The sequence below is a fragment of the Erithacus rubecula genome, assembly GCF_903797595.1.
Source record: "Erithacus rubecula genome assembly, chromosome: 1".
Taxonomy (NCBI): Eukaryota; Metazoa; Chordata; class Aves; order Passeriformes; family Muscicapidae; genus Erithacus; species Erithacus rubecula.
The window spans coordinates 92,723,294-92,967,086 of record NC_136658.1 but is presented as its reverse complement, the minus strand read 5'-3'; the positions used below and the strand labels follow the sequence as shown (position 1 = coordinate 92,967,086).

The 243,793-nt window shown below is 39.4% G+C and overlaps 4 protein-coding genes across 6 annotated transcripts in view; 1 reads left to right on the top strand and 3 right to left on the bottom strand.

Annotated features, from left to right (window-relative positions):
- Window positions 1–2,320: 2,320 nt before the first annotated feature.
- Window positions 2,321–14,652, bottom strand: CLDN34 (claudin 34). 2 transcript variants are annotated; one of them, XR_013775271.1, is made up of 5 exons: window positions 14,422–14,652; window positions 12,977–13,231; window positions 12,081–12,162; window positions 4,735–4,870; window positions 2,321–3,401 (listed from the first exon to the last, which is right to left on the bottom strand). XR_013775271.1 is itself a non-coding variant. In XM_079313738.1 (4 exons), the coding sequence occupies exon 4, from the start codon at window positions 3,341–3,343 to the stop codon at window positions 2,699–2,701; it is 645 nt and encodes a 214-aa protein (XP_079169864.1). In that variant the 5' UTR covers window positions 3,344–3,401; window positions 4,735–4,870; window positions 11,761–11,911; window positions 12,081–12,153; the 3' UTR covers window positions 2,566–2,698. The 2 variants fall into 2 exon arrangements, 1 of the variants encoding a protein (XP_079169864.1); XM_079313738.1 differs by lacking the exons at window positions 12,977–13,231; window positions 14,422–14,652 and adding an exon at window positions 11,761–11,911 and having other exon boundaries at window positions 2,566–3,401; window positions 12,081–12,153.
- Window positions 14,653–21,723: 7,071 nt separating this feature from the next.
- Window positions 21,724–138,924, bottom strand: SHROOM2 (shroom family member 2). The gene is given in 11 exon segments (XM_079298876.1): window positions 21,724–24,528; window positions 28,670–28,942; window positions 33,412–33,592; window positions 34,474–35,025; window positions 38,627–39,379; window positions 56,534–56,637; window positions 58,541–59,614; window positions 59,616–61,182; window positions 66,330–66,461; window positions 92,433–92,584; window positions 138,512–138,924. Coding segments are annotated over 11 exon segments (5,274 nt in total). The 5' UTR covers window positions 138,731–138,924; the 3' UTR covers window positions 21,724–24,261.
- A 12,707-nt stretch (window positions 138,925–151,631) lies between these two features.
- On the top strand, window positions 151,632–164,545 carry GPR143 (G protein-coupled receptor 143). Its single transcript, XM_079315580.1, has 8 exons — window positions 151,632–152,102; window positions 153,757–153,866; window positions 156,745–156,839; window positions 158,237–158,329; window positions 158,445–158,554; window positions 159,798–159,906; window positions 162,148–162,265; window positions 163,741–164,545. Exons 1-8 carry the CDS (start codon window positions 151,859–151,861, stop codon window positions 164,038–164,040), a joined length of 1,179 nt encoding a protein of 392 aa, XP_079171706.1. The 5' UTR covers window positions 151,632–151,858; the 3' UTR covers window positions 164,041–164,545.
- An 11,497-nt stretch (window positions 164,546–176,042) lies between these two features.
- The window catches only part of TBL1X (transducin beta like 1 X-linked), a 187,970-nt gene continuing 120,219 nt past the window's right edge, over window positions 176,043–243,793 (bottom strand). For both annotated transcript variants that reach the window (XM_079298889.1, XM_079298890.1), the window contains 14 exons: window positions 228,336–228,443; window positions 211,802–211,947; window positions 208,795–209,044; window positions 202,794–202,926; window positions 195,893–196,034; window positions 193,210–193,273; window positions 193,012–193,109; window positions 191,468–191,528; window positions 187,000–187,121; window positions 185,468–185,542; window positions 183,447–183,574; window positions 182,192–182,357; window positions 181,374–181,475; window positions 176,043–180,321 (listed from right to left, as the gene is read on the bottom strand). In XM_079298889.1, the coding sequence (XP_079155015.1) occupies window positions 180,295–180,321; window positions 181,374–181,475; window positions 182,192–182,357; window positions 183,447–183,574; window positions 185,468–185,542; window positions 187,000–187,121; window positions 191,468–191,528; window positions 193,012–193,109; window positions 193,210–193,273; window positions 195,893–196,034; window positions 202,794–202,926; window positions 208,795–209,044; window positions 211,802–211,947; window positions 228,336–228,393 (1,572 nt within the window). In that variant the 5' untranslated portion in view covers window positions 228,394–228,443 and the 3' untranslated portion in view covers window positions 176,043–180,294. The remainder of the gene's footprint in view (window positions 180,322–181,373; window positions 181,476–182,191; window positions 182,358–183,446; window positions 183,575–185,467; window positions 185,543–186,999; window positions 187,122–191,467; window positions 191,529–193,011; window positions 193,110–193,209; window positions 193,274–195,892; window positions 196,035–202,793; window positions 202,927–208,794; window positions 209,045–211,801; window positions 211,948–228,335; window positions 228,444–243,793) is intronic.

Here is a 243,793-nt window from a genome sequence, read left to right as displayed (position 1 = left end):
GGTAGCCAGGTGAGTCAGTCTGTTCTCACAGGCAACCAGTGACCCAACAAGAGGAAACAGCCTCAAGCTGTGCCAGGGGAGGTTCAGGCTGTGGATATCAGAGGGAAATTCTTCACTGAATGGGTTGTCGGGCATTGGAATGGGCTGCTCAGGGAGTGGTGGAGTCACCATCTTTGGAGGTGTTCAGGGAGCAGCTGGACATAGCACTCTGTGCCATGCTCTAGTTGACAAAGTGATGAGCAAGGGTTGAACTCTGTTATCTCAGAGGTCTTTTCCAGCCTAAATGATTCCATGATTCTGTAAGATTTTTTTCCCTCTCTTTTCTTCAGAGAAGGACTTGGAGTTTTAATATAGACTAGTATTTGAACATAGATTGTTTTACCATATATCAACATAGAATATCTAACATGTGACTATTGAGAGACTGGGAAAGGATGCCAAGAGTTCCATCTAGATAAGACCTCTGTCCTGAGATGGACTCATATCTACAGTCTTCCTACCTAAACCTTTTTTTTTGACAAAACTTTATTTTAAAATCCACATGTCTCCATAGGTAATCTATTTCAGTGTTTAGCTGAGGAATTTCCTCACCATCTAGTTTGTGTTTGACATAGAATCAATGTTTCATAGCTACACATCAGTACAGATATAATTCCCAGTGGAAACAGCAGCAGCAGCAGCAGCAACACAGAAACTTGACATGTCCCTGATGATGTTTGTTCCTTTTTCTTTAGCCAAATGAACCTAATGGTTAAGTGAATATAGTTAACAAATATAGTTGGGGTTGCTCACCTGTCTGTGCATACATTAACTCAAAAAGAATTGAGGACTCAGTAATTTTCTCTTAAAGTTGTAATTCCTTGCCAGGAAATATTGGTAGTTTACTAGTGTAATAAGTTTACTAGTGGCATGAACACTAGATCTTTTTTTTTCTCCAAACAACTGTAATATGATATAATCTAATGTTATTGTAGGCCATGAGGGAAGAGATGATAGTACTACTGACTATACTATTGATTTATACCTTTAAAACTGAAACCTACCAATATTGTAAAGAATGTACTTTAGGAAACAAAACTGGAAACAATATAAGAAACAAGCTATTAAACTGCCTTCACTTGAACATGCTTTACAGCATCATAAACAGTCAAAAGATAGATTCTTGCAGGAATGAAAAAATTACCAATGTAGAAATAAACTGCTGTTTCAGTTTCCTGGAGAGGAAATTAAGGTGTTGTGAAGTTTCTGTAGTGTCAGACAATACAGCAAAGTCAAGCCCAAGGGAAGATGTATAGGAAACACTGGACTGCTAGAACAAGCTGGGATAGGAACAGCCACCAGCAAGATGTCCTGGTTTGTTGGCATTTTGCATTGTCTTGCAACGTCCAAAAGCTATTACATTTAAAAAAAATTATTTTCTTCTTTCTCTGAATCCATGAGTATTTTAAAAAATAGAAGGCAATTAAAAGAGTAAAGCTAAATGCTACTTACATTTCCGTAGCATTTCTTTAAAAATGTAATAACATTCTGAGAACCTCTTTCAAGAGATCATGTGTTTGTCAACATTGTTGGCTCATTTCTCCCAGTCTCTAAACTTTTTTTTTTTTTTTTTTTTTTTTTTTTAATTGTCCTTATTGCAGTATTTGGGACATTTATCTTTCTTTTTTTCTTAAGTGAAGTTTGGTTATATGTGCCACAGTTAGCAACTGTGGTTACCATGGCCATTACAGTGGGTTAAGAGAAAAAGGTTTTTATGGAGTATGTAATCTCCCAGCCATTCTAGGCATCTTGGAAAAATGCAGTCTTTGTCTCTGCATTGATTATAAACAGAACCTGAAGTGACCGGTTTGGATATAGATTTCTACATCAGATGAATCATACCCTGAAAGTTGCACTGAGTATTCCTGGTTACTGACAGCACTGATTTTGACATTAGTTTTGTAATAACTTGTACAGCTTATTTCCGTCTTTTGCAATACATTTGGATTCAGTGAAGTGTCAGATGAAGAAGCAAACACTTGCAGACTTTTTGGCTCTGCCTCAGTTAGGAACTAAAGAGCGCACCTTCCCCACAGGCAAACATGTTGCAACATAAAATGCAAAGAGCTTGAAAAAAACCAGAAGCAATAAAGGAATGGCTCTTTATGTGCCCTAGAGGAAGAGGAGAAACTGGCAAGACATTTGTAAGACAATTCAGGGAAGAGTCATATGACACAACCATGATGACAATCATATTATTGGTTTTAAAAGTCTTGACTTGTCACGAAACATACTTTGCTACAGATGTAACTAAATAAACAACAAAAGAGCTTAGTACCGACAAGGAAAGAAACTCACATTTAATACATGTTACTTCACATTTTTCTTACAGGACAGTTCATTCAAAGTCAGCTCCTTGAGCATGATAAATACTTTACACCAAAAAAATAAATTAATTAATAATGTTTGTATATACAAAAGAGGACAACTGGCAAAATTTAATCATACTTGCTGCTCAACAGCAGTTATCTCAAAGACAAACCTCTGGTAATAGGTAAGTACAAATATTGTGACTCAGCTGGTTCATATAAGAAAATAGTGTGTCTACTGCAGAATAAAATTAAATTCTGCAGTTCCTTAACTTTACAACCACTTGCGCTGCTGTCCTTATCTCTTGACTATGCACTTGCTCTGAAATAGCATGGGGGGATTTGTCCTGTCAGGATTTTGTGATAGTGTTTGCAGTCATGGGAAATCTGTATGAGAGAGAAAATGTCCCACTTAGCAGCAGGAGGATGACAGCCACAATCCCAACAGGAATGGCAGCACCAGCTTCCTGTGCTTCTGGACTGGAGGGCATGTAGTAAGAAGGAGGAAAAGCTATGCTCTGGTTGTGAGTTACAGAATAGAAATTCCAGCTCACAGGAATCAGGACACACAGACCAGCAAATATGTAGAAAAAGCCACCCAACAGGAAGAATGGGGCAATGAGAGTTTTGTGAGTGATTCCCATATACACATTTCTCAGAGCAAATATTGTAGCAGCCAGTCCCAGCAAGCCTGTGAACATGGCGATCAACATGAGACCCTGAGCTGCATAAATTTCATGGGGGATGAAGGAGTCATAGCCACTGAATTTATGGCAAAACTGTTCTCTATAGCCAGGTGAGACATGAAGGTAGCTGATGAAGCAAACTTTCCAAATGCCCACCCAAGCAATGCCAGAGGAGATGATAGTGGTGTTGTTCACATGCCACACTCTCCAATCCACAATTCCCATGGAAATGGTGCACAGGATCCAGCCTACTGTGCCCAGAACAAAGGCAGCAAGCTGGAGGTGTGAGGTGCTGACCAGGGAGTTCATCCTTTGGAGCTCTCCTGCTCTGTCACAGACACAGCTGCCATGCGAAGAGTGAGAGACACTGCAAAGAAACAAAAAATGTAATGACAAAGGCAATTATTATTGAATAGGTGAACCTGTCAGTGAAAAAAAGGATGTATGTGTAGAGGGAAGATGACAGTCATCTTTCCCCAACTTTAATGAACTGTTGAAATTTAATATCCGTGGACAAATAACATACAGATTTTAATTCTGTATGTGCTATGGTATCACACAGAGGAGAAAGTCTCTGATTAGAGACTCTTCTTCCCTAAAGACCTCCTTTTTACATTCAAAAAAGGAAAATTTATGGATTTTTTCCAAGTTATTGTCTTCTTTGTTAATTAACCATTATGTTCAAAGATCCTCATGCACATTACACATAATCAGGAGCCCTAGAGTTACTGGCTAGCAGGAAGAAAATCTGAGAAAATCTTCAGGCTCCTGACTGTTGTAATAGATCCTAGAATCAGCAGAATCTGTGCTGCTTTCTCCCAGCAGCTGTGGCTTTGGTGCTAGAGCCCAGTCTGTACAGTCTTCAGCTTCTATGCTGTCTTTTCTGAGAGCTACTGGGACCAGTGTCAGACAGAAAATACTGTAGTTCAGAGGCATGAGCAAAGCCAGGCCACAAAGTCTAACAACAAACACTGAACTTTGACCATTTTCAGATTAATTAGCCATTAATGCATTTGCAGAAATATTTTAATTAATCAGAAATGTGACACTGTGCAGGGGCTGGAGCTTAGATATGCTGTCATTGCTTTTCCACCTTCAAACTCTATCTAAATGTTTTTGGTGCTTTGCCTTTGCAAATTCCACTTGTTTATAAATTGCCCAGTCTGCCCACTTTGAATCATCCTAGAACTGCGCTGGAAAATATTTTAGTAATTTAGATTTAAGATTTGTTTGCTGACTGTACATTCTGAGTGCAAATTAGGGTTTTATAGTATAAAAAAAGAAAAGAATTAAAAAAAGGAGAAACAAATCAACACTTAATTTCCCATGTCTTTTGTACCATTTTTTTAATACTTATAGGAATGATGATGTGACCTCAAATTGATGTAAATCTGACAGGTTCTAGGGATCTGTATATTTCATAATCTTTCTAAAATACTTTTTCTACTACTCCTATTTCATTCAAGACTGGAGAAATACTGCACCAAGTTGACTCTAATAAGACATTTCTGCCACCATGTTTGGTGTAAAAGCAACAATTTTTCTATTTACTGATCTTAAGGTAACCAGATTCAATTGGCAATACAACCTAGTTGCAAAAATCTTCCTGTGGAAATCTTGAAAAAGAAATATGTTCATAACAATATGGCCTTAAGCAGACAGTGTCCATCCTCTCATACCAGTGCCCACTACATACTTACTTCAGTCCTGAAGGTGATGCCAGCCATGAGAGGATGGGACAGGGTGATTTTTAATGCCGGACAAACACAGCAACATCTGCAATTTCATAATTTTGGCCTCCCAGTTCATCTATGTACCTCCAATAGGACTGATTTCCTGTGGGATGTATTCATCTCCATTATTGCAAGTGTACATTTAATCCTCCCCAGCATGGAGAAAATTGCTCCAGAAGAGTCTCTTGTATTTTTATCTACTTAAACTGGAACCAATTTACAAATACGTTCTCAGTTTGCTGCATTATTTACAAAGGGATTATAAACCCCTCTTTCTAATTAACTGTTTTTGCAGTTAATTTGGCATGGAGCATAGTAGCCCCTCTTTATGTCCCAATTCCACCTAAAAATAGCATTGTTTCTGTTCCTGTCCAGTGATGGGAAGGTGCTGGACAGGAAAGAGCATGAGCAGAGGAGTTTCGTGCTGACTCCATTTGGCTTCTCTTGGAATCAGTGGAGCACACAGAAGCCAAACCTGAACCACATGAAGAAACCATTTTGTGTAGTGCCCATATGTCTATAATGCTTCTTGTGTACATCATAAACATTCATTTAAACAACTTGCTGATATCAAGATCATGAAAGATATGTCAGCAGGTGAATCCTTATCATCAACAGCTTTTTAGAGTATATTATCAGCATATAACTTCATTGATTGAATGTACCCAACTGTCTGCTCAAAGAATTAAATGAGAGTAAATGTGACTCTGTTCCCACTATTAAATCTGCATGTGCTCAGATACTTAGAATCATGTCCAGAATTGAATTATAAAATTAAAAATGAGGGAAAGATCTTTTTCCCTTTAAGATTCTCAAAAAAACAGAACAAGCAAACATGCAGGATAAAATAATTTAAGACTTGTACAAAAGTTCTGAGAACACTAGACAAATAACCAGCTAACAAAGATGGGCTTTAGATGAGTTATCAGGTGTCTAGACACAAAAAATTGCTTAGGTAGGAAATGATTCATTTTGGCTCATTTCTCCACACCCTGCCCACTGGAGCATATTTGATCTAGCCTGGTATCATTGACTTAGAGAAAAACCAACGTTCAGAAGAAGGACTTTTGAAATCGATTATGAAATGAAATTACCATTCTCATACTTGTCTATTTTGGAAAAACAAGCAGAAGCCTATACTTAATTACCTCCTGGTACTGAGATTCAGCATGAAAATAAGGAACAAAATATACAGGCAAAATAGTTACACTATAGGTTTTGCTGACATAATAAAAAGATAACAAGTATGTATCACTTTGCAGAAAAATTGATTTTAAAGGAAGCCGTTGGGCAGAGAGGATCAGGGAAACTCCTTTTCTCCCAAGTGCAGAAAGATACACAGATTTTTCAGAACTACAATGGCAAGTATTTCCAAAAAAACCCCAAACAAGACATTTCTTTTGCAAATGCCAACTAACACTGGGAGCGAGCTGCAGAGGGCGTTGTCCTCTAGGATTTCAGCCATTCCAGCGACTCCCTTGCTGTGAGACCTCAAGAGGGTAGAAAACAGGGAGGGAGGGAGGGAGGGAGGGTGAGAAGGTAAGTCATAGCAGCCTGGGTCAGGGTTCTGTCAGCTTTTGCCTCAGCTGGACCTTGGGGGGAGCCTGCACAAGCCTCTATCCACAGGAGGGGGGTGATGCAGGTGATGAACATGGTTCAAACACCAGCAGTGCCATTCCTGTAGATTTCAAGGACAGAGGCATCCCTTTTAGAAGGGAAGAATTTGATCTGTCACCAGCTTGTCATCACAGGGAAAAAAAAACCCACCAAAACCCAAGCAACCGAATTAATAAATTAAAATTTCTGGTTCCTGTGCAAATGCCCTTTTCAGCCTTTTGGGAGGAAAAAGTGAAAGCTCAGTCTCTGCTTGTTTGAGCTATATTGGATAAAATACAGTTCAAAGCCCAGATCATATAGGCAGCACTGACCAATCTCATGCTTTAGTAATTACATAAATATTTTGATTTAATTTAATTAGTGGAGTAAGGTTACCTATATGGTCTGAATAATACAAATGAAGTAACACAATCACCAGATGAAATGTCCTAAGGCAAATAAACTCATATTCAGTCAGCTACAGGAGATCTGAGTAATTAGGTAGTGTCACTGGCATGCAGTTCTTGATTCAGGAGCTCACTCAGAGCTGCAGATTTCAGCATTCCAGCTTTGCAGACCAGCTACTCATGGGATGGAGTCAGCCTACAAAGGCAGTCGGGCCAGCAGGAATCATCTAGGTCTGTGTAGTGCCTGCCAGTGGATGAAAAGCGTGACTGAAAACCCTTTTCACTGAAAGAAGTGAGAAGTAGTTTTGAGAGGTGGCCACAGTGCCATGTTTCAGTATCCGATGATTTCGTCCACATTTTAATTTAAAGTCTACTCAGTTCTATCCAACAAGCACTCCAGAAGCTTCTGGGGATGGTCTTTGGAAAGCCTAGAAACAGTAGCTAAAAAAAACAGAGAGCTGCTTCTACAAGCTCCTCACCTGGTGGCAATTTTCTCTCTAAATATATCTTTCACTTCCTTCATTTATAAGGGCTTTCCTTCAAAGATATGCTTTTAACTAAATACCCTACTAAAGTAAAAGCAAGACAGAATCTGTCTACAGAATCATAGAATCATTGGATGGTTTGAGCTGGAAGAAACCTTAGAGATACCTTGTTCAAATCCCCTGGGCATGTGCAGTGGCACCTCTCACCAGACTAGGCTGCTCAGAGCTCCATCCAGCCTGGCTCTGAAGGCTTCAGGGGATGGGGAGTCTGCAGCTTCTCTGGACAACTTGTTCCAGTGCCTCACCACCCTCACAGTAAAGAATTTATTCTAATATCTAATCTAAGCCTATTTCCTTTCAGTGGAAGCCATCCCCCCTTGTCTTATCACAGTTTCTGATGAAGAGTCCTCCACCTTTCCTGTGGGTCCCCTTCAGATTCTGGTAGGCTGCTGATGTCTTCACACGACTTTCTCTTCTCCATGCTGAACAGCTTCAACTTTCTCAGCCTGTCTTAATGGGGGAGGTGCATATTAAATGTAAATTTGCTAGCATTCAATGCAAATTTGCACAGAGAAGACAGAATTTACTAGTAAAAGATGATACATGTCAGTGTATTCATCCAAAAACAGATACTTGAAGGATCCTGTTATTGCTGTTTTTACTTAAATTAAACATTGCACAGTGAATAGCTCTTTTTCTTTATGAAAAGTATGTTGAGCCATTGCACATGGACTTGAGGGACAGAATGAGACGTGAATTTCCCACTCTTAGTTTCAAGAAATGGAGAGGATGCCTGAGAGCCATGCTGACTTTCCTACAGCTGCAAGCTTGCTTCTAGGAGAAGAAAAATAAAACCAAGATTCTCTCACAACTGCCAAGTGGTTTCATAGAGGGGGGTTTGGATCATCTGTCCATGAGGCTTACCTTTAAAAAGACTAAAATGAAATGTTGCAGTTGAATAGATCAATTCTTCGTGGCCACAGTCTCATCTCCTGATATTCACAGCATCAAGAAAAAACAGAATTGAAGCTATCTTGAAATTTTGTCAACACTTCTTTTTCTTCCAGTAATTGTTAGTAGCAAAAGTCTGGGGCTATGATATCAATTGTGAGGGTGGAAAAACCTCATTTACACCAAATTAATACTGTGTCTTACAGAAAGCTATTTTAATTACATTCAGTAGTCTATATGCATCTGTTGGGTTTCAGATCTGCTTTCTAAAACTCACCCTGCCTGAAGTTCCTGAATCAGAGACTTAAAAAACCCTGCAGATAAATGCAAGAAAGAAAAAAGCTATCAAATTCTCTTAATTCATGTGTTTAAATATAATTGGGCTTTTCAGGTTCCTGGGTCTCAGGCTCCTTCCTGGGGGGATGAAGGCCTGTGCCAGGGACAGATCTCCAGATTGTAGGGTGGTATAAGGGAGTGTCCCCAACACATTCAACTGCAGGACTTGTCCTTAAATTCATCAGTTCATATGATGGCTTGAGAGCAAGAGGGCTACAGCTTTCAGAGGCAGTGAAGAGAGTTTGCCATTTAGGAGAGGTCCTTTGGTTTGTGTGTGCTGGGTAATACATTCCCCAGCAGCAGAATCCCCTCAGCAGTATCTGTTACCCCTCTGGGATCTGAGGCACCAGGCAGAGCTGGCTAAGCCAGCCATCAACACCTGGAACATGAGATCTCAAACACTGAAACTGCAGGGAAATGTGAGATGGAGCTGGGTCTTGTCATGGAAATTTGTGGAAGCCTTACACAAATTGCATGATCCTTGACATGGTATTCAAAGACTGTATTAATGTCTTAGGATCCTTGAGTTTGGATGGGTCTAGAAGAGAGCTTCAGAAATGTTTTTTATCCTTCTGCCATCACTATTCCAGCACAGCTCTGTCTGAAGAACAGCTTTATGTCTAAGGCCATCTACTTGCTGTGGTCCAGGCCATGAGAATTGCCACCACTGGCTGATAAATCAGTCCATTCCTACCTTCTTCAACAGACATTTCAAACAGTGTGGCAGTTCTCTTGTTCCTATTTTCCTAGAAATAAAATTAGCTGCATTTTTGACCCATTCCTTGAACACATCTCCCTGACACTCATGAAGTCTTGAACTCTAGTATCTTATTATTAGATTTAAGCTGTCACTAACACATGTATTTTCAGTTAGCAAAGTCATTGTAGGCTATGTCCAGATTTGAAGGGTGTGTCCAGATTTAATATGTCTTATGTTCTCTAAATGTCAATGTGCAATGTTATAAACTCTATTGCTTCCATTTATTCACTGAGTTTCAAAACCAGCAAACCAAAGCAATTTTCGTTTCTCTTCCATCAGGGAAGAATACATCGAAACTTAGCTGTGTAAAAGTCCTTTGATTATTTTGGGAAAATGTTTTTATTTGCTTTGATAATAGGGTGAAATGAAATCAGTAATTTCTATATATTCTCACTGATTTTTCACAGCCTAATTTACTTTTCTGTGACTGAACCCATCTTGAGCTCTTGTTACATAAAGAAACATTGCAGGCTGGTAGGCAGTGGGATTGACCCGGATGACCTCATATTATCAGAGTTGCTACAGATTGTTTTGCCTGTCTTGAAGAAAGCTCCATTTAGAGCCAAAGTGAAACAGTTTAGACACATTCCAGGAATTACTCCCCTGAAAAACTAAGGCAGATAACTTGGCTGTGTTGAGATGGAATCCTTTCAGGAAGCTTCAGAAAGCAGAGGGAGCCCTAAACTTGCCTACTGTGGGTGCCTGGCACAGAGAAAAGAGTACTAAGGGTCCAGTAGTGTAAATAAGGCACCCACATCTATGTCCCAGAGAACTCCCATGTGACTGGGAAGATGAGGCACTGAACACACACTTGGGGCCTGGGAAGATGTCACCCAAGACATCTCCCAGCCAAAAGAACAGGAACTAATGCTTCCTGGAGCTGCAGGAGAAAATAAGAACTCCTCAAGCAACTTGAATGTCAGCCTGGAAGTGCTGCTCAGGCACCAGGTTGGGAGGCATGAGCATTCCCTGAGCCAGGGCATGTAAGAAAGCGCCTGCTAAAGGGGCAGTGGGAGAGCACAAAACCCGCACACAGGGACCTGCACACACCAATCTGCACACAGGGACCTGCACACACCAATCTGCACACAGCAACCTGCACACAGGGACCTGCACACAGGGACCTGCACACAGCAATCTGCACACACCAACCTGCACACAGCAACCTGCACACACCAATCTGCACACAGGGACCTGCACACACCAATCTGCACACAGCAACCTGCACACACCAATCTGCACACACCAACCTGCACACAGGGACCTGCACACAGCAATCTGCACACAGGGACCTGCACACACCAACCTGCACACACCAATCTGCACACAGGGACCTGCACACACCAACCTGCACACACCAATCTGCACACACGGACCTGCACACAGCAACCTGCACACAGGGACCTGCACACACCAACCTGCACACACCAACCTGCACACACCAATCTGCACACACCAATCTGCACACAGGGACCTGCACACAGGGACCTGCACACAGCAATCTGCACACAGGGACCTGCACACAGCAACCTGCACACACTGATCTGCACACAGGGACCCGCACACAGCAACCTGCACACACGGACCTGCACACACGGACCTGCACACAGCAACCTGCACACACCAACCTGCACACACCAACCTGCACACACCAATCTGCACACAGGGACCTGCACACAGCAATCTGCACACAGGGACCTGCACACAGGGACCTGCACACACCAACCTGCACACAGCAATCTGCACACAGCAATCTGCACACAGCAACCTGCAGGCAAGGTTTCCATCATAGATAGGGGGAAAGTGGGTGCAAGGAGAGCCTTCAAAAGGAGAGGAGACTATACTTGCTTCCTAGTAAATGATAGCAAAGCTAAAATAAAATACACTAAAAAATGTTCCACATAAGAACGATGTGAGTCTCCCTGTCTGAACCCACTTGCCTGCCAAAAAACTTGGGATTCTACTGCAGCTTATAATCAGCTTAAGCAGAAAGTTCACGACAAACTCTTCTTATATAAAATAAGCATAAAATCATTTTCCCAGCCCACATAAGTAGAAATTCTCTTATTTCCACTTATCTAATGTTTTAAGCAAATATTTTTGCTTTAGATGATGCCAGGCATCACATGCATTGCTAAATTAACATTCAAATCCTGCTTTTGAAAGCTATTACAGGTTAGATGCAGCTTTATTGGATTATACTGAGCATGTTTTACTAACCAAATACTTTGTTTAATGTTAAGTCTTGCAGCAGAAAAGCAACTAAAAAATAAAAAAGTATAGTAATTACAAAGGTCTCTTCTTAGAAATATCTTTATGATTTAATGCTTGAAAACTTAATTCTTCAATTCCCAGCTGGGAAAGCTTTATTTATAGTAAACAAATAAATACTTCTCCCCCTCTGTTCTCTATCAGCACTTCATAAAATAAGTAATATTTAAAAAAAGGAGGGACTTACTTGTCTGAGTCTGAGAGTTGCCTAAGGCTTTGAAGCAGTGTCAGCTGGATGAAGCAAGTTCCAAAAGGGAGGTGGGAAAAAATGCCTGTGCAAATTGCCCAGCTTGTTATGCTACCATATAGGTACCTCACAGTTCCTTGTCACTCTCTCACTAAGTCAACAAAGATGTAGGAAGCCAGTTAATCATTAACATATTATAAAAATATGAAAGATTTGTGATATGCCATTTATTCCAATTGCTTTAAAACACTTACCAAAGCATATATGTAACTCCCATGGAAATTGCAGTTTTCTGTAAGATACCCTTTGAGAAAATTTACCTTTTTGAGATCACGTGATTTTTCAGCTTGAGACCACCATGATTCCCCAGTCCTGACAGCCCGAAGGACACAGAATTCTCATCTGAAAGAGAACAAAGTGGTTTCATAATCCTTCATTCATTAGATTTTTCTTCTTGTATTTAGGCAATGTAAATTAGTGCAGCTCTGCAGTAGGAAGAAATATAGGGGAGAAAGAGGAGTTTTTCTAAGGAGTAAATTCAAACTGAACTGCTCTCTTGATGGACTCTGGTTGGCAGCACCCACACATTTGTACAAATAGTATTATGCTTGCTATCTCAGATGCTTTAAAAAACACACACATTTTTAAAATTATGTTTGCCTTGCTTCATGGCTTTCCCATGAATGTAAACAATAGCTCTTACAAATCAGAAGAATGTTCTTAACTCCGATCTGGTTTCTTCTCTTTGAACCCTGTTCTAAGCCCTGATAAACTCCAAATGATGCACTGGCTCAGCAGGTTACAGAACAGTGCTAACAACACCAACATTGTGTGTTCGATCTCTGTATGGCCATTCACTTAGGAGCTGGAGTCCATGATCCTTGCAGGGTCCCTTCTAACTGTGATTCTGTGACATTTCAAAGCTTGCTGTCAAAAGACAAGCAAGTTTATTTCATAGAAATGCCCTGAAATGGGGAGGCCTCATTGAAAAATTCTTATCATTCAAAAATTCTTCTCATTGTAACATGCACAATGGCTGGTTATCACCATCACTAAAGAAGGCTGGAAAATATCATTAATTCATATCCTCCTGTTTTCTGCATCACGTTTAATCCTCTCCTGCTGTATCTTCCAGGTGATACCAGTTCACTGGTTCTCTGTGCAGGTAATGCAGCCTGACCATGACAAGTGAGTCTTGTCCTGTCCTGCAGCTCACCAGCCTGGGATCTCTCTGGCTGCTCCCAGCTGGATGGAGTTTGTCTGGTGCACAGACACAGCACACTCAGCTGCTCAGGCTCTGCTGTTGTGTGACAAGCCCCACACACACACACACCCCGGTGGGCTGCTGTCATCTGCCAGACTCCAGGACATGATGTCCTTCTGACATCATGACAGGGCTGCTGATCCTCAAGGACAGCATCCTTGGGCAGTAGGCAGCTGGCAGATAGATTCCTTTTCTTGCCTTTAATAACTGTGTGGGAATAAATTTGCAGGCTGATTTTCTTGCTGATTTTACACATGAAGCTGCTCCATGCCCCTGTTTGTTTCACCCTGAGATAGGAGAGGCATCCCCTACACCACTCCTAGAAGAACGATTTTTTTTCTCACCTAATTCTGTCTCTGATCTTTTTCTTCTCAGTTACAAAAAAAAAAAAAAAAAAAAAAAAAATCAAACAAAACCAACACAAAACAAAACCAACCCCACTGTGATGTTTAAGAGATTAAACTGTACTGAGAAATAATGAGTTCAATATATTTGGCAGCCACCATCACTACAGTGAAGTTTAATTCAACTGGAAATCTACAGTGCTCAATCTATGATAACAACCAGCAGCATAGGCATCATTACATTAGTGAGAAATACAATACACAAAACTGAATGGAAGAAGACAGGAAGCAAATGAAAGTATTATGTGTTTTTTCTTCTCAGTGTATGATTATGAGTTCTATAAACATATTCGTTTTTAGAGTAATAGTGACAAATTATTAGAAAGCAGATAAAAAATAACTACATTTCTAACTACTTTATTTAAAGGAATACATTTTAAACCTAAGACTTTATTGTTCCTTGAATGCCAATGGTTAATACTTTTCAAGGCAGAAAACATTTGCTTTCTTCCTCCATGGCCTGGACCCAAAGCACATTGAAATCAGTGGAAATAGTTCTGCTGACTTCAAAGACCTTTGGATCAAGCCTGTCCCTTCTGTGGTTTACAATTTCATTGTTAAATACCACAGAACAGGAAATATTTGTTTCAAGTTATTTTTCCTTTTATTTGCTACACATTGAAAAACCAGCCTGAAAGTAAGATGCTGTGCAAGACACACTGCTCAGTGAGTGGTACCACGTAGGCAGCTGAGAGAGCCCCTGAACAGCTCAGAGGCTCAGGGAAAAGCACTTTCTCACTTTTTGTTTCTGAGACAAGGGCTACTTCTTCCAGGAAACACAGCAGCCTTCCTGCAGCAGTTTGCCACTCTGTGATCAGTGAACTGGGGATTAGAATTGTTGCATCCTCACTCTTGGCCACTCCCTGCTTGTGCTCAGTAGATCATCAGACCTGCAGCTCTCCAAATCCAGCACTGAACCTAAACGTGGGCCTCTAAAACCACCACTTGAGTCTAAGAAAAGTATTTCCATAAACACCTTTCCTAACTGTTTACCTTTATGGACAAATCAAGTTGTCCTTTAAAACTTGGGAAATTCAGAGATGAGACAAACACCTCTACCAAACTCAACACATCTCCCATCATTAAGTGCTTCACAGCCCAGCAGCAGCTGACCTTCTGCCAGATCACAAATACATTGTCAACAGCTGCTTCTGAAAAGGCAACCCACTGCCAGCCTCAAGGGACTCCACAGGGTAGCACTGCACATTATCAGATACTCAGCTCAATCCCAAACTACACTGACCCTGTTTATAGCTGCCAGCAGGTGCTGCTTGGTTTTATGGTTAATCCCATTGCCTGGGAAGTTTTCTGGCTCCAAGAATTTGCTAAGAGGTTTGTTGTGATTTTGTCATTGGATTTTGTGCGGCTTTGATTTCTCTTTTGTTCTGTGAAGTTCCAAATAAACATCCACAATGCTCAGTCCCTACTATCCTAGTTCCACTTGTCCAGTGCAGGTGGGATTTAAACACATGCTTTAGTCTAAAATTACAGTGGACTCTGACACTATATGAGAGGGATTATATGTTATCCTTCCCAGCAAGAGAAACAGTGTTCAATGCCCAGTTTAGGTATTACAAGGTAGGGAGACTGCACCTCACTCATGTCTGAACTTGCTTCCTTTCAGTCTTGCACAGCACTAATATTCCTAACAATGGTCACATACTTTCTGGTCCTTTTTATATCCAAAATATGTCAGAGACCTTTTGTCCAGCATCTACACCACTAGTGGTGTCCTCAGAGCCCCTGCTGACACACTAACATCCCTTCATTTTTGTCCTTAGCTTTCCCTAGATTCCCTTATAACTGAGCTGGAATACTCACAGAAACTTCCTACCAACAATCTGAACCTTTTACTATTGGTCAATTAAAAACCAGGGGGAAGTGGGAGCACACAAAACACAACTGCCCAGGCTGTCTCCAGCATGGACTCTTTAGACCTTTTTTCAGAGACCAGCAACTGTAGATCCATTGGAATAGGCTCACTATTAGTTTTTGAAACAAAACTGAGATTACTATTACAGGCTCAAAAAATTTTAGGAGGAATGATTTCACTGTGATTGTGTCTCAACAAGGGGCTGATTTAAAACCAATAAAATTTGTCTTTGGCTGAGCAAGAAACTGATGTTTTTTTCCCAGAGATGCAGAGCACAAAAGCTTGCATGCATGAAATGAAGGGCTGCTAAAATTAGATGCACTCTTGTGGTTTGGGTAGGCTCCTGGTTATTCCCAGATACCCAAAAGTAGGTCATTCAAAGCTTAACAAAGACATTTCCCTCAGACATGACATTTTAGAGCCAGTTGAAAAGACCACCTGATGGGAGAATGTTATCAACACGTCACACTGGGGTTTCACTCTGCCTTGGCAGTGTTTCTGAGAGAGCTGCAGTGCTACACTGCCAAGCTTTTGTCACTTCACTGGAGCTGCTTTAGCAGCTTGTTTTTATCAGCTGTTAGAAGTAACAAGGAAATCAAATACCAATGAATTTTCATTAAAGGGAATGAAAGTAAGAGATCAATAGAAACCTTTAGCTGATAAGAGAACATGGGGGTTTAACAGCTTTACAAAGCAACTCCCTGCCCAAATGATGGGGCAGTCTTAAAGTATTAGTTTGAGAGAACCATATCAATAACTGATTGCTCGTTAGCTGATCATGGCCATGATCTGAGGTGAGGGATCTTTACTGACACCCTAAAAGAGGTTTCTGTACCTTTGCCCCAATTCCTGGCTACGTAATAGCTAAACAATGACCGTGATGTTTCATCTGACCAGTACCCTATTTAGATTAATGCAGTAGGAAGTAGATACAAATATTCTGGTGATCCAGGACAGAAGTAAAATAGGACACTGCAGAAAGCAAAATGGATTTCTTATATAAACCCAAACAGCCACAAGCTAGATGCCAGTGGGGAGCAGAAGGATGTAGTTCTGCAAAGAGCTCCAGACAGGGAAAATTCCTTAAGCATGTGAAGGGAATCTGCTTTTCAAAAGCATTTTATTCCAGCATCTCCAATGCAAAGGTAGGACAGCTCTACTTTCTGTCCTTGTGTAGGTCTGTCATTTACTTGGGCAGTGGGGGAAAGAAGTGTCACACTGTCCCTGCTTTCCCTCAAAGCCCTCCATAGCCAGCTTACAAGTTACAAGGCAGAGATAAAAGGTCATCAATGCTCCAGCACATGCTGGAGCTTGGGACAATTTCAAAATGTGGGAACAACCACCTGGAAGGTTCTGATGAAGAGGGAAATGCTTTTAAGGATAGCTAAATTGGTCAGCACAGGAACACAGGTAGGAAACCCCAAACACACAAGAGAAAACAAAAGCAAACTTAGTAACTAAATGAGCCAGTAAAAGGAGAAGGGTTTGTGGCAGTTCCTATAAGTGCATGTGTGGAGAGGGTTTGTAATGGAAGGAAAAAAATTGTCTGAGCCATGCTGCCTAGAGTGCTCAAGCATCATTTGCAAGCCAAGGACTGGCAAACTCCCACCTGTTTTTCTGACCTGTCAGCTCCAAAAGCAATGTCATAATTACTCCTGCTCTTTAAAGACCCCTGTTATAAAAACTGTAGGCAATCTAAATATTTACTGAAGTAGTCACACCTCAGTACGTGACCAGGTAATGTAAGAAGAGCAAACACAAAAGGTGGATTTATAGTGACCATAAAATTTTCATTCCCAGTTTCCTGACTTCCAGAAACTTTATGGCCAACCTAAACATTGCTCTTTCCCCATCATTCACGACAACAGTAACTGCACTCCTGACACACTTGAACATTTGCACCTAATTTTTATTTTCATGAGTCTGTCTTGTATTTGCTGGGTTCTGACAGGGCTTTCTCTGCTCAAACCAGTCTCATGCTGTATGTGATGCTCAATAGCATACACAAAACTTAAATCTCAGTGCTCTGTAATGAAATTCTCTCTCTACTCTCCAGTAATTTATGTGAGTCTCTTCTCTCAATTTCCCATCCTTTGCACTGGATATAGACTGTGGGATTAGACACAATGTTTTAGAAAGTTTATGAAGTTTTTAGCAATGTTACATCACTACTTTTCCTGTAGTACTTTTCCAGCCTTTTTCCTAGTGCATAGAGCTCATGTGAACTGATCATTCACTGTGATCTCACATAGGTTTAGTCTCTGGTCTATTCCATTGCCCTGTTCATGTGATTGCCATAATCTTCTCCTCGATAAATTGCTTTGCATGTCACAATATAAAATTATCATTGAACACACCCAGACTACCAATTTTTCTCTGTGCAACTTCCCTCTTCATTGTTTGCCATACATGTTGCAAACAGTGACCATTATCACTGGGCTTCTGTTGCAATAATCTCTCACTGGTTTGGTGGAACTGCCCATTGCAAAAAACATTGGTCTAAGTAGCTCCACCTTTGCAAAACCAGTGGGACAACGAAGTTTACTCACCTAGGTATTTTTATTCCCTATTGAGTAAAAATAGGAAGAAAAGTGTTTTGGGTTTTTTTTTAAAGTTCTTTAATGGGGCACATTCTTGGTCACACCTCCATGGAATATTTCTGCTTTTAAAATCACTGATGGCCTACCATGAACTCTATAAAAACATCCTGGGAACAGAAACCCAAGATCCTCTACTCCCTGCTGAGAGAAAGGCTGAATATTTAGATCTTCAGCTTCTTGCTGTCTACACTATGCTTTCCTGGCAGAACACAATGATCCAACTTACACAGGAATCGGGCATTGCTCTGCCCTCAACCAGAAGCCTGGTATTAAATTGAGCTCCTAAGAGGTGGCAATTAGGTAAGCAGAACCCCAGAGAACAAGCCAGGTCACTCACTCTGTACATGTGTGTTGTGCTGTAAACACCCTCATCTCCCAGCTCGTGTGACTTCAGCATCTCAGCACGTCCAGCTAGCTGGGCTGTTTAGTGAATTTAGGATAACCACAGAGAAAGGATGACTTCTTCCTCAAAGGGTAACTTCCTCGAGGCTCCTTAGTGCCAGAGAGCTGTTCCGGTGTCTCCTGAGACAAGAAAGGGGTGTCACTGAATGCACAGAACGTGATGGTCTTACACAGTGAGAGCTGAGATTCTGAAATTCCGAGTTACTCCCCATAACTTTAATTTTCAAAGATGCTTCAAGGTATTTTTACATTGTAGTAACTAAAACTCCTGCATTAGCACATGCAGACAGAACACTTCGGCTGTCACAGTCACGTATGGAGAAAGACAACCAGGAAATTCACAGCTCCAGAGCACTTTACCACTGATTTAGTTTTTCTTCCTTCAGGGCACTGATCCTTCCAGGTTTTCACTTCCTTGTGATATGTATCACCCCATTAGTAAGAGAATGACTGCTCCACCCCTTTCCAGTCAGTGTTGGCCACTTTCGATCATCACAGCTTGTTTTCCCGTTTTATCTCTGGAGGAACCGTACCTGCGTGAGAAAGCTGCTGAAGCTGCAACTCCTGGGAGTGGCAATGAATAATATTCACAGGACTCATGCCTTTCATATTTAGATACTGAGATAATCTTATCTTCCATTGCTTATTATTTAGCCTGCGACTGCTTTTCTCTGAGGCTTTTAGAAAAGACTCAACTGCAATTGATCAGTAACAAACACTATGAAGAGCAGACAGCTGGGAAGTGAAACAGATGTTGAAATGAAATGATTCTCGTCATGAGGATTTTGTTAATTCCTCTCAGGCTTTTGGACTTCACAGCTCCACCATAATAATGTTTTGGTAAAACTCTTATAAGCAGACATCCATTACCCCATTTCCAGAACACGTTCCCCATAAAGAGCCCAGCAAATGCTGCTGTCACATGGAACAGCAGCAAATCAACAACTCTGGGTAACATCAGACCGCAGCTTCCGCAGAGCCAGCACTGGCTCGTCTCACAGAAGTTGCTTGGAATGAATAGTTTAGTTAACACTGTTGCAGCTTGTATTCACTGAAGAAAAGGCTTTCTTTCATTAATTCCATTAAAATATAGGAACACAGACCTAAAATTATTGACAGTTCTCACCTGGGATATGTAGAAGACTTTTTAGATGCCATTTTGCTGGAGATTTTGTTACTGAAAGTATGATTATTTTTCTGTATTTTCCACCACATCTTCAGCTTCACAGTCACAATCCATTTGCTTTAATTAAAATCTCTCCTGTATTGAGACAATTATGAGCAGCAAATTAAAATATTCCAATAGAAGATGAAATGCACTGGGAATTTGATTGTTCTCTAGTGGCACTGTTGTAGGTTAACAAATGACACCTAGAGAGGAGGAGATAGACAGAATTCCTCCTGCTTCAGTCTGAAGAAGTGCCAGAAATCACCAGGTATTCTTGGTATCCCACCCCTGGCCAGCACAAGGCAGTCACCAGCAGCAGGCAACAGGCAATGACAGTCTGAGGATGCATTTCTTGTGAATTTTACCAGGAAGCAGTTTGTTGCATGGAGGTGACTTCAGAGGAAGGGAGAACACAGGCTCCACTGACGCTGACATGTTTGGCAATAGTGGAAGGCACATCCTGGCCACAAGGCCATCGGCCCTGCAACACTTAGGAGACTGATATCAAAGCATCTAACAATGAAGCCATTGTAAGGATTTTTAACATGAGAATTGCACTTTACTAGCCGTGTGCTCAGGAAAGGCTCAACTACTCTGATTAAAATAAAACTCAGCCTAAGATATGCAACAACCACTGGCCCACATGGTTACAACCAAGTCAAAGGTGTTTATTATTGCCTGTCCTAAAGCAATACTTGCTTTGCTTGTAGGTGGTGCTACTGTAGCCCGAGTGAGCATTACTGCCTGCTACTAAATTGTACCCAACTTATTTATTTTTATTACATTTTCCTCTGGAATGCAGTAAGTTTGCTTACTTCAAATGGAACAGCTTTATTCACAATAACATTATCAAAACAGCAGGTAGAAAGAATGAAACCCAAGATTTCACAGGTGAGTTGCTAATTTACATGGGTTACCCATCTTGCAGTCGGGTAACCAACTAACTAATTATAATTAGTTATGTTGCAGACTGGAATTGTGTTAAGTGATTGTGATGGCAATTTTTCCACTGCTTGACAATATTCAATCCAGTTTAAAAATGTAATTGTCAATTTTCATGACATTTTGTGGGCATGATCTGCTCAAGTACATAGAAAAAGAATCCACTTTATCCTCTAAAAAACCTGCACAACTGAGAAGCCCTTAATTAGAATAGGCCCTTAAACTTCTGCAGTGGATCACCAGACACTACTAAAACAGGACTTGCTTTCTACTGCATATCATAAGGCCTTGCTAGAGCAACCTGGACTGCCAACAGGTTAATTCAGCTGTAAAAACGGAGACAATTAAGTACACCAAAATTAATCACTAGAACCTGATTAGGAAAGAATGTGACTCCTTTGAAATCTGAGGGTCTCAAGTACCCCATAAGAGAAAATAAAGAGCTGAATTTCAGTTTAAAGAAAGGCAATTAAAAAAAAAAATCAAATAGTACACAAAAACTAGACTATTATTCCCCTGCAGCTGTCATCCTGGATTATACCTAAGGCTCATAAAAATAGGCACAAACAGGTGAGGTGGGTCCATGTACAAAGAGAGAGAAGAGTGAAAAGAAGTTTAGAAAAATCCTACAAATACCAAGCATTTTTTTCCCCAACTCTTCTCCCAGATTTTATAAAGACCTTCACAACTAAGTAATTTTTAGGATCAAGCTATAGTTCTGTGATCTGTGGTCGCCTCTACTATAAATTTGTGCATAATTGCCAGTGTTTCTCAGTATGGCAGAAGATTCTGCAGCTAATCTGAAAGTCCCCATTAAACTGAAGTTTCTGTGAAAGTCTGTTAAGGCTGGAGAGTTCACAAGTGACCTGTTTTTGCAAAAAATCTTTAGATATCTCCACATGAAGTATCCATTCTAAACACATGATGAAGCTGAACAGTGGAATTGCCCAAAAGCAGGAAAATCTAAACTGCTCCCCTGGTATGTATTCTGTAAGTGGTGAGTGACCCATTTATTTCATTGACCTCATAACACATTTTACCTTTCTGCCATCTCATATTCACACTCTTAAAATACTAAATAGACATGAACACATTTCTGGCACTTACACTGGGAACTGAGAATGATTAATAACTTAACACTTTAACTAAGCTGTGCAAAGACAACTAACTACTTCAGACCACAAGATAACTGGCCTGGCCTTGGAAAGTACTATTGACGGGCACCATGAGATGGCCAACACTGCAAAGCAGCAAAGCAAAGGAAAGCAAAGCAGCAGCTTTTGGCATTAACACTGCACACAAAAGCTAACTCTACATTGAAATATACAGTTTATTTTCTCCAAGTCAAGCAATACCATTTGTCAGTAGGTACATGTTAAGTGTCAGGCAGGAAAACTGTACATTTTCACTCTGGGCTGCAGGATCCAAACAGTTGGAGAAGCACTGTGGAAATCTTTCACTATACAAAGAGATCTAGAATTGAGAACAACAAAGGATGAAGAAACAGCCATCCCCGGGGATGCCAAAGGCAAAACATTAGCACCAGATTTTTTTCAAAAAGCAACAGTACAGCTATTTACAGATTTACATATAACATTGGGAGGCCACCATCTTCACGTTTCCAGGGTGAGTGATTTTCAACAGCTTTGAAAAAGGAAAGGAGATCATAGTGTCTACACAACTGTTCTGTGAAAAGGATAATAGATATAGCTTTCACAATATTGCTACCTTTTATCAGAGATCTAAATCAAAGTACTGTATACAAACACATTGTAATTATATTATTCTTCACATTTCACATACACATTTCAGAGTAACCACAATATGTAAAATTTTAAAAATGCCACAGATAAAACAATGCACACTTTTCTCCAAGCTAAAAGACAAGCATAATTTATTTATGTTTAGTTTTGGGTTTGTTATGGTTAAGGGATAGGTTTAAGGACAAAGGGACCAGTTGTCCTAGGAACATAGCAGCAAATAACTGTGAGATGCCAGAAGACTACATTTCTGAACCAGGAGGACAAAACTAAGGTCAGCTGTAGGTCTTGTAAAATGGTAGCTCCATTTGACCTCAACTGATGCACAGCAACATCATTTCAATAAAAATTTGGTCCAGGTATACAAAGTAGTGCACGATAAGGGTGTGTGCGGGGGCAACAGTCCTTTTTATGTTTGCACCTGCCTGTAAAGGAACTGGTTCCAGAGGATTTTTGCTCCCCAGTTCCCCAACTCACAAGGAATTCACTGATCAGCACCTTTCCAGTTCTCTCCCCACAAAAGAGAGGATTCAGGTAAGAAGGACAGAAAAACTCTTGTGAATGCTGCCATACGTCAGGAGTAGTGGGAAGAATTCTTTGCTCTCTTTTCAACAACTGACTGTATTTTCAACCTGCTTAGCTACAGACTGGCATTCAACCAGCCTTGAAAATGGCTTCTGGTTAGGGAACTTTTCTTCACTACAATGGAAATGGCATATACACAAAGTCTTCAAAGACTTCCTTTGCCTCCAAAACTTTAACATAGAACTTGACACTTAAAGACACTACAGAATCTCACTGCAGGTACCTAAGCAAGTCAGCATAACCCATTACTGTGCTGCAAACATGAGTTAGCACCTCCTTTTAGAGCTACTGGAAATGATCTCAGTCAATGGCAGTTTTAGGAGAACACAAGCAGTGATCTGATACTGTGAACTAACATCCTCTCCTTTATCACTGTTCAATGGGAAAAACCAAGCAAACAGCCCCACTTATGTTCACAGTTACAACATAGAATTGCTCCAAGTAATGCACAGCATTTAAATGGCAGAATTGTTTCTATTGTATTTGGTAGTCTGAGGAAGAAGAACAAACAGCATTATGTAGGTCAACTTCAGTATAACTTCATTGTCTATACAAAACCATCACAATGTCAAACAACCAGAAGAAAAACACAAGCAGTGTCCTTAACCTACATTTATTTCCATGAAGTGTAGTGGGTTTGGGACAAGAAGAATAAAAACATGCATTAAAAAGCACAAAAAAGTAAACGAGCCTTCTAAATAATTTAGATGAAAAATGTTTTGAATAAAATCAGCACAGTACTTCCAGCCCGTTTCTTAAATCAAGTACAACTTGGTAAAGAAAATCACTTGCATTGCATTAAGAGGGTGTACAAATATGTCTTGCAAAATAATTTTTAAAAAAGTCTTCAGCAAGGTAGGCATTAGATGATTTGCAAGCTGCTTAAGAAGCATTTAACCAGACTGATTTTAAAGTTTTCTGCAAGGGGAAAGTGCCATCCTATGTACAATATTACAAAAAAGTGTCTGATGCCACAGGATCAGAGTGACACTGCATTTCAGCAATCTTTATATATTAGCTATAAGATGCATGCTTCCCCTATTTAATGTGTCTTTAAAAAAACATAAAAAACCACTAAATTTAGAGCTTCTAAATGTGTGTGCATTCATGAATTGCTGTAGGGTTTCCCAGCAGACTGTGCAGCATCTGAACATAAAGGAAGTATACAACCTATTCTAAAAACCACTGTTTGCATGCACAACTGCCACAGACTTTGAACACACTGAGCAGAAAGGTTGAGTCTCTTTTCTTTTGTGGAGCTTTCTGGAAGTTAAGCAATGAGGAACAGCTGTAGAGTCCAGCAATGAAAATGTGTTCTAAAAAATTAAATACATAATTAAAAAAAAAAGAGCATTATTGCTGTTGTGAGAGCTATTTTTCTCTTGTGCACTTGTTTCTCTACCAGACACTCAGGTGAGCCAAGATACTCATTTATATACTTGGAAACTCCCCTATCCCTTTCTTCTTTCCCATTTTTCCCATCGCTGGTTGGACTCTGTGCCCTTATTTGAGCCGCTCGGGTTGGAGGCTGTCAGTCAGACACTTCAGCTGCTCCTCCCCCAGCTTGATCTTGTCCTCAAGCTCCCGCTGCTCAATGATGAGGGCCGACTTCATTTTCACAAAGTGCTCATAGTCTGCTAAGTTCTCCTCACTCAAGTAGTTTGCCAAAATGTCGAAGACAATGCGCTCTCGACGATCCAGGTTTTCCTTCAGTTCCTTTGCATCCTCATGTTGCTGGGTCAGCAGCTTTTGCTTATCTACCAATGTCCGCTTAGGAGAAAAGAAAAACAGTTAAAAATTCACTGGGTTCATTAGGTTGGGACAGCAGCTTCACTGTTCAAATCTCAAGTCTGTTTTATCTACAAAGACCTTCCTGAATATTTAGAAAGATGGAAAAAGAATGCTCCTTAAAATTTAGACTAATAAAATGCATTAACCAACTGATAAAAAATGTAGGAAATCAATGAAAGATGCACCATTACCTTCTATTGGCCTCAAAAGCATTACTTCAAAGACTCCTTTACTATTTACTAGATGTATACAACATTGTTGCCTTTGAAGAATAGTTCTTCAAATTAAAACTCAGCTGTCTTATATCTTCTATACACAGCACAGCTCTGGTTACAGAACCCAGAAACAAAACAATGGAGCATTTTGTTCTTCTACAGCTCCTAACTCTATATTTAGCAGTTCTGCTGCATCCACAAGCCATCCCAAATGACACGTGAAGTCTGGTGGTCTTCAGACATGAGCAAGAGTGAAAGCTGAGGCAAGACAACAGAAGGGCAAAAGGGAAGAAAAAACAAAAAAGCATTTTTCTCCAAAAAGGCTGTAAACTTTCTGCTTTGTGCCTTCACAAGAAACAAAACAGGAAAAAGAAAGGTTGAATGGAAGAATACACAAAGAAAGAGGAGAGCAGAAGACAGCAGCTATAACCCTCTCCCCCAGCACCACCTGTCTGCACAGCCAGCAGTCCCACTTGAATCACCCAGCTAAACTTCTTTGGCAGAACATGGAGAGAAAAAGGAGCATCATCAACCCAACCTGTTTCAGATTTCTGCCTACAAGTGATTGCCTTTTTCCAGTGACAGAGCATGCCTGGCTTACTCTGACATCAAGAATTCTGCAGATGTCTGAACTTAATTAAAAACTGTCCCTAGGAGGTACCAATCCATAACTTCTAGCGTTGCTTCCGAGATGAATTTTCTTTGAGAAGCTTTCTTCAAATAAACCTCGGTCTGTTGTAATAAACGTGTCCATCTTTTTAATTTGCACCTTCTGTTAAATCACACATGCTGTTTAATAAGACTGAATGATTTACAGAGAAGTGTTTTTGTAGGATATAAAACAGTCTTTTCAGGATGGAAGTATGAGACAAAGGGGGCTACAGACCAGTGAACTTTAATAAACCTACCTGCCAGTTGTACATGCATCTTGTACTGACTCTTTCTACAGACAGACCAAGGCTAAAGAGTGAAATGTTTTCAGATTTGTGCTCTCAGTGTACTTAAAATACACAGCCTAGATTAACTCAGGATTCAAGACAGCTATGGAAGACAAGTCAGAAAAATCACACACTATTAGAAAGAACATAATAATCTTCCCTTGAGCTTATACCAGGGGGAGAAAAGAAATCTCACTGCAAGTTGCAAGCAGAATTACCTGCTGCAAAGAGATGGAACTGACAGTTCTCCTGAACTCACCAGGGCAAGTAGCAGACAGCCTCAAACTCAGGAGTGTGGCTAGACTGCTCCTAGGGCAGCCTTGCAGGTGTGTGCAAGCTGAGCAGCAGTAACTAGCCAGAACTGGATGAATGCAAGAGGACATGAACACAAAGCACAGGCAATGAGAAGACACTGGCCTTGCTGTGTAAGAGGAAGGGGGCTGGCAGCTCTTCAGATGAAGCTCCTTTCAGAAGCTGAACTTGCAATACCTGATACGTTCCTGTGGCAAAAAAAGACCTATAGCAGAGCATCTAACAGTCAAAGTATTAACTCAGCAGTCATTATTTGACTGCTTTTATTGAGAAAGTCTGGTAAGCTGTTGCTGGCTGCTAAAATGTGGAAAGCTATCAGAGCAATGTTTATTACAACATCATCATGAAAAGAAAAATCAGTGGTAACTGGGAATATGCTCCCCAACAATGGAAGTAAAATCCCCTGTTTTGTTTATATGGTACATTAGTGGTTCACCACATATTATCATTTGACCTACAAAATACTAAAGTACAAACAAAAAAGCCACAAACACCAGTCTAAATTCAACACTTCTAGATATATTTTATAGAATCATAAATGGTTTGAGGTGGAAGGCACCTTACAGGTCATATAGTTCTGATTCCCACTCTTACCCCAGACCAAGTTGTTCAAAGCCCTATTCAACCTGGTCTTCAATATTCCCAGGGAGGAGGGCAGGTACCTCTCTGGGCAGCCTGTTCCAGTGCCTCACCACCCTCAGGAAAGAATTTCTTCCTAACATCTTATCTATTATCTTGTAAACCTGTCCTTCACCTGAAAGCCATTCTGTCTTGTCCTATCACTACATGCCCTTATAAAAACACCCTCTCCAGCCCTCTGGTAAGCCCCCTTTAGGTACTGGCAGGCTGCTCCAAGACCTCTCTGGTATTCTCTTCTCCAGGCTGAACAGTCCCAACTCTCTGCTTGTCTTCACAGGAGCAGTGCTCAGGCCTCTGATCAACTGAGTGGCCTTATTCTGAAAGTGTGCCAACAGGTCCTCATCTTTCCTGTGTTTTGTGCTCCAGAGCTGGATGCAGCACTGCAGGTGGGGTCTCACAGGAGCAGAGGGGCAGAGCCCCTTCCCTTGACCTCCTGGCCATGCTGCTTTTGATGCAGCCCAGGACACACTTGGCTATCTGGAATGCAGGAGCACATTGCTGGGTGATATTGAGCTTTTCATCCACCAACATCCCCAAGTCTTCCTCTCCAGGGCTGATCTCAGTCCTGATGGATCTCTCCTAATGTTACTAAGGCAAGATTGGTGTCAGTGCATGTGAAGGTGAATGGGGATTAAAATATGTTAGGGATTTGGAGTTCTGTCAGTATAAATTTTACCTCAGAACACACACATTTCTGACTGTCCTTACTACACCACCTCCTCACCATCTTCCTTTTCCACACTCAGCCAGTAAGCTATTTTTATCACAGCTCTCAAACTGTGTTTCCTATGTGCACACATCATTTGGTAGCTCTTTCCTCATTAGGCAACTGCAACCACACTTAGAAAAAAAATCTAATGAGGGATTAAATTTCTTCTAGAGTCAGAAGCTTTGATCTGCCCTTTAATAAGCTGTCAAATACTTTCCCTTCCACCTCAGTCAGAGAGAGGTCTGAACAGCCATTAATCAAATATGTTAGGGCCAAACAGCAAAAGCAGAGCTGCAGATCAGTCCCAGCACTTACTGGTTCTTATGTGTGAAATAATGCAACAGGCTGAAGAAACAACACAAAGCCACAGCCCATGGAAAAAATTCTGTTACAACACTTAGGTGGACTGTTGGCATTTCAGTCCACGGCTACAAGCCAAAAATCCTACTTCACATTCATTTAACCATAGAAGCTAAACTCACTTGAAACACACACCCCCTCCACACTCTCTATTTATTTTAGCTAAAGTTTCACACATATCTACATCTTGCCTTTGGTGCATATCTGTGTCGCTATGTATCTCCTTCCTAAGTAAGGCCTGATGGGTTTGAAGTTAAACAAATTGCTGCAAGCAGAGGTGGGATCCAACAGGTTAAGAGCATCTTTAATGCTCCTGAAATTTTCACTTCTGGTGGGAGTGAATATCACACTCCATATCACTACCAGGCTACTCTGCTTGAGTGAAACATGTTTTCTATTGAAAAATTCTTTTTGCTGTGCCTCCGCCTGTTTTCCCTCCCTCTCCCTCCTTTAAAAAAAAAGACTGTCCTGTTGTTTCTTGCTCTTGGCTCCTCACTAGGCATTGTGGAAGAAAGCTGTAGTAGATGAGAAGCATTTTCTTTGTAGCAACCTTATAGATTTGTATTAAGATACTCAGTGAGTATAAAGAAGCCTGCAAGCTTTCTGCATTACAGCACAAACACTCCATTTTGCATCTTGAATTGTTACAGTATTTTTGTTTGCCTCCTTTTTACAGTCTTATCAGTAAATTTCCTCTTTCTTTAAACTTTTGTCAAGAAGTCTGTTTTCTAATAGGTTGGACCCCAAACCCACTTTTTCTCAGCAAGCCATTTGTAGTTTCAGTCTTCCAAGAAAAGAAGGCAAAGAGAAAAGTTTTAAAAAAAAAATCTTAAAAAATCCACACACTATCCCTTTTGTTGAGCGCTGCAATTTAGATAAACAAAACCAGGCAATGCCCCCCCCCCCCCTTCCCTAAATGTAGGAATATTATTGTTGGCCCTTCTCACCCGTTCTTCTGGAGAGGTGTTGTCATCCAGGTTATTGAGGGCATTTTCCACCCGGGCCAGACGACCAGACAGGGACAGCAGGAGGTTGACCACTTTGTCAAGGTCACCAATAAACATCTTGAATTTGTCAAACTCATTTGGTTTGCAGACTTCTTTCACAATGGCCTCCACCTCCTCCCCCAGGATATTATTTGCTTGGATGTCTTCCAGAAGCGTCTCTCGTGCTTCTCTCAGCACCTGCAGCTTCCTACTAATGCTGTCAATAAGTTCTTGCTGTGGAAAATAAAGGAGATAAGAATTTATTAGCACTACTGCAATTTCCCTACTTCTGAAAGTCATGTCAGCTAGCAGTTTAATACATTTCAAATTTCCATGAGGCTTTTACAATGAGTGCATTACAAATAAATACCTGCCTGTGTCAAAGGTCTATACCTCTGCATTCAAAGGTTCAGGGTGTAGCTGCACAATGCTCAGCTTGAGACTTGTGTTAAAGCAAATTACCTTTGTGGAAAAAGATGAAGGCTTTTCACCCTACCAACACCCTTCCTGTTGCTTCTTTGAGCAGCTTCAAAGCCTGCTATGAACAGCAGAAAGTATAGCACACGTCTGTCTCTAAATATCAGGTCCATAACACCTTGCTGAAGAGCTACACTTAAGAAGATACACAGTACTGGAAAAACAATCCTGTATTTTCCACATGATCCAGTTAAAACTAGGGCACTGTCAAGCTTTCTTTTCCTTTCTGCATAATATTAGCATTCCTCCAATAGCAGTCTTTCCACTCAGAAAATCTTAGCATTAACAGTGCCTTACTACATTACAATCATAATCCATATAGCACAGGGAATAAAATCTACTGCAATGTACAAAGCAGCTCTGTGCAAAGTGACTCTGTCAAAGGACCAAAGAAGCATCACTGTCCCAGGCCAGGCGAACACACAACCTCACTTTAAGTTTGGGGGGCTTCTGTCCTGTAGTCCCACTGCCTGAGGTGCACTTACACTGCCTTAGAAAAGCATGTCAGGTGCAGAACCAGCAGAAACCAGACCAAGAATCCAGATCTCTCTCGATCACCTGTGGTCCCTCTGTGCTACTTCCCTGCATTTGGGCAAGAGGTTTGTTTCTTACACACCTATTAGCTTTTGCTGGTTCACAAGTGGTGTCAGTTCAGCCAGCTGTCAATTTTGAGATAATTATACCCTAAAAATGCCTCATTCATTTAAATGTAGGTGCCTATTTGGTATTCAGCTAATTTCCAAGAAGAAAATTTCCAAAGCATTCTCTAAACATACACCTCAGTGCAAATACTGAATGAAAATTATACCCTTTAAAAGAATCATTATTTCACAGTACTCCTGGTTTTTTTTAAAATTACTCGTGACATTCTTTAGGAACTCTGCTTTCTAAATGCAAATCTGATTACAAGCCTTCATGATTACTGAGAAACATACTGATAGCAGCTGCTGCTCACAGAGGCCACTGAACAGTGGCCAATTTATTTATTCATTGCCAATTTATTTTGGGAACAAAAACCAACATAAAACAAAGTCTGCCATCCTAACAGAAAGCAACTACTCTGTGAAAATGTAACAGCCTTTTTGAAAATGGAAATTCAACCCATGGATTATCCATACAGATTTTTTCCGTTTTGATTTAATGTACTCAGTCCCAGTTAATCTGGATCTGGGTTTTCTGTCAGCCTCGGTACCCAGAAGATTAAGGTAGTAAGCAGTTCTACAGATGCCTGCTTTACTGACTGATTAATCTGCAGGATTTGATTTTTTCCCCCTTCTCTCAATGCAAATGCAGTTTGATTTGGATTATGTAGGTCACAGTGCTACACTCTCATTTCCCTCAGATGACATGCACTATATGCTGCTGTTGCACCATTCGAAACACAGTGGTGCTCCATGTTATTATCTCAAGTTTTTTCACTTCTGCAGCTGGGCTGCAACTTTCTTTAATTAAAAAAAGCCACATGGCTGCTAAACATTTACTGATCTGGTCTGCCAGTCCAGATCAGCTCTCTCAGTTTCTTTCTTTAATAAAGAAAGAAGCCATTTTTCCGGTAACATCCCAAGCAGATGAAGCTAACCTCTAAAGCAACAATTTTTCAGGTGAGAAGGCCATAAATACTAAGACTGTCATATCTATTAAGAATTGGACTATGATTACTGATTACTTTGTACCCAGATGAAGCAGCCTCTGCATGCAGCAACTGTGAACTCACTACATTCTTCTGCTAAACAGCAGAAGATCTGTATTATGTTCAATATCTACTGAGCCAGAAGAGCTGCAGTCTACATCTTGAGACTGGCAGATGAATAATTTATAGCTGTGAATTCTGTACCAGTACACAAGAAAACAATAAAGTCATTCTTGTTGATCTGACTAGTAACACAGAAGGTGCTCAGGTGGCTCACTGCTTGGCATGTTTTTATGTAAATTATACTATGCTTTGAGCTCACCACCCCATTCCTAAGGATTTCAAGCCTCAAGCCAGATAAAAATTGGTATACATTAATTATTTTTACACTCTTCAGCAGCTGCTGAAATTTTCCTACGGATAAAGGGGAAACTTCCTACACTGCCATACATGGATTTTTCTTACTATAAAAAACATTCCTATAGCATCTTCAAAATCTGATCAGAATTTTATAATTGTGGTAAACCTACATTTAACTCTACATAAGACACACACATTCAATTCCTGCTAGCTGGGAATACAGGGATTGGCTCAAAAAATCAAAACAAAAAATAAAAGAATTAACAGCCCTATATGAAATTCCAATACTTATTTCAAAAGAAAAAAACATCCCCAAACATTTCTGGTTTGCAGAGCAGCGAATGACAAATACAGGAATCATTCCACAGTGGACTGCAATTAAGATATCTCAGAACTACTAGTTTCCATGAATTAAGAAACAGGTTCTGGGCATATGGCCTGTCTAAAACTACTGAAGTCATAAAGTGTGTTATTAAAATGTTCAGGTCTCTAACAATGCCTTGCTAAACTGTTGCCAGATATGAAAAGCTAGACCAAGCTGTATCTTCTGTCCATTTAATAAAGATTCCTTGACCCACTTACAAAGAGTTTTATATGTTTTCTGACAAGATTCATGATGAAAGCCCATTGAACTGAGAGCACCATCCCCATGTGAAAGAGCAGGGAAGAGAAGCAAGCAGCAGGGTGTGTATGCTACAACATGTACACTTAGAGGAGAAGATGGGAGGGTTCTGCTAAAAGCCCTTTGTGAAAATCTTCCTATCTCATATGATTTGTGCCATATACTAAAGCTGGGGGATGGATAGAGAATTATGAAAAGGGTAAACAAGAAACCAACAAAAGTAAATGGCACTCTTGCTTATAAAAGTTTTAGCATTTAGTTTGTTAGGCAAACAAGAAAGGTTTAATTTTACCTTCCTCCTACTCTGTAAGTAATGAGAATGAAACTAATTCTAGCAAAATCACAAACGTGACAATCGTGTGGCACCAGACATAACCAAATGATTTAAAATGAAGTGAAATCCTTAATTCATCTAAGTAGTACAGCTGTTGGATTCAGCAGCTGTCTAGCAAGAGGGTGAGGGAAGGGCTCCTGCTGCAGCCACACCACGTCCCTGGCAGTGCACAGCACATTGAGCCATGCGGTGCAGAGGCAGCAGAGGGAGGCTGAAATAACACAGAGGCGACTGAAAACACAACAGCCCACTCAAATGCAGTGCCAGCCATGCCTGCTCTAAACCACAGGTGGAAATTTCTCATTCTTAGCAACTAAATATAGTCCTAATAATGAAAAATCATTTATTTGGGACTGGATTATCAAGTGCACCCTGGTAGCTGATTTTTAAGCAGAGAGCTGATTTGGACAGGAAAGGTCTGCACACCACTGTATTGCTGGCTTAAATAAACAGTTAAACTACATCACTTTGCTTGATCAAACAAAACATTTCCTCTAGCTTTTCCATACTGGGAACAATGATTATATTATTTTGTGCCAAGGTACTAATGAGATGAATGCAATGATTTTACTGTAGGACAACACTTTTTCCAACCACACAAATGTCAGATCATCATTGCAGTATCTAGGGAATTATGGTGACCTTTGATCAGAAATAAAACATCAAAGGATGGGGATGAATAAGAAGATTGCTTCCCTCCCTTGTGACAAGCAACTTTCACTGAATCCGCCAAGATAATTAGTTATCTCCCTCAATCATTATGAATTTGAGGGGCAGGAGAAACAGTTTGCTATTCCTGAAAACATAAGTAGAGGAAAATAAACAAAAAGATGTGTATATGTTCCTTCTTTCTCAAGACAAACCCAAATTCTGGACCTAAATTTCAAAAATTTGGAACAACTAAAACCCCACTAGCTTCAGTGGGATACATAAACACTGGTGTTTCTTTTTACATAGTGAGAAATAGAGAAGGACTTCAAATGAAAAATGGCATTTTAAAATAACCTCCTCAAGACTTCTCCCCTTGAGACTTTTCAAAACATGCAATAAGTTGCAAGAAGTGCCTAATATGAAGTTCCTAAATTCACAGGTGTACACTTAATTCATCCCCAAAAACAAACAAAAAAATTCCCCAGAACCAAAAGAGGCTGATTTTTTCCAAACTGATCCTGTACATCTAGAAGGCCTTTTATTGAGGGGTGTTTAGTCAAACAAATTCACAGTTAATGTAATGAACAGAACTCAGAGGCTCCCATTACACTTTTAGAAAAGTTTTTTACCTTCTTCTCTGACAAGTCATGATCCAGTTCATCTTCAGAATCATCCTCACTCTGCTGCTGTTGCTGCTGCTCCTGCATGTCCTTCATTTTAATCAGCAGCTCTGCCTTTGGTGCAGATGTGCTGTAGTAAGTAGAATTGGTTGTCAGGGAGATGGCAGATGGTGCATTCTGCTCCTCTTTCCTAAGAAAAAGTCAAAACTTTCATTAACTGCCTTGACAACCTAATCAGTGAAAAGTAAGAAGAATGTTTTAGAGCCATCATTTCACCAAGCAAGCAGGGGGTTAAAGAGAAAACCATTACCTATGCAAATAAGATAAATAAACAAACAATGTGAATAAAATCTATACAAATTCAGTACATGCTCAGAAAAAGCTAAAACTGAAATCATGCAGAAGATCATACATCATTACAAGAATCGAAATGCTTCAAAGATACCACACATCTGGAAAAAAAACAGAAAGTTACATTTTACAAAGTAGTGCAAAGTAGTGCATCTCAGTGTCACAGACAGTATTCTTTTGGATTGAGATAGTACAATATAAGTATTTATCTTTTTGATTAGGGAATTATAAACAAACTTCTCAAGAAGGAAACAACTTATCAGATAATTTGTATCAAGAAAACAAAAAATCACAGAACATCAACGTGGATGGAATTCAATTATTTTCTTTCTTTGATTCAATTCACTTCTAGGAAATGCCTCATGCCCGCTTCAAGTCTTCCTAAATTTCCATCACATAAAGGCAAGAATATTGTTCCTTCTCTATCCAGTTTTTAGAATGGATGATCTTTGTAAAATATGTAGTCAGTATTAAATGGCAAAAGTTAATTATTTCTCAAGTTGTCAAAAACTGGCTTTCAATCATGTCTTGGAAATGTTTTATATTGTACAACACTGTAGTTTCTGTCATTAATGGTATCATTGACTACTATTCTATCACAGAAGTCTCAGAAAAAATCCTCACCAGGAAGAAGACTCACCTCCAGCCCCCATGGAATACTGACACACTTTTGATAAAAAGGCTACAAGGACATACCAGCTTACAGAAAGTAACACTTACTTCTCTTCTGAAATTTTTGGAGAGGGAACTTTTGGCAGAAGCTTCCTGCGCTGCTGAGCTTCTTCTAGGAGATGTTCATCTTTAGGGAATATACCAACCATCAGATCCATTGTTGTTTTTATTTTCACATTAGGATCTAGTATGTCTGCTAGAGATTTATCTCTTCCCACAATCTCTCTGGCGAGTTCTTCTGACTTCCAGTCTTCGAAGGTCTTTTCTTTGGCCTTTACATAGCTGGATGCTTGCGTGGCAGCACTGCTGTCCTTCAAGTTGCTCCCAGGTTCTTCAGCTGGTTGAGGGTCAACTGGCTTGGTTCTGGCTTCTGGCTCTGGCTCTACACCTTGCCTGGTGTAAGCACAGAATCGTGAGTAGGACTGCTCAGAAGTGCTGAGTGTTTTAATCTGGTCCTTTTCCAAACCACTGGGTAAAGCAGGAGGCTCCATGGTACTGACAAGGCTTTGCCGACTCTCCTTCTCCGCATTGCTCTCAGAATGAACTATCTTGATAGGAACCATTTTCACTGTAGTATTGTTGTCCATAACCCTTTCAATTCTGGAAAATAAACAAAATTCATCCTTAGAAGTGGAAGAACCTTAAATCTCAATTCATATCTGCAAATCAGAGGGGAAGCCCTAAAAGACAGGTAAGAGAGTGAAGTAATGGACTATTCCTAGCACTGTATCTCAGTCAAGCCCTGAATCTACATGTTCTTTTCTGCCCACAAATTTTAAATAGTATTATTAGTTCGTCTGTAAGATATGCTAACATCAGCCTTATACAATACTTATGATACAGGACTTCTGTTTGTTTCCATGAATGAGAGGCTCCAGTGTCAGCAGCCAGGCCCTGGATTTCCAGCAGCACTGCTGAAGCTCCTTTTACCCTTCTGCTGCCACAGGCACAGAGGAAAGCATGCCCACTCTCACTGCCTCACACATATCCAACACTGTCCTTGCCTTTTGGCCTGACAGGCACCTGAGCTGCCTGGGGAGTCTGAGATGCTCTCACATCAATTCTCAGCTCTTCCAAGGGGAGAGACAACAGACCAGATGGGAGCATTCCACGGGCTAGTTTTTTGCTGAACTACAAGAATAAAAATGAATTACCCATGGAAAATCTGGAAATAATTCAAAACTTAATTACATGGTTAAAAAAAAAAAATTATAAAATTTCACATATGCCATAGAAGCTTAATAAATTGATCGCACCATAGTGTCCTAGTTTTCCACTTAAAGAAGAGAAACCAGTCATTGAAGAGAATAAAATACAATTCTGAATATTCTTTTTAAGAGAAGCTTGTAGTAGAAGTTCTGTACTGCCACCTTAGCCATTCAGTTAGGAAAGCTATTTAAAGCAGCGGCTAACTTAGATTTTTAAACTGGACAACAACATGTTAAACAACATTACAGAAACATCTGTACTGTATGTAAACCATACAAGGAACTGAAGCCTAGTTTAGTGGTTCTGAGTTTGCAAAAATTTTAAAATTATTGTCATAATGTGGGTTTGGAACCTCTACAGCAAGAAAAGGAACATTGCCTACTAGCTAAAATATCTGGTTTCATCTGGCTGGGTAGCCTGCTGCCTTTCAGATAAGTGACCAAGACATACTACAACCCTTTTCCTCTAAGTGTGGGTGTGTCACTTTCCCTAAAACAAGCTTATACTTTTCTACTGTTGGTAACAGCAGAATCTGTTTGACTTGACATTTTTCAGAAGTTGTATCTTGTATTTTAAAGGTGTATTTGCCTCTGAATCAACGGGCAGCCCCCCAGTAAGTATTTACTTTCCACAAGTGCTTTGTAGACATGCCAGGTTCTCCAGCCCATGCTGAACCTCCCCACTCCCATTTCATCAAGCTGTTTTTATTGGAGGGCATTGTCATTTTAAAGAGATCACTTCTGTGGCCACTGCTCAGAGCCAGCTCCCCACCTGGGACTCTCCTCCTGACTGTAGCAGAGCTGGGCAGTTCCCAGCCACCACCCCCAAATCTTTCTTTTGCTTATTTTAGTTAAAGCCCACACATTTGAAAGTCTACTAGAATGGGAAGAGGAACATATTTTGGAATCTGGGGGAAGTGTAAGATGAATGCATAAATGTATGGAGGGCAACTAGAAAAGAAGTGCGAAGTGTGCAATTCTTCACCTAAAAAGCCCAGCATCTGTTTTGAGACTTTGAGTACATTCCTGTCAGCCTAGTCAAAGATTTTCCAGAAACTTAAGGCATCATTAAATCGATTGCTTTCAGTAAAAGCAAAGATAGTTCAACACCAGGTGTTTCAAAAATTCTGTTCCTGCAATCACTACCCTCATATTTTCTGAAGGTTTTCCATTTGTGGAAAGGCAGCATGAATTTTTGACTTGCAGCAACTCTGCTTGTGGACATTCTGAAGCTTCAACCCAACTACAAACAGTCCCTCCTTGACTTGAGTTCAGGCTTACTGGAAATCTATTAATGCACTCTTTTCAGCTTTGTTGTTGCTAAACAGCTGTGTCTGGCAATAGCTGAGTTGTGGACACCATCAGTATTTGCCCCACATTATTCTACCTAAATCAGTGCAGGAAACCTTGCACACACTTGGCCTGTTGATGAAAGAGACATTTTTCTTAAAAGTGCACAAAAGCTATAAACTAACATCATCAAACATTAGCTGCCCCCAGCATGCAAAGTGGCATGTCCAAAAGCTCATATGCAATGAGCCGATAGAAATAGCACACCAAATCAGATTAAGTATGGATTAATAAATCTACTTAACATATTTTATTCATATAAAATAAATACCATATAGAAAGTTTTGAGGTATGGCCGCCATGCTTGTCCTTTTCAGCCAAACCAGTTTTAGTGAATAATTTAATTATTAACTGGGGACAATACATTGTGTGCAAACAAGAGCTGTCTGGGCCTAAGAATTTAAAATATTAGCAAAAGATTCACAGGATAAGTATTTTATCATTCAGATATGAACATATAATTAGGAACACCTCAGTGCTTATTTCAACATTAAAGCTTAGCAAAAAGGAAGAACAAATGCAATTGACTTTCTACGCATCCTCTGTATCCCTTGATAAAGTAATATATTAAGGAAGTCAAAGCAAAATATTAAGGAAGTCATTACTGTCATCCACCTTAGCACATGGATTCTAGGGTTCACATGACATATTGCCGTTTCCATTGTAAATTATATTATTACTTCGTGTTAAAAACACTGCAGAATGAAACCTCATTTTTTCCTCCAGTTGAAAGAGGAGAAACATGAAGGGCTATTTAGGAAAAAAAGTGATTCATGTTTTCATGTCATAAGGCAAAGTGGAAAACAGCCTGAGTTTGTTCAACCATTTACATTAGAGTAGAGGAAAGCCATGCCAAGCCAAGCCATGCTTTTGCTCAGAGAGCCAATCTCTGCATGAATTTGGCTTAGAGGTTTTGTTTTCGCTCTTTAACCATGAGTTATAGTGCTGAAGGATTTATGAAAACCAAGATTCCTGAGCTTCCTGGAAGAGTTTGTTATCTTATGGGAGAATAACCTTTTATGATCTTAGCAGCATATGAAAGATGCAGCAATCAGCTAATTTCAGTCAGTTGTCTGAGCTGACCCTGGGAAAGGATTGAAAATCTCCTACTGATGTTCAGCCCTTGTCAACATTGTGTTGAGGACCGATCCACAGACAACCTGAAGTGTCACATTTCACTGTAAAAGCAACATAAAAATTTGGCAAATGTATATTACTCTGTGTGTTTTCAAAACAGATATCACAAAGGATGCAGCTTCTCTTCCCCCATCTGCTTTTCCCTACTTACACTGATTCATATTTATATACAGACTCAGGCAGAGGACATGATGACAGGGACTTTTGTGACTTTGCCTGTACTTTCAGAGGCAAATCCCTTAGAATCCTTCCCTTTTATTTTCTACTAACTACCAGGTTTAACACCTGGGCAGCACAAGTCAACTAAAAGAAATCACAGACCAGCTGAAGGACATTAACAGTATCAAAAGGAATTCTACACAAGTCTGTGGTCTCTCAAATATGCTAGAGTGGCTCGATGCTTAAGGAACTTCAAGGATGTGTAAAGAAAATGAACAGACAACCAATATTAAGGTCTAACTTGGCAAAAAGTGTTAATAATAAAGTAAAGAAGTTACATTTAGTACCTGGCTGGGTTCTCATCCTGTAAGGACACAGGAGGTTTATCAGTGAGCTTCTGTGGTGCAAACTGGGGAGAAGGGGACCTTGATGACTCCATGCCTGGTTTTTGAAGATACCGATACTTGGAAGACTCAGACTTAAGGTGTGTTTTTTCTTCTAAGTGCTGACAAACATTCTCTGCAGATGACACTTGCGGGAGCTGCTGTGGATTAGCACTCTTCAGTTTTCCATTGAAAGCTGCAGGACTCTGACAGAGAGAGGACTGACTGGCAAAGCCTTCAGCAGAGCTGGGGGACGAGGACAGAAAAGGCTGGCTGGGTGCTACGAGCAGAGATTCAGAAGAGGTGCCAAGAGATGGTGCAGAAATATCTGGTCGCCTGTATTTATCTCTTTTGGGTCGTGGTGGCCTCGCTGGTGGAGCAGGTCCACGCTTCTTGTTCAGCAGCACTGGCTCTATTCTATGGTTTTCCTCTCCTTTGCCCCAGGACTGAGAGGAGTGGTTCTCGTTCAAGGTCTGTGGCTCAGAGTAGGGCAGGTGAGGCAGGCTACAATCCTTGCTCTTCTCATTCACATTTTCCTGAGTGTATCGGTAGTCACTAGGCAATGTTCCAGACCTGCCCCGGCTCTCATGAGGCAGAACTGTAGGTTCTTGCACATGCAAAGGCCTGACAGAAGATTTCCACTTGTGGCCTAAATTCTGGTCCAGCTGATTGCTCTTCTCTCGTGAGTTTTCCCTCAGGGCCCCTGTGTCAGCTTGCCTAGGGAAAAGAACATGCTTTTAGTATGCTGCTGATTTATTTCCTTCGGTGCAAGGCCAACGCACCAACCTAGGAAACTTGAGCACCGAGATCACATCCAACATTGAACCAATTCCTTCAACCTATGGTAACTGTAGGGCACAAAAACATCCTCTCATGTATGGGCACACATGCTGTACCTAATCTAATGTGATGAGTCAGAACATAATGTCAGGGTAAATTAGGGTATGGAGCACCACAGGACACGACACAGCCTCTGGGTAACCCGAGGCGCTGCAGTGTGCACAGCTTAGTTAAACGAACAGCCAAATGTTGGTAGAAAACAAAACTGTCTCCAGAAGAATTCTAATACTAAAATTGAATTCTCTTCTTGCTCCAAAGGCAGTAACAAAGTGTGTGAAACACGTTTCTTATCCAGGTGCATTAATGCTTCAGCAACATTTTTAAATGTGAACTGAATACCAGGAACTTTAATCTGGAGGTTGAATTTTTGTGTATCTGATGAAAAATGAAATAACAGCAAACAAAATGTTTGCTGAAGCTTAAAAAAACAGGGAAAGGGAAAATTAATATCTCCTGAATCAAGGCAGGAAAGGAAATTTAGAAAGGATAGTATTTTCTAGTCAAATTGATTTTAAGGTTGAACTTCTTTTCCCCTGTCAGCACAAATGACAAACAATGGCCAAAAAGGCCTTATCTTATCCTAAATGTTTTTGGGTTTATTCCAGATTCACACTCAGTTTCTGTCTAGTCAGGAAGCCCTCTGCAGTTCCATGCTTGTCCTTTGCCACAAGACATGTAGTACATTTGTGCTCACCAGATGAAGACAAGTTATGGAAGGAGCAGAAGTCAGGAGAAAAGTACCTCTGGAGCCCCAAGAGGAGACAGGTTTGGCCTCCGCTTTAAAGGAGACTGAAGAGACACTATGAGCTTAGAAAACAAGTCAAAGGCTTCAGAAAGGTACTAATGTAAGTTATGCTACTGACAGTGCTGGTCTCTATATTTTTAAATAGTAATCCTGTAGTCATACACTGCCCAAGTCTTCCTTTGAGGTTACTGTGAAAGAAGCATCTTCTCCAGCCTAACTGTAAAATAAGGTTTACTTGAATTTTTCAATGTAAACACTTTACTAACATCACTGTACCAGTTCTGAGAATGTCTACAGGCAGTTAACAGCAGTGTGTAGGATAACAAAATTTGAGATAAAAGCACATAAAATAACTATTAGCTTAAAGTCTATTATAAATTCAAGAAAAAAAATTGGAGTAATCACACACTGCATTACTATTTTAATTAAATTAAAACAAATATATAAAATTAAGTCTTGTGGAAAGACAACTGATTAGATGTGGATTCCTGAGAATAGACAATCTTTCTCATGTGAAGTGTTAAACCTTAAAATTCAACTTTAACTGGTAAACTTCAAATTAAACATGTTTGAGGAGATTAGTGTGGTTGATGTTCAGGTCTCTTCATACTGCTCTCACCTAAGAGTAGTTAGTTCAGACAGCTTCAAGTTGTCTGACAAATTCAGAATAAATTCTGATTTACAAAACAGAATTTACTGACTCCTCTTTTGGTTTTGGGAAGTAAAAAATTATACAAAGGGCCAGGGAAGATCAACAATATTCAGATTTGGTTACATGGCATCTTGGCATCTCAAGAGTCAGGTCATTTTCCCTAGTGAGTTCAATGTAAGCAGAACCAGGCCTGTAAATAGATCCACTAATTTTAATGGAAACATTTACCAAATGAAGACTGCAGGCTTACATATGAAATACTGTGTTTAAATCATCCTTTTTCATTGTCTAGAGAATCTACAAACAGAACAATTTTCTCCTTGTGAACCTGTGCAAAAGCTCTTCAGGCCTCCCAATTCACCTTCACATCCATAAGCCATTACAAAAAACAGTGCAAGAGATGCTCTCAGGTGCACAGAAAAATCAAGGGTATGACACAAAGTGTTGCAAAGCCATCAATGACATGCATTATCTCAGCCAGTTTGCAAAGTATACCATGAACTTCGCATGCACATTGGGACTGGGAGTGCTGGTGGAAGCAAACAGGACAGAGAACACCACCAATTTGACATGTGCATATCCAAAACATGTAACCAGTATATTGGTGTGTATGTATATTACTCTGGCTCAGAAGCAATGAATGCTCTAGCAGTTCTGTCACCTTCCAAAACTGAGCAAAAGGACACAAAGAACTACAGCAGAGAGAAATTTAGAGATGTTGTATTTGCAAACATGGAGATAAAATTTAGAGATTACACACATGACTTTATACAGCTTCCACAAAATTAATCAAACATTTTTGCCACACAAAATGAGTCTGAGGAGAGGCGGTAGATACATTCAACACTGAAGCTAAACTGCATTCAGTGTTGAGTGCATCTTCATGCAAAACATGCTCATCACATTATTTTGGAAAGATGTAAGCTTACTGTTCAGAAAGGAGGAAAAGAAAACAAGCTTCAAGCCCCAGGAGAACACAGTGGCAAGAACCTGCAAAGGTGTTACATTATTATCAACACTGAGAAGTCCACTAAGCTGCCTTGCTATCTGTCAATGCATCATGTAATAATATGCCCAGAATACAACTAATTTGGAAATGAGACCCATGGGTTATGCAAAGATACCATACCACTGGAAAGGAACTAACTCATCATTTATAACCAAACATCACAATGTGAGTGACACAGAACAGTTTTAAATCATCGGAAAACACAACAATTGACTTAATGACTATTTTCATTCTAGACAACAAACCAGCCAACACCAAAAACATTAAACTCTTAGCTGTCTTCAAACCCAAAGCTCCCCCTCCCCATAATACAATGCCACAATTACCCAAGTTGCAAGAGCCTGAGAACCGGGAGAGCTCAACCACATTCCCCACCCTGCCACATTACAGCTCGCACCGTCAGACAACTTACACCAGTCACTTAACCCGAGCTGCAAAGGAAGTGTAATTAAGAGTCTTCTGCTAGTGCTACAAAGTGCTATGCAGTAAGGGTGAGTCTAGGACAGGAGTCTAATGTGAGCCTTTTCTACTACACTTGTTTTTAGTATTTTGCTGTAGGAGCTTTCATATATAAATGCTAGGAGACAGAAAACCAATGTATGGTTCTAACTGAAAAGAAGGAATTGCTTCATTGCACAAACCAGTCCTTCACATTTTTGAGCAGCTCTCATTTACCAGAGGGCTCAGCATTCCCAGAGGGGGTCTGTGTGGAGAGACAAGAGACTGAGCACTCATCATTGAATGCAGGAGGAACTCTGCTCTGTGTCTTGCACTTTCCCAGTGGTCATAGCCACACCAGCATCACTTACTGCAGTGGGGGTGGGAATGTGGATCTCCATACTGGCACAAAGCATTTTCTACCTAAATGGACAAGTAAGTCTCTCAGTTTCCTTCTGGCTCCATTCGCTTGGGGCATACACACAAGACTGAAATGCAAAGACTAAACTGGGCAAAAAACTCACAAGTCTCATCCCCAGCCTGGACACCTCCAGTCCCCCGAGCAATAATACAACAGGCTATTCTAACAAACCAGAGAGAGGTAACAGTAATGTGAGCTCTTACATGAAGGTTAAACCATATACACACATACACACACATTAAGAGGAGCCTGCCAGTGGAGTCGGTGAGCATTTACAAAAATGAATCATTATGTATAGATGCCTATCAGAAGAATAACATTTTTGGTTGCCATAAAAACCAACTCCAAACCACTTTCTTCACTTGCCCCATACTCAAGATTGGACTAAATCTAGTTAGGGAGATAGAATGATCTTATAAAATGTTGTACCTCAATAAATTAAAGAGATTTCTATAAATCCAATGTGTTTGATTTTTATCTGTCTGATTTACAGTTTTTTGAGAACACTTCAGGCCAACCCAAACAGTACCACAAGACGATCCAACTTGAAAATCCCAGACTACATAAGCTTTGCAAAAACACATTAGCCAACATTTGAAAAATGTATCATTTGTTAAAGACCTGACCTCTGTGCAAAAGTTTCGCCATAAAACATAAGCATGGTTATGTAATCAGTGATATGTTCTGCACTAACTCACTGGCAAAGGAGAGCAAATGGAGTGGCTGTTTCTGATTTAATTTAATTCCTTCTCAAGAACTACAAGCTACACTGGAAAAAGGCCTTCATACCTAAGTATGACTCCTCTGTAAAAAGTTCTCACCTACAAAAACAAACACTCTCAAAATCAAGGCCACAGTTTTGCAGTCCCTTTAAAGTGACCTTATGCAGATAATCTCTCAGAAGAGGCAGTCTCCTTCTCAGACACTTGGAGCTTTGTCTTCCTGCTCTTTTCAGCATACTGGCAGTAAGAATTGTACAGGCCCACAGAAAGCTGGATGAAGGACCTGACCTGGCTTGAAACAGGTAATTATGTGGCTTAAAGTAATTGGGAAATACTGTCTTTGCATATGACAAAATCCTGTTTATAGGCACAGCTCTTGCCAATACTTTTTAAGCTATGAACTTTATGTGCTGAAACTATATTTTCATTGTGAATTTGTCTGGCACGTGGCACACTGGGATCCAAAAGCACTTCTGCAATAGTTCACAAACAAAGGGTAGTTTCTTCTATCCAGTATAGCTCTGCTTGAGACAACACAATGCTACGAAGTTAGAATAGGGTGCATAGGGCAAGACTGTTGGAAATTCAGGAAAAAATCTGAGGTCTAATACCACATTTTAATTCATATTGATAAGCACTAACTAATGCATGATGATTTCAGAAACTTTAAAGGTTCAAAGGCATCAGCTCCCCTAAGAGATGGTAGGTGGAAGCCAAGTGGAATATGCTAGGCTATGTCAGGTTTCCCTAGCTACCTGTAACTGTTTAGCCAACCAGGTATTAAACTTGACTTCTCTGTGGGCTACAACTTGACTCAGCACTTCATATAGATGTCTCCCTCCTATTAGTTATCTGAATCCTCCTCTGAGTCCCATATCCTTTCTTTTTCAGAGGATCCAGGACCACTTAAGCCCTTAAATTAGTTTTACTCTTGCAATGCTTAGGAGACACTGACAACACAATGCCACACTTTGGACATGCAGTACCAAGGCACTTATTTTACCAGTGTTCATTTTTCTGATGTCTGTATCTGTACTGAGTCAGTACAGCACACACTACCCATCAGATAGTGATGCATGAAGCATATTCCAAAGATGCTAAATGAGAGCTTTATGAAACTACTTAGAAATCTTAAAAGATAAATGCAGAGAATAAAGAACCATGATGGCTGTCCTCTAACAGTCATGCCATGAAGAGGCACAGCATATAAGCCACTACAAAGATGTAGAGCTGTCCACTGCCAGAGACAGATGATGGCAAGAAGCACTGCTGAAGCAAAGGCAAAGCACGTGTTAAGATGAAAAGAATAATGAATACTGACTGATGAGAGAATGCTTTCTCTCTCTAGGGAAAAAAAAAGGCCTGCTAGAGGACAACAGAAAGTACAAAACCAGCAAGATATTTCACAAAGTATATCCCACAGCACATCACTGGTACACTACAGCCCCTTTATCATGGTCTGAGTGTTGGTTTTTCAGTTCTGTCTCTGATAGCCTGTTAACATTTTCTGTGCTTCAATGGCAGCTGTTTAGTCAGTCACACTAAATACAGTTTAGTTGTTGCACCCAATGTGATAAAGCTAAATGTCACTGTACCCTAACAACCCTTGCATTATCACCTGGCTTTATCACAGAAAGAAATAAATAATAGACACTGCTCTCCAGTCCATTGATCCCACCAGAATGTCTCCTCTGTCCTGCCTGCACGGCAACATACACAATGCAATGAGTTTCCATCTCTCATTCTGTCTCTCAAAAAATGTTCTCTCTTTCCCCATGAAAACCAGAAATAAATAAATAACAAAGAACATATCCATTCTAATTCTGCAGTAAATAAACAAACTGATACTGATGGATGAATGTGGGCCAGTCATGGACAACAGCAAAATACATAGGCCCATAAAAATAAAATCTGCTTAAAATTATATTTTTTGTAGCAGCACAAGGGCCTTTCTGCAGAAAGGAAGAATTTTATGGGAAAGGGCAGAGGGAGTGATGCTTTCCTTAATTCAGAAAACAAAAGCCCCTCCTCCATCCTGCTGCACATCAAAAATAAATGATAAAAAATAATTTTTATGGCTGTGTTCTTATTGCTTTATCTATTGCATGCCTCTCCTAGCTCACAGGGGATTACCTGCATGGAATTAAAATTACTTATACTGAAGTCAACCAATTAATGTGTTCAGTACTTACACACTGAATTCAATCATCAGAATATCCCAACAGTATAACAAGAACCATCATATTACACAAATGGCAACCATTGCAGAGACAAAAGACAATATTTTCCAGCACTGCTAACAAGGAAATCACAGTCACACAAAAAAAAAAATCTCAAAGAAGAATGATTGTTTTGTCAATTTACTAAAAAACCCCCTACATTCCAGTTGCCACTCCTTTGATTTTTTTTCATTTAGACTTTTTTGTACTGATAATGCTGTTGCTATTTTCTTGTTGCTATTCCTACTGAAAACAGCTGCTTGCAGCTGAACAAGAATTAGGCAACAGAAGACAAGCAATAAAATAAAACACATTGTGAATAGCAACTAGGTCACCTGGGATTCTCAGGCATTCTCTCACCAAAAAGAACACATAGCTAGCTTATCTTTAAAGGAAAAGAAAATTCTAAACCAGTCATTTAAATTAATTAGCATGCACACATTTCAATAGCCATCTTTTCACTCTGAGCCACACTCACCGCTTGCTTCTAATAGTCACATCCAATTCTCTTGCAGTCCCAGCTAATAGCTCCTGCTGCTGTGGAAAAGGTCTTCGAGCAAGCCTGTACTCACAGTAACAGGCTTGCCAGGCAAATAACAAGATGAAAAGCTCTCGCACCACCCCTAGCCGAGAGGAACCCCGAGCCTGGCACCCTGAGCCACAACAACGGCACTGCAGCCCTCAGTCCAGAAAACAAGTATTTTCGAGAGGCACTGCCTTCTAATTCCAGTGTACATGATGCCAACTGTGAAAACAAAAGCTGCTAAAAACAGCGCGTGTGTGCGAGCATACGCACACACAGCATCTTAGCTGGGATTAACTCACGTTTTCCCCTATTCTCCCACCCCATAAGCAAACACAGCAGTCGACTGCACTAAGCAAAATAAAATTCTGTACCAAGCATTGCATCATTGTTAATTTGCTACTGTAGCTTCTGCTGATAGAGGCAGAAGATGCAGCCTGTGCTGAAAGACTGAAGAACAAAAGAAATACTGTATGAATTAATATCGCAAATTTCTGTTCAGAACTGACAAAAAATGGTAAATAAGGCACACAGCACTAGCCATTTCTTTCATGCTTTAACACTAAAGACAAGACAATCTTACCAGGATTTACAGCTTTTTACCCCATTCACAGGATGTGTGAGCTTTGCATCCTCACAAATGTGCCAGCCAGTTTGAAAGCCTTGCAGAACTGAATCTGTCTCAACCTCTGCGTCTCATTTACTGTAACACAGAGGATTTTCAAAGCCATGCCTCACAACAGCTGGCTTGTTTTTGCCTGCTTCCTATGATTGACAAGTTCATACAAGCTCTGTCAACTTTAACCTTGATAAGTGAAGGCTTAGTCTGTATTGTATGTTACATCACCAGAAACTTCTGACCTCAGGGAAAAGATCTCAGAGACTTCAAAGCTTTTCCTTTCCCCCACCCTGACCCCCTGGATTTGCTTATTAAAAAAAAATAAAACAAAACTTAAAAGTCCTTTAATTTTTTAAGGGTTTTCATTTGTGAAAATCATGATCTGCATTTCCACAATTACAGCTGTGCAAGTTTTAATTATTTACAATGATTTTAAAAGATCGGTGTGTTACTAGGTTCCCTTCTGAACAACATTCAAATAACCAAGTCTTTAATTTTTGAGGAGAGCCTTAATCAACAGCCCTCCAGCCTGAATTTTTTTGCATGTGTTGCGTGCACAGGCGCCCTCTCTTGCAGGAGATTCTGCAGAGAAAGAACTGAATGCTTTCATGCTGCATGAGCACATTGCCACCCCCACGCTCCATCTTTAGAAGGCATCATGGCTTTCATCAGAGAAAAGCTCAAGCTCCTTTCAATTTATCTACAAAAACACATTAAAGACTTAACAGAGAAGTTGTGAATAAGACTTTAATATGTATGAAAAGGTAATTTTAAAGATGACCACTTTAAGAGGAAAATGTTATTTAAACTGCACATAAAATCACATAGAGCAGTTAGAAATCCAGTTAATAACTTCTCCTAAAACTTTTCTGCCTCCCAAAGCTGCCTGTTTGATTTCAACAGAGTGTGTGATTGACTTAAAGAAAAAACCACCAGTTTGCATAATACAACACAACTGGTTTATAGACTGCAGCAATTCTGGCTGCACAGAAATGGAAGCCATAGCTGCCATGTTACTTTTTAGCACAAAACTTCACTCACATTTACTGACATAAACAGTCTCCTGCATGACAGCAAACCATAACCATATTGCCTAAGGGCTTGTAGCAGAAAGTGAACATTTCACAGGCTAGCTTTTAGTACCAGAACACCATAAAGCCACTCCATATGTTAGAAATGTATGAATTGCTGCACTGAGGAGACAAATCAGGCACGCTTTTCCAATTTTGCTTTTCATCAAGTAACTTAAGGGAAAATAAAATCTTCAATGCATCAGCACACGATGCTTTTATGACTATAACCACTGGAGACTGTATCTTACATTAGCTCTAAATCTCCATACTCAACTGTTATCATCAACAGGGCTACAGGAAGACAGCTGAATTTCAAGCAGTGCAACGAAAATGCAAGTCTCTAGATGGTTTTCATTCTAATTCGCTTTCCAAGGAAAGCAGTAAAATCAAATCAGAATACAAAATTTGTACTAATTATCTCCGTTTCTCTCTCCACAAACACTTTTGTGTGTTGTTCTTTCACTCACACCCCCTGTCAAAATCAGGTTTATGACTTCTTCCAGCTACACATGCTTGGTAACACTTCCCTTTAGGGGCAGGGGAGGAAACTTTTGGTAAGAAGAAACTACCCTCCAACACTTCCTTTTATCAGCCCATGATGGCCTTGCATACCCCTAGCTGTCACTGCATGCACAGTGAGGAGAACAGATGTGCCAAGAGCAATTAAAACAAAAATAACTTTACTTGGAAGCAAGAAGCTGCAAGTAGAAAAAAGGGGAAAGAAATAAGAGATAGGATAGCCACCCTCAAGTTTAGAAACAAGGATTCAAAGTTCACCTAATAAAGACAGAAGGGAGAGTCCAGATTTTCAAGGGTGTGGAGAATGCACAAATTGGATGGGGGAGAAGCAGGGCTGTATTACTGTAGTGTACTGTAAACCAAGCACAGGTTTTGGAGGCAGTCCAGCACCCATTTAATGAGCTCCAGCAGCTGCTGGTGAGCCTGAGTGGAGCATCTCACCGATCTGCAGGACGCACACCTGACAGGCTGAGTGCTGCCAAGAGACTGAGGAATAGGGAGGCAGTGGCAGGAGCCTGCAAGTTTTAACAATTTCATTTAGCCACAACCAACCCCCAAATCCCAAAATAATGCATTTGTGATGCTTATAAAGATGCCCACACATCTCTCAGCTCAACCAGCCTGGAAGTTTTAAAATGGACAACAAGAGGAAGAAAAAAACTACAAGTGGGACAATTTATCATGCAACTTCTTCCTTGATCCTGAGGTATGAGAAGAATCTGGTTCAAAACTTAGCTATTTGAAGAGCTACCCTGTGCCAGTTGCCATATGCATTTAGAGAAATCTTTTTTGAAAGGTTAAAAATCTACACAGTGGTATTTAATTTTGAAAAGGGCATTTACATACATGAGATGAATATTTTTTTAAAATAACAAGCCAGATGGTATAATGCTAAGAGATAACATGCAACTTAAAATACAATATATGGAACTCAGAGGAAATGTGTAACACCTACCAAAACATCCAACCACAATTCTTCTTCCCCTCTCTCTGTCCCCTCCAAAAGTTGAATTAAATAGCAATTAAAAGGAACATCCACTAGAGAACTCAAGTCCTACTCAAATGAGGAAAATCCACAACTAATCTAGCAAAGCAGATCTATAAGCAAAATATGGTAAATTAAGAAATTTTAAAAGAAAAGCTGAGGTACAAATCTCTAAGGGTGTTAGGACAAAAAGAAAAAAAAAAAAGAAAGAAAAATAAAGGCACTTATTCAAACACAGATATCTGCCAGACAGATTATAGGGATGAAAGTACAATAGTAAGAATACAAAGAAAATAAAGCTGCAACAAAAAATTGACACAGTCTCCCCTTCACAACTCCACAAGCAAAGAACAGCCTTTGCAGGAACTACTCTCAGATGCTGCACACCATAAAAAGTGGGTAGTCATAAACTACCATATGACAATATGACAATCACCTGAAACTTCCACAGGAAATTACTGAACTGGGATCTGCACAGCTACCCATTCCTCAGATACTTTGGCAGCTGCTTGAGCACAGTGACACACCCAGTGTTCAGGGAGGGAAGGTGTGAGGGTGCTGAAGAGAAAGAATGAGGGAAAGAGAGCAAGAATAAAAAAAGAACCTCATTGTGAATCTGGAGAACCTCAGAATCATAAACAACTGAAATAAGCAAAAAAGGAGAAATTTTATGAAGATATTCAGCAGCTGCACTAATGAGTAAAAATGACAAAGAATAATTTGGCCATGTGTAGAAAAGATGTGTCTTAGATGCACTACCAATCTTAGAGTCACTCCACACAAAGACAAGAGTGATCTGGATGACAGAGACTTTGGATTTTTAGGTGCATTAGAAAATTAAATTTCATCTCACCTGAGGCTCTTAAAAATTTGACTCCCATGAGACAGAGTCCTCTCTTGTCTCATCACATCATTCACATCAGAACTCATCAGATATAGATGATTCACAAAAGGAGTGGAAAAACTAGGTGGCAGCAGCTGCCACTATGAGAAAATTATTCAGATTTAATAAATGCAAAGTAACTCACAGGAGAGATTTTCCTGTACTTCACCAACATATACAACAATGTACAACAGAAATTACTGCTACACATGAAGGAAAAGCTGAATTTCACAGACTGTTCTATGAACATACAATCTTCATATTTCACAGCAGTAAAAAACAAAACAAAAATAAAACAAAGCTTAAAGACAGACAGACCAGCAGAGGCTTGACAAGACACCCAACTGCATGGCTCCTACTTTGCCCTGGTTTTCTGTTCCCACCCCAAGCATCTGCTCCTGGCTCACAAAGAGAAAGAAACCTGCCTAGGCAGACTTTTGGCCTGCTTTTAAGCATCAACATCCATCACCTGCCATCATGTACTAGTGATCCAAGGTTCCACTGTCTCAAGAGTATGATAATTATATTTCTGTTATTAGTCAGTCACATATACTAGTACATTGAAAGGACATAATGGTTCATGGCAATGAAACTTGTACTAATTACAAGTATTCACAGAAACCTAAGGAAGATGAAAGGCTACAGGGGATTTCTCATATATGAATAGATCCTGTTAGACTCACTCTCCTCTATAAGCACAGGAAGGGCTAGAGTAGATTTTTCCCATTTTCAGACAAAATACAAACTTTAAAACAGCCCATACTGTACTGTGTCATTGCTATATGAGACATAATGACATCACTGGGAAAAAAAATGGTCTGTGAAATGCCTTAATAATCCATATCTCATGATAAAGAAATGCTAGGACATGGACCTGCTGGAGCAAGTCCAGAGGAGTACCAGGGAGATGACCAGAGGGATGGAACACTCTCCTGTGAAGACAGGATGAGAGAGTTGGAATTGTTCAGCCTGGAGAAGAAAAAGCTTCTTAGAGCTTGTTAACACATGTACAAAAAGCTGGCCAAAGTAATTTTTCCACTAATTTCTAAGGAAGCAGCTGCACAAGATCATACTATTTCTTCCTCACATGGAAAAGGGTGAAAACATTTTGCTTTCACAGCTCTAGCAATGCCTGTGTAAGTCCTTCAATGCCTGAGACATATTTGTCCTGCAATGTTCAGCCAGTAACAGCAACTCACAGTTTGACTGTTAAACTGCAACAATAAATTAGTAACCTCAGGAAGATCAACAAGGCCAAGTGCCAGCTTCTGCCCCTGGGGCAGGGCAATCCCAAGCAGAAGTTCAGGCTGAGAATGGACAAAGACCAGCCTTGGGAAGAAAGAACTTGGGGGTGTTTGTGGACAAAAAAAGCTCAACAGTGAGTGACTTGGCAGTGTGCACTCCCAGCTCAGAGAGCCAAATGGCTACATCAAAAACAGTCTGGCCAGCAGGTCAAGGAAGGGGATTCTCCCCCCTCTACTCTGCTTTTGTGAAACCCCACCTTGATTACTGCATTCACTTCTAGGGTTCTGAAAAGAAGAAAAACGTGGCCCTGTTGGAATGTGTCTAGAGGAGGACCACCACTACTATGATCACAGGACTAGAACATTTCATTGAGGACAAGCTGAGAGAGTTGGGGCTGTTCAGCCCGGAAAAGGCTCCAGAGACCTTACAGCACTTTCCAGTACCTTTCCAGTAAAGGGGGTTACAAGAAAACCAGAGAGGGACTTTTCACAAAGGCATGTAGTGATAGAACAAGTGGGAATGGCCTTAAGATGGAGGAAGGTAGGTTTAGATTAGGTATTAGGAAGAAATTCTTTACTGTGAGGGTGGGTGAGGCACTGGAACAGGTTATCCAGAGACACTGCAGCCTTCCCATGCCTGGAGGTATCAATGACCAGGCTGGATGGGGCTTTCAGCAACCTGGTCTAGTGCAAAGTTCCCAGGAGGGTTGGAACTATATGATTTTTAGGGTCCCTTTTGAACCAAACCATTCTAGGACTTTATGACTCTTAATAAAGAAGTAACTATGCAACACAATGTTGTCAACTAAAGTTCTCATAACCTATTTAAGGAAATGGCTCTTCTGCTACATATTAAAGCAGCCTTCAAGTCTTGTATTTCAGTAGTTCAGTCCCTAGTTAAGCTGATCCTAACACTTTATATTGGTACTTTATTACTGTTTTTGATATCACAGGAGAAGAAACCCAAACAAAATTAAAAAATTTAAAATTTATGGAGTTATGAAAAACTGGGTAGTTTCCAAGAATATTTTCAATTACCTATTTACACCATCTACCATTGTAAAGATGAGGAACTAATTTGTACAAATGTGTTGTGGATTGTTGAGGGTTTTTTTCCCCCATTCTTAATTCTCCTAGATATAAACCCCAACCCATAGTGGTCACAAGTCAAAAAAGCTAAGAGAAATAACTATCAATATACACATGTATGTTTTATATGTCTGTGTAGTATACACACACACACCCTCATATATGCATGATACAAATAAGCACATACACAAATGGACTACTGGCCATTTTAAAATTCTTTTCCATCTCAATTCAGAAGACATAAGGTCACTTACATTCCTGTGTTAATAAAGGTGCTCCTTCCTTTCACAATAATTTGCTGCTGCTCCTGGTGAGCATGGAGCCTACATATTCACCAGGTGTTGAAAAATCTTCCTTATAAAGAGCCTAATAAGAAACTTGGGAACATGTCTATAGATTCCTGTTTCTGGATTATCAAAGATTTTTCTAGAACATTATAATTGGACATTTAGGACAACTTCAGCATTAAGAAATTATTTTTATTTTGATTTTGTATTGTAAAGGCTGTTCCTCTGTCTTCAAGAGCTCAACTGAAATAGGAGTAACTACTAAGGTATGAAAATACTGAAGGAAACATTTTACAGTGTTTAATTAGAGTTGAGTCACACTGTGGTCCTACACTTGACATGCATACACTTTTGGACTTGACACCTCTTAAATGCTGAAATATTTTCTGCAGCCTGTGATCTCAGATATCCTTTTTCACTTTTTGAAGTTATGTAACTTTAATAGACACCATAGGAGCAAATTACTAGAGCTAGGAGTCACATGTTCTTAGAAAGTAAATAAAGGCAAAGGCTGTAAACATCTCTAGTAGATGGCAATCTTAAGAATTAGATCATAAAGCATGATTATTTTGATGCAGAATGACTTATGTGTGCATGTCCTACTGCAGGAAGCCATAGACTACTGGTCAGAGCATCCATTTCCCTCTGTAACTTTTTGAAAGTCTATTTCAGCTTAAAAATTGTGGAGACTTCTATAAGGAAGGTAATTATGTAACCAGTATAAGTCATTTTACAAATGCAGAAAGAGAGAGATGTTAAAAGAAGCCCAGACTTTGCATCTGTAAAAAGGTAAGCTATTGTAACTAATTTGAAATAGAAAGAGTTGCATCAATAAAAATAAAAAAGCACCATTTTGGTTTACAGATCAGCAGAATTGTATAAGGCTTCTAAGCTGTCCTAAAGTTAAGAACATACATAGAATCACATCAACCCCTCAGTATAAAAGTATGTACTAATCTCATGTTATGAGATGGAATGACTGCATCCCTGTGATCTCATAAAAAGAGTGGTTTGCTACTTCCATAAGAGATGACAATGGCTGCTATGGAGCTATGGATCTCTATTTTCTCTTCCTCCACAAGTAATACCCTAAACTATTAAATACTGCAGTTCAGAAGAACATGTTGCAGCTCCTCTAAAAAGGGAGATGAAACAACCTGGATTCAGTAATCTCAGAGGGGATAAACAGAGCTCAAAGATGAAAGAGGTTCAGAAACTATCTTAATCAACTCAGTATTCACACACCACCCCTCCCACAATTTTTCAAAGTAGTGTTAATTTAGGTTTTAGAACTGTGTGCTAAAAAAGAACAGCTAAGAAAATAGCAAAAAGCTCAAGAGAAAAAAAACCCTATCAAACATCTTTATTTTTGTTTGCTTGTTTTTAAAAAGCCTTTTGCTGTTACAATATTCTAACCCTTTTTCATTCTAGACTCAGTGCATTAAAGAGACCTGTATTGCTGAGGAAAATAATCAGGGAAGCTATAAATGGTAGATATTCAAAGTTTATTTCATGTTAATATTTTTTTTTTCTTTTCTCAAAACAATGGAAGTGGAGGGAGGCCAGAGGCACCCTGTAGTGTAGGACAGACTCCAACCTGGAGAAAGCACCTGTGGACTCCACAGCTGTCTCTCTGTAAATCTTACACCCACAAATGCAGAAGGGCCACTCCTGTGTTCAACCCCATCACACTGACTTTGGCAGCACAAAGGCCAACACAGCACACAGGTCTCGGTAGCACAAAATAACAGCTGCCAGCAATTTAATCCAAACATAAATTTTAAAAGAGAGTATTAAACATGACCATAAGGAAGACCTCAGGTTTGGTTACTATTCATGTTCTAGAATATACCCTGAATTAGATAGATTTGCTAGCCATTTGCAGATTGCTAGATTTTAAAAATACAAAACTAAATGCTTTTAGAGCAGCTCAAATATGATAAAATCAGTCCATGCCATGAAGCCAGTTCCTTCTGAGCACAAGAATGCCTTGTTAAAAAAGGAGCACACGAAAATGTATATTCTTTCCCTTAAGGTAGCCATTCATTATCACACAGTGATATTTCACAACACAGGAATTAAATGTCCAAATGAGGGAATTTAATTAGTTAGATTTTTGAATCTAGGAGGCATAGCAACCCTCTGCATATCAGTGTTGAGAGAGACTGTGAAAGAGACCATTTCACAAAACCTTCTGTAATGTGGTAAAATGGCCAAGTACTACATCTGAAACAGTATGTCAAAAGAGGCTCCAGCAGAAAAAAAACTTACTGCAGCTGGTGCCCAGTCATGTGATTTTCATGGATTCCATGATTATAAAGCAAGAATTGTACAGCACAAACACTACTAAAATGCTGGCGTAGGAGTATTATTCACATGCTTTTGTGACTGGGCTTCGGCGCTGGTAGATGGAAATGATGTTACTTGTCCAGAGCTGCTGCCCGCCCACAGCAGCCGGGCTGCTCCAGCTGATGGTGCTGCCTCCCCCTCTGCCCCCTCTGCCCCCTCCCTCCCTCCCTCCCTCCCTCCCTCCCTCCCTCCCTCCCTCCCTCCCTCCCTCCCTCCCTCCCTCCCTCCCTCCCTCCCTCCCTCCCTCCCCATGCCTGCGTGCACACTCGCACCCCTGTGGGCTGCTCATTTTGGTATCACTACAGTAAGTACAGAGGGCTATAGAAAACTAGAAAAAATAGGGGGTGGTCTCTTCAGCTAAGCCGTAAGCAATGCAAAATATAATCACATAAATAAATAAATAAACCCACAAATAAATAGGAACTTTTTACGAGATTTATACTCATAGCTAGAGTGAACGTTTGCCACAGTTCATAATTTCCCTCTCCCTTGAGAACTCAATAGCACTTACAGAACCGAGGAAAGCCTATAGAGGTTATTTTTCCTATGCACGGGTTCCCTCTGTTATGAAACCCAGAGCTGTCAGACCTGGCGATAGCAATGCGTGCACAACCTCAGCAGCTGCAGAATCAGGGATTGCTGAAATCACTGCTTACACTACAATGGGCCAGGACGAGGACAACCCTCAGCATGCTAGACATTCGAGGGATTTTAGCTACACTGTGCATAGTCACACCTTTGAAACACCTTCACACACCTTCAAACAGTAAAACATATTTTACTGTCTTCTATTCATGTACTGTATTCTGTAAAGAAACAAGAAAAGGAAAGTCCATTTTACAGCACTGCTGTATTTCAGCAGCATGCTGTCTTTGCCAAGGATAATACTGGAAATCTGTTTTCGGATTCCTCAGAGCCCCCACCTACCGCCAAAAAAACTCATAACTATAATTTCATGCACACAGATAAGAATCAACTGCCTCTGAACAAACTATAATATGCTCAACACTCAGCAATTTCTTTAAGCTTACACTAGAATCCCCAAAATTTTCAGTCCCAACATTAATTCTATTGTGCACATTGAAGTATGTGGGGAGGAGGGAAATAAGGGAAAAAGGCACTACAGAAACTCTGAAACCATCACAGCAGAACTTGGAGTTTGAGTCAGGAAAAGACCAGATCAGAGAAATTTGTCAGACAGATTTGTCAAAATCAAATATTTTAAAGAGAGAAATTTAAAAATACTATACTTACCTTACAGTGCAGTTCCTTTCATTCAGTTTGTTAATGTTAGAGAAAATACACTCCCCATCTTCCTTTAAATCCTCTGCTTGCCTCCTTACTTCAACTGATACTTCCTAAAAGAGGTTTATAGTACAAGTAAGAGACCAAGTCATCATGTTTCAGACTCCTAAAAAATCTGTGATTATGGAACCTCTTATTTGTGGGTTTGCTCTGTTTGAATATACATGAAGTCAACAGCATAGCATGTTTAAAGCTTGTTTGGTTTTAAGCAGTACAGTGTGCTCTGTGACCTCTTGCACTGCACTCCCAACCTGGCTGTGCTTGCGCTGCTGCTCTGCTTTGCTGATCTACAGAAGAGCTTAACATTTATATAAACGTTTGCAACTTCCATTTGGCAAAACCAAACAGAAAAAAAGAGGCACAGAAGTTTCAGAAGAGTTGTTCACATTTTATGAGATGCAAGTATGCACCAGGTTGTGAATCCCCGTGTGTGTACTTTATGTGCTCAGTAAAACACCAATAGTGCCGTTCCAGAACGTTATTATCTCACTATCTTCAAACAACCCCACCCAAAGCATAGCTTTGCATTACAAACACTGAACCTACAGGAAATTTAATTGCGCATTAACACTGGAATAATCTGAATCATATATGCAAAACAACATCTTTATTTACTTCAGTCTGTTGCAAGCATCTTCAATGCACTTATCACCATATTTTCCAGGTGCCCAAACAGGTGTCTGCTTTTTGCCCCAGGAGGCCTATACTGAACTTAAGGGCACTGACTAATAATCCAGAAATGCATACAGGGAATAGATTAAATGATTTTTTTCTGCTGGATAGGCAATTATTTAATAATTAAGCGAATCTAATTTTCAAAGTAACTTCAGGTGAATATTTTCAGTGCTTGGAATGTCTACTCTAGTAAATTATCTGCATAGTTAAATCTGCACATAGAGCTTAAAAATAACTTTTTGCCAAACTTAAAGACACAAACAACTCAGGGAAAGACAGTCCAAAACTTTTAGAGATCAAAATTTTTGCTTCATTTTGAGCTGTTCTCATTCTACTCCATGTCCACACACACAGAGAGGCGACTGTGTATGTATGTATGCAATGTTTTTACCAAGAGGGGAAAAAAATAAAGTAATATACAACTGCATTGCCTCAATTCTATTCTTGCAGAAGATGAAGTTCAACAGGTTGAACACACTGTGACTCCTCGTACATATCAGGCAATCTTGTAGCTTGAATGACATCTTTTAGCAGAACTAAAGAGACTTGGTTTCTCTGTTTACTTCCAGTGCCACCTGCCAACCATTGCCTGGCCCTGCTCAGTTAAAGATTAACGCAATATTTACTTGCAAGTTGAACAGGCATCTCTCTAAGGAATAAATGTATACATCTTAAATCAAGCAAACTGACATAAAACAAAACATTAAGCAATTTCATTGTCGCTGTGGCTTTAACATTAACAGGCATATATGTAATCTTTAAACTTCATTAGGCAGAAATTTTGTCCTATGTAACTTTTGGTGAAGTAAGTTTAGAAGAAAAGGGGAAATCCAAGGAAATTATTAGACCATTAAAAAATTAGACAAAAGTATGTATTATTTATATGTGCAATACTTTTCTTCATGGTTTCAGAGAATTCAAATGGAAAATACAGCCACACTAATGAAAAAATAAGCCTGAGTGAAAATTGCTTTGAACCTTAAAAATCTCTACTGTAAAAAAGAGGATATTAGCAAATCAATCATGTTTTTTTTCCATCTGACTACAACACACAAGAAATTACTTTGATCCAATTGCTCTGTGCAGTTTGATCTTTGATCTTCCTTGTTTTCTTAAGATATCTACCTATAACATTTACTCCTTTACAGACAAAAGGCAAACACCATATTACATAGTGTTCCTAATTTGGAAATTTTCATAAACATTTTCTTTTCCCCTCCAGTCCTCTACTGTCCTCCACCACCCTGGGCAACTAAAGGATAACGCAAAAGACACTTGTACCTGTTTGTAGAAATCAGTGGAAGGGGATGATCTAGACCTCTCATGGGTGTATTGGGATTTCCCTTGCTGTTCATGGCCTGTATCGAGGATATTATCAGCTGAATGGTACCTTCCTGAGCCCCTTGGCTCTATTGGCTTCCACTGCTCCTTCCACGATGCCTCATATTCTGCAAAGGTTCCCAGGCGCTGTGGCTGTGCAGATTTCCCAATCCTCTCAGCAGCCCTATTGCTGCTGCTATGGTGGACACTATCTTTTGAAGCATGAGCAGTTTCAAGTCCAACAGAGGCCACCCGACCTCTTCTCTCATACCACAGTCCCTCTCCCTCTTGTGCTTTCCTATCTGGCCTCTCAGGCTGTCCCTCTGCTAGACCATGGGGACCTGGTTTCTGTGATGATTTTCTGGATGCAGGCTTACTTGTTTCTTCAAAAAATTTCCACCTGTCTGCAAATGAGCCCAGGGCTTCTTCTGATATATTTGGACGGCAATGAGCATGGCATTCATCCTCTGACATGCCCACCTCATTGATCTTCTCTGGTTCCGAGTATGACTTCAGTTTTTGCTCTATTGTGAACCTCTTCCTGGCTCCAATCCGAGCAACGTGATGAGTGCCACTCCCTGTAGAGTTTGGTTTGGCTTGTGTAGCCTCAAGAAATCCAGAGACATCTTCAGAAACCAAAGCCAGTAATGAAGAGCTGTAACTACCAGTTTTCCTCTCAGGTGACCTGGGCACGTATTCAGTGGGGCTGGGCTCCAGGTCCCGACGTTTGAAGGACGTCGCGCTCAGAACCCTGGCCTGTGCTTCCTTGAGGTGATCTTTGTAGGTGCTGGTAGAGTTCGTGTCTGGGGAGGTGGTGACATTCTCTGTTGAATCTGGTTTCCACGTCTCACCGCACTCCTCTGTTTCAGATGACCCTACTAGTGTAGCAGTACTTCTGCTTTTCTGCAGCTTTGCTCTTCTCATTTGGATCTCATTTCTGAGGGTTGTTGCAAAACGATCACTCCTTCGTGCCTGTTTAGACAGGTGAGTGTCAAATGAGGTCTGTCGTTCTGTTGCCACTTCTGGCTTGCTGTCAGACTGTTTTTTTCCCTTCCTGAGCTAAAGAGTGCAACATTGGCGTCTTCTGAGGAGAAATCTTGCTACTCTCATCTTTCCCCCACCTAAAATCTTTCTGAGCAGATCTGTTTTCAGTGGTATGGACACAGCCCTTTCCATACTCCTGCTGACTGTGCCTCGTTTCACTTTCCTCAGAGCAGTTCTCACCGCTTTTCTTTTGTCCAGATTTTTCAGTATGATTAAGTTTTTTAGATTCTTCTACTAAAGCACACCTAGCATCTCCCTCTCTATCCACTGGGTAATGACTACTGTTTTCATACCTTGTCAGTGAAGATTCAATAGATTGTTGAGGTAGATAGTATTTTGGGTTTGGGGCCATGGTAATAACTGCAGAATTTTCATGAGGTCCAAGTGACACATCAGTTCTCACTGCAGGTTTCCAGCTGTCATCCTTGAGCCGTAGTGGCTTTGAGCTTCCCTGAGCAGGCTGTTTTGCTGTCACACAATAATACCGACTTTGTCCAGTGTTGTCCACCTTCTGTTCAGCAGCACTGTTCAAAGAAGAAGTATTGAGCAGACTGGCTTGGTTTGGACTGTAGCCATGAAAATTACCTGCAGTTAACTCCTGAATGCCACTGTAGGACAGATAATGTTGCTGATCTTTAGGAGCAGCTAAGATTCTTGCACTGTGATAAAAGGTGCTTTCATCGCTGTACTGGTGCTGGTGGTGGTAAGTGTAAGCAGGCTGTGCAAACCTAACGTCGGTGCTGGACAAGGATGGCTGCAGTTTGTTCACAGCTCCTGCATTACTACTGTACCTTTCACCAGCTGAACAAAAAGTGTGTTCTGAACTGAGATCAGATTTATAATTTGAGCTGCTGATCCTCCTGTCACATGTTCTGGAGGGCCGCTGCTGCTGCTCTGCAGTTTCCAAATTCCAGTCACTCCTGGGCTGAGATCGGTTCAGGGCTGTAAAGTGCTGCGTGCTGGCACCCTCTGAGTACACAGGGCCATGGGCTTTCTCATGGCCCTTGGTGGCAGCAAAGCTGTCACTACGGAGAGGTGGAGGTGGGGGGGGAGGAGATGAAGACTTCCTCTTATCAGGAACGTACCAGACAGGTCCAAAACTGGATCTTCCTGAGCTAGTGAGCTTGGCATCTGGGTGTTCCTCTGTTCTAGGACCTTTGTTGTTCTCGTATTGGATGGGAGCTGGCGAATACCCAGGTTTGTCCTCTGTTCCACTGCTGTCATTCAAAAACTGACTAGACTTGCTTCCATGCTTAGCAGTCTCCCAGGGGCCCACTTTGTAAAGCATGTTCTCTGTCGAAGAAGTGTCTGCATTGGACAGAGTGTGGTCAGGGGTGCTAGAACTTGTGGAGAAAGATCCATAGGCTGAATCCCGCTTGCTTTGGCTCCCTAGATGATCAATGCTACTATTAGACCTTGCAGAAGAAAGTCTTCCATACTGGGTTACTTGGGGAGTGTGGTCCCAGCTGTCCATACTTCCCAAAGAGCTGAATTGGTCAGAAGTGCGAAATAGACTTGACTGATCCCATGAGTTTGACAAGTCATTAGAAGAACAACTACTGAAAGAAACAAAAGAAAAGCGTCAGAATAAATATCAAAATGTCATAAAATGCCACAACATAATTATAATCACCCATTTTAATAACATTGGTTAAGATCCATCTGCACAGCAGTTAAAAACAAACAAACAATCTAACAAATTTGAAAGTTTGAACACAAAGTCAGGGCTCCAAATTTATATTCCACCACTGATTCAAAGCTTGAAACCTTAGTAACTCAGCTTCCCTATTTAAGTTTGCCAGTAAGTAATATGCATTTATCTCCTTGAAAGGTCTCTTCTCCCCTTGCAAATTGTTGATTTTGCTGACATTTAAAAAAATTAATTTGTGCTCCATTAGCTCCCTCTTTCCCAGGACAAACACCAACTTATTTTTCAGCTTATTTTCCAGGCACCTGCCTATTCGTTTGATGCTTTAACTTTTAAGCAGAGATGCACTAAATGCATTTGTCTCAAATACCACCTGCACGTGCACCTTAGCAGTGTGGTTTCAAACCATTCTCAGGCTGACACTCTTATAACAACATTCAATTCCACCCAGTTCCACAACATTGTCATGAAAACATCAGGAGATGCTAAAGCAACATAAGCTCTGCATGGCCAAACAAATTTGTAACAATCCTTCCAGAATCCTTCCCAGTTTCTCCCTACCACTCTTTCCTCTATAAAATCCTCTTTGACACTGTACTTTCTTCAGGTCTTTTGCAAAAGACACTATTCCAAAATCCTGCTAATTCTGTTACTTTCCTACCCTGTGAGTTTTGTTTGTTTTGTTTAATTTTCCTTAATTTCTTTTCTCGCTCACAGTACCCACCTCCTGTCAATCCAACACATTGATGCTGAGATGACAGTCTTTCCAATTATTCTCATCACATCTCCCTGTTTCAACTTCACTGGCAGCTGCTCCTGCTTTTATATATCAAATTCAAATTCTTGCCTTTGCATGCAAAGCCCCTTGGTAGAAATCCCAGAATTATTCCACTTCCCTGTAGCTATAATTATATGAAGCATCTATCAAATCTTGTGCTGTAAAGAGGCCTATGAAAGCTAGCAATGAAATTAGATTAGTCCACATAAAAAAATACAAAGAGTGATAGAGGTGTTTTCTTCTGTCAAAAATATTGCAAAGGTCAATTCAACAGTTCTTTGGAATTCAGTACTAACAGAATTTCTTTTTCCCCCCTCTACTACTGCAGCCTTTTAAACTTCTTCTCTTATACAACATGGTCAAAAGCAATTTATATCAAATAAGATATGCTTTATGCTTATTTTCTAAAAGCATTTTATTAACAAGATACACTAGCAATGGTATAATCTTATGGGGTTTTATGTTCTTTCATTTGTTTATTTTCAGCATTCAAAACATCTTGCTGAATCCTTAGAAAGGTCTTATTTGTCATCTTAGGCTGATACTGTGTTTCATGTAAGAAGTATCTTGGTCATTACCATGTTTTTTTTTGTCAAAGAATAATGTAAGCCAGATATTACTAAGAATTGCTGATATTCCAACTCCCTTGAGCACTAAGGAGATTACAAAACCATTAAGGTTGGAAAAGACCTTTAAGTTCATAAAATCCAAACAGATACTTGGCATTAATTAAAAGAAACATGCCACTTGTGCAGGAAAGTCCCTGTTTACAGGTCTCATGTAAATCTGCCTGTATCATCAAATGTGAAGCAAAAATCATCAGCATAGAAGGTCAAAGCCCTGCTAGAAAATGCCTAATGGAAACCCAGCAGAAGCAGCATACGCTTTAAAGAAGGACAGAAAGGTTTCTAATGGCATGTTTCTGCAAAGCATGGCCTCCTGTAGTCCTAAACTGAAGGGTAATCCTGTGAATCCTGACATGGAAGAGAGTTCAAATGTCAGTTGTCTGCCTGAGATTGGCTGGCATCCCAGGATATTCTCCTCTCAATGGCTGTTTTAGAGCAGATTCATAAAAGCACCTATACTGCTGGTCAAAATCTGGCAGGTGAAGTCCAGAAATAACCTACAAACATCATCCCTTGGCCACATTGGCCACTGAACACCTTTCCCAAACCTGGGGCATGACCTTCTGTTCCTGGACTCTTACAGAAATGATCTTATCTCAGCAATTGCATGGGATTACAAATCAGATGCACCTGACCCTAACTGCCCCAAAATCTCAGTTTAGGTAGCCTTCTCAAAGCACACTTGTCCTACAAGCACACCTATAATACCAGAATGAAGCAGAAGAGGTGATGGGGTTTGTCTGCACAAATGGGCACAGAAACAAACCCAAGGGCTCCTCACTTATACTATACCCTACTGCAAGAAAATGCAGGGCTTAAACCTTCAGCAACTTAAGGTAGTTCACTTACACTCCTCCCAGAAAAGTGGACTCAGCCTTAGTGTAGGAAGGGCCAGGAAAAAAAGTCTGCATCATGTTATTAAGGTGTGACTTCTGTGAAAAAGACAGAAGACTCACAGAGAGAAATGATGTCACAGAAAGCTTTACAAGTTCTAGCTCTCTAGCCTTGCATAAGTGGCATCTAGACCTAGCCTAGTGCTCCCAAGGTAACTTAAAATTTTTGCATTAATGTCACATGATAAAAAACCCATACATATGGTGCTGGATGTGGAGGGCTGGGTTCCACGACCACCCTCTTTCCTATATATTGTTACAGCCGCTTCTGGTCTGTCTTCCTCTAGCTTCATCCACCTTCTCAAATGTTCAAATTCATCAGGCCAGCAAAAAGAAAGTCCCAGAAAACCAATCGACCAAAAAAACCACCTAAAACAAATCAAACTGCCCATACCTTAACCTAGCAGTAGATAGTAAGGACAGTCTTCAGGGGGTTGTTTTGGCCAGCTGTGCCCCACTCTATGAACACAAAAAAGCATTGCCCCCCTCCTCCACCCTCAATGAACTCTCCATATTTTACAAATGATTTTGTCAATTTTCACACTCACAGAGAAAATGCAGGTGGGCACATTCAGAAGAGATTTTAGGCTTTGAATACCAGTCTCAGATGCTTAGCTCAAGGAAGGACACAAAATTCCAGAAATAGCCCAGGGATGGCATGCTTGGCCTAGAAACATCCCCTCCTGGGGCTATTTCCATTATCTCCTTGCATACTGCTGCTTTCAGCTACTGACTGCTGTGCTTTCCAATCAGCTGAGCTTTTTGTGAAATGTACTTGTAAAATGGGGAATCTCTGAGGCTGCCCACCTCTTTTTGCAGATCAGCAAGCCCAGAGAACCCCAAAATACCAAAACCCTTGGGCTGCCACTATGGGAGTGCTGGGCCTCCTCCAGCAGCCACACAGTAAAAGCAGCACTGCCACTGGAACAGACACGGGGCTGAAAACATCTCCCAAATACATCACCTTTAAATTGGGCAGCACAGGTAGCCAAACGGTTCAGATGGCAGTGACCTGGCAACTGTGGTACTACACTATGCTAAGGCCACTAAATCAGTCAGCAGCACGTGAGAAAGAATATCTTTTTTTTTTTTTTTTTATTAGTATTAGTGTCTGCCAGCAGTTGCAGCTATTTTTGATAGGTGAGGGGAGAGGGCTGCTCTATTCCAATCCCCCTCTTCCTTTACAACCCCAATTTCCTAACCAAACCTCATTTCAAATTGGCACTGAACCACTTTTTCCTCTTTTTTAAGTAGTGAGACACACCCAGCTCCTATCAAAACACACGTTGAGACACATCTTGTAGTATTTTACTTTCACGAGGTACAAGGACAACCACCAGGAAAAGCAAAAAGCATATAATGATTTACAGCTTATTGTAGAAGACTCATTAATAGCAGAAAAACTCTTTAGTTATAGTTTAGTTATTGCAATGAGGAACTCCATAGAAGATTTTAGAAATTTCTGAATTTTGTTTCAATTTACAAGGACATTGAATGTATTAAAATCTATAAATCTAAATCCATCTACATGATATTTAAATACAAACTTTAAACCAGTGTAAAGCAGCAGAAATTGTAATCAAAGTTCCTAAAACTTCTAGTAATAAAGTATTACAAAAAAAAATTTAAAAAAAAAAAAAACCTTTCTGCCTAATGTCATCTTTATTCTAGGGCAGATAGCAACTTCATTTAAAAACAGCAGGGAGCTTCTGAGGAAAACAATGTAAAAACATTGTAAATGTTCACCCAATTGTAAAAATTAGATGAAAAATAAAATAAAATACTGAAGTATTAATGTTCTTTTGTTTAGACAACCACAAAACATTAACCTCTAGAAGTAATGAGTCAGCAGAAAATGTAAAGCACTAAGTATAGAAAACCAAAGTCCACTTCCCAAAACAGGATTGCACACCAGACTGATTTTCTTTAATGCTCAGTGTAACTATGGCCCAATGGGAACTGAGAAGGAAAAAGTAACAAAAGACAAAAAAGCCCCACCCACTTCCCCCAAAAAACCCCTAAGAACCAAAAAAAATCTTTCATTAAAATGATAAAGAATGTCACCTAGGAGCAGGAAACAAACAAGAACCTGTAACCAGACACAAACAGGCGTTACCTAAAGGTTTAGAGTTTCACAGCTAAAACTGCCTGGGTGTCAGCCCTTCTCCATTAGTGTTGAATGTGACCTAACAAATATTAAGGTGCTTTAAACAGTATCTGAAAATAATCGCTCATATTACCTCTCTAGACAAGCAAGATCACAGATGCAGGGAAGGATTACACAAAGACAGCTAAACTGATTAGACCAGTAACACCTTAAAAGACAACAGTAAAGCATTCTGCACCCTCATGAGAAAAAGCCTTTTAAACTGTTTGAAACTGTATTTTTAATTTCTTCTGCCTTTCCTATTTCACTTTATGAATATTAATTTTTGATGGTTACTTTGCCTTAGGATTTTACCAGTGGATATGGAAAGGAAATGCAGAGCAAGAAGCATACCCTTGTGATTGCCTTTAACGCTAGTTTCTTACCTTTCAATCACATGCACATATCACAAACTGTTTCAGAAATCCACTCATCCACACGTCAAACTTCCCCAACTGCCCCTTCATGCACTGCAAGGACAGGCAACTCTAAAGAAATATAATACCACGATTCTTCGTTGGTTGTTGTTACAAAAAACACACCCTCAACAACATCAGCTCCTATTGTTGCCTGGCTGTTGAGAGCTGAATGTGTGTAACTTAAGCAGGGACTCACCTTGCATGATAGCTCGAGTGCCAGGAGGCGCAGGCATTAGACGAGGGAAGGTGTGACGTGGCTGCCTCAGGTTGACTTTCGGTAAATTTGGTTGCGTGCCAGGAGTGCGGCCTGCAGGCTAGGTCATTCCTCCTGAAAACAACAGAGGCAGAGAGTGCTGCTTTAATGCAAACAGTTCAATAAGGCGATATGCAGCAAAAAGTCCACCAGGGCAGCAGTAAAAGGTTTCACAGATAGGAGAGAGGCATAATGACTTTAAACGATAGCAAAACTTTCTACATGCATGCCAGTTTTGAAAAGACATCACCATTTCTTTAAAATGCTTGAGATGCAGTGAAATGCCAATTTTTTTTAATGAGTAATAAGGGGGGTGCTTTTTACAAGGAACAGAGTCTGATACATTTTAAAGTGTCTGACATGTATCCAGAGCTTTAATAGTTAAAGCTAATACTGAGACTTCGAACTCTTTTACAACTCAACAACAGTAAGGCTTTGGTAAGATTTTACCTTAGGTAGTTGCACATGGGAGGAGCTAGGAAGAAACGAGTTAATGACAGGAAGGATTAAAGCCATGTACATAGTTTCATAAAAGTTAGCAATACAAGAAATCCTATTAACTCCAGGCAAGTTCTGCTTCAGCTCTTGAAATGTTTGGCATCTTAGATATGCAGGGAGGTTTTGTTTGTTTTGGTATTTTCTGGGATTGTTTTTTAAAGAATACATCTCAACAGTTCAGTGAATCATGTAAGTCCCCAAATATTTACTTGGATATCACCTCCAAATGTTCCTGGTCACCTAACAGAAGAGATCCCTTCTAAGAAGTACAACAGAAGGTTGTTAGAGCTTTGCACCTTGAAAACTGTTTTGCAAAATTGCTTCATACTCCTCTATTCCCTTCTGCTCAGGAATTGGCTCCTCCTGGAGGAAGTGTAATATAAAATTAAGATGCAGTAAGAGGTGTGACAAATCCCATTTTTCAGAGTCTGAAATAAAGGCTTATAGGACCATAGTTGTTAAGATTTTTAAATGTACTTAGGTACTTGAGAAATCCATTACTCCAAGATTAAGTAATTTGTCTGAGTTACAGAAGTAATTTGCTACACTGAAAAAGTGTTTCATATTTTCAATTTGAACTATAAAAGGGTACTTCTATATTACTTTCTCCCTCTTTATAAATGTGTCTGTTATCAGACATCTACTGTATTTAGAGACCAAAACTATAGTCAGTGTCTTCAAAACAGGTCAGCTCTGAGTACATGGCTGTTGACAGTACATTCAGGAAGGTCTGAAAAAATCAGTGATGAATGGCCTTTCCAAACTGCATGCAGGATTACAAAAGGAGAATAACAATTCTACAGGGAAAGTGTAATTTCACTACTAAGTGCAGCACTATTACCATCACTAAAAAAAGAAGTAATTGTTTCCATAAACAAAAGCTTACTCTTCTCAGCATGACAAAGAAGAAAACAGTTAAGCAGAGCATCTCCAGTTGCCCATTCTTAGTAGGACATGACATTCAGAGAGCAGAGAAGCCCCAGCAATCTTAGTGCAAACGAGTGCAAAAGATTCTGCTCAACCATATGATGATGGACTCCAGACAGTCCTTGCTTGCTCCAAGCTTGTGTGCAGGTATGGAAAAAGTTGTGATTCCACTGTTCAGCTGCACAGAACATTGCATGTCCTTTTCCCCCCACTGCTCACCTGTAACACCACTCAGCAAACACAAATACCTGTTAAAGCCAATTCAGTAGATCTCCTAGGCATCAATTCAGCTAAAAAAGGTTTATTTTTTAAAAGACAATTACTATTCTATCATGTACCACTAAGGAAACACAAGACTAGGAAACTAGCACAATACAAGCAGCGTTTGGAGCACAAGGAAAAGAAGGTTGGGAAGAGGGGTTCTGGACAGATTGGGCTTGACAAATGGCAGGAGGAATCCAATCACTGGGAAGAAACAGAAGGGATGCACATGTAAAGTCAGTACTGTACCTCATGGAACTTGTCAAGATCTTGATAAGATAGTTTCTTGCTACATGAATGTCATTTTCAGAAGGCATTTTCTGTGCTATAATATCCACCACCACTTTCATCTTCCTGAGCAGCCAAGCAAGGGGAGGAACAGACTAGACTGAGTTTTGGCATAAGGCAAGTCAAGTGGACAAGAATTAACAAGGTCTGTTCAATTTTCTGTACTTGTGGACATACAATATTTCTGAGAGGTTTTTTGTTGGGTTTGGTTTGTGGGGTGTTTTTTTTGTTTTTTTGGGGGGGTTTTTTGTTTGTTTTTTTTTAACCTAATAGTCTGAAAAGCCTAAAAATGGTGGGATATCTAGAATAGGAATAAAATGGTAGGATATCTAAAAGGTGGAATCACAGGCACCTGCTTTTGTTAGAAAGTTCACAACATGACTTAAAAATAATTCACCGTGCATAGTCAACAGTACTTTCTGACAGTGACTGTAATTAAATGGTGATAATCTATCCTGCACTTCAAGAAACAACTTTTTCTAAAAAGTGGACTGCAACATAAATATTGATTCTGAAAGCAAATGGAAGGACTAGAAAGAAGAGATTAAAAGATTCAAAACAGGAATATTTTGCAGGCAGCTAAAGAATCTGGAAGCTGAGCATTTACATTCTAACGTAATACCTCTCTATTACTTCTGAGTGACAGAATGAGATCATCTGAACCTACAATTTAGAAAATCTCCAGCATTAATGGAAGCATTATTAAAAGCATTTCACTGAAAGTGTCTTTCTACCAGTGCTTTTACAGAAGCTGCTGGAAGGAAAATGTTGATAAGCATAGAAGATAGGTTACAAAGGCAAAAAGATAAAAGGCCAGCAGATACAACAACTGAAGCAGGTATTTCCCCAGCACCACCTTCTCCAACAGAAATTGTATCATTCTTATCTAACAAATAGCACCTCCGTTGTAACCCTGCCATACAGGCTTTTGCATTTAGAGTAACCAAAGCAAATATGTGACAAGCGCTTCCAGAGGCCTGCATCCAGGTGACAACCAATTGCTAGAACTGATTTCAGAGAAAATAAAATAGTTTGGGTTGGAAGATCAGTCAGTTGAACACGTTGCTGCTCACAGCCTCATCCAGGCTGGCTTTGAACACTCCCAAATATCCACAACTTCTCTGGCAACTTCCAGAGCCTCCCCACTCTCACGGTATAGAACTTCTACCTAATATCTAATTTGTCTGTTAAGGTTTCATTCCGGCGCCCAGCTGAACGAGCAAAGGCCTGACTGCTGGCACACACCTCAAGCCTGAGGCTGCACACGTTTCCCTTCAGGCAGTGGCAGCCACACAGGACAGAGGCTGGATTCTGAAGCCAAAGCGGCTCTTTATCCCTCTCCGAAGGGAGTTCCCTTCTTTTCCCTGCTCCGCCCGGCGACCCGCGCGCGCCCCCTGCCGGCTGCCGCGCGCTGCGACCAGGCCGACACAGAAAAACTGTGAACAGCCCCTCACTGCCGAACTGTGAACGGCCCTCACTGCCGAACTGCCCCCCTCACAGCCGAACTGCCCCCCTCACTGCCGAACTGCCCCTCACTGCCGAACTGCCCCTCACAGCCGAACTGCCCCCCTCACTGCCGAACAGCCCCTCACTGCCGAACAGCCCCTCACTGCCGAACTGCCCCCCTCACTGCCGAACTGCCCCCCTCACTGCCGAACAGCCCCTCACTGCCGAACTGCCCCTCACAGCCGAACTGCCCCCCTCACTGCCGAACTGCCCCTCACAGCCGAACTGCCCCCTTCACTGCCGAACTGCCCCTCCTCAGTGCCGAACTGTGAACGGCCCTCACAGCCGAACAGCCCCCCTCACAGCCGAACTGCCCCTCACTGCCGAACTGCCCCTCACTGCCGAACTGCCCCTCCTCACTGCCGAACTGCCCCCCCTCACTGCCGAACTGCCCCCCCTCACTGCCGAACAGCCCCTCACTGCCGAACAGCCCCTCACTGCCGAACTGCCCCTCCTCACTGCCGAACAGCCCCTCACTGCCGAACTGCCCCTCCTCACTGCCGAACAGCCCCTCTCACTGCCGAACTGCCCCCTTCACTGCCGAACTGCCCCTCACAGCCGAACTGCCCCCCTCACTGCCGAACTGCCCCTCCTCACTGCCGAACAGCCCCTCTCACTGCCGAACTGCCCCCTTCACTGCCGAACTGCCCCTCCTCACTGCCGAACTGCCCCTCACTGCCGAACTGCCCCCCTCACTGCCGAACTGCCCCCCCTCACAGCCGAACTGCCCCCATCACTGCCGAACTGCCCCTCCTCACTGCCGAACTGCCCCCCCTCACTGCCGAACTGCCCCTCCTCACTGCCGAGCTGCCCTGAAACCTGAACGGCCCTTCACCCCCGATCCGCCCTCACTGCTGACCCGCCCTTCACTTCCAGAACTGCCCTCACTGCTGAACTGCCCCTCGCCCCCGAACTGCCACCTCCTGCTGCTATTGCTGGCATTATTCCTCATCCCAGCTGAGCCTTCCTGAGGCCGGCAGAGTGGCCTAAACCTGAACACACTCTATGGCCACATGGCAGTGGTTTTTCTCCTGGCGGCTGCAGCCCTGGAACTGCAGGATTGTGCTCCATATGGGCAGCAATCATTGACAGCCAGGGCTCCCCACAGCACATCTAACAACAAGTGAGCATTAGAGGCCAGTCCTTGCACATGCAGCATCACCCACCTTTCATTTGTATCTGCTGCAACAAGAAATAATCATGGAATCAATCAAAGAGTGGTTTGGAAGAGACCTTAAAGATCATCTTGTTCCAACCCCTCTGCGGAACGCAGGGACACCTTCCACTAGACCAGACCATTTGCTCAGAGCCCCATCCAACCTGGCTTGAATGTTTTTATGGCATGGATCATCCATAGCTTCTCTGGGCAACCTGTTCCAGTGCCTTACTACCCTCAGAGCAAAGAATTTTTTCCTAACATCTAATCTTGACCTACTCTCTTTCAATTTGATGTCATTCCTGCTCATCCTGTCACTACATGCCCTTGAAAATAGTCTCTCTCCAACTTCTCTCCTCCCTTCGGGTTCTAGAAGACTGCCAATAGGTCACCCCAAAGCTTTTTCTTCTCCAGGCTGAACATTCCCACTTCTCTTAGCATTTTCACATAGGAGAGGTGATCCAACCCTCTAATCTTCTTGGTGGCCTCCTTTGGACTCACTCCAATAGGTCGACGGTTCTTCCCATGTTGGGGATGCCAGAGCTGGATGCAGTACTCAGGATGGGGTGTCACCCTAATAAAACCTGGGTTTAGACAAGAAATCCCAATTTTTCAAAAGTAAAAGGGAGGACAAGTCAGTGTCTTCAGTCAGAACTAAGCTGAATCTACAAAGACAAAAAAATTTCCAAAGCAGAAGCATCTGTTCTTTTTAACTCTTACACACTCTCAGCCCTAAATCTCGGAGTGAAAACTGTTGTAGTGATCATTTATATTAAAGATTCTTTAAAAAAATATATATTCCCTTTTCAGTCACTTTTGTTTCTACAGGAAGCTGTAGACAATGTTTCAAGGTACAAACACAAGAATTTGGGAACCAGTCAATGTAGTGATGCTGAAGAGTAGCTATCAAAATAAAACTCTTCTCCTTCCATTCACCACAATGCCACTCAAAGCTTTTCAGCAGAGCATCAAAGCCTTTCTGTGTTGTTAAAAACTTTGTTTTCTAAACCAGCCCAAGTTCACTTTTCCAAAGTTGCATCAGGAGGCCCAAACTACTGGCAGTCATTTTAAACCTTGTCTAGAACCAGAAATTTGGACTAATCCCAGTATAATTGGCTACAGGACATGCCAAAGATGCAAGGTTAAGGAAACGCAGAAAGGCTGCAGCCCTGAGATAAAATGGAAACCTGCACAAGCTTAAAGGTCAAATGCACAAATCACTGGCATTCTCAAACAAGCAGCATGCTCCAGCACTGCATGTACTGCGAGGTACAGCTCACAAGGTGCCCTTAGATTGTTTTGAAGCCAAATAAACCAAACCACACTGTACTTGCTTGTCCTACAGAAACAGACAACCAGTTACAAACACTGCTGCTCCATGCCAGCCATGCAAATTGGCCAGGAGGGGTTCAGTTTTTGGAATGTCCTCAGCAAGTCACTCACATGTAATTTTTTTTTTTTACTCCATGTAGAGAAAATTTCAAGAATTTGTAGTGACAGTGCAGGTGCCCTTGTTTGTCCACTTATAAATCCCAAACAGCTTCATAGTTCTCAGCTTTCTCACCTCTCCTCTCTTAAAATAACAGTAAACTAGACAGTAAACGAGTACTTTATTAATATTTTTTAGTAAAACTGTATATGCTGCAGGAACAAAAGACTTCCCAATCCATGGGGGGTTTTTGCAGTTCACCAATCTTGTGTACAATAAATTAAAATCCACTAGAAGACCAACATATAATGTAATTAATTTGGTATGCAAAAACCCACTGTAAAGGAACTGCTAAGTAATTTATTCAATGTATTAAAAACATTTTTTGGATTTTGTTAGTCTTCTGAAACCTTGGCAGGAAAAAAAAAGGAGGCTGAAAACCAGGAGTCTGCAGTTACCCACAGGGACCTCAAATAAAAAGAAATTGACAATGTAACTGTTTTTCATACCAGAAGCCTACAGAATACCAAGAGTCATCATCCTATGCAGACAAAGATATTTAGTATTATCTATCTCGGACAACTATATTCATAGAGTTCAAATTACTTCATGCTACATTAGTCACCACTGGCAGATCTATCTGCCAGGGAATTATGGGAATGAAATACCTAAAATTTGGCAAAAAGCTATCACCCAGCAGCAAAACTCTGTAAGGAATGTGAATGGTTTCTTGTGTCTTTCTCAGTAATTAAACACATGCAAGAGTTATTCTATTTTAGGCTAAACCAGTTGTTATCAACTCCATAAGAAGTCCAGTACAATTCCCTGCTCCTTTCCCCTTGCCATTTTCAGTGTTGTCCTGTTTCCTGACATAAAGGTGCATCTATATCTTTGGATGTAACAACAAACCAAGCAAGGACAAAGCATCCAAAACCTGAGGTGGAGCATTTTTTTCTGAAGACAGTCTCCCACTTAATTTCTTTGTGATTTATTTAAAAATAAAGGAAGGAGTGTGTGTGAAAGAATATGAGAAGGAAGAAAAACCACAGAAAGCCCCCCCTGAAAATTTCCATGCAGAAGTAGTATATTGAATTCTCCAAATAAAAAAAACCTTGCAGAATAAATTTTGAAGTAAGCTTTCACTGTCACTTATATCCAATATAGACTATATATATATACACACACACATATATATATATATCTATAGGTACATACATATGTATATATGCAAAGTGACTTTCTAGCCTTTTCTAGTTAAAATATGCCCACAATTTCTCTGACCAAGCTGCTGGTTTTGTATTCCAGCCACTGTTTTTTTTTTTGTATTCCCAATATACTGAAGCACTACTAAAGCCTGTCTCATAACCCACTTATGAATTCACCTCTCTGCTGCTCTCTAGAGCATCACAGCCTCAGCCACTTCTTTTCCTTTTCTCTTAAGCCTGTCCTACTGCCCTTCCCTCAGATTCAGTCTCAGATGCCCCAAGTTCCTACAGTCCTGGGGCTAGACAGCAGCAACTTAAATGCTTTTTCTAAAGTCCACTCTGTGCCAGCATTCAGACTTTCCACCTAGAAGAGCCTTAAATATCCTTCTATGTAAGGACAGAAAACACAGTAACTGCATTAGTCCATCCAAAAAGCCAAGAAATGGAGCCTTTCCAGGTGAGGCAAAAACTTCAGGACTTGAAATTTTTACTGTAGAGGTATCACACCCTCACTTTACATTATAGAGATTAAACTTGTGTAAAATGTTTTTTCATGGTGAGCAATAAACCCAAAAAACTCCAGGTAAATATCATCATAGCAAGTACTTGAGGGTTGTGCCTTTTACCTTTGCAGATCCATAGTAAGCTTTATAAAAACAACACACACCATCTCCTCTTTTCTCTCAGGATCACTCCCTGAATACAAATAATGCCTGAATGGAACTCTACTTCAGAGGAAGCCAAATCCTGTCGGGATTTACATCTGGCTCATTCACAAAAGGAGTGGTTAAATCAGATGCACTGCAGGAACATTTAATGAAATATTTAATTAAGTAAATATTTAGAATAATACTGCTGATCACCATTAGAAAAAATATGGTTATTTTCATCCAAAAAACCTACTGGAGTAAGAAGTGGAAGCAACTCAACAGGCACACTAAGTCCTTTTGCTCATCTAAGAGCTTGCTCTTGTTAAGTACTCTAGTATTGTTTCTAAGCATATTCTCACACTTGGTATTCCCAAGTAATCTTCCAAATAAATACTGGTCACATCACTCAGCATCCAGGACCCATTTACTCTGGCTTAGCCATAACTGAGACAAAAGATGAGTGCAATACTGTAAAAAATTACAGTCCTTTCCACATTAATAAAGAACTGAATAAGCTTTTCATGTTGAAATTTTCCCTTGAGGCATCTTGGTCTCAGAAGGACAGTAGATATTTGAAAGAAAAATCTGCTCCACAAAAAAAACCTAACCAAACCAACCAACTAACCATAAACCCCACCAAAAACAAAAAGATCAACAAAAAAACCCCAAAAACAAAAACCCGAAAAAACCCTACAAAAAACAACAAAAAATCCCAAAACAAAAAACAAACAAAAACTCCAAAAAACCAAAACAAAACAAACCACCCCCCCCCCCAAAAAAAGAAAAACCCCAAACCAAACAAACAAAAAAAAAACTAGCCCAAAACCAGACAAACCAAAAACAACCCCCAAAAACCCCCTCCTCTTCTGAGGAGCCCCTTCTGGATTACATATACAAGTGCATGCAAAAATTTCTACTTCCTCCACTGTATTTAGGTAGCTATGCAACTGTAAATCACTCTGTGACACATGGCATCATTTGTAAAAAGGATTTTTATTGTCATAAGAAACTATTTTCAGATTAAAACAGTCATTAGAGTTTTGGCACATTACAGAGTTCATAATTTGGGCAGGAAATCTCAGCTGCCTTAACGTGTTGGAAGCCCAAGGCATAAGGTGGTTACAGTTGCACAATCATCCAAGGGAACCTCTCCCTCCTTACCTCCCAGGGCAGCTCAAGTTTCAGGTGAAGTTAATTGTTAGTTCCAAGTTAAATCCTGTTCTTAATCTCCAACTGATGACTGCAGCCATAACAGCATTATAACATGAGCAGTACAATTTGAAACACTTACACATCCATCTACCATTTCTCCATTGGCAAAGGGCAGATACTTTCCTGCACCTCCTTGGAGCATGATTGACTCTCCTCCTATGCCTGTACTAACTCAGGCCAAATATTTCCAACATTTTGTGTAGACTCTTAATGAACGTAGAGGAATCTGCATGGGCAGGTATAATGTTGTCTCTAAGAGCTCCTACCTCCTGTGGGGAGGAGCCTGACCCTGAGAAATGCAAGTCACCACTCTCCATCCCTAGGGGGAAAATGGGGACTGCAGTAAGGCAAGTGTGAGAAGCTGGATACGCTGCTGAGGCTGCTTCTATGACCTGCTTCACCTTCTGACATTTCATTCTGAGACAAACAGAGCAGTTTCCCTTGATTTGGGTACACTGGGAATAAGTACAAACCCTTCTTTTGAGCAGATATATGGCAGTCCTAAAACACTCACAATCACAACTCTCATTTCTAGGACTCCTGGAACAGCACTGATTTTGCTTGGAGAACTAGGTTTTTAGGCTTATTTTACAGAAACTGAATGTGCCAAGATATGCACACAATTTAACAACATTAGACTTGAAAGCTGGGTTCAGTGACTTCACAGCAAAATAAAAGCTATTTTCCAAACAAAATTGAAAACAGAATCACTTCACAGCAGTAACAACACAAATAGATAATTTTTCTTCCAGCCCAGCTCGCACCACCCCTTCAGATCTTGATGTTTAGCCACCCTAATTATGACCAAGAGTAAGTTTTATAAGAGAGTAAATCTGGCAGAAATAGAATAATAAATGCCCACAGGTTGAAACGTGTGCTTGGATGCATAGAAATTAAATCAGAAACCATCTAAATTTTCCAAGCCCAGATCAGTTACAACTGATGATAAAATACAGGAAAAAAATGCTTTAGTTAATATTTATAAGTAGTTACTCCTAAAAAAAGTTTGTTAAAAGGATGCAGGAGCTATCAGCATCTCTCTGAAATGATCAAGTAGTTTAATAAACAAATTCATCTACACGTTCTTCCTGCATAAACCAAAGCATCTATCTATGGACAATCTCACAACAGAACACCCAGATACCATGACTACATTCACATGCAAATTGTGCCTACATTGCTATTATTAAAGTTGGAGCAGTGAATAGGCTCTAACAGTGAGTACTCATCTGTTTGCATTATATGTGTTACCTTTAGTCTTCTTCAGATGGGAAACAAAACTGGCTTTTAACACTCCTTCTAGGGTGGTACACAACTCCACACATGGATGTGTAAAAAACCTCAAGGAACAGAAAAGGTATCTTCATATAGAAAAAAAAAAAAAAATCACTGAGACACTCTGAATACCACATATGAGCTCCGAGTGACTAATGGAAGTCTAATATTTTATAGCTTACTTAGAGTTCAGTGAAGTCAACAGAAATGTGTGATGGCTTTTATGTGCCAGTGCTCTGTTACGTATTACTATGTGTTATTGTAAACGAACAGTAACCTGCAGACATTGATCTTAACTCTGCTGGGATCCTTCCCCACAAATACAGTGGGCAGATCCTATCTGAGCAGCCCTCTCGTGTGAGAAGGTCCATTAGCCATACCAGATTAAGGATTTCTCTAATGGAGCTGACTGGCCTGTCTGGTCACCACTAAGAAGATAGAGACAGAAACACATGAGCCCATACTGCTCCAGCACCCCACCTTCACAGCATGTATGTTCTTAAAAAGCAGGAAGCAGTGACTGCCTGGCAGTGACAAAAAAAAATCCTAAATTAATTATTTACCTCCCTCCCCCTTCCCCAAACTCTGTAAGACAAGTGTATTTAAAAGATTATGCTATTTTCCCCCCATTTTTGCTCAGTACTTCATATGCCTCTCCCAAGGAGAAATCCCACACCCCTGTCTTTATATGTATAGTGAAGAACAAACAATTTTGGTCTCACATTTATCAATATACTCATTTCCTCTTGCACTGTTCCGTAAAAATCCCCTTCCACCCTTGTGTAAACTCTGCACATTTTGGCAAACAGCTCACAGCCTGGGAAACTTTTTCCACTGAATTTTCTTTCCACACCACTAAAAGCTCAAGGCTTAAAAACTCTCTGGCCTTGACACTTTGAGTGATTCTGCCACTCCATTTCTCTCCATTCCATACTGAGATGAAGAGACCAGCCCAAGAAAACTGGTTGCAGACCTTTCAGAAAGCAGCAATGCAAAACCACCCCAGTGCCTGGCCCAGCTGGGAGATTAGCTGTTTTGCTCACCAAGACAAAGCAAACTGAAGCCAGGTCTGCCTGACAAATGGGAGGCAAATTTGAAAGCAAATTACAAAACAACAAAATACTTTTTTCAAAGTCATCTCCCCTCTTCCACACCTGCCACTCCACTTCAACAATCCTATAATAAAATTTTAATGGGATGGATTTGAGATAAGAACACATAGCTTTTTTTATCCCCCTCATCCAACAAGTTACAAAAGACACAAAAAAGCCAAGAGAAAAGCACCCTGAGCGCTGGCTTATCCCAGCAATGGAACGAAGGGGTGAGTTGCTGCCGGAGCCGGTGGTATCCCACGTCCCGTCCAGCCTGGCAGGAGTGTCCTCATGCCGGCACAGCCTTCGGTACCTACCCAGGCTCCGTGCTGGGCGGTGCCTCCTCCCGCAGGGTCCCGGCAGAGCTGCCGGCGGCGGAGCAGCCTCCGGTCATGGAGCGGGAGCGGGAGCAGCCCAAGAGCGGAGCGGCGCGGCCCAGGCGGCACCGGGCTGTGGCTGGCACCCTCCCGGCCTCTGTCCCCGGCAGTCGCGGGCGATGCCGGCGGAGCAGAGCATGGGACTCCTCAGCCCTCTGCCACCGGCTGCCGTGCTAATCTGCGGCCTCCAGCTCAGGGATATAATTAGAGTCACAAAGGAGCCTTGTTAGCGCTCCCCGCTAAGCGGCCGGAGCACTTCAGATTAGTCAGACCCGCGATTCTGCCGCTCAACGCTGCTGCGGAGCCCGGCGGGGAAAAGCTGAGCAAAGCCCAAAAAATGAAACCAGAAGACTCTTCCTGACGGAGGAGGAACGAGGGGGATTTTTAGTTTTCGTCTGAAGTGGTGTTTGACATGACACACGAAAAATGCAGTGACATTATGCTGCTGGAACTGTTTGTTTGATCTATTCTATCCTTTTCCAATCTTCTCAGTAAATACATGGGCACGTAAAAGATGGGTCTGGGCACTGCATTGTAAAGAAATTAATGTAACCTACGAGATGACAAAGCTAAAATAAATCTGATGGACCATCAATGGTAGTGAGGAGTTACAAATGTTTTTAACCAGACACTTCTCAGGGAGCAGCACTTCTCCTAAAAGAGAGGCAGCCTGTTATATCCCTGGAAATAAACCACCTCAGTATGCAGGAACTGGAAATCATTACCTACAGAAAAAAGTGGCAGGTACATCCTTCCATCCCCCAGGGAGACCGATGTTACAAATTCTGGGGAGTTCTTTCAAAGGACAATTTATTTTAAAAGTCTTCTGAAAAATAAGCTTTATTCCATAGTCACACAATTAATCCCCTTCTGCTAGCCAGATTTGCTTACACATGTAAGCTTGTTTGATGGTTGCTGACCATCATTGTATCTGAGGATATAAAGGATACAGTGACAGGCTGCACAGAGTTTCTCTGGAGAACAATGAAAAAGTTTAATTATGCTGTATCCTTAAGGATCAGCACAGCAGAACAAAGATAAACTTTCTTCTTACACACTGGCCTATGTGCCACAATCATGTTTTCCTTAGGTTCACTGACCCATCACACTAAACAACTATATATTTTTATTGATACTGTCCTGTAACAGAGCAGACTGATTGCACCACAGCATCCTTACCAACCGACCCCCATCCTGCTTGTGTAAAATGAACGGCTTTTCATAGGTCAAAGCAGGATGCATTTAGAGTTGTAAAGAAAAAGCTGGAAGTTCTATGGATTTACAGAAATACTCAAACTTCAGGGAGGAGGTTGGCTAAAGGGCAAGAAGTGGTCTCATTTTATCCGAGCATACATATTTGGATTTTAATAAGAAACACAGTTAAGACAGCATAAGACAGAATTCCAAATTACAAAGAAGTCCAATAGCTCAATTGTGTGAACTGTCTGGAAAGTTGGATGGTGTCTGATTAAAACTTTCTCAGCCAGACTGATATAGTCTATTAAAAAACAACTGCACTTCACAGATGTTAAATCTAATGTAATGAGGGTTTTTTTGGAAGTACCTTCAATAAAGGTAAGATAAGATAAACCTAGCATGATGCTTTGCTTATTAACATTATTACACATACCTGTGTGTCCACGGGCATACTCAATCCAGAGAAAGGCAGACTCTGACTTAATGGCTCACTTTGCTAATAATGTTTCAGAAAGAAACTAACAATCACAGGGTAACTGCTGTGTTAATGAGGATGCAGACTTGACAAATATTTTTCTTGGTGAATTATTTGGAAAAACAGAGAAGTAAAATTCAAGTTGGAAAAAAAGAACTTTTTTCCCTGAACTTCCAGCACCAAATCCATCCTCACTCTACATAACAAAGAATAAGTTGCAAAGGGTAGATACTATTGAATCTGCTGTCTAAAAAAACAATGAGAATTACATTGATACAGCGGTAAGAAACGAGGAAAACTTAAGTATTTCCTTAATTTTAAAGAAAAATCTGAGCCTTAAAATACAGCTAACTAATAGAATTTCAAATTTGCTTTAAAAAGCCTCTTTTCAGTCTTAATCTGCAATCAGATACTGCTGAGCTGTTCTGCTAAACTGCAGCCAAAACAGCAAACAAGCTCATCTTACCTTCACTTCAAAGACTGCTGGGCATGGCAGTACACTTGCTGGAAAACAGCTACAAACAGTCACATAATTGCTATGAAAACTTTCCCAGAAGACTAGCTGAAATTTTAAAAATATCCCTGAAAGAACTAGGATTATTACAGTGCTCATGTGACATATAGTATCCAAAGGTGAATGAAAGTGAGTGATCAGACTAATGTCACACACAAGAATTCAGCCTACAGAAGAAAAGAGACTTTTCAGTCAAGGGCCAAGATCTCTCTCATTCAAAGCCTTATCTCAAGTGTAAACTGCCTCCCTAAGAGAGTATAACTAAGTAAACAACCTGGAATCATTACTCCAGTTGCTGCTGGGTTGCAGTATAGAAGGAAAAGGAGCCCACATCCAACACCACACACTGGCTATTAATAATGCAGACATGTTCATAAAGCTGTGACACTAGATGCACCATCCCAATAGTATGGACTCTATGTAGAACCAAACAACTGCTCACTAGTAACTGTTCTTAAAGAGGAAACTCTATGTCCCAGGTTCAAAGGATGCCCCTGCACATCCCAATCTGAGCTTCCAGAAGGCTTTGTGTCCTTACTCAAAATTAAAATATCAGCTAAAAACTTGTCTAAGACAGAATAGGTCAAGAGTTAACCCCGCACCTTCTCCTTTCCTATCCCCAGAATGAGAAAACACAGATTCAGGGTGAAAAGTTTTCAATCTTTCACCAAGAACACACGTATCAGTTTCACTTGAAAAGCTTCCCAAATAAATTTTTTTCATTTATTTTAATAGCACCAAGAGCAGCACCACAGAAACAGCAGCATCTGCAATCAAGCCAGTTAATGAAGGCGCTCATCCCTGTCTCTCCTCCACCTGACTGACTGCCAAGGCAGATTTCATTCCCCTCCAAGCTTCCCCCCTGTCTGGCCACGGGCATATGGCTTTTCACCAAAAATACAACAAAACAAGAGGTCAAAAACCTGAATGCTCAATATGCCTGTCCCTTTGAGATCTTCTGGTAAACACACTGGGAATGCTTTTGCCTAGACTGGCCTTCTTGCATTATCAAAATATGTATTACCACATTTAATTTAGGAACACTTATCCAACACAGACTGTTGTGTCCTAAGGCAGAAATTTCTAAATAACAGACATATTTTTGAAATCCCTTAAGTCGTTTAAATGAAAGTAACAGCCACAAGAGAGCGCTACCAGCAAAGGATTCAGTCACAAGCAGAAATCAGACTTTAAGCTATTCAGAGTAATAAAGAAATAAAGATTGTGGTTAGGCAGTCTTATTTGCACATCTAAAAGGTGACCTCAGACATTTAGTTGCTATAGCTGTGATCTTCAAAAGTCAGGAAATATTCTGGCTGTCTCCATTTTTGAAGGTAGAATTCTAGATAAAGCAATTACTGTTTCTCTTTGTTTCAAAGCGAGATTAGTCAGCAGTTTTTGGATTTTTTGCACCTCTTAAATTACTCACTCCAACACCTGAAATTAACAGCTTTTCTGATATTACCAGTTTTTTTCCTGAATGTTTGTCGTTGACTAGAACTCAATGCAATGAGTTAAAACAACAAAGCTGAGGTTTGTTGTTGTTTATGATCTCTATGCACTGAGTATCTGAATACTTTGTACTCTCCTCTTACTAATCTTTTCAAGAAAAGTGCCAACAAATTATAACAACAAACTCAGCCTATTTTTCTGGAAGTAGCAAATGGAACTGCAGCACTTTTGTCCATGCAAAACAGAAGGAGTTCCTGTTTTTGTAATTTCAGCTTCTAGTATCTTATCATAAAAGGAAATTACTTCCAAAAAGTATCCCCAAAAAAGAAGTGACCTAGAACTTTAAAACAATACAATGAAAATATAACACATGCTTAACTTATGGAGTTCTAGGGGGAAGGAGAAGATCTAAAAGAGAAAAGCAGTCATGAAAATAACCTATTAATATTCAGATATTCTTTGAATGGCAAATTGAACCAGTATTTTGCCAGACAAGTTATTGACAGACTTCTATTATATGGGAATCTGTAGAAATCCCTAAAATTTCAGCAAAGCAGCATATTCTACCTTAAATGCCAGTTCTCACATGCCAAAATTCACACAAAGGTCTACACAATGTCCTTTTGCCTTGCTGTGAACCATGGTGAGACCTAAAAGGCCTGTAGCACTGCTCTTTGCTTTCTCCTCCCATGTATCAGGTAACCAGAGGGTCTGACCTTCCATTTGACAGTCATCCTGCACCTGAAAAATGGAGCAAACAGCAACACCACACTACAGCCAACAGAGCCTCTTTTAAAGAAGCCATGTTGGAAGGAGTATGACCTTGTCACAACACAGCAGCCTCTTCCCTATCCCAGGCTCTAATAAATTGCATTTTGCATAAAAATAAAGAGACCTGCACAATGCTCTGCTTCTCTCTGTGAAAATAAATAAATGCAAATAAATTATCAACCCTAGTGCCCTTAAAGACTTTAGTCATTCAATTGAAGAAATCAGGATTTCACCATCACAGTTTGCTCAGGTTTTCCTTGTTCCTCAGCCCAACTGTACAGGCTTGAGCAGGATGGAACAGCAATTTAATTTATAAATAAGATATGCACTGTCAACAAAGAAGTATTAATTTGTATGAGGTATAACATGATAAATCTTCCTGTCTTCTAAATTCATAATAGACTACCATAATAAAGCTCTCATATTCTGGAACTGTTTTTCCTTGCTCTGCCTTGGGGAACTAGACAGACACATCTGGATGTCTGAGATAAAAGTGTTGCCCTTGGGATTTATGGTACATTATATAAGCTACATAAATACTTTTCCCTCATCCTTACTTTTTGCACATTCCGCTACCTTTTGATGGCTAGATAGCATTAAACTCCTGATGTCACCCTCTTACCTCAGTTTTAACCATGATTTATCAGAATTCCTCACAAGGATAATAAAACATTTTTAAATGAGTATTTATCATTAGAAAACATCTAAACTGCTTCACACATTGAATAAATTGGTTCTGGCAGGATTCATTTTCAAGTATCTTGGAAACAATCATGCCATGTAAGGTGCTAAAGAAATTAGCCTTTAAGGTAAACACAAAAGAAGCATTATTCACCACTAACACTGAAGAAAAACACAGCCTCTCACAGGGCTAATGCTAACAGCAGCAGCAGGAGTCAAACAGGGGATTTTAGCCGGTCTTACCATGGCTGAGGCAAAGCAGCAGGAAGCAGAGCAGCCTTCAGACACATTGCCCCTGCCATCTTTGCCCAGGATGGGCAGAGTGAATGCCAGAGCAGCACATGGCTGCCTGCACCAGCCCAAAACACTGCCTTCAGCAAGAAGGAACTTGCACATCCTCAGGGCACACAGCCTCAGAAATCCTGGTGCTGCTTGTGGCCAGGAACAACGGGTGTGTTTTGCCTCCCAGCCACTCACCACAATAAGCTTACCTTTCCATAGCCATCCCAAATGACTTGAGCTTCCTCAGAAACCACATTCCAAATACTGGTCTTTCTACTCAGGTGTGGTGTTTTCCCACACCAATTTCAGCTGTAGTTTACCTCACCACGTCCAAGGTAACCCAAAAACAGGAGTGGCAAAAGGGAATTCCTTTTGTCCCAGGGCAGTTCAGGAGACAGCCCAGCCCTACTTTGTCTCCATCTTGGTAAAAACACTAGCCACATGATGCAAATTATGGAGTCTCCACAAAGAACTGTGCCACAAGCTGGCATGGTTCAGGTTTTACCTGAAAAAGCCATTTTGTTCTGACATTACCTATGCCAGACCAGAGTGCTTTCTTCCCCATCAGATGCCAGCCCTGGTTCAGCTGCCCACCTGCTGCCAAGGCTGCTCCATGGGCAGATCAAAGAACTGATTCTGGTTTTGATAGCAACCCAGCAGAAATTTCCCCAAACTTTGGCTTTTGTCATTCTATCCTTCCTCTGCTCTCAGCATGAAGCACAAGGGCTGTATCACTCAGCAATGTGACTCTGTGCCAGACTTTGTTTTGCCAAGTGATCCAGTATTATGCAGATTCAGTAGAATCAACCATAAAAACCCTGGGTTTCTTGTGCAAGAGATAAGATGCAAATTTCTTCAGTTATTCAGTAACTAAATCTTCAACACACATTCCTGCCCTTCTTTGCAGTGGTCACATTTCTGAAGTTAAGGGTTGGATTCAGAAATTATTTTAAAACTTCTTTATAATCTTTTCAAATTGGACGATGTTACATGTGACATTTTGAGCAAGTAGAGCATAAAATCTCTACACTCAATATGGTAGATACTTGATGCTGAAACATGTAAGAAGTGCCAAATTCTCCAACTTGTCAATCATTTAATCCTCAGGATCTAAAATATGCAACCTAAAATAAAATTTCCACAAGGAGAAAACTGCAACACACTGAAATAGGAGTATTATTCCTTCTCTCTTGAAATTGGACATGTGCATTTCAACATCCTTGACTAGTGTTAAAAAACTCAACACTCTTAGGTGCTTCAAAGCAATCCCAAACAATTATTTCAATTATACACAGAAGCATGCATTCAGCAATCAAAGATCATCTCTGACATAAAAAGATTATTCATTTGGTCTTTAATGGGTGGGTTTATCATTCTGTTTCAGTCAGGAGTCTGAAAATATCTACAGTATTATCAACCACATGAAAAAATTACCTTTGTATGGATGCAAAAGTATTATGTGAAATGAGAAAGTCTTCAGATCCCCAAAGTCTAGAAGGCTCACTTGTTTTCCTCTCTCACCCAACGAGCTATATATTAGCATTTCCAGCACCTACACTGAAATTCACAAGTGGAAGGCAGTTTTCAGAATAATTCCAATGTACCACCTTCTAAAAAGCTGTGGTTAGATCCTGTAAGCACTTGTATACTTTTTTAATCTTCAGTCATGTGAGTGCTCTTACTAAATGGGATGAGACTACTCATGCTCAAAATTAACCATTTTGACAAGTGCATGCATGATTGAAGGAAAAAAATCCACTACTAAAACCCAGTCATGACTCACAGGTTGTTACCGTTTGATGGATATCCCATTCCACAAAAAAGCCACGTTGCCCAATTGTGGCAATTGCTTAAAAAAACTGAATAGCACTGCTACAAGTAACATTTTGAATAAGCATATTCAAATTACAGAATATTCCTTTTACCTACAAGGAAAATGTCCATGGCCTTCCTAGTAGCCCAAACATTGCCCCAACAGAGTTGCCTTGGTAAAATTGTGACATCTGTTGTAATTTTGGCTGCTATTTAAGCTTTACAGGGCAGATTTTTTAGACTTGCAAAGAAATAAATCATGGAAGTTGCCACAAAATGAAAACATAGCAGCCATGACATATGTATTTCAGAGAATCCTGGCAGCTGTATGAGACAAATATATAAAATTTGTTCTTTGAAACCAGGGACAATACATCACCAAGTGAAGGAACTAAAGCTTAGGATCACCTCAAGCATCCATTAGTGTGTCATTAACAAATGAATCAAAGGATGTTCATGCAAGTAAGAAGCAGGTGGGGTGGGCAGAAAAAATAAGAAATAGAAGTGCTTTTTAGGTGTACACCCCACCAAAAAGGCATGGGAAACATCCTGGAAGGTACTGCTAGGGTTACAGCAAAGGGAATGTGGATTCACACTGTTAATGAGTTAAGTGACTGTGATCCAACCAGGGTCCTCATCAGGGTTTTCCTAAGGTATAATTTTCTGAAAATACAATATGGAAGAGTGTGTTCCTCCTTTTGTCATATCCATTCCCCTTCCATCAGAAGTGCCAGTTCACACAACTGAAGGATGAAGAGCACAGTGGAGGTCCAGCCAGCCATGGAGAAGGTGGAAGGCAAACCAGAGCAGGAGGGGACCTCCACATGGGCTGGCCAACTCTGTGTGTATCCACTGAGCATATGTGTACAGGGTGGTTTATTTGGCAGATGTTCCATTAAACATTGCTTTGTTGAAAGATCCTGCTGGGATTACTAGGCATTCTATAAAGCAAAGAACATCCAGCCCAAGGTTCTCCTGAGCTGGGCCTGTAGGTGCTGTGCACTGCACCATGCTTGTGCCTATCTGATTCCTGACACCCCACTGCAAGCCATGGTAACTCACTGGCAGCAGCAAAGGAGAAAAAGAGGTGCCTTAGACTGGCCATGCTGTTTCAAATATCCTGAAACACATGCTTTACTCCCTCTCTATCACCAGACCTGGCTGGGAGCAGCATATGTGTCCATACCTGGCCATCCATCCTGCTCAGAGCAAAAGAGGGGGCCCACAGCAATGTACTAACAACTTCTCAAGTGAATTTGCAAAGTGGGACTTTAAAGGAGCCCAGCCCTTCCACAACTGCAGTCCCACAGAAATGTTCATGCCTTGAACTTGAAAGCTGTGTGCATCTCTTACAAACACCCATTCCCAAAGATCTGCAGTGGCACATTCTGTTCCACAGCTGTCAGTTCCAAGAAACATGGGTGGCAAGGGGCTATCACACTTGCCCACTTCTTATAGCAATGGTACATATGCAGATACAGCCCTGGAAAGCCCTACAACAGTTTCTTATACATTTCCAAAGTCGGGTTGAAAATATAGGAATTAAAAAAAAAAATCTGTTCCTGGTCAGTTAAGGTCAAAGTCAATCTTTAAAAAGGAGGCATTATGGCTACTGGGCAACAAGAGAGAAACCACTGCTATTTGTTTTGCCATAACAAACCCTGGTTCCAGAAGAAATGAAATCTAATTGAAAGACAAAAAATTCCACTTGTAATCAACAGTGGTTCTCTGCAAGTGCATTTGGTTTATTGAGCATTGCTTAACCATAACCATACACAAAATAGTATACTAAATGTTTAAAAGTAGAAAAATACATGTAATTTTGCAGATTGTTTTCTGTACCATTTTGGTATCTATGAAACTAGATGGACCAAGGCCAAACACAGGTAAGAGACAAAATTCACAGTCCTCCATCTGTATCTCATAACTGTATAGGAAAAAAGATCCCCATCAATTTTCCAAGTCATCTCACAAACTGATATTCTAAAGTTTCACAGAGTATTTCTGCAGGCACAAGGAGCCATGAAGTACACAGGTCATAAATAAGTTAGATGAGATCTCCTTGCTAAGTTACACAAAACCCATTGCAGAAAGGTGGTGTTCAGCAGATTTCTGCTCAGACTGTGACAAATTTCAGTGATCTCCCATCTGAACACTGTAAGCTACTGTCAAGATTTTATTCACAGATTTCTGCTCAGGTCTCAGGTGTCTGAAACAGTACTGTACAATCTTGGAGCCCTCAAGACATTAATTAAAAATTCCTTCTGTACTTTAATTAAGAGTTAGCTGTCTTCATGAAGTGCCATGCAAATTCAGACAACCCTAACTTTCCATGTCTAGGTGTTTATAGCACAAGTATCTTGAAAGTCACTTCCCTTGTTAGGATTTTGCACAGTAATGTCAGTATTCATACTACACTTCTGATGTCAAGTGTGTTGGTTCCCACTCTCTTTCCCTCTCCTTTAACAATAGACTTGCTCAGCATTGCAAAAAGAGCTTGCACTTTGGCAACATAAAGGAACAACACCAAAATGCTACAGAAAATAAAACAACCCAACAGCCCTCATACGTAAACAATGTGGCCAAATTCCAGAACTTTAGGGCTTGTTCTCAGGCACTGGCAGTACCTGCAGAGTTGGCCAAGGTAAGCAAAGTCCAGCTTCCCATCACTATCAGACCTGTGAAAAAGAGGCTGCTCCTTCCCTCACTCACCCATTTCGACTGCCGCTAACACACAACTCAAGCAGCCAAGAGGACAACCCATGTAACTCCTTAGGGCGATTCCTAGAGGTGAAAATCTCACCCTGCCTTTAATGAATCACACATGAAAGTCTCACCTAAGTGCCAATTTTCAACAGTTTAATGTGCCTCATGAATGCATAGTGAAAAATTGCTACGGATTTATGATATACGCTTACATGTAGCATGTGCAAAGGAATGAAGACAGTATGTAACAGGTGGAAAGGAATTTAAGTTAGAAGTATATGCAAAATAATTAAAGTACGTGGAATATGGCAATCACCTCAACATCAACACTCAGTATGAACACCCAATTTTCATTTGTATGTAGATATGTGCACCATTTCCAAATAAAATAAATTCACCTGTAATTCCTTTAAGAAATGTCCTAAACACAGTCTGCTTGCCATTTTCCTAAGGAAAAAAAATCTACTCAAGAAATTACTCAATACTACATGGAAGAACTAGCACACAATTAAGATGTATTGTTTCTATGAATTCACTTGAGAAAATAACATGAAGCCTCCTGAGTCCTATTTTAATCCAGGACCAAAAGTACACTGCACTTGTTCTACCATCAATGTATGTAAGCTACTTAACCATCCCGTTTGTTGTTGAGCCAGTTGCACAGTCCTGATTTGGTTTAGACCACAACTATGCAATGTTTCTAGAAAATACAGCAAAGTATGTATGCTGATAGCCAACACATTTATGTGGAGTATTTGGTACTGCAGACAGTTTTATTAGAAACCAGTGTTATTTTTCCTATGTGAGTCAAGAATCATATTCTTTGAAAACAGTGGGTAAATATAATTTTTTGGAAGCCAGCTACCACTGCAGAACAACATGAGCCTCTTAAACCTTTGTCACAGACACAAAGCAACTGTTGTGAATGAAATACATTACTCTTACTAAAACATTTTCCCTTGGTCTTCACTTTAGGTACATTAGACTTCTAAACAGACAATAGCATGTCCTACTGTTTCCTACATACAGTTAAATCAACATAGGATTAGGCTGTGACTCTACTGCTTTGAGAAGAAATGTCACAGAGATACATTTCTCAGCAGTGACAAACAAAATGTGATTTTCCCCAATTAATTATACTGACATTATAGCAAGGAAAGTTCTCTACTTTCCAGAATAATTTTGTTAAGAAGTAATTTTTTTCATAACATAATAGATTTTTTTAAAGTTGGCTTTTCACTGGACCAGTATGCAGATAGGTAAGACAAATGATCCCAAGAAAAAATGTTTTCCACATAAAATCTAGATCTTGGCTATTCACAGATAGCAAGAGAAACATGATTAAAACAAAGATTCTCTTAAGCTTCAGGATTGAGTTGAACTTCAAACCTCTTGTCTATTTTGTGCTTCAGGTTATAACACAGAGAATAAAATGTGAAACCAATGCTACAGAGAGACATCACAGTGCTAGACAAAGGACACAGGGCAAGCAGATGCTAAGATGACTTGGAGATCAATACTTCATCTTATATGTAACTCAATGAAAGGGAATTGTGGGACAATTCCCAGTCTCCCCAGGGAGCAGTAAGTGTGGATTTGAAGACTGAAATAGTCTGAAAATGCTAAACCAGCCACTTCAAGATTACTGCAATTGATTAAAATGCAGACTACCTCTGAAAAGTGGTGGTCCTACCCAGCTGAAAACCTACTTACTCAAGTAATTTTGTAGTCAGATCAGTTGCCTGATCCAATTCATTCCAGACCTGCAGGAGTGCTCGCACAAAGACTAAACAACTGGTTTGCTTAAAGACACGACTGTTTAAAGTACTCATAAAAATTCAGCCTAAGATTTAGGGCAAACAAAACAAAGCTCTGTTGTTCAAACCATAACTTCTGAAAGAAAGCATGCAACAAGGCTTTTACAAAAACCTGCATCATTTGAACTTCCAACAGGAAAAGTTATTTCAGCACAGCAACAGCAGTGCATGAGAACAAGCTGGCCAAGAATGAGACTGGAAGTTAAAAGGTTTCTGACTGTCAAAGGACTGATGTCCTAAGGCAACTTTCCAAGAGAAAGAGCAAAGTTGAAAAACCAAGACAAAAGCCACAGCTAGTTTCATTCACTAAGTTTTATGAAATTTTATCTAATATTATGCAGGCTTGCCAATGACCCAAAGGGCTACTGCCTTGTTTGTAAGCTATGGAAGTTCTTAATGAATTTCAGACAATAATGTTTTCTCTAACAACAGCCACTGTTTCAGCCTCTTGGCTAGAAAAACTAGCTTATTTTTGACCATTGCACAAATGCTAAGGAAGGCAAAAGGATGATAAAGGACTAATGAAAATCCATCAGTTTTGCACCGAAGTGCTCATGGGCATGTATAGCAATAGGGCTCTGCTGCCTGCAGAGAAATGCCACAAATCCCCAAGAGCAAATCACCACTTGATTAGCTGTAACAAAGCTCTCCAAAATCACATGCATGAAGTGAATCATAGAATTATCAAGGTTGGAAGAGACCTTTAACAGATCCTGTCCAACTGTCCACCTGGCACTACCACAGTAACCCCATAACCACTAAAACATAACACCCAGCACCAGATCCAAACACCCCAAATACCTACAGGGATAATGACTCCACCATCTCCCTGAGCAACTTATACCAGTGCCTAACCACCCTAACAGTGAAAAACTTTTTCCAAATATCTAATCTGATTTTCCCATCTTAAGGTAATTTCCTCTTGTCCTCTCACAGCTGTTACAGTAGAAGAGAATGGCCCCCACCTCACTGCAACCTCCTTTCAGAGAACAATGTGGTATGAGTAACAAGAATGACACAGCTGAGTCTCTCATGAGGGAATTTCTGCACCAAACCTGTCATTTCCAAAGATAGATCAGAATTCACATATTCTGAGCAAATTGCTATCATAAAAATAAAAAGCACCAAGAGAGGGAATCTTTCTACTTGGTCTGAAGCTTTTCCTGGTAACTAAGACTTGCTGTCTTGGCAGATTCTTCAGTGTCTATAAAACTTTTCAACCCTGAAATTCTCCCTTTCTCTGACAGGAACAACTGATGTAACCTCTGCTAACAAGTGCTTTTACTGGAACAGCCAGCACAAGTTGGAACTGCTGAACATCAACCTGATTTATGGTAGTTGTGAATGTCTTTTATTTTGCATTTCTTAGCTTCAATGCTACAAAAATTTGGTGAGAGCTTCTGGAAGTAGCTATTGTTGAGGATATAAACTACCAGCTGTAAAAGAGCTCCAGGTTCCCATAATTTTTTCTATCAAAAATACTTTTCTAAAACCAAAGGTGAAAAGCACGCGTTTGTACCTCCCTTACTTACCAGAGCTATTTCACAAAAGACTGTCCTCATTTGAGACAGCCTCAAACAGTCATCATATTATGGATTAGATCATCATATCTGTCAAGTTTAAATTATAGGTACTTTCTGTGTTGCATCAAAATTCTAATGAATTCTCTCATGAAAGATTAGCTGGTATAATTTGATAAAAGTAATTAACTAGAAAGTTCTGATACACCAGAGTAGGAAATTACCAACAAAGATCATGTTGTTTGGATTTCTCAGTTGGAATTTTTTTCTGAAATTACAAGATTTAGCCTACTTTAACAGTGGTTCACTTCTGTCAAAAATATTTTATGAAAATTATTTTTAACTAAAGTTTGTAAAAGTGTGAATTCGAAAGTCGCAAGTCAAAATGACAAAAATTTTCATACCAAAAATGTGTTTTGTTTTGATAAACTGCTTCACTTTTCCCCTTCACTAATAACTAACTGAAAGTACTCCTTATGCAAACCACTTATGAAATACTTGAGACCTCAAATATTTTCAGAGTGGGAAAATGCTGTTCCAAAAGGTTCCCATGTAACCCGCTCCTCACAGCACAAGTGGCCAGCATGGCACATGCACTGAAGGGTATTGCCCATGTGCAGGGCATTTACACCAAAGCAGGGAAGCAGAGCTGACAGCTGCTTTGGGCACTGCACTTCAGGAAGACAGAGGCAGTGTCCTGACTCATCACATCACAGCAGCACTCAGGGAATATATTGCCTTGGGTTTTGCTCTGATCAATAGGCTGCTTCTCTCTCTTCCTTCCATAAAGAGTCTGTGTTTAAGGATGAGTTTAACACCACATAATATGCACATTATTAACACTGAATGAAAGTCATTAACTTGCCAGGTCTTGGCAAATTTAGTTGCTCAGCAGCTTGTAGGCTGAAATGCATTTGGTGTTCCAGCTAAGGACACAAGCTTACCTTCTCACTACAAGCTTCAGTGTCTTGTGTGACCCTTTCACCAGACAGATTGCTTCTTGTCGGAATCCAGACAGGCCCACATCATTGATGCCAACAATCTCATCCCCAGCCAGTAACTTCTCCACAGCTGCAGCTTTGCTCCCATCTTCTATCTGGGGGGTAAAAAAAAAAAAGTGTGTAACAAATGGTAGAATTATGTAGGATGCATAATGCCACCTATAAAATAAGCTAATGAGCTTTCAATACTGATTTCAACAAAAAATAATACAATAATTAAGTGCTGAGTATAACTAAAAAGGCATATTAAAAATCACTATAAAGAAATAGTAATAAAACAGAGACAATTAGAATAGGAAAGAAATAAAAGAGAGGAAATCTCCTGAGAAAGCTTGAGGGAAATTTGGGAATATAAGAAAAGACATCTTTGCTGTGCATGTACTGGAAGAGGTTGTCCAGAGAGGTTATGGAGTCTCCCTTCATTGGAGATATTCAAGAACTGTCTGCATGCAAATCTGTGCTCTGGGATGACCCTGCTTGAGCAGGAGGTTGGACTAGATGATCCACTATGGTCCCTCTTCCAACTTGTTCTATTCTGTGAAAAGCATCTGTCATCTTGACCTCTGTTCAATACCAAACATGTAATAATACTTGCAAATAGAGCTTTGGGCAGTCATCTAAAAATCTGGTTCTCTCAAGAAGGCAGCCAATAACAGCAACCATTTTGTCAATAACATTAACACACAGACAACTCCAAAGACCTGGCATGCAATGAAAGCCCAAAATACTGCTTAACAGGCTGGTCTAGAAAATGAAGGTATTTTCATAAGGAACATAACATTTAGGAAAATACCTGAAAGTTTACCATCCATCCAGCTAATTAACAGCTCTGGCTTAAAAACATTAAGGAGGTACTAAGGGGAATTCACTGGAAGATTATTTTGCTGCCACAAGCATCTCTTGAATGCATTAAATTTTTGTACAACTGCTCATAACGTGTGCAAAAACACAAGATAAATTATGGATTCAGGCTTTTGCAATTCCCACCCCAACTAAATTAAAAAATCCCACGCTAAAAGTTGCCCATTGTCAAAATTTAAAACAAATTTTAAAAGCTTGATCAGACAGATTAACAACTACCAACAGTTTGAACTGATTTCAAATGATGATTATAAGGATGTTATGAGGTTATGCAAGGAGAAAATTAGAAGGCTCAAAGCCCAGCTAGAACTTAGATCTGGCTACTGCTGCAGAAGACAATAAAAAAAAAATTCATAAATACATAAGCAAGCAATGGAGAGCTAAGGGAAATCTTTATCCTTCACTGGATATGTGGGACCATCACTCTAAAAGATGGGGCACTTAGGTGCACAGTTTAGTGGCAGACTGTGCAGAACTAGATTAACAGCTGGATCCTATGATCCTAAAGCTATTTTCCAAACTAAACAAGTTTATGATTCTAAGTGTAGCTGTAGGTATTGAACACTTCAATATTCAATCCTCTGGCTTTCTAGTTTCTTTTTATCTCCTTTGCTGTCAACACAACCTTTGGCTTCTGAGTTGTTTGGCTTCACAATCTATTTAATTTTATTGGTCCCTCACTTGCTCATAATCCATATCCCACATCTTTCTATACATCTGACATTTTATCTTCAAAGACTTTCATTTATGTCTTCATTATATTTTACATTGACTACAGTATCTCTGAGTCCCACATTATTAAATGCTAGCAAATTTACAAAGAGCAATTCCTTGTAATCAACCCAACTGCAGACAGCTTCATAAAGAACTGCAGTCTTCTGAGGCACCAAAGTCAATCAGCAGTGAGATAAATCCAGAGGAAAGTAAGTTCATGAATTCTAGAGCTTACAGTACAGGTTTTAGAAAAAGTCCAGCAACAAAAATATAAATTAAATAACCTAATAAAAAAAGCAATATCTCTTGATGAAAGTACTCTAGGATGATCTCATAGAGCACTCAATCTCATTGCAGGCACATAAAAGCTCTCTTTATGTAAGTTCATGATAGATGTTCTTAGAAATCTTTAGGCCTGTAAACCTGAGCCAAAAAGAATACCATGAAAAATGCTTAGTCTTATATCCCATTCTAAAACACTCATTATTAATAGTAATCAAGAAACTTTCTTTACAGAACTTCTTATCTTTAAAAAAACCCAGATAATTAAAGACAGAGCAAGTTTCTACATCCCCATACATCTAGTTTTCAAGTTATGACCTGTCCTCTGACCTGCTCACATATTCTCTGAGCATCAAGAATTTACCACAATACCAAACTATCAAATCTTCATTTAGGTTGGAAACAAGGGAGTAGCAGTGGAAATTGCTTAGATGTAAGTAAAGACCACAGTTCAGAGATGTCACGTGTAGAGCATCTGCCGTGTAAGGGACACTGAAATCAGGCTGAGCAGAACAAGAGAGGCAGCCTGGGACATGTATCTGAAGCCCAGGTAGGTTAGAGAAGTGACACAAAAAACATTAAGCAAAGCCAGAGCTAAATCACCAGAACCGCTAGAGGAAGGTCAAGGCAGAGGATGGGTGGGTGTTGGGGCAGGACACCCATGGCAGGGACAGAGAGGGAAAGTATCTTGGAGGACACTCTACATGCCAAATGGAGATGTCAAACCATTTGCAGCCCTTATGCCCCAAGTAAGGCACCCAAGCATAATGATAAGGCTGAGACACCCCTGATCCCCCACACTTTGACAGGATATTTTTCTGTCTGTAAAAAAAAAAAAAAAGGGGGGGTGCAAAAATCTGTCTCCAAGGGTTTGAAGGAATGTTCATTGTTCTCAGTAAGCATGTTTGTTTTTTCTTCAGGCTGGCAATGCACTGACAGCAGGGAGTATTCAGTTACCCCCTCTGAGTTTTAATTTCATCAGGGAAACAACACATTCCACACAAAGCAAGCTTTCCAAAGAGACTCGGGCTGTCCAAAACAACATTAATCAAAAGAACCTCAACAAGTATTTAAAAAATCGAAACCTAAACACAAAGCTGAAGCCATCCTCATGAAAACTTCAAGTGGCTTTAAGATCTTGTCTTCATATCACCTACAGGTAGTGAGAATAAAAACTACACATCTATTCACAATAGAAGTCTTTTCAAGCTGAATAAATTTAAACATAAACCTTTCATACTCAGATCCCCACATGCTGTACAGATATGATTCTACTTGACAATACACTTTTAAGTGGAAATGAGAAAGTTAGACAGGAAAAGTCCTTCCTTTAGTTGTAACAACTATAAACATTAGGCTTTGCACACATATAAAGAAACACAGCCAAAAATATCCATGAGGAAAAGGCCTCTTCAAATATACTGCTATATTAACCTGCCTTCTTTGTGCAAAACTGGGCAATACACTCCAGCTTCTACTTTAGGTTTTCTTCTGTTTTACTCATTTTAACACTTACTATCTTTATTTATTCACCCATTGAGTAACTTTCCATCTCATCAGGCCTTAACTAGAAGTGTAAATATCAACCAAAATACAGAAACACTTTAGAACTGGCAAATACACTCAAAAGTGTCATTATTTGTCACATCTCAACCACAAATGTATTTCATTCATTATCTTCAGAGTCAGCTGTGCTATGCTGTGTTCAGGATTTAAGCCCAGCTTTTAAGACTCAAGCCTGTATTACTTGTCTACCTAGCACCAATTTCTTTTAGGATTTCAGGTGTCCTGAAAAACTAGGTCAATAGCTGAAAATAAAGCCTTGAAAATGCAGAGGGAGGTTTTAAGATGAAGTCTTTCAAGAACAGCCAGGAAGAAGAGATCTGCCTCAGTCACTGTCAGCTGGGAGATACAACTGGATGTAACCTAGTGGGAACTGAACTCCCATAAGCACACACACCTTAGAATTTTTATTGCAGTAGCACAAAACAAAAGACATAGAAGAAAATCAACACCTCTTTTTCTTACAAATAACAGGCATAAGCCTTCAACAAACATATATAGTTACACAGCTTATCTTGAATGAGCAAGGGTTCTAGAAATGCTGTCAAACCATGCTTTTGTTATGTACTAAGAAATCATCCCCCCGTACTATGCTAAACTAAAAAGTGTAAACATGTTGACTTCCTACCCTTAGCAGTGATGTTGGTATGCTACCAAAGAAAGTGTTTTCAAAACTAGATGAAAAGGATGTTTGTTGACCAAAGGCATCTGCTTAGATAGTCTCCACCTCTCACCCTGCTGTCCCTCATGACCTCCCCATAGCCAAGAGCAAAAGCAAACTTTGGGATCTGTGCACCAGGGAGTGAGTACAACTTTGCCATCATAACAGTATCTACATTAATTGTCACATCTTCTTAAATTTATTTTTGCTTGTATCACATCCAAAAAACATGAAGAAACACTGGTTCAAAATGTAGATATGAGAATTTTAAAAAATTATTGAGAAACAGCACACACATAAATCTAGTACGTGAAATTCTTCTTGTAAAAAGAAGACAGAGCCTTGAAACATGAAGAAAATGTCTAACAGCTAGATACACAAACATATTCAAAGGATACTTACAAATCTGTATTCCCCCTGTTGGTAATAAAAAGAAAGGGGAAAATAATGGCCTATCTTTCCAGCTTTGAATTGCTGCAGTGTTGATGGGGAGCACCAATTCTAGCACGTGACCCCTCCACTTCTGTGTTTATCAGGTCTGATGCTTTACTTAAAATACCCACATTCCTCTATAAGCACCTGTATAAACAAGCAGGAGACAGGTTGGGGAAATGCTGTGTCATATGAGAGATCTAGTTTTGTTTACAAAGCCAACAGTTTCTTCTCCGTGCTCTCTTTGGACAGGGTGGGAGACGGGATGGAAACCCAAACCCACAGACAAACACAGGAAAAAACAGCACCACTTATCAGCACTCTGCTATCAGCTGTGATAAACTATTTTATCATAATTCATTTCTTGTGCAGCCAAGAAATGTTTCCACGGTTGTTTGTATTATGAGTATCTAATACAATTTTTTCACAAACCTAACAATCTTTTAGAAAATCTTCAGAACAAATAAAATGTGGAAAGTGTCAATTATTTTGATTTGCAAAGAGTTAAACGAAAGAGAAAAACTTCTACAGTTCAAGCCTGGCATTTGTGTAACTTTAAGGAATGAACAGAAAAGTAAAAGATCTGACCTAACCAGCTATACATTCTGCAAATGCATTCTTGAGAGGCAAAGGCTGCATTTACCAGCAGCACTCATGGCTCAGACTGAGGCAGGATAAAAGAGGGGTGCAAACACCAACAGGACCTAACTGGTCCAAAGACAATGGGGGTGTGTGTACATGTAAGGCATCACACACAGGCATGCATACACTAAATGCTAATGCATTTGACTTTACATTCCTATACATCTTTCCCACTCTACATTGACTTTGATACTGTTGAAAGGACACCTGGACCTGGCAGGGAAGAAACTCCTGCCCTGTTTTACAGATGGGCTCAGAAACATACATGGAAACAAGAGCCAAACTATGCAGCATGGCTGCAATAAAGAAAAGAATTCCACACAAACCTTCACATTAATGGAGTGTACCTGTAACCCTGAACCACTTCTTCCCACAGACTGCAGGTCAAATAATCAGCATTAATTACTCAACATGAACTTTAAACACCACCATATAAAAAAAAATTAATGATGGCCTACCAGTTTGCAAACTCTGTGCCTATGCAATACTATCCAATATTATTAACTTGGCAATTGCTGCACTTTGATCAGGCAGGTGGGTGTCTGCTGCATTTGGTGACAGTCTGACTTAGCACAGAAGCCAGAACTTCCCTTTTGCCTGGTATCTTAAATTCACACCAAACAGCCACTGTCCATACATGCTCTTCCTAAGATTATCTTTAAACATTACAACAAACAACATAAAATTTTAGCAATGCTTAGTCCAGGGCAATATATTTTTCTAACAGCAACTTCTTTCTTCCCTAGACCCGAGGGAAACAGTTCATGGTCACTGTCACAAAACCACTAAACAGGCAGAGAAATCCCCCTTTCCCAGCTGCTTTTTCAAAGTGTCACCCATTGTGCAACACAGATCTTGAGCTGGCAGAAGCCCTACTTTCTGTCAGCAAGTGATTCTTAAAAATCAAAATGGAAACATTTTTAAAGGGTAGAGTTCAGTAACAGGACACAGTCTGTGACAGCCTCTTCTAATTGCTTGTTATTTAGTGTATTTAAATATTTGCATATTTACCCAGAAATATTTTCCTTTGTTTTTTTGCTTGAAAAAAGGCATAATATTTTGAAAAGTCAGTACAGGTCTTTAAGTATTTATTCAGTTTTTATAATGGTGTCCATGCCACTGTTTTGACAAAGGGCTGCTGTCACTTCCACTAGAAAAGGCCATTTTTGTAAGGGATTTATTACAGCTGTAAAAACTGACTCCAGGGTGAAACCTAACTGCAGAGTTCCTCATGCCAGAAATGTTTAAGAAGTATGGTAACACATCCACCACTTCCCTCTTAAACAATTTATACATAAACTGATTAATATTTTAGTTCAACCAGCCAACAAAATAATACCTACCATAAGCATATAAGAAAATATTTCCAATTACAAATCCTCAGTTAGTATTTCTAAAGAGGTTACTGTTATTATATCTGTTTCTTTAAATCACAGGGCTGTTATGGACTGAAGACCAATTAAAGTACTTAAAGTTAAAAATTTAATGAAACCTACCCCCAAGAAACTAATGATAATTTCCAGATGAAAGGTATCAAGAAGAGAAACTTCACATAGATTTGTAGGTTTTAAAAGACTGAACAACAAATCTTTATTTTTAAAGGGCTTTTTTCAAAGTGATTCCATTGTTTCAGTAACAGCAGTAGGAAATGTTTCATCACTGCTGAATAATTCTACTAGAAAAAAATTCATAATAATTTTAAAAACCCAACAAAAAACCAGAACCCACAAACCGCCCAAAACTCTTGATGTTTGTTAAGCATAGAGCTAATGAAGTAAAAAAAAAAAAAAAAAAAAAAAGTGGAGCTGCTGAGTCTCAATAACTTAGCTGGTTTTTTACCATTACCTTTACTAGTTACATTTTACAGCTTCTAATTGGTATTTGCACATATGCCAGAGCAGCACATCAGCATGTGTTCCACAGAAGAATTGTTGTCTTTGGAAATCTTTCTTAGCAAGAGCTCCTCAGGGACAGCACAAGATCCTCAGGGAAGCTTCCTAGCTCTAACAGTCCCTACAACCCTAAACTGGCACTCACACCAGAGCAAAGCCAAACCACACCCAGCCTATCCAGAGTAAGAATAAGGCCCAAACAAGACTGAAAAAGATGGAAGTGAGTGAAGATTCTGGAAGCAGGGGTGATAGCAGAAGCCTGTTTGTACTGTCTGAACAGCTTCAGTGCCACCCCTCCCTCACACCAAAGTAACACTTGCAAAGCCTAGCTTAAATTTTGATTTTCTTTTCCTAGCACATCACCAACATCCGAACACCTTCCTACTGCTGTTTGCTACAGCATTCATTCAGACAATCAGTATACAACTTATTAAAAAATTACTGAGAAATAACTCTCATTTACTTTTAGACATGAGTTTGGTTTTGCTCTACAGAAACTAATGGCACATATAGCTTAGAGGAACCCATCTGTAGTCACAGATGCCTTACACTGTTTTTAAATCTATTTTGCTATCTTTTTTTTTTTCCTTTCAAATGACAAAAGAAGCTGTAAAAGAATGGAGTGAATAATTGTGCTACAAAAAGAAATAGCCAGCTGGCCAAAAAAGAACTGCTTTCTCTAAATGCAGTTTACTCATACTAACAGACCTCCTAGCAGAGAGGTTTGATAAGGTTAGATTATCTATATTTACTTGTCCAAGTTTACTTATGGATGACAATATATATACCAGCTGTTTATGTATGCAACTGGTGCAGTTAACATCAAGCATTTTTATAGGTCTACATTTTTGTACTTTCAGCTATTATGAACAATGATAAGAATGGTTTATAAAGAGGTTATGCCTAGAAACAACTTGCATTTTATCTATTCAAACTGATAACAGGAACAGACTTTCAAGAGGAAAAATATGACCTGACAAAGTAATCTTTCTGATCATAAGGTTCAAAGTTTTTTCCTTTGCAACTATCATACACTTTCAACAACACTGGTTTATCTTTCTGCCTTCCTGCCTGTCCCAAGAAAATAATGTCATCGTTTGCCAATGTGCCCTTGACAAAAATAGACCAAATACAATCCAATAGCCTACAAAACCACTCCATAATTAGGGAAAAGATACGACTTACAGACAAATAAAATTCTAAAAAATCCTGAATGTGTCTGTATGATTGTGTAGATAGGACAGTACATTAATTAAAAAAGGAAAATACCACTAATCATCAACCTGCAGTTTGTTTGTGAAGGACCTAATAGGTCTGAGATGACATTGAAAGACCGAGTAGACAGCAACAGTATACTTACAAAAAACAAATTTAAACTATTTTATTCAGTCTATCAGTCTAAATGTGACCCTTTAACAAAATTTAAGTTGCATCTATGCCTATGTCTACAGATTGCTGTGGTTTCTTAAAAAAAAAGTAAAGCTACACCTTTACACTTTTAGACACAGCTAGCACTGATTAAGACCCAGCAACAGACAAAAAACTGCTTCACTGCCTGTTAGTTTCAAAAGGCACTGTGATGGGTCTGCCAAAACCCACAGGAATTTTACAGTATGTTAGGTTTCCATTTTACATACTTTCTCTTGAACAGCCCATTTTTAACAGAATGTTTATCTTGACTAACTCATACCATTATTTGGTTTTAATCAGAGTTGCTGTTTGGGATCCTCCATTTTTGTTATAGCACAAATGCTCACTTCTGAAACAGTGAGAAAGTATAACACTTCCCAATAATTCTTGTAATCACATTCCTGAAAATGTAAAGTAAAAATTATTTGTAATAGTTACTGCAGAAGTATTAAGAACCCACTACTATGTAGTGGAGTGAACAGAACGTAACATTACACATCTGAACAAAAATCTAGCAAACAATGAGAATTACCTGCTCTCATAATAACTGATAGCAATTTCTTCAGCAAAATTTCTTTACTTTGCAAAATTATTCCACTTTAAAGAAAAAAGAGGCTCAGTAAGGTGCTGAATTTTAAAGCACATCATTGTTGATTCCCTCACTCACTCTTCTGCAAAGAAAACAAACAAAAGACTTCAAAAGAAGAGTCTGACTCCTAAAATTTAAGTGCTTTAAACTTATAACAACCACATTTTTTCCTTATGTTAACTTTTGATCTCTCTTCAGAATTGATATGCACACTCACAGAGTGTCCAAATTACAGACTAAAGCCGTCCTTTGCCACCCTCTTCCTCAACAATTGAAATATTTAAAACCAAGTTCAAACGAGAAGACACATTTATCCCTTCCTCCCCCACCCCAGGGCTAAAATAGTCAACAAAACCTAAAGTTGTCTTGATTCACTTTATATAACTTATGCAACCCCATTTACTCTAAGTATGTAGCACTTCAAACTGAACAGATGCAGATATTTGCTCCCACTGGATGTAAGCCATGTTTCTGCTGTGCACTCTGCACACCACCTCAATTCTTCATTCTTAGAGCAATAAAAACTCAGAAGCAAGTGGAATCACCCTCAAGGAAAAAAAAATCATACTATTATAGAAAAAAAAAGGTCTGGGTAACCTTGCCCTTAGTTTGCTTTCTGCTCTTGTTCATTACTGTCTCAGTAAAGGAAGAGAGCTTCCCTCACTCCACTTTGACCCAGAAGCCAAGCATGAAAAAAGGAAGAAGCAAGCACTAAATATAGTATTGAATATATTTTTCTAGGGAAGGAACTGCAATGCAATTGCTCTTAAAATGACCAAAGAGTTCACAAAGCAACTTGCAAAGGAGTGTGTTGCAGTTTCTATTTGCTGAAGTCCACTTTTGCCAGCTTTCAGTACCTGAGCTGCCTGGTACAGTCAGCCAGGGGGCTGCTCTTCTGGAGACAGACTGCTAATACCATCAGCATAAATCTCTCAAGATGCTCCAGTAATAAAAAGAGCATGTCAATAAAAAAACACCAGTGTTTTATGCATTTTATTGACAAGATGGAGTAGTACTCATCTGCCTTCCTAAGGCACAAACTTGGCTGAGCAGGGCTTGAAACATTCATGTAGTTAGAGTTGAGCACCAATATCTTAAGTCTGCTCTGAGCTAGGAACCTGGGAAAAAAAAAAAAAAAAAAAAAAAATTTCACTCCTGCGGAGAGGAACTACTCTGTAGCAATTTACACCTCAGGTATCAATCACATGATGGCACCCCTGCCCTTTTTCCCCCAGTCATCAGTACTCTGTACCACATATTTCAGGTCCAACAAAAAAAAAACCAACCGAGCAAAGCCAACAACAACAATTAAAAAAAAAAAACAAAAAACAAACAAAAAAAAACAACAAAAAAGGCTAACAAACCCCTCTCCCTGAGCAACCCCAAAATTTTCTTTAAAATAAATTTTCCCTTTTTCTAAACAAGCCTAGATGCTCATAATTTAAAATTCTTCATTTCATGTAGCTTATCCTACATATCATTGGTTAAAACCTCATTACTTTATATCTCACAGAACATTAGAAGAAATACTTTCCTCATGAAAAAATTACCATAGTAATTAGATGTACAACCATTTTTGGCATCTCTGTATTCTGCCACCTTTTCCCTATCTCAGAGGCTTAATTCTTCCTAGGATTAATGAGAGATAATTAACCAATTAAGATAATTACACTGGGTCAATGACAAAGGCTATTTTTTCTGAAGAAATTATAGGATTGTGCTGTGACTTATCAATTAATGCACTAAAATCACCATGGATTGTAAATTTACACAAATAGAAGCTTCAAAAAACTGCATGGATTTAACAGCAAATTATAATGTAGTACTCAAGAATTATTATGTTTGGAAGTTAGAGTATGCTTACTACTCTGAATGGACATTTTCCAAATTGGCTTTATTTTGCAGGCCTTTTTTCAAAAGCTTTATTGTATTACACATGTTACTGGCCTAATTTAGCTCAAGGAGCAGGCACATTATTTCAAAGACTTAAAAAAATAAAGACATATCAAAACATTACTCACATAATTAGCTGCTTTTCCAGATTAAAAAAAATGTGCATTTAATTATGACAAAACTACTCAGTTTGACAAACATCTGTATTTCTGTTTGGCAAAAGTATCTGTCATCCGTGCAGATGCACTTACTAAAAGACACATTCTGCTCAGGCAGCACAATTCACAACTTCACTGGGCAGCACTCACTCAAGTATGAGTGGAATTTGGGGGAAAATGTCTGTATGCTAATTCTTGCGACACAGGAGAAAATTTATAATCACACTTCTGTTTCCTGACACTGGTGGTGGGAGCACTGTATGTGCACACAAGCATCATATACAGAGCTGCTTGTGTCCCACTGCTGCCCATGGCAGCGAACACGAGCGCTGCCCCAGCAGCATGCAACCACGCTCATGAAAAATTCATGGCTGAGCACACCAGTTTAGGATGTCAGTGTTGGCAGGGGGTTGAATGTTCAAATACCACGTAGAACAGGAGATTTTGTACTTGCTCATCTTGATAACTGAAGGACCATTTAAAGACTGCCTCTACTGACATCCTGAATAAAGGCAGTAACAGGGCTAAGGAATTTGAGTATTTTGTGGGATCCACAAGACCCTGTGTTATTAATGAGTGACATGCAACAGCTGCTTTCCTTTCAGAGAAGATGCATCTTAAAAGCCTAACACCAAAGCATGCAAGAGCTGAGAGCAAAGCAGTATTTGAACCTACTGTTTGATAGTCCTAACAATTTTCCACAGGCATGTTCTTACGAACATCTTCAGAGAAAAGCAGCACAGTCTTCTGCAGAACCTGTCCACTCTCAGCAGTACTTCCATTCAAAACTTGCCTTTTCTTCTCAAGCTTGTCACCCCAACTTACCTTTCCCTAAAAGCATGCTCTGAGCAGAGATCTGATTCTTCAAAAGGTATAAAGTACAAAGAATCCCCTAGACAAAACCCCTGAATTTGGTTTTATGCTTAAGAGCTATGCATGTAGGCTGAAATTTAACTTCAAAGTAGGAGTATTACAAGATTTAGCTACATCTTAAGTTCAAGAAAAACATCAATCACTAAAAACACCAGAGAAAAAACTTTATTCTTCTGAGTGATAAAAATTTAAATCACATACTATATTTCATAGTATGCAACAGCAGTGGCATCCTGTAAAATTTTGTTTGCACTGTATTTAAATTATTGCCAAATTTAGTAATTTCTACACTCTAAATTGTAGAAAAACCTTTTAACAAAATTTTATTTAATATAGTAAAAGAAAGTTGAAGGTCTGACCAAAGCAACAACTGAGTCTTCTGCTGAGTCTCCCCTCTAGGGGAATCAACCTGGGAGAATGTGGACTATTTCTCTGTACAGTTGTTCATGTTGGGATGCTTCTTTAAATAGCTCCTTGCTTAGCAGGGAGGTTTCCGGATTACCTATTTCAAGCACTTAATTACTATAAAACTGCATATCCATGCTAGGAGCTAAACATCAGACACTGTAATGACCAATCTGTAAACCTCTGGAGTTTTTTGTTTAGCTAGCTATGGACCTGAACACCAGTTAATGAATTATTTTGATGTGTCCAATCTCAGCTCCTGAAGATGAACCTTGCTATTTTTACTAATAATTGTAACTCTCCTTTTAACATATAAAAGAAATGGTATTCCTAAAAGTAGATTTTAAGTTCTTTATTTTACTTACTTGCTTTTAATATTAAAGGAGTGCATTATTACTAAATATCATCATTAAGGACTGTTGAGATTAAGAATGTATTGCAAGCCTTTTACTAAGCAGGTCAGTCAGTAAAAATCCACCCATGTTTTTATCAGACAGCTACTCCTATATTTCCTGTGCTGCTATTTCTTTCTTTACCTCAAGAACAGTTAAGCACTATGAGGAGCCTGAATTCCCACGTCTCAGTTCCTCCTGTTTACATTAATCTCGTGTTTCAGAAACAAACATAAGCACTACACAGATACACCAAAAAGACATGCAGCTGACAGGAATTTGGAGGAAAGTTGCACTGGCATTCTTGGATTTTTCCTGTCTGAAGTACATACAGATGTACCTTTTGGGAGCCCATCCCAAAACCCTCAGCTTCCTCCCTCTAATCTGAACAGCAATTTTAATTTCTAGTGAACTGTAGAGAACAGAACATTTGCTCTTGCCAAGATACAGGAAGGCAGAGATGGGCTAGCAATAGTCTATTTAAGTTGGTCTGGGCCCACAGCACACAGTGAGATATTAGCAGCTGTGATGATGTGTTGATGTGGGCTGAGGTTGATACCTCTTCAGCCACTCAAGAGAGGGAAGAACTGCAGCTTTTTACATTAGGGAGTTTCCAGAGCAGGAGTAAGACTAAAGTGCAGGAAGTTAGATAACTCTGCAGTAAAAGACCTAAAATTCCCATTTCATTAATTGAGGAAAGCTGTGGAGACTCCTGCTGTGTTCACATATTTTCTGAGCTGCGTGAAGTAACTCTTAAGTAAAAACATTTCATTATGATCTCTCAAGTGCATGGACACTACCAGTTAAAGCAAGCATGGGCTATCTGCTAGACAGTACCTCTTCCTTCCTTCCTTTTCTAAGCCACTGGTTTATGCTCCTGTACAGAATATGCAGGAATTTTCTTACTTTGAAATATTAGCTAGTTACTTGGAGAGACAGGATGGCTACATACAGGATTTCAGAGCTACAACAGATCCATAACTGTTATCAGTCATAGGCTTTTCCTTTTGTCTGGGCATCATCCAATTTAAGTTTACAGATAAAATTTAACTTCATTTTCCATATGGTTATCCAAACCACAAGTTTCTGTCTTGCATTTATAGTTCTCATTTCAAAAGCAAAATTCTTTCCTCTGTTATCAGTTATCTACTATAATTATTATTTGTATTTAAAGATAATTTCAAAATTTGAATTAATTTTCTGAAAGTACTATCTTTTTAGAACATAATCTTTGAATTCTTCATTCCTATTTTAGAACTTTTTTGGTACAGTGGCTCTTCCATGAAGTTTAAAGGCTGTGATCTAGAGAAATATCCACACCCGAATTCTGGAATACTGTTATACTGCATTTCATATTGGAACCGTGATATTTCCTATTTATCAGTGAGGTCCAATGTGGAATAAAAAGACCTTTTAGCTGGAAGAGTTTTGTTATTGAAGAAAGTGAGTGAAGCACTTTTGGGGTCCAATACACAGTTATGTTGTTTAGCAACTTAGTGACACTAAAACAGGAACTCTGTACAAAGAGCATTTGCTCTGCCTTGGAAGTTCACCCTCTCAGGGCTACCTGGTAGAGCCACTGGAGTGGCATTCAATGCTACTAATTTTCCCAGTTAATTACTTCACTGTAAGGAAATCTCCAGAGGAATACACTGAGCATAAACTCTACTGGACATGATAAATTCTCAACAGTGATCTTTGAAAAGATACACTACCAAACAGTGCAGCATCATATGGTGTCACAACTACAGCTTGCTACCTCAGTATCAATTTCCCAAGATCTCAGCACAAAAGAGTGAACAAACTACTACCTTTACTTAATAATACCAAGTGTACTTAATAATGCTACAATGTACTCACAAAAATGGTTTAAAGCTGTAAAAGTGTAATTTTAAGTTTTCCACAAACAGGAAACCAAGACTCAAACCTGGATAAAAGCATTGCCTATTTCACTCTAAACCAAATGGGCATTTTAAGGATTCTTACAGTGTCTGTCAACTGCAAGCAAGAGAAAACTTGGCTGAGTTTTACAAATTGTGCAACTTAAAAAATGGTCTTGTGATAAGGAACACAATACTACTTCTCCTGATAGAGTTATTAATTGGTAATGCTTTCCTCCATGCTGGTATTATGTTGCACCTCTGTCTTTCAGCACTCCTTTTGCAAAAGGAACACTTTTTTTTTTTCTTCGGGATGATAATCTAGATTAGGAGGCAATATAATCAGCCTCTTAATTATACATATGCAGAAGGAGCACAACAGTTGCTCTGCTTGTCAAGAACATTTAAGATGTAAGCAGCACAGGGCCAGAAAAAAACCCAATTCATTTAGAAAATTAGTCTTCTACCAGAATAGACAAGTAAAAAAAAAAGGCTACTCATTTGCTAATATAAAAATCATATATAAGATTTATCAGCACAAACTCTATGCAAAATGAAACAAATAGGAAAAGTCACTTTTTAATAAATTTCAACATTACAGATCTTTTCAATACAGTAAATGATACAATCAAAAAGTACCTTGAAGGCAGTTTCATTTGGCAACATGTCAATTTTCTGAAGAACACAGTGGAAGAAGTTAACTCCATAACCCTAACAGTCAACTTCCTTTTGCAGAGTAGCATCACCCATAAACTACAACACTATGAGCTGTTCCAGAAGTTAGTTTTTCAATTTAATAAGGAGAAAAAAAATATTTACATCATTGCAATGCTACTAGTGTTTAAATGTTTTTTAGTGTTTTTTTTGCCTAAGCTTATCAAATGCAGCTTGTCTTGGGAAGAGGGGAGAAGTTACAATGTATAAAATTTGAGTTAGGTGTTCTCTCTGTTGTTTTGCAGCTGACAAGTTACAGAAGTTGGTACTGGCTGTGCATTGTTTGCCAATGATCACATCCCAGAGGCTAAACAAACTGATAGATGGAAGGGACAAAATACAGAATCCAGCCTTCAAAATCTGCCTGTCTGCTTGGTCAATGGCAAGGAAGTGCAAAAGTATTTTAAAGAAAAAGTATTTTGCAGAAAAAAGCCAGCTTTTTTGTGGTGTGAACATAGCAAAGTATGAAAATGACTAGACACCCATTTGAACTTGAGTACTGTGCCAAGCACAAAAAAAAAGCCCAAATATAAACAAACAAAAACCAAAAACAGAAAAAAACAAACACCCCCCCAAACAACCAAATTAATGAATCAACTGGGGAAAATAAAAGAAAGCAAAATAACCAAGTCAGGCAAGGTGTACTTGTCAGTAGCTGTCCTGTGGCTGAAGAGACAAAACACCTCTCTGTTAAATGAACACACTGGCAACATTTGAGAGTATTAAGGAATTATTTTAGGGCAATGCCTAAACATGCTGACATTTAACAGGTTTTCCTTCAGACTCAGGCAACTGCTACCCAACACTAATCAAAATATTTTTTTAAATTATTTTTAGAAGTTTTTCAGATTGTACAATATGGATAAACAAACAACACTACTGCAGATTATCATACCCAGCTATGTTCCATAGTATGACACAACCACAGATATTAAGTGACTATTGCTTTAATTGGCATGAAAGCAATACTGTGATATATTTACTATTTCTTTGTTGCATTGAGCAACACCAAAGTAGGATCATTGCCAAAATATTTAATGCTAAAAAAAACTTCTATTAAATTAGTTTGCCAAGATGCAAAGCAGGCAAAATTGAGACACAGCAAGACTTTACCAGTTCATTTTTCTGGACACAAGGAGAGTTTTAAGGGAATGCTTGCAGAATGACGAGGCTAGATAAGAAACTCCTCAGCTAATTTTGGCCAGCTCCCAAAGTAAAATATCAGAATTTAATTTGGAAGTGGTTAAAAAAAGAAGAAAAGCTATCTGGATTGTGACATTTAACATCTGACTTGTGTAAAAACTGAAAAAGTCATTCTGTTAAATATTTTCACTTTTAAGACAGAATATATTAACTGAGGAAAGTAGAGGACAAATAAATGTGCTTGGACTCTCCAGCAGCATGCCTGAAGCTCAAGGTTGAAGTACAACTGACCCCACACAGAGCCATTTGAACATGTGCCAAATGCATGAAGCTCAGAAGTTTCATGCTCTGCTAAGGCAACTTTCACATCACTCACTGGCTTCATCTCAGATCAAAAGCACTAAAGGAAAAACTGTGCAGAGAATCTGATTACAGATGGCTTTTACTGATGCCTTCCACTTAATCTTCTCTGGAATGCAAGGTCATAGCCCTCCCATATTTTAAAAGAGGATCTATATACTATATGCATACTCAACTATTGTCACTGTACTGTATTTTGCTCTCTCATCTGAGCAGCACAACTTAAGGGGTTTATTGCAGCCAGATTTCTACCCACAAAAAATGAACATGGGCTGTATGGTTTCAGAGGAGATTGCACTTTCCAAGTGCTCATTGCCTTGTAAATACAAAAATATTTTGTATGTTGCAGTTACCTGTACTACAGCCTGTAAAAGATGCAAGGGCTGGAGTGTGCTCAGTGCTGTAAAAAACACCCTCAGGACTTGTCTGCCTTGAACAAATGCACCTACATCCTGCAGGTGACATGGTTCACTCTAGTTTGTATTTTGCCTATGGACCAAAATCTATCTTCTTGCACCCTGTGTGTCACAGGGCAGGTTTCAAACAACAAAACCTAGAAAATTCAAGACCTAGCCATGCTGGACAGAAGCCTCATTCTTCTCTAAGTGTAAATCTCCAACATTTTAACAAAAAATAAGACTTCTTAGCTTTAACCTCTGTCTTCTCATAGAGGTATTCTCCTTATTAAAAGCTTATTAAAACCCTAATGATTTGAAATCTGTTTTTACTGTCCTTAAAATTCTCAACAACTGTAAAAGCATAAAACTGAATCTGTTCAAAAGATTCTACTTGGAAAACATACCTAAAAGCAAACATTCTTTGAAAACAAAAAGTATTTGAGAACTAATTCAAAAGCTTTCCTTGCTGTTCATTGAAGCATTGACCCCCCTCTTTCTTTTCCAGCAGTCAAATGAAAAAGTGAAGAGAGATAAAAAGGCTTTTTCTTTCCTGTTTTCAACCTCCACCTAAGTTGAATCTTCCAGTTATCAGTAAGTGTCTTGTGTCTTCCAATCAGCTCTTTTAAAAATCACAACCAAGTGAATTGTACCACACAAAAGACATTCATTAAATTTCTTCTTAGTGCAAGGCACGATTCTTGCAATATGCAGTGCTGATGCTCCAAATAAAGTTTAAACTGTAGTCAACGTACATCTTTCAAATTCTCACACAACAAATTACATGGGATGAAAGCAGAGCAATAATCCTGAAAAAAGCTCTTTTCTTCCTTACTTCTTGTAGTGGTCAGGCTCCTTGATTTTGAGACCTGGTGTTTTTCTATTCTTTATTAGGTCAGAATTCCCTCCTCTAAGTAATTGTTTGTTTCATAATTTGAAATACAAAGGAGTAATGGAGATTACTTTTATGTGAATATCTTCACCTGGGAGTCCTTCTCCCCCATTTTGTGCAAGTTTCCTTCAAGTGTAGCAAACTGAAACAGCAGAATTATCTTCAGGTTCAAAAGTCAGTTCCACCAAAGATAAGAAACACAGACTGACAGTTAACTATACAAACAATGAAAAGTTTGCACCAGGGTCTTTTAGACACTCAAACACCAAAACCTGCTATGCAAATGCGACTTTCCCCATCCAGAGAAATTAGAATTGAAGGGCACAAGCAAAATGCACTTATTCATCTCAACTATAAACACTGGTTCAGTCCTTTATAGGAAGCATCTGCTCCAAGCTAAGTACAACACAAGCAAACGTTTTTGCTAAACCTTAGAAATAGCATGAAACTGAAATTAAAACTGTGGGTGAAGTACAAATAACTCAGTAACAGGTTACAGAAGGTACACTCCTACCTTTCACACAAGAACAATGTACAAATAGAAGTGTAGAGAGGAAGTCTTACTCCAAGTAATGGTGCTTTCAGCTGCTTTACACCCATCTTGACTTACTCTACACATAAATCAGTGAAGAGATTCAACTGTCATATCTTCTGTACAGTTAACTGCTTCCTCTGCTACCCTTAGCAGCTGTAAAAGGGCTCCCAAACATGGATGCACATACAGACCAGGGACTCATGACCTGGTGATATTTTTAGGCATCCCTGTAGATTTTTTGGGGTTTTCAAGGATGACCCACAATCCCACTTCACAGGAGGTACCAAAGGAATTTGTGGCCAACTTCAATTCAACTGAGCAATAGTTGCTAGCTTGAATCATTTCCTCTAGTTTTATCCCAACCTGGCTCAAGTTTCTATGTTACAGTCTCTTTCAAACAAATGTGGACAGAGAGGAAACGGGCAGAACAATCAGACAGTTTTCCTGAGGGGATTTATTTCCAACACCCCAGCTTCCATTGCCTTGCTTACCTGTTTCATGGGAAGTAAAGCTATCAACATTGTTTGCATACATTACATCACCTCTAAAATGTCTCCAAACTAGAGCAATATAAACAAATACTTTCATAAAATTATAAAAGTGTATGTCTACAACTACAAGAGTGCCACCCTCAAGCCAAAAAAGATGATGCACCATTCCCACTAAACAGCAAACACAAGCAAAACAATCTAAATGCAGGGAAGGAGACTAATGCTACGATAATCAATTCATATCCAACAAGAAAGGTCAGGAAGACTTCTCAACTCAAGCATTTAACTTAGCAGCAAATATAAATAACAATGCACAAGCAATGCATACTAGCTTTTACAAAATAAATCCAAGCAATCCAAGCTTTTAAAAATGCATAGTCTCTTCTTATCTTGATGCTTACATGTACAGGTGGACAATAGGAAATTAAAGCTCCTTGATTCTCAACTGCTTTGAGTCAATTAGTCCTCAGTAATCAGATTAACACTAGAAGGAAGATGTCCTTCCTTGTCACTTATAAGTGCTTCCTTTGCAAGAAATGTTACTTGCAACCTCGTTCAGCCACCTGCAAAGAGAGGCCAAGAACTCAACATGTAGGAAAGCAGAAGTGAGCAGGGAACAGGGCTCTCAAGGGCAGGTTTAGGACATGTTTAGCAGCATTGCATGAGGAAATTTGACAGCTATCTCATCATGGTATTTTTCTTCTACAGATACTGAACCAGTCACCAAGGATATCAAAACAGCAAATTTTTCATCAATCCTGATTTCAAACATGAATGGGTACAGGGAAACGGATATGTGAAGATAAGCTAAGCAGCTCCTAAAGCTTCTTTCTTCAACCAGCAGGCCAGAGTGCCTATTATAGGTTAGGGGGCCTGGGGGGCAGGGGGCTATGCTCTACCCAAGCCTACAGCACAGCTGTTAAGACACAGCAGGAGGGATCTGGATATTGTACTTAGTGAATCAGCTAAAGAGGTCTAAGCAAACCGATGTTCCTAATGAGAACTGTAGAATTCCATTCATACAATGGGTGGCACTGGGCCAAGGATAACTTGCTAAAAATAAGAGACCTAGAAAGATTAAAAAGCAAAAACATTTCTTGCAATATAGAACTAGAAAAAGGCCAGATAATACTGCACATATAACTATCAAAATACTCCCTCTTCCTGAAGGGTCTTCCAAGAATATAACATTTCCAGTCATAAAAAAAAGGGAAAAAATGGGGTAATCCTTCATAGCTGGATGAAAAAGATAAAACTTGACAAGTAGGAGTATTAGGAATATGGTAGAAGACTTGTTTTAAATTAACAGTTATTATTATCATTATCACTAGTCAACTTGATAAAACTCAATGTAGGAATGAAAAGGCCAATTTGACTTTAATTTGTTCATCTCACCTAGATGCTAAATACAGTATTTCTGTGTAATTGCTTTCCCTTGATTTTTTTCCCTACATTTCAAAGATCAAAGTGATAAAACCTCAAAAATGAAGATACCTTGCACTCAGAACAACAAAACTCTGGTTTTTAATTACAACTGCATGGGTAGAAGTTTGCATCATTTTTTCCCACATCCTTCATCCACACAGGTAAGCTGCTGTTGAAGATCCAAGATGAAACAACAGGTAATTAAAATGACAGGTTCTCATGAGTGCAAGATGGTTTGATTGCCCATGAAAAGCAGCTCCTTTCTATTCTCTGCATTAAGAATAACTGGCTAACAGCAAAGAATGCATTCTGCTCCTACCCTCCTCCCCACATAAAGCTAAAATCCCATTGATATAGAGTCTTTGGGTGGAGTAACCAAAATTTTACAAAGCAGCTTGACTTTTCCCAGACAAATGACTTGGCTGAACTTAAGAAACTCCTTTCGCTATTAAAAAATTCCACAATAACTGCAGCTCTAAGAAAAATCCCAGAATCTAGAGTGGAAAATCCCTTCTGAATTAGGCTTCCAAGAGTCAGCAAGTCTTAGGAGTTTATTTAAACAGAATTGTCACTCAAATGTCAGCCAACTGGATGGACCACACTGAAAGGGAACTAAACAACATAAATCAGGTGACTATTGCAGCTTCCCCAACAAAATCTTAGCTCTTTACAAAATGTCAAGACAGCTGAATCTTAGCCGACTTCTTAAAGACGGCTGCATGCATTCAATTAAGTCAAAATCTAAGCCAGATGGCACATGATGCTTTTCCAATAGACTGGATGCTGTCACAAGAGGCACTACTTAAGCATTCCTTGATGATTCCTGGCACCAGTGGCTACAAAAATCTCTTTTTACAATCTACCATACACCCCTCCCTTTTTTTCCAGTCACCAAGCCTTTAAAGAGAGTGGGAAGGAGGAAAAAGAGAGCCCCTGAGATAAATTGACTCAGTGTGTGGAATGCAAGGCAAACATTCCTGTACAAATTCAGATTTGATTTATTTTCTTTAGCAAACTTCAGTTCAGGAAAAACCCCCAATTGTCGGTCTTTGCCTTATACTAAGGTTATCACCTGTCTTAAAGGGAGAAAATGAAAATAAGTAACTATAGTTCCAAAGTACTGCACAGCAGAGGATGATGTTAACACTTCAGCCAGCAATAACTGAGAGTAAGCTGGCTAAAAAAGTCCTCAAGAATTTGGAAGTATATGGCAGAAAGATTAACATTTCATCTCTGGACAGCATAACCTCTCAGTGAAAAATGACAGTGGATGCTCCCGTGGTCAGCACACACTATGAACTCCTACTCACCAGGAAGGCTAGCAAGTTACAGCCTGTTGTAGCCAGCCAAAGTTATACAGGGCTGAGCCAGACTGGCAACACCATGCTTTACTTCCAGTACTGTACACAGAATTAAACAGAAAGGGCATGAGCCAGGCTGCTGATCATGCTTCTCAGGCCTTGTACAAGCCAGACAGAATGCTCACCAAGGTGTGTGTACAAGGTGATGTGGAAGAAAAAGAAGTTAATATAAATGACAAATATGCTGCTGACAAAACACCTCTGCTTGGCTTTTACTTGGAGATTTTTCTGTTCCAGAATTACTTAAGCAGATGCTATATTGCTCCCAAAAGGATTCCTGAAGATGTTTAGAGCAAAAGGTGGTAACCATTATGTCTTTTTAATAGACAAGGAAAGCTGAGAGGCCCTTCCTTGCATTCTCTCTTCATGCTTCCATCAAATCATACTGACTATGGTTCACTTTCATAAGTATCTAATTGTTAGAGCAATCAGACATTAAGCATTCACATGAGCAAAGGCAAAGGACTATAATTTTAGGTTATTTTAAACTGAATTATCTCCTACTGAGCATTACTAGGGACTAGGGTTTACTTAAGTTTTAATTGTGATTGAATATGTGTAAATGTGGCAATCTCACCTTCCATTTAAAAATGGAATTGCACACTTCCACTGAATATCTTGCTGCTTGTGCAATCTGTTAAAAACTTATTTTCAGCACTACTGAGGACAAAAGCCCGTTTGCTAAAAAGGGTGGATGTGTTTAATAATTTCAGCAGAACAATTCTTCTCTCCCACTTAGTTTAAAGCTCCATTAATCTTAATGCAAAACAAAACAGTTTCCTTTAACAGCCAAATTCTTGACCTTGAGCTGTTTCAGTGTCAGAGTTGGGGGCTGGGGTAGAAAGGACATGGATCGACTACAGCTAAGAACTGAAGAATAAAAACACTCAGATAGAAAAAAACAGGAGGGGGAAAAGAAAACAAACTCACAAAACTAAACTAAAATTAACTCTGTGAAAGATTAACATTTCCATTCCTGCCATTGAAACCTGATCATCTCAGCTTTTGTTACCCATTTTCAGACAGATTTTTAAATATAAGGAGTGATGAAAATTATGAAGAGACAACCAGGAATGCACAAACTAATGGTTTTTAAATCACCCATCCTAGCACAGACCTATATCATTAGCCACTAGAGTATTTTCTGACTAATATTGCAAAAGAAATCCAGTCTAATGAGGCAGCATTATTTTCAGTGAGAAAAAATATGAGCTTTCCTTGTGGAAACTGAAGATGCTTATTACTTAGATCTATGAAATTTTTGGTTCAAGATGGATTTATTCAAACCATTATCCCTACATAAACCCAACTGAGAGTTGGGCCAAATAAGACCTTTAAACCTGTAAGTATTCTCAACAATAAACATCCACAGGGCTTCTTACAAACAAGTTTCATGCTCCCTTTACCCACTGCTCTCCCATTACTCAGTGAGTGCTCAGCACAGTGCTTTTGTTACCAGGACCTCACAATGTAAGCAACAGACCCAGGTAGCAGAACACATTTGAGTTGCCTCTAAAATAGAATTACATTGCCTGTAATTTATCTTAATACTTTAAGTTGTATTAAAACATGATTTCCTCACTATATCTTGTAATGGGAAAATTTCATCAATTGAGGGTATTGAACCAGCATTAACTGTGGCTAAGAAGGCACACATCAGTTCCCATAGGATGATTTCTACATCTTCCACACTGGCACCACCTTACCCTGGAGAACTGCTCCTTGACCCAGCTTTGTGTGAAATGCTGCTAGAAGGAAGATTTTTTAATGGCACAAACATCAATGAGTCATCCTGTATCAGGGCTTACAAAGGTTTGAGGGGCCTTCTTTTACAGAGAAGGACTAGACAAAGGGTAAGACCTAATTTTGCTAATGAACTCTGGAAGTTCTCATTTCATTACACTTTTGATTTAGTCAACAGTCAGATACACGCTGAAGTACAGAGAAAATGAAATAATTTGGATTATGTTCACAAATCTGATTTTATTCCACAGGTACACAAGGCTGTTTGTGAAACTAGAGGTATGCTGACCAGTACTGTCCTCTCAGTACAAGAAAAGTCTTTGAATTGAAATTTCTCACTCAACACCAAAGGAATTTTTCTAATAATCTCCTGTGTTAACTCAGATACTTTTTTTGCCATAATTATTACTATTTACCATACAGTTCTGCATGGTTTACCTGAAGTCCCATAACAACATGCCCATTATTCCTGCAAAAATACTTACATAAAGACACTTAAAAGCCTGAAGAATTTACTATTCTTCACAATTTTCATTAACTAGCTATGACTGGAGTGACAGAGCTAGCTTCATACACAGCCTCAACAGCTACTTAAGTGTTAAAACCTGAGAATAAATATGCACAAAACACCAGTTGGTTGGGTGAACATAAAGAAGGATCCATTATTTTGTGGATCCAAAAGACTTAGAAATCATCTGCATCAAACTTTTCTGTTCCTAGATGAGGAAAAAGGTGACCAGCATAAACACTTAAGGCCAAGTAATACTTTAACTGAGTGGCCTCCTCTGTCTTCCTCAACTTGCAACAGAAGAAATTGCATAACAGAGCAATTGAAACAGCCGAGCAAACACAGCAGGTGGTCCGTCTTACAAGACTTCCACCAATGGGTTTTGAAATTTTACACTTAGCCTGGTATGCACCCACATACATTAAAGAGCCTAAAATGTTAAACATCAGAGGCAAACCAAACATTTACAAAATACAAACCCTATTATTTTGAACAGATCTTGCTGCAATCACAGAGGAATGTTTCCTTTGGCTGCTATTATTCTCACTTCCATTTATTTATACAGAAAAAGAAAGCCAACAATATTTTCTTACCTTGTTTTTTTAATTGGCTACATATGGTACAAAACAGTAAATTATAAGGCTTGAAAGCAAATTTCTGCCTTTTAATTAACAGACTGATATGCAAATGTTGCTAGTAAGAGATTTTTAGTGCTTGTCTCAGTTACAGAAGAGAGGTCCTGCAACTAGAAAATTCTTGAAAAGTTTCTTCTGTCTTTCAAATAGGGAAAAAAAATCAAATGCCAAAAGATAGTGGGTTTATAATGACACCCTTAAGACAGAGCCATTTACCTCAATCACAGTAATAACTGCTGCTCTATTCTTTCTTCAAAAGTACTAGAATACTTAGCTTGTTAAGTCTCTCTGCATGAAAGGATTAAAAAGCCCAGATCTTCCATCAATTAATCTTCATTAATACTCTCCAGAAAAAAAATCACAGTTCTCACTTATTTAACAGCAAAACACAAAAATCTAAGCTAGGATTAGATTTTTAAAAATCCAGAAATGCTGAACACAAGTTGAATAATTCACAAAATAGTCGTCCTACCTATTTTTCTGCATTTTATTTTAAGTTTTGTTTCATGACTATTACCTCCAACTACAACAAATCAATGGACAGAAATACAAAACTGCAAGCAACTCAGTATTGCCCATATGTAGCTTCCCTACACCAAACCCAGCACTATGGCACATCACAGTTAATCAGCCCATTTACAGTAAGTCTAGCCCACAGCTCAGCTAAGATTCCAGCCTGCTGCAGTCTCAACCAGCCAGCCCACACAGCAGGTTGGGAGCAGTGATATTTTCTCCTAAGCACAGCTGAGTTCATGTAAGTGAACAAGGGTGTGACAAAATAACAAAAAATTGAGATTATAAAGAATGGCTGAATCTCACACTGAAGTTTTTTTTGCCAAAATGAGAGTCAAAGAAAGAAGTGGGGGTTTTTTAACAAATCCTGAAACAGGATTCAAGTTCCTGGGTAATACTTAGTTCACAGCATAACCTTACATGTCCTTGTTTTCCAATAATCTCTTTTTTGGCACAAGTTGCTCTGAAAAAAACCCATAATTATGCAAAGACTTGTCATTTCAAAAAGCTCACTCACAGCTCAGAACTCCTTTTTAAATAAGGGAAGCAACATTGTAACTCTGGCTTTAACGCTGAACAAAAGATATGATGCTTCTTTGTGCCTGAGAAAAGCAAATTATGTTCCTACCAGTCAATGCCAGATAAGTGAATTATGTTGTCCAAGCACTTAGAGAAATAAAAGAAAACAAATATAGCCAGGCAATTCTACAACACAGCAGAACATGAACATATTGAAGAATCACAAGAAGCATTATTAATACATGCCAGTATGTTATCAATTGTCAAGTCTCAGAGTTAGAATATGATTTGAAAAAGCTCTTAGGACAGGACTGTCCAACAAATCCAGGACTGGTTGGACAGCAGACTAAAAAATATGTCTTACTGAGAAACAGCTTCCTCATAGAAAGACAAGATCAATCATCCAATTAAGCAATAAAGAATACTTAATAATTTATTTTAAAAAGCCCAAAACAACCAGGCTATGGTCTGTATTCCATGAGACTACACACACAAATGCCTCAAACTCTGAAGTAAAGCATACTCACATTTTGCTGGTAAATATCCCTGATCATAAAATGGATTAGGCTTATGTTTTATAAACAAGGTATAGGAACACTTGCAGAATGAAAATACAGCTGCTTGTAAAATCTGCTTTTGGCTGTGAGCAAAAACGCATCACTCTCACTGCAAGACAGGTTTTATTTCAGGTCAGCTCTAAAATCATCAGGATCATGCAACTTGATTTTGTATACAGTCTTTCCTGCTCCCTTAAAGTCACAATGCTGCTATTATTACACATGTCAAGCACTGAACTAGAGAATTTTGGAGATCAAGAGAGGAGCCTCAGTATTTGATCTGAGAAGTCAAAATAAATAATTTAAATTTGTATTCACAATCTCCGCAGATCCTGAGTAATTTATGTGCAATAAGCACACTCAGCAAGATGCTGCATTGCCACTAACAGTTAAGTGGAGCATTCTGTAAAATTTTAAAGAAAAAAAGTTTCAGAGACAAACCTAGAAATTCCCATATAACAGAGCAATTTCTTACAAAATGCAGAGTCAGTAGAACAGTTACAAATGGATGTAATAGCAAGAGGGAGGAAAAAAAATCCCACCACAGCCTTCAAAAAATTAAGACTAGCCTACATCTTAAAGCAACTCCTACTGCACAGTATGACCCTTCACTTAAAACAAACTTGCTACCTCACCAAATGAAGGCAATATATTAATGGCTATAGTACCCACACAAAAATGTGGAGAAAATGAAGGCAGGCCCATGACTACTAGTTTCTACCAACTTACACACTACAGAAGATGTGGCATTAGTAAAACACAGGAGGCAACAGCAAAGAGTGACTTCTGCAGGCTTCTGTCTTGTAGTTGAGTCACATTCTTTGCAACTCAACAGAAAGAATTATCTCAACAATACACTATACTTTTTTTCTCCACAGGGAGGGTTTCTTACTTTTTTACAAGAAACTATGTTGTCATAGGATTAAAATAATTCCTCCCTGAAAGCCCAGTCAGGAAAAAACAAGTGATAGAAATAAAAAGGCCATTTTCACAATACTGAAAAAGATACCAAAAGCATCTCACTGGCATCTGCACTATGGACTGTGCTGTTTAGTATTTCTGGTTTCAGGAGTTTTGGCTGTGGGGTTTGTTCATGTTGTCTTTAGTTCTGGTGGTTTTTTTTTTTTAATTGATCTGCAAGATCACTGCCAGTGATGTAAGACTACTCAGCTTAGTCAAAGCTGCACTGGCTGCAAAGAGCCATGCAATGAAGACTGAATTGCTTAAAGTCACTGTAAATAAGGGAACAGACACTCAAAACTCCACACACATCCACACACAACAAACACAACCCAAGGCAAGCTCTGGCCATGCCAGAGATCATCACTTGCATAAGGTGCTCTGACAACAGCAGCACCACCAAACAAGTAAAGAAATCATCTGGAATGACCAGAAAGGGAATAGCTTGCTCTTTTTCACTCACATGATGGTCCTGTATCATTCAATTCCCTGTGTTATTGTAAACTGAAAGTTTCATGTACCTTGAATCTGGCAGAATTTAGAATGTAAGAGCACAGAACAGGCTAGTCAGAGATACTGACCCAAAATCTTCATGAAGAGAATTTAATCAGGACAGACTTGAGCTTAGAAAAGATGAAGCAAGAAGAATTATTATATAATAGATTGCAGCACACTATTTTGAATCCACAAAATCAAGAAGGCCAGTTATTTCTCAGAATTATAACAAAGCCAGTTACAGCTGTGTAAAATCACATCACTTTCTTATAAGCAAGTAGCAAACATTGCTAGTAGATACCAAGGAAGGCAAATGTTCAAAAATACAGTTAGTCTAAAAATAATAAAATCTGTCCTGCCATGAATTTGCTAATTAACTTAAACACAAATAATTCAGACATCCTTACCTTTATAAACTTATCAAAAATAAAAGGGAAATAATAATAATTTTAAAATTACATTATAATTCTGCTTCTTAGTACTATTCCTCAATTATTATTATCAGAACTATTCCTCAGCTACTTCCACAACAAACAGGAAACTAGGTCCAATAGACTTTGTCCCTCTTCAGTAGAGCTGTCCTCATGTTCCTAGATACAGCAGATATGCCCACCCAGACAATATCCCTGTCTCATGATGCTAAGTAAGGAGATGGAGCAAATCAATCCATAACAGAGTACATTAAGCTGGCTATACAGCAGCTACTACAAAATGCATGTTAGCAAGCCAAGAAGAACAAAAAATGATTTCTTTTTTGCTTTCTAAGTAGAGGATACTGTCAACAATTACAGGTAAGGCATTTTCAGAATGAGGTATAAGGTGACCATGTCTCTAAGCAACATTGTGAGAGTCAAGAGCAACAGATGTTGTTTTCAGGACTAAACAGGTTTGGAAAAACAGTACTGGAAGACTGAATCCATAGAACAGATATTCATAGGATGGCAATCTCAAATGAAGGAGCTACAAAAACAACAGAGGTCTAACTCTGAAGATAAGAACAAACTTTGAAAGATGAAGGAAAAGAAATAAAGGTAATATATAAAAATCCTTAGACTGAGTGGTATGAATTAGCCTGTGATATTCATGGCAACACTGTACATGGAGCACTAAGAGTATAAATAGTAAGAGTATTTTGAGTGCACTTACAACTCAAACAGAAGTTTTTGAAAAACGCAGTGAATTGATACAAATATATATTGCTATTTATTACATTTATTAAAAATAAAAATTATTACTGATTGGAAAGCACTGCTAACTTCTCAAGCTCTCTGGTTTGGACTGGACAGTAGATAAATCACCATTTTGTCAGCACATACTGACAGAGGCTCATCACAGACTCTACCACTGCCAACAGTTACCATTTACGAAATAAAAGAATTTCAGCTGAGAATTTTAAAGCTTCGTGAGGAAATTGCAACTCCAATTCCTAAATAAAGTCGATAAATACTCAATTTTTGTAACATCTCAGAATACCAAGGCCAAATCATGGCAAAACAAAGTTACATAAACTTATGACTAAATAAAAATAATTCACATATTTTTTCCTTACTTGCAGTGAATCCATAAATGTACATCTAAATAAAACTAACAGAAATCTTCCAAGGCAATGAATGCATCTTCAACTGAAATTACTGATCTCCTAACTTTTCCAGAAGCTTTTCCCTCTGTGAACCAGAGTATGTTCTTTCAGACCTGAGAATACTGATTGTCTCTAAATGTACGAAATTTTAAATGTGGATCAAATTAGAAGCTTCTCTCTAAGAATACATAGAGATGTTTCTGCAACAATCATTATACAGAGACTGCCACAAATCAGGAAAAAATACGTCTAGCCCTTACTGGAAATCTTTGATTGGCAAAACCAAGATGTTTTCCTCATCAGTGGGGTGGCTAATACATCATTATTGTTTTTGACCTGCATGTTAAGAGCTCATCACATTTGTAAATTTATTTCCCACAAATCTTTCCCTCTGAAACTACCAAGCAAGCAGAAACTATGCCCTGATACAAATCCCACACTCCAGGAGTCACCAGCTGGCTCCAGCCAGGTAACAACAGAGCAGCTGTACATGAGCATGACACAGCCTCCCATAGGAAGTTTTCTTTGTGACAATTACCAGCACAAAACTGATACAGCCACAGGGATAACCACAAGTTGCTCCTATTGTCATCTTGTATAATTACCTCCAGTGTTGCTACATACCCTCAGGTCTCCACCCAAAAGCAATCCCAAGCAGGAGGAGTATCTTGGAAGAAATAGTCACTGAGGCTTGTGATACCCTTAGCACCAGAGAACTTTAAAGCATTTTCCTACCTAGTGCACAGCACATCACAGAATCATAGAACAGTTTGGGGTGGAAGGGCTAGTTCCTCCCCCCTGCTACAGACTTCCACTAGAACAGGTTGTTCTATCTTTTGTTTTCATTAAAAACAGGTTAGGATTCAGATACATTTCAACACCAGACACACTGCAGCAAACTCTATGAGAAGGAACTAAAAGTACTGTACAGTAATAAGAAAAATAAAGAATTCAAATTAAAAAGTAAATGGAATTTTGGTTTCAGTCCAAAAGATTTTAAGTAGATTTTTTTTTTACTGCTAAGGGGGTCCTTATGAAGAGAATGGATAGTTTAAAAATTTTTTCCACACCACAGAGAAGGCCACACAACAAAAGCTTTACCTCCAAACACTGCTATGACACTCAGCATATGACTAAGAATCACCAAGAAGAGCAGGAAATAACACAGTATTCAAAATCACAGAGATATGACATTAAGTATAATCATTTAATCATAACTTGCATCTAAGTAATCTCAATAATTTTTTCCAGAGCCACTGAAGCTATAGCTAAGTCATCAAAAAAAGAAAACATGGATAAAATATAAAGAATGACTAAAGAAATTCCAACACTAAACACTATAATCTCAAAAGTCATCTGGAGTTTAACTGATAAATGAAAATATTGTACTATTTCAGAGTAGGATCTGATCTCATATCTTATATAAACAATCTTATGATCATGAAAAACAGGGATTCAAAGCTGTGTTTAACTATCAACAAAACCACATATTTTCATCTGAGTATCCTGCAAACACAATGAAATACAAAACAAACCCCATTTTTTTTCCTGTACTTAACCTGAAAGGTATCAGTCAAAACTTTCATTGTTCAGTTGCCCTGTGACTAATTAACAACTTGATGGATTACAGATCCTATGATTTACTAGAATTTGCTCTGCCACCATACAACTCAAGCTTTCTGCTTTTGAATCCCAGTGCAGTTTTCTATTTCTTCAGAAACTGTGAATGGACAACATACTAAAAGGGTCCATCAATTCACAATCCAGCTTTATTTCTGATCTGCTTTCTTCCAAGTGTGCTGACACTGAGCCAATAACTTCTTTCGCACTGAGCAAGTATCTTTCAAAAAAACCAACAACAAGCCACCAAGCAAGAGTAAACATAAGAATAAAGTACCAAGACATACTGCTGAAAGGTTAGAAACTATTTTTTCAAACATGGCCAAGTCTTCAAGTTTGTTAAGATTAAAAATCCATTTAATTTCAGTCTGTGTTTTGATTTCCTTGAATAAAATATATTTTGTCAGTTTTTAAGTAACTTTGGCTGTTCTCCAGCACCATACTAGATTTTCAACATACTGGTAAACTGGAAGCTTGTGTCAATTGTCAATCACCAGAATTAAAAAACCTGCCCATTTATACTGGCTGCAACCTTGGCTGTAACACCCAAGATGCTGCACAATCCCTTCTTTTATTGCCACTGCATCCTCAACTTCACATTAAAAACTTGGTCTCTTCTTGACCTTGGGGAGAAGTCCCCATTTTATGTGCACCACCTTCACAGCATCACTTAGGTTCTGTAACTTAGGTAACAGCTTACAGGTTTGGTTTTTTTCCCATTCCTTTGAGAATGAGTTCCAGCATTCAATAAGCAAAGGTCATGAACTTCAAGATTTAATTTTAATACATAACTTTGAAACCTTCCAAGAAACTGGCATCCATCATCAGATTTTTGGTCAGTTCAGGAAATGGATCTGTGAACATAAATCAGATAAGAACAAAATGCCTTTGAACTGTCTTTTTTTTTTTTAAAAAAAGAAAAAACCTCAAAACCAAACCCCTCAATATGCTGGAGGTCATAAGGTGTTCCTGCTTTTCTTCCAAAACTGCAATCTTTGCATAACACATATTCAAGAATGGAAAATTCCTTTTCTGACACTGTACATGAAAATGCTGCTTTAAATGCCTAACTACTACGTCATGATCCTTCTGCCTCAACTCACAGCCTAATCAGAAAGGGAAATAACTCTCAGAATATCTCAGAAAGGAGACACATTTTTCTAAAGCTTTACTAAAATTTAATCAGCACCTGGACAACTATCATCAAACACTACAAAACAATCCCTAACCTTGCTATGCACTCTTGTCTTCAAAACTAAAGCTGGGTGTTTTAGCTGCATGACTCCCAGAGACAGCAGAAAAACAATGTGCTCTCTTGAGTACCAAAATTCACAGGATACTTTTTCAGACCACAGTTTGTTATGTGTACTCTGGCTTTGAATTAAAACAAAACAAAGCAAAACAGACTGATTAACTTCAAATACGACTACAAAAACACAAAAATCGCTGCTCTTCCTGGAAGCTCTTGAGTTCCTGTTCACTTGGATTTAAATTTATGGTACAGAATGTACAGATGTCTTTTTGTTGCTCTTATTTACATATTACACCTTTCTAATAAAGTAGTACCTACTTTATTAAGTAGATTACTATCTAAAAGCCATAGTTTTACAAAAATCGTCTTGTGTCCTCACGTTACTCCAAGATCCACTTCAGTAATTAACCACAGGTGGTATGAACCACTCCACTAATCAAAGCTGGTCAATGCTTTCATTATGAGATCATATTTTCTCTCAGTGGTTGATGAATTTGCCATACTTCAATTAGTTAGGCAGAAACTCTCCATTGTACATGTAAGGTTCAAACATTGCTTCTGCTTACGTTTCTGCTGAAATGGTTCACCCAGTTCCAAGAAATAATTAAAATAAAATTAAGATAAGAAATCTTTACATTAAGAAGTACAACTGGCAACTACATTTGAAACACTCTAGTGACCCCTGCTTCAGGGGAAGGAGTAATCAGACAGCATCCACAATGTCATGCTTTGTGTCTCTTGACCTTTAAAAGTGCCCAGCTATTAGAAACCTCAATCAACTGCACAAGTTCTGTGTGAAGATCCTTCATGCCAAATATTTTGTACGCTTTGGACTTTAAAGGCAAAGAAGCTCTGGAGCTAGGGAAAGAAACAGCATAGTGAAAGAAACTGGTAAAGAAAGAAAATACTGACTATTTAATTGAATCACTCATGTGGAGAATGACAAGGGAAAAAGACTTTTGGGTAAGAAGAAGTAACACTCAAATGGGTTAAAGGAAATTTGGAAAAGTCTGAGCCCAAGACCAGAAGAGGAAATTACAACTTACCTTCTCCAGAACCTGGAGACTGAGTTCCTGAATCCAAACATTCCTTTGGCAAAGGAGAAACCTAAACCCACCACATAAGATACCCCAGCCACCTTCTAATTCTGACTCCCACAGGAAAATTAGTTTGGAAAATGCAGTTCAGCTGATAAGTTACATAGACACCACTAGGATGCCATTTTTCTTTTGCCTTCTCTTAAAAAATAGTAAGTATAAGTATAAAACCCCCCAAATTATTACAAGAATATAAAATGTAAAGACCAAATCACTCTGTAAAATGATTCCAGACTTCTGTAATTAAGTGTGTAATACACAACCCTAGCTCACATTCCTTACAACCATACAGGATAACATGCTAATGCTAAATTCCATGGACAAATCACAGAATGGTTTGGAAGAGACCTTAAAAATATCTAGTTCCAAACCCCTGGTCATGGGCAAGGACACCTTTCACTAGATCACATTGCTCAAAGACCCACCCAACCTAGCCTTGAACACTCCCAGGGATGGGGCATCCAGAATTAACAGATTTAAACAAATCAGAAAAATTTTAAAAAATCAGTATAAAGTTAAAAACAGTTTTAAAAGCAGTAATTACTAGCAGCAGGGTACTGAAAGGTATACAACCAATTTTATTTAGCATCAAAACAAGAGGCCCAAAAAAAAATTCATCAAAATTTCTCCAAATTCAGAAGCAAATTTGGCCATAAAAAAAATACAGCCAGAGTCAATCAAATTGACCAGAAAATTCCAAGGTTTTAGGCAAAGAAGTCCATGTAAGAGATGCAGACCCATCTATAATATGTCATGACTTAACTTAGTGCTGATTTAGCAAACCTGCTTTCTTAGTTAAATGTCAAGTATTTTTTGGTAGCCAAAAATAAAACCAAGTAAAACAGTTTTCTTTTTACTCTGATATATTAATAATCATTATATCCATTTTGTCCTCAGAAGAGAAGCTAATACATTTTAGATTCAGTCTGCTGGTTAATGACAATTCAAAAGTTAGAAAACAAGAATTAAGCATTTTCAAAAATATTTTGATACTTGAATTTATTTTCACTGGAAGTCAGCTGGACTAAAGCCTGTAAGACACTGCAGAGCATATGACTGTATACCATGATGTTGCCACTCCCTGCTGCTCACCTCCACTCCCTCTAATCAGATAATTAAATTGCTCATGCAACATTTCCCCAGTCAGCTTTCAGCAAAATAAACCAGGTTGCTAAAGACTTGATGTTTGCAGCACTGGATTTAAGGTGGAGCCTACACTAGCCCAACACCTTTAGGCTGAAATGCAGGGTGAGGGCACCAATTGACACAATACAGACAGTAGCCTCCAATTACTGCTGGTAATGTGCAGACCAAGTAAATTTTTTATTTTGTCTGCAGTTAGAAGAAAACATGCCCCCCTCATAGGCTGATCTATCACCTTGGACAATTGATGAAATCATCATCAATCTTCATTGACAGTATCTTTCTATTATAGAGCTGTAAGTGGGTCATAATCATCAGAAACTGAAGGAAATTCAAGTGGTCAGCAAGGACGCATTTTGGTTACAAAAATACATTTCCTTGTGAAATTTAATTACCAACAAATGTTTGAAATGGCTGGTTGACCTACTATATAAGTTGTCCACACTCAGGGGTTTCTTTGCCTTGCATTCAGGTGCTGACCCACCTCACTCCAGTCATCTCTTCTACATTTCTAAAGCATTGAAAGCATCTGCATTTCAGGTAGGGTTTAATTTTGTAAAAAGAAATCGACCTGTACACTTTGGTATATTACTTATGATGACACTGTAGATAAAACAATACTTTGTGTTTGTGTCTGCTGTGAAGAAAAACATACAGAATCACATAGCTACAGGCTTTTGACAGAACTCTGTGTACCCCAAGGGTTTTCAAATATTTGTGTTCTGGCTCTTACTATAAAATCTATGTCACTGTAATATTTCAGCCCTTCTGCATCAGATCTGTTTCACAAGAAACAAGATTTCTGTGATATAGTATTAGTTCTGTTCATTACCAGAGGCAAAGCACACAATTCCATAGAGGTACAGAAGCAACCCATGGCAAAAGAGGTAATTAATTTACTAGATCTCCCAATTTTCAATGCAGTAAATTTCCAGTTCTTTGCTTCTGATAGGGTTCTGTGCTGAAGCTTTGCCAACCCAGACCCTTTAGTGTCTTCAAGGGAGCAAACAAGCCACATGCATCTTCACTTGCATACTCTAATCACAGACATCTCTGACATAACAGGTCATGGCTACAATATTTGTTAAGATGATGATTTCCTGAATCAGACAGAAGAAATTCAGTTGAGCAACAAAAGACTTGTCTTACACCCCTCCCTAACAAGAGACTGAGTAATTACAGAAACTCCTCAGGTCTCCAAGGTGTCAGAAAAGGCACAGCCCTACTCCCTGCTTGTGATAGCAATCTTCCCCAGCAGTCAGAAAAAACATCAAGTTCCCAGAAGGTAAAAAGTAGGAAAAAAATTATTTTACTAATGTATCACTGGAGTTTCCATTTTATAAGCAGAGAAGCAAATTGTCCAGTGTTACCTTTACAAAACAGGATAAATGGGAAAGAATAAGTAGTACAAAAGTTCTTATACATATTAAGAAGACATAGTTTAAAGGGGGAAAAATTACTTTAGAACTTAAAAGCTGTGTTCTACCAATTTTTTAAAATTTAGGAGAAGCATTATGACATGAGAATTACATTTAAGAAAATTCAGTATTTATATCATATTTTACAGCCTCAGAACAAGACACAGTCTTTTAATTTTACAGGAGCCTTTCTGTTTGGAAATAAAGACACTTGACCAAAATAGTCATGCAAGAAATAGTTACAAACTATTTATAAAAGCTGGTTTTTTAAAGTATACAGTTCTCTTAAGTCTTGAATTAACTATTCAAAACAATAATTATGTTTAACAGACACATGAAGCCTCAAGTTTTCCCTGTTATCCTAAAATTCTTTCCACATATAAACACTCAATAAAACACTACTTTATGTCAACACAGTATGTTTGCATCTTTCTTTTACTTGAATGAATGGCTGTGAAATGGATGTTTTGCTATTCCATTAAGAAAAAAAAAAAAAAACAGGAGACAACTGCAAATATTTCTACTGAAATATAATGTTCTGCTTTCTTCTGGGTCAATAAAATATGTATTTGTAGAGGAAAAAAACTTGCAATACTGTAATTATTGCATTATCCAGAATCCAAATACTCATCAGGTGCTGTATAATTCACTGCATCAGATATTAGCCAGCCAAACACCCACAAACCCATTTTTGCATGTAATTTGTTTAAGAAAATTAAGACACTGATGACTAACTGACACTGTGTAGGAAGCACTTCACTTCCTTTGTCATTAAATCATGTTTCTATGATACTATCCTAAAATACTAGAGTATTTTACTGAACAGCTTCACAAAATAAAGTATTGCTAGCCCCAAACAGTGCTCACTGAACCAAATCAGCAGCTTATTTCCTAAAGAACAGTGACTTAGTTTATATGTATTTGGGAAACTGGGAGACACTGCTTTATTTCATAATTTATGTTGGAAGCTTTCAAAGCAACTTTGTAGCAAAGTATGTTTTATCTCAAGAGAGAGAAAAAAATCCAAAATAATCTGTTTGTGTAGCTTTGTGAAGGTTTTTTTGAGAGGAAGCACATATTTTATTGAAGAGGAAAAGTACTGAAACTGCAATTATGAGTACAGCAGTAGGTACCTGTGCATCACTTCCAAACAAATGTACTGTACTGTCATTGACTGATCCCTCCTTCCAGCAAGTCCCTTACTGAGAGAATATACTAGAAGGACTGAGGACAAAGAACTCTAAAATTAAAAACTTTTGCCATTTTAAAAGGTTCTGGGTATGATTTCAAGTAAGTTTCACTAACACATTGATCTTTTTCCATAAAAAAAAAAAAAAAAATCAAAGCACAACTTATAATCAAGTTCATGCATTTCTATTATTAAAAAAAAAAAAAAAAGAAAAAAAAGAAAAAAAAAAGAAAAAAAATTTAAAAATCCCCTTAGTTTCAGTAGGTTATGCTACAGTTTCCACAAAACCAAATTGAATTCACCTTCACACATCAGCAAAAGCATTCTTGGACTCTCTGCCAAACTGCCCAGAGATAACTCTGAGAGATGCCTCTGCTATTAGCAGAACATCAAACACCGAGTTGTTGTAGATGACATAAATGCACAGCAAAAGCCTAGAGTATTTTCTGTAGTGTGAGCACAGAAATTATCTAGAGCTTAGAAACACTATGGACAGAATAGCAAAGAGTCTGGACCAAAGAAGATCCAGTAAAGCCACCTACAATCACAATAACAAGAACATCCTGATCATTGCTCTGCTACTAGCTATCCAATGGGACACAGCCTCTCAAACACTGAAGCAGGTTTCCCTACTATGTTACCCATTTCTAGCTTTCTGACACTGAGATTGGTTCCACCCTTTTTGAACCACAGGCCACTCTACATCTTTTTTTTTTAAAAAAAATCCTCATTACTAAGCACAGTCCTTCAGAAAATCTGTATCTAAGAAATGTGACAATGTATTTCCTAGCAAATGTATCAGTTAAGAGATGTTTCTAAGTAAGTAAGAGGAATTTAAACATTTCAAAGAATCTAACAGTTTAGAAATGGACAGATTTAAATGGCGAGAATGCAGGGCTGGTGGCAGAGGACATGTCTTCCTTTCTATATGGGGTGAGGTAGGAGAAGTACAGGGACAGGATGTGAGGCATTCCCCTCAGTACCAATGCTACTGAGCTTTTGACTTTTGAAAGCTCAAAGCTTTCAGTAGATTTTGGCATTTCATCAAGGTTTGGAGGAACTTTGAAATAACCACCTCTTTTCTATCATCAAACACTCAACTCCATCTGTTTCTACTCTAAGAGTCAACCCAAGAATTGTGTACCTGACAAAAGCTATTTCAGTTTCTCAAAGCTGCAATTTTCTGCATTTGCAGCATTTACCAGCAAGTTCTCTCTGCCTGAGTGAGTCCAGCACACCAAAATCACCTTCAGATACACATGAAGACCATTAAAAAAACCCCAAAAAATTGTTATGTGGCAGATGCCATTCTCTTATCTGCAATTAGAGATCTGGGCTTACAAAAAATGCTCTGAATTAATCAGAGACTGAATGCTAATATTGTATTAATTTAAGGAGAGGGGAAGGAAGTTCTCTCCTAAGGTCATAAATGTTGTCCTTGGTAGGTAACAACTCTCCCCTGATCAGCTTGATAAATCAAACTGGAAAGCTATGCACAGAAACAATCAGAGAAATAAGTTTTTAAAAAATATTTTAGGTATAGGTGCATACACACTGCAAACAGAGACAACCTTGCTCAGTAATATTTCACCTCACTACAGGTACCCATGGAAGAACCAGGGGTTTCCTCAACTTCTCACACAGCTGACAGCAAGTGGCAGGCACCTCCAGAAAGCAATTCAGAGCACTTAAGTCCTGCCCAATTTAAATAGTACAAAACAATTTTCAAAACTATCTCCTTCTATTAAACATTAGTCTTAAACCCAGAGGAACATCAGTCTGCTGCTTGGAAAAATGTATATGGATGGTACAAATACATTCAGAAGTCAATTAAGTTGATTTTTGAAAACTGATTGCATTCAAAGCTTTGTAGACTATTCCTGTCACTGAATGAATGCATTTAAACACAAAATATTCAGTTACCATTCCATAAACCTTACATTCTGTCTTGCTTGTATATAACCATATCTGTGAAGTTAGAAGTAGTACAAAAATTACAACTCCCAATAATTCCCTCCAGAATAGCAATAATATTCTTGGAAAGGGTAGGAGGGGATAAGGAGAGCACAGCATATCTCCTGCATAAGCTTTAAGAAACTGAAAATATGCTATGTGGAATTAGAAAGCTTCCAAGATTGTTTCTGACTTAAGCAAACACACACACCCCCCAAAAAACCCCAAACAAAAAACAAGTCCAAACCCAAAAGTCCAGAATTATGTTAAGTTTTAGAGAGGCATTAATATCAAATAGGTTCAAAATAGACAGCTGAAAGCAAGTCCTCATAGATTACATGAAATATCAGTATAACTGCATTAATTTTTACTTTACTTGAGAAAATCTTCATGCACTGTATCTCTTAAATGCACAGCAAGTAAAAAATCTCCTTAGCACCTACAACGTGTCACAAACTTGTATGACAAACTGACCCACAAAACTAGATCCATATACATATTAGGTATTCCATGTATAGATTACAAATGCATAGGAAGACTAAATACAAATAGCTTTTCTTGAGAAGAAAGAAGTTCACATAATAAAATACTGGCTTTGTTACTACCAAACAGTTGTTTCCTCTAATCTATTCACAGCCACGTTTCAATTCCCATTTACCTTATTCTTTCCACAATCCCATACTTTAAATACTCATTAAGCAGGAGAACATACAATGAATCAAGGTCTGCAGATAAAAATAAGTCTATAGAGTAACTGAGTAAAGCATATGTAAGATATGCATAAACACTACACATACCCACACTGGTTTTCCTCTTAAAAAAGAAACAAACAAAACCATAAACACTATGAATATCTAGATAATAAATTACATTACTGGCAAACCTCTGACAATAGCAAGCAATAACTAGAGGTGTCTTGCAGATCTCTTATTTCCACACTAATGTCTACAATAGCATCCAAAATTCCTACTGAAAAGTACGAATTAACATATGTATGAACTAACAACCAGAGAAGTTTAAATTGTCCTTTAAACAGACCAAAACATTCAAAGTCATTCCAGCTGTGCCACACCTATTGCAGTGACTATTCCCACAAAACACACCAATTCCTCTGGCAGACTCCAGAGACATGAATGATTTTGTTTGTGTTTTCCTTCAAACTAAAAAATCGTGATAAATTTGATAAGTTTTTGCCCAAGTAGCTGAAAGAGGGAAATGCAGAGGAGATAAAAACCAAGAAGACAGAAGCAATCAGTAGGTCCAAAAGTTAGAAGTTTCTTAGTTCTGATTTTCAATAGAGCATTTTGAGTCCTCTGGAAGATTTTTCTCTTGAAATGCACTGTGAAATAGACAAAGGATGACTGCAATTTCATTACTCCAAGCACACACCGTTAAACCCCACTCTCTCACTGTTGACTGCTAAGTACCTAACTCAACAGACTTGAGACTTCTGAAGTCAAAAGCCTTTAAACCATCCTTTCATTTCAACTCCTTACAGTTTTTAGATCACATGTGGTATTATCCAAGATAACTTTTAAATGCAACTTCCAAAACTGGTGCCATTTCAACTGCTCAAGCCCTTGCAAAACCAAAACAAAACAAAACACAAACAAACAAAAACCAACAAAACCAAACCCACAACCCTGCAAACCTAACCTCCCAAGCTTCAGATTTCTGCAGCCAGATCATTTACACCACATATGAGGGTGGTGGGCTCCATTCTGCCAGTAAATTAAGAGTCATAGTAAAGAGGTCATTCACCAGCTATTAAAGCACTAAAATTGAGAGCATTCCCTTCATCAACTAGCTTACCAAATTAAAAGCAATAACATCTTCCTGCATCAAAGCAAGCCAACTCCACTCTTCCAGTAATAGAAACCTGGGATCTAACAACCAGACTCCAAGGAAAACACACCACTCAGAACAGTTTCTATAGGATTGAAAAAAGCCCAATTTTTAACATATTTGGCAGGGGGGAATACAAATAGCTACATTATACTATTTCAAGCCTAAAACATTCATTTTAATGTATACACATTTCCAAATATTTTTCAACTATCAAATTGAACAACTCAAAAAGGTCAACTCAACCATAAGTCCCTCCTGCAAGATAAGAAGTTGAAAAGTTTCAAAAGTTTCAAAAGAAACACAGAACATGACCTGATACTTTCTTTCAAAATTGTTCACTAATATAGTAGTTAAAATTCTGACTCACATAGGTCAGTAATTCTACCTGGGTTTGATGACCAAGAGAAAATTAATAGAAAACAGAATGAATAATCCTCCATGTATTATCTTTCTAGAACTGAAGGAAGTGAATTAAATTTGTTGAGATATGGAGACCTAGATTAGAATTCTTTCTTGGCCACAGTACAATGCCTCCTAAGAACTTATAAATCAGCTATTTACACAAATGGCTGCATTTTAGTTGAAGCAGTCAGGAACTTCACAGGATTACTGCTAAATGCTGCTTTCTGGACATCAAACTTCACAGTCAAGTTTAAGAATTGTTAATGTCTACAAACAATGCAGCTCACCTCAAACATACAACTTGAGGGAAGAAAACAGTATTTGTGCTTGATCATGTCTTCCTTTTATTATTCATTTGTATATAGCATCAATAAAGCTTTTCCCATCCTAAATATTGTTGCAGTATGGCAATGTAAGTTATTGCTTTTAGTTACACATTTAAGGCCAAAGAATCAAGAATTATTAATTAAATTAATAATTAAAACAGTAAATTAAAACAGTAATCATTTATTACTGAAACAACAAATTAATACAAGTCACATGGAGAAGTCTTGCAGACAATTACTAGAGAAGCATTTCTTTATACAATTTAAATGATTGCTAGGTTAAACAAATTACAATTCACACCTAACCACGGTGAGCTCATTAGGAAAGCTCAGTGGAATAAAGAAAATAAAAGTTCTGAGTCTTTCTGATACTCCCTTTTTAAAAGACAGCACCTCCAGCTGAGGCATGAATTCAGCACTGATTCAGGAGACAAGAACTCTATCTTCTAAATCAACAACAAAACTTCTTGCAACAGTCCAGGTTTCACTTGGAAATCTTGCTGAAATACCAGCCAAGCTCAGCCTTGATTAGACTGCAATGAGATCATAGCTTGAGGAGGTATAGCTGTAGGCACTTGTAAAGCTGATACTAAAGAGAAATTTATTTAAATGACACATCAATCTGTCTTGAAATGAACGAACTAGGATGTTCTCATATTTATTAATGTAATATGGATAAAGCTGACTGCAGAACAACTTCAGAGTTCCTAAGGATATTGTTAGTACTGGAAATGAAATTACTTTCTATCCACCACCCACAATCAACAGTACGATTGACACTGCAAGTTTGGCATCTCAGATAAGAGCACTTTTAAAGTAAAAGTAACCAAGAAAATGCAGCTATGGATTTTCACGAGATTCACACTTGAGCACTCTTGACTTTTCATTTTCATTCTTTCCAATAAGATCTCCCTCTTCAGGCGTTGTTTCTTAAAAAGAGGAAAATACAAATACAAACTGAGGCTCATGAGACTTTAATTATTATTCTTAAAGTTCTCATTTCATCTTTTGTTGAAATAAGCAGTGTTGCTATAAAAAACAAGTCCTTTCTTTCAAGATGTCAAATTAGGCAAGAACAAGCTGCCTTTGGGCAATTTCCTTTTTGGAATGTTATCACACATACATGCAGAGATCAGGAAAAATGTGAAGCATTTTTTTTAAAGAGACATAAAAAAATAATGACATGCAATACAGTGACAATGCTAAAAGACCTTTTTCTTGAAGACTAGCAACACCATTTGCACTTGGGTGGGGAAGTTCCAGACGATCAGCTATGTTTAAAGATTGAGCATGCTGTATCATGCACCATTCTCCTCTGCACCTATTGCAGCAATAATAAAAAGGGCAAGGAAAAAAAAAAAAAAAAAAAAGGTTGTGCCTGGCAGGTGAACTTGATACTCTGACTACCTAGTTCTATTTCTGGACTATTTCTACAAGTCTTGTTTCAGGTAAAGAAAGAAACACTACTGCAAAACAGGGAAACTTGCCCACCCAGAAAGCGCTGAGCTCACTGCTGGGCACCAGCAGTGTGACTGTGCACTGACCTCTCCTGGGGCAAAGCACTTCCCTCACAGCATCAATCATGGAATGGTTTGGGTTGGAAGGGACCTTTAAAGGTCATCCAGTGCAACCCCACTGCAATGAGCAGGGACAAAACTCCAGCAGCTGAGCACAGGCTTACACTGTTGGTAAGGCTGGACCTTTTCTCCTCTTTAGCATGCCTTCCTTTCTCTGATTATTGGCAAGTTGATAATAAAAAGACACTCTTAATTTAATTTACTTAATTTCCAGCTAAAAAATTCCTAAATAATATTTGTAGCCAGCATTTGCTCTAGACTCTCCTGTAATAAAAAATGCCCCTTCCTATCATCAAGTGAAATAGACACACAACCAGAGAAACGAAGAAATGTATTACACAGAAAGTGCTGAAAAGTGAACACCATATACTTGCTCATAAATTTTCAATTACAGTATTTTTTGGTGCTACTCCTCTGGCAGTTGTGCCATATATGCTAACGAAATATTTACAAACCCAGACTTCCCAGCATTTACATAAAGGTGCAACTTTCTTCAAAGGCTGATCTTGCTTTTGAGACTGTAAAAGCAGAGACAGGCAGAATTTCAGAAATCCCCTTTAAGCAGCTGCTATCTGAGACTCCATTCACACCTTGTCACATTCCTCTCAGAGTTGGCAGTTGTTGTCATCCACCCTTACCACCCCAGAGATGCTCTGGACTAGAATGAGAAACAGCCTCATAGCCTGCTAAAGCACAGTTTGAAAACTAGAAGTTTTTCCACAGGTGCCCTGAAGGATTTACTCCACTGGGTTTTCTTGGGTCTCCCACTAATCAATCTACCTGAGAAGGAAGGACATATGCCACCAAGAGAAGCACTGGTGAAACGGCATCTCCTCATCCACAGCAGCCCAAAGACCCCACTCAGGAACAGGGTCACTGAAATTCAGAGCTCTCTTCAGCTGAGAGGAGACAAACCTTACATCGCCTGCAAGAAGGGGCTTTAGCCACTCTGTATTAAATTATTCTTCCCACCACCAGAAGCAGTACAGTAAAAAAACCAAAACATCATGATGGATGGGCCAAATCAAAATAGAAAATTTTGCAGCTAAAGAATTGTAGTCCTGGGCATACAAGTTTCAGCCCCTGTTTCAAAACCAGTTCTATGCCACTGTACCCAATATTAACAAATAAAAATATACTCCAAAACTAAAATCCAAGGATCCAGGTTCTCTCTTATTCCTAGGTCTGTACAGATGGACCCAGATTGCTCTTCCACTTAAGTGGTTCCACTTAATTATTCCCTTGCAACAGACCCAGTTAAAAAGGTTCCCAGGCACAGACACTTCTCTCCACATACCACAGCCACATCCTCATGCCACAAATACTTATGCCTGTTACTTAACACCTAGGTAACACTATGAATATCACTGATCAGTCTTTAGATGTAGCACTTATTAGCCATTACCAGAAAGGTGGAATTATTTGAATTGGCACTTAATAGCTGGTACATACATAGTAAAATAGCTCCTTTCTCCTTTTTTCAAATGCTCACAGGTTTGCTATTCTCTAATTCAGGACACTGGTAAGCAGCCAGCAGTCCTGCAGTCATTTTTCAGCCCATACATCTGACACTGACTGTTGTTCCTTGAAAAACAGCACAAGGGAAGTGATTTACAAACAGATGGTTTGAAAAGCCCTCACTTGGAAAGTTTGTAACACAGTTGTTTCAAGGGTGGGAGAGGGGAACCAACTAGAAAACTCACAACAAAATCAAATGAAAAATAAGATTAGTATAATTTCTGCTGTAGATAAAACAGGACTTGCTGACCTCTGACACTTTTAAAACGGGAACATGCAGAGTCTGAAGGACTTGTAGACAAAAGCATATATATAACTGTCTGACAGATCTAGAGCAAAATGTGCTTTGCTAATGTGATTTTTTTTTTTCACTACAACATATGGATCTATTTTAATGTGCTTTCACTGTGCAACATGAAAGCTGTCTTAACTGCAAAAACCAACAATTACTGAGAATGGGGGCCCAAAACACATCCAGATGAAAAAAAAACATCCAGATGAAAAAAAAAAAAATCTACGAAACGTGAAGCATTTCTTCAACTCGTGTCCAGTACATTGAGATTAAAGCTGGGAGTATACAAGGCCAAAACAAAACCAAAACAACCCCCCTCAAAAAACCCCAAAAAACCAACAACAACAAAAAAAAAACAAAACAAAACACCAAAAGAGAAAAAAATAAGTCAACCACCAGAAAGTGCACATATACCCAAGCATGTCCCCCTCCCCCGTCTTCGGTGCATGGATTTGGTCACTAGACCTTTTTGTTTAAAGAACGGACAAACAAAAGGCTATCCTGATTACTTAGAATTTGCAAGTGCAACGGCAGCGGAGAAAACTCAGCCCGGGAGCCGTGAGTTTCAGCGCCCATACCCTCCTACTCCAGGAGCCCGGAGAGCAAAGAGGGAGGGAAGAGCCCAGCAGAGGGTTTCGGCTCCCGCAGCCGCTTACCAGCGCCCGCAACGACGGCGCCGCCTTTAACCGGAGCGTTCGAGCGGCCAGAAGCGGCAGCGCGGAGCCGCTCGCCGCCTGCGCCCGCAACCTGTTGCCGCAGAGGTGCAGGGACCAGCCCCGCTCCCTCCGGTGCCGCTCGCCGGGCGGGCCCCGAGCAGCCCCGGCCCGGCGGCACCTGCGCCCCGGGTGTCAGCGCCGCGGGCACGGCAAAATGGAGCCGGCCGGACCCACCTCCGCCCGCCCCGGCGCCGCTCACCTTGGTGATGATGAGGGGCTCCCCGTGCTCCCGTCCGCCCCGCAGGGTGAAGCCCCAGGGAGCCCCGCCGCTCAGCTGCACCTCCACCAGCTTGTAGCCCTCGGCTGCCCGCTGCTCCACCATCACCGTCACGGGCCCCGCTTCCACCAGCCCGGCGCCGAGCCGAGGGTCGCCGATGGCCAGCCGCTCCCGCCCGCCCCGCAGCCCCAAGTCCTCCATGGAGCGCCCGCCGCCGCCGGGGCTGGCTCGCCTCTGCCGGCCGCTCCCCGGTGCGCGCCAGCCGGCGGCCGCCCGCGGAGCCACCTACCCGCCCCGCAGCGCCGGCCGGCCCGGCCCCATCGGCGGCGGGCGAGGGCTGCTCCGCCCGCCCCCTCCTCTTCCTCCTCCCCCGCAGCCCGCGGTATTGTCTCACGCCGAGGCCGGAGCCCGGCGCCGGGGGGGCGGCACCAACTTGTGGCAACTTGGCGGCGGGGCAAATGCCGCCGAGCAACGCGGGGTGCTGGGAGGAGCGCGGCGGGGAGAGGTGTCCTCCTTCCCCTTCGCCTCGGAAAGAGGGCGAAAGCCGCGTTTCACCAACGGGGCAGCCGCTCGCCCCTCCCAGAGAGCGGCAGCCCCGCGGCGCGATCCCCGGCCGAGAAGGAGGGGGGAGAGGAGCTGCCCGGGCCGGCCGCTCACAAAGGCGGCGGCGAGAACGGCCGCGAGCCCCGAGTCACCCGGGGCCGGGCCCGAGGCCGTGCCCGTGCCGCCCCCGCCCCGCCGCACGCGGGGACGGCCGCGCCGCCCCTCCGCCCCCGTGCCCAAACAAAGCGGCGAGCAGGTGGAGGCTGGGGTGAAAGGGCGGCCGGCGGCTGTGGCCGTCCCCCGGGCAGGGACGCTCCGCCTTCGCCGTGCCAGGCGGCGGGGGGCCGGGGAGGGGAGGGGAGCGCACGGGGGGCCGGCTCCTGCCCGCCCTTCCCGTCTCGCCGCGGTGCTCGGGAAGGGGGAGCCCGGGCCGTGCGAGGGGCAGGTCAGGGGGCAGCCGAGGGAAGGAGGAGCTTTCCGCGGCCCCTCCCGGCCGCGCTGCCTCCTCCACCTGTGGGGCGGAGGGGCGAGCACCGGGCCGCGCTCTCCGCCCGGCCCCTCTAGCGGCGGCCCCGGCACCGCCCGGCCCGGCCGCCGCTCCGACCGGCGGAAACACAGCTCAGCCTTCACCGGGGAAATCCAATAGCGAAGAGATTTTTTTTAAAAGTTTGATATCAGTGCGAGGCTGGACTAGAAGTGCTAATTTGTATGGAAATAAATGCAGGGTTTGGGTTTGCCTGATACCTTCAGTGAGTTAGTGGTGAGGCTGGGAGTGAAATACTTATTTTTTTGCAATTCTCGTGATTTAATTGAATCACTTTATAGGAGAGTTCAGTGTCTTAAATCAGGACCAGACTTGGCCTGGAGTACCAGCATGCTAGCACACAATCCTCCTTGGCATTTCACTGCCAAGAAAGCAAAGAACTGCTTGATCTGAGACAGAAGGAAATATCTATTTTTGTTTCTAAAAGACTACTGAACCTCAAAGTCCTTTTTATGTGACAAGTTGTCTCATGGAGGTGCCTGGTATGTGCAGTGTCATTTTAAGGTTTTGTATATTGATGTAACAGGTCACATATTTTGCTTTCTGAAAGTGACCATAGGGCCATTCTGATTATGTAGTCTGTTTCTGTAATTCCTGTTTCAGTTGGCTTATTTCTCATAAAACTATCTTGCTTTGAACTAAACCTTTTTTTTTTTTTTTTTTTTCTATGATACTTTCAGGATTAGTTGCAGGATGTTTCTTCAATACCTAAAGAAAACTTTGAGTTCAGGATTGAAGTCGTCAATCCCAGCAGCAGATTGGAGGAGATCTAGGAATAAGAAAAATATATCAGGATGATTGTTGTTCCCTTGGGATTATGGGACAGAAGGAGCAGTGCAGGGGGTACTCAAACTTTTGCATCTTTTTATGAGAATTCCTGCAAAATACAAACCTTATACCAAACCTAGGTGTTGCATCAAGTTATTTAAGGCCTCTAATGACTTGCAGACAGTCAGATTTCTTCTACAATTATTTTTTGTCATATAGACAAGCAGAAATACAAGCAGTTTTATCTATGTCCTTTCTCCAGTTCTTGGAATCTGAGACAAAGTCTTCAATTATGTTTGTGTCACACTTATACAGCAATGTATACTCAGTAATATATAGATGTAAGTTTTAAGGAGCAACAGTGTGCAATTTGTATTCAGTAAGTGTGGTAATGAAAGTGTAGAATAACGATTTAAACTTTAGTAATCTCCCAAAGTATGCACATTGAAATGAAAATAAAATAAAATAGTTCACATCACTAATGAGAAGAGCAAATACTGCTTACAAAATGCCTCCTCTGTATATATCTCCACTTTTTCAACTGCCAAACAGCCATTCTTCATCTTGAACATTTTTGTCTATAGAAATTCAAGATTTACATTACTGTTCTGGCCTTTAAAATTGGTCTTAAAAATTCAGTCTTGAAGCATGATGAAGAAATCTGAGCACGGATTTTAAAACTGGAAAATCTAGACCCAGGAACTGGCAGCCATTGAAAAGTGTAATTACATTAGTGGAGGATGTGGACATGTAGCTCTTGGGAAAGCAGTTGCCCTGAGAAGGAATATCTGAAAGCTTTCACACTCCTGGTTAAGAGAGACCTCAGTAAAGAAAACGTTTCTAGCTAATGCTTGCTTAGAACCTGATAGTCTGACATAGATGTCAAGCAGATCTCAGTTTATGGCTGACAGTTCAGAAATCAGACTTCCTTATCTTGAATCACACCTTTTTGTGCCTTTTGTTTTTTGATGTTATCAATGTTATTGAGAGACCACAAAATAAAGTTCTTCCTATGTATAAGTTTGAACAGCCAAAGAAATTAAGGAATTATATTTTGTCATATTGGTCAAATTTCTCTCAGTTTCTTTTCTGTCCTACCTGTCTGTGAAATCTAAAGCTTGTTCAGAATTCAGCTGGAGACTTGTACTTTTGTTCTTCTTAAAATATTATGATAATTTTATTACTTGAATTACTGCAGCTTCTGTTAGCCTTCATAAGGTTTCAAGTAGTCATAAAGAACAAAGGATTTATTGACTGGATTCTAAAATACTACTTTTCATTTGTGTGATAAGAGAACCCATGATAACTGTATTTGTCTAACAAAAGCCTCAGTGACCAAATCCTCAGCTTTCTCCCTTGTCAAATATTTCCTGAGCACACAGAAGTTACCCATAGAAGGTAGAAATGCAAGATACATCAGGGTACCAGAAATATGTCAGAGGAAGTAAGAGACCCCTTTTTCACACTGAGGACTGAGAATGATGCAGCTATTACCAAAAAGGTATGAAAGGGATCCCTTTGAGTAAAAATGTGTGCCAAAGATACTTGTATCAAAGATACTCCACTGTGATATACAAAAGTTACCCAAAAGCCTTCCCCAGCTGTGCAAAAGGAGCTACCAGATTTACATTAGGAGATGGTTCCCACATCCCCAGATTGTGTGTCTCTGCCCTGTTAGACAAAAGCCTTCTGCAGTAAACCAGTCTCTTCCCATAGTACTTCATCTGTCATCCTACTTTGGCACCTGAAGTTTAATTAACAATTTCCAGTGAAATTTTGTTCTACAGAATTTATTCAATCTCCATTCTTTCTGTTGCACATATTGCATATCTGTTCCCTATTTAGTCACTGAGATTACAAAAACTGTGAATAAATTACCTTATGGCAGGATTTTATTTGAGCATGCATAGCATGATGTTAAGGCACAGCCTGTTTCACCTTTGTGGCTGTACATATCTTTTCCTTCAGGCATGGCACCTGCAGTGAATTGCACAGGATACCTGCAGGATGGCTCTAGAATAGGCTGGTTTATTCTCAGTCCTGAGGCTGTTCATTGTGCTGGACATTGCAATGTCAGGTGGGCTTTTTTTTTTTTTTTTTTTTTTTTTTTTTTTTAACCCAGAAGCTGAGAAATTTGAGAGATGTAGAGGCTCCTAGTAGTTACAGAGTGAAGAACTGAGGTGAGGTAAGCCTTTATAGCTCCCACTTTGTTACCAGCCCTCTGGGAGCTAGCCACCAAACATGGACAGGCTGGTGAAGACACAAAGTGCCTCTGCCTCAGCCATACCAAATCAAAGGTTGGTGTCCTGGAGCATTCATAGTTCATTGACAATTTAAGTTCAGATGCCAAAAGAGAAAAGCTGATCTGTGGTACTTATTCTGAGAGAAATACAGGATCAGAGAATGGTTGGAAGGGTTGGAAGAAACCTTAAAAGATTATTTATTCCAATGTCCTGTGGGTGGGAGCATTTTTCACTAGAGCAGGTTGCTTAAAGCCCCATCTAATCCAGCCTTGAACACTTCTAGTGATGGGGCATCCACAGCTTTTCTGGGCAACCCGTTTCAGTGCCTCACCATCTTCACTGTAAATAATTTCTTTGTAATATCTACTACCTCTTCTTTGCCTGTTCCTTCTGAACAATTTGTAGCCACTGATGGCAGCCCTCCAGTCATGCAATTCATACCTCCACGTTTCAGTAGTAGTGATTAGACTGTGGCTTTCTAGTTGCACAGTGACTTGCAGCTCTTTCCTGTTTCCAGCTCTAATGTCTTTGAAAATTATCATCACAAAGACCAAAACAACTGAAGTAGTGATAAGTAGTTCCTGCAAAAGAAGTGGATGGATATTTTGACAAGTAGTTCAAGGTTTGTCAAGCTGCTGGCAGTCTATTGTGGAGTCTGAAAGTCCTGAGAACCTGGAGAAACTGGTCGGGTAGCAGCCCAACAGACAGACATCCTGGCATATCTGGGAACCAGGAGGCTTTCCTTTGGAAACCTGCCAAGCTGCTTCTGATGGACTCTGCATAATCATCCTCTTCTGCAAAACACTTTGATTCCAGCAAATTACCCATTTTCCCAGAATGAAAACCAGCATGTTTTAAAGCTCTAGCAGGATGTCTCTGATTTAGGCACCTTAAAAAGCCTTTCCCAAGTGTGTCTTGTTTCTCCTGTATTGCAAATAAGGCTTCATCAGCACATAATTAATGCTGGAGAAAACCTTAGAAGTTCTCAACCTTTCTGATATATATGACTCAAATATTGTTGAACTCTTCATTTCTTTATTATTAAAATAAAATCTGTGTTCTTTATCTAAAGCTTTTTATAAAGCTGCAATTCATGCAAGAATAGCAGTTTCAGTGATACTGAGGTATTTCTGTTTCCCATGATGATTTTGATTCAAACTTTGTTCAATTTTCACTTTTTCTCACAGCACATATGCTTTGTACCTCAAAACAATTTTCGGAGGGTGACAACATGAGCTTTGGAACAAACTGAGGCTGTGAGTGGCCAAAAGAAAAAAATACAATGATTTGCTAAGAGTAATATTCTTGACTCAGATCTTGAGACCTATTTGACCTGTAGACAAGAAAAGGGAGATGGGTCCAACACAGACTCCTATAATCTGTAGCCTGCTTGAGGATTTATAATTTTCACAATACTGATAAAAAACTGAAAATCAAAGAAAAGGGCAACTCCTCATTTGGTTGCAGAGTCAGAAGACTAGCAAGAGGAGGTGAAGAGGTAACTGTTTTTCCCTGGAGATGTAATTTTCAGCTTGTAGTCACTTTCAGGCACGTGTTAAGTCCTGCCTTGGGCCATAGTCCCTCTGGTATCAGTGTATGGGTTCCTTTTCCAGTTCCTGCATTACAGCCCTTAATCAACTCATATTACAATATCTCTGACTACCACTTTACAGAGAAACCAAATAGCAGAGTGAGAGCACAGAGGCTGAAATGCTGGCACATGTCACTCCATACTGTTTCATTGTCAGCAGGCTGATAGGCAGCACTTGGACACAGTTTGGGGGATAATATGGGCCAGAGATCATTTCTGTGAAGCCCTAGGGATGAAGCCATGCTTTTTTAGATGTGGAAGATAGTCCTGCACTCTATGCATATATACCCTATATAGCTGCATTTGATCATATGTATGTGCATTGCAGCTTCATTAACCTGGGAAATTTTTTTTCTTAATAAAGTTTCATCATTTCAGTGAAGCATCATTTGTAATATTCATTCTCGCTAGCGAGTTTCTGATTATGGTACATTAGGGAGTACTTTTCACTGTCCACCTTCTTTGATAATACATGTTACATGATAACATTCTCTGTACAAACTGTGCTGTGCCACTTACTCTTGTGTGCCATAAAACATTGACCCATTTTAAATACACGAGGAATAGTCTTGGAGGCAAACATGAGTCTTTAATGCATTTAAACTCTGATATCACAGCATGTTATATCTGAATTCTGTATTTGATGAAGATGGTCACTGGAGTCAAGATGGTCACAGAAAATGCAAATTCTCTTTGTGCAGAGAACGCTGCAAAGGCTTTTAAAAGGAAAGATAAAGAGCAAGAGGCCAGAGCATGCATGAGAGCAGACAAAAGCCTTGTAATCTGGTATTTTTCACTTGGGCTTTGTCTTCATTTGCTAGCTAGCTCCAAACAGACCTTTTCCTGCCTATCAGCCATGTATAAATAAATCTCTCAATGCTTTCTATAAACAGACACAGTTTTTTCATTGCAACTGACCTTTCTACTCTGTTTGGTTACACAGAACATGAACTATGTCCAGGTGAAGGTCATAGGATGTAGAACCTTGTGAAAGCCCATCTAAGCATGCATAAGGCATGAAGTATGTTTGGGGTTTTTTGCTGTTGTTGCAGTGCCACAAGAGTTTGCCCTAAAGTGTCAGGTGTGCTCAAAAGGCTGTGGTCCAGCAGTGGCAGATGCAGGATATTGCATGAACTAAGGATGGTCTAAGGCTGGTTTGGGCGTGCCCAGGGGGAAATAGTTCTTTCTGTGCATGCCCCCCACAGGCTGCTATGCCCCATTTTGCTAAAGGTACAGGTGTAGTCTCATCTCAGTTCTGCTAACAGGACTGGTAGCAGTTGATATGATATTTCAGTGAATCCTTCTGAGTCGTGAGAAAAAGTGCAACATTCAGATTAGCTTTCCCTAGTTCGTGTTTGGCTTAGAAAGGATGAGGCTGTGGAAGATACTGTTTCCTCAGCCTGAATTTTGTGTAAAGCAGACTTATGCCAGTGGAGCATTGCTAATAAAATCCTGAAGAAACATCTTTGGGGTGGGGGGGGTTATTGGCCATCGTCTGTGTTAACTTAGATCCTGTCACAACCCCAAAATTTAATTTCTTATGAAGGTCTGAATTTGTGGAGTATTAAAGGTACACAGAGGATTGCCCTCAGAACACTGCTTTTCTGAAGAAGTTTTAGGATCAACCAACCTATTGGAGTTGTGGTTGCAGGAAGCTGGCTAAGAGGAGTAGCTGACATAGCCAAGCTGTAATATAAAAGTATAGTGTAGCCATATTGCTCACCTGAAAGGTATATCCTGTCAACTACATTGGATGCTCTACTTTTTCCACCCCAGACTATGAAGTCCACCTCTGACAATGAAGTCGTGGTCTTTAATCATGAAGAGCAGAAAAGTCAAAAGAGTGCATCACAAATCCTTCTACACTACAATGTTTCTTCTGTTATTACTGCATTTCCTCTGGATTCTCTGAGCAAGCTAAGCAATCTACTGTTTTTTTTAGCTATCTACTAGAGACTTTAAGACAACATTTTGTGGAATAAAAGGTTGAAACTTTCCTTCACCCGTTCCCCAAGATGCTGCAGGTCTGACTGCTGGCCATGCAAACACTGCAGAGTTAAAAATCCCAGTGATGCTCATGGGATTTCCAAGAGGAACATTGGCTGGTGTCTGTGGTCTGGACCTGGACTATACATTTTGTCTGAATTCTTTTCAGTTACATTTGTTTGCAGTCTCCAACAACACTATCTAATTGGCTATGGTACACAATTTTATTTTTTTTTCATTTTAATAGAGCCTTAGAGAGTTCTTGCACTGTAAGAGCAGTGAAGTTAGTGCTGAAGTATATTTTGATCAGACTGCATAGGCTGGTCTGAGGACACAGCTTTTATGAGATAAGTTTTCTGTGCTAATAGGCTTTGAAAATGTAACTGCTGGGTGGTGGGAGATGTAATCTAACAAGATCCCACTGTCTAGCAATTGTAACAAGGATGTAACAGTTCTAATTTATCCTGAGGGAACCAACTAACATAACCTATAGAATGCAGAAGTAGTGGGACCTAGGATTCCTTTGGGAGACAGAGGACAGGATAGACACTCAACTTTTGTAAATTGGGGTATGTGCCTACAAATATTACTATCCAATTTTCGCTATCACAGTGTGTGAGAGATAATTTTCTTTTCACAGTCTTTTTCATCAATCAGTTCCTATTCAAAATGTGTCTTGTAATCTGTGTAATGTGGCACAAGGTCTCTTTATTACAGATGTGCTGAAACTGAGGTATCTTTTTGTTCTCTGAAATAATATAATGATGACAATGACTAAGAGTGGAATTTGTCCAGAAATGAGGCTGGCCACAAAAATTCGTCTTAATGCAAGTTCAAAGACTGTAATATTCTCAACATTGGCACAGAGAATCGGAGAATTTTTTTTCTAATCTCTAAGCAAAAATATTTTTCTTCTCTTTTATGGATACATTTTTCTACTCAGTCATTTTGTCCTTCATCTGTATGAATCTTGTTTATTAATATAGGTGCATTAGAGGAAGAATTTCAAAAACTGATTTGTGGATGTTTCTTCACAAAAGCCAGGTGAGATAGCATTTCCCTGGAGAAGGTATATAGTAAGTCAATAAAATTTGAGTAACTTGATTGCATCAGTCAAATACACACAGTTATTGAGCTGTTCAAACGTGCATTCATTTAATATATTTATGTTATTATCCTTTGAGAGAACAAAAATAATTCAAATATTGTTACTTTTATGCAAATGAGATACATTTATCCTCAGCCTTTTAAATTAATATTCACCATCCTTAAAAGTAAATTATTATTTTACACTTCTAATTATATTTAAAACCATGAGGGAAGGGAAATGATACCTCTGTTTCTCTTTCAGTAGTTTTTAGTGGAGTCAGTAGCTGTTATAATCATGACAGATGTTACACCTTGAATATCACTATTGTTCCAAGATCGTTAATTTTACAGAAAACTAAAAATAGCAAGAATGAGGTGTGAACTTCTCCATTCATTTCAGTTATGCATTAAGTCAAGGGTTTAAAATTGCCTTTTATAAACTAGTACTGCTAATTATGGGAAGGACATGTCTCACAGTTTCTTCCAAATTAAACCTAATTGCAAGAGGTCTGGGTAGATAAAAAATGGTGTTAAAGCATATAGAACATTTGTTTGTCAAGACCAAAGGAACATATTGCAGAGTCTGATGGAGAGATCCTAACTGCATCCTTTGAGTTTGAAGAGAGACCTAACTTTCTTCAGTTTGGGAAGTGTCATGTCAGGTAATGTGTAAAAGACTATGAGATCCTGGACTTTGACAAAGTTTTACATGTGTGAGGTAGATCTTCCCTGGCACCTGTCAGTCTGTGATGCATTGAACTGTACACATAAATAAAACCAAACTGTCCTCTATGTCTACAAATATCCTCATCATTTGTAAACCAGTGCTGTAGTCCCAGATTTAATTAAAACAGTGATTAGAGTATGTGCAGCTGCACACTCAAACATGAGCTGTACCCACACTCCTTAGCAACAGAAGTGCATGCCTGTCATATTTTTGTAAACCTGCTGCTTCCCCTTAGAAACAGGCAAGCCAGTGTTTCATCTTAAAGATGAACACAGACTGGGATGAAATGTTGTGTTCTGTGTCCAAGAAGACAATGAGTAGGTATTTCTAAAGGTATGGAGCACATTGCTGTTTCCAAAGGAACACAGTATTGTTCTCATCCTTGAGCACACTGGTGCCGATGTCCAAAATCATGACTGGAATTTTCAGTGTTGTGCAATGTTGTACTTATGCTGTGAGTGTGACTGATTGCTATTTGCAATGCCAGGAGGGGTTTTTTTTGTGTTTCTTGCATGTGTGCTAATGGTTATCTCCAAGCTGCACCATTTGCTTAATTCTTGGTGCAGACATACCACATACCATGGAGACATACCATGTCTGTCTTTATTGTACACTGACAGAAGTGAGAATTGTGTCAATAACTCCAGAGAAAAGGGAATTAGGACCTGTAGAACAATACAAGTTTTCTAGAATACTAAATAAAGGTCTTTAACAAAACAAAATAGTCTTCTCTTATTTCTTTCACCACTTTTCTATTTCCTTTGCATTTGTCCCCTGCTTTTATCCTCTTATTTTCATAATCACAAGAAACCAAATTAATCTTGAGTGTAAGATACCAAACCAGCTTTGAATTTCTTTGACTGTTCCAACTCTCTATACTTTGTGCCCAGCAATAAGAACTAGAAACTAGCTAGCTCTTACCAGCTGAAGTGTTGCATGGCTCATTACTTTGGTAGATGCATCTCCCACTCAGCCTCAAGTGTTGGCACATTTTAGACACCTCTACTTCTATCATTGTAAGTATCAGTTCATTCATGGGTCACTTAATTTTCTTTTTTTGTATTAGGTATGCTACAGGTCATGTGCTTTGCTTCCAATACAAATCACATACTCCCACTGAAGTAACTATGGAATCAAATCCTGAGAAGTTACAGGAGGGAAGGAACCCAAAGGAAGAGATTAAAAACCAATGCTCCACTCAGAGGAGTAAAGCAACTAAAGGAGGGGGGCACAGCTGGCAGAACTGTGGCGAGAAAAGAAAGGATATAAAGGATATACAAAAATTAATCTCCCGATTATAGGAGTACAATTGAGGAATGAAAGTGGTTTCAAAGTGGCTAAAAAGGGAGGAGAGAGAAGTTATAATAATAAAATGGTAAATCCACATGAGCAAACTAGAAGATCACAGTCAAGATCAATGAAAACAAACAATAAGCAGAAAAAGCAAAATACACAAAATATTCCTATCTGTAAGCCAGAGCAAACAGTCAGGATAATGACTTGAGATGCTTTTCAAATTTTTGAAAGAAGGAAAATGGCAATAGAAATAGTGAAGGGAACAATTTTAGAAATTGATAGTGGAAATGAAAGGCTTCTATTAAAGAGTTTCTATCTGATATTTTAAAGTTTTGCTCTTCTAAGTATAAACCAAGTAATATAAATTTTCTTTTAAATCAGAGCAAACTTTTTTTCATTTATATGCATTTGGGTTGTATATGTGGCATATGATGGCTTAATTTTAACTAATAATCCATCTCTGTGGATTGTAATTCCTTAGTTCTTTAGCAGCCAAGTAGGTTTCAATGCAGTATCTTGGCAGAAATGTGGCAACTCCATGTACCACTGCTCTAGCAGAGGTGGAGTAAAGTCTGAGGAGTCCCAGACTTGTAGTGATGACAGAGCCTTGTATTGACAACCTCAGTATGAGTTTGTATTTCTGGAGCAGAGCAATCTGATTTCGCAACCTCGCTGTCCCCAGGATGTTTTTGTATACATGGTAGCAACAAACTGCAGAATTGCAACATCCAGGTCACTCACCTGTCCTTATCCAAGGAGCAGGGAAGTCTCTTTATGCTGGAAAGCGGCAAAAACACTTGGCAAACATTCAGCTCAGCTGCCTGTGTTTCAGAGTCTTTGATGATGCTGTGCCTAAATTCACATAAGGGTCACTGGATCCTCCTCAGCTCACCCTCTGCATTTATTTTCAGAAGATCTGAACAGCTCTCTTGACAAAGTCTAGACCATAAGCTTGGCTGCCTAAGACCTCAGGTGGCTTTAGCAGGAGTTCAAACACTTTGTTGATGTATGGCCATCCATGTGTAGGGGTCTGGCTCTGCAGGCTGGCATCCTGCTCCTTGGTGAGCCCCAGGAGAGCGCTGGGCAGTCCCGTGGCAGCAGGATGGATGGACACATGTCAGGCATGGCAGCTTGGGCTCCAGCTGCCCCATCTCACCTGCCACCACAATCCTGCCCCACAGCCCTGCCACAGTCAGCCCTTGGGAGGCTGCACAACAGGCTGATGAGCTTGGTGGAGTTTATTCTTTTGCTGGGATCGAGTGCATGAAGTATCTTGGCTAATGAATGCAGCAGGAGCCATTTCACCTGCAGGGCTGCAGCTGTTTTCCCTACTGAGGGCAAACACACTGTGTTCATAAACACTGCACACAAAACATTCTGCTGTCATTCAGTAGCCCCTCATAATTTCTGCTGAAAAAATAAGATAGGTCATTAGGGAAAAAAAAGATTAGGTCATTTGTTCTTATTCAGACTAATTACAAAATCCATGCTGATGACTTTGAGTCTTTTGGTGATATTCCCTCCTATATTTCCTCAATGTGTCCCTATAAACAAATTTTCTGGAAGGGTGAGGGCTGATACGGAGAGTTTGAGACTTAGTTTAAAGGGAAGAATTACTTTTTGTGTTTATGGTTGTATTTATTTGCTGCTGTATCTAGCAGGACCCCTGTCTTAAAAGATATTGTCTAGCTTATAAAGTAAAGACAAATATTGCAGGTCAAGTTCCTGTTCTCATATTAAATCCTTACCAAATTAAAAAAAAAAAAAAGAAAAGAAAAAGAGAGAGAGAAAGACAAATAAATATGTTCTTGAGAAATCCTAAATCCTGGAATTTTCCCTGTCAAGCTGATCCATAGCAGACAGTACTAACTAAAGAGAGGATTTTTTGTGCTTGCAATTTAAATGGGATAAGGTTAATATTTTCTTCTCAAACGTAATCTCTTTCTACAGTGATAGGATATCGTGTTTCTAATTTTATTTACAGAGATGGGTGGGTTGGATTGCTAAAACTGAGATTTGGGTTAGGGTGTGGATTTATATCCCTGTTCCTCCCTGTAAAGACTGGCACTGCTTGTCTGGACCGGGACTCATCTTTTCAATTAATTTGCAGTAATTAAAGGGTGCTGTGTGGGATGGGGCTAAAGAGAAACACAATTTAAATGTAATGCTTCTGCTCTGGTATCTGCATCCTTATTTATTTTATACCATCTTCAATGCTCTGACGAGTTTGTCTTCCTGTATCACATACTGTGTGAGCAGAAATATGTGAGTGAACTGTTGCCAATGGCTCTGAGCAAGCATGGGGCATGTTTCAGATTACACTGTGTTTTCTTGTTCGGATCTGATCTCCTTGCTAGGAGAGGCTGGGAAAGGCAGCTCTAGGGGATTTTCTTCCAGCAGCAGCAGCAGCACATGATCCATCAATCGCGTGATCCTCACCACCGAGGACTAATGGGGAGGGTGAAGAAAAAGTGAATGCGGCCGTGGGGAAGCAACAGCATTTTCTGCTGCTCCTGGGGTCCCTCCAGCAGTCGGACGTTTCATGGCTTCTCCAAGGTTAGAAACCTACTGCTGCCCAAACAGGGATGCAGCTACACAGCTGGTGATGAACTTCCAGCCCGAAGTCTTCTGCGGAGTCTGCATTGGCAGTGCCTCCATCAGCCTGCTACTGACCATCCTGCAGCTCCTGCCAAAGAAGGGACAGAGCCCACGGAAGATGCCCAAAGCCTCCTCCTCCTCCACTATCCTTCTCCTTATTTCCATTTGTGACATCCTTGGAGGCTTAGGTAAGTGCCAGCTTGATGTCCTTGCCACTGCTGTAACAGGTTCTTTTTGCTCTGAGGTACCACAGACAAATGAAGCTGGTGAGTGGACAGCAGAGATTTCTGAGGGAAATATGCTGTTTGTGTTCACAGGAAGATTTGGGCTAAGTGAGATCAGGAAATTATGGGTCTTTGGGGAGAAGGTTCTTGTTTAATAGTTATCCTATGGAAGTGAAAGTTCTTGACAAATCTACACCAAAATGCCTGCTTTAAAACAAATTAAAATCTAGAATGGCAACTGGTTCTCAGAATAAGGCATAAAAGTGGAGGTGAGGCAGTACATTGGAAAATAAATCTGATAAAAGCCATCATTAGCCAAGCCATAGGACTGCATTTGAAAACTGTCCTCTATTTCCTCAAATCCTTTTGGACCAAGTGTGCCTCTTGCTCATGTGCCAGCTGCTTCTCTGAGTACATCACATTGACAGAAAATGAGTTTGACTTGCAGCTGCACACAGATCATGCTGGACACAGGCTTTTGAAATGTGAATAAAGCTACCTTATCAAGGACAACCTCTTGCCCAGACCCTGCCTGATAGTCTGGAGGAATAAACCAGTGGAGACTAAAATAGAATGCATGAGTCAAAATTAAAATAGTATGTCTTGAGCTGGCCCATCAGTCATTTGGTAATTTTTCCCATCAGTCATTTACTGTCAAATTGAGTATAAATGTGCTATGAAAAAACAGGACAAGTTTGTTTCTACAGTAACATTTTCCTCCTGCACATTAAGTAATAAAAGTAATGCTGCTTTATCTCACTGCTGGGGTCTGTGTGTGTATTTGTGCGTCTACGTGTCTTTGTGTTTCACTTCTCTTCCTCTTTCACACCCAACCAGGTTCTCTCACAGTACCTAACAAGAATCAGTACTAAATCAAAGATTATAAAGGAAGTAAAGAAAGAGATATGGAAAATACATATGTGCATGCACCTGGAAAAGGTCCTTTCAGTCAGATGAAGCCAACAATAGATAAAGTTATTTTTCTCCTTTCCTCTTTCTCTGGCAGACTAGTTATCCATTGTTTTTTTTGTATTAGACTCCCTTCAGTGGGTGGAAAACAGGTTATTCTTGGTGGGTAACCTGTTCATTTTGTTGTTTCCTGCTTTGTTTCAAGCAAACCCAGAAAACCTCACTAAAAACTCTAAGATAAAAAGGGCATTGTTGTTACCTAATTCAGAAATGATGATTTGCTCAGTCCTGTGACAGAGGAAAAGGCAGAAAAAAGTGAAAAATAACTCTTTTTCTGCCATGGGGGATTTTATAGAGAAGCAAATATCAGTGTATGAACACATGCTGGCAAATAGTAACTTAGTGTTTAATGTCAATCTGTTAAATGCTACCCAGTTTATCTTAGGGAAGCATGTGACAACATCTCTAAGTAAGTGAGATCCTAATCTATGTAATGTTTTAAGTCCCAGCAGTTTCAGACTCTTGGGGGTCCTCTCCCTGAGTGATTACACTGCAATTAAATGCACAGTTGTCCTGCTGTGCTCCTCTGCAGCCGTCGCCTTCCTGTAGACGCACAAAATCTGGGCTGCGATGTGAAATATGTGGGAAAAGCATGTGACTCAAATCACACCAGCAGATTCAAAGCATTAATACATTTTTTTTTCTTTAGGTATGATCTTCAGGTCAAGTGTATGGCTGGGCTTCCCAGGCTTCATAGCTAACATTTCTGTGGTGAACGGGACAGATGTGTGGCCTTCCACATTCTGCGTGGGGAGCGCGGTAGGTGCAGAGAGCATCCCCCCCTTTCTCCTGCTCCCTGCTCCACGGGGGGAATCCGAAAGGAAAACTGCTGTGTCCAAAAGGAAATGTGACTGTGAGTCAGAGCCTGGATATGATGGTTTCAGCCTCTGCCACACCCCTGCAAGTGCATTCATGCCTCCCTGTGGAGCCTGGGTCGGGGCAGGCAGGGTGTGTGTGGTGGGTGAGGATGTGGGGCAGCACAGGTCAGACTGATCCCTGGGTTCTGTGGTATTCACTCCTCACAGGGGTGCCAGGGGGGTGGAGTGCACCAAATCAGAGATGTGGAACCAAAAGGATGTAAGCAACCTCAAAAGGCTGTGAGCTATTGTTTGGTTTGTGCTGGCACAGCAGCACAAACTCCCCAGTGGCTCCACTGCACCAGCGAGGTTATCTGTCCATCTTCTCTGCCAGAAACTGCAGCCTGTGTGGTGCCAGCAGGCACCTCCTGGAACTAGCAACTTGGGTAGCTCAAATTAGCTTTGGTGGCATGACAGTGTGTGTTTTAGACACAGAGGGACAACAGGATAAATATACCCAAAGCCACAAATCTGCTGGCAGAAGGTCTGTCCCTGCCATGTGGGATTTCAGCTCAGATTGCTGGGCTGCAGCTCAATGACAGCATCTGGCCAAGTCTAATTAAGCACTTTCTGGATTAAAGTGCAAGAATAAGAAAATGTAAATGCATTCCAAAAGTACAGACTGAAACTCAGTTCCAAATTTTACAGTCAAAATACTGGGAAATATAATTTGAGCTCACTGTACAAGAATAAAGGTCACAATTTTTACCAAAACATTGAGAATGACAAGTAAGACAGATCATCACTTTACCCAGATGCAATAGGAATGTGGGGTCTCCAATGAATTAATGCGTGAGCAATAGCAGTATTAGCTTTTCAATTCAAAATTTACAATGTAGAAGGGGATAGGTTGCATGTAAAAAAATTATTCAGCTCCAGTAGTTTTAAAATAAAGCAATATGTGACAAACTGAATTCACTGTGCTTTATATGTCTATATAAAAGAACTTTCAAACAGGTTAGTTTTTTTGCCAAGGACACAAATATAAATTGTGTACATCTATCAATTCTCAATTCTATCATGCATCTTTAAGTTTTGCTTATTAGATGCAAATGTTGTTTTTTCTTTGAGAAAGAGCCAACAATCTCAATATCTTGCAGCAAGAATGTCCTACTCAAAACCCATTCATTCCCATGTTTCACTCTTTGGCCCATAACACATAAAAATGTATTTTTAAACATGACAGGCTGTTTGTTTTTCATTTGAATTTCAGGTTAGATGGTGAGTAGCATAGCGGTCTACCACAATTTTTATTTTCCCTTACTTGTGCTCCAGGAAAATGCTGTAATTTGAGTAATCTTAAATTTAGTTTCAACTATATTGGAATGAAAAATAACCTTTCTTCCACTCATTTCCACTAACATATTCTCATGTGAGTTCATAAAATGTTTCCGATTCTATTTTATTTTTCTTTTAGTACTATTGTTTTATTTCTCTTAACCACAAGCCTGTACAAACTCCAAATAGTGAAACTTGTAGACATCTCCCTTGAATGGTTTGCAGAGGGGTACCCTTTCAGGCACTGCAGCAAGATGTGTCATTTTGCTAAAAAGTGAGATATCATGTGAAGCTTTAGGGTTTAAGTGCATATGATTTATATTATTTTTGGAGACAGTTTTGTGTGTGTTGGAAAGACATTGCAGTTTATTTTTGTATGTGTTTGTATATGGGTAGTAAATTGTGCATTTTTCAACTGCAGCAAATATGTAAGTTTGATGATGAAGTTCTGTGCTGAGTGCTATAGATAAAGTGCATAAGAAGGAAGACTGTTTTTTTATTTTCTGCCTCCTGTGCACTAGGAAAATATCACAGTGTTTGAATTAAATACTGAATAATTCATGCCACAAATTACTAGAGGTAGGGTCTACATGCATGGTGAAAGAAAATATTTCCCAGCTTGATTTGCCTTTTGGAGGAAGGAGTGATAGATCTCTGTTCACCAATGTTTGGCCTAGTAACAAGTATGTTGATTTCCAGATGTAAAATGATGCTACTATGGAGCTGTAATAGAGGATATTCAGATAAGAACTGAAAGATGGCTTGAAGGGAAGATAACATGAATACTAAAACACTCCCAGACTGTTACAAAGAGCCAGTCTCCTATGGAGAAGAAATGTGGAATTTATATACAGTGGCAAAGAAAGGTCACTTTTCTTATATAAGCTCATGGGAAAAATGCATAGGGTCAGCTCAAGAATGCTGTGGAATTTAGCTTGACTTGAACCTGTTTCCCTTGGATTTTTATTGAAGAAATCACTCAGAGAGTTCAGTGGGGGTATTCTTCCAGAGGGTGAGTGATTTTCTCCTTAATGAGGTTTTTTTTCCTTGATACCCATCTTGTGCATGGAGAAAACACCCCTCACATGCAGAACCCACAAATGCATAGGCATACTGTGGTTATGACTGACCTCAGTTATATTTTTGTGCCCCAGCTACTGAGAAACAACTGAAATTTTAACCTAAATTTAAAATATCATCGCTATAAATTTCTTTGGAATTCACTTCCCACGTTCAGGTTAGGAACAGAAAGGTAAATGACAGGTTTTCTAAATCAGAAAATAAGCTGTGGAAACAAAGGCTGTTCAATTTGCTTACAACTTGACCCATAGCCTACAACACTGCTGTTCCTGTGGTTTTGAGAAAGATTTCATACTTGATAATCTCCTCTGGAAAACACACACATTTACAGAACAAATCAACAGGAGAAAGGTTTGGGTCCCTTCCCTGCCCCAGTGGTACTGGAGAAGCAGCTGTGACATTTGGCATTCTTTCCCCTCTAGATGTGGATCCAGCTGTTATACAGCGCTGGCTTCTGGTGGTTGTTTTGCTATGCTGTTGATTCTTACTTGGTGGTGAGAAGATCAGCTGGACTGAGGTACCAGAGCTAAAGCTCTGAATTTGTTTTTTTTTCCCCTCCAACACTGTATGTCTGTTTGCAGCTGCCTGAGAGCATGAGTGGGTCTTGTACAACCATATGATGCTCATATAGTTAGCAGGTAATGATAGGGATGAGTGGTGCTCAAAGTACATAAATTGCCAGGGCAATGCTCAGATACTGATTTATGTCTGACTTGAATTTAAATTTAACTGAATTCATTTAACCTTTGGAAAACTATGGAGCAAATTGTGGTCTATAAACTTTATGGCAATGAGATGGCTATTTTTGTCCTTATCCTTCATCTGTAATTGATTCTTGCAGCCAAAAAAATAGTGTTGTCCTGAAAATGGAAAATTTGGAGGGGGAAAGCTCTGAAGTTAATACAGTTAATTTCATATAGTTATTTTACTTTTTTTCTTTTTCTCTGGTTTTTTTATTTTATCCAGTTCTGAGTACAGTTATTATTGCCCTTTTGATCACACTTTCTAAATCCCTCGGAAGAAAAATATTTATTTATTTATTTATTTATTTATTTATTTATTTATTTATTTATTTATTTATTTATATATTATATGTTTTTCTGCAATGCCTGTGACAGAAAAACCTAAGCCCTTTTGTAAGTACCATGCTTTAATGCCAGAGAGAAGAACAAGATGTTTTTAAGTTGGTTGTTAAAAGAGCAAAATAACCTTCAGTTGCTACTGATAAAAGTGGAATTATGTGACTCTGTTCCCAGGTGATACAGAGCAGTCAGGTGCAAAGGATAGGGTTGTTCTGCAGATGTAACCAAAATGAGGCTTTTTGAGTTAACTTTAGACTGTTGAGGATAAACCTGATCTTGTAAAGTCCCATAGTTCTAGTTAAACAGCTTCCCCCATCTCTGTTAACAAAAAAAAAAATGTGCATTTGGTTCTGAGATAAGAGTAAACACCAAAAGACTTTCTACAAACACACATCTGAATCTCCCTAAGACAGGAGCAATATCCAGCTCTAGAAGTTAAACATTATTTTCTTCAAATCACAAAAGGATGGTTTATTTGACTGTTCAGCTCCATTCTTAAATTTTAATCTACTAATTTGCTCTCTGCAGGAGAAATGAAAGATACAGAGGTTCCTTCTCAATAATAAGGGTAGGGAAGAAGCTTGTCCCTCCACCCTACAGGCTGGAGGGGACAGGAGTTCCATGTGCAAGCCTGAATAACTGCTTTGGCTCATTCCTTTTCTGAAGGACTGCCCTCCCCCACCTGCTTTCCTCAGTTTAATGTACTGCCAGTGTTCTGCACCATTTCCTGTCTGCAAAGCTCTTTTTCAGCGAGGATCCTATTTTCTCCTTGCAATGTGGGACGTGCACAGTTTGGTATCTTTAACCTGCCTGTCGTGTTTGGTGCTTGCAGTACCATTGTGCTGTACCACATGATGACCTGGGGCCTTGCAGTGATGCTCTGTGTGGAGGGGATTGCTCTGCTCTACTACCCTTCTCTCTCCAGGTAAGCAGGCTTGGAAACAGACTGTGAGATTGTGGCACCCTCACTTGAATGACTTTTGGTCAGCTTTAGAGACACACATTCAATGTGTGATTTCTTCTTAATGATTTCTTCTCAGTTGTGAAAATGGCTTGGAACATGCAATCCCACATTACATCACAACCTATGCCCCACTCCTGCTAGTGCTTGTGGCCAACCCAATCCTGTTTAGGAGGACAGTATCAGCAGGTATGTTCCCAATGGTCAATCAGTCTGTGTTATTTAGCAACATAACACCATAGAAAGTCATGGCTTTGTACTCAATGGTGTGTGATATCTCCCTGTTAAATGATAAAGATGCAGCAAAGGGTGGGAAGCAGAGTCCTACTGAAATGAAGACACCATTTTGATGGGGAATTTGCCCTAGAAACACACTCTGGTGACACACAAGCTATTCTGTCATTAAACTCTAACTGCACGTGGGCAAACATTTCCATATCACTTGATTTAAAGCTCTTGGGGCAATGCACAGTGGATGCTCAACTCTACTGTAGTTTTGGTACCAACCTCGACTTTGGAATGTAATTTATTCTAGCTGGTGAGATCTGGGAGTCCAATTAACTTCTTGGCAGCCCTAGAGCAAACAATGTAATAAAATGTGATCAGAATTTTGTCACTTCTGATTCTGAGATTGTGAAGCAAATGGGAATTGTACACAACTCAGATGGGATCTTGATGTTCCAATTCCATTTATTATCCAATGCTTGGAAGAAGTGAGACTGAAAAAAGCCATGGATTCAATGCATTCTTTCCATGCAATATGATGATTGCTAGATGTTTAGAGTACCTGAATTTATTTACACATTGATTATATTAAAAAGCTGGAGAAAATCAAGTATTTATCAGTTCAATCTTTATCCCATCCATCCTCGGTCCCTCAGCCATATTCATTTTCAAAGAAGCAGTTGTTCTTTTACAAAGTTGTTCCCATAAAAAGTTGTTCTTTGTATATTTATTTTTGTATTTTTACATTCCTTGTGATATCTGAATAGCATTTGGCATAATTTTTTTTGCTGACATTCCATTTTCAAGTTTTAGAGTTGTAGCTAATGCTGTATCCATAACACAATGAAAAACAATGTTCATAATTGGATAGAATACTCTGTTTAAACATCACATGAAAAGAAGGTTCATGCTACCTTTTGTTCTAAAATACATTTATGTTGACCATAATATTTCATATTTTCAGTGGGACTGAAAGAAAAGAAAATAAAAAAAAAGGGATATCTTTGATTTTAGGAATTTAGCTGTGTGTAATTATCTTCCTTAAGTATTAGGCTATATGTGAGATTCCTTGAAAATGATCAGAACAGCTGCTGAAGACAAACCCATCCATTCCTTTTTTCCCTCTTTTAGGCCTCTATCTTTTGGATTTTTGTGCCTAAACCAACAAGATGTGTGTATATTAATGAATATAATTTATACTTTCCAGTTGCCTCCTTACTGAAAGGGAGGCAAGGGATTTACACAGAGAATGAAAGACGTCTGGGGACAGAGATCCAGATGCGCTTCTTCAAAATTATGCTGGTGTTTGTTATTTGGTAAGAGGTGCATTATTTTGTTTTAAAATGCCTTTTTCCCAGAGGGACAGAGTCAGGGACAGGAGTAAAGACTGATGGGTTTCTTCATTTGTTTGTCTTGATGCTTGGAAGGGAAGGTATCTAAGGAAGAAGCAGTTCTAAACTGGTTCACAAAGGAGCTGAATCACTCCTCTAACATCACAAGGCCGTGAGGAAATGATAAAATGTTTAACCAACAGAAAAGCAACAGCAACACAAACAATAGCAAAAAATTCCCAACAGGTTGGGCATCAACTGAAGCTGTCTGGTACAGCAGCTCCCAGCTCTGTGGGCTGATAGATGTCTTTCTGTAATCAATATTTCCCAGAGCCTCTTGGCACCAAACAGGTCACTGAGGACCTACAATAAATACATTTCTGAGTCTGGCTTCATAGCTCTGACTGTGATCACACAATGCAGCCACCTCTGTGCTCTGCAGTTTTCAAGTGTCTGAAAAAAACATGGATATTGACTGGAAAATCTGGAAATGCCAGGAAAGAAAACTCCATATGATTGTGTGTGAAATTTCTTATTATTTAATTATTATGTTTTAAAAATTCTATCTTCCCCCATGCAAACAGTACTTTGGCATAGGACAGAAAAGAGATAGGGAGGGGAAGAGTGGGACAACAAGAAATGGTTCTGGAGTAGTGAAATGAGAAGGCCAGACTTAGCAGTTCTACATCCCACTTAACTTCTTTACGCACAGGTGTATTAATACATGTTACATTGCTTTACAAGGCTGAGCAGGGAGAAAGGCTGCCTCTTTTATCTTCTCTTGGCTGCTGTCTACTGGAGTGCTCTGAAAGGAAATGATTGTCTTTTTTGGGGGAATAACAGTCCACTTGGCTTGGAAGTGAAGTTTCCAATGAGAAGGGTGGGGTAGCCAGCAGAGGAGGGAGTGAGAGACAGCAGTGAAGGATCCTGTAGCATGGCTTCCTGGAAATTGATGAAACAATAAGGAGCAGAGACTCATCCAAGCTCCCAGGGCTGTGGAGAGAGAGAGCCCAGAGGCACCAGAGAAGTGCATTGCAACCCAAGGGATGGTGGCCAGATTGATTATCTGGGAACAAGCATGAAAGGAAAGGCCAATTTCCCATGGACATTGTGGGGACATTTGTTTATTTCCATTCTGTCTCATTCTGGGCTTTCCTAATAAAAAATAAAATCACAGCTCTGGTTAAGGATTTTGCAGTAATAAAACTCTGGAGTGTAAAAGCTTTCACAAAGGTTACTGGAGGGAAAGACTGAGGCAGCTCATCTCAGAAGCATAGGGAAGATTTCCTTCCATCCCAGAAACCAAATTTGGAATGCTTTAGTCACAGACAGCAGGCTGGGGCAATTTAGGATAGAAGAGATGCCTACAGATATGGAAGGGAGAGCAGGAGGTTTTACATTGTGATAAAAATATAATTGTGAAAGGGACAAATATAAAACCCCTTAGAAAGTATAACATGAATGCTGATAGTTCATTTTCATTTATTTCTATAAAGAAATGCTTCTGTCACTGTTTAGATGTCTTAGGAACCTACAGCCATTTGCTATAATCTCTGTTTAGTGTAGGACATACTCAGTTTCTTCCAATGAATGATTCTTGTTTATGCTTATCCTTATACAGGTATTACCTTTATTCAAAATAATTGTTAGTATTTTCAAGGATTTAGAAGTCAACTTTTGTGTTGCTTTTTGGTGTTTTTAATGGACATTTTGGAAGTCCTTAATCTATCCCTGAAATTCTAACTCAATCTGGGAATCCTTCAGCCTTTCATGATAACATCTGCATGTATTTGAGTTCCTTGTCTGTAAGCACAACTCTTCTAAGGCACAAGTGAAAGAAGTCAACATGTATGATATTCCCATTATGGATCACACTTCCTTCTCATCTCAATTTTATTCTGCAATTTACTGTTCTGCAGCAAGTTAAAATTATCAGATTTTTTCTTATATTGATTTATATTGTCTAGGCATGGGTGAGTAGGTAGGTGTCCAGTCCTTGATCATGATCTCATAGACCTACTGGTCCCTTCAGCTTGAGATTTAACAAGAAATCCAACCATCTTGGACTTGATCATCCTAGAGTTCTTTTCTACCCTTAACCATTCTACAAGTAAAAAAAATCTGACTGTCCTTAGAGTGATTTTAATTTCTGAAATTTGCAGGTAAAGCATATTTTACATGCACATCCCTATGTAACTGTCATTTTCCTCTTTGCTCCTCCCTTAGCTGGTCATCCAATATCATCAACGAGACCCTTTTGTTCTATCTTGAAATGCAGCCAGATATCAATGAAATGCCCCTGAAAAACATCAGGAGTGCTGCACTGATCACCTGGATTATAATGGTGGGTCAGCTGTGACATTGCTCAGTCTTGGAAATCACTGTTGTGACTGGTGGAACAGCACAGTATAGTGTGGGGTTTATGATTTTGACGGATATAAAAGCTCTGAAAATCAAGGAAGAAAAGCAGAAAGTAAGAGAAAGGAATGAGCAGTCAATGGGAGTGCTTTCCACATGTAAACTTTGCCAAAAATATCCTAGAGGCCAACTTTTTCTCCAGTTACTGGAGTATGTATTCTCTCTGTGAGAGATAACTGCCCATTTAAGATCCAGAACAGATAACTACAATGATTTCTAGCCTAACCTTGCTAAACTCTGCCATAATGCAAGCTGCAAAGTTTTAGCTCACAGTTCCTGAAGGTTCCCCAGTTAAGTGGGTATTTCATGGAAGTTCTCTGTTTGCATGCAATTTCTCTGTTTGGGTGGATTTTTTTTGGTTGTTATAGAGAATGATTGCATCTTTTGTCATTATATTTGGAATCATTATTTGGGAACAAATAGGTGAAAAATCTTCACACAAGGCACAAAAAATGGCTATGAGATGCTATTCTCTTACTGTAGCCTCTTTTCTCCTATTAGAATATTTGACATGGGATTTTTCAGAAGTGACAGTGCAGGTTTGTTTTCCTAGAGAATTTATTCTGGAGTTGTTAATAGATGTAAGGCCTGAGTATGATTTGTGTAATTAAGCATTTGAGCAGTTTGGTATTGAAGGGTTAAGCTTTGCAGCTGGTGTGACACAACCTCCTCCTCCTCCTGTGACAAGGAGTGTCACATTCTTGTGACAGGGACCTTGCTCTTGCTCACCTGGAGAGCAATAGGTCAAGTCTGGGTACTGACCTTTGTTTTAAATTGCCTGAAAAAGTAATTTCCTTCTTTTCCTATGAGAAAAATAGAAGCATCTAAAGCCATTAATTTGTTAAGCCTTTCATGGCACTGGAAACAGAGACAAATTTTTTGGAGATCACTTGGGATTTTCTTTTTCAGTGCCTCTCCCCATTTTTCCATCCTACTTTGATGGACATTTTCACTGGCTCAGGAATCTAAAGCAATTCCAGACAGATCAATTCCTGCTATTTTTAAAAGCTTGACTGTCTATGCTAATGTCTCCTCTCATATATTTGACTTGGCTTTTAATGAAAAATATATGTGCTTTCATGAAGAAAAAAGCCCAGAGCTTGTGGGGAAAGTTAAAAACACACCAAGGGATTGGTTGGCTAAACTTCATGCAAGACAATTATTTCATGCCTACTGCTTACTGTTATGGCCTCAGTATTTTTGTATACAGGTCATGGTATTTTTCTCTTATTTGTTTGTGTCTGCAATGGCTAAATTTTTATTTGCATGCAAATAGCATATTTTAAAGTCAGCAATCATTCAGTGAAAGGGAAGTTTGTAATATATAGCAAATCCCTTTGCTAGAGTTGAGGGTGAAGCCTTCCTTGCTGGTGTAACTCCTGTTGCACTTCTCTTTCCTAGGGGGTCCTTAATCCCATGCAGGGCTTTCTCTTCACATTAGCTTTCTATGGCTGGACAGGATGGAGAGTGGACCTGAAATGGCGAAAAAGAGAAATCCCCTGGGAATCCATGTCCTCATCCACAGCAGGGGAAAATGCCTTCCCCTCTCCAGTGAACTACCAGAGCAACATCCACGACTCCAAGAAGATCTCCACCACCGACAGCCAGCAGACTGATGAGGCCATAAGCATGCTGTCTGAAGGGAACACCAGCAGTGATGAGAGGATGACCAGAAGCTCTCCCATCTACCAGGGCTGGTAGTTGTTTTAGCTGGATCTAACTTTTCCTGGATCTAACTTTCCACGTTGTCCATACTCACAAAGCCACGTCAGTGTGTGAATCATTGCGTACTCTGGAATTAGGTTTGTGCTCAATGGCTTGGTGTCATTTCCTTGTGACACTGTGTGAGAGCGTGTGAGACAGAGAGATATGGTTTATGTCTTCATTTGCCTTCTAGGAGACCTGTGAGAAGGTATAAACCTTTTTCAGCCAGAGTAAATCTCTGAAAATATATTTGTTACTTATGATTAATTTTCATTAATTTTGTTTTAATCTCTCTTGTAACCTCCTTATGGTAGAAGAGTCTTTTGTTTAAATAAATGGACTATTCATATGTTGGGTTTTTAAATGTATTGGCTTGCTTGTCTTGCTCAGCCTAAAATTCCTTAGCCAGAATTACAGCTCTAGAATTTCTGAGGCACCATCATTTCCAGCCTTTACAGTCTGGTAAGGCATTAGTGACAGCAGACTCTGACTTAAGCACAAATATTTCCTGTTTGTGTAGACTTTCACTGACATAGTCTTCTAGGTTGTGTATGTTTATTTGTGGTGTGGTTTTATCTAGGGAGCTGAAAGGCTTCATTAAAAAAAAAATTGAGCCCAGCACAGGCTCCACAAACACTTCAGAACAAAGATTCCAGTTCACACCAGGTTCAAGAAAAAATAAACCTTAATACTGGTTTTTAGTATGGATTCAGTCTGATCTTTATGTGTGGCTGCTGGGGAAGGTGCATTAATATTTGCACAAAACACTTCCATGCTCTGAGTGCTCATCATAGAACAAGTAGAATCAAGAATTCCTTCTCTGAGGAGTGCTCTGTTTTATACCTCCATGTGCTGAATGAAGAGACATTAAATTCATTTTCCTTATCTTCTCAGATACACCTATTTTGTGCAGTGCCCAAGGTACCTACATCCAAACAATTCCCCAGATTGGCTGAAAGAAACAATGATGACTATGTCTAAACAAAGCTTTTGACTTCATATCAAGTAATATGATTTTTCTGGTTGTGCTGGAACTTGTTTATGCACAGTTTGACTGATGGCATGGGGGAAGCCCCTTGAGCCCACCCTCCTCTTCTTCAGCATGGGACCAGGGCTGGGCTTTATTTCCTGCTCACATCCACTCTGGCTGAACTTGCTTGGCTGTTTCCACCTTTCTTTTCCTACCCAGTTCAGTTTCAGCTATTGCAAAAAAACCCAAACCAAACCAAACCAAAAAAAAAAAAAAACCCACAAAAAAAAAAAAAAAAACCAACATCACCCCCCCCCCCCAAAAAAAAAAAAAAAAACAAACTAAAAAAAATAAAATTAAAGACAGCTGAAAGCTGTCATGAAGCTTAACTTCCTGGGTTACTCAGGGAGGTCTCAACAAGGTTAGAAATTCAAGATCAGCAGAAACAATACAGAAAAATATTGATTGACTAATTAAAATTAATCATCTTCTTGAGTCAATTGTTTGATACAAAGGTGTTAAACAATGATTGAAAATATTTAGGCAGATCATTACAGAGCTGTGGTTGGTTTGTAGCAAGTCTCTTACATTGTGCCCTTTGGAAATCTTTGTGGCTTTACGGCTTTTTATTGATGCTCTCCTTGTCAGAACTACTGGCAGATCACCAGACCCTTTCTTTGCATCACAGTCATTTGTTACCTACCAAAGCATGAAGAGAGAGCACATGGATTTAGGAGCAGATTATATCGAGCCTTTTGAAACAGAAACCATTTCTCAATGCAATACTCATCACAAGTGGGGTCAAAAGGAAAGGAAAAAGCTGGAGGTGGAATTGTTAGTAAACCTTTTCATATGCTGTGGTGTGGACCAAGCTGCAAAACCTAAAACCAAAATAAAGTCTCTGGCTTCACTGGAGTAATTTTGTGGCACGAAGCACCTGGGAGGCACAGGCTGTAGCCTGTGAGATGACTGAATGACTAATCCCTCCCTCCCTCCCTTCACTGCCCCAGGGCATTTGTGGGGGGCAGGGACAGATGGGGTGTCCCAGCCCTGGCTCCCCAAGGCTGAGAGCAGCCCCTGAGCAGTGCCAGGTGGTGCTGGCACTGGAGCACTCCTGCTCTGGGACAGCCTTCTGCAAGGGACAGGCTTTGCTCCCCTCCTTTCCTTGTTCTTTCAGGGTTGTTGTTGGGGTGAGAGAGGTGTGTGTGTGTACTAGTGATCTAGTGGGATGACAGGAAAAATTAGGACGCATCTGAGAGCCTAAGAAAGAAAACTAACCTAATTTTGATGTGTCTAGAAATTGGTGTGGGGAATTGCAGATCACACTGACAGTGGGTTTTGACTTATAAAGGAAGTATATGTGAGGAGAGTCTCCTTACCTGCTGTTCCTAGCCTCCACTGGATGTACAGGACACATTCCTTCACAGCTTAAAACTGGCTGATAATAGATTCTACCCATATATAAGCATGGCCACATTTGATTTCACCTTACACAAACCTTGTTCTTGCCTCACTATTCAATAAATCAGGCAAAGCATTGTCTTCTTCAAGGACTGCAGTAGATGCCCCTCTCTTCCCACCAGGAATGTATTTTTGAGGTCCATCTCCTGACTGTGCCCAGTCCATGTGCTTGCTGCATGCATGTGAGGGAGCAGCCACAGGCAGCTTCATGCTGAGGGAAGTGGTGTCCTGCAAGGGTCAGGAATGGCAAACTACAGACACCACATCCTGGAGAGCACAGCTGTGACACCAACACAACCACAGCCTTCTTAAGGGTGCCACCCACTGCTGAGAGACCCTTCTGCCCACCAGCACACAGCAAAGCATCCCAGCTTTCATCCTGATGATGATTTGTGCCTGCTCAGTTGTCATGAGGGCTGCCCTGGTGGATGTAGGAAGTGGCTCTATGTTTGTTTTCTAAGACACATTTCAAACGTGGCTTGGGTTAACAAGGTCAATGCTGAGTCCATCAGTGCAGAGTCTGTGGTCTTCACCTTACACTGAGGGAGGGACTCTCACCCACAGCACACAGCTTTTCCTCCTTGAGCAGGAGGGCAGCTGCTCCTCTGGAACAGCAAGGTGTGACTCAGGAGAAGTACACAGAAGTAAAACTGGATCAGATAATAAATAATAAAATATAGGCAGCTAAAGCATTGCTTCATGAGTACAGAAGTTGTCAAGTATAGCTTCTTGTATTTTGGGTGCATTAGAGCACAATAAAGCCTTCCTGAATTTATCAAAGGAAAAAAATGTTAGTTAAAGTGAAAGGGTATTTGAATCCATGCACTGAAATATAGTTAGTGTAGTGGAATCACATAAAGAGGATATCTATACATACAGAGTGGTATTGCCTCTATTAAACACTTCCCTGGCCTCCCAGCCAGCTTATCAAATCAACCACACACAGTAAGCTCTCTCTGTGTTCACCAGAACTTATTTTTAAGCACTCAAAGATAAAATGCAAACTTCTGGGGAAAGTGCCTTCTCACATCCTGCAATACTTTCTTAAACATTCCTGGTTCTTTTCTGTTGGTGGAAGAGGCCATATGGAACTGTATTTGACCTGCCATACATTTAATTACTATTTTATTTGGCCAGATGTTCAAGCTAATTGCAAAGCCGAAATATGAGCACTAATAAAATAATAAACAATGTGAATAGGCAGATTTCTTGCATACCATAGCTCTGCATTTATGAGTGTACCACATGTCTGAATAACATAATCCTAACTACATCTCTCATTAAGCCCTTCTTCTGGTAGACCAAACACATGGAGCTAGAAAGTGAAATGTTAAATGTGGTCATCCCATCCCCTGGATAACCATACTTGACTTGTATGTCAGTGTTTGCCTCTTTGTATCCATGATAATAAGCTATCTGATATTAAAAAAAAAATAATTTTTTTAATGGTATCTCAGGTTTACAGTAAACCCAGAGGAAGACCACTAAACCACATGGTAATTGACAAAAGGCAGGTCAGCTGAGGTCTGGTTATTAATTTTTTAAGGAACAGACATGCACATGTGTGGACATTGAAATGGCAGCTGAAGAAGATGCAATCTCACTGAAAGTAGGGAACAGAGTCAAGTCCAGGAATGCAGAATCTGTTTTCCCAGTTAATATTCCCTAGGATATGCTGTGAGCTGTATGGAAAGTTGGTTCTCTTACTACACTTTTCTAAGCAAACTCTTAATCGTTCAGGGCACTAAAGTCACATGGGGTTTTGTAGGTAAAGTTTTCAAAAGGCTGAGAAAACTCGAGCATGCAGCTATAGGGGAAACAATTCAGTGATGAAAGTGATGGGAAGAATTTTTGCTGCTCCAGCATCTCTTAATTGCTGGGTTTCATCACATTTTGGTGCCAGCAAGGATCTTTTGAAGCTTTCAGGCTTCTCCTCAGGAGACATTTGAGTCCTTGCAAAGCCAGTGCCTGGAGATGAGCAGGCTGGCAAGGTGGGGGCTCACTGTTGCCCTGGGCTCTGTCCTGTGCATGTGGCAGTACCAAGGACACTGTGGGGCTCTTCGTGCCCTGGTGTCACACTGGGATGAAATTCAGGCAGATTCTGCCCTCAATTCTACGGTAGGAAACTGGGTCCTAAGGGGTGGAGAAGAGCTGTGAGGGATTGAGATGTGTTCCTCCCTCTGGAGAGTGGGATAAGACTGTTAATAAAGACAACCTTTGTTGAAGAAACTTTGTCCTATCCTAGTTTTTTACCAGCTTTTCCATAGCTGGGAGGGACTCAGGGTAGACAGAAGCCTTGGATCTTTGCCCTCCAGTGGCTCCACAGAGGTACCCACCCATCTGTGCATCTGTGATCCTCCTGGAAAGTCTGGAGAATGTGCAGAACCAAGCACACAGTGGGTGTTACTGTGCTTACTGGAAAAGGCACATTTTAGAGCCATGGGTGTAAAACAGTGCTGTGGGGTTGGTTTTGTGCAGTGTGAGGAACAGCTGTGCTGGCTGAGGTGTCCTTGCAGCACCCTCCCCTCTCAGGAGAGCAGGACTCAGGACAGCATGAACACCCTGGCAGGCACCCATTGCAGCCATAGCCAGGTGACAGCATCTGCTCCTGCTCTGCTGCTGCAGCAGATCTCCAGAATTTCCTGGAGGAAAAGAGAGAGAAAAAGGCAACAACACAAATCTCTCCTTAGGCAAAAGCACTCAATTGAGCACCACATTTTATGTGGCAATGAAACTTCCTTCCAGCCTGCCTCTGGTCATGTGGCAGCATGTGACAGGGAGCACAGCATTCTTCTCACCAGCCCTTTCCTCAAGGCATCAGACTTGTCAAGGATCAGAAGCATTCCCCCAGGAATGGTGCTCTGGGTAACAACCCAGCTCTGCTAATGCCCCATGTCAGGCAGTCAGCCATCCCCTAGGAATGCAATTACACCCAGAACAATACAGGGGAAGAGAGATAAGGCACCTTTTCCTTAGTTCCCAGGGGGTTTATAGTCTGAATCTTGTATACCCAGATTCCTTCCCTTTAATATCTGAATTCAAAATGAAAAAAATAATGTCTACTTTAGCAAACGACTTTTTTATAAGTATCTTCAAGTGCAATAGAGGCCTTTTACCCTTGTTTGCTAGACTCTGTCACTAGTGATTTCCATGACTTCTCTGGAAATGAGGCCAATGTTGAGTAACTAAAAAACCTGTGAAAGGCATGAAGGGGGAGCTGAAGACACAGAGGCAGCTATGAAGCTCCACAAAGAGAATTGTTCCTCTCTTCTAGATATCTTCATGATCCCACAGGGAATGGGGCAGTGGGAGCTGCTGCTTGAGCCTGAGCTTGCTGCCCCTCCACTGTGCTCACAGAATTCATTCTGCACTGGGCCAAAAGAAGGGAGAAATGGAAGCAGAAATAAAGCGAGCAAGCCTTGTTGGTAGGATGGTAGGACAGCCCTCGCTCCAGCTTGGCAGTATTTTCACAAGGGAAGCCCAGGCAGCTGCAGCCCTGTGCTCAGGGCTCCCAGTGGGGCTGTGAGATGCTCTGGGTGCTGCCTGCCCTGGCATCAGCTCCTGCCAGCAGAGCTCCTGAGCACCAGCCCATTAGCTTTGCACTGTAAAACCTGAAAAAAAGTGTTTGTTTGTTTGTTTGTTTCTTCATGGCAACATCCTCAAATACTAGTTTTATTGGTACATTACTGGAAGACAAAAATGGGGTGCACTGTCTTCATTTATTTTATGAAGATGTCATACTGTAGAGAGTCACTTAATGGATTCACTTTATTCCAGATGAGATTCTAACCATACCTATGAAATTGTGGGATGGCCTCTTGCCTTGCTTCTGCAGACACTTGTGAAAGGAACAGATTAATATTCAGGTACAACTACACAAAAACTCAGATGTCAGTGTACACACACACATCACAACACACACATATAAGTACTCCCTAGGTTTTAGATTCATAGAAAATAGTTTCTGTTGGTGGATAAACAATAAATATTTGGTTTTGTTTTAGAATTTTTTGGTTTTTCTTCTCCAAATGTTATTGCATTTTATTAAAAAACAACAAGAACCACAGAAGTTACTATTTGAAGCGATGAACAAATATTCTGTTTAAGAAAACTTAAATTTTCATAAAAATAACTTTTTTATGATTCAGTTCACTGTTTACAAATATCCTTCAAAAGCACCATAAAAATTCCAGCAACATTTTCTCATAAAATTGCCAGTGCTTTGCCTTGTCTAACTTTTTTTTTTCAGGGCTATTTTCCAATTACAGTTGAGATGTTTAGTTGTTTTTGTTTTATTTCAACCAACTAAAGCAATGATTTACTACATGGGCCTCCAAGAGACCACTGTATAATATTTGTTCTAGACAGGCAAGTCCAAACATGACACCTTTCATTTCAGAAAAAAATCCAGATCCACAGCACTTGCTGGGCAATAGTATCATCCCCAGCCCATAGCATGCAGGGTATAGCACAGAGAAATAAAATATTAATGCATTAGGCCAAAATAGCACAAGATGGTTTTCATTTTCCAACTTAATTTCATTAAGGAGGAATGAGCACCAACCCTTTTGTGGTTCAGACATGGGAAGGAGTGGTTCAAGTGGAAATATGTAATAAAATTAAATTTTTTCTTTTCTGCTAGAGGTGCTGCTGTTTGGCTCCTACTGGAATAGACTTGGCTCAAGAAATAGATCAGGCTGTTGGTGGTTGTTTTTAAAGTAAAAGTTTGGTAAGGTTTGGTGATAAAAATTGTGGGACAAGTTCTCAGCTTAGAGCTGTGCACAGACTAGTCCCTCTCTCCCCAGCTGCTTGCTTCTCTGCCACAGCAGAAACCAAAAACCAGGCAGAAATTGCTGCTTTGTACAGACAGGAACGTTGGGTTTTTTATTGGTAAGGGGTCTTCAGTGATGTATGCAGTTAATCTATTGCTCCTCCAGTCTCCAGGGGGCTGGTGGAACTTGTACAGTGATGAGAAGTGTTGTTTTTTCCCATACCAACACCTTCAGTTTCCAAATTTGCATCTGAAGAAATACACCTCAACTTATTAATCTTTACAGACTCTGGTACAGAGTCCAGAGCACTTTTTAAAAATTATTTACTACCTACACATTTTTTACTCCTCTATATAGTAGATCTAGAATTTTATCTCAAAATTGCTTGTATGTGAAAGGATTCTTATAGCTCTTGCTACAGTCTTCATCAAAGTCTCTGTGCTGAAGCAGACCTAAGTCAGGATGCCACTCTAAATGTTGTGGATTAAAAAGATTACATTTTTAAAAAACTGCTTTGATTTGTATTCTTTGATCAAATCATGAGATGTGGACATTTAATGGGGATATTAAAAAAAATAAAAAAAAAGGATGTCTGTGTGAACTGACTGAAGCACAATCTCTCTGCCTTTGTCATCCTCTGAGGAGGAAGGTGAGTGGCTGGGTGATTAGACACGGTCATTTCATTGCGCACGAATTTCTCATGATCCTCCCCAGAGCAGCCTCTGGGAAAGAAGCTGACAAGCAGCCACTGTCCAGGCTCAAGGAAGGAAACACCACGCTGAGGGCCTTTCCCTTCAGATCTCTGTCTTGGCAGTCTAGCTTGCCAGTCATGTGAAAAGGGGAAATTTTCTCAAACCCTTTATGTTTGATGACTCTGTCAACGCCCTTGAAGGACTCACATTAACAGGTTACAGAATAACATTCTTTATTATTGAAGCTGTGACAGCTCAGGGTTCAAGGATTGCTGGGAATAGTGTCTGACTGAAAAAAAACCATATTCAATGCAACATAAAATTTAAAGCAACAGTGACAAACACCAATCTCAAGAAAAGCATTCCATGCACAGGGAATACAGATCTTGCCCAAAAGGCATCCCCTGTGGGGGAGCAGACAGGGAGAAGACAGGTTCACCCCATCAGCTGACCCCAGAGGTTACTCTGGAGATTCCCTTACTTCATCCCATTCTTAACTTACTTTTATAATATTTCATATTTAGGTGGAGATTGAGTGACTTCAGCCACACACCTCACTCACTGAGGGGCAGTGGCACCTTGGGGGTGGGGATGTCAGCACAGCACTGAGAAAACCTTGGATGGGGACGTACCAATCCAAGGACAGGCATTTTGCCAGGGTTGATAATTCAAGGACTTCCTTTACCCCTCGTTTTTCAGGTGCCATGCAGCTTTTCAGCTAGGAAATACCACCAAACTCCCTCCCCTGCAAAGATTTGGACAAATCCTGGCTGTGGTCTCTACTCTGCTCCATGCTCTGTTTATTCCCCTTAGATTGTGCTGTGTGTGGGAGGTCAGACAGGCTCACCATGCTCCATCCAGGGAGTGGCAGCTGTATTTTCCCTGTAATTCTGCACTGTTCCCTTTTTTCCCTCAGTATCCTCCCACAGTGCCCTCACTGACAGTACTCTCTGCAGGCACTCCACAACTTTTTCAGTCCAGCTGGCAGGACACCATAGCTGTAAGGACTGCAGTATGTCTCAAATGCCCTCCCCTAAGGGTCTGACATTTCTGTCTTTCCTTTCAAGAAAATATTCAGAATTTTTCAGGAACTACAACACAGTGTGTAGGGATGTGATGCTCACTTGACACCACTGATTTTCAGAAGCCTAGAGAGGTAATTCTCAGTTTTGGAACTGCAGAATGGCAGTGCTTTGCAACCAAATCCATTTCTGTGTTTTGTGCATTTGACTGGGATGAATTACTCTATTGAAGGATGAGGATGTCAACTTTGTCCCAGTATTTAATGGGAAGGATAGGAAAGTGATGATCTTTTTGATCTCTGGTATTGAAAGAATGACTAATGAGTTATGTGGTGAAGTCAAGGCTTCTTCTTTGAAGGAAAAAGATGTTAGACCTTGCAGCCATAAAAGAGGATATAGCTGCTTTCCTGCAGCTATTGGGTTTTGTATTCTTTTGGTTTTTTGAATGTATTCAAAAGGAAATGGAAAAAAACCTATCTCTAAGGAAACAAAGATCTTCCTTCCTATTGGGAAAGGAGTCAGCAATGATGATAAATTCCTTGCCAAGTGAGTAATTTCTTCACTTAAAAGACTTCAAAGCTTTAAAAATGACTTTTTATACCATAGAGCTTTAATATGAAATTGCATGTGCTCTTAATGGTCAGTGCTGATCTCACCCGTGGCCGGAAATGATACACTGAATGATGGCAGGGAAAGGAATTGTTTTGATGAGATGCTGTAATACTACATCTTCCCAGAATAGCTCCAAAAGTACCCTTAATTGTACTGCAAACTGACAGAAGTGAGAAGCAAATGTTTAGGACTGCTTGATGCTTCCACTGTTAGTTGCCACATAATTTTCAGGCTAAGTAAATATATATATATATAGGATAAATGCAGGAAAACTAAACTACAGTTTTAGTCTGACAGCCATACATTGTCTGAAAACATGCCTGAAAATAACATGAATAAAAATAGGACCATCACACAGCATGTATTTAAGAAGCAGGTAAAGTGAGAATTTTTATATAGAACTACCCCTGAACCTCCAGCCCCACTGTAGCTGTCTCCTTAGCTCTTGTATTTTTTATTTTGAGAAGCTGTTATTAGTGCTGTGCAAATGTCAGAACATGAACTGATACAAGTGTCATGGAAGTGCATTGCATTCTCTTTCTTTGACTGTATTATGTGTTGAGGTGCTCATCATTAGCTCACACAGCTTTTCTAGCTCCTGTCTTTCCAAATGTTATATATTAATCCTAACTTAAAGCTCTGGATCCTTAAACACCTCAGAACTGATGATGTGACACACATGACTGTGTTTGTTCTGAGCACTAATTCCTTTTGATGGCTTTGGACAATCAGCCTTAGCTCAGGTCAATGGTTCAGCCTCTTACATTGTCACAAAGCAAGAACCCCATCTCATGTTGAATCCCCCCAAGTACCATGGAAACCATTTTGTGGAATAAAACCCAATCAAAATCTACACAACATTCAGCCTGTTAATGCTAAGCTATTCCCTCCCCTTGCATCCTTTCAGGTCAGTGCCTTGAGCCCTAAGCAGGGAATGGCAGCTCCTGACAGAGGGGATGACTGTGACAGCTTCACATGAGTGGAATATTCTGAAGTTCTTCAGAAACTTCCAAGTGCTCAAGCAAGGTTGAATTTTAGCCTGGCTAGCTTAAAGAAAAATTAACAATTTACCTTGATCAGAATCAGAGTCCAGTTTATTTCAAATGGAGGAACTTCCTTTTCAGGAAAATTTTTTTTAAGGAAACTTTAAAAAGTACTTCAACCCAATCTTATTTAAATTGGTCCCTTAACAGCTGTATAAATGTCCAATAAATACAGCATGGGAGGAAATAAAATTAAACAGTAAACATGTGATGTGAGTAGCTATAAAGGTGACCTGATTCAAAGGGAAAAAGTACTCAAAGGGAGAAGTCTGCCAAAATTCTGGGAGAGAAATTGCCAGCCAGCCTGGGAGCAGTGAGCCTGGGGACCAGAAGCATTCTTGAGAAGCACAGTCAGCATTTCTGAAACGCAGCTAGGTACCACAGACATCCTGAGATACCCCCAGAAAGTGCAAGTCCAATGTAATAGTAGCATCATCTGAAAAGCTGAAAAATAGCCTGGAAAAAGGGGATAACATCCTGAGAAAGAATACATTGGTGTCTTCCATTGGCTGTTTCAACTGCAAGAGCACAAGTCCCAAAATAGAACTGAAATCATAATCTGTTGTGTGTCCCAGGTGAAATTAACTGCATCCACTGGCTGCTTGAAGGGGTGGTGTCCTGTACCCTCTCTATGATAGAGAAATTATTTTCTATCCAGATCATCTTCTCTCTCTCTCTCTGCACTGCACATCCTTGTCCCTTTCCCACAGGTCTGCAAGACCTGGGACCATTGGGGAAGCCTTGCTGACTCCAAACTCTATGACATGGATTGCATCTGAAGGGAGATCCTGCCTGTTCTACTGCTCCCTCACTCAGCCCAAGGCCTGTTTGATCCTCCCATCTCTGGCATGGCTGGGCCCTTTCTGAGATCTACAGCTTGGTGTCTCATCTACACTTGTAATTAACCTATCCTAAGTGTATCTGCTGTTGTGTTACTGCCAAGTTTGCTTCAGTAGCAACAACTTAGTTGTAACCTGTAATTTATATGTATACACAGTTAATTGCTACTACTATTGGGTGCTGCTAGATTTGATTGTTGCTATGAATTTATTGCTGGTGTATCACTGATTGTTGCTATACCAATGCTACAGATACTATTCTGTGATATACATATATATATATATATAAATATATATACACACACACATATATATATTTTTTCTTATTATAGGAGTACTTGCTAATGGTGAATTGTGTGGTATTTGTGGTAATCTGTGATAAAGAAAATTAGAGGCTAAAGTGTCCATGCCCTGTATATTACAAAATCCTATGAACCCATGGTCAAGATCTTTGAACACCCACAGGTCAGTGACACCACTTCACAACTTAAGTTGTGACAACACTTCACAATTTTAGTCACTCAACCCCAGTTCTTATGTGCAGGATGCAGAACAGCCAGAAAAGAATAAGGAACAACACGCACAGAATTCTCTAATATCAAAATATAGCAATTTATTCAAGACACTGAATATGATCTGTTGATTCTCTCCTTAAAACAAATGAGCTACAATACACAAGGTGAATTTGAAGAAAGTGTGGGTGGGGGAGAAACAAAATAAGGGTTGATGCTGTTTCAACAGAACCTGGGAAATGCTTAAATGAGAACCAAGTCTGGCTGCAAGTCTGACACAGACAATAAAAACTGCAGAAGCCAGAATTCAGAATTTCAGTGAGTGGCTGAAAGAACATTTCTGCAATTGACAAAGAACCACATCTTTTAAAAAGGCAGTAAGAGGAAAAAAAAGGAGGAAAAATTAAAAAGGGAAAAAGAAAAAGAAACCCAAAAACAAAGCAGACCCTTACATTTGACAAAGTGCACTTCACTTGGCTCTAAAATTAGCTATTTTTTTCTTTTTTTTTTTTTTTTTAACAAATTAAAAGGAAATTTCTAAGATGTAGCATGGGGTTAATGTGTGTATAACCCTGTAAGTCAGGCCCTTTATTGCCCCATAAGGGACCCAGTGTTTTCTACATAAAAGATTCAGTATCCTTCTAACCCACAGAGTATAGTGGTTTTTCAGAAACTGTTTTTTTTCAATTCCAGGCCAATTCCAGACAGCCAGCAATACTAAAAATCCAGCAAGTCTCGATGGTTTCACAATCCTGTTTGGTCACTTAGGTTTTTCCATTTCTCTTCTGTTACAAAGAACTATAAACAAAATTCTAGGAAGAAATCTCATGAAATCCCCTGGGCTGTGCAGTTCTGTTGCAGGGGAGTCACAGAGAGGCTCTGCCAGCTGGGGAATGTGCTGCTGCTGGAGGGGAGGGAGAGCTCAGGAGCTCAGTGCTGCGGGTCTAGCCTGAGACATCCACCTTGAACTACAGCCTGGAAAAGCCTCTCTCTCCCCACTGTCCTGAAAAAACCACATCCTTAGGTTGAGATTACTTTGTATTTCCTGTCTTCCTTAACAACTCTCATTTCAGCTGAAAACTAGCATCTTCCAGGAGTTTCCAGTATTTAGGATTTTGTGGAAGGTAAGAAAAGTGAATTTTCTGAGCTCCTCACATGCACTGCTTTTAACTCTGATGGTCCATATAGAAAACTATAGGAGCAGCAGCCTCTCTCACACATGAGCTTTGCAAATGAGTTGATCTTCAAATTTTGTTTCTCTTGGCTTCTTACCTCCATGTAGGCAAGAAAAGTGATGTTCTGACAAATTAAAAAAATAGAAAAAGGGAACAGGCGTCACAGTAGCTGTCCTGGGAACAAGTGAGATACACAGGCTGTGGATCCAGCCAGACACACAGCACTGAGCAAATTAAACGCTTCAAATCCTCAGGTCTGGCCTATTCAGGTGTCACTCAAGAGGCAAGGCCAGAGCCCCATCAGTGCTGCCCTCCCACAGACCAGCAACTTCTGCTTGTTATTCTCAGAAATGCCACTAAAAGCAGCGTAGGAATTTAACCGTTTACATGCCATGACTGCAATCAAATCATTGTCCAAACCGTGCTTCATAAAACCACATGATGCTTTTGTATTCAAGTTCAAGACTCTCTGAGCAAGTTCTCTTTTTTTCTAAAAAAAGGTAGTGACTTTAAATTAGCAGGTACATGTGGTTATTAGAAGAGAGTGCAAAACTGCCACATGGTGATCTACAGCCATGCTCTTGGTGCAAAAAACTAAAACCAACACATAAAAACATTTAACACCAAAAATAATCCTTGATACTGCCTGGCATCCAATTATTTGAGATAAATTACAAACAAGCCTAACTATCACTAGTAACCAAAATCCCACATAACTGTTTTCACCTCAGGACTAACACTTTTAGCAGTTACTTATTTCCATTCTTTCCTCCTTTCCAAAGGTGTATCTCAAAGAAATGCAGCTGAAGCTGGCAGTGCCTAGTTCCACTAGAAGGACCAAGATCTCTACAGATGCAAGCATACAGACAAGAAAACTCCAAAGATGGTGTTCAAATTCCACGACGATGCCCTGGAGCTCATCAGGTCTCACACCACCAGTTCAGCCTGAGGGCTCTGGATTTGCTCAGATAAAATCAGAGCTTCAGCAGCTGTGGTCAAACCAAGGGAAGGATGCTGTGTTACAGCGACTTTGAGCAGGAAGATTCTGCATCTGTTAAGAGGTTTGTGGCCTGTTTACTCTCTGCTACAGATCCTAGCCTAGGCTGTAGAGAGGACACCTGTGACTCAGCCAGTTCTGAGGATCTAAGCCATGTCTGACACCACCCAAAGCTGCCTCACAGTTTACAGCACTTTCAGTAAACTCTGCCTGTGTGTCCTTCCTCACACTCGTCATTTCCTCAATTAGAGCAATGCAGTCCTCAGCTGGCATCTGTGCAGGTGTCACAGCTGCAGTGAGATCTTGTCCAACATGGACAGGTGGTGCTTTGGAACTCTCCATCCTTGTTCTGATCATTTCACCCCCCCCCTAGCTTTACCATGGTTTACACACTGAGATAGAACTTTCAGATGATGTCATCAATGAATTCATTGTCTTCTGAGCACACACTGAGGACACCCTTGAAGCTAAACCTGTCTGGGCAGACAGTGAGCTTCCAAATGCAGAGCCAGAGCTTTCCCTGCAGGATGCAGCACACACATGGTGACAGCAGCACCACCTGCTGCAATGGCAGAGCTTTCTTCTTGGTGTGTGTGGTCCATGGATGACAGGAGCTTGGGAGAGTCCTTTCTTCAACAGTGACAGATGCAATCAATGTATTTCAGTTCACCTGGTCTCATTAAGTCAGTGCTAAAACCCCACTGATTGACTGGAATAATGAATAGTGGAAGACAGCACTCCTTAGCAAGGCCACAATTCTGTCAAAATCTGAACTATCTCTAGAGGAAAGAAGATACACAAGCATTTTGTCCTGGTTACTGATAACAAACAAAAAAATAGACTAGAGAAAATGAATGCTATATTTATAGTCTCAGGCTTCTGAAACTCTTTGAATAAGTTTACATCATCAAACAGCCATAAAAAATGGAATGAGACTATGTAAATGGCTGGCTGCTGGAAAAGGACTTTAGTAAAGGACTGGTATTTCTTGTATCAAACACCATTTCTCTGTACAGCACTTTCTGAGAAGAGCAGAGAAAAAGGATACTGTGCCTTTCATGTTCCCTGGACTCTGTGTTATTCTTTTTGCTTGAATTACACAACTGGTCTACATTTTGTGGCCATTTCAGGCTTTTAAAACTGTTTAACATAAAAAATATTTTTTTTCCAAAAATACACTGGGTTCTTTCTGTTAAAATTCATCTTTCTCCTGTAAAAATCTTCCCCAGCACTGCATTCTTATATAAAGCACTTATTACACAATTTGCTGAAAGTGCCCTTGAGACGCTAAGATCTGAAGCATGGAGGATTTTTTTTTCTTTTAAATGGAGAGAAAGAAAGAAAAAGGAAGATATAGAAGAGAGGAGAAGCAGTCTGTCAAAAATTTTCATTGTCATGTCCACCTGGCTGCATCTACTATGGGCATACAGGGAAAATTAAAAAAAAAAATGGGGGCAAAAAGAAAGAGGAGAAAAAAAAGGAAGGAAAAAGTTGGGAGTGGAAGGAAGAAATAAAAGGAAAACAAAAGTTTCACCCTAAGCCTGGGACCCTCCAGGCTGTAATATTCCAGCTGATAGAAAAACCACTGAACAAAAAAGTAGTCTAGAAAATAGAAAGTGTTGTGATTACAAAGTTGAGCATTTCATCAGTACAAACTGGTCTTTGAACGTCCTTTGGGAGAGCAACTGTAGTGTCCAAATTGGAAGGAAAAAATACAACACCGCATGGAGGAGGATTTTTTTTTCCCTTTTGGTTTATCACAGCATTTTTCTTTTTTTTTTCTTTTTTTTTTTTTTTTTTTCCTTTTTATTAATTTTTTTGGCACAGCTTTTTTTTTTCCCCAGCCATGAGAGCAAGTTCTCAGATGCAAACCAAACAGTGCAATGCCTAGCTGGTGGCTTCATGCTTCCAAGGCTGAATGTTCCAGGTGGAAACCATTCCCTCCCCCTCTGAAGTGACTGTGTTTTTATACTCCTTGATGAAGGTTACGGACAAAATACAAGTCACCTGTGGCCAGGGAGAGTTGGTTTCATGGTACACTCTAACTTTGTTCAAGTTTGTACAGTTCTGGAGCTGTTAAGAATAGTTTTGAAGAGTGCTTCTCCCCACACATTCACTGCTGGTCCATGTGAAATTTCTTATAAAACATTTCACTTTTACTTCCGCAGATCTAGAACACAAACCTGCAGAGAGAAGACCCCGTGTTAAGAACCATTTGTGAAGGTGATGTGGAAATCCTATTCATGCACCTTGTACACAGGTGGACCAGCCAGGCTGGGTTACACCCCCCAGTTTCAAACCAGCCTCTCTCAAGTACTGGTTCAAAGGCACACAAGTAAAGGAACAAACTGATACGGCAGAAAGCCCAAGCAAAACCCACACATTTAACATTTAGCTGGGCTTTCACTGGTTTACAAACACTTTGGTGGCACATCCTGTAAGATTATGGGATCTATTCAGTTGCCTAAATATCTTGTCCACTTCCAGCTCTGAAACATACCCAAAACAGATGCAGGCTTGGCAGGCATGACAGTGGACACAAGCCCATTTGGAGCAGCTGCTGGGAGCCTGGTATGGCACTGTCTGAGGTGGCACAACTAAGCTCAAATAACTGAATCATGTCATAGGTGTTCCCTTTGTTAAAATCAGTTGAAAAATACTGCTCCAAAGTAGTTATGCCAGCCAGCCACGTGTGGCCTGCTAATCATGCTACAACTGAATTTTTTTGAAGTAACATTAACATAAAAAAATAGTAAGGGATAATCAGCATCTCCACAGCAATATTTTCCCTTTACCACATGACAAAATCTTTGGGAATCATGCTAAAAATTTCCTCCTTTAGCTATTCTTATTCAAGGGAAAAGGAATATTCTTCTGTGGAATCAAACTCTGAAAGCCCCAGGATAATTGTTTGGTTTAGAGTTGACTGCTGTGATAATGACAAAAACAACACTCCTGTTGTTCTTGTCAAATATGTATTTAAAAGTCATTCTGATCTTCAGCAGTATTCACCTATTCCACCAGCATTCTTCATTTCCGACAGCAGCACCACCTCCTGGTATTCAAAACCTTTCAAAGCAGGAGCATCTTTAATACACTACACAGAGCTATTTATCTGTGTCTTGAGCTGCCTCTGCCTTTGGGCTCTGTCCCCAGGAGGCAAATACAGCATTTTGCTGATGCTCCCCAGAAAAGAAATCTCCACCCAGCCTGTGCAATGTTTGCTGGTCCTTACCGATCCGTCTGATGCGCTTGCTCCCACTTTGTCTCCTCTAGCATTCCAGCAGACTTCAAAGATGCCCCCGGTGCCTCTGTAGCTATGGACTAGAGTTCCACTCTACAAAGCAAAACAGCATGCAGATATTGGATACAGAAGTTTCCCTTCTTTTTCTCAGTCACATGGCACTATATTAAAATGGGGAGCTATTTGGATCACCCAGCTATGGCCACCTCCATATTGTGACAGAAACTGGTTAGGAAGCTGGTCTTTGTAATGAAGAGCAACAGGCTTCTCCTGGAACTCTCAAGACATCTGTTTTTGTCAACTCTGTAACAGTAAAGGCCTGCAGAGTTAGTTCTCTAAAGTTTGTTGCTAATTCAGGTTGTGAGGCACCAAGTATCCAGAATTACACCTGTGATATCCACTTTTCTCCAGAACATCACCAGTCCCCTGCCTGTACATTTTTTTTCTATATCTCCTCTTCACAAAATCTAAGCCAGGAGCAACAGATTCACAGCTGAACTCAGTATGTAACTAAATAAAGATATTCATTATTTCTGACCTACACCTTTGCCTCACAAAGCTGATGACCCAAAACAATGCAGCTATTTTCATGCATGCTACCTGTTTTAGCATACAAAGCAGACTGTTCTGGGCAGTCACCTCACTGCACCTGAGTGACTCAGCTGCCATGGATTTGTGCCAGCCAGTGCAATCAGGTTCACCCTGGCAGGCAGGTCATGCATGACCCAGGTACACACATTTTCCATTTAAGCTTTTGCTATTAATGTGTCATCTAAACCAGATGTGCTTCACATGAGGCAAAACAGTACCTGAGTATTCCATATATGGACACATTTGTCAAAGGACCCACTGGCTAGATATTTTCCATCAGGACTAAAAGCTACACTGTAGACAGGCTCTTGATGCTTTGTTAATGTGTGGATGCAGACTCCTCGGTCAACGTCCCACAGCCGAACCGTGGAATCAAACGAAGCACTGCAAGAAGCATTCCAACACAAGAATGTAATAATTTAATATTAATCAATTTGCACTGTGATACTGTAAATGTTATTAGAGAATATCAAAGGTTTGTTTTCCCTTGGCTAAGCAAGACATAATGTTGCAAACAGAAAAGCTAAAATGTACCACAGCCTATAGTTTTTTTTTATCTTAAGAACTACAGCTATGGAAAGCCAAGCTCCCTACTTTTGAGATTCTACCTCTGGTTATTCAGGAAAATAAAATATATATTGTGATTAATAGGATAAATGGGTCCAGAGAGATCATACTCCTAATGGATTCACTCTGTTTAAAGAATTAGCATTTTTTAATTCTCTAGAATTGTGATTATTTTCATTGTGTTTCAGTGATACTTTTTGCTACATTTCATTTAAATCCCAAACTGTGGGCTTGGAGAAAGGCAAAGGAAATAATTTGCATTAAAAACAATATTAAAATAATAACTCCAAGAAAGTGAAGTTCTTCCATATCCACTCCTGGCTAAGGAGTAAAATACACCAGTTTCAATACAACTTCTCCCCACACTGCAAACCCCATAAGCTGATCTGACAAACCCATAGTACTACCATCAACTGGCACTCCACAAGTAAATGTATTTCCTAAGCTCAACGAAGAATTTTGCACAGATTTTCAAACAGAACTTCAAAGACTAGCTAAGTTTTTCTCTATTAGCTATGAAGGCTACAAAAATTTTCTCTCGTTGCCCAGGTGAGTTGCATGACCCCAGCTAGAAACCATTCCAGCTGCCTGAATCTTGAGAGCACCTGCCTCAAGATTTTCACTCCTAACAACTCAATGCTGGATGTGCAACTGCAATACCAAATTTACAACAATTTTATCAAGGCAATGAAAAGTTAAACACCACATGATCCAATTTTATTTCTTTGTTCCCCTTCTTTTTTCAAATATGAATCCTTTCCTTTGTATCCATCCCCCTGAGTTACATACAGATACTTTTCATTGGAATTGTCTGCAGGGAGAGTGATGGCAAAGTGACAGTAGGGTTACATGTCAGAAAGATGATCCTTCTTTTTGGCAGGCAAGAAAAGGAGATGCATTTTTTACCTTGCTAACATGATGTTGGAGTTTGGGTTGCTGGTGCCTGGTCCTGTAGGGCTCCATTTGATAGTGTAAATCTCTTTGCTGTGAGCCTGAAGATCATGTACACAAGTATCTTGCTTCATACTCCATATCTGAGTCAGAGAAATAATGAAGGGGGGAAATGGCAACCTTATTAATTTCTGCTCACCTGAATTATTTCAGTTCTGTGCTATTCCTACCATTTGTTTTTTTGAGATCTCTACTCACCTGAATACACATAAATATAATTTGTTAATGCAGCAATTTGGCACACACATTAAAATAACTCCAACAAGGGCAAGAGTTATACATTTAATAGTATTTATTCAATAGCTAATAAGAACTAAAGAATTGCTGTACTATCAATAGATAATAAGATAAGAACTAAAGAATCACTGTACTTCAAGATCCTGTAACTATTTTCACACAGAAGTTTATCTATTTGAAGAAGTTTAACCTGAATTTTATTTACACATTGCAACTGCAGTCATTTTAAAGAATGAGAATTGCAGCAACTGCTTAGAACACAGCAATTTTCTCTTCTGCTAGTAAAATTTTCCTTTTCCTCCTGAACTCCATTTGTTTCCCTCTTGTTTTTAACAGTACAGAAGATGGAAGACAGTCAGCTGTTTCTGCAGTGCTACATGGCCAAATACTTCAGTGTAAGATGAAGAATATGCTCAAAAGAGATGATTTAGTACCTCTTCAGCTAACTGAGAAAGTAAGATGAAGGAATTCACTGCAGGGAAAATAAATTTAGTCAGCTGGTTTCAGAGAGATACCAAAACTGTAGTAATAATTTAACTCAGTTGTTATAAGTCTGCACCATGAGAATGATGTGCTCTTATGCTGAATTCCCATCAGTGTACCTGAGACTGCTTTTGGAAATGCTACACAAAGCTCAGCCATGTTCTACAACTGACAGGCAGCACATTCCAAGATGTCATAAGAAAAGCTCGTTAATTCCAAAAATAGAGAAGAAAAAAGTTGGAGAGGACTGATTTACAAAGGAAAAGGAAGAAGAATAATTGCCTTAATTTGGAGCTTTTGACATCTCTGTCACTGAAGGTTTTTATAAACAGGTGAGGTCAGGGATAGCCACTAGCTCTTGTGCCAAATTCAGTGGTCAGGAATTTGAACTGGTAACAACAACACTGAACCATGGGGGTTTCTAAAACACAGCATGCAACCAGGCACAAAAAAGATGTGCTACCACTGGGTCAGGATGTTTAAGCACAGGAAGAATAGTTATGCAATACTGCTTTGTGGCAGTGTGACAGGCAAGGTGCTCCCTTTTGCCCCCATCTTCTGTAAATTTCCAGCTCTGTTCACTAGCCTGCAATAACACATCTGGAATCCAGAATGATGAAAACCTCAGTGGGTATGTGGCAAAGACAGAGCAGAAATCAGTCCACCTATGAAGAGGAAATACTCATAACACTGACTTTCACTAGCTCTCATCTGCAAATTCTGCTGCTGTCTCAGTTTCATGCTAGAAATATCCCAAGCTTCAGCAGTGTCAATCAGCAGTGAAAAGAGATCTGAGTCTTAATTAACACAACCATACTGCAAGGAAACTATTACTGGTACAATTCTATCCACAAAATCAAATCCTTCCTGAGTTATTTGCTTTCTTCAAGGAACCAACATAAATCAACAGTGCAGCAGGAGGGCTTTTATAACTACATACAGATACTCGTGGCTGGAAAAGAAAAATGAGAAAAGTTTTGGGCTGCTGAAGTTCTATATTATCTGTACTTAAACTATGATGTTTTTGTGACAATGGCATATCAGTCACATAACACCTATTTGGATAGGATGCCTCACTTTCCCCAGTGTTTGCTTCCTTGTCTTCAATCATTGCTTCAAGAAATATGGGACAAAATGGAAACTACTGTTCATGCAGTGTTTGAAGTGATACAGTACCATCATTCTGGAGAAGACTGGAAAAGAGACATAATTTTTTGTCCTTACTTTTTGAACAACATAAATGGAAATGGTTTTACCTTTAATGTCATGTCATCGGAGCAAGATGCTAGTAGCATGCCAGATGGGTCCCATTTGATTGCATTCACCTCGTTCTGAAATCAAGAGTGATTTTATTAAGCAAATATTCCAGTTGCTGCATTGTACTGGGCACTCAGCAGAGGGCACTCAAGGTTTATGCATGGAACAAGTTCACCCACAAGTTACAGTATTGGGTGCTTTTATGGGTGAAAAAAACCAGTGCTGCCTCCCCAGTACTCAACTTAAGTGGCATTTCAGAGTGGAACCATCCCCTGCTTGTGAACAATACACACAAACAATCTTCTGGCACAAAGTTACTCCTATTCTTTTCTCATAACCTAGGATTTAAATAAACCCAGACAGATTGATGATACAGCATTAGCTTCTTTTTAGAACTGTGGCTTTTCCTTCATTACTGTTTTGTAGACTTGCTGATACAAGTTTTCAACAGAAAATACTGATACTGGTGGGGTGTGAAGTTTCGTGGACTTGGTAATTTTTCATTTTGTAACTCTACAACAATGCTGGTCTCTCTAAAGAGAGGTTTATGTGTAAATGAATTCCATAATGGAATATTAAACTGCTTAGGATGCTTTCTCTATCAGTCTTTCTAGCACTTTGTAATTATCTAAGCCTAGTGTATCCCCTTGGTAATGAGTAAGTTTACTATGCTCTTCCATGGCTATAGGTAAAGGGAAAAAAGGCCTTTTATAAAAAGGGAAAGACTGTTTTTCTAAAAATATAAATTGGTCCAGGCTGTCAGTGAAAACAATCCTGGAAAAGATTTAAATGTTGCTTTATATATTTTACATGTTTCAGTAATAATTAAAAGCAAGTATAGACATATTTGAAGTGAAAATTTAGATCATGTACAAAATGGTGCATTTCATATAATCATAAAAAGTACCAGCCTATTGTTAGGAATGTACAACCTGTCATGAAATATCAGTTTAACCATAGACTAAGATAAAGGTCTCCAAATGCATAGTTTTTCCTCAATGAGGAGACAGCAAATTCTGGATGCTAACATTTAAATTATGGGTCAATAAATCATGGCAGTTTTTCTCACAAATGCAACCTACGAAAAATAACCTCTGACAGTCACTAAATACCACCAAGAAAAGAATGGGGAATTACAACTTTAATATATCTTATTAGATTAAATTGATTCTAAAACTGAACAATGACTGGAGGTAAACTGTTCTCTCCTTATTCACAGCTCCCATTTAGTAAAGGACATTAAGCCAGCAGAAAACAGAATCTTATTTATGAATGTGCCTTTAGTCTGCAGCTCATGCTGCACAGAAACACTCTCACTGTTTAAACTGGAGGTGTTGCCTCCTATGGTGATTTACAACATTTTATCTCTTCTCACAGGCAGTGAATCACTCATTCCCAAGGAATATACTTTTAGGGAAACAATGGGGTGTTAACACCTTTGCTGCTAGAACATACCTTGCAAACACATCTGCCATCATTGTAACATGTTGCTGTGACTTTATCACTAACATTTTGGATTTCTTAAACTTACTGTGTGTCCTTGAAAGGTTTTAACAGGACGATCACAGCCAAGTCTGCACACATGGATGCACATGTCAGTACTGCAGGAGGCAAAAGTAGTGTTGTTCTGCCAGTCTACATCCAGAGCAGGAGCTGTGAATACAGACAACAGAAGGAATATCAGGGATCATGACAAAGAAACAGCTATCCCAAATAATATCCCTCCCATAACCTATCTGGATGAAAAAACTACAAGCTAGTTCTTAGTCTGTCACCTGCTGCCAGTTATAGGGCTGATAGGGACTGTCTGAAGGGCACAAATTATTTTTTCCTATTCCAGTGGATAATCTGGATACTTTGCATGGCATCTACTTATGAGAATCTTTTGGGTTAACTGACATAAGAGGGGGAAAAACACTACCTCCACCCTCTCTGCTCCCAGCTACACATACTACACATACTATGGGTTATATCTAGCATCCACCCCTCTGTAACCCAGCTCAGTGAAGAAACTGAAATAAAACTAATCCAGAAAAAACGTGGATAATTTCATCTGGGTTAGACATTCCTGTGAATGCCAGACACAGCACATGGGAAGGTGGAGGAGCAGGTGGCTGTATCCCTTTGCACTAGAGCTTTATGCAACCTTGGATACAAACCTATCATTCTGTGCAGGCACATGGATTAATAATACTAGAATTCAGTTTAATTTGCTTGGGGACTGGTTTTAGACAGGTGCATTGATCAGCCTCATCTGAAATGAGAGGAAGAGTTTCTGCAGAGGGTTTGGCATTAACTAGCACTGAACTAACAGAACTCTGTGCACAGAGAGCACGTGAGCATGTAAGTAGTGCCTGTGTGCAACACACACACACACACACACACACACACACACTCTCTCTTTTCAAAAAGAATGGGAAAAAACATCCCCAAACAACTCTTCCAGCATGTCACTGCAGACTGCAAGCAGGAGCTGGAGGGAGCTCCTGACAAAGAGCTTGCTTGTGTCTCTATGACTGCTGCTTGGGCTTTTTCCCTCAGGATAGAGTTTAGCTGCCCTCCAGAGGATGACATAAGACTTGCTAAAATATAGAAATCTTCATTCTCAGCACCCTCTTGTGAGAAGCAAGTGTGCTAGAATGAGACCAGCACATAGGAAATAAAGTTGAATCTCTTCCTGCCAAAGATACAATGCAAATTTATCATTAAAATGCAACCAAGAAATTCCTTACTCAAATAACTTTAGAAAGATACCTCAGTAACAGAGAGGTTAAAAGATATCTGTTCTGACAAGCCTGTTACATTTAAATATATTTTTCCTATTATAATTTTTGTAAACTGCAAAACAAAATAGATCCATATCACCTTATGAATCATCAGGTAGTTCTCTAAATGAGGCTGAAAGGCTGGCATTGTTTCATGGACAATACTTTTTTCAGTATTAATGAAAAATCTGAATAATTCTGTATTACAGGTAAGGAATTACTACCTTGCAGAAATATAAATAAAATTCATGTGAAGAAGGCAGACTACTTTTGAATTTTCCAATGAACAAGAATGAGGATCAGGAAACAATAAGAAGTCTTTCTTTAAATGCTTGTTTGTCTTTCTTTTTATGCTGCAAGCTTTGTTTTACTATTTCAAAGCAAACAAAAATTATCATTATTAATAGCAATGTGCTTTCAGGGCTATCTAGTGTGATATGTATGAGTAAAAAACTAATTTTCAGAGAGCTATTGGCACCTACACTGCAGCATAATTTGAATCATAAAGTGCTGATAATTAATACTGATTTATTTATTGTTGTACCCAATCATATGTTTACTGGATAAGTAACTACATAAAAAGGTTTGAAACATGTTTTTTGATGCAAATAATCAAATTGCCAAAGTATTTCCAAAACCACAGGATAACAGCCAATTGCATAAAAAATGAGAATATCATAATATAATAAAAGCAGTAACTAATCCTTAAAAAATGCAGCTAAAATAAAAACTAAAAATAAAAGTTACAGTAATTATCCATTAATTTAGGCTTTTTCAGTACAAATTTAAGTGTGTTTCAGAGCACTTAGATCACAGAATCACAGAATGGGTTAGGTTGGAAGGGACCTTAAAGAACACCTAGTTCCAGGCCCCCTGCCATGGGCAGGGACACCTTTTACTAGACCAGATTGCTCAGAGCTCCATCCAACCTGGGCTTCTCTGGGCAGCCTGGTCCAGTGTCTCACCACTCTCACAGCAAAGATTCTCATCCTGATATCTAATCTAAACCTTCTTCTGTCTTTCAGTTTGAATCCATTCACTCCTAGTCCTGTCACTACACAACTAGATGGTCAAAACTGGGCCATACAAACACCTCTTTGGGTGTCAATTTAACAACTTGCTCCTGCAAATTTAGACGACAGTCTGTATCTATCAGTAGATGTCAAAATTGGATTATTTAGCTCTTTTTTAAATAAATAAGTTTTGGGAATATATATTTTGATCAAATGCCCTATGGTGAATCACAGTTTTGCAAAAAATAATGAAACCCTAAGAAGTTACTTATCTGCATAATTACTATTTTGACCAAAACCCCTTAAAATAACATGGGAACACCAGTGACATGGAGGCCATCAACACCCAGACAAAGGACTTTTCCTGATGTATTTATATATGGTTTAAATCAGTTGTAAAGAAGCAAAGAGTAAAAAAAACCAAAAAAACCCTACGTTATTCCCAGGCCAACTACCTCCAGACTTCAAAGAAGTAGGTGTTAAAGGAAATGTACCCTGCCTAGACTAGACTTTTAATTGTTAAAATGCCACCTTTAATCCTAGTGTAAACAAGATTCCAGATATGGAATGGAATTTGCTGTTAGTTTGTCCTGGAGATGCAAAGAGGACAAGGCGAGGTCTTTGTGGCTTTAGACTTGTGAGAACAAAGTGAGTAGAAAGTCTATCTGATTTTAAGGTTTTGTATCAAAAATTTCCTTAACAGCATTTCCTTAATAATTGCTTTACTTCCCAACAGAAACATATATGGAATAGTGAAATAAAAAATTAAAAATAATAGCTTATCCACATCTACCCTAAAGTTGAGTCTCATGTTCCAAAGACAAACAGCATGTGCAGTAAGAATTTTTAAAAAAATCTTTTAATGCACATGGGCACATTGCACTGGTAGATATAGCTGAGTTTTCAACTTGCTAAAAAGGGGACAGGGTGATTTGTCCTTGATGCACATCACTCCTAAGACACCTTACATGTCAGTGAACATGATTCTGAAGGGGCAACCAAGTTCTGAATCCACAACTATTTACATTACTAGTTAGGGATCAGAGGATTAAAAGTTTCATTAACTAAATCACTCTATGTGAAAAGTTTGCTGTTATGGAACAGTTATGCTAGATAAATAAATGCCAGTGAGAAAATCTGTAGCAGATACCAAATCCTCTAAACTGACAGCTGCATTAATAAATGAGGAGATGAGTGACAAAAATGCAGAGTATGGATTTGCTGTGTCCGTGGACATACTTTTTGTCTACTATTGAATAACCATCTAGATTCCTACTGCATATTATTCACATCAGTGTAAATGTGAGAATAAGAACAGTTTGAGTTGAAAAGCATGTGCAAAATAATGTTTTAAAATTAGTATCAAAATATGTTTTTAATCCCCATTAAGAACTTTGTGAAAGGTTGTTGTATTTAAAAATGGATTAGTTACAGTGAACTAGGAAGATGAGCACCTTTACCATCAGAATCCAGAATGTTCTTTATGATTTTAAGCTCAGTTTTACTATACTCCTTAAAATTCTTCACTATGACAATGCAGCCACTTCGAATCATGAATTCAGCCATCATTTTATAAGCCTGGTCTCAGGTGAATTTCAGATTATGACAATGGCTGTCTGTTATCATGATTATTTAATATCTGTGACAACTCCTGTCTTTTTGAAACAAATCTGCAAGTAACTATCCAGTGTTTTGGTGCAGCAAGGTTTTGAAACTCAAACTGCCAATTGATTTCCAATAATCAGACAAAGCAAATACTGAAGAACTTCAAGTTAAAATTAAAGTTAAGAAATTCTGAGTTCCTTCATGAGTGCAGTGGTGAAAGCAAGGTGCATGAGAGATCTATGTGCTTCTGCCTCAAATCAGCTTCACTGAGACAGGAGGAGAGAAAATGGAAAAGATCCCAGACACCTCCACTGGAAGTTCTCTTCATGAATCACCACTGGGTACTATCCAAGCACATAGATGACAACAGGACTGCTCAGTTATGTAGACATAGCTGGGGTATGAACCCTCTCCTAAAATCAGTTTGACTTTCAAAGCTGATTCTCACAGAACTGTGTCTTTCTGAAATGAGAATAACCCACAAACTGTGATAGTCAGGATCTTTAAAGCACAAAAAAACTTGATTGAAGCTTTTCTCTGGCAGATCTGGATGAAGTACATTGACAGAATTAAAAACTGCATTTCATTTTCCTAACAAGAGTTAGGCAAGAAGTACCTGAATGGAAAGGAAATTGCTGTTTAGCTTCTCCCGTGTGAGCATCCCAAATTATTGTTGTCTGCATCCAAAAAAAGGGAAATAAAGATTAGTGACTGTTCAGCTCAGAGAAAAAAAACCAAAGAGCTGTCTCACTAAGCAGCAATTCTAAATGATGAACTGATAAAATTATTGACTACAGAGAGCCTTGTGAGCTAAACAGTGAGAAAACCAGGAATTGCTTCCAGGTATTACATGATAATAATCTAAGGGTAGATAAAGAAGTATCATGCCTACAGAAGAAGCAATGTAACTATGAAGAATGGGCATATTCTCTCTGAATAGCACTAGAAGACAACACTATACATTTTTAATAAACATATTAAAAATTTGTTTCAGTTATGACGTTTAAAGAACACTTTTTCCCTTTTCAGAAGATGTAAGTCTAATTCTACTCTGAAACAATGTTGAACTCCATTTGTAACAATTAAACCAACAAGGGAAATGTTTTTCTGTCAGCAGAGTACACAACACATCTTGCCACTGAGGTGGGACAGACTCAAGTGTAATTGGCTCACTACAGGTTTAATCAATACTCACAGCACAGGTGAGTGTCCCCTGTGGAGCTCAATACCACCTTCTGAGTGAATTCTCAATTTATTGGGAATATATACTTCCAGAAAATAAATAAAGGATGTATCATCTTGCTGATAATGCACCACCTAAAGAAATGCTTCTTTTATTGAGAATGTAAATTTGCCTGAGTAATGGAATTAACATTGGGAGACCAGTGTATATATAAGCCAGTATTAAAGGTAATAAGTTTCCATTTTCACAAGGAGATGAAAATATAGGGATTCACTGAGCCTACAAACGTACAAACCTCAGCCAGACTCCCTGTGCCAGCTGCTGGAGAGAAGCACTGTCAGAGCAGCTCACTGGAACACAGGCCTTGGAAGTGCCATTTTTCTCTCTGAATTTTATAAAGGAAGCCAAGGACGACACATGCATCTCATTTTTAGATACTGAAAGTTAGGCAAGATGAATGCTGTGTACTTTCCAGTTTTAGTTTCAATGGATCATCAGTCATCTGTTCATTTTAATCTCTAATATGCATTCAGCTGTAACTACTATGTTTTGCTTGATTTTCAGTTCAGAACCATAATTTTTTGCATATTTCCAGAGGAAGCCATATATATTTTATTTAAATAAAAGTGTTTCAACAATCAATGAGCTAAAAGGTGTGGTATCTTTAAGATCACTTTCTTCCCATAAATAGTTAGCTGATAAAACTACAAATAAAAGTACTAGAAGCTGTTCCTTCCTTAACAGAGACACACTTAAGATGGAATTTTACACATTTTTTAAAAAAGTTAAGTATTTTCCATGAAAATAGCATACATTTATGCAGCCTCAAAAATGCAATCAACATGCACTAAAATATATTAAAGAAATGCAAACTTGCCAGGATGCCTGGAGAAGAAGAAAATAGTCTTAAGGATTAGTAGCACAAGCTCACTCATCAGCATACTTATATGTTAGAATAATATATTTTAAAAACTCACTTTATCAACACCAGCACTTAAAATATAATTCCCCTTTTTGTTCCATTTCAGGGCAAATATTGGACCTTTATGTTGACCTAAGGTGCTTGCAAGGTTACCTGGAATAAAGAACAGGTTATTATTACAATTTCTTTACAAATTGGTAAAATTACAACTCACTGCTGTTTGATGTTTAAGAAAAATAAATGTTTGACTTACCATCTTCTGTCCATATTCTTGCAAAACCATCATATGAGCCTGTAGCTAATAGTGTTCCATCACTCTGTTGGAATACATATAAATGGCAAAGGTGGATATGAGATAAAATCTGTTTCAACCAACCTTTTTCTTTCATTTTTAAGGTTTACTAATTGTGATTTATGGGAATTCTGAGTCCACTCATTGAGACAGATTATGCTATGATTTGAACTAAAGGTTATTACTTCAGACAGCACAGAGGAAATAAAATGCTCTAACATACAGTGAAATACTGGACAATACCACTATGAGCCATTTCATCAAAAAGATTAGACAAAGAAAATAAGTTATAAAACACTTTATGGGCTTCTTCTGGTTGACAGATACTACTTCTTAGACATAAAGGACCTATAAAACATCAACAGATGACCAAAACTCAAGCTAAATCCCAGTTCAGTGAAACTCAGGCACCTCTACTTGAAAGAAGGCCCTAAGCCACAGGGTGAACATCTCAAATGTTATCTCCCACCAAGGAACTGCTTTCTACTTTTCTGAGCACAGACTCCCACACGTGTTCACTGGCACAGTACCATGATGGAGAGCCTGAGAAAAGCTGGATTCATGGATATCAATCAGGAGGAAAAAAGCCCATGAATCTAATCAGCAAGTTACATGTATTCTGGAAGGAACCCTTCACAGAAGGATATGTCCTGTGCAGCCAGTGATTCTGGTGTGATTGGGCCAGAATGAGAATAATTTGACTCTGCCATCTGGTGGTATGGACACTGTTGAAGCAGGGTATTTAGTCTTTAAACATTTCAGAACCTGGATTAAGAGTGAGATTCATCCCATTTATCACCAGACATGCAGAAGTTAGGAGTCAGTTTATGAGTGCCATCTAATCTCCCTCCATAATTAACAGCATCATGTAACTACAACTTTGAAGAGTAATTCACTAACTCATTTGCTTTAGATTATGCCCAACCCAACATGCAGGCATGTGTCTCTGCTTCTGCTGACTTGAGATGAGTCTAGAGGACTAGCTTAAATGCTTAAATCTACAGGAGGTGAATCCTACCCATGGTATCAAAGGGCATGATCTGAATATGACCTCCAAAAATAACTTTCCTTGTAACTTTTATGTGATGCAAGTCACATAATCCAGAGAAGAACTAATTCAGTCCCAATAATGTGACTATTTCACAGGGAAATATAATTAATATTGTGGTTCTAAAAAAACAATGACTCAAATATATAATAATGTAGAGGGGGAAAACATCACAACCAAAGTGAAGCTCACTGAGATGTATACTCTGGACCAAAGATGAGAAGAAAGGTGATAAAGAGCAAAAAGAGAAAAATAAAAGCCCAGGAACTTAGATGTACAATTTATCCAAATTTCTTGGTGGTAATTCACATTCTTTGGGAAACTCAAAGTAAGTTGGAAGCACCTGAAGTATTTAAATTAGGAACGTTTCCTTACCTTATGTACTAGCGCAATGCAAGTGAAGTACCCATGAAGCCTGGAAGGTAAGGAACTACTACAGGAAATACTATAGGATGTCCTATGTTTTGGACAAATTTTCTCCTAACTCTTCCTCACTCATTGCATGTTTTCCTCTTTCAATTTCTCTTTTCTTACTCCTTGATTCGATTTTTTTCACAACTGTTTTTCCTTACTCTAATATCCACAGGAAACAAGTAATGAACATAAGCTTAAGTTTTATTTCCTTCCTCGACCCACTTCTCACCAACTTCTTCCATTGTGCAACTATAAAATACACAGGGGAAAGACGGCTTGTGCAGTGGCCTTATCTTTTACTTTATGAAGCACCTACCTCACCTGAAGGACAATACTGCAGTAAAGATTAATCAAAACTTGGTCTCTGGCCAGCAACTGAGACTGTACGTGTACTTTAATTAATCTGTTTTCCTATGAAAACAAGACTAATGTGATCACTCTGTACTATCTCAAAGTAATTAAGGCTCCTGCAGGGTCTTTAAGTTCTTTTGGTAAAAATGAGACATGAAGCAGCCTCAGAGCTGCCCAAAGACACTGCCCAGGCACTGGGGATTCTCAACAATACTGTCCTTTCTGCTCACTTCAGTAATCTCTGTGCAGGAGCACATTATCTAAGATAAGAGGTTTTGCAGGATGAAAGTAAAAAAGGGATCAGGCAAGACAGTTTCATCCAGAAGCTGGATAGGTAAGAATAGAATAACTATACATGCTCCTATCAAGACAAGAAAAGAATGCAAACATATTTTGCTGTGCACAGCACAATTCAAATGAGAGGATCTGGAGAGCCAAACCTCAGAAAAAGCTTCACTGGTGCTTTTATCCCCTTACAAGCCAAAAAAGAGTAACTATGAGATTCAAATACATTATTAATGAGGCTTCAGTATTACACAGATTGCTTGTTTAATCTTTGTTCTTAAAGCTAGCTAAGTTTATTTTTACCCATGCTCCTAAAATAGAGATATAAATATATCATTGTTAAGCTTGAAGATGGCAACAGTCCTGGAAAATTACAGTCTGTAGGAGAAAGTTCAGTCTATTACAAGTACTTGAACAAGAGGTCAGTAGGTTAGGATAGAGCTTCTGGTCACCTCAGATATGAAAGATATGGAGCAGCAACTGTAATTGCCTTGGAATTAAATTTAGACAGTTAAAAACCATGCACAGTCTTAGAAGTTAGCTTACATTCCAGTCCAGTGAAGTCACATCCTTATTGCTGGGGACATCATGTCCTCCTTCTCTTATGCAGTGCCTCAAAACCAGCTGAGTGGAGCCGCTGTTGCTGTTCTCATTGAGATTCCATATCCTGGCTGTCGAGTCTCCAGATCTACAAAACAATTATGCAAATAAGATGAAATCTCCTCATGCTGATCCAACAAACAGTGTAAAAGCCTGTATTTCTGTTTTCATTGAGAAAAAAATCACAGCCTTGCAGGAGACTGGAGGAACAAGAGCCCCTGGCCTGTACAGTAATGGGAGCATCTGACTGCAGGAATGTTCTGGCTCTGTGTAAAATGCAGGTGTGAGATTTGGTGCTGAAATTAGCAGAAGCTCACCTAGGGGAGGGCCCTATTCTTATTGAAATGTTCCAAGTTTTGCAAGAAGAAGTTGTTTTGAACCTCCTGAGAATTTTGTTGTTTCTCCTGTGCACGGCCCAGAGTAGATCCAACCACGTTTCCCTAAACCTGCTGAACAGATCAGGGCATTACAAACCTTTAAGAAGCATTTTTTCTTTCCAACTCTTTCTGTACTCTGTGTACTTTTCTAAAAATGCTAACACATATTTAAATTATACCTGTCATAATAATTTGGTTTATTCAGTTTTACCTAAAACACACACACTTGCTGTCTACATTTTGCATTCCTTACCTAAAGCTGGCATCACCATAACTGAACTAGTCTGGGACAACTTACAGTAATTATCTGTAGCTTGGCTGCTTACATCATGCTGTCTGAAGAAGTGGCAAAATAAGTACTGACATAAAAGAACCAGACAGAGGCAGCATCAGGATTCTGATCTATTTTATAGACCAATTATTTTCTACAGAGGTGCTTTTAATGCAGGCTGAAAACCTGACTTTGCTTAGAAAACATTTTGAGGAGAAAGAGTTTATCATTATCTAATTGTAAATAATATATTTATTTTGACTTTGCATAAATCTTTATTCTACTGAAAAACATCTCTGAGGTTCAGAGATCAATTTGCCAATGAGTGGAAGATACTACACTTTAAAAGTTTGCTGGGATGTTTTTTCTCACTCTCCCTCCTCCATTTTTAAAAACAATGACAACCAAAACCAAGTACCCTGTATTGCTTGTTTTGTCCAGAAAGCAATATTCATTTACATGCAGTAAGTAGAAACTTGGAGCAGTTAGTATCTCTCTTATACTTGCAAGAGTTCATACAGTCTAGATGAGATTTCATTGTTGACATATCTGATTTGTTAGCTTTTCCTTTTTTTAAAAAGAATTTACAAAAAACCATTTTTTCCTATACACTATCAAGGAGAAAAAGTCTTTCTTCAAAGCCTAAAAACCTGAGATCTATTTTTGCTTTGATAAGCCATGTTTTACTGAAAAAGAAATCCATCACAAGAGAATACTAAATTTTCTTTCAGTCTACTAGTAAAGCATTTTAATTATTGATACTAAAAATATCAGGCAAATTTTCAATACTTGACATGCCTTCAAATGCAAATATTGATCAAGCAATTATTGAACCCATTGATCTCTGTGTATTATTTTACCAATAATTTAGCCTAATTTAACACAAACAATTCAACTGTAAAAGCCAACACCACTCTGCCTGTATCAGTAGCTCTGAGCTCTTCAGGGTGATGGCATGCCTGAAGAATGTGCCCAATCTCCTGTGAACCTTTCATGCAGAGATGTGATGGCTGGCCAGGGTTTGAACCCAGATACTCCTGTACAGGTACTCTTTAATTTTTGAGACATATTCTTCACATTGGTGATTAAAAAATAATTCAGATCAGGGTAATTTTTGCCACCAGACAGCTGTGACTGTAATAGACACTTCTTATTTCTTCAGAGGTCTGGAAAACTGACAATTTTGCATATGTTGGCTACAAAATTAACGAAGTTAATAATGAGGCTCAGAAGTTAAGGAACATTTTTAACTGTGATAATTAACAATGATGGGAACATAAGTCTTTAAAGGACTGCTTCATTGGTTAACATGCTAAGTAGGAAATTCCTCCAGAGTTGGCTTGTCTCCTATACAAGACTCCAGGACTGTCCTGCCTTCATTGTAATAATTCAGTTTGTTATTGGATCCTGTGAATAAAGTACCCAGTCACTTGGCTCTCATATACAGTATCCTATTTGCTAGTTCTAAAAGGGTTATGTTTTGTTTTCAACAGTTTTATTTAGTTGGTTTTCTGGCAAGGCCTAGGCAATCTTATTTTCCAGTATTTTAATTTTGTTTTTCTCTTTTCTTCTTCCTAAGGCTACATAAGCTATTATGTGTCCCTGCAGAGAGGCTTTATAAGCCTACCAGTGTGCAGCAAGGGTATTTGTGTGTCTTCCCTTTTGTTGCTGGGGAAAAAAATAAAAGAGTCCAGAGAATGCTCTGGAAAGTATTCTGATTTCTGTTGAATGATTCAGTGAACCCTGCCTTATTAGAGGAGCACAGTTCAAGCACAATTCAGAAAGATATTTAATCTCCTTAGCCCACAGAAGCATTTCTATCTACATGATAAAGCAGCTCATTCCAACATGCAAGTCATGAACACTTGAGTAATAGGTACACTCCTCTGCACTGTGGTAGAGTACTGCCAAATTTTAGGAAGGCCAGTTCTGTAAGGGTTTTATTTCATGCTCTCCTGCCCCAGTATGTTCATGAATCAAGATGGACACATGTTTGTGGAATTTAATTTGTGACAAATCACACCATTCTGTAACTGGGAGCACAGAGGTTGAAAGTACTGCACCTGGGTAAAGAATCTTGCAAGACAGTTGTTGGACCTTCATATTTCTAATCTTCAGCTACAGCTCTTAAAATCATGGTTATTTTGAGATGCAATATTGCTAATGCGTATTTACTACTTCTGGCTCTAACAGGTTAGGGTTTTTATTATTTTATTTTAAGAGATATTATTAAAAGTGTTACGGGAAGGAATTTTTTCTTTTTTTTTTTTGACACCTAGCATTTCCTGAATAAAGCAGGTCTCAAACTAAGTGCTTACACTTCCTAGGCAGTCAGTAGAAGGAAGTGCCTCACAGATGTTCAGTTTAAGATCTCTGCCCCACTGATTCTACAATATTATTCCCTGCTACAGTTTATTCAAGTTTACCTCTCTTAATAGCTGTCCACTTTGCATTAATGGATTTGATGCTCTGAGGAAATCAATCCAAATAGTCCCCTGCTAACGAATAAGCACTTAAAGTTAGCAGAATTAATATATATGGCACTGACATAAAGGGGTGGTGTCTGAAATCAACACCCTCAACCTGGTAAGTCAAAAGGATTATTCTGAATGATAATTTGCAGTGGATCCTAAAGCACTGATATGAGGAGTACAGTAAGCTGAAACACTATAGAAACCTCAGAAACTATGACAAACAGATGGCCTAGAAACATCTTTTCCTGCTTCCAAGAGACAGCCAGAACTGAAGGATCTCGGACAGCAGCTTTTATAGATAATTACTTTGCTGACTAGGGAGAGCAAAAGGTGCACAGAGTGGTTTGTAAGAGACGAATCAGAGCCTCTCTATGTGAGAGAGGCTGGCATAGATTAGCTGATAAGCAAAGAAACCTACTGTTGGTTTTGGGACTGAGGCCAGCTCCCTCTGCTCCATGGCTATGTGAATTACTTGAAAGTCATGGCTGGATGTCACAGAACAGAACACACTCTTGGAAGCAGCCAGGGAACACAATGACACAAATATCCTAAGTTCAACTGGAAAAGGTTTTGGAGTTCAAGGCTCTAGCAGCCTTGACATTCACAGCCCATCCACTTCCACACTGGGAAATTCAGGCATGCTCAGAACACCCTGTGTCACCAGACCATGGTGACCTGTGCAAGCAAACTGACAAGTTATTCCCTGGCCAGATTCTGGCTTGTTTTAATTAGCACTCTTGCTCAGGGCTCTGATGTTCTCCCTGAATAACTCCTGGGCATGGCTCAGTGGTTACAATGTCCAGAGATGTTTCCCAATGTGCAGTTTGTTTGGCAGCCAGGGCACTTTGCTAGCACAGACACCAGCCATTCTGTGCCAGCTGGCCTCAGTGCCTAGCAATATTCCCAGGCACAGTTTACTAATGTGGATGCAGCTGTAATGGATTTCTGCACTACACATGGAAAATAACTATCTGCAACAATTTAAATGTGTCATGAAATTAGAACTTTGATATTAAAAAATAACTAGTAGAAAATATGAGTCTTTGTGTTTATGGCTGGGAATGGCCAAATCTTGAGATTTAACCAAGCACTTCTCTTTTTGGTATTTTTTCACCTGTCCAAAACACTCTATGCAATTATTTGCATTGGAATGTTGACTTCCTTCATAAAGTGTAGTTAATCATCTTACATGGCTGTATGCACACACTTCACTCTAGTATTATAATGTTTCTGTTCATAACATCTAAGCATTCTTCTCATAGGCATCTGGTGACAGTCATGCCTTTGATAGCCTTTACTGGTATTTCTAGCCTCTCCCATACTCAGCTTTAAGGGTTATGTGTATGGTGGAGGGGGAAGAGCAGCTGCAGAATATATTTTTCTTGCTATTTGATCAGAGAAATTCCTGTCTCTCTGTTATATTTTGAAATAGCTGTTTGCAAAACCCAGAGAGTATATATTACAGTGCTAGTCTTCACACACTAGAAAAACAGCAACTGAGTAGATGTGACATTAAATATCAAAATCTTTCTCTCAGTGGGATAGTCACTGAATCTGGAAACCAATGTGTTGGGTAATTCATTCTACATTTCTTTTAAACAGCTTGCTTCAGATTAGTTCTGAACCTGCATTTTTCTTTTAGTTGAGGATTACATCAGGTTGCTGTCTAAACTGCTGCTGTTAGTTGTTAGAAGAATCTATTGCCTGTATAACAAGGCTTGAGGAAAATACTCTGTCATTAATTGAGATTCAATTAGTTACTTTAAAAACAAAACAAATATGTTATTATTTCCTCTATTTAATAGCTAGGTTTTGAAATGCATTTTTTAAGATGGATACAATCAAGCAGATGGGAAACCCGAAAAAAAATATTGACTGGGCAGCACAATATGGCTGTTACAGAATCTAACAACTTGATGCTCACACATCAGACTAACTGCAGTCTTCTTTTTTGAATCATTGCTTTGTAAAGGGCAAACAGAACTGCAGCATACTGTGGATCTCAGGGAATTTCTCTGCCTTGTTCAACTGGTGCTGCAACACGGAGTTTACCTGTAGATAAAAGCTTGCACTGTTATTATACCAGACAAAGGCTCCTTTGTGCAGTGGCATATCATTCACTCAGCTCCCTTCCTTCAGTTTCACTTTCTTCTGTGCATTCTCTGCCATTTCAGCCACTACACTTCACCAGCACTGGCTGCTGTGTTACCCCAATTCCAGCTGCATCCCTACCTTGCTTCTTACAAGCAGGCTACAATCTGACCAAGGTGCACATGGATCTAAATTATTTGCATTGTCATTGCACTGCTATTAGTCTGACTAAAGCACATGACTGCACTTTGTAACCACATGGGTACTTATGTGCCTCCACGGTCACTAGCAAAGCTCATTACAAAGGGTAAAGCTTAATTGAATGGCTAGTGAGAGGGTATTCCTCTGGCTTAGATATCTGACTAATAGTTCTGATTATCATCCTCCAGGTTTACCTGAAGCTACAGGTTTACCTGTAAGATATCACAATCCAGGGATCCATCTACCTGTGCTTAGCAAAGTTAATCACACACTGCAACACATACTGTGGTTTATGAAATGCTCCACCATTTAAATTATGCACACTAGGACTGTGCACCATGGATCCTAGGGAAGCAATCCACTGCAGCAAGCACTGACTTGCTTAAAATTGATAAATGAAGATACTTAATACTAGAGATGCTAAAAGTACTATAAGACCCGAACATTCCAGAAACAAAGCATATTCAGAAGGATTCTGGTTTCCAAAATCCCAGTTTGTTATCTGAAATTATTTTTTCGAAATTTCTATCTTCATTCTGTTGGATATCTCTGCTGTTCATCCAACATGGATTTTATTTTATATTTCCTTCCTTTTAAAGTGTAAATCCTTTCCATGTACTAAGTGAAAAAAGGTAAGAAGACTATTCTTATGATCTTGCAAAAAAGCTAGAAATAAAATAAGGACTCTCCTTTTTGTTGTGAGAAAAGTATTAGAATACTTCTAATTAACTCTGAGTGATTTACCTCCTGAAACTTTGATCAGCTTCACTCTTGAATTTATTCTTCACGTTAAGGTTTAACTTTAAGCATGAACACAGATTCCACCAGTGCCTGCCTTGGGATATGTTTAAAATCCTTATTTGTTTGGATCAAAAGTGCTTTTATAAGTCACTTTCCTGATTATCCTGCTTAGGATGCTGTGGTGGTCATTGCAGAGCAGTCCTGCAGAGGATAAACAGGACTCCCTCCCAGTGACACTAAACCACAACATTCCCTTAAACCCCTACTTACTGCTCAGCTCACCAAACAAACTTAAGTCCTATCTGAAGCATCCCCTCTCCATACTTTTCAAAAAACCCAGTGGATGCCAACAACTTCCTGAGACCCCACTGTGAATCAATAACTAAGAGCAGTAGATTGCATGAACTTCAAATATTCTGAGAATATCCAGATTTATTAAAAAAAAATTCTAAAAATTTGTGTGTGTTTAGAGCCACAGAATTTACATCTTAAATGTACAAATTCTTTATATTTGGCATCACCTTATGATTACTTAGCTGGTATTACAGGTATGGTACTGCTAAAAAAAGCCCACTGCTGCAGGCTGATAAAACAGCCCAGAGAATACTCATTCACATCCTGAATACACTTGCAGCTTCTTGCATCTCTAACTGTTCTCTAATTGCAGCAGTTGGTTCCAGTCACTGTCTTACCCTGATGCCAGCAGGTCACTGACAGGGTTCCAGGCACAGATGAACACTTCTGATTCATGGCCCCGAAGGACTGTTGCTTTGTTAGGAGGAATTTCAACATCCCCGTCAATTTCCATTGGCTTTGAATGATTATCTGTAAGGAGATATAAATAGTGTACAAGATGCAGTTAGGTCTCTCTTAAGAACATGCTAGTTATCCAAGGCCTAAAGCTTACAGCAGCCTGTAAACCACAATTAATACACACTCTGTGCTATGTCACTGACAGTATTACTACATTTGCTTCTCTCTGGCCATTCAAATTTATGACATTACCTCAAAATGTAGAGCTTTCCAAAACATTTTGTATAAATCTACATAGCTTTTTATCCCCCAAATACCCAGCATTTAATTCAGTGTAGTTTTTCTTTGGAAATTGACCTCATTAAAAATGACCTATAGATTTATTAAAATATTAAAAAAATAACATAAAGCATTTCTATTTTCTTACACAGTCTACTGTAAGTAATATCTGTGCCACTCACAGACAAAAGAAAATACACAAAGTAGGGGCCTCATTCCTGGATCACATCAGGGAAATGGTGAGTGATCACCTTCTCAAGGATATCATAATATATACAAAGGTACCAAATGAGTCATAGGTATACTTAACCTGCATGCTGCAACTCTGTGGTTCCTTAGACTGCAGTCTAATTAACTTCATTTTTATAAAGTTCTTTTATTGCCTTAAGCAAAAAAAAAAAGTGAATTTAAAATGATGGCTTTCTCTTAGTAACAACAATTCATTCCAACTTGCATCATGAACCATGTTTTTACTCCAGACTTCCTCTGCTTCTGTAGAAATCTTCCTCATTAAGCTCTAGCTACACTTCCTGGCAGCATTACAAGATTATTATCCTCTGCAAACAAGACACCATCCAAGGACAGGTGACACACTGAAACAGCAGACAGCAGATGCTACACACACAGGTGTGGCCCATTCTGCAGAAAGCACATCCAAGCATGGGTAGCTGGCAGCCTCCTGTTACCCAACCAATGCCTCGGCCAGCTGATCTGCTCTGACTGATCAAAATGCAAGTTCTCTGAGTGAAGTCTTTCAGTTAGTCATTCTTTAATCACATAAGGAGATCCATAGGTTTGCAAGTAGAATAATTATGCTCCCTTATGCATGTTTATGGCATTTAAAATCAGCCATCTGTCCTGATACTCCAGCTCTGCTATTGCCCATCAACTGGTGAAACAGACTGTGACATTGCACAAGTGCCATGGGGAGGAAGATCTCCAGATTTCTACCCTTACCTAGGCTTTCACATACTGGTCTGGCTCTGCCTAACAGGCTGAGTCACACAAACAGCACTTCTCACTGCATATTTGGTTAGCACCCTAAATCTGTGTCTGTGCCACATTTACGCCACAGATGGAATGGAATCTACATGAGTTACATAGAATCGAATATTAAAATCAGGAAACAACTAAAGTAGTTTCACAGCTCATTTCTAATTAAAAATATCTATATTCTTTACTACACTTATTTCCTATGGACTTGTTGCATAAACATTGGAAATGCCTACTTGTAAAATCTATACCTATGCTAAATCCCTGTGTTAAGCATTGTCCTTGGTAATTCCCTATGTGCATGACTACTAAACTGAATACTGTTGAGATATACCAATACTCAAGATTTAGCCTGACAACAGCAGCTGGGATCTTTGATATTCTGAGCAGTCAGGCACTGAAGAGTGAAGCACTATTAAAACCCACCAGAATATACAAGCCTAGAACTCACAATCCTCTATTACTCAGCACAGCACAGACTCACCATGCTTAAAGCATATTTTCATGAGAAAAACAGCAGCAATGACAATGACTATGCATTTATCTGTGTCCTGTTCACAGTGTGAGCTGGAAGCTGGGGGTAAATCAAGAAGATATTTCAAGCACTTTAATTTGAAAAATTTAAATGAGACACTAAGCTAACGACATAGGATCCTACTGTTACCTGCCTGGCTCTAAAGGCAGGGCTGCTTTTTGCTCTTGATTAAAACCAAATGACAGCTGGGAAGCAGCATCACTCCAAGGTCCCAGAGTCAGAAGTCCTACCAGAGCAAAGCCATCTGATAGTCAGGAATATTTTTCATTTGTACATGGCCAGATGGAAAAACCTAGACACACACTTTGAACGTTATTAACTGCTATGAACAAACCCCCATGAATAGTCATGCTGTGAAAAAGAAACCTTGATTAGCTGATACCTGCATTAGTACATGCAAGACCAACTGGCCTCTGGGAGCAATGAAATACCTGCAGAATTATTTTGTATCTTCCAGTAATGATTTTTACAGTACAGCTTTGGTGGTTTAGAAGAAAAGAGAGGGAAGGATGAGAAGCCTTTCATAAATAATTTGCAAATGTTCGCATTTTATGTGTTTTCTTCTTATCTGCATCAGTAGTCAGGAACATCCATATTTAGTGTTACTCTTCAGCACAAAACTTAAAACACCCCATTGAACAAACAGGACAGTTCATGCCTCTGTAATACTGCCTCAGGCTCTTCTTAGATTCAGATAGACACTTGCAATATATGGCTGATATGATGATGATAACAACAAAAACCTGCAGAAACCCCTGAGCACAAACCGGCACCTTCTTAAGGGCGACAAGTTCCTTAAGCAGCAAGAGCTCTTGGGAGCCCTGGTGTCACCTGAAAATTCAGCTTTCCTATGGATGCAGTTACAATGTGTGCATGGGGAATGAGAATAAATAGGTGAGATGCAGTAACCATCAAGAACAGGTTTATTTTGTTTTAAAGTACCTTCCAAGCAGAAAGCTTTCAGTTAAGATCTTATTTGCACAAAATTGCCCTGAGGGGCTCTCTGAAAGAGAAGGCATTTCTATCTACAAAGTGCAGCAGAGCCTCAGGTGAAAAATACAAGTCTTCAGGTCACATTGCAAAGGACTCTGTCCAAATGCTAACACAAAATGTTTTCTAAATGCCAGGGCATCATTGGTTATAGTCTACATTATATTATAATTATTTTCCTCAAATGTATTAAAAATTCCAAATGACCGGAAAGTCACAGTACCCCAAAGTATTAAGATTGAGGGGTTTTATTAGTGTAAAAATAAAAATTCTAACACACTGGTAAGTAATATTAATTATTTCCTCCAAAGAAAAAAATAGATACTTTTAAGACACTGTCTTTTTTCAGGGATTTTTTTTGTTTTTATACTTAAATCTTTAAGAAGCCTTTCACTGAAGTTGTTCTTTTTGGCTGTAGTTTAAATAAAGCAACAGGGCTTAGTCCTCTTTCCAGAGCTTTATTTTTCTTAAACTTAAGCCAATCCTTGCAAATATAATGAAACAAATGACACTAAAAATAATTGAGTTGGAAAACAATCCAAAGTTAGGCTCCATTTCTACATGCTGATTTTTACTTTTTCCTATAACATTTACAGTGACTTAAAACTGAGAACATTACTTGGGAAACAACAAGACAAGGAAGTGACTGTTTTTATTTAGTATTTGAATCTGTACCTCGAACTATTGTTATGGTTTTCTATCTCCTCTCTTTCTTAAATCTATAATATTATATTGGTAATGTGCATACAAAAACATAGCATATTACATTAAGTATTTTAAAACCTTTTTGAAAATACTTAAGAGTGTCAGAGAGAACTCCATGCCAGAATAAATGCAAACTAGGTAATTTCTCAAAGACTTCTCTTCCTTCTGCTCCACCCATCCCGCCTTTTTTTTGAAAGGTTGATATTTGGGTGACTTCCAGGTTATGACTAAGGACTAGCACAATATTTAAACCTGTGCCAACAGATGCCATGTCTATGGAATACAATAACAGTAAAAATTAAGGTTTGGGAAGTTTCTCACAGCTTTCATATCAGCAGTCTTTTCTCCTCAGTAGGTCTCCCATTATTTCTTTCTCCCAGGAAAAGTCCTTCTCAACATTCCAAGAAAAGGTCTGCAACTGGTTGTGAAAATCTTTCTATTAAAAACAGCTGTGAGAACTATTATTTTTTAATTTAGGAAATGTGAGATTTGAGACATTGAGGCTTACAGTGTGGTTATAAACATAAGCTGATCTTTAAGGCTTTCCTTTTGTTAATACAATAGTACATTTATTTCTTTGGATCAGAAGGAAGTACATCTGAGTGGTTCTCTTTTAGTGAGGAACTAATGATCAGTCTTCTACCTTAAGAATTTGCTTTTCTCTGGCCCTGAGACAGTGAGACATCCCCCTAAAATTTTCACATGTCAGCTGAAGACATGTCAACAAACAAAATGTTAGTATCTGATAGATTTAACACTACTTTAATTTCTGTTTGCACCCCCCTTCACATATGAAATGAGTTAAGTTTCAAAGCAGAGGTTTAGTTGAAAGCAAAACATATGCAATCCATAGTCTAAGAACAGATTAATATTTTTAAAATGATCAGATGTTTTTACATTCGCTTTCTCAAATAAAAATGTTATTTAAATACCTGCAGTTTTACTGGGGGAAACTAACCCATCTAACTGGAATTCTCTGAAGGAAAATCTGGTTTGAAAGTGTTTTTCTCACTGACCCACATAGGAATCTATTCAGATCAAAGAGAAAGTGGAGACTGATAAAGGCATCTACACTGTAGAACTAATAAAATCTTACTATAGTCCTGACCTTTTCTAAGCCAAAGAGCTGTTAGGACTTCCTACAAAACCTGCCATGCATGTTTCTCTAGAATTTTCTTGGAAGACAGCTGGGCAATAAGGGCTGGTTTCAGAAGTCAGCCAGTATACAGAAACCAGAACCAGTAATCCCATCTGCCCCACAGGGACAGCACAGTCATCAGGATCTAGTTACACAGGCAGGTAGGTCCCACTCCATGTTGGAGATGTCTGACTCTGGATGATTAATATACAGACACAGTCTCCATTAGTCATCCATGAACAAAGGTGAATTTGGTGCCCTTGAGAACCGACTGCTCCAAGGACTAAAGAAATCTCAGGAAGGTAGAACCTTCAATTGGATACTTGCAGGGGACTGTATGAATAAGAACATGGTAATAAATAAAAGGCTGAGGAACAATTTTCCATTGTGCCTTCAAGATAGGTTGGTTGTATCCAAGCTGTTTGCTGGGAATGGTCCTTGGCACATATGCTTGGCAATGCCATTCAGGAATGGATAGCTGGTATAGTCCAAACTGGACTACTGACCATGACAGCAAGGCTATGGATGCTCCTGTGCTTGGCCACATCACACAAGAATGGAAGCTGGACCATGCCAGACTGGGCCAGTGACCATGCCAAGGCTATGGATGATCACAGGACAGCTACTGCACAAGGCCATGCACTGCTCACACAATTACACAGGCAGGGCTTGAAGGTCCGTTGGATGTTAGGATTACTCCACAGTGTCCCCTGCAGCTGTGGGGGAGCCACCACCAGCAAAGAACCGTAACTCCTTTTCCTGTACCTTTGCCTGAAAGCCCCTCAGTTTCCAAGTTAAAATAATTTGGAGGGAAGGAGGTCATATTCTCCACTCCAAGGGAGTTCCTGACTCCCTTGGCAGACAGCTGTCTTTCAAACAAGACAAGGTCCCAGCCTCTCAACCCATCTCTCTTCTAGCCTGGCCAAAATGACAAGCTTTGGCTACAGCCCAGTTTTTATGGAATATCTAAAAGTATCTAGAAGGCTGATAATAAAGTCTGGGTAGTCTGCTCCAAGGAGAGAGCATCCAGCTCCACTTCTTGATCCTGCCTTCAACTTGCAACTCTGAACATATCTGAAGTTTTCAGATTGTCAGAGACAGGTAGAACACAGCACTGTGATGTGAAACATCATTTTTACTCAGCAGCCTCTTTAGAAATGCCCCACCCTCCTGGAATGATTGCTCTTAGCAGAACGCACCTAGCAGAAAGCACACCTTGCACCCCACCTTGCAACAAGTACAAGAATACTATTGAAACACCGAGCGCCCGGCAGCGGCAGGCAGCCGCACGTTGGCTTACTTATTGCATGTGCCCCGTTCTCCTCTCCGTTCACAGTGGCTTCTCCGTTCTTTGGTGTGTTCTGCTGGGAAGCAGCGGCGGGCGCGGCTCCCGCCGTGGCGGCCGTGGCGGCGGCCGCTGCCGCGGCGCTGGCTTGCTGCTGCGCTAGCTTCTCTCGGAACGCCTGCTGCCGCGTCTGCACCACGTCGGGCATCACCGCGTCTATCAGAGACAGGGACTCTATCGGCCTGCCGTCAAACACTGTGCCATCCTGCAGGGAAAGACAGCACGAGGGAAAACCCACGGTTAGGAGCTTCACCACTCAGGTCGGCAAAGAGTCACAGAATGAGGCTGTGTGAAGATACTACACTTGGATTAAACCAACAGTGCCACGGGACCGTGGACTGCCGCTCTCTCAGATCTGTGACGGTGGTGGCATTGATGGTCCACTCAGAAACCCGATCAGTGAAAAAGTACTTTGTTGGAATTTTATAGAAAGTTCTACCATATAAATGTTTTATAGATGCAAAAGAAGTTAAGCTGTGTTAAAAAAATGTCTGACCGATGACAGAAAGTTTCGCTTTGTTTTTTGTTTGGAAAAACACTCATGGCTAAAGCTGTGACAAAGGCAAATAGACTTTGGTTAAACTGTTTGTTTTCTTACATTCACAGGAGCATAGGAATGGAAGCAGATGATGTATAAGGAACTTCAGCCAAAACATGATGTATGCACAAATTCAGTGATTTCTTACGCAGTGTTTTTCAGCCCAGCAGCGCCAGTTGTAGCTGATCATACAAGAGAGCATTACCATTATTTTTCTTTAATTCCATTATATTATTCAAAATAGTTATGACTTTCATTTTTGTATATCAGGCTTCAGCTCCAACAACCAATTGAGTAAACTTTTAAGGGCTGTTGAAGACTTAATACAGACTATATTGACTTAGCTTTTTTTCTCTTTCACTTTCCTATTATCTTAAATATAGGGGAAAGATTTTAGAAGCCTTTGTAGAGTGTCATTTTACCAATCATCTGCAAACTCTATTCAATTCTTTAAAATAATAATGATCCAGTGGTCAAAGATTTATTCTTGAGAAAGAGCAAGTAAGAATAGGATATGGACAGATAATGTAGCTGGCAAACAATATAATCTTCCATAGGTGAGAAAAATTAATAAAGAAAAATAGTTGCTTGCCTGACTGATATGTTTCTGCTGAACTAGTTGCTGAGTTACCCCTTACAATTGCAAGATTAAGATAATACAAATTTGTTTCCTCATGGGGAAGAAAAAGGAGGAGACAGTCATTACAGAAGAAACCATAATCGCTCTTTCTCCTTAACATTTTTTAATGTGTCTGCCAAAATGTATTTGAATCTTGAATCAAATTCTTGCTGCACAATAAACAAAATGTTTGCCAACGGATCCTGACATGTTACATTTTCATCTGTAAATGTGCTCACTGGACTATTTACATGACTGCCCTTTAATAAATCACAAACAATAATTTTATACACATTGGTTTATAGACTCACTGATTACTTGTGACTGTTAAGTAATACACATAAAAAAGTAATACATAGGGAAGCATCTGTGGTAGCCCTTACTGGGATTCAGATGTAGTAAGAATGGCCTTTGCTTTCCTGTAACACACTTAACAGTAGGGATTTGAACAGAATCATAGAATGGCTTGGGTTGGAAAGGACCATAAAGGTCATACAGCTCCAACATCCCTGTCATGGGCAAAGACATCTCCCACTAGACCAGGGTGCTCAGGCCCTGTTCCACCTGACTCAAACCATGATGAGAGCAACATAAACCTTAATGGTGGCAACAGGCATATTTTCAGATTATTTCCTCATTTTAGGGAAAGTCTTGCAGCTGGGTAAGTGCAGGCCCCTACAACCTGACCTGATATAGGTACTTCAGAGCTGAAACTTTCTAACTGTGTAGCTCCTAATTCAGGCATGGGGCAAAATGTTAAGTAGCAGCAAATTGAGACTGCTTCGTAACACTGGTTTGTTATTACAACTGCATCAAAGTGCAGCATGCTGTGAATGTCAAATGTCATTGCCCCAATTGCAAAACAACACATATATAAATCTTATACATGGTATCGAGTCATAAAAAGAAAAAACCCACAGAATGTTTGAATAAAAACAGAAGAGTTTCCCAACTACACACTGCAAACAACACAGACTTTTCTTTATTTTATATTCCTTTGTTCTCATCCATGCTGTTCACATGCTACATTCAGGTACAGAGGAAAAAGCAGAAGCTTCTTTGTATTAATATTTATTACAGATGTTTGTCAGTCAGAAATATCTATCCTCAAAATCTTGTAATGCAGCACTTGCTTATCTGTCACACTTCATTCCCTCTCAAAGCACCATGTCTTTAAGGTTGGCAGGGCAAAAATAGTGGCTTTTCCCACATTCCTTCTTTGTTTCCACTGGCAGTTCAAGGAGAACAGGGACAGTTTGTGGCTGTCCATACAATCTCTACAGAAAATCTGCACCCCAGCCACATTCAGAATTTACAAGCACCTGTTTCACCGTGTACATGATGCCTCATCTCATATGATCCAGGCCAAAGTCACTGAAATCACTCTCCAGTGACCTCTGTGGATTTTTGATCAAGCTTCTCATGGCTTGTGAACAGCACTGCTTGCTAGGAGGTGTCAGGAATGAAGTTTTAACCTATGCTGCATGGTTTTCCTGCCAAACTCTGCTATGACTTGGAAAATGCAAGACTGTATGCACAAGTGCCTTTTGTTTGCTGCAAGAGCCTGTACACCCTGGATTTGTTGGCTGGGGTAGCAGAAACACCACAAATATCCATGTAAGCAGTGCAGAGAACGCCTCCCTGCTACAGCTAAAAAACCTAAAACACATGCCCATCTCAGAGCTTTCTGCTGGGATGGGGCAAAGTACATAGAATAAAATTAAAGCTGGGGAGTAGCTCGTGCTGGGCTGCTGGGGTGTGTGTGCTGCTCAGGCAGTGGCAGTGCTGGCAGCAGTGGTACTCACCTCGTTGATGCTGATCTCGGCCTCCACATACTGGAGCCCCTTCTGGAGGATGGAGATGAGTGCGGCAGGTGGCACTAGCGTTCCGTTGATGTTGGACTGGCTGATGTGGCTCTCGATACCGAAGGTAAAGGCCGAGTGGGAGAAACCTGAGAGCAGGAAAAGGAAGCCATGATATGAAATCTAAATGCACCAGTCAGATACACCTTCACGGTCTAAAAATAATTCTGTCCTGAGATCTAAGAGACGCTGCCGTGTAAGCAGAAGGATGTGGGCTGGCTGAGCAGAGTCAGGGGGATCAACCTCCACCTCCCTGACCACCCATCCCCCCTGCACATATAGGGGAAGCCATATAGAAATGGAAATGTATGCAGAGAAAAACAACTGCACTAACCCAAACAAAACCCCCTCAAAACACGTAAATATCAACAATTGCCACAAGGGCAGGTCCAGCTAAAAAAGGTGCCTCAAATCTCCATTTCCCTTGCTGAATTTCAGTGTTGGGTGTTTGCTGAAGCAGCACACTTAAATCCCTACCAGCATGCAAGTTGTGTAAAATCAAGGCACAGGGGAGCCATTCCCTTATACCAGGAAAGAGATTTCAAATCCCCTGCTCATTTATTGCTTAGTACAATATGATGGGCAGAGCACTGCCGTTAAAATGTGAAACTACAAAAAGGCCACCCCTGTAAACCTATTTTCTGCATGTGAACAGCAATAGCAAAAGTAATTAACTGGGATCTGCCACACAGCAGACGACAAGCCAGTGAGATGCCCTGTACTTCAGCCAGAAGTCTTTCTCTTCCCTGTTTCATTTTTTGTCATTGTCTGAGTAAGTGGCAATGAAGGTGGCAGTACTGAAAATAAAGAATTTTAGCAGACAAATCTTAAAGAGTGCTGCCTTAAATTCTGGCTGAAGCTGCTCAGAACTGTTGCTGGGTATGGAGGCAAGCATTGCAGAGAGATTGTACAGAGGGGCAGCTGTGGGAGGGGGGAGGGGGAACAGGATGTAGATATAACTGTAGGAACCCATTTATCATCACACTGTCTCCAGGGCATTAATCTAACATTAAAAGCCTTGGGGAAACCACCCATGCACTGTCTCAAACAGAAAAAGCCCTCATGGTCTCCACCAACAGACAAGAGAAAAAAAAACAACCAACCAAACAACAAACTCCCCCCAAAAAAAGAAAAAGAAAGCAGCTTTCAAATGAAAATACTTCCGTTAAATATAGCTGTGCCTCTTCCCCTTGTCAACACTAGTTTCATTTATAGTTCTGTCCGTTAAGGGATTTCCCCTGTATCACTGCAATGTCCAATTATGTGCAGGCTGGGGATGTGATTTTGGGCTTGCTTGACAGTCGTGCTTTCTTTCTCTCTTTTCAAGATGCTTTTTTCCAGCTAGCTCAATTATTAACAGAGATAGCTAGCAAAAACAAGCTGAGAGACAGAATGCCTCCCACATTTGAAACCAAGGTATGCATTTCTCTGATTCTTCCCTTCCCCCTACACATTTTATTTTGCTGCTGCTTTTCTCTTTTTCCTGCTCTCTCCCCTCTGAATCCTAATTTCCCTTCCCAGTGCTCTTCCAGGTTTGGGGGCTGCTTTGGACACTTTTTAGGAAATGGCAGGTCCAGCTATGAACAGAATTCCACAGGATCACAAGACATAAAAAAAGGACAGATAAAATCCCCCACTGAAAAACTGCAGTATCATTTATGTAATTCCCTAGTCCAATCTCTTATTCTGTATTGCTCCTTATGTCCTGGTCTAGTTTATGAGCTGCTGGACCTCCTGCTGCAAAATAGACTGTAAGATCTGCAGGGCAGTGTTTTTCCCTGATTATTAGTTTTGTAGGACATCTAAGCACATTACTGGGAACCACAATGAGAAAGAAATCAAGCACAGACTGCACCTGAGAGGTCTAGGGCCTAATCACTGAACACTGACATCTCTATGTGTATCTATAAATACATCACATAAAACTAATCAGAATTAGAGAATCAGATACCTCTAAATGTATGTTTATGTGTATTTGAATTAATCAACAATGGTAACACAATTTTCTTGGAACAGAACAAACTTAAAAATACATGACAGATAAATGGGTAAATCTACATAAGAATGAGAAAACTGAGCTGTTATCCATGACTGTTAAACAACCACAGCAGCTAGGTTGCAAGTAAACAGCTCAGAAAACTGTAACATGGTCTCTGATTAAAACAACAGGTGGGTGGCATAAAAATGGCAACCAACAAACATGGAGGGAAAAAGTAAAAAAGAGGAAAACCATGACTGTGGATCTATGGCAGACATAATCTTAAGTATGATGTCTGACATCTCATTATTGCATTTTGTATCTTACAGACTTTTTAGCTGGCTTCTGGCATATCTCAAGCCCCATCTTTGCCAGGAGCTGAGTGATGGTGCACACAGCTAAGCTCTTTGTTCAGTCCTGATCCCCAGAGAGCAACAGATCTCACCTCATAGCATGTGAGAGAAGAAACTTCTCAATACAAAACTCAGTTATGTTCTTGCAATGAAACTTGCTATCTTAGTGTTTCTCTGGATCCTGAGAAAGTATTACCAAAGCACCTGTTAGATGAGGAAACACAAAACTCCTGGTACATTGGAACTGAGGAGCGATCTCACACACCTCCAGCAGCTGTGAGAAACTTTCCTGAGATTTTATTAGACAAGATCTGATTAACAAAAATCAATAGAGCAAAACTGTTTAAGTGGGTCCTGCTCAACATGGTGCTCCTCATCCCTCTTGAAAAAATCCACCCCCTACAACTGTAGTTAAAAAAAACCCAAAAGAAACGCAACAGAATCATGCCAACCAGTTCTCCAACAGACAACTAATTCCCTCCTGATTTTTGTATTACTACCACAGGAGTTATTACAGGGCTCATATGAAAACAGCCAGGTTTTGAAACTACTTCACACGGTCAACAAAATCCTCAATGAAGCTGTACCTACATCAGGTTATTGGTAACACTGAAGAATCACCTGAGCTTTACTTTTATAGTTACCAGATGCCATCATTTCTCTTCAGGGCTCTGCATTCAAGTGCACTAAATTACATAGCAAAGTTGCAGCTCCATAGTTCAGTCTTACAAAAAGGTGATTTCTATTAAACAAAGGCAATTTTTAAAAAGTGTTAGCTTGTGAACCTGGCCCTCCTCCTAAGATCATGAAACTACACTGGAGACACAATGCCAAGACACAAGCACCACCCCCACTTCCAGTCTGTCAAGGCAGCTGGGGAGCGTGAGCAGAGACAGAAGGTGCTCTGCTAGTGGGGATCTGAAGGAAGGATGTGGTGGGGATGACGTGAAATTACAGTAGACACAACCTGAAAATGCCGTGGCAGCAGTGAAATGAATGAAAGTTGCAAATCCGTGTCCGTATGCATTCTTCCTCATAAATTCTGTCACCCTGGTGACTGCAATAATCACTCTATAAAACAATGATTTCTGTTCAAATAGAACCAGTAAACTAAATCTTAGTGCAATAAACTCTTTGAAGACCCATGCAGTGAGACTAAAAGCTTTTAGGGTTAAAAGCATAAACACCAAGGGCTTAGGAGGAGAAAGCACTGCCCCATACTGAACAGATTTCTCAGCAATGAACCAGTTGCTTTTGCTGTGACATGACCAGTGCCCTAAAAGGCATCTTTCAGCAGGCTTGAGAGAATGGCTTCCAGGCTTTTTCTGCCTCAAAAATGATGGGAAAACAGACGCCATAAAGCTATGCATAATCTGTAAATATATTATCATATATGAAAAATATACCCAAATGAATAGTGCAGATCTTGGTATGATCTTGGTATGAATGGAGGTGACTTATCAACTGTGGAATAGTTGAAGTATTTTACAGAGCATAAAAGCAGAGAGAAAATAATGAATGCAGAAAAAAATTACTTAAATGACCCCCCAATCTCAAAAATTGTTACACAAGTCAAAAACAGACTTGAAAACTGACAGAAATTCCTAATCGAGAGAATCCCACACTTTTTTTTGTACTGACAGTGGTAACAGGTCCCAGTTCTGTGCTATATTTTTCCCACACTGAGGTGTCTGTATATACTCTCAGTGGTACATACACAGCCATTTGGGAATTCTTGCCCCAGGCAGTGCCAAAAAATGCATATGTAGGACTGTGTTTTGCAAAATTGCACTGATAGGTTTTGCTATAACTGCAAAAATGGAGATGATGGAGGGCTTTTCCTTTGGCTGCTCCTTTTTCAGTTAAAAATGGCTTCCTTTGAAGCTAGATTTGCCATTGATCGTAAAATGACAAGGTTTTATTTAATGAACATAATGATGCTTGTTGCATGTTTGTTTGATCTGAAGGCTACATACTTTTAATTGTTTACAATATGCCTGGCTCACATCAGAAATGCCTGTCAAATGTAGGTGTAGAAAAGGCAACTGGGGAGCCACACAGCCCAGGGAATGACTTTTCTGCTCCAGAGATGTGCCTCACCTCTTCTGGGAGCAGAGTATTCCTCTTTTTAGACTCACAACTGGGGTGATGCTGAGTATCTGGCACTCATAGCTCCAGCTAAAATTAACATCTACCAAGTGTTCCTTTCATTTTCCAATCTCTTTAGCACCACAAAAAGCATGCCTTAATAAAAGTGCAACTTATTGCAGCATCTGCAGTACCTACTGCTGTATTTGTACGGGTGAGGGGAATGACTTTCAAAGAGGGGTCTGTGGAATCAACAACTTTTGAACTGTTTCAGTCCTTGCTGGTTACTTGGGGTTACTTTGGGGATGAGAAATAGAGAAGTGATCTGTTGAACAAAGTTTTCTGCTTGTGAGCTAAGTGGATTTAGTTTTCTCTGGTTAACCTAAATAGTTTGCTGTACGAATAACTTTTAAAACCCAGGTGTTTTTCAGTTATTTGCAAATTACATGGTTCAGTTATTCACTCTATAAGATCCTTCACTGAAACATTTGCTACTGTACGATGAAACAGAGAATAAAGAATTATGAACATCAAATTGGTTTTTACACACACCTTGGGCATCTTGATGATGAATAGCCTCTATCCCAACACTGAGTACAAGTAACAAGCCATTCTTACAAATCTTTGCTCAGTGTGGCCCTCTTTTCTGGAAAATAGTGAGATTTCATATGGAGATCTGTGTCATTTCCATCAAAACATTTTCCTATTTCTTTAACTCAAGCAATCCAGACAGAGGTTTGCATATGGAGAGATCTTAAATTCAATTCCTGGAAATTACTACATTAGCAACGTTATTACTTTAAAAGAAAGAGAAGAAAAACAAAAGAAAAGGAATAAACTATCTGACAATCCCTATTTTTTTTTCTGCAACTATTTAACCATCTCCACATAGAAATAACCAGCAATTCTTGTTTAATTGATTTCTCCGTCATTTTCTTTTTTGAAATTTTCAATACAAGCTCCTCCAATCTTCACCTCTGCAGTAACACAGTATTCCCCTTCAAAGTATTGGCAGGTAGAGGAGACAAAACCAAGCAAGGCTTTAGAAATTATTAAAACTGCTGGCTCAGCAGAATCAACCTGCAGCTGCTATAATGGAATCCACCAGCAATCTCAAGTTTTCTGGCTGCACAAGTGCCTATTTTCTTTAAGGTGAGTCTTGCACCTGGCACTACTGCTGATACTTTGACTATAGTACAATTCATGAAAGAATGGAAGGCCTGTAAGATTATAGCTATACATGCTGCAGGGCAAAAAAAAAAAAAAAAAAAAAGGTTGCAAGGGGCAAAGAAAAAGTCATCTTTATGACCATAAATGGGTATATGGGCAAAATTCCTGGGACATTCAGATACATCAAGTAGAAAAATTCCACTGCTCCATGAAGTGATGAAAAATCAAAAGAAAATCATGTGCAGGAGGAGCAGACATCCACACACAATCCCATCAGCTGCTTTACCATGTTACTAAACCCAAGTAATTCCAAAGCTGCCCGCACAACTGCTTGCTAGAGGAACCAGAGGCAAGCAGTGGAAAAATATTCACCCCAAGTTTGACATCTGGGTCCTGGGAGTGCCATGTAAGCAGGAAGGCAAGAAGGGCAGAGCGGTGCAATGTGGTGTTCTGAAATAAATTACAGCCCCACCACAGCAGTTAAAAAAAAAGTCCACAAAAAACCCCCAGTGAAATACAATCAAGAACAAAATAATTTCTTCCAAAAACTGATGTACAAACAATACATTCAATATTTATCAGGGTAGGGAAGCAAGGCATATTTATCATTAAGGGCAGATTTGAATGTAATGTCTGTATGCAAAATCAGAAACAAACAACTTAAGTTAGAGCAACTGTATTTTCTTAATTTGGGGCCTAGCACATACTAATCTAGTTCCTGAGGCAAGTGATGTAATTTCTTGCCATTGCTTGAGAGAATACAACAATGCTCCTCACTGTACCTGACTGCAGCTGCCACCTTAGCCTAGTATTTATTCTTCTATATGATGCACTGAGTGAGAACTGAGAACATGATATGGATCCCTATCCTTTCTTATCCTTAGACTTTTGCCTGAACTGAATTATGTATCCATAAAAATATGGTCATAAACTGCATGTACATACATGCAAAGGCTTCAGAAAAAGCACAACTGGTTCCTTTGAAATATTTTTGGCCACAGTAAGTGCCTGGTACCTTTAGCCACTGGTAAGATTCTACTAACAAGTACAAAAAATCACGGTGGACAAGAATCCTATGCCAGATCTTGTTTATTATTCACAACAGACTGAGATTCTTCTCTTGGTTGAGGTTTATGTTTCTCTGTAACACATCCTAGAGTACCTCTCTGGTTTCGACAGTGTCTGCTTATTTTGAAGAGTTACCTTTGCAATTACATAAAGGGCTTAACAAGGACACACATTAGCAATTCAAAGTAGAGAACTGCAGTTGAAATATATTTTTAGAAAAATGAGCTGAACAATAGGCCTTGCACATTTGTTTCAAGATTAGGATTGCTAAATGATTAAAATTATTTCCAGAACCCTGGGAAATGTGTTGAGTATTACAAGTTCTTTCATAGTCACTGGGAAATATAAAGAAAGGATTCCTAGCTGTAGGTAAAATTACAGTATGTCTAGTTACCCAAAGTTTTGTAGAAGTGATTATTCACTAATATTAAATGTTACGCCCTTTTTTCTTGGATATTGGACCTGTTCACCTTCTGCCAAGAATTCAGAGTAAATGTCTGCTACCCAAAATTATTTTATTATGTGCCAAAGAATGTTTTTGGCAGGTATTTTTTTTTCTTTTTCATGAGGGAAAGTATGTTGGAAAAGATTAATACAACTTGGAAATGATCTTTTGATGAGTGGTACTTGGCACTCACTGTTTAAACCTTTCTGTGGGCAGCAAATTAACAAAGAGAAATATGATACAGACAGAAAGCAGAGCACAAGCAATGGAAAGAGAAACTTTAAAGATCTCTTGAAAACAAGGTCTGAAATAATCCCCTTTTTCACTCACACTGTGTAAATGAGAATGACAATTGCAAATAAATGTCAATATGGATCTAGCAATTTATTGCAACTATGGAAGTTTGAAACTGCTTATGAAGGTCATGAGGATGAAAAGAATCTTTTCCTTCTCAATTAACGGGATGCTGTTATATTTTAGACCTGCCTCGTGCAACCAAACATCCAAAGAGACATGCACAATTTTAAGGATCATGTTCATAGAACAGACTTTCATGGTTGTATGTACTTTCCTCAAACTTTGTTCTCTCTGCTCTAGCATACACCTCTAACTGGTGGCAGGATGACACTCAGGGGACATTCAGGAACCCAACACCAGGAAGGTTTCTGTGCTTGGTGACCACAAAAGGAGCCCCAACACAAGATGGGTGTGAGCAGGGTGGTCTGTAAGCACCCTGGCTGTGCAGGCAGAACATTCTCAGCACAGAGATTATTGGCAAAACCTGCAAAGCTCCACTGGGCCTGGAGACTCAAACTGAAAAGCAGTAAAGTGAGAAATGTGTAGGACTGCACTGACTTTACCAGCAAAGTCATCTTGACCTTTAGACATCTGTCTTCTACCCAACATGCTATTTTCTTAATACCCTAAAAATATGGTGTTTTTGCAAGCTTTAAAAAACAGGACATGAAGTGATCAGAACCAAAATTTGCGCCATGGAATAAATTTGTAAAGGTATAATTGTTTATATTTGTGTAACTCAAAAATCACTGTTTGCTCAGTGTCCAAGATCCAACACTATATGGCAATTTTCAGGCCAAAGAAAAATTGAAATAGCCAAGTTTAGAAAACTGTGAAGAGACCTAGAAGGAAATATGAGGTAAGCAGGATTTTGCAAATGGCAAACCCCCAAAAATACTCAGTGTATTTATTTCCTTCACATGAACTTAAAAATGCTGCACCAATTATGAAACAGGGAAAACAAAATGATATTTTCAAATAGACCCCTTGAGCTGCATCACAAACTATTTGAAAATACAGTTTATACATTTGTATATAAAGAAATATCTGGTCCCAAAAGTCACAAGTCTGTGCATATAAAGCCATAAAAATGGGTCTCATAGAGCCTATTAAATTATTTTGAAAATCTACCAGAACAAGGTGGGACAAACCAAATAACCTCTTTACCTGTGAAAATAGTTTTCCCTCACCATCACAGAATTTGGATTTTGTGAAGCCAACCATCAAATACTGCTAGGATGTATTCATTGCTCTGTGATTTGGTTTGGACTTCCACACGTGCTCAGCTTCATTCTTTTCAAGACTGATAGCTTTGTGAAGTTTAAACAAAAATGCTTTGGGAGCTGCAGCCCAAAAAAACTTGTTGCCTTCTAATGTTGACCTTAATTTTCTTAAAATGTATTTCTTGTTTACAAAGAGAGCAAATCTTTACTAGCAGAGAGAGAAACTGTGCATAATAGTACAGCTCTTATTTTAGAAATGGATTTGTCTTTTCAGCATAATCCATTCTCAAACAATGATGCATAATTTCAAATTCAGAGTGAGGCCCACTGTTTCTGGAATCATACAGTCACTACCCAGTTTAAAACAAATATGGGGAAGTAGAAGAGATATTTAAAAAAAGGAGTTGTGGTTTATTAAAATCCCTTATGTACTCTTTTGGTAATACACTATTTTACTACAAAAATATTATGCTGGAGGCATTATATATATATTATATTATATGAAATATGTGTTGTTACAGATGGCTTCATGTCATATAGGAACATTCATTCTGAGGTGACTTTTATAAAATACTTTCATTTAAAGCAAACAATTTTTGCGGTCAAATTTCATAAGTGTTCTTATCCAACAGTCACTTTAACATGTACTGCACTCCTAGAACAACACTGTGGCCTTATTTATCTAAAATAATTCATGAAAACTCTTGTAACTTTTGGTTCTATGGTTCTTGGCTGGTTCCACAGCCAACTTTCAATAAATCAAAGATCTGGATCAAAACCTTAAGTTACTTTATTTTAATGGAGTACACTGGCCCTAGAAAGGATAATGCATCATATAAATAGGACTGCATGCCTACAAATCAAGTCTGTGCTAAACCATGAATATTAAAAGTAGAGCTTGTTTTGCTCTGAAGTCTCAGTATTGTACAGCTGAAAAGCTGAAAGAATCCCTGCCTTCAGTCTTAACACCAGTTCCTGAAAAATACAGTTAACAACTCATTCATCCTGCTTTTAGGGATATATATTCACCCATAAATTCATAAATAGTACTCTGAAATAATTGAAAAATAACATTAAATATTGTCCCAGCACCCATGTAATACTTTTTACTCAGAGGATTTCAATACATTTTAGGACTATAAACATTCAGCATCTGCTATGAGGTACTGTTCATAGTATTAACTCTGCTTTCAAACAGGAAAATTGAGGGACAGAAATTTTAGGGTGAGGTATAAACAGTTTTTATGTATGCCCTTGCAAAATGTATCACTATTTATTCAGTAGTGCCTGGTCAGCAGCCAGTTTCAGCAGCACAGAAGGAGCAGTGCAAAGAGAAGCACAGCAGTGCCCTTACTCTGAGCTCGGTCTGTGAGCTACAGCCACTCTGTGCTGCATGCAGGACACACCAGGCTGAGGACTGGGGTAATGCATGTCAACACAAATAATGCAGCCACAGATTGCTACTGAATCAGCACTAAAATGTGTGTTTTACCTTTGCCTGGCAGGCTGTCATTTCAAGGATGCATTTTTCCCCCAGCAAACAAAAGGTCTCCATCATCCCTGCCTTGAGAGCACAGCTGTTACAGAGCCTTGGGAACATCGCAGTGACTGCCCTGCAGACCTTTCTGTACAGGTTGTTTAAAGGATCTTTGAGGCTCTCCAGTGCTGAGCAGGAGGTTGGACTACTTGAACATGAGCCAGCAGTGTGTCCTTGCAGCACAGAAAGCCAAGAGCATCCTGAGCTGTGCTACTCAAAGCACTGAAGGTCAGTGGAGGGGATCCTCCCGCGCTACTCAGCCGTGGTGAGACAGGACTGGTGTGCTGTACCCATGTCTGGGCTCCCCAGTACAGAGAGACAGGGATGCACTGCAGAGAGCCCAGTGAAAGACCATAAAGATAATCAGTGGACTGGTGCATTGCCATACGAGGAGAGGCTGGGAGCTGGGACTGCTCAGCCTGGGGAAGAGATGGCTCACAGAGGACCTTATCCATCTGCAAAAATACCTGAGAGGTGCAAAGAGGATGGACACTTTTTCTGGTGGCATCATGTGATAGGAGGCAATCAGCACAAAATTAAACACGTGAAATTCCACTGAAACAAACAATTTTTTACTGTAGGGGTGATAAAGTATGTGTCCAGTGAGGCTGTTGACTCTCAATCCTTAGGAGATATTCAAAACTCAACTGGACACAGCCCTGAGCAACCTGCTGCAGCTGATCCTGCTGTGAGGGGAGATGGGTTAGATGATCTGCAATGGCCCCTGACAACCTGAACTATTCTGATTGTCATCTGAGATACAACCCAGATTGAGACCTCCTATAATTTTAATGAACCCAATTTCAAGAAAACATAAAAAAAGGCAAAAGAAAAATCTTCCAGTGATTCTGCCATCTGTATAAACTATTGCTTTTAGTGCCTTACTGGACAATTGCCTTTATTGATCAAGTGATTAATTCTTCTAATGAATTATTCTTCAAGGTATAAATTTTAATAATTTAAGAAAAAAAACATGCACTGTACATTCCTGTTCTTCCTCACAGCAGTCTTCCTATACAAAGGAAGCAGTTAGCTTTGAAGCAAATTTAGCTGACCTATATATGCCAATCTTTTATGCTTTGCTTAATCTGAATTATTTTCAACATGCACGTCTCTCGTCTGTGACTCAGGGACTCTGTGCCATACACAGTTGTTCAAAAATACTCTGAACATACCTCATGCAAGCAAAGTATGGACTTCAGAGAAAAATTACTCAGGCTTATGTAAGTAAAGACTGTTGCATCAGGCACCAACTCAAAAGAACAGGATACTGATCTTCAGTCATTCCCTACTGCCTGAGAACTTATGCAAGCAAACTGTGATATTTACAGCTGCTGTAAAAGTTCTATGTTGAAAAAGAGAATTATTCAATAAAAAAAGGTAATTTCCTTAAAATTTTGTTGCTTCCATTTCAAAAACTTGCAAATGTCATTGGGAAAAAAAAAGTAATCTAGCACTGTTTCAACTATTTGTACTTAGTTTCATCACAAGGATGAAATCCCAGAAACATCACAATATCCACATTTTGGATTCTCTCATATTTTCCAAAGGCAAAATGACAGCAAAATGCCTTGGATGCAGTTAACAGGAAAGGCCCATATTTGCACATGCCTAACTACAAAGAGTTTTGTGATTCACAGAAACTCTTTGCTCTGTGCCCTTGAATTGATGCTTAAAACCTGAGAGAAAATATTTTTTTCTAGGAAAACAAGGAAAATCTGTCAACAAACCTGCCCGACCAACATGCTGCTACAATCCTGAATTTACCAAGAAGAAAAAAAACCTTTTTCATTAGCTGTCTTTATTTTTATGGCTGGGAAGAAAACAAATGAAAATTCTAAAGTAAAATGGTAAATTGTCCCAAGTCAGCATCCAAAAATGTCACTGACATCTTTTTTAGCAAAAGCATCTAGCAACTATTTTTATTGTCTTAGATATGGTACAGATTGTGCATGGTGTGGATTATACACTGGGGAACAGTTATCAAGGGTGTGCCATAAAACATGGAAAAATTCAAATCAAAAAGTAAAAATTTGAGTGAAAATGGAAACTTACACAATCTTAACTCTAACCAGTCATTGCAAGACATTTATTACAATAAATATTCTACTAAAGTTTAGAGTAAGCTGTGGGCAACTGGGGAGCTGATTTTCAGGGAAGAATTCTAGACTGCAGCATGCATATAAATGCTAGAAAACGAACACTGTTATATGATCAATACATCAAAAATATCCAATTTGAAAAAGCTTTAATAACTGAATTGACATGTTGGGCTAGGTAGGGAAGGTAATTTATTGTAGCATTTGGACTGATGATAGGATTTGCACTCACAGCAGAAGGCAACACATTTTAGCTTAAAAAATATGTGAGAGATTTGATTTCCCTTGGTTTTGCCATCCTCCCTAAACTCTTAGAAATTTTCTTGGTATTGTTATTACTCCTTATTGCATTATACTACTCTGACTTTCATTCCAAAAGACAAATAATTATCTGTTTGTCTTTTGGAAAAAACAGGAAAATTCTACATTATGAATTCTGTATTTTTTTTCAGAAGTTCATAATAAAAAAGGAGAAAACTAGACATTGCAAGACTTGACTGGATAGGAAAAAATAACCTTGAACTGAAAATAAACACTTTTTCTCTTTGTATCTCAAGAAAGGGGCATTCATGGTCTTACTGTGGAAGTGGTTAACACCTAGTCACCTCAGTGGTGAAATTCCTATGGCATTAAGCCATGGAGCATAAATGAAAATTATGATAGACTGCTTTGATTTTTTGGGCATAGATAAGCACTGAGACAGTCACCTGTGTGAAGAGGCAACTATTTACTTATTTATTTCCATACAGCTAAACATTTAGAGCCTTAACTTGTCCAAGCCCTGTCTTACAAATGAGGGATTTGACTGCCCCTGCACCAGACATCTTCTCCAGCCTGCTCCTCCAGCAGCAGGCAACTCCAAGCAGTTTCCCTGGCTGTATTTTTTTTCTGTTAAACCATGATCATTCGGTATAACTCACCAAATGCCACAACTCACTATTTAATTCCATCTGCAGATGCACTTGGCAATAATTTTATATTTCCTTCCAGGTAACCAATAAAGCTGTTGAGCAGCATTATGCCAGGAAGAGATTTCTGTGAGTTCCCACTAGAAGTAACCCTTGAGATGAATACTCCCCAGCTATAATCACTTTTCAAGATGTTTCTGTTATCCCATTTTTGATCCATTTGGTAACTCTGGATTACACTGATTTTACTCACCGTTATTTTATTTTGGTTTTAACCACTGTGTCAACAAGAGTAAATAAATGTCATAAAAGTAGTCTAGTGTATTAATGTCAGCACAGCTATCTCTGACAACTTCATTTCTAATCTTGGAAAATGCAGCATCAAGTATGTTTGACAAGATCTACTCTCCATAAAAATTTGCTGACTGGCATTTGGCATGATGTCATCTCTTCAGATTTGTTGGAGATATTTAGTCTCCACCTTCCAATGATTGTCCTTGACCTATAGTTACCTGGATCATCTTGTTTAACCTTTAAAAATTCTGACACAACATTTGCTTTTTCCAGTTCACTGAAACTCAGCTCAGTATGCCAAGTTTTGTTAAAAAGCAACAATAATGGTTTAGACAGCTCAACTCTATTAATACTTTCCTGCACAAGGTTTCTGGTCTGACAGAAATTTAAGGAGGGAATGTATAGTTACCGAATTTCACTTCTAACTTCAAGTTTACAACAGCTGAACTCCTACCAGGATCAGAATCACCTTCATAATGAAGTGTAGAGCTCCCTTCAGCATCTTTGCTACAATGCTTCAAAGAATCTCAAGTGTTTCTGTACCTTGCAGATGCAAAATACATGAAATATTACAGGGACATTTTGCTTTCTATATACTTATTCTGCCCTATGTATCTCCTTTTTTATTTCTCTCTTTCTCCCACATTTGCCTACATTTTATGGGAAAACCTGGAAGTTTTACACAATAAGACTAAAGGACAGATACCTGAAAAAAAAGAAGTGAACTTTTGTATGGTCTTGTAAGCAACATTCATGGTTGTGTCTGATAAAATTTTTAAAAGCTTTGGGTTCAAAATGTTAACAAATAATCAGTGTGATAACCCTGTTTTTGGCAAACTCCTTAAACCGTATGGGTTTGAACTCAGACTGTATTTAAACACTAGTCCCTTAAATCTGGACTGCATTATTTCTGAAGCTGTGGATTAAATATTTTTCATTTGCTCTTGCATCTTATGGCATTTATAGTAGCAGGTGGAAAGCCAAAATGCTGTGTAAGTTTCTGTCTTATTGCCTTACTTCATCTGAAAATACAGATAAAAAAATTTCTTTGGAAAAAACAATGACAGTAGGGAAAAAAGTTTCAAACTAAATGTAAGAAGCTTTTTTAGCAGATTAGTGAATTCATCTTTGATTATTGCTCCAACTTGCTGAATGGAATTCCTAACAAACTGCCAGGTATATCTACCATATCCATATCTAGCATCTAGATTTGAATATGCTCAGTTTGAAGCATATTTGAATATTTCTTCAAATGTTTAACCTCAATTTAACCACTCTCTTATATGTGTAAAATGCAACATAACAGTGGAAATATGATGTTTTTGTGAATGTCTTCAGTATGTGTGGATTAAATAATAAGAATTTTTGGCCCTCTAGATAAGAATGCAAGAGCAGTGCAACTTGCTATTAACACACACATTTGTATGTAAAGTACCCTGTAAAATAGCAAAAGTGACTGCTTGCTTATGGGAGATGTTACCTAGACTAACTTTTTCCTGACATTTGGCTGATCCCACCATTCTTGATTGACTTTGTAAAGCCTCCTGAATCACTACACAACTCTAACTCACCTCCTGATGTATCAAAAGGAATAAAAAAGGTTGGTTTTTTTCATATCAGCAAAAGTTACTATATTAACACACTGTTATTCAGAATTTCCTACAACCCCAACATAACAATGTAAAATAACTTCAGGATTCTTTATGCTTTGATTACATCCACTACTGCACTGGTCTAATGTCTAAAAGCTCTTTCCAGTGCAGTACAAAATGGCTTATTTTTAAAAGTAATTTTTGTCTGGATGAAATTTTAGTTTTAGTCATTCCTCTTTCATCTATTTACACACCAGACCTAGACAACTTTTTATAAGCTCCTTTGTTAGAGAGTGTGAGACAACAGCTAACACAGGCCAACTATGGACTCTCAAAGAACTGCTTTAAAAAAAACAAACCCTAAAAAGTTATGATAAACCTTCTTAATTTAAGTGGAGATTCTTTGAATAGAGATTCAGTTTCCTGGGGTTGAAATAATCTTGCAAGTGGAAGAAACAACTCAAAATAATGTATCTAATGAATATCAGCTGCAGTGACCAACCCAAGAAGGCTAAGGCAGTATCTTCTACCTGCTGGATTCTGGTTCTCTGTACAAGACATCTCTTGGGTCTTGAGGGCTTATTCTAAAACTGGCTTCAAGTCTTCTAACAGGATGGCATTTATTTTCCACAGATCTTTTTGTCTATTTGTTTCAGCATGTTAAACATGAAATATTTTTAGCCAATTCTACTTTTACCAACACAAAACATAGGGTCAGTACCAAGTAAACTGTGATGCTGGTTACAAATCCTTTGTCAATGTTTCTCAGCTTCCCTATAATCTCTACAGTAACAGAATTAGTAATTTTCCATTAGCTAAGACTTCCTACTTCTTGAAGTCAGAGTGGAAAGACTGGATATAAATAAACCCAAAATGTAAGTTTCAATTTAATTTGTTAAAAATATTTTAAAGCCCTGTGGTATTTTCCAATATGAAAACAGGTAGAGGTGGAAGTGGTATGGACACAGAACCATTATGACACTTGTGCAGCACAGTTTACATACTTAGTTACCCTAAGAATGGTCTAAAACATCAGAAACTTGCACCCAAATTTCTCTTTAGAGGCAACATAAACCCAGTGTAAACAATTTCAAGTAAGTAAGAAAAAAAGATACAACATACATGTGCTTTTTTTGCATATGCTGCCAAAAATGACTGGCTGACATAACTACCAAAGCATTTGTTAACATAATTTTATTTAATTCTTGTTTTGCCTAACTGCAATATTTATTTTGTACCTGTGCATGTTTGCACTTTTATTATGTTGTAGTCTATGATTTCAAAGGAACAGGGGTTTGTGCAAGAAATATTTAGTCTGTCAGTCTGAAACAATCAAGGCAACATTCCTAGAGCAATACCATGCAAAAAGGCAATTTTCCCACTTCATTTATGAGTAGAAGTTATGAAGAAAGACAAGGAATTTACCCGATTCCTGGAGATAGCGATACACCAAGAAATTCACTTCGTCACTGGTTATGCTCATCTTAGCCCAACCTCAATATGATGAGGTTTACGAGAAGTGTGATCCACGCTCTGTTCAAAGGGAGAGAAAAGAACAGGTTTTGTTTTATCTTAATTCACAAGGAAATGTGTTATCAAAACAGGTGTGGGAATTGTTAAGATATTTAAAGATGTCATAAAGTTATAAGAGCTGCAACGTCCCAATGTGAGGCATCCATTAAATACTGTGAATCAAGTACTGTACTGCACCTTTTAGTACAATTCAGGAGTAGTATCTAACATACACCAGAGAGTCAGAAGGAACATTTTAAATATTGGAAGACTTTTCTGATGCCAAATCCTTTACTTGTGTGGCTTTACTACAGGTTCTTTGGAGACTTCTCTTTACTGTGTGTTTTCAGAATTGCTGTCAATTAGTCATGTATAACACACCAAATTACAATATTTTTGCAGCTCTGAATTTGTAATTTTTTGTCCAGTTGTTCATGCACTGAAGACAGATTCTTCCCTTACAAAACCACATTATACAATGAATGGGACAGGACGGAAAGAGAAAGAGAGAACAGCATATAACTTGAGCCAACAGGGAAGACAAATACCCTTGCATTATACAAAGTTGTAATATTATAATGTCTCTATTGAATAATGTTGAGAAGAATTAAACTCCAATTTGTCATTTAAGTAATTGCAACCTTTAGGATTACAGTTTTACATTACTATTTTGGGCATATACTCTGGTAATAAAAACAGTGGCTTTAGATGATAAATTTGTTTTGAACGTTTTCCATTAAATCTTGATGATTCATTCCTGTTTGGGAATCTGACTTAAGTAGTTTGGTTTCAAAAGACCTAAGTACTCCTCAGACATAAACTTTGCAGCTGTGTCAGCCACACCATGCCATAAGTGATCACACACAGCTTTGGCTGCGGGCGCACACGGGGCTCTCAGCGCGCGCACAAATGAAAGACCGTAGGCGTGTGCTGGGCGTTTCGACTTCCCGTTTGCCTCTTCTTGGCAAGTGGAAAGGTCGTCTTTGTTCATCGAAAACCTCTTCAGTAATTCCTGCTGCCTAACGTAGCACCTGCTACCGAGGCGATGGTGATCGAGGATGCTTCCCCTGCTGATGGTTTAAACCAGCAGGTCACTCATGACTCTAACAGATGTCTTTGCATATTTATGTAAATGGAGGTCTTTCGAACCCTGGTAAGCCTTTTATTATCCCGGGCTGTATTTCACCAATAGCTCGGATGCTGTTTTTTCTTATGAAACCATAGCTTGCTAATTTGGCAAACATCTTCCTCAAATACTTGAGTCTTAATTGTTACAGTTTGCATTTCTTGGACAACAAGACGAAACAAAGTACTGAAAATTGTTCCGTCTCCATAAGGAAAATTTCATGTCCTTTGGAAAGGATGACTGCTTTCTGCTAAGATTCTGGCTGAGGACAGCATCAGCTGTATCCAACATCCATTCCTGTCACACATGCCACGTATTGCCCTGGGAAGCCACTCAGTCTCTTTTCTCCTCAATGCCTCATCTGTAAAATGGGTTCAAACTTCTCTGCCACATGATTAGGAGATTGGAAGCACTGATCGTGGTTAGGACTGAAGTTACCAAGGCTGGCAACTGCAGGCAGTGAAAGCACCACTTCCAGTATAACTTTATACATGCTTCTTCCAGATAAACAGGCTTGGAGCTGAATAATTAATAACCTCCTGTGCCTTTTTTGCATAATCACTGCCGTACAGTGAAGAACAAGACAGATATTCACAGCAACAGTTAAGGCCATTTTAATCTCCGCATGCTTAAAATACATCTGTATCGTTGCTATGACCATGATAGTAATAAATCAAGAGAATTTGATAGCTGTGGGTTGAAAAAAAAAACCAAACAACCCACTTTTAAAAGCATTTTAAAAATAGCTGCTTCAGAGTTTGGTGGTAGGAAAGTTGGTAAAGATGAAACCGCTTACAAAAATTCAGTTTCAGCAATGACGTACTCTGTGGTAAGATGAACTTTATTAAAAAAAAAATCAAATCATTTAAATGCCATTTCTGGATGCATCCTGACAATGTTAGATATTAACATGGTCCCATATGCAGAGGGTTGCTTTGGGAAAGGGGTGGCAAGGGAAAGGAAGAATGCTGGGTTTTGTTTGTTTTTCTAAAAATGACTTTTCTTAAATTAATTAAAATCAGAGAAAATCGGCATGATTGCAAAACAGTCTCCCAGCTCCAGAAAAAGCCCCTCCATAGCAGCTACCTTTATATCAGAATCCCAAGTACACCCAGTAATAGGTGAATTTACAATACTTTGACACGTGTCAGATCATATCTTTATACACACATTGTTACTATGCCATAAATAACCAGCTGACCACAACCCATATATTTAAGGTTTCCTCTCTCCCACAGATGCCTATGTAGCAAACAGATACACAACTGTAAAGATTTTAAAGATGTAAAGATTTTTAAGATGTAAAGATTTGTCCAAAGCAAGACACAGATTTTGGTTTTTACCCAGAGAATTCTATTCATTAGAAATTTGGCTGACCACACTCAATTTAATTAATGCTCTTTCTGATTCCCTTCTTCTCTGCAAATAAACAGTTCAAATAAAAGCCCAAATAAAAAAGACATGGTGGGAATGAGAGGAACACTTATGTTTTATGTATCTCCAAGACTGACTCGTAAGGAACAAATAATTAGCCTTCCCCTCAATATATTTTTTAAATGTAGAAATGTAAACTTCTGTAGGAAATCACAGAAACTTTCAGTCACCACTGTGGTAGATTTATTTCTGCTAATTGACAGCCTCCTTTTGTTACTGACAACTGGTATTACCTAGATTAATAGTTTTTTAAAAGAAATGAAGTGCAGTTTATAAACAATACTGATGTGCCTTTGGAGATGCTTCACATTTAAACCAGCAATAACATCTTAATTCTTCAAAATGTCAAGAGGATTAGCAAGAAGCATTCAAACATGTTTGAACTTTCTTTACTTGAAACACTTTTTCCTGCAGCCAATTACACATAATGGGAAATTCTATTTACTTCAACCTTACTTAAAAAGTTTGGCTTGTCATCCTGTAGATATTTAAGAATGCCCAAACATGTGACCTGAGCCAAATGACTTCCCAGAATATAATGGATGCAAAACATACAAACCCCACCAATGGATGGATGGGTTGTCACAATCATTCAAAATTAAGTGTAACACCTATTTTAAATAAACAATCAACTCTTAGCTCTATCAGGATAGGTTTGCAGGAATGCTTCCCATATAGGGTTAAAAGTCTGGGATATTACCTCAAATACCATCATTATGCTTCTAGGGCTGCTTGTCATTTGCTGAACCAAGGATATTACCTCAAATACCATCATTATGCTTCTAGGGCTGCTTGTCATTTGCTGAACCAAAAGGCTCACCTGGCATTCACTGCTTCCTGTGAAGCTAAAACTGCAGCACGTTTCCCTGTGCCCTGGGCAGCCAGGACAGCCTGAGTCCCAGAGTAACCACAGGACCTGATTTGGCTCTGTGCACCAACATACCACTGCTCTCAAATTAAACCTTCCTGGAGCACTGGCAATCCTGATAATGGACCATGCAAGTGGCTCTGGAGAAGGCTCCTCACATATAGCCATGGTTCAGCACAGTGATAGCCAGGGCAGCTAAGAATAGTTTATTTACATCCGATCATCCCCCTTCTCAAAAAGATTGCTCTTTCTTTGCCAGGCATATTTTAGCACTGCTGCCATAAAAAAGGGTGACCCAGCTGAAGAATCAAGGGAAAATGATATTTTTAATTTTGAAACAGCATCTAAAGAATCAACTCCTCTGCCTCTTTTCTAAATGATGGTCACTGGGTCCTCCAGGGCCATGCCCTGCCTTCCAGGCCAACCCCGGAGCAGGGGACAGCCAAGGTTATTTTGGGAAATGAGTTCACATTTGCTACTTGAGCCAGCATGCCATCCATAGAGACTGGGAATTACCAGTCAGTCTTCCCCTCAGGAAGGCAGAAACAGGTCAGACATTTAGGGAAAACACCAAAACTAAAACCTAAACCTGAAACCTAAACAGGAACTTGGGTATTTCCCATTTGTGCATCCAGCCTTGCTGACAGAAATTTATCAGATGGCTGCTCTGGCCCCCATCTCATACCTTGAAAAATTCTGCAGGCTCCAGTCTGCTTCAACTGAGTGCTGAGCAGTTGTCAGTTCTTGGGAGGGGCTTTTTTTGGGTCACTGTGGTAAAATAAACACTCTCCCCTTCTTCCCCCACACCCCGTTCACCTCCAAACCCCAGCCGAAAAACACAAATTTTCATTTATTTCCTGCAGAGGTCAAAATGTCTTTTCACAACTGAAATTTTAATGACAACAACACTGTCATTAAAATGATAAGGAGGTGTGAAGAGAAATTGTGTATTTGCTTTCATGAAAAAAAGGCAAAAAGCAGAGGTTCCATAAAAATGAAAACATTCCAGAAAGTTCAAACATTTAATGTTGTTGACTTGATGCCCTTCTGCATGGGAACCAGAGTTCACACACTTATGCTCCCATTTTCTCATCCAAGATGGATCTGTGCACCAAAGTGCATTTTCCAGGACCCAACAGTCTCCCCATCTCAGAGAAGAGAATGTGAATGTAATTACTAAAGCAGACTCTAGGAAGGCATCATGACAGCACAGCCAAATCAATGTGTGACTGTTTTGTATATGCTCCGTAGCTTAATGAAAAACATTTCCTAAAGCCAGAAGCCACTTCTCATAAAATGAGTCATTTAGGCAATCTCTGTGTTTTCTGTTGAAAAATACTTTCATCAGAAACTTTCAATGAGTCCTACACTTCTGTATTTCTTGGCTATGTCTAACCATAGAGGCAGAACAGAGTCAGAACCAGCAGCTCTTCCCCAAAGGCTAACGAGCTCTGCTTGGCCCTCACCAATGCATTCCTCAGTCTTGGCTTTGATCACAGCTGCCTCTTCTCAAGGAGAAACTCCAGCATTCTGCTTTCTCAAAATGCCAAACCAAACTTCTGGGAGAGGAAAAGAGCACACTCTGCTTCTTCTCCCCTCACAGTCTCTCCTGCCATTTCATGAACTTAAGGAGCAAAACAACTTTTCTTCAAAAGTAGCCTGACAAGGGAATTGAGAGCATCACACTCCACCTAATTACAAGGTATAAAGCATGGAAGAATGGTTCTTTCCTAATTCCACTCATGTCAGTGACCATATTAACAGTGAACCCTGTTCAAAATGCAGCTTGAACAAGCATGACTTCTTGATTCCTCCTTGTAAGGCTTGACCAAGATACCTTGTTTCAAAAAAACTGAATCTAAAATATAAACAGTCGCCCATTCTAGAGACCTTGCACTTAAGAAAGCAAATCCAGATGTGCTCACAATAGGAGTTGCACCATATTTCCCTGGCCTTTCTTAATGAGGACGCAAATATGTTAACTATCTTCACTCTGTAAATGATCACCACATGCCACCCAAACCATTCAGTGACAAAAATGAGGTGATTCAAGTATCTCAGATCTATTGCTCTATACTTGTTACAGATGCTCAAAGATGTCCTTGCATCACTTATACTGTTAATATTTTGAAGCTTTCTTTATAAGAGCAGTAGCAAATTTGTTGTTTTGGGACAAACAAAAGCTGAGATTCCCCAGAACAGAGTGATTTCCTTTGGGAATGGCTATTGAGCTGTACAGCATGCACTGTCTCACTTAGATGTCTGTCAACCATGTTTATAGCACATCAGTAAGGACAGGGACCTCAATAACAGAAGGCAATAGGCTTGTCAGAAATCTTGCACTGCCAAATGTTAAGCCTGGCTCTTATTTTGGTTTTAAGTCTATTTATTTATAGTGACCTTCTGCTGATTTTTAAAAGACCACACTAAACCAAAACAATCCCGGGGAGCTGCAGCTCATTCCCATTCTCACTGCTGCTTGTAAAACCACACTCAGATGAAAAGCTGTAACTGGATCTGTACCTGAGAGCTTCAGAAAAAAATGGCACAGCTATAATAAAAGCCTACTTTGGATCCTGACACATTAGGGTATTTCATACTATTAGACAGTGAGCTCAACCATAGCAGTGTTCCAAATCTGGTGCCAATCAGAGAAAAAGAAGGAATACCACCTACAGACATGTGGTAGCAATCAATTAACCTGCAATTCTGTCTTCAAGAGGTCACTCTTGATGAATCAAAGGCTGTATGGGCAAACCTGACAAAAATAAGGTTTTTATTTAAATAAAATCAAAATTTTGTTCAGGGAGAAGATTGGTTTACTATGCAGTATCTATAAAGAGCTGCCTTTGAACAGATGAATCTTTTTTTATATCGTAACTGCTCCTACTGTATTTATTATTTTAAAAATCTGCAATGAATTATCAAAATGATTATCCTGTCCTGGCAAAAATGTCAACAAACTAAGACTGAATCCAGTAAACTATCAAAAAATAAAATTAAGAAAAAAAAGTACCACAAAGATATTTATAAAAATAATTTGGCCAGTTAAATACTTTGGTGGATGTAATTGCAGAAAACTTTATTTCTGCATGAATACTACTTTTCATTAAATTATAAATTACATTTCAAACTGAAGAGCCATTTGGAACCAAACCCACATCTATTTATTTAAAGAAAGGGCAACAAGAGATATTCCAACAATTTGTAAGTCCTATTCAAACATTCTTCAATTAATCAACAATTCCCAGAGCAAAATAACTAATCATCAACAGAAGACAAGCCTTTAATCACCAAATTCCCAGCAAACTTTACTTCCTCTATCAAAAGATTCTGAACAGTGCATCAGATCTTTCATACTTATAATCCCTTAGTTTGATCAGGTTGTTTTTCAGTTCTCAGCTGGTTTACTTAATTACATCTGCTTCCAGCATTTCAGTTCTAAGAGTTCAAGTGGATCTTTTCCAAATGCCTTTGCTGCAGAATAAAATGGGTTTTCCAGTATTGATTTTTCCTTTTTTGTCTCTTTGCTAAGGGGAAAAAAGGAAAAAAACTCCACAGTCGCTCTTCTAATTAGTGCAATTGTGTTATACCTCCTTCATAGCTTCGTTCGAAGAAGAGGCACCTTCATCTTTTTTTTAATAAACAGAAATATTATTTACACTAATATATTACATGGAAAGGTCTGGTAAGTCAAAAAAAAAAAGCAATGGTTGACAGTAGACCTAGAGCTTGCAAACGAAATGGAAGTAATTGTTTTAAAATAAAAAAAAGAAGGAATTACAGAGGCTTGAGAAATCAAAACACATGATTGGATTTAGTTTGAGAACCAAGATACCTCATCAGTCTTGGAACAACTGAAGTCAATTGGGAATGCTGCCACTAAACAGAACCAAGGATTTTCTTCCTTACATGAGCACAAAATTGCAATTAGGACAAACCCAGGGACAATGGTATGTGTCCACTCATTTCAAACCAATTAGGCCAAAATACAGGATTGTCTGATGGTGTAGTAACCCACTGTCTTCGTGCGCGTGCGTTTCCATGCACATCACACAACAAAAATGTGCTTCAGATCTTACAAGCAGCACTACGTGCTCAAAAATGTTCAGGAAGATGGAACTTTAAAAAGATGGCACAATTGCTCTAGAATATCCCATTTTCTTTAATTTTGGTGAGAGGTCAAATGTATTAATGCTACCTCAAATTTAACTTTTCACTTAATACACCTGGACACAGGTGAACCTCCAGAATGAACGTACCCCAAAAAAGCTAAAATAAAGTGCAGTTTCTTTTTCAGCTGACACTGAATAGTAAATATACACTAAAATAAATGTGAAGTATCTTGAGTCCCAAACTGGTCTGTAAGAATGGGCACCAGCAGGCACCAACTGTGATGAGACAAACCATGGTCTAGTAAAGAAAACACTGGCTTTGAGTTGACAGTGTGCTGTTGGGACACAAAAAGAGCTTCCAGAAACTTCCCAAAGGCTCAGAGCCATCTGCTGTATGGGCAGCGGGGATTACCAGCCATGGCACCCATTTTAAATGAGGCAATTGCAGGGCAAGGAACATAAGAGCAATGGGCCTGGAAGGACAAATGAGAGACAGTCTGAAGGATTTGCTGAAAAGGCAGAATATCTGAATAAGACTTTTAAAATTATTTCTGTTTTTTATCTTTGCTGCTAAAAATGGAAAAAGTGATAGCTGAGGTCAAAATCCTGATTTTTCCAAATACAGATTTTTCCAAATCTGAGTGTTTAACTGCAGAATTGCGTTGTGTCTTGGTTGGGCACCTTATTTTTGAAGAGTGAGGTAAGGAAAAAACATCCATGTGTGTTTTTTTACCATGTTCCTTATACAGACTGCTTCCTACACCACCCTGAGGGTAAATCCTTGTTATAAAATCCAGACCAATACTGCTTTTACTATGGTGAGTGGTGTCAGAGCCCAGTACAGTGGTAGGTACCTCCAGTACCCAACATGCCACAGACAGGTCACCTGAGCACTGCCAGAGGAGTGAGCACAAAGGGCTTTGAGACTGGTTCCTGTACCTTATCCCTTTGTCCCAGAGGTGCAAGGCATTCCCAAATCTCTCCAGACAAGTGGCAGCACAGACACAGCACTGCCACGCTGCAGGAGGGCCTGTTGGTTCACATACCTGCAGGTTTGTGTGCTACATCCATCCACAGGACCCAGATACCCAACAAAACCTGTTTCAATTCCATGCATACATGAATTTCATCCTGGCTTAGTATCTTCCAGGACAGCTTGACACAAGTACAGTTGGAGAATAAGAGTGAAAACCATTCTGGTACTACTGTTTCATGACAACACTGGTAACTTAAGTGATAAAATCTTCTCTTGGACTTAGAAGAACATTACTTGAGATAAACCATCACAAATCTGTGCTAGGCTAACCAACCTATGCTTTTCCAGCCATGGAGGCTGGCCCCACACAGCTGCAGGTTCCTGGCAGCAAAGGACAGGAGAAGGACCAGTGTTCATCACTGGTGGGAGGTGAAGATGGGCACATCCCTGACACTTCACAATCTGGGAACTGCCCAGTAAGCCAGAGCCACCAAGGTCTAGCTCAGCTAGCTCATGTCTGGATGGCCTCAGGCACAGCGAATGTGTAGCGATGTCATTAAGGGAGTGTGTTTTTATTAGTTTCTGCTAATAAGCTCAGCAGATGTTACTGGAAACAATTTGATGTTATTTTTCCATCATTTTCAATGGTTTTTTCCCCCCTCAGAAAGCAAAGGAAGGAAATCTTGCCACATATTTCAACCTTCGTTCGTTTCCCCTGTAGTATTGTTAAAAACGTATCTGAAGATTTTCTTTATTTTTATTACTGTACAAAGGGAAAAAGCATTTCCCCTATTTGTCTATAATTCCAAAATAGCTGAAAGGATTACAATCCAAATTAATGAAGAAAAATACTTTTCAGGCTCGCAGCATGGAAAATTTTATCCCCCCAAAACAAGTATTTTGTAAATTTTAGAATATATAAAAACAAAGAACTATAATGGAAACTATTTAAAACTTTTATTATGGCAGTTTCTATTATAAACTATTTATAAAGATTTTAACTATGGCTATAAATACTTCATGTTTTCCCTTGAATAATCCTAAGAGAATGTCAATGTTAAAAGCTGAAAGGACAAAGATTGTATAGGGCAGCACAGTGGAACAGAAAAAAAATACACATAAATTCAGCATATTTAACTGCTGTGTATTAGTTCTTAGTGGAAATCTGTTGCAGCATTTTTGTGTATGTGTGTTCTTTTTTTTTTTAACATAACCATCCACCTTATATTGGTTTGAGCTGTGGAGAAGGGTTATTAAATGTCTCTGTTTTATGGAAGGTATAGGACTGCTTTCCTTGTTGGAAGGTGGAGAGGGAAGCAAGATGGATAAAATGAAATAATTTACTTTCAAAGAACGCCTGCAGAAACTTCTAAGCAATCACTAAAATAAAAAGCTTGTTTCTGGGTTGTTCTGCATTCACATTGCTAAATATTTTGTAGAGCAACTTGCCATTAAAAATCAATACAAAGAATTAAGGGTGAGAAATTTCTGCCTAATAAAAACTACCTCAGCCACCAACTTCGATACTGATTTGTCTTCTCCTCTTGATGTACTATAGGATTTAAATAGAGAAAATTCATACACAGTGTATCTAGTAATATAATCCAAGTTGTACAACATTATCACACTATTATCTGCCTTTTAATCCATCCTCCCCTCTTTACATGCTGTAAAAGTCCAAGAGGGGTGAGGCAGTCTCTTTCTCATTTCAGATTTTCCTGGCTTTTTGTGGGTGAAGAATGAACAACACAAAATGACAGAGAATCACATTTCTGGTGGCAGCATCATGGAGTCCTACACAGCCCTAATATAAATAGCAAAGTCTGTAGATTAAAAGGCAATGCTAAGAGGAAAGCTTTTTAACCTCCTTTTGGAAAAAGCTAAACAGCCTAGAAACTAAGATGAACTAAAAAATCCTTTGGGAGTCAGAGACAGACATGACATAATCTAAGGTTTTCATAAAAAAATTCAGTTAAATACTTCTCAGGAAGGATTTTAATATATTATGTCACAGCTATTAGTTAGCTCAGATTAAATAAAAAAAGCACTCCCCTGCTTTAAAAAATCAAGATACAGAGAACTGAAGCCTTAAATCCATACATACAGAGTTTGAGAAGCTTTTAAAGGTTTTAATCCCTGGACAAGAATCACTTTATCAGAGAATAAAACGATCCTACATTTTTGGCCTTCCCTCTAAGAAGGACTCCAGGGAAGCTAGAGCTGATCAGAAAGGCTGAAGTATATGTCAATCATATACTTGCTGCTAAACATCAGTAGGATTTTAGGTACCTCCAGGCTGGAGGGGATCTCAGGAGGTCTCTGGTCCCATCCCTGCCCAAAGAAGGGCCAGCTCTAAGGTCAGACCAGGCTGCTCAAGGCTTGCAGCCTTCAGAGCTTGAAACCCTCCTGGGACAGGGATGGCACAGACCCTTGGGGTGGTCACCTGCTCCACTGCCTCACTCCTCACCTTGGGAAAAGCTTCTCCTTAAACCCAGTCCAAACTTGTTGCCATTTGCACTCTTGTGTCTCAGGCAGCCACCAGCCCGTGCTGCTGTGAGGGGCCTGGCTCCATCTCAAGGATTTCTGTGTGTGCTGGGGGCTGCCAGGTGCTGCAGAGCCATCACTTCTCCCCCACTCCCTGCTCACAGTGCGAGTGCTCCAGCCCCAGCACCCTGCGTCCTCCCAAGCACCCTCCAGCTCATGCACATCCCTCTGTGCCAGCTGACAGAACCAGATGCAGCATCTGGATGTGATCTGACAGGAGTCACACACACAGGGACAATCCCTTCCCTTGATCAGTGGCTGTGCTCCCACCCACACTGCCCAGATTATTTCTGTCTTCTAGTTCACACAAAAAGTAATTACACCAGGGTTATAAAGAGGCAAAACCTCCATATGGCTTTAAAATGAACATCAGTACCAGCACAAATTCAAGGGAAGCAATTTTTCCAAACTGGAACAATCATACTCACTGTCCTCTTTACTAATTTTATTCGGAAAAAAGAAATTTTATTTGGAAAAGACAAGCAGGAAGGTAGATAGGGTAATGCTCCATACTGTCATGCCTATTACATCTTCTAAGGATTCTGTAACCAAGTGGGTATTTTAGTCATCCAGCTCCTGGAACTTAATTCTCAAAGACTAGTTAGCTATGAAATTCCCTCTACAAGAAATAGGGAGAGTTATGTGCCTGTTTCAAAGATTTATGTGTTTTCCTGTAGACATGGATTAGACACTTGTCTGAGACTGGGATTCATTGCTTCAAATTTCCGCTCCAAATCCAGGCTCCAATTTGTATTTTTGGCTGTGGAGAACTGACTCAGAACTTTTATTTGAAAAGAAAAAAAAAGGAGAAAGGTGGCAGTGGAAGTGATATAACAGATTTAAGAGACTGAAGATTAAAGTATTCACTTAAGAATTAGCAGTTTCAAGCTTGCATTTTCCAGCTCCCGGGAGAGCACATTTTACACCTGGTTACAGGTTGCTGAAACAAAACCACTATGGATCAAAGAATTGAGAGACTTGCAAGGACCAGGAAAAGCAACAAGGATTTGTAACCACTCTTAATTAATAAATCACTTGTTTATTGCAAGTATGTGGCTGCTGAATCACAAATCATATGTATTTCAATGTTTTCCAGCATCAATGAAAAATTGATTTCAATATGAGCCTTTGTCCAAAGATAAATTTTCATATATTTTTTCTACTCGTCAGCACATTTTTTTACATATGTTTTACATTTTCTTATTAACAGAAGATAAAACTGGTCTCCTTATTTCTACAGAAACTCAAGGTCCTTTGTAGTATTATACAAGGAGCAGATATCAATAGCTATATTTAAGCATGACATATTATAAGCTTATATTATCATTTATGATTTGACTCCATTTTAACTATTTGGACTGTAAAGCTCCATAGTAAGTCTTTGCCTCAGGCAATTTTTTTTTTTTTTCTGGAAGGCGTAAGCAAAAAATAGTTCAGTCGTTTGAAAGTGAAGGTGGGGAAAATCCAATTTTGCCAATATTTACACAGTTTCAGTGTTTCAATGAGAATTTCCAGTGCCTCTGTATTTCAGAGCAGGGATTTGAAGCCTGGCAGAGAGGCTGCTCTTATGGCAGAGCCTTTGTTGTCCCACTGCAAATCCGTATAAATTAGACTAAAATAAAGCCTTCTGAAAATACTACTTGTGTACACATCCCACAGGTTTGTTAGAGGCTGTAATTCAATTATCAAAATATTCTCCTTTTATTAACTCTGCTGCTTCCTACTCAGGCAGGCAGAGCTGTCTCTGACAGGAGATCAGAGTCCTTTCCACAGGGGAAAGCAGCCACAGGCTGATGCGTGGGAAAGGCTGATGGCAGAACTGGGAAGGGCAAAGGGCAACATGGCTACAGGTTTATGGGCTGCTGTGGTGGTAGCCTCAGATGTCTCATCTCACCAGACAGCAGAGAATATTTTCTTCCCAACAAGTATTTCAGAGGAAAAAGTATTATAATCAAATTATAATTTTTAAATTTCTCTGCTGTTCTTCATACTGATTTTTTATCAGCCACTTATTCTTGCAGATCTAGACTTTAATGCCCTGGAGCTCTATTTATTTACATCTTTTATTATTTTTATGAGTCAAGGATTTATCTCCTAAGCACTTGATTATAGGACTTAGCTAGTTTAGTGAACTATTAAAAAAATTGAAAAGTATAATTTAAAAAACATAAGTACTTTTTTCCCCTCTACCATTTCTTTCTCAGTTAACTACAGACATTAATAGCATAGCTTTTTGCTTATAATGACCTGCATTTTACTTGGATCAAATTTAATTTGAAAATTGCTGAAATTTTTAACTCTTAATAAACTGCTAATATTTAATCAATTCCTTTGACTATTAGAAATGCACACAAACACTGTTCAGTGCATGCTTTTTCTCAGGGACTGCATCCAAAGATAGAAAAGAAACCAAATTTGTTCTTGACAATGCCCCTTTTAACATGGCTCTGCTGTCAGTGACCAGTATTTTGGTAGTATAAACTAGAAAAAGGCCATCAAACAAAACTCACCAGCAAAGAGCCACCCCTTAAGTCTTTACTGACTACCAGCATGTACAGTGCTGACCTGGAGCTCTTGAGAAAAGGGATATTCTAAACCTCAATGAAAACTGTAAGACTCCAACGATGCAAGAATTTATTCCTTTCTCTTCTTTTTTGATAAATGCCTCAAGATGTTTATGAATGCTTAGGTCCAAAAGACAGGTTTGCCACACCAAACACAATGATGAAGATAATCCTCCTTCCAATTAAAAAGCTTGTGAAAGAAATCTTAAAAACAGAAAAGGTTTTACCTTTTCTACATTTCATACTAATACTTCACTATTACCTGACTGGGTAACAGCTTTTTGTTCTCTTTAGGAAAAGGAAAGTAAGACTGGAAAAAAGGAAAATACTACTGCAGATATTTCCTTATGAAATTTTCCTTTTTAGCTGCTGACACTTTAAGCCCTACCCTATGCACAAGTCTTCCATGATGATTAAAACTGCAAAATACTCTCTAAGACATGTAGTCACTAAAATGCAATGGAGACCTGTTAAACAAATAACTTTAAATGGTTTTACTTTATGTGATCTCACTAGTATTAGGATTATAACATGTATCTTTTTAAATTCTCAGGTTTCTAATTTTAAGACCTGAAATGGATACTCCAATACAGCATTTATCATACACACGGATCAAGCATTTAGGACTTTTTTTGGGGAGAGCAGGAATTCAGGCACATTTCATTGACAAAGAAAACTGCTTATAATTAGTAATGAACTTTGCATTCTTTTTGGAAGGAATACAATATAAAATGCAGCAAAACAAAACAATATGGGTTTTTGTATAAAATCAATAATGATAATGATAGTCTAAGAAAAGTAAAGTTTTATGCACATGCAAATGCCAATTTTCATATTAAGAGATTAATCTCCCAACTCATATGACATAATGGGAACATAAACATAAAACATGTTTCACGAATTCAAATCTCTAGTCTCTCTGATGATTTCAACTGTTAGTGACAAGAACAAAATCCTTTCTACTGCTCCTCAAAAAGGAAAACTAACAACAGCCTTTCTAGTTCCACCTCAAATTAGGCCACCTGCCTAATAATGCCAGTGTGTATGAACTCTTAATGTTTCTGATGAATTAAAAAAGATCAGAAACATTCACTTTTGTGTCAGCTGCTCACCTGACCCCAATCCTGCTTTAACTGAACTTTCTGCTCCTCCTGGTTCTGTCTTGGTTACAGCAGCAGCAACCAGCAGAGCTGCATCCATCCTCTCTGCTGAGCTTCTACAAAGCTCTTCTTAATTTAGCAGAGGGTGCCTGACATGCTCATGGTCAAAGATGGGTCAAGTACTCAACCATCTTCTGATGACCAACCTCTTGACTGAATTACATATTTTTTACTATAAAGTAGAAGTAGAGGAAAGAAAAGCCTGGGGACAAGAAATCAAATATATTTCTATGAGTGTGGAGGTAGAAGCAAATAACAAACAAATCACTGACTCAAAATGAGTTATAATGAAGCCAATAGCACCATAAATGCAAGCAGAGTGTTGCTATTACTTCATCACAAAGTATGGTCCAGTTCTTTATTATTAAATTTGCAAACAATTCTGTAAGACATACAAAGTCACTAAGATGCAATTGATATCTTTTAATATCAGTGAGATCTTTAAAATTATTTTACTTCATGTGAGCTAACCAGTGAGAGAATAATATCATGTCCCAACTTTTATAATCACTTTTCTAAGCAAATACTCTGTTACAGCAGGCACATTTTTAAGCTAGGGCAATTAGCATATATAAAGTGAAATT

Excerpts from the sequence above, each read along its gene's own strand:
- CLDN34 (XM_079313738.1), bottom strand. The coding sequence starts at position 3,343 with ATGAACTCCCTGGTCAGCACCTCACACCTCCAGCTTGCTGCCTTTGTT.
- GPR143 (XM_079315580.1), top strand. The coding sequence starts at position 151,859 with ATGGCTTCTCCAAGGTTAGAAACCTACTGCTGCCCAAACAGGGATGCA. Across the intron at positions 156,840-158,236 it reads AGAAGATCAGCTGGACTGAG|TACCATTGTGCTGTACCACA; the intron begins GTACCAGAGCTA and ends TGGTGCTTGCAG. Across the intron at positions 162,266-163,740 it reads TGATCACCTGGATTATAATG|GGGGTCCTTAATCCCATGCA; the intron begins GTGGGTCAGCTG and ends TCTCTTTCCTAG.